This window comes from Geotrypetes seraphini, chromosome 13 (genome assembly GCF_902459505.1).
Source record: "Geotrypetes seraphini chromosome 13, aGeoSer1.1, whole genome shotgun sequence".
NCBI lineage: Eukaryota > Metazoa > Chordata > Amphibia > Gymnophiona > Dermophiidae > Geotrypetes > Geotrypetes seraphini.
This window is the reverse complement of record NC_047096.1, coordinates 72275627-72494109: the sequence shown is the minus strand read 5'-3', so window position 1 is coordinate 72494109 and position 218483 is coordinate 72275627. Positions and strand designations below refer to the sequence as shown.

Genomic DNA, 218483 nt, shown 5'->3' with positions numbered 1-218483 from the left:
GCGCTGCTTTTGACGCTCATAGGCTCCCTGCGCTAAAAACCTCTATTGCGGTTTAGTAAAAGGGGACCATGGTGTAAAATATAGACAGCAGATATAAATTCAGACACATTTTGATCAGTAAATTTAAAATAAAATCATTTTTCCTACCTTATTGTCTGGTGATTTCATGAGTCTCTGGTTGCACTTTCTTCTTCTGACTGTGCATCCAATCTTTCTTCCCTTCTTTCAGCCTGTATGCTTCCTCTCCTCCTGACCTCATTCCCCTCCCCCCAACTTTTTCTTCCTCTCTTCATGCCCCCTTTCTTTTTCTCTTCCTGCCCTCTTACTTTCTTTCTCCTTGCCCTCCTCCAAGCCACTGCCAATGTCCTTCCATCGGGGAACAGGCCCCAAAGCCGCTGGCCGCCACCCCTCTCTACTTCGGGCAGACCAGCATTCTGCCGTCGGAGAAGAAGGCTGATCGGCCCAAGATCTCAATCGATTGGGAGAAATGCTGCCGGGTGCTGCCTTCGCGGAAACTGAAAGTAAGCAGGACCCGGCAGCAAGAAGAGCAAATGGAAAGCTTCACTGACCTGTCTCCCGCCTTAGCCGTTAGCGAATTTATGCTTCGGGGATCTAACATGTGCGTGCCGGCTTCCCTTCTCTTTCCCCACCCCCGGACATAACTTCCGGTTTTGGAGGGAAGAGAAGGGAAGCCGGCACACACACATTAAAGCCCCGGAGCATAAGTTCGCTACGGGCTAAGATGAAATCATCAAACCGGCTTTTTTTTTTTTTTTTTTTATGTTGAGCAGCAGCGGAGGCACCTTTGCGTGACACACTACTGGAGCCGCGGGAAAGATGTAAAAGAGCCGCATGCGGCTCTGGAGCCGCAGGTTGCCGACCCCCGGGCTAGGTCTATACTATCTAATAATGGAGTTCTTTTTTACATTTGTTTTATTTTACTCTTATTATATTTTGTAAATCGCTTGGATCAGTAAAATGAACGAGCGGTATAACAAGTCTAATAAACCATAAACCTGCTGGAGACAGAGAAGACTGAGGTAATTAGGGAGGAGTCACATGATATGTACTATTCCAAAGTTTTAGCTCAGTCTCCACCTGCTGGTCATGATGAGATAAAACCCGCTTGTAAGATACTTATAACAATCTGGAGAGTTGCTAAAGAATGGATCTTTGCCTGCTTAGCTGTGGTTCCGAAAGCTGAAGGTAAATCCTTGAAAGAAAGAAGGGGAGAGGACCGCGAGCCTGAAACAGGGCCCATGGGAGCTCTCTCAGACGAAGCCACTGGTATTCTTGGAGGGACATACTGTTGAAACTGTCGATGGTGGAGAGGGAGTATCCAGCCTCTGTAACATCAGAAGCTTTTTCTTTGGTACTGACGGTCCTGAAATATTTTTGCATGTCAGCTGTGGCAGTTTGATGCTACCCTCCTCTGCCAGTACCAAAGCAGGGCCCTGAGGGGAGGCAGCCAAAGATATCTGCTGTTGCTTTGCTGGCTTTGCTATGTACTGGCGCGGAGTGGTGTTGAAGGTGTACTACTACACCAGGCCTGGCACAGGAAGCAGATTTTCGGGCACAGGACATGCTGGTGCCAATGCTGATGCAGAGGCTACACTGGAAGTAAGAAGAGGGTTCGGGTGGGTTGGGGGATCTCAGGTCACAGGGGGGGGGGGTGCCGGCTCACGGGGGGGGGAATGTGCCGGTTCGCGGGGGGGCGCTCATACAGCGAGGCAAGCTCGGTTTACGAGGCACCAAGTTTGCAAATGTTTTGCTCGTCTTGCAAAACACTCGCAAACCGGTGCACTCGTAAACCGAGGTACCACTGTATATATTTTTTTTGAGAAGGGGAAAGCTGTGACTGAGTAGCTGCGGGTCAGAAAAAAACTGACAGGGGAGAGGGCTTGAGGTGTAGAGCAGCTTGCACATGCTCACTAAGCTTAAAGCTTACTATAGTTAAGGGAGGGCACAGACACACGGGCTCAGTCAGAGACTTCACCATCAAGTGTGCCTGCATATCTCCCGCCTATGTCCGGAGAATAACTAATACATAATTCATCTTACTCTGGAAACATGGCAGTTCCTCCCAAACAGTGGCTAGTGAAGATACAACAAAGACAAAATAAAAATAGTTCAGAGAGATCACAATGAGGCTTTGAAAAGAACTTAAAAAGGACTTGGTAGTAAGATGCCTTAATGCAAGACAGGAGTGTGTCCTGAAGATGGTGCAAATAGAATTACTTAGGTAACTGCAGGTGAGAGATAACCGGATGAAGAAGCATTGCTTTCCACACGCTGATAAAAAAAAAAAAGAAAAGTTTGGAACATAACTGCAGGCGGTATGGGGGTGGGTGGGAAGCAAGTCGTATTCTCCTTCAACCTCCCCCCTTCCACAAAAAAGGTAATTGAATTACAGCTGTGTACAAACTACACAGCTGTTTTCCAGTGAGCAAATGCCTGACAAATTCTGGCAAGCTTATAAACCCAGTCCTCCCATTATCTCAAATGAGAGGACAGCTGGGTGGCTGGCTTTGGCCACTCACTGGACAGTTAGCAACAATGTCTCTGGTGCATGCCGCGTAGTTTTGTTTCTCACCACTTGCACTCTTGTCTCACAGGGGCAACATACACAATGTACAAGGAGTACGTGGGAAAACCAGCTGAAGAGAAAAGCAAGTAATAAAGAAAAGTTCAAGAGTGATGATGGTGAGAAGCAATAGCAGTGTCAGACGTCATGAGTGGAACTAGCCATGGCTTGTGTGGGAATGACAATCTACTTGCAGATCTTCCTGTTAAGAGTTTAGAGCAATATTTTAGAAAACTTCCAAAATATGTTTCCACAGCATTTTTGCCCCTATGGAACTTTAGCTCTGCCAAGAAGTGAACAGCACCTGGCAAATGAAACTTATACACTTCTGTTCTCAACCTTGGAGGCTCTAGAGGCATTTCTGAACACCACTGCTGAAAAGTGATGGTTTTGTACATCAAATCTCTTGTCCAAGGAAAAAAACAACACAGAGGCAGCCTTCCTATCATTCAATGTGCTGTTAATAGCAGAAGGGAGAGAAATAAAATAAAAAACAAAGTTCCCAAGCAGGTACACAACCCTAACAGTTTTATGCACCATCTGCCTGATGGGAAATGCACAAAAAACCCTACAAAAAAGCCCGTTATAGCTGCTTCTAAAATGGCCACTGTAATACTACAGTTGTCCAGAAACCTCTAAATTTGGAAAAACTGTGCGAATTGAAGTTTTTCCCCAAGAATTTGATTGTGCTTGATCAGAAAATAATAATAAAAAAGGGGTTTATGGTAGGTTTTCTTGTATTTAAAGAATGTTATTGATTAGGGGGATCAATTCTGATATGGATTTTAACAGAATATTAAGTGTTGTATCTGAGTTTAAAATGTTATATATTCTGTTACACTAATTGTAAGTTTTTGAAAATGAATAAAGAATTGGAAAAGAAAAGTTTAGAGCCCATCCTGGGGTCCCCTCAAAGCCACTGATTACATAAAGCTATTATTTTTGCTTAATGGAGCAAATTTCTTGGTATTACAGCTATAACGTTTATGTTTCACATTCAGCAATGATAGATTGATAAAAGACATTTTATGTAGTCTGTTTTATTGAAAAAATAATAAATCAGTACAGAAATAACACTAGAGTCTCCAATAGGCTTATTATAACAAGTGGGGTCAAATTTCTTAGAACCCCACTAATACAGTGTTACAACCACCAAAGAATAAGAAAACCTTCTCCTGCCATCAAATGATTCAAAAGTGCAGCGTAAGGCCTTGTTGCAAGGAGGTGAACAGCAGCAACACAGGCTTTATGCCGACTATCTCAAGAAGACATTGAGGACTCAAGTGTTTGAACACCATTGGTAGATGACTACACCAAAGTGTATGTTTTTAGCTATTAGTGAAGAATGTTAAATATTTGTTATTTTTCAAAATAAAGTACAGATATTGAAGGGTCACGCAATAAAAGAAAAACTGCTAGATTTTTTTTGCATAAAATGTCTTTATCATTATTTGAACATTGCTGGAAACATTTCTCTTTGAAAAGGCCTTTAACCTTACGCCTTTTTGAGTATGATCTGTGGAGAACAGAACAAACATTAAACTTAACCTTTGTATGGTTATGTTCTTGCCTAAATGTTTAATGGAGTTCCCGTCCTTTTTAAATTTGTGATTGTAAACCGCTGTGATCCATGTGTAGGAAGTAGCGGTATATCAAGAAATAAACAATATTGACTTCTAAGTAAGCCTATAAGTGAGCTGTGCTGTCCCTCTGGGAATCAGTCGCCAATTACCCAAGCAGATCCCTCAGAGAGAGCCCATAAATAAACAAACTGCCCCTCTCAGTGCTGATTCTCTGCTACCAGAGTGGAGACTTGTGCTGCTGCTGCTTTTGTTGAGTTGTTGTTGGGTTTTTTTGTTTTTTTTTAATATAACAAAGGAAAACAATGGAAAGAGTTAACAAGCTATCATCTCCCAGCACTGCCCCTCTCCCCCCAAACTACATTTTCTGCATGACAGCACAGTTACTGGAGAAACAAAAGGAAAGTAAATTTCCCCTTCCACGGCACCCCTCCAGACTGACACAGACTGATGGGAAATACTAAAGCTGTGACCATTAAAAATGTGACCCACAACCCCCTCCTCCTTACAACCTGAGCACCAAAAGCCATGTCCTAACAGGTCTGCCCATCCAGCCAATAGTGAAGACCAGACTGCCCCTTTACATGTGTTGAGAGGGAGACATCAAAGAATGCTCTGCTCAGGAGGTTGCCTGACCCCAGCGGAACAAGCCTTCAACAACAGGAGGAGACTGCGAGGGGATATGATTGAGACTTTTAAAATACTGAATGGATTCGACAAAATTGAGCAAGAAACATCGTTGTTCACATTGTCAAAAGTGACACAGACAAGGGACTGAAGCTGAGGGGCAGCAGGCTCAGGACAAATGTCAGGAAGTTCTGTTTCACACAGTGAGTGGTGGACGCTTGGAATGCTCTCCCGGAGGAGGTGGTGACGGAGACTACCATTCTGGGTTTCAAGAGCAAATTGGATGCACACCTCCTTGCAAATCACATTGAGGGATACGGGTAATCAGGGTCTCCAACCTGGCTTGGCCTCCATGTGTGTGGGTCGCCGGAATATATGGACCTAAGGTCTGATCCGGTGAAGGCGTTTCTTATGTTCTTAGTCTTCCCTTGAGAAGACAGACTGATGACACCATCTCCTTAATCCATCTTGCAATAGTGGCCTCAAAGGTCACCTCATCTTTCCTATAACCACTTATGAGAACAGGTGATCCATTCTTTGGAAGGCTTTAGTCCTCCACAAATACATCCAAAGCATCCAATTCACGTCCAACCGATGCAATCTCTTTTGTTCCGCAGACACATTATGGTCACCAAGTATAGGCAACTCAGAGACTACATTAGGGAGAAAGGAGGGCACTGGCTTTAACACCACCTTTTCCTTAGAAATTGCAGATAGAGCTTCCTACAGGAGAGAACTTGTAACTTTGAAATCTTTGGCACCAGGAGCACAGTCTTCAGTGGTCCTATCCTTAATCCATCAGAGGCTCAAACGGCACAGAAACCAAAACTGAACACACAAGCTTAATATCTCCAGGGGGAACCAAAGGATGTGGTGTGTGCAGAAGCACCCCCACCAAAAAAAAATCTCTTACATCCTGATGAGATGAAATACTTTTGCCTTTAACCAAAAGACAGCCATGATCTATACTTTCAGAGAAGCTAAGGTGAGATCCTTATCCAAACCAACCTGAAAAAAAAAAATCAAGAATCTGCAGCAGACAAGATTGCAAAGGAGAGATGGGGCAGTCAAACACCATGCTTTGAAAATACGCCTTAAAGGTACATGTGAGGGAGGCAGACTGGTTCCTAGACCACAATCACCCCAACCAGAATGCTCTGGTTTCCATCCTGTTGATTAACCAGCAAGCCTCCTTAGATGACTACATCTCCTGAACTATCTGGACCTTTAGGCTGTTGTCACTATCATTCACTGAAGATTAAGATCAACTCCTCTCGACAGTTTGCACAAATCCAACCATCATCTCAGGCTGCGCCTCGCAAGACTCCAGAGAGAACTAGTCTGAAGGTACCACTGGAAAAGAGGAGATTTTTCAACTGGTCTTATATGGGCTTGGGCCCACTGCACCACCTCCAGTCTCACTGCCAATGAACCCAAGAGCTGAAGAAATCCTTGTTTCTTAGAAGCCAAGTTTGCAGTAACAAGTTTCAAGTTTCAAGTTTATTAAGTCTTGATGAATCGCCTATATATTTGCTAGGCGATGTACAATAAAAAATAACATGTATTAATAAATGAAACAAGTACAATATTAAAAATGACATAAAAAACAAATTTGTTGTGTAGACAAGAAACATACTTTGCAAACTACTCAAAAAAAAACCTATATTCACAATAATGTGGGGGTAAAACATACAAGACATGTGAGGATAAATAGGGAAATAGTTACAATTTTGATAGAGGAGAGGAATAAACATAAAAGGAAAAAACAAAAGGTGGGTAAAAGATGGCTGTTTTGTTTTTTTTTTTTGTTTTTAAAAAAAGAGAAAAACCGAAAATGTAAATAAGAATGTCAAATTTTTACTGAGGAACTTGAGCTTGAAACTTCTGAATTATGGCCTATGGAAGAAAGCCTTTGCTCAGATGTGTTGAAATGCACTCCCAAGTATTCCAAGATCTTCGAGGAAACTAGATGGCTCTTGGACAGATTTACCACCCAGCCCAATGACTGCAACATCTACACCACTTTGGCTGGACATTGTTGTCCTTTTGAAAGGACTTTGCCTAGCTAAGGATGCCTTAAAATGCCCTTCTTCTGAAGACTGGTCACAAACACCACTATTACCTTGGGAAAGATGCTAGCAGCCATCACCAGATCAGAAGGGAGTGCACAGAATTGATAATATTAAGACAAAAGTGCAAAGCTTAGGAACCTATGGTGACTGCCAAATTAGAATATGCAGGTAGACCTCTGTCAGATCTAAGTAAGAAACTTCCTTGGTCTCACTGCCATGATCAATCTCAAGGTTTCCATGTGAAAGGAATGCTCCCAGAGTGCCCAATTCACACCTTTCAAATCTAAACTTGACCGAAGGACCATTCTTTCTTTGGAACCACTACATAAATGGAATAGCATCCAGTGCCTACCTTATTGCTTGGAACTGGAACCATTGCCAAAGGCTGATCAACCTCTCGGTGTGTCTTTTACTGCCTGAATCTTCCACCCCAAAAGCCAGAGTCTTGGCCTCTTCACCAACTTCCAAGAAAGGGCGACATCCTCTGGATAAACCACCTATACTGGGAACCGCTCATTCTATCCGTCTGATACTGCTGAGCCTCCCAAAATTGACGTTGACCATAAAATACCCTACCAGAGGGGTTAGAGGGATAACACATGCAGGTTAGAGGTCTGCTGAGAAAGGGAATTGAGATAATAAACTGCTGAAGTGGGAGCCAACAAAGGGGGGTTTGTTGGGGTGGGAGGATTTAGGACTTTGCGTGTGCTGGAGTGGGGAATCAGACACAAGCGCAAACAATATAAATGTTCAAATTTTTCTGTACTCCATGATAAAACATCTTTCTTGTCTTGAGAGGGAATGCTCTGTATATGTATTGCACTGTGAAAATTTCAAACTCTATTACTTTCATCATTTATAGTAGACATTTTTCTCTCGTTTATTCACAAAAAATATCAAGACTGTATACAAAAAAAGTGTTTATTAAGATATTTTTATTCCCACCCTCTTCCTCTGGAATTCCTACTCTTCATCTTGCTGAATTTAAAAATTGCCACTCATGCCTGCTTATGAACCCCTCAAATTTTGCAGTTGCAGTTGATAATTTTGGGCTGACTATGTAAAACAGATACTCTGCTTCAAAATGGAAGCACCAACTCTCAAGCCACTAGAGTTTGAAATACATATTTACAAAGTAGTATAAGAAAAATGCTTTGGCGACACAGTCAGTTTATCCTATTTCTGGTAACAGGATACACAGCAAGCAAGGTTAACACCTTGAGGCTGAGATTTTCTGATGCAAAATGATGATACTCGGGACAACAGTGCCCACTATGCAAATCCTTACAGTACTTCTTGACCCAAAAATATTTTTATCATTTATTAACTACAGTGGCAAATTCTTGCTCTTGCCAGCATTTGAGTTGACCACCAAGGCTTTCCAGGACACCAACCAATTTCTGCTGCAGCTCAGCTGTTTACAAGCTCACAGCCTCCTTCATACAGTGTGGTAAGAAAGGAACCAACAGTGTTGCATGACTGCTCCAGAGAGAGGGCACCACAGCTGGTGGGGATGTTGAAGAAGAACAGAAGTGACCCCTCTCTTTGGTTCTGCCTTGTGACTGAGAACAGAGGATCCATTCTTATTCAGAGTTGAGCAAGGATCTCTCCCCAAATATGCTTGCTAATGCTCACATGGGATAGTTCAAGACCACATCCTGTTTGGCCAATTCCAGCAACATAGGATCGTCGAAAAACTTGCTGATGCTCACATCTTCACTTAGACCCTGAAAAAAAGGAAAATATGGGTTAGTTCTAGGGCACATGTGCACACAGCCAAAATGGACCCTAAGCATTTGACAGACTAATAGATGATTTAACCCTTCAAATAATAATATAGCAGCTTAGGCTGAAAAGAGTCCAGAAGCACATGTTAAAACTTCAGCTGCCTCTATGGGTGCCACCACAGAGGCAATTCAAGGGAAAGCAAAAATAAAACGCAAACTTGTGTCTCCCAGTGAGAAAGAAGCCTCTAATAACTGATGCACCTTCTTCTCCAGTTTGTGTTGACTAGATTGTAAGCTCTTTTGAGCAGGAACTGTCTCTTCTATGTTTTGATGTACAGCGCTGCATATGTCTAGTAGTGCTACAGAAATTATTAGTAACAGTAGTAATTCTACAAATGGCATCTCCTGAGATAAAGACTTAGCTTGCAGAGAGTAGGTTATTCTTACCTTTCTGCGCCTGGTCTTTATCATGAATTCTCTGGCCAAGTGAGGTGCTGGCTGTGGCTCCAGAGGTCGGATAATGATGCTCTTGTCTAGGGGGTCACCAGGCACAATCTGCATGCCAACACAGAAAAATGATATTCTTTCTTATTCTACCTCTAAACCAGGGGTTACCAACTAGTCCTTGGGACCCATCTAGTCAGTCAGGTATTCAGGATATTGACAATGACTATGCATTACCTCTTTTGTATGCAAATATGTTACATGGATATTCATTATGGGTATCCTGAAAACCTGACTGGCTAGATGTGTCTCAAAGACAGGATTGAGAACCATTGCTCTAAATTTTCCAGCAAACCTCTCTCAACAATCAATGAGCTGAACTGTCACGGGGCCTTTATGGTACCCAGGAAAATTTCCCCCATTCAGTTTTTGAAACACTTTAGCCTTGGTTCACCCTAAAGCAGGGCTACTCAATATCAGTTATTGAGGTCCACAAGTAGGCCAGGTTTTCAGGATGGACATAACGAATATGAATGAGAAAAATTTGCATACCGAGATGGCAGTGCATGCAAATCTCTCTCATGCATATTCACTGTGGATATTTGGGAAACCTGGCCTGCCTGTGGACCAGAACTGAGTAGCCCTGTCTCATAGAATATGTGCACCAAGATGAATCTCCCAAGTTCTTAGATGCAAGCTCAGGTCATCTCAAGATCAAAAGGAGACCTCACAAATCCAGGCAAACTATTTGAGTAAACTAAAGGTGCCCACTGGTTAAGTACGCCTTACCATCTCTTCATGGTAATGTAAATGTAGTGTTGCTGGGGTCTGTTTTAGGAGTCTGTATTCTCTGACCAGATAACTAAGCAACTTCTATGACTCTGCATATTAGACAGAGGATTATATTTTAAATAAAGCTAGTATATTTACCAGAAGAGCTGCTAAATATATCTCATTAGGAAACCTAATGATATGGTACAAAGGAGGGAGGGCACTAGGGCTTTTACTATGAAGTCATGTTTAAGCACAGCAGCTACTTCCACACATACAAAAATCCTACTTAACTTGAATTGATGGGTACTGTATATACTTGAACATAAACTGAGATTTTAGGTCAAAAAATGGGGGTCTCAGTTAATATTCGAGTCCCCAACCAATGACTGCCGCTTTTCTCCTCCCCACCCGAAGTGATCATCGGTGATGCTGCTGTCCTGCCTTCCCACCCGATGCCCAGAGTTTCTGTTCTCCACAAACACCTCACCCCCAGAAGATCAACACTGCCATCTTCCACAAACCCAACCCTCCCTGGATGAAAACTGATACTTTCCTCCACAAACCCCCTCTTCCTCAATGGCTGGCGCTACCATCCTCCCCCCCCCCCCAGTTAGCATTAGGCTTGCCGTTCCTGTGATCAAAGAAGCCGACATCGATGTTCTGTACCAGAGTGAAGCCTTGAGCTTCTGCGCATGCTCAACGCCTGCCGGCTCACATCCTCTCTGGGCATCGGGCAGGCGGGACAGCAGCGCCACCGATGATCGGGTGGGAAGGATAAAACCCTAATGCCAGCTGGGTGGGGCGAAAACAGTAGGGTTAGGGGGAAGAGGGCATTATGGATGAAAGTAGCACCTTTCATCGAGGGAGGGTTGGATTTGTGGAAGATGATAGTGTTGGCCATTGGGGGAAGTGGAGTTTGTGGAGGAAAGTAGCAACTTGCATATATATCTGCAGGGGTAGTGTTCAAAGTTAAAGTACAGCCTCACTTTAAAAGATGTGTTGGTACTAGGACAGGGAATAGTATACACATTCTATTTGCATAAACACAGAGTTATAAAATTAACCCTTTAATGTTCTGCTTAAAAATCAATCTTTTTTAAATAGAAATTATTGGAAACACTACCAAATTTTCTATTATTTTTTTCCAGGCAGGGTGTTGTGGGTTTATTTTTAAACTTCTGATTCAAGATGGAGCTTAATTGTCCTATTTGTGTATGTATGTTTGTTTTTGGAAGGGAGCTGTTTGTACCCGATTCATGATTTATGAATGGTATTTGGTCCGAGAGGAACACACGAGATTTTGGTGCAGTCCTTTTTCTCACGATGCTTTTGGTGATAAGAGAAATTTTCAAGGGTGTGTAATTATATGATCATATGCACAGGTACTCAGTCACTGACGTTCCCTCTCCACCTTTTATATCTTCCTCAAACCCTTGGTCTCCTATACTCGCTCCTTTTCTTTCCACACCAGTACTCTTCTTCTTCCCAACCCCAATGGCAGCCCATTATTGGAGACTGTTCAAGCTATGCAGGAGCCAAAAGCAGGGCAGGTTTGTCTTAGCTGGCAGGACATTAAGGTCACACCATGATCACCCAAATTTCTCATCTTGGTTTATATTCGAGTCAACCATTTCCCCTCCCCTCCTTTTGGGGGGTGAAAACAGTTACCTCAGTTTATATTTGTGTATATACGATAAATTTTAAGCTGCTTGCCTTGCTGCAGTCTTCAGGTACCTTTTAACCAAGGATTAGATTTGAAAAAAGGCAGTACACATATATATACTTTTCTGTTTTAATTGATAAGAGATTGAAATTTACATTCCAAAATAATCTGATTAAAGATAATTTTCAGAGAATACAGAAACCTCCTATAAGAAACAGCAAAAGACGTACACATGTACTTTCACTATGTGAACTGCCACAGGTCAAACTAACTAAAGAGACTTTTAAGCATGAATATAATACAGAAGAACTTTTGATGGAAACAGATCTGAAAAGCCAATTTATGTGCAATGTTCTTAGAAGCTGCCTAAAACCAAGCCTCAGCATGCCTTTCCCAAACCAGTTCAGCAAATGCATGCTGTGGAACCCCCCTGAGTGCTTTAAGCCACACTGAAAGATAGCAATTTTCAGACAGCCAATGGAAGTAAAACCCAGATGTCTCAATCTGTCCTCCTTTTTCTGGAGCCAACCAATCTGGGTAAAATCCTTTGATAACTCCCTCACCGACGCTTGATTACCAGAGTACAATTATAACAGCTCTCCAAGGAAAATTCCCAACTAAAAAACCTCCTGGTATTCACACAGACAGAACATACCTGCCAGTGGTGGAAAACAGACAAGGAAAAGGCCTGACCCTGTGTATGGGTTCTCAGGTCAGTCTCAAACCCAAATGAGTCAATGGCTGGGATGAAGGCTTTAATGGTATAGAGTGGGGAGCCTGGAATTGGTGCATCCTGAGTCACATGACCCCTGTCAAAGCAGAAATGAAAATACACATGCATCTGTCAAATCTTACTCTCATTTTCTTTATCTTGAGGACTTGTCTGTAGAACACCTATTTATTTACACAGAAGTTCAGCTGCAAATATTTTTATTTCAAAAATATAAACCTATTACCTTTCTTTAAATTAAAATATCTATATATATATTTTTTTTTACTAAAACCACAAGTGCTTTTTAAAAAAAAAAAAAAATTCTTTATTCATTTTTACAACTTACAACAAGTGTATCAGGAACTAACATTTGAACTTTAAAAACATCACTTGAATTACTACTATAACCATCTTAAATTAATGAAATTTATCCCCACCCTCCCATATCATATGCATTCACATATATTATATAATATAATTTTCTATTAATCCTAACATTAGATAAAATATTAACCCCCCCACCCCTACCCTCTCATTTGTAATTGTATTATTAAGGGAAAAATGTTATCTACTCATTACAATAATCTGTTAATGGCCCCCAAACACCACAAGTGCTTCTTAAACGATACATACTTGTAATCAAACTACAGGGTATATGGCTTGAAAATCTGCATGTTATTTGAACTATATGTGCTATACATCCTGTAACAGGATTATCAGAATAATAATTAACTCAACAGCTCAAGACAGGTAGGATTATTAACCCACATTTCAGTGCCACTTGGACATGCAGATGTCACTTACTCATGCAAATGTACACTTACCTGTAAGTGATGGCCAGGTAACTAAATACATGGGGAATATACATGGGTGAATATGGGCAAGGATGTTTGCTATCCCTGCCATGTTTACATAACTAGGGTTATTGGGAAAGTGGATGGGATTTGATATACCGCTTTCTGCCAGGTTAATGGCTGGTGTGACTGCAGGCAAATAAATGTATTATATATTGATTCTGGGACACCCTAGTATTGTATAGTGAAATATGGGTGCCCAGATGCTATTATAAAATATGCTCTCACAGATGGAATTGGGGTATCTAAATGGAGGCACCCACATTCAGAATTACCTCCTTAGTGTCTTGCAAAACTGAGGCCCTTAAAGAATAAGGACAAGAAGAGACTGGAGAGGGTTTACCTTCTCCTGGCCAGCACGGTGTAGACAGCAGAGACACAGTCAGCAGGGGCCTGGACTTCTACAAAATAGTAAGGCTCCATTAGGCGTGGGGTGGCCTGGAAAGAAGGAAAATGTTAAAGCCTTTCATTTTAGGATACACACCAAGGACCAATCAGAAGTTGGTTATTCCAAACTTAAGAGTGAAATTAGGATACAAATATCATACTTGCCAGGGATAATGAAATAGCAGATATGCCATTTTCATTACTGCCAGCCAACTGATGTATCATTACATTTACAGACATATTAGCTGTCCTTGTAGCTTCTTGACATTAAAGCAAAATTCAGTTGAATCTTGAAACCAATTTACTGTGTGTGTACATTCCCTAATCCCTGTTATATATTCTGCTATGCTCCAGAACCTGGCAAACTGCTTCTCGCACAGTAATGCACTAGAACGCTTTTTTGATGGGATGGGGCATATTTCTCTGGCAGTCCTAATCTGACTTATTTCCAAACTCAATGCGTCCTTTACCAGTTTTGAGTTATACTAAATTTCATCCTAGTCTGTTAAATATTCAGTTATTTTGACCTCAGACATTTTCACCCTCTTCTGTATAAATATTGCCCACTTCAAACAAAAAGGCAGCTAGCAACTATGAGAGATAGGGGAAAATAATTAATTCAAAGAATAATTCATCTTACTGTGGATGGCACTTACTCAGTTCTATGCAGATTACAACCCCAGAAACTTGGTATCCCAAGGAATAACAGAGAGTATATATTTCTGGAATAGAAATGTCTTCACTGCTTTCCTAAATATAAAATAATTTTGTAACATTCTATTTTGTAGTACACTAGGTGCCTAGTGCATCTGAATGCAACTCATCTCGAGCTACTACTGAAAAAAGGTGTAGTAGCAATGATAAGGAAATGATAAAACCTCTTGAACATCCATATTGCAAAAACATTTAATTGCATCTCCTGGGTTGGCACTGGCTAGGACTTCTAGGCTCTCTGCTGTCTGGGATGACAGTGAAAATTCTATCTAGACTGGGAAGAGTTGGAGGGAGGAGAATACCAGGCTTCAAGTAGTAGAATCTTCCATGCCCTTCACTCTACTATCTCCTAGTTGAGATGGTCAGATTGGAAATGAGCCTAAAAAGGGTTTTTTAAAAAAGTGTCAATGCACATCTTTCAGGAATCTGTGAACGAGCACTGGAGGATAGGTGGGTGAGTTGAGGAATTGGAGGGTGTCCAGTGTTACTGCATTGGGACTCACCTATGTCTCTAACTACAAATCTCTTATTTATGCTTTAGTTACTTCTTAGATTGATTATTGTAATATCGTTTATACTGGACTTCCATCGGTATTTAATTTAAAAAAAAATTACAACCCGTACAAAATACTGCTATCAGAATTCTCAACAATGCTCGTAGATATGATCATGTACCTCCTCTTTTTAAAGTGTTCCATTGGCTTCCTGAGAAATCCCGTTTGATACGTAAGGCCTTAGCATTTAAAGGGCTACAATCAGGTCAACCTGATTATCTGGCGAAAATTTTAATACTATATAGGCCAACATGTAGTTTACGTTCTTCAACTGCTCATCAACTGATCTTACCTTCGGTTCATTTAATTAGGTTAGGTTAGTATCAACTGATGTGGGAAACCTTTGTGGGACAGTTTTACCATGGTAAGTCCAGGTAACATATGCACTATGTAATCAATGCACAAATCATCTTTATTCAAAGCTTTTACAAACTGTTTAATCAGGCCTAACTTTATATGTAATGGTGCCAGTATGATTCTCTCTCATGCTACCAAAGGTTCATTTATTACATTTTGTCCTCTAACTATCATATATTCCCTCGGAGGCCAAGGAGAAATTAGGTTCTTACCTGCTAATTTTCTTTCTGTTAGCCTGTAGACTAGTATAGTTCTTTACAGATGGGTTTATATCTCACTATACCAGCAGGTGGAGACTGAGACCAAAACTTGGCTGTAGTATATTAGCTGTAGCTCCCCTCTCCTAAACGAGTAGCCAAGCAGAACTAAGAAAAAACTAACTGTTAAACAGTAAAAACACTCCGAACAAAAGATTAAAAACAATACAAATGTATAGAACTAGAATCCTGCAGTGAAAATATCCCTATAGCTAACCAGCTAAGCCATATCTCCCTGGCCCTAGAAAAATACTAGAACCCGCAGAAAAAAACCACAAAAGCTGCATGCGAGCAAAAACCCACAAACACTGCATAATGACAGAAAGGGTGGGGAACTATACCGGTCTACAGCCTAACAGAAAGAAAATTAGCAGATAAGAACCTAATTTCTCCTTCTGTTTCGCTTGATAGACCGATATACAGTCAAACCTTGGTTTGCGAGTAACCCGGTTTGCGAGTGTTTTGCAAGACGAGCAAAACATTCTCGCAAAACTTGTCTCACAAACCGAGTGTTGACTCGATTTGCGAACACCCCCTCTGATAACCGGCATCACTCCCCCCTCGAACCCCCCCCCCGCGTGAACCGGCACCCCCCGCCCGAACAACTTGAACTAACCCCCCCCATCTGGCACCGCCATGCAGCCCACAGAACGTGCCGGTGCCGCTAGAAGATCTTCCTGCCTCTGCCGGGCCTTGAGCATGCATCTGCGCATGCTCAAGGCCTTCTAATTCTCCCTCTCGCCATTGAACTTGAGAAGTGAACGCGGGCCTCAAGCACCTGCCATTGAGCGAGCACAATATCCAAAGAGCGAGAAACAGAGCGGATCTCCCGAAGCAAGTGGTCCACAATTCACGGGGGCTCCAACACGGTGTCCTCAAAATGCAGCGCTGAGACCTGAAGAATAAGCTCATCCCGGTAAAAAATGCATACCATGGACACGTCCTCACCAACCGACAGGAGCAAAAAAACCCCAGTGGCGGAATCTGTTCCCCCCCAGGATCCTAATAGTCAGCCCAAAGGTCCAGGTCCTCATCCACAAACTCTCACTCCTCTTGAGAAAAATCATTGTCCCAAGAGACTTGGGGCCGCTTGGACGAGAGAGGAGTAGTGGGGGGCAAAAAGGGTGCTGTGTGGGGCTGAATTGTAGAGGACGTCGAGGACAGAGACCCCCCGGGGCCGAAGTGGGACCTCCAGCCGCAAGAAAATAAGCCTTGCACAAGGCTAACATAAAATCAGAGGAAAAAACCCCTGGCAGCCCCAAGGGACTGCCTGCCACAGCAAGGGACCAAGTAGAAACCTGCCTCTGTCTCTCCAATAAAGGGGGAAGGTCACCTGAGGCTAAAGAAAAAATGGAGGTGCTTCCTGCCAAAAATGGAGCTGAAACTGCCAAAATCGGAGCTCCAGAGGCCTGTAGCATCTGGGAAGCCTGAACTGTCCCAGCCTCTAAAGCAGGCAAGCCGGCAGCAGCTTTAAGGGAGTCCCCAGCCGCTTCGGCGGTAAAGGAATCCTTTTTACCTTAACCGTCAATAGCTGGAAAACCTCCCATGTGGGCATTGGGGGAAGCCCGGGTTTCCCTGCGATCAGCCGCTGACTCGCGAGGCACTTGCAGCGGGGTTCCCTGGCTGCCAGCACCCGATGCCAACGAGGATTCCTCACCACTCCAGCCTGCAGAACGCTTGCACAAGCTAGCCATGAGTGCCTCGCATCTGGAGTACAATGAGCACTTTTTCCCCTGCAAAGTGCTCATTTTGCTGTAAATGCTTCCTAGCTATAAAAGAAGTGCTGGCTAGTGAAAAAATACAGTAAAATACAGCACATGTAAAGGGAAATAGCCCTTTAGACCAGCACAGCCTCAGGATTTGGGGGGTTTATTTTATTTATATAAAATGGAGCGCACAATAGCAACACAAAAAGGTTACTTTGGTAAATTTCTGAAGATTTGGAGACCATTAGCAGATTTTTGTAATGATTAATAACATTTTCCCATAATAAGAGATTTGTTAAGTGGGGATGTGGGTGGGTATTATTTTATTTACCTCACAATATGTATGAATTAATTAATGCATTTTGAAGTATTAGGTTAGATTTTCTGAAATAGGAAGGGAGTGTTAGATTTTCTGAAATAGGAAGGGAGGGCTTGGGGGGCTTTTTTATTTTATTTATATTTGTCATACATATTAAATGATTTACATATTATCTAAAACATTATAAAAATATGAATATAAATATGATATATTGTACTTAAAGTATTCATGAAAGAAAATCAAGTGTGTGTTTATAAGATTATATGTGTTTTTCTGATACACTTGTTGTAATATGAAAAAATGAATAAAGAAATTAATAGGAAAAGAATCCATCAAAATACTAAAAAAAAAAAAAAAAATTATTTATTTTCTCTCAGAACAGACCCCATTGGCACTCAAAGCTGGAGGCCTGACCGGTATTGGTGGCCAGGCTGCCAGATGAGGCACCTCTACATAAACTTGGGGAGGAGGGGGAAGTGGGGGGAGGGACCCAGCATGAGATCTGCCAGGTTTGACACCCCTTAAGGTCAGACGGATCCCCAAACAAGACCCGTCCAAGTTCTATCCGACAATAAAAGGGGAGCCTCAGCTAATATACTACAACCAAGTTTTGGTCTCAGTCTCTACCTGCTGGTCATAGTGAGATATAAACCCATCTGTAAAGAACTATACTGGTCTATCAGGCGACACAGAATCTTTTTTTTGCTTAATGTTTGTGTTTCGTTCTACTATCCCAAAGGCATATCTACTATCCCATAACTATTTCTAAGAAACTAGAACTGATGCAGTCTATCCAATGCACTTTTCTGAATCAGCACCCCAAATAACCCCAGGAACATGTAAAAAACCCAAGGCACCAAGAAAAAAAATTATTTTTGTTGGCCTGTTATCAAAAGCTTTCAGTGTGGGAACTGCTTAGTAGAAAACCCAGGTACTTACCATGAGGAAAGCAGAGTAGACAACTCGTCGGGCAGTTGGAATGATTTGACCACCACCTCTGTGCAATGGCTCCTGTGCAATCACTGCATCCAGGATCTTGAATTTCACATTGCGTATCACTGTATGGTAAACAGAGGAAGAAATGACATTTGCAGAAGTCATTGTAGCCAATTTATGTTAATTTTGGTTTGATTTGCTTCCTGATCTCTTACTTACACTCATCACAGAGAGGGCCCTCCCTGGTTCCCCACTGGAAACCCTGAACAATACTGTCTTTCACAGAGCCCAACAATGCTTTATCAACCTGTGTAGAAACAGAGATAAGAACCACTGGATCACTATATATGATATTGATATCTATACCATTAAATAAGTACTACAATTTGGTTTTACAGTTAGTCTAGTGATTAGTGGTCAGCACAATTAAAAATATCTGTATTCAGTTCCCGGACTAGTCTCTTAAGGCTTAGCTGAAAATGTTGCAGAATTCTCTCTTTTAATCCAGGAGGAGGACTTAATTAAGCCCTGCTTATAGACATACTATATGGCTAGTTCAAATGCAGCACTGGAACTACTACTTATATAATCTGCATCCTACTCTGAGCCACAAGAGGTCACCTGACTTGCTCTTTGGCCTTTATACCGGAGGGGACTTCTTACCTCTGATGGCAGGGTGTCATCCACCAGAATATTGGGACCAGTAGCGTCTGGTCCAAAGGCCCAAATGGAACGAGCTGCCAGTAAATCCCAGTCATACTTGGTTTGGAAGAATTCTCCCAACTTCTTCCTGATGGGGAAAGAGAGTGGTTGTAGGTGTGTCATTGTCATTTCTACATAAGCTTGTTATATATGGGAATATAAGAGTCACAAAAGTGTTCCACCTCCTCATTCTTTGGAAAGAAAAGTGCACGTGGGCATCCACTAGGCTTCTATTTTATTCCTTCCTACTCAACTCTTTCCAACCAAATTTCTACTTTTTTTTTAAACTTTTTAAAAAATAAAATTATTGAGAACTGATAAATACAAATACAAGGGAGCAATTTTCAAAGTCAAGAGGAAGGCATCTAAAATGGTCAATGATCTACATCATAAGGCATACGGGGACAGACTTAAAAGATCTTAATAGGCATACAGGGGAGATATAATAGAAATGTTTAAATATCTATTGTTCAATAAAATCTTGGCATCCTGTACATCATCACTGCAGTCTCTGTTTTTTTGTTTTTCTTCCCGATATTTGACTGCAGTTTCGTTGGATTTTCTGCTTGTTAAATATCTATGTGACATAAATACACACGAGGCAAGTCTCTTTCAGCTGAAAGAAAACTCCAATGAGAAGGCATAGAATGAGGTTAAGAAGCGACAGGCTCAGGAGTAATCTAAGGAAATATATTTTTACAGAAAGGGTGGTAGATGTATGGAATAGATTCCCTAACGAGGCAAACCGAGTCACATCAGGGTTGGTTCGGAGGGTGCTCAGGAAAATTATCTTTATTCACAGCTCACAAACAAAATCGTGTGATTATAATATATGTGAAGGGTGCTCTCAGTGTGAACCATCAGCGATAGGAGTCCAGCTCCGACACTTCACTTCTGGGTCAAGGCGGTAAGCCTCCACCCCCACACCATCATCGAGCACCCTCAGTGTGCTGAAAATTAAAGCAACCTTTCTCCAAATAATTCAATAAATCAATCAATCAATAAACCAGTGAATAAATCAAATATAACTCAAACAATAATACCTGAGTGACCCCCAAACAAACCCTGCCAGCCAGACCCCCCGGAACACTCAACAAAATAAAAAATCACCATGCAAAAAATGAATGAAAAAAGAAATACTTATCTGGAAAACTTCTCACAAACTAACAGCAAAAACCGCGCCAGGAGAAAAGGTTCAACCACGCTGGTTTCGGGAAGGAGCCCTTCTTCAGGAACCTGTCCCCCAACGAAAGCAAAAACGAAGAGGTCGGCTGGAGTTATATTTGATTTATTCGCTGGTTTATTGATTGATTGATTTATTGAATTATTTGGAGAAAGGTTGCTTTAATTTTCAGCACACTGAGGGTGCTCGATGATGGTGTGGGGGTGGAGGCTTACCGCCTTGACCCAGAAGTGAAGTGTCGGAGCTGGACTCCTATCGCTGATGGTTCACACTGAGAGCACCCTTCACATATATTATAATCACACGATTTTGTTTGTGAGCTGTGAATAAAGTTTATTTTCCTGAGCGCCCTCCGAACCAACCCTGATGTGACTCGGTTTGCCTCGTTACGTTATTGCTACAGTAGGATTTTTGGCAAAATTTGAGTGTAATTGTTGTGTGGAATAGATTCCCAGCAGAGGTGGTGGAGGCAAAGTCTGTGTCTGAATTCAAGAAAGTGTGGGGTAGGCACAAGGGATCTCTTAGGGAGAGGAGGAGATATTGGATGTTGCAGATGGGCAGACTGGATGGGCTATTTGGCCTTTATCTGTCTTCATGTTTCTATGGTATCAAAGCTATTGCTGAACTCCAGCAATGCCATTTTCACATTACATGCAGGGTTTACTTTTTCCAAAAACAGGCTTTCCTTCCTTGATGCACCAACTCCCCTCAATGTTTGAAATTTCAGGATACAGAGAACTCTTTTGGTCATGGTGTTTGGTAATGTAGACAGATAAATGATGCCACCCAAAATATTTATTTATTTAAAATTAGTGTTGGGCCACTCAAATGGAAAAAAATAAGTGAGGGGATTATTTTGAATAAAGCTGCTCTACTAGGAGCATAAGGTCCATTTATCCTGGGTAAATATTATATATTTGGGAAAAATGTATACTCAGTCATTGGCTACAGCCTTCTTCTCTACAGACATTCTGGTATTGGAGAAACAATATATCGTATTTTTCGCTCCATGAGACACTTTCCCCCCCCCAAAAAAAAATTGGTGGAAATAAGGGTGCGTCTTTATGGAGCAAATACTCAAACCACCCCCATACCTCCGGTTACCTTATTTTAATTCTGGTGCCCTACCTCGCTGGACGTGGCTGCCTCTCTAGCTGCAGAGTGGCACACAAGGCTACCTGCCTGGTCGGCTGACGCGGCTGCCTCTTCTCTAGCGGCGCATAAGGCTGCCTGCCTGGTCCCGTGCTGCTTCCGTTCTCGAGGGAAGCGGCACGGGACCAGGCAGACAGCCTTGTGGGCCGCTCTGCCACTAGAGAAGGGAAGAGGAGACAGCCGCGTCAACCGATCAGGCAGGCAGCGAGTCCTAATTCCCACACAAGCAGCAGCCATCGGAACCGGAAGCCGCTAAGAGTCCCGGCATGGTGGTGCGGCCCTGACAAGAGAGCAAGCAGCTACGGCAATAGCAGCAGCGGCGGCGGGCTCCAACCTCCTGCTCTCCCTCCCTCCCTTCTCCCATTGCAGTGCTGGGCGGCACATCTGAGCCTCAGCCGCCTCCATCGCCACTCCTCCGACTCCCTTTGCATTCGCCTCAGCCCCCGTGGCAGGCAGGACATGTCTAATCAGGGCTCCAGGAGGAACGGGCCTGTCAAGCTGCGCCGGAGGAACTAAAATAAGTTATGGGGGAAAGTTCGGAGAGGGTACGGGAGGCCCTGCCTGCCTGACTTGGAGGGGGAGGGATGAGAAGTATAGAAATAAGGAAATGAAGCTTGACATGGGGAGGGAAAGAGACAGAGCAAAGAAATGCTGAAGGAAGAGGGAGCATAGGGACAGGGACAGGGAATAATGCTGGAAAGGGGAGGAATAAAGATACAGAAATGTGATAATTAATGGAAGGGGAGGAAATGGTATACATGGATAGTGAAGAGAAGAAAGATTGTGCACATTGGAGGCCCTGCCTGCCTTCTTGCCTTGGGGTGGGGGGCCCATGCCTGTTACTAGACCTGCCTACCACTAGACCACCACAAGGGGGACAGGGAACTGAGCCTGGCAGGGAGGGGGGAACAGGGTGCAGAGCCTGGCAGGGAGAATTTGGTTCAGAATGGTTTTTTTTTCTTGTTTTCTTCCTCTAAACCTAGGGTGCGTCTTATGGTCAGATGCATCTTATGGAGTGAAAAATACGGTATGTCTTAATGCAGGGCTTGAAAAATCCTGTGTGCCAGGTTGCCATCACACCTTGGAATTGCACACTGGCTCCCAGGATTTAATGGCCTAAGAGTAGCCTAAAAGTAACTCCCCTAGCCTTAGCCTACTATCATAGTGTGAGCATCCTGTGCAATCTGGTGCTCTCTGTTGGAGACTGTTCAGACTCCATCTGCTGGCATGAGAGCATAAACCCTGGTATCGAGGAATCTTTATTGGAAGCTTCTATACAACTACTAATGACTGGGGAGTCAATTCAGAGCGATTTTCAAAGACATCTATAATGGATTTTAAAAACAGATTCAGATGGATTCCACTGTGATTGTTGTCGGCCTCCTAGTAGCTTGGCTAGGGTATCATGATTGCATTTGCATCATTATACTGAATGTAAACCACTTATGCTATAAGTGATATATAAATACTTAAATAAAAAAAATTATATATGCATGCTATGTTTACACAACATTACAGTTAACCATTCTAAGTATGCTACATTTACACCATCCTAAATAGGTTAACCGTTACAACTAAGTAATCTATATTTACACGCATCCTAAATAGCTCTAGCAGGGAGTACTATATTTGTCCTGTTTACTCTCATCTTAGATAATTCTAGTTACAAGTATCCTAATTAATTTTAGTTCCATTTACTATATTCATCACATCTTAAGCATTTCTGGAAAGATCTACTATGCACATGCATGTCCTGTCCTCCTATCGTGTTCTTAGGAATGCTAAAGAAATGCTGGTCATTAGCCTTGACCACAGATTTTTAATATAAAGAAACTAAGGATTTAGCCGCCTTCTTGTCCCACAGGCAGACAGAAACTAGCAAAGGTAAAATAGAAGAAGCCACTCAAAGTCCCCAATATGGCAACATCTTTTTCTTCTCACACGTTTCCACCTTTGAATTATGGGCAATAAACACTACATCTTTCCTTCATTCTATATTACAATCATTCATATTCTCTTCTGTCTACTCCCAGCCATTCCTTCTCAGAGTGTGTAATACCTATTCCAGGTAATCTGCACAACTTCATTCTCAATGTCTTCTGCCAGGCCTTTTTCCAATGGCTCAGCAATCATTGTAATCTTGTTCCTGAGATCAAAAAAGCAGAAGGGTCAAGAATCGATCATCTTCAAAACGAGAAATCACACCCATAATTACACCAGGTTCCCTGCACAGTGTGAGAAAGCTTAGACAACAGAAGTGGTCAGACATTCTTGTCATCAGTATAATCTTACTTTTTATTTGGAGTCTCAGCAAAACACTTCAGAGATGAAGTTTCCACAACTGTCTCACAGAATGTAACAACAGGATCAGCAACCTGTAAATAAGAGAGATTATTTCCAATTACATCATGCAGAAAGTCTGGAGCAGAGATCAAAGCAGTACTTATTCCTAGGGATGTATGTCTCATTCCAACTCACTTTCCAACCTCCACTCATATAAACAGGAACACAAAAGGCACACTGGGATAAGATTTGGGGTGGGCTAGGGTTATCATATTTGTGAAGACAAAAAAAAAAAAGGACATATGATCCTACCCCACCCTCCCATCTTTCATTTATTTCCTTAGTCACCCTTCTCATCCTCTGTACCCTTTTAGCCCTCATCTACTTATACTACATCTCATCACTCTAACACAGGGGACCACTAGTGGGCTGCGGCCGTCTGACAGCCGGGCCGTGAGAGATCCCCTTACACATCATCTTTCCATCCCTCCTTCCCATCCTGCACAGGAGAACCCCGCCGACCCTACCACTGTGAGGCCGATATGCCTCTGTTCCAAACAGCAGCAGCGGCAGCACTGAACAGGCTGCTTAGCTGCCTTCCCCGCCGGGGCCTTCCCTCTGCCGCCACTTCACTGATGACAGGTTGTTCACCCTCTCCATGGTAGAGAGAACGAGAGGGCACTCTCTAAAGTTAAAAGGAGATAGATTCCGTACAAACGTAAGGAAGTTCTTCTTCATTCGGAGAGTGTTAGAAAACTGGAACACTCTTCCGGAGGCTGTTATAGGGGAAAACACCCTCCAGGGATTCAAGACAAGTTAGACAAGTTCCTGCTGAATCGGAACGTACGCAGGTAAGGCTAGTCTCAGTTATGGCACTGGTCTTTGACTTAAGGGCTGCCACGTGAGCAGACTGCTGGGCACGATGGACCACTGGTCTGACCCAGTAGCGGCAATTCTTATGTTCTTAAAATCTTCTTTCCCTACGATTATCACATATAACATAGACATGTCTAAACAACATCATTAATCGTCCCTGTTATAAACAGGGATAGAGCGTAAATTCAATCAATTCAGAAATACAAACAAGCTTTAAATCATACATTGCTGTCAAAAAAATTCTAAAAGGCAATTCATAAGTTCACAGGTTCATAAGTCTTTTTCCAGAATAGATTATATTTTTATTTCAACTCAATTAGTTTAACAAGTGCTTAAAGCTTCCATAGATTCAATCATTTTATCTGATCATGCGGGTATATGGATTGAACTTCAAATAGATCAACAGGAATATAATAGACCTGTTTGGAGATTTGATAATACAATGCTTGCAGATACAAAATTTATCGAGGATTGTAAATCACAAATTAGTGAATTTTTTCTGTTTAATTTATCAGAGGATAGTTCTTTTTTTTTTTTAAATTTTTATTTATAAATTTTCCATTCTTACAATATTTGATTCATTTATAATATTATTAATTATTACATGTGAAAATTTCATCATTAATATTTCATATTGTTTAAAATATAATATGATAAAGATTATACAATGTTCTATAAAATATAAATCCCTTCCCCTTTTTATATAATATATTTCCATTAATATTCAATTCCCACCCCAATCATATATAATTTTTATCATTGTGCTAAGAACTAATCATTAGAATAATTTGTCAATGGTTGCCAAATTTTCTTGAAGTTAGGAAGATTTCCCTGTTGTATCGCTATTATTTTTTCCATTTTATAAATATAACAGACAGAATTCCACCAGAACGTGTAATTTAATTTGGTATAATCTTTCCAATTTTGAGTTATTTGTTGCATGGCGACTCCTGTTAATATTAGTAATAGCTTATTATTATTTGCTGAAATCGGACTCTTAGTTCTCATTGCAGTGCCAAATAATATAGTGTCATATGAGAGTCCTACATGATTTTCTAATAACTTATTAATTTGGGGCCAAATTGATTTCCAAAATGCGTTTACACAGGGACAGAAAAAGATTAAATGATCTAACGTCCCTATTTCCAATTTACAATGCCAGCATCTATTAGATCTAGTACTATCTATTTTTTGCAGGCGCGTTGGGGTCCAGAACACTCTATGTAATAAAAACAACCATGTTTGATTCATAGATGCTGACCTTGTAGTTCTTAATCTCCAGGACCAAAATCGTGGCCATTGAGATTCAGAAATAGTCTGACCTATCTCAATACTCCAAATATCCTTAAGACCTGTTTTCTTTTTTTTATTTAAAAATCCGTATATTAATTTGTACCATTTTGCGGCTTGGTGACCCAAAAAATCCGTCTGGAAACATAGAACCTGTAGACTATATTTATTATTTAGATTTTTCCATTCAGGGAACCCTTCTTGAATGGCCTGCTTCAATTGCATCCATTTAAAATATTGTGTTTTATTTAATCCAAATTTATTTTGCAATTGTGAAAAACTAAGCAGTGATCTTTCTGATATAACATCATTCAATGTTCTTATTCCTGCATTTATCCATTGTTTCCAGACGATTTTAATTCCGCCAATTCTGATCCTGGAGTTTATCCATATTGATTGATTTAAAGATTTAGTAATAGGTTCTGGTGATAGATTACTAATATATCTCAATGTTTTCCAAGTGTCAAATAAAATTTTGTGGTCTTTGTATCTTTTAGGCATTGTTATAGTTATTAGCTGTTCTGGATATAAAGGAAACAGGAGCCGCCATTCTAAATACAGCCAATCTGGTACATTTTCTAAAAGGTCTGGGAGGATCCAATACATACCCTGTCTTAAAATATAGGCTTGATGATACCTATAGAAATTTGGAAAATTTACCCCCCCTTCCATAATTGGTCTTTGTAATGATACTAAAGCGATTCTTGGTCTTTTCCCACACCAAACAAATTTTGTAAGAACATTGTTAAGTTTTTTATAAAATGACCCCTGAAAAAATATTGGAATCATACTCATTTGGTAACAAACCACAGGCAATATCATCATTTTAATTGTTTGAATTCTTCCCCACCAAGAAAGATGTAATGGATTCCATTGCTCACACATTTCTGTTATTTTTTTTAATAAAAGTTTCTCATTCTCTTTAACTGTATCTTCAATTGTATTTTTAATCATAATTCCTAAGTATTTAATTCCATCTTCTTTCCAAATAAATGAATATGGATCAAATAATCCTTTGGTACAATGAACATTAATTGGGAGAATTTCAGATTTGTTCCAATTAATTTTATATCCAGAAAAAGTACCATATTTTTCTATTAAATTAAGTATACATGGAATAGTAGTTTCCGGTTTTCTTAAATATAATAATATATCATCTGCATATGCAGATAATTTAAATTCAAAACTATTAAATGATATTCCCTCTATCTCCTTAGTCTTATTTATTGCAATTAATAAAGGTTCTAGGACAATATCAAAAAGTAAAGGAGACAGAGGGCATCCTTGTCTAACTCCCCTATGCAAGTTAAATCTATTTGATAAATTATTATTAATATATAATCTTGCTCCAGGAGAGCCATACAATGTCTGAATCATTTTAATAAAACCGGATCCTATACCAAACCATTGTAAAGCTTGGTATATAAAATTCCATTCCACTCTATCAAAGGCTTTTTCTGCATCTAAAGATATTAAAAAAGCTGGATCATTTATATTTTTTGCTAAATTTAATGAATGGAATGCTAATCTAGTATTATTTGATGAATGTCTTTTAGCAATAAATCCTGTTTGATGTACATCAATAATGAAAGGAAGAGCTTTTGCCAATCTTAATGCTAATACTTTAGCCATTATTTTATTATCCACATTCAATAATGAAATAGGCCTGTAATTTGAAACCAGAGTAGGATCTTTGTTTGGTTTTGGTAAGACAATAATTATCGATTCTGCCATAGTACCAGAAATATTTTCATTCTTTATTTGATATTGATATAAATTTAACAGATGTGGTGATATGATATTTTGGAAAAATTTATAAAATTCAACAGTATACCCATCTCCACCTGGAGCGGATCCAACTCTAAGAGACTTCAATGCTGTTTCTATTTCTTTTAAAGATATAGGTTCTTCTAAACTTCCTTTTATATGATCTGGAATATTTGGTCCAATAATTGAATTTAAAAAATTTAATCCGTCTTGTTCTTTATTTTTATAAGAATTGGAAGTGTATAATTCTTTATAAAAATCAAGAAATTGTGTTATAATATCTTTTGTGTTGGTATGTGTGTTACCTTGTGTATCTTTAATTGCAATAATCTTAGATTTTCTTTTCTTTACTTTAAGAAAATTTGCTAATAATTTACCCGCTTTATTTGAATTTCCATAATATTGTACTTGTTTATTAAAAATGTCTTTCCTCACGATTTGAGAAGAGATCTCATTATATTTAACTTTTAGTTTTAATAATTCCTGTAATGTATTATTTTCCCATTTTTCAATTAATTTATTTTCTAATAGTTTGATTTGTTTTTCTAATTCAAGAAATTGTTTTTTACGTTGTTTGTTAATATATTACATTACATTACATTACATTACATTACATTAGGGATTTCTATTCCGCCATTACCTTGCGGTTCAAGGCGGATTACAAAAGGTTAGTTTAAGGACGGAATTACAATGGATAACAGAATTACAGAGTTACAGAATTACAGAATTATATGAATTTAAGGATAGAATTACAATGGATATCAGAATTACAGAGTTACAGAATTATATGAATTGTAGAGAATAGCTAGAGAGGTAATATGAAGATCTTGAGGGCTTTTGGTGGTCGTGTTGTTATTTCTGTTTTAGGAATTTCTTGAACAGTGTGGTTTTTATTTCTTTTCTGAATGTCTTATAGTCTATGGTGGTCATCAGAAGGTTGGAGATTTGGTTGTCTAGTCTTGCAGCTTGTGTGGCTAGGAGGCCGTCATGTAGTTTTGTTCTTTTTACTTCTTTGGATGGGGGGGGTATGAATGGGGAGTGCGTTTTTCTGTGTCTGGTGCTGGTTGCTTGGATGAGGCGATTGTTCAGGTATGATGGGCTGTCTCCGTGTAGTGTTTTAAATAATATGCAGTAGAATTTGAATTGGATTCTTTCTTGGATTGGGAGCCAGTGTGAGTTGATGAAGGCTTCAGTGATGTGGTCGTGTTTTTTCAATGAATAGACGAGTCTTAAGGCTGTATTTTGGATTGTTTGGAGTTGTCTTATCGTAGTTGCCGGACATGGGAGGAAGAGGATGTTACAGTAGTCCAGTATTCCTAGTATTAGGGATTGTACTATAAGTAGGAATTGTGTGCTTTCAAAGAATTTTCGGACTTGTCTCAGGTTTCTCATGATTGCGAATGATTTTTGGGTTGTTTTGTTTATTTGCTGCTGCATTGTGCAGCATCTGTCTATGGTCATGCCTAGTAGTTTTATGGTTGTTTGGATGGGATATTTGGTTGCGTTTATGTCTAGGATGGTTGTGGTTTGGATCCTGTCGTTTTCTAGGAGGATGAATTTGGTTTTGTCTTGGTTGAGTTTAAGTTTGTGATTTTCCATCCAGGTTGTGACTGCTTCCAGTGTTTGGTGAAGTTCCTCTGTCATGGTGGGTTTGGAATGGTCGTATGGGATGAGGATGGTGATGTCATCCGCATAGCTATAGGATGTTATGCCTAGCTTATCCAGATGGGTTCCTAGAGAGGCAGTATATAGATTGAAGAGGGTGGGGGATAGTGGAGATCCTTGTGGTACGCCGCAGGGGTTTGACCATGATTCTGATTTTTCTTTGTTTGATTTTACACTGTAGGTTCTGAGTTTTAGGAATCCTTTGAACCAGGAGTATACTTTGTCTGAGATGCCTATTGCATCTAGGATCTGTAGAAGGATGTTGTGGTCTACTAGGTCGAATGCCGCCGATAGGTCCAGTTGTATGAGTAGCATTTTTTTCCCTATACTAAGTTGATTTCTGACGGTATCCATGAGGGAGCCTAGTAATGTCTCTGTGCTGAAATGTGCTCTGAATCCTGATTGCATGGGGTGTAGTAGGTTGTGGTCCTCTATGTAATTGGTGAGGAGTTTGGCTACTAGGCCTTCTGTGATTTTGACATATAGCGGAATTGAGGCTATAGGTCTATAGTTGGAAGGGAGATTTTGTGGTGCCTTTGGGTCTTTTTGGATTGGGGTGATGACAATTTCGCTGAGGTTGACAGGGAATGTGCCCTCTGTGAGCGTGAATTGGATCCATTGTAGAGTTATGGTGCGGAACTTTATACTAGAGGTGGTAAGGAGATATGAGGGGCAATGGTTGAGGTCACAGGAGGCATGGCTGTATTTTTTGTATAATTTGTTAAATTCTGGCCATTGTATGTTTGGGAATTGAGACCAAGTTCTGTCTGCTGGGATTGCCTCTTTTCCTGTGGGGTTGATTGTGATTGGATTTTGATTGGATGGGTTGAGTATTAGTGTGGCTCTGGTGTTGGTGATTTTATTCTTGAAATGTTCTGCTAGAATGGTTGGTGATGGTGGAGGTGTGTTGGTGGTGGTAGTGTATGGTTTGGTGTCTGTTAATTCTTTTAGTATTTGGAAAATTTTTTTGGAGTCTTGTGTTTCTGTGCCTATGAGCTTGGTATAGTAACTTTTCCTCTTGTCTTTTAGTAGATTTTTGTATTGTTTGTTGATTTTTTTCCAGTCGGTTTTTGTTTGTTCTTGGTTCTTTTTTCTCCATTTTCTTTCTAATCTTCTACACTGTCTTTTGAGTTGGAGTAATTCATTATCAAACCATTGGTCTGATTTCCTTCTGATGCTGAATATGAAATGATATTCCCTCTCATTGTTGCTTTAAAAGCATCCCATAAGATCTCAGCATTAATAGTATCTGATTCATTAAATTGAAAGAATTCTTGCATTTTTATTTTAAAATCTTCAATAAATTTTGAATCTGTTAGTAAATCATTATTAAATCTCCAAATTGAATCAAAGTTTTCAACATCATAATTTTGAAGATTAATCCACACACCAGCATGATCTGAAATTATAATGGGATCAATTACTGCTTTTAATATTCGCTGCGCTATATTATTAGAAACAAATATATAATCAATTCGTGAAAAGGATTTATGGACCTGAGAACAAAAAGAAAATTCCTGTTCATTAAAATGAAGAATACGCCATATATCTACTAAATCACAAGATTGAATCAGATTATCTAAGCCTAATGATTTCATAATTTTACTTGGTTTTTTATCCAATATCGGATCTATTACAGCATTGAAATCTCCTGCTACTATTAAATTAGATGTAGCCAGTGGTATAAGTAATTGTTGAATTTGTTTAAAAAACTCCATTTGATTCGTATTAGGAGCATATAAATTGAATAAATTCAGGGTTGTATTTCCCAGTACCATTTCAATATGCATCCATCTACCTAAGGGATCATAATTAATTAATTTAAAATCTGCATTACATTTTTTGTTTATTAGAACAGCCACTCCAGCTTTTTTCTTTAAAGCCGGTGCAAATAGACATTTAGAAATCCATCCTCCAGATAGTTTTTTTGATTCAATTTCCGAAAGATGGGTCTCTTGAATAAAGTAAATGTCCGCATTTTGATTTTTAAGGAACGATAATAATTTTTTTTTCTTAATAGGATGATTTAAACCATTGACATTCAGCGAATACATTTTTATATCCATCTAATTAAAATTATGTTTTACCAATATTCTATGATAGTTTACAAGATTAACTCCTAGCACATTCAATAAAAATTTATCTCCTATCCCACCTATTATTTTCCCTCCCCTCCCACCCATTATCATATTCTGATTTGGAACACGCATTGGTCATGCAAAACCTACATCTCCATCCCCAGGCAACTAATAATTCATTATATTATTTATAAACAAATTTCTAAATTCAATACATTCTTTATACTTCCACCCTTATATAATTGATATTTATATCAATTTAATCTATATAATTTTATAGATTTACTGAGAATTATATATATTTGATTCATAAAATTAAATTCAATATCATGCATACATGTAATATAATACTCTTAATAAATAAACATATTACAAATATAGTTCTTATTCTCTATATATCTGTAATTCATCATATAAATTAAATATATCCATTTTTATATAAATATAAATATTAATAATAATGCATTTCAATCATTTTCATAGATCATATATATCTGTAATTCATCATATAAATTAAATATATCCATTTTTATATAAATATTAATATTAATAATAATGCATTTCAATTATTTTCATAAATCATCTTCATAATGAATTAATTTGAATGAATAATTGAATAAAATAAACATTTTATCTCAATAAATAAGTTTTATAATAAATTCATGTTTTATTAATTATCTACCAATCAATTACTTAATTTTTTGTTTTTCATAATAAGTTAATATGACTGAATATTTGAATTTAATAAAAATTTTTATAATAGATATCTATTTTATTAATTAATCCTTTCAATATTCAAATTCTTTTCTTGTATATATTTCATAAAATTATAATTTTCTTACATAGAATTAAAATATTGTTTTTATAATAAATTAATATATTTCATTTTTATATATTATTCTCAATATAACAGTAACTAATTTTCTTTTCAATATTTTTAATAATAAAAACATTGTAATTCGTTTCATTATTCATTAATCATAATAAGTTAATATGCTATATAATTGAATAAATTCTATATTTGATTAAATTATGTATTTTATAAATAAATTTATAATAATTTAATAATTTTTTTATATTATATTTATATATATTTTTTTTTTATAATTTTTTTTTTCCTATTAATATTAATGAATATAGATGCTAATATTTTATTAATAATTAATTTAATAAAATAATATTATATTATTGCATTCAGTATATCAGTAAAAATATTTCCAGTTAGTATCATTTCTTATTTCTTAATTAATTTTTTTTTAATAATCTTCTTTCTTTTCCCTTTTTTCCATGTCCTTTCTTATTTCTTCTTTCTTCTTTTTTTTTCCTTCAGCATAGTTATTTTTTTTTCCATGTCCTTTCTTGTTTCTTCTTTCTTCTTTCTTCTTTCTTTCTTCAGCATAGTTATTTATTTTTTTTTTTTATGTGAATATAGGATCTTTTTGTGTCAAAAATTCTTTCAGTTTTGCAGGGTCTTGAAAGTATATGGATTTATTTCCACTGGATACTCTCATAGTAGATGGATAATATAGTCCATATATGTATCCTTTTTCTTTCAGCTGCTGTCTGTATGTGAGGAATTGTTTTCTTATGTTTGCTGTATATCTAGCAAAATCCGGAACTAAAATCAGTTTTGATCCTTTGTAGTTCAAGTTTTTATTTGCTTTTGCCATTTTTAATATTTCTTGAGCTTGTTGATACCTTAAAACCTTGAATATCAAAGGTCTTGGAGCTGCCTGATTTACTGGCTTTCTTGTGGGGATTCTGTGGGCTCTTTCAATTTCTAACGGCCATTTTGAATTGAGCTGAAGTAGTTTAGGCAAAAGATTTTCCAGGAATTGCACAGGATCTCCCCCTTCAATATTTTCAGCCAGCCCCAAAATTCTGATGTTCTTTCTTTTTCCTCTATTCTCCATGTCCACCATTTGATTTTTTAAAGCTGTTATTTCTTTTTTATCTTTGTCATATTCCTGTGTGAAGGAATCAAACCTCTCCATTTTTTCTTCCAGCACTGTCATTCTCAGTCTCTCCGTTTGGATCTCTTGTTTCATGTTGAGAAGTTCTTCTTTTACTTCAGTTATTTTATTGGCATTTTCAGTCAGCATCAGTTTTATTTTGAAGAGTTCAGTCATTATATCAGATTTTTCAGTCAGTTCTTCAGTCTCCATCGGGAACGGTACACTCGATGGTGACAGGGGAGTAACTTTTGTTCTTTTTGCTGATATTCCTGAAGTTGAAGGTTTTTCAGCTTTCCCCTGCTTCATGCTTGCCATCTCCGACGTTGTTTTATATATTTTTAGTGGCGATTTGAAAAAGTGAAAGTTTTATTTTTGTTCCGTTTGTTGCCTGGATACGGGAGCGCTGCGGTTAGGCTGCCATATCGTGCGCGCTCCAAGCCACGCCCCGGCTTGGATAGTTCTATGGAAAATTTATGGGATGCCTTTAAGGCTACCATGAGAGGTTCTTTTTTTAAAAAAAAATTCTTTATTCATTTTCATATTTTACATGAAGTGTACAAAATATTGAATTACAACTAATGAATACACAATATCACTTTTATATCTATTACATAATATTCTAAACATATTTTTATCCCCTCCCCCACCCCCCACCCTTCAAGTACTTTCCAATCACCTTATACATATTGTATACCATATTATAACATGTTATGTAAAATTATTTTCACTACCCCCCTCCATGTGTGCCATAAAGAAGACAACGAAAAGAAGAAAAGAAGAAGAGAAATCCTACTATTCATTCACTACAATATTTTGTCAATGGCCCCCATATTTTTATAAATTTAGGATATGTCCCTCTTTGTATTGCTATTGCTCTTTCCATTTTGAATATATGACAAATTGTATTCCACCAAAATGTATAATTAAGGTTACTATGATTCTTCCAGTTATTGGTTATATGCTGAATGGCAACCCCTGTCATGACTAGTAAAAGCTTGTTATTTTCTGGTGAAATTTGACTTTTTTTTCTCATCATCATTCCAAATAACAAGATTATTAATAATAAATAAGGTTCTATTATTTCTTATTCTGCTTATATTAGAAAACAATTTAAAAAGCAATTTTCAGAATTAGAAAAAGAAATGAAAATTGTGGAATCTAAATTAACAAATGGGAACATAATACGTTGCAGGATCTTTTAAAAATAAAAGGTAAATATAATGAACTATCTTCAAAATTAATTAGGAAAGATATTTTCTCCAAACAAACATTATATTATGGAAATTCTAATAAGGCGGGAAGATTATTGGCAAGTTATCTTAAAGCTAAAAAAAGAAGGAATAACATTATGGCAATTAAGGATAAAGGAGTTATACAAAATCAGATTGAGAAAATATTAAATCAATTTCTAACTTTTTATAAAGATCTGTATACTTCCGAGCGGACAGGGAAAAGGATGGATTAGAATTTTTAAATTTAATTATTGGACCTAAGGTTCCGGTTCATATAAAAAGAAGTTTAGAAATGCCGATATCTCTAAAAGAATTAGAAACAGCGTTGAAATCTCTTAGAGTTGGATCCACTCCAGGTGGTGATGGTTTTACAGTAGAATTTTATAAAGCATTCCAAATTTTTCTTTTACCTCATTTCTTAAATTTATATCAGTCACAACTTACTAAGGGTTGTATTACAGGTACTATGGCAGAATCATTAACTATTGTTTTGCCTAAGCCAAATAGAGATCCTACTTTGGTTTCAAACTACAGGCCTATCTCTTTAATAAATGTAGATGGTAAACTTTTGGCTAAGATATTGGCTTTGCGCTTAGCCAAGGCTCTCCCTTATATTATTGATATGCACCAAACAGGATTTGTTGCTAAAAGACATTCATCTAATAACTCTAGATTAGCGTTCCATATGCTAAATTTAACCAAAAATATGAATGATCCAGCTTTTTCTGTATCCTTGGATGCAGAGAAAGCTTTTGATAGAGTTCAATGGAATTTTATGTATCAAGCATTAGATTGGTTTGGTATAGGTCCTTAATATATACAAAGGGTTAAATCATTGTATAGCTCCCCTTCTGCAAGATTGAATATTTATAATAATTTGTCAGAAAAATTTAACTTGCAGAGGGGAGTTAGACAAGGCTGTCCTTTATGTCCTTTGTTGTTTGATGTTGTATTAGAACCCTTGTTATTAGCCATTCATCAAGCAAACGGGATACAAGGTATTCCTCATTCTGATTGGGAATATAAAGTTTCAGCATATGCAGATGATATTCTGCTCTATTTGAGAAATCCAGAAATTACTATTCCATGTTTGCTAGAATTGATTGATACATTTGGAAAATTTTCAGGTTACAAAATAAATTGGAGTAAGTCTGAAATTCTTCCTTTAAATGTGTATTGTTCTAAAGGATTATTTGATTCTTTTCCATTTGTATGGAAAGATGACTTAAAGTATTTAGGTATTATGATTAAAAATAATTTAGACGATACAGTTAAAGAGAATGAAAAACTTTTATTAAAAAGAGTTACAGAGTTGTGTGAGCAATCGTGCTTTAAAGCTGCCGCTCCTCTCCATAGAATATCATATTGTATATATATATATATATATTGAATATGATATTCTATATATATATTGAATATGATATTCTATGGAGAGGAGCGGCAGCTTTGAAGCACGATAATTATCTGTGGGAGCCTCAACCCTGATGAAAAGTATTCTTGAAACATGTGCATGTTGGTAGAGGCGCTCCCAATATTCAATTATATATGATAAGAGAAGATAAGTATCTATAAAATTCAACATAATATGAAAAAAAAGTTGGTAAACTATATATATAAAATATACAAAAAGTATAAAATAACGATCCTATGACGATCGTGTTATTGTGATTTGTTTCACATAAACCAAATGGGTTCTTTAGCCCTCTGAGGATCATATCAAAAGGAAAAAAAGAAAAAAAAGACAAAATAGGAAGACTGGATTGATTATATTGGTGTTACTCTGTTGACTCAGCATTTTCCTGCTTTTTACAAATGATCTTACTTTAAAGAAAAAAGATGAGATTTAACAAGGAGTAGATATCAATTACCACAGAGGCTGAATATTTTTTTTTTCAACAATGCTGCTGATGGCCAGCCATTGAAAACGAGAAAGCAACAGCCTGCTGCTTACCTTGATGTCAATCTCAGAGTACATCTTCCGCAAATCGTGCATCACACAATCCAGATACAGCTCACCTGTACCCAGAATAACGTGTTCTCCAGATTCTTCTACCTGAAAAACATGATGAATACAGGTATATCAGGCACATTGATGTTCCTCTGCAGGTTTATTAGCACAAGTGAACCTCTATACTGTATATGCAAATGAATCCATCCCAGTCTGATCATGTGCCTTCAAAAGCATCTATCAATACAAACTTATGCCTTTACAATAGTTGCATATTTGAATAACATTGAGTGTGCAGCAGACTGTATTTTTAAAAAATGCTGGCTGATGTGGGCAAAAAAAAAAAATCCATTTATCCAGGACAGCCAACAACCAGATAAATTGTGTTATTGCCCTACCTCTGTATTTGAACCACCCTGGCACTATCCAGATAGTGCCAAGGCTGTCTATAAAGATATTAAACTTCTACATACTGGTCCCTAAGAACATAAGTAGTGCCATACTGGAACAGACTGAAGATCCATCAAGTCCAGTATCCTGTTTCCAACAGTAGCTAATCCAGGTTGCAAGTAACCATCAAGTTCCCAAAAGAGTAAGGATAAATTAGCTTCTTACCTGCTAATTTTCTTTCTTTTAGTCTCTCCAGACCGGCACAACTCACTGATGGGTAATAGCTCACCATGACCAGCAGGTGGAGACTGAGACCTGCTGGTCATGGTGAGCTATTACCCATCAGTGAGCTGTGCCGGTCTGGAGAGATGCTGAAAGAAAACGGATTTTATGCTGCTTATTCCAGAAATAAGCAGTGGATTTTCTCATGTTTATCTTAATAATGGTTTATAGACTCTTCTTTTAAGAATATGTCTAAACCTTTTTCAAACCCTGCTAAACTAATTGCTTCTCCTAATTATTTAGGAGCAAAGAGAAGCAGAAACTTGGGTGTCGAGGAACTCACAAATCTCTACCGATGAGTCAGGCTGCTAAAATGCTGGATTATACCAGTGCAAATATTTTCTATACCACAGTGTTTTACCCACTGAAATGGGCAATCAGAAACAGTGCAAACTTACCACACAGCATTTCTACTTTTAAATTTATCTGCGGATTACACTGCACAAAGATGGTGTCACTCTTAATGGCTACTGTACCTTGGTGGTGAGAGAGGGGTAGCTTTTATTGACTTTTCTCAGCCCATCTAGCATTTTTGGCAGCTCTGATGGATTGACAGGCTCCACAGCAATTTTGATGACTGAGGTAGTGTTGAATTTTAGTGGTCGAAATATTTGAGCCTAAAACCAGAAAAGAAAAGCCAACTAAATCCTAAGTTTCAGGAAGCAGCTAGCAGCCAGAGACTATAATCATTCAAGTAAAATCTTTTCCATTTAAATGGAAATGGATATAACTAGGACCCTCTTCCCCCAATTTTCCGCTATCCTGTATCAAGAGTACATTAAGAAATACATTATTACTTTAACATTACAATAAATTAGGATATTTTTCTGCAATTATGACTTTGCTTGCAACAAATTGAAAGACTCAGGTAAGAGGGTACATTAAAACAACTACCGTATTTTCGCGGATATAACGCGCACCATTGTAAAACGCGCACAGGGGTATAGCGCGCAGAAATCACGATGATATGTACAAAAACTTTTCTATACCGCGCTCAGGCATATAACGCGCATGCTGCCCGACTCTCCTCTGGCCACCCCGACTCTCCTTTCGCTCTCCCCGACTCTCCTCTGGCCACCCCGACTCTCCTTTCGCCCTCCCCGACTCTCCTCTGGTTGCCCCGACTCACCCTGACTTTCGGTGCACTGCCCCGACTCTCCTCTGGTTGCCCCTTCACCCGCCCTGACTTTCGGTGCACTGCCCCGCCTCTCCGTGCCTGTCCCCCTTGAAGATCTGCCTGTCCCCCCTTGAAGTCCTGTCCCCATCCTGAAAGCCTGATGCCCCCCCTCGACGTCCGATTCTTCTCCCCCCTCGGCAGGACCACTCGCACCCCCACCCCGAAGGACCGCCGACTCCCCGACAATATTGGGCCAGGAGGGAGCCCAAATCCTCCTGGCCACGGCGACCCCCTAACCCCACCCCGCACTACATTACGGGCAGGAGGGATCCCAGGCCCTCCTGCCCTCGACGCAAACCCCCTCCCCCCAACGACCGCCCCCCCCCCAAGAACCTCCGCCCGTCCCCCAGCCGACCCGCGACCCCCCTGGCCGACCCCCACGACACCCCCACCCGCCTTCCCCGTACTTTGTGTAGTTGGGCCAGAAGGGAGCCCAAACCCTCCTGGCCACGGCGACCCCCTAACCCCACCCCGCACTACATTACGGGCAGGAGGGATCCCAGGCCCTCCTGCCCTCGACGCAAACCCCCCTCCCCCCCAGCCGACCCGCGACCCCCCTGGCCGACCCCCCCACCCCCCTTCCCCGTACCTTTGGAAGTTGGCCGGACAGACGGGAGCCAAACCCGCCTGTCCGGCAGGCAGCCAACGAAGGAATGAGGCCGGATTGGCCCATCCGTCCTAAAGCTCCGCCTACTGGTGGGGCCTAAGGCGCGTGGGCCAATCAGAATAGGCCCTGGAGCCTTAGGTCCCACCTGGGGGCGCGGCCTGAGACACATGGTCGGGTTTGGCCCATGTGCCTCAGGCCGCGCCCCCAGGTGGGACCTAAGGCTCCAGGGCCTATTCTGATTGGCCCACGCGCCTTAGGCCCCACCAGTAGGCGGAGCTTTAGGACGGATGGGCCAATCCGGCCTCATTCCTTCGTTGGCTGCCTGCCGGACAGGCGGGTTTGGCTCCCGTCTGTCCGGCCAACTTCCAAAGGTACGGGGAAGGGGGGTGGGGGGGTCGTGGGGGTCGGCCAGGGGGGTCGCGGGTCGGCTGGGGGGGAGGGGGGTTTGCGTCGAGGGCAGGAGGGCCTGGGATCCCTCCTGCCCGTAATGTAGTGCGGGGTGGGGTTAGGGGGTCGCCGTGGCCAGGAGGGTTTGGGCTCCCTTCTGGCCCAACTACACAAAGTACGGGGAAGGCGGGTGGGGGTGTCGTGGGGGTCGGCCAGGGGGGTCGCGGGTCGGCTGGGGGACGGGCGGAGGTTCTTGGGGGGGGGGCGGTCGTTGGGGGGAGGGGGTTTGCGTCGAGGGCAGGAGGGCCTGGGATCCCTCCTGCCCGTAATGTAGTGCGGGGTGGGGTTAGGGGGTCGCCGTGGCCAGGAGGGTTTGGGCTCCCTCCTGGCCCGATATTGTTGGGGAGTCGGCGGTCCTTCGGGGTGAGGGTGCGAGTGGTCCTGCCGGGGGGGGGGATGTATCGGACGTCGGGGAGTCGGCCGGGCAAGAGGGCTTGGGCTCCCTCTTGCTCCGATCGTGGATGCGGGTGCGGGTGGGAGCGCGTGCGAGCGGTCGTTCGGGGTGGGGGTGCGAGCGGTCCTGCTGGGGGGGTGAATCGGGCGTCGGGCGGGGTGGGAACTATGTTTAAAAACTTTTGTATACCGCGCTCAGGCATATAACGCGCGAGGGGTATGCGCGGTACGTAAAATCACGTATAACGCGCGCGTTATATCCGCGAAAATACGGTAATTTCCATTAGAATAGGAGGTTATGGCCCACTGAAGAAATCTGGCAGAAAAATATCACCATGACCCATAGATGTACTGTAAAAGTGTTTTATTGTGTAGACATATGAAAGGTCAAGAAAATGAAAGACACGAAAAACAGTTATCAATAACAGTCCCTCATCTTGTCTTGAATAATTATGCTACAGGCATACTGTACCTCCTCATTGCCTCTGGGTTCAGTGATAGTTGCCGTTTTCACGATGGGCTGATCAACTCCTTCAATCAGAACCCAGTTTCCAGCTGGTACACGGTTCACTTCAATATGGTATCTGAAGGAAAGACAAATGCATCCACCTGAACCTTTTTGTTCTGATGTTCCTGTGCTCTTAGGGTAAAGGGGATGGGACTTGTATACCACTTTTTCTGTGTGGTTATGTATTTTAAACAGTTACTTATTTTGTACCTGGGGCAATGAAGTGTTAAATGACTTGCCCAGAGTTACAAGGAGCTGCAGTGGGAATTGAACTCGCAACCTCAAGGGTGCTGAGTCGGCTGCTCTAATCACTAGGCCACACCTCCATGCCACTAAAGAGAAAGAAATCTCACAAACAAACCCACGCCCATTACCTTCTTAAAAAAAAACAAAACTTTTTTCCTTTTAAATACTCATGTTTTGTTGACTTGCAAACAGAGGAGAAAGTTGAAAATTGGATAGGAAAAATACTTTTGTTTTTCACAAGCCCTAGACCTTAATGGAATCTTTCATACAGCTGAAACCACCAGAAAGCTCAAACAAGTAAACAAATAGCTAAGAAAAGAGACGATACTTGTAACAGGGGTTCTCTGAGGACAGCAAGCATCACAGGTTGGTGAGCAGGAACTGCCTATTGTAAGTTCAAATGTACAGTGCTGTGTATGCCTCTCAGTGCATTTGGTGTGGCCAGAAAAGTGCTATTAGAATCAAGGTGCTTTCATCTTGATGAAGTTTGAATAGAGTTTTCTTTTTCTTTTTTCCAATTCTTAATTATTTTCAAAACTTACAATAAGTGTAACAATAAAATACAACATTTTCTTCAATACCACACTTAATACTCTATTAATATCTATTTCAGAATTAATTCCCCCCTCCCTCCTAAACAATCACAATTTTCAACATATAAAATTTCTATATTGACCCTCATTCTAATATATCCAAATTTATTATCCTATCAGACCCACAACCTCCCCCCTCCCGGATGTGCATGTTTGTAAGGGAAAACAACATTAGACGTTACAATATTTTGCTAATGGCTCCTAGGTCTTTTGAAATTTTTTAAAATTTCCTTTCTGAATGGCTAATGTTCTTTCCATTTTATATATATGACACAATGAACTCCACCAAAAATTATAGTTAAGCCTTTTCCAATTCTTCCAACTGCTCGTAATTTGTTGTATGGCGACTCCTGTCATTATTAATAAAAGCCTGTTGTTTTTGGCTGATATTTGACTTTTAGCTCTCATTGATACACCAAATAGCACAGTATCATAGGATAATGCCACATGATTTTCCAATAACAATTTATTTGGTCCCATATTGATTTCCAAAAAGTCAAAATAAGTGGACAATAGAAAAATAAATGATCTAAAGTCCGTACTTCGAGATGACAATGCCAACATTTATTTGACTTAGAGCTATCTAACTTTTGTAACCGAACAGGGGTCCATAATGCTCTATGTAAACAGAAAAACACGAGTTTGTCTCATAGATGCTGACATTGTACATCTCAACCTCCAAGTCCAGATTTGTGGCCATTGAGACGCAGAAATTTGATGCTTGATCTCAATACTCCAAATGTTCCTAAGCCCAGTTTTTGGTTTCTTGTTTATAAATCCAGCTATCAATTTATACCACTGTGCGAACTGATGTCCCAGGAAGTCCACCTGAAAGCATAAGAATTCCAAACTATATTGATGATTTACATTTTTCCATTCAGGGAACCCCACCTGAATGGCCTGCTTCAGTTGCAACCATCTAAAACTTTGTGATTTATTAAGTCCAAATTTATGTTGCAACTGTGAAAAGTCAAGCAACTTACCATTAGAAATAACATCCTCTAAAATACGTATTCCTGCTATCATCCAATGCTTTCTCTATGAGTGGGATTGGAGGGCAAATGTACAAGAAATTGTTTCCACACTGAATCAGAAATGCATCTGAAGCAATGCGGCTGGTGGCATAGAGTTTGGAACAGAATTGTGGAAGCTTGTTGTTGTGAGGGGAAGCAAAGAGATCTATATCCAATGTTCCTCATTGACAGAAGATCGGATGTAAGGTAGATGTGCTGAGAGACCATTTCTGAGGTTGAAGTCATCTGCTCAATCTGTCTGCAAGAACATTTTGCTTCCCCACTAAATAAACCGCCCTAAAAAGTATTCCATGAGCAGTAGCCCAAGTCAAAATTTTGATTGCTTCCACACAAAGGGGATAAGATCCCATTCCCTCTTGTTTGTTCAGATAGAACATGGCAACTTGGTTTATCTATATGAACGAGGACTACCTGGAATATCTTGTCGCTCGAGAAGATTGATATGCAGTTTTTATTCATGGCGAGATCACACTCATTGAGTATGTAGACCGTCTAGATGAGCGCCCCAGCCTAGCAATTAAGCATCTGTGGTTAAGAGCTTTTGATGCTGAAGGAGCTGGAAAATCAGTCCATCTGAGTGATTCCATCCACCACTGGAGAGTGTTGAAGATTCGGGGTGATATGTATCAGACAGGGATCCTGTGGCTTGGGATCACTGGTATGACAGAGTCCATGGTGAGATCCTAAAGAATGGGGTAATGTGAACTGTTGATACCATGTGACAGAGAAAGTGTAGCATCTTATGGACAGAAGTGCACTTGAGGATGGAGATTGTCTACACAAGTAAATGAGATTGTCAACTCTCTGCTTTGGTAGAAAAGCTCAACCCTGAATGGTGTCCAGGAGAGCTCCTATGAACTCTTAAGGTTTGAGATGGGTGTAGATGTTATTTTTGGTAGTTGATGGCAAACTCAAGAAGCTTGAAGATACAAACTGTTGAATTTATGGTAATTTGAGCTGTATATGATGAGGCCTTTGTCAACCAGTTGTCCAAATAGGGAAATACGTGAAATTCCCACTTGTGAAAGGTTGCTGTCATTACCACTAGGCACTTTGTGCAGACAAGAGAAACAGAGGCCAGTCCAAACAGCAAGACCTTGTATTGGAAATGACGATATCCTATGTGGAAGCGGAATACTTCTTATGTGAAGGGTGGATGGAAAAGCTTATCTCCGTTTTCTAGTAAGAGTAGTAGGACTGTTCCCAGAGAGACCATGCAAAATTTCTCCTTCAACAAGTATTTGTTCAGGTCTCAGAAATTTAGAATGGGCCGATCTTTTTTTGGTATCAAGAAATACTTTTGAGTAGAACCTCCGGCCTCTCTCCTTTAGAGGAACAGGCTATATTACGTTTTGCTGGAGAAGGGCTGAAAGTTCTTGGTGAAAGAGGGTCTTCTGGAGGGAATTGAAAAGAGACTTTTGGAAGTTTTTTGATCCAACTGAGAATGAGCCTGTAACACCTGTGTCTTTTGTTGCTTTGCACAAGAGCACTGGTGAGCAGACCTAGAGGATGATGAAGATGGCTGACAATGTTTCACATTGTAATAATATGAATGCCTGAATAGAGCAGAATATCTTCTTTAAAAAAAATATGTAGAGGCTTATGGTTTAGACAAAGTTTCAGGTGTCTGCGCATTTTTAAAATTTGATCAGCTACTTCCTCAGTCTTACCTCCAAACAGGTCATCATCCTTGCAAGGAACATCAGAAAGGCACTCCTGTACCGAGGTTTCAAGATCAGAGACTCTGAGTCAGGATTAATGACACATAGCTATTGCTACTGCAGATGTTTGACAAGAAACATCGAATATGCCCTTAGCTAGAAACTTTCTCAAAGTGAATAAATTCTTAGACAATCGTTGAAATTCCTTTAATTTCTCAAGGGAGGAATTCCTCAAAAGTTGGAAGTTGTTTAATTAAAGATTTTAAATAATTAGAGGTATAGAACTGGTAATCCAAGATTCTACTTGTCAACACAGATGATTGAAAATGCATTTACCAAAGGAGTCTAATGTGATGGCTTTTCTTCTGGAGGAGCAGATACATAAAGCTCTTGAACTGCGCAAACATTTTTAAAGCAGATTCCACAACTAGAGAATGATGTTGAAGTTGTTTTTTTTTTTTTAACCTGGACAATTTTGCATTCTATATGTTGTGTCAATTTTTTTAGGCGCTACCTGATCTGAAAGAGTGGTCTCCCAGTTCTTAAAAAGTGCATCTTTCATGACTCTATGTAAAGGCACTTTGATACAATCATTTGAAGGTGATTTGTAGTCAGAGTTCAAAACGTTTAGAATGTGGTTCATCCTGTCTCCATTTTAATGGGCAGAGCTTGACCCATTTACCTTAGAAAGCCAGTAAAGGACACAATTTCTGGCGGAGACTTTCACCTCTGAGGAAGAGAAGGATCAGAAGGGATACCATACGATTCTTCTGCTGATAAGTCTGGCAGATCCTCATCTGAGTGGTTGGCAATATCTGAATTAGACTCCTGAAAATATTCTCTCCTAGGTGAACCAGGGAGTGTGTGTCGAGAGGAGCAGCAAAGCAGGGGTCGATGCTCTGACTCCTCTGCTCATGATGCATGTATGGAGTGGGTCCATGCTGACTCCGATGCTCAACATTGAGCAGGGGTACGTGACTTCATCCTTGATTGATGCCTTATCAGATTGGGCAGGGGCAGGTATAAACACCTTTAAAGAATGGGTCTGAAGTAGCCTCAAAAGATCTCTCTTGGATAGTTGGGTCTGCACAGGAAGAGACATTGGTGTGAAAGCAGTCTGTGGTGCTTGTAATCTGGGGTTGGGAGACCTTCATGTTGAGGAATGCCTGGAAGGAGACATGGTCTGCAGCAATGCAAAGCAATCCATAGTGTGTCGTTACTTACTATGCATCGAGGAGGTGGACATCTATAAAGACACCCTGCCAAACCTAGAAGGGGAGGAATGTTTATGCTTCTTGGTTTTCTTACATGAAGTATCCCCTGATGCATGTCAATCTCGTTTCTGAAGAGAGCCTGATGTTTGATCCTCTCTATGTGGTGTTGGTGCACATGGTATCGATATTAATGCAATACAGGTTGAGTATCGAACGTCAAATCTTCTGCCATGCCAGATGACTAAACGTTTATCACAATGGATTTGTCTGGCTTTCAGTGACCTCTTTTGCATACACAGACAAAATTCATAATAAATGTCCTGATGTTAAGGACCTAGACACTGAACATATCAATTACGATCTGGTTACATTGAGTACTTTCTTGAAGCTGCTCGGCACCCTCTCTGACATGGAGGGAAAAAATGATGATGCTAGTTAAAAAGTAGGATAGCCTGGGGAGCTCAGGTAAAAAGTATACCAAAAAATGTTGATATTCCCTGGGTCAAAAAAGGGTCTAAAGTGGTCCAAAAGCCAAAAATTGAATTTTTTTTTCTAATTCTTTATTCATTTTTCCATCTTACATCAAGTTTACAATAATACAACAATTAAAACTTGTATCACTTGACATTCTTTCTCATTTCATCTTAAATACATAAAATTATATCCTCCCCACCCACCCTTCCCACATATTTTGATCAGAAATATCGTATATTATATTCTTATCTATTTGATTAAACCTTTAATAAAACTTAATACCCTCCCCCCATATGTATAAATGTACTTTCATTGGAAAATGGTGTCTAATCATTGCAATATTCTGTCAATGGCCCCCAAATCTTTTTAAAATTATTATAATTCCCTTTTTGTATGGCAATTGTTCTTTCCATTTTGTAAGTATGGCACAACGAATTCCACCAGAAGGTATAATTAAGTCTACTGTAATTTTTCCAATTATTGGTTATATGTTGTATGGCGACTCCTGTCATAATCAGTAAAAGTTTATTATTGCTTACTGAAATTTGACTTTTTGTTCTCATTGACATACCGAACATAATTGTATCATATGATAATGCTACATGGTTTTCTACTAAACAATTAATTTGAGACCAAATTGATTTCCAAAAGGCCATGATACAGGGACAATAGAATAATAAAATGATCTAAAGTCCCTGCTTCTAGATTACAATGCCAGCATCTATTAGACTTAGAGCTATCTAACTTTTGTAATTTTACTGGGGTCCAAAATGCTCTACATAAAAGAAAAAACCAAGTTTGTCTCATAGATACGGACATCGTACATCTCATTCTCCAAAACCAAATTCGTGGCCATTAAGACGCAGTAATTTGATGCTTTATCTCAATGCTCCAAATGTCCTAAATCCATTTTTAGGTTTTTTATTTACAAATCCGTTTATCGATTTATACCACTGTGCGGCTTGGTGACCCAAGAAGTCCACCTGAAAACATAAGAACTCCAAACTATACTGATTATTAAGATTTAAATAAATGAAAGATTTGAGAGGGGGGGTTGACTTTTTAATATTCGATATGAAGAGTACGAATGATTTTATTATATTGTATGTACCAACTGATATTAGTATGGTGGGTGGGAAGGGGATACATTTTATTTTGGGAACATGTGTGGTATTTCAAGTGATGTATTAAGTTAATCTGTTATTATTTTCTGTACACTTGATCTAAATATGGAATGTTTACTTGCAATACAAAATGGTCATTTTAATAGATTTAAAGATGTGTGGAGGCCAATAATAAATTATCATAATGATTAATATTAATTTATTATTCTTTTTCCTTATATGATAATTGACAGAATGGGGGGGGATGGGTGGGTTATGATAATTTAATATATATGTACATAATTTAATTGATTAATATACATAGGAATTATATTATTCATGTATAGATATGAGATGGGGGTGGGATATAAATCTTTTAGGTATATATTGTTATGGAATTATCAAGTGATAATGTAATATGTTGTGTTCATATTTTAATGTACACTTGATGTATATGTTAAAATGAATAAAGATTTGGAAAAAAAAAAAAGATTTTTCCATTCAGGGAACCCCTCCTGAATAGCCTGTTTCAATTGCAACCATCTAAAGCTTTGTGATTTATTAAGACCATATTTTTGCTGCAACTGTGAAAAGTCAAGCAGTTTACATTTGAAATAACATCACCCAAAATCCGTATACCTGCTAACATCCAATGTTTCCAGATGACCTTAAATCCGCCAATTTGAATCTTGGAGTTTAACCATATGTTTGATTTGTTGATTTATAGATGGGAATAGATGTTAAATTACTAACATAACGCAGAGTTTTCCATGTATCCACAAATATTCTATTTTCTTTATATATTCTAGGCAATTTAATACTAAGAACATGACATAAATGAGTCGCCATTCCAACCACAACCAGTCTGGGGTATTATCAATGAGCTCTGGGAGGACCCAATACATACCCTGGCGCAAAATATAGGCTTGATGATACCTATAAAAATTGGGAAAATTTACCCCACCCTCTGCAATTGGCTTTTGTAAAGATACTAAAGCAATTCTAGGAGTTTTGCCCAGCCAAACAAATTTTGTAAGAATGCTGTTTAACTTTTTATAAAAGGACCCCTTGAAAAAATTGACAAAATTTAACCAAATTTGAAGAAAATACTAGATAAAAATGAAGACTTATGAGGAAACAAGAATAAAATAATATTGGGAACGCATGAAAAAAAAGGGAAGAGACCAAAGCCCGCTTTCTCAACTGCATGGAAAACTTAGAACTGTTGGTCCTGTATTCTGAAGTCGGGCAGGAAGGCATCAACATGCACACAATGTGGACATTGCCTAAAAATTTAAAGTGACTGCAGTTGACAGTGTCTATACTGGGTTCCGTGGATGATGTTGCCCACATGTGAAAATATTATGCCTGTTTGTCCTCGGAGAATAGCACAATACCCAGTCCCATGCAAAAGAATCAAGGTGCTATCTGAAATCAGCCTGTGATGCGGGAATTATGACATACACATACATACATACACACATGCATGCACACAAACTATAAACAAAGTGAATTTTCTTTGTAACAGCTCTTTTGATTTTATTATATAAAGAACTTTTGAATGATGTCCCCACTCTCCACTTCAGTCTCATCATTTTGCTGGTCAATACCTTGCCACAGAGATCCAGAGTCGCCCGATGGTGCAGATCTGAGAATCCTCCTCATCTTCCAATGTATAGTTTTCCCCCAACACCTTCACAGGCTGCCCAGCATGGATTGTCCCACTCAACACCCTGCCAAAAGCGTGAAATTGAACACCATCATCTGTGCTATACATCTTCGTTGTATGGCACATCAGAGGGCCCTGTTCAAAACAAAGCAAAATCAGAGGGACATCAGTGATCCTTCAGAGTGCTTTGCTCCAAGTAAGAATCAGACTGCCAAACAGTCTTACAGACCCAACACATAATTTTCAATTTCTCCTGCATTTCCCTTCCCCCATGGTAAGCAAACACAAATGAAAAAAGTGGAGATGGAACTGTACACATCAACCAGAGATAATATACATTTATTAAAAGAAATCTATGTTTAATATTTGGTCAAAATGTTAAGATCAGTCTATATTGCAGACCCAAATTAAATAATCAATCTATATTACGTGTTGGATCTAGGTTGAAACCAGTCTGTATTGCACTTAGATCCAACATGTAATACAGATTGCTTATCTGTTTTGGGTCTGCAATATACTGTAGACTGATCTTAACATTTTGACCAAATATTAAACAGTTTTAATAATAAATATATATTATCTCTGGTTGATGTGTACAGTTCCGTCCCCACTTTTTCCATTTGTGTTGGGGCTAATGATAAACCACAGGGAGTAGCTATACTGCAGAATTTCTCAAACCTGTTCTGGAGACCCAAAGATAGTTAATTTTTTTTACAATATAGTTGCCTGGGTTTTGGCATTATTACCTGGAATTATATATGATACTCCCATCTCCTTTTGAGGACTGAATAATCTGCAGAAGTTGAATAACCTGTGTTGTTTTCAATATACTACCTTTTATTTTTTCCTGTATTTATTTTCCTAACAAGTTTCTGCATGCTTTTTATTTTCATTTCAGAATAAAAAAATATTTTTATTTATACAATGTCTACAAGGAATATGATGGATCTTCAATGTATGAAAACTGATCTCCTGTATATTCACTGTGGACATCCTAAAAATTCAACTGGCTAAGGGTCTCTAGGACAGCCCCTGCAAGGCACTTAAACGGACTTGCCGTGTGTGATTACATAATATATTTACCATTTTCTGACAATAGTATCTGTATAACCTTGTATTCATTCATTGGCATATGCCGTATTTGTATTAGTATTATCTGTTCTGTATTATTTGAAATGAAATAAATGTCAAGTTCCCAACGTCTGTTAAACATTACAATTTAGAAATAAAGTGAACTATGATGGAGCATGGCTATCCACATCAGCAAGACAAGCAATAAATGTGCATGAAATGACAGGTTGAAAGAGGATGCGATTTCTTACATCAGGGTCACATTCACTCATTGTCTCTCCTAGGTCAGAATCAATGCCACCAACGTATGTGTGCTCAATTTTTGTCTTGGCTCCAGTTTTTGGAGAGGAGATATGCTGTACACACATGTCCACAAAGCCTAGAGTAAGAAAGTAAAAATTATTAGTGATTAGTCTATATTTGGGTTAGGGTGGGAAACAGGTATAATATGGTCATGGAAATATTGATAATATGGGGGGATATTTATTTGTTATATTTATAAGAACATATGTATGTAATCACAAGTGATTTGGTGAAAATTGTCGTATTATTTTTTAAGTACACTTGTTGTAAGAATTAAAAAGGAATAAAGATTTTTTTTAAAAAAAAAAAGAAAGTAAAAATTAAAGCAAAAAGAGTTAACAATATCCTTAGCCATCCAAAACCATGAGCACAAATTTCATCTCTCACATTAGAGGATGGATATATCACATTCAAAAAGACAGGTAACATTGCTTTGGCAGTTTAGTGCTGGGGAAGTCCAAAGAAACTCAGAGAGTAATTTATGTTCTTAACTTATGCTCATGAGAAGATGCATGCTCACATATAGGGCTGCATACATCTCTGGAAGCAGCAGTGGACTGAGGGAACAAGCACATCACCTGTGAAATCTCCAAAGAATTTATTGCACACAAGACGAAGGAGGGGCCGAATGTTCAGTTTCAGTTCCTCTTTGGTCAGGTGGATTCCCAGCTCATCCAGAGTCTGAGGGAGAGTGGTGTCCACATCGCCTACCACCTGAGGAGAGATACAAAAGGTCATTACTACAAGCCCCATAAGAATGCCACTGTAAAACTATGGAACTGAGAACTGAGTTAGGTCTTGTCTCCAGGGCAATCAGACCCTGCAAGAGAAGAACTGGATGAAGTGGAAATTTGAGACATTTGTCCCTCTTCTGCATACCATGGCTGATGTGACAGTGCAAGCTAGAAGGATGCTAGGGGTGCATAGGGAGAGGTATGGCCAGTGGGAAAAAGGAGGTATTGATGCCACTGTATAAGACTTTGGTGAGACCTCATTTAGAATATTGTGTACAATTCTGGAGGCTGCACCTTCAAAAAGATACAAAAAGGATGGAGTCGGTCCAGAGGAAGGCTACTAAAATGGTGTATGATCTTTGTCTTAAGGCGTATGGGGACAGACTTAAAGATCTCAATCTGTATACTTTGGAGGAAAGGCAGGAGTGGGGAGATATGATATAGACCAGTGGTTCCCAACCCTGTCCTGGAGGACCACCAAGCCAATCGGGTTTTCAGGCTAGCCCTAGTGAATATGCATGAGAGAGATTTGAATATAATGGAAGTGACAGGCAGGCAAATCTGATTCATGCATATTCATTAGGGCTATCCTGAAAACCCAATTGGCCTGATGGTCCTCCAGGACAGGGTTGGGAATCACTGATATAGACATTTAAATACCTACATTATGTAAATGCGTATGAGTCAAGTCTCTTTCATTTGAAAGAAAGCTCTGGAATGAGAGAGCATAGGATGAAGTTAAGAGGCTCAGGAGTAATCTAAGGAAATAGTTTTTTTACAGAAAGGCTGGTGGATGTGTGGAACAGTCTCCCGGAAGAGGTGGTGGAGACAAGAGACTGTGTCTGAATTTAAGAAAGTCTGGGATAGGCATGTAGGATCTCTTAGAGAGAAGAAGAGATAATGGTTACTGTAGATGGGCAGACTGGATGGGCCATTTTGCCTTTATCTGCCATCATGTTTCTATGTTAGTTCCAACGCTGACTTAGCCTATTTAAGCACTGCTTCAGGGCCACCCTACCTATGCCATTCTTGGCCTGAAAGGAGGGAGGCAAAACCTTCTGTCGCTACTCCTCATATGCAACCATCGGTTTGTCTTGGGCTCCCCTGTAGAAACTGTCTTGCTGGCTACTGAATCTTCCCTTCCAACAGCTTTTTTTTTATTTAAGAACTCCACAAAAAAAAAAAAAAAAAAAATTTAATCTTCCAGGTATTCTGAAAACGTAGTTGCCCCTGGATCAATATGCCCTCCAAGGACTGGCCAGGAGTGTGCAAATTAGGTCTAAAAATTTTTTTCGTGTGAGCAACATGTTCTAAAAATCAACAATTTCCAAGATTTGCAAGTATTTTTGTGAGCAACTACATAAAAACTGTGAGTGACACCCCTAGAATGCATGAGCAATTGCTAACATGCTCAGCTTATGGGGCACATAGCCCTGGATACTCCTTCAACCATTCTGTCTCTCTGGACCACTGCGTGACTTGTTCTACAACTCAGCGCAGACTATTCCTCTGCTATACAGAATGCTTGTCACACAACCTGTCAGAAACATAGAATACTGAGTACCAAGAAGCTGCACGGTGTCTTTTATAAAGTAGATGTCTGTCTCTCTATCTACTGGCTGAGGACCATAACTCATTCACTCCGGATTGATCTAGCAGATTTAAAGAAAGAACTGATATTAGGAAATAGCTTGTGTAAATGGTATAATTAATCCTTAGACAGCCTCTGGCATCATCTACAGAATATTAATATTAATGGGTCCCTTTCACAGAAGGTATATTAGTATTTACTTGGTGAAAATACTGCTTTGAAATTTGCCCATTATCTTCATGGGGAAAAGAGCAGTGTTGGAGGAGGACTTGACCTTAAAATACACACAGGAAATTCTTTGCTCACTTCCCTCCTATTTTTCCCTATGGCACCAGTCCAATCACAATTTTGGAAAAGTGAAATTTCTAGGAAGATTCCATTTCAAAGTGCACTTAAAAAGCCTAGTGGTGCCATCAGTCTATAAACTTAGAGTGTTGAAAAGAGTTCTTGTTAAGGTTTTTAGAGGCAATCTGTTCCACAGCACAGCATTAACCAAACACTCACCTGAGCCAGAATCTTATAGAGGGGCTCTAGGATAAACTCCACAAAACTGCGCTGTGAACTGCTGGTGGGAGCCTTCTTTGTAAACTTTCGTCTGATAGAAGAAAAAGCAATAAGCACAATATATTTTCCACATGTCCTCCACAAATCAACTGTAAAAAGAATTCAACCTAAAACACCTCTGAACATTAATCGGGCCCTACTGTGAAGCAACAGCTGAAATGGGTAGCCATCTTTTTAAATTCTGAATCTGTCTTAACTTATAATTTCTTTTCAAAAATTTCTCTGGACCAGTCCAGATCTGTGGGTTATGTCCCCTTACTATCAGATGCAGGACAACTCTGAAGATTCCAGTGACATCACCAGGATAATGAGTGATATAGCTAGGAAACTGCCAGTATGTGAATGCCTAAGAAATCACCACAGAGGCAACTGAAAACGCTAAGAAAAACATGCAAAGAGCCTTCTAAAAACATTAACAGTGATGACAGAGAGCATCCTCTTTTGGGGAAATCTCTGCAGATGTGCCAGACATTGGACCTAATATCCAGAATTCCTTCATCTTTCAGGGCAATTCCTCAACCAAAGAAGGAAATTACCCAGTAAGACCAAATTTCACCTTCCTTATCATTCTGCAGACTAATCCAGACCTATGGATATGCCAAAACTTTTATCCCATAAGGAAGGAAGATGACAAGAACCACAAATATTCATTGGGGTCACCGCTCTAACTTCTACCATATGGCTGCCTGGATCTGGTCAAATAAGTTGAGTCTGTCTAAAACCACCTATTAAATTGTTGTTTTTTTTTTTTTTTTTTTTTTGGGGGGGGGGCTCACACCAGCCCATCTTAACCATCCCAGTCATCAAAGCCCTCCCCAGCCTGTCCTCAACTGATTGTCCATATATGGGACACAGGCCATGCAAGCCTGCCCGGTACTGGCCTTAGTTCTTCAATGTATACTCATTATTTTCTGATTGGAGATACTCTGTGTTCTAATCAGAAAATAATGGGTATACATTGAAGGAACTAAGGCCAGTACTGGGCAGGTTTGCACAGCCTGTGTCCTGTATATGGACATACAGTTGAGGATGGACTGGGGAAGGCTTCAATGGTTGGAGTGAGCTTTGATGGAGACTTCATTAGATGGAACCTAAGCACACTACCGGGCAGGGCTCTGGGTTTCTGGCCCAGAAATATTTAAGAACAAGGACAATTTAAACTAAATAATTAATTTATGGAACATGTATGGTTGGGCAGACTGGATGGACCATCATTTACTATGTCACTATGTATTCTGGACTGGTCTGGCGGGCAATAAGAAAGTATGCTCCTTTCATTGATATAGCAAATCCCATGGGGTTTGCTTAGATGTGAGCATTTTAATTATTTAGTCCATAATATGTTAACATAAAGAGAATGGATTCTTATATTGTCTTGCTTTTCTGTATCTTTTGTCTCATATTTTGCTTTTCTTTACATGTACAATTGCTTTAACTGATCATTTCTACAATCAGGAGTGCCATCATTCTGAGAATGGTCTCCTTGAGATTCCTGAAAAAGAGAAGGAGAAATTAGGTTCTTACCTGCTAATTTACTTTCTTTTAGCTTCTCCAGACCAGTAGAGGTTAACTTTACGAATGGGTATATATCTAATCATGACCAGCAGGTGGAGACTGAAAACAAAACTTTGGGACAGTATATACTATCCTCCCTTCTCTATTTCCCTCAGTCTGCCGAATAGCCAAGCAGAACCAAGAACTGGAAAACAGGAAGAAAACAATACTCCGAACAGGAGTAACAAATAACATACCCAAATGCTGTTGGAAAATGCAGAGGAGAAATACCCGAAGGAAAATGTCCCCACAGCTCGCCAGCTAAGCCAGCCGAGCCACAGCCGCTGTTCTTTAATTCTCCCCGGCCCTAGAAAAATACTAGAACCCGCAGCAAAAAACAAAAACTGCCCGCGAAAACAGCCCCAACAACAACAACAACAACAGACAGGGTGGGGACCTCTACTGGTCTGGAGAAGCTAAAAGAAAGTAAATTAGCAGGTAAGAACCTAATTTCTCCTTCTTTAGCACTCTCCAGACCAGTAGAGGTTAACTTTACGAATGGGACGTACCAAAGCAGTCCCTCTCACGGGCGGGACCCCCGAAGGGCCGATACCAGAACACGCTCACCGAACACCGCGTCCCGACGCGCCTGAACATCTACCCGATAATGTCTAACAAAAGAATACAAGGAGGACCAAACCGCAGCCTTACAAATATCCACCGGAGGCACGAGCGACGACTCAGCCCAAGAAGCCGCCTGACCCCGAGTGGAATGAGCCTTGAGAAACTCCGGAACAGGCTGCTGTTTCAGAAGATAAGCGGAAGCAATCGTCTCCTTGATCCAGCGCGCAATAGTAGCCTTAGAAGCGCCAGCTCCCCGACGAGGACCAGCCAGGAGGACAAAGAGATGATCGGACTTCCGGAATTCCTGGGTCCGCTGCACATCAGAGCGAAGGACCCGACCGACATCCAACTTGCGCAGCTGCCGTTGCTCAGAAGAGCCCTCCCGACCACCCAAGACCGGGAGAACCACCGATTGATTGACATGAAAAGGAGAAACAACCTTCGGCAGAAAGGAAGGAACAGGCCGCAAGACGACCCGCTCCCTAGACAACTCCAAGAAGGGAGCCCTACAAGAGAAAGCCTGCAGCTCAGAAATACTCCTAGCAGAAGTAATGGCCACCAAAAAGACCGCCTTCAAAGTAAGGTCCTTCAAAGAACAGTCGTCCAAGGGCTCGAAAGGCGGGCGCACCAAAACAGAGAGAACCAGATTAAGATCCCAAGAGGGAACCGAGGGCCGTAGGGGAGGCCTAAGCAACTTGGCCGCCCGCAGAAACCGAATCACATCAGGAAGAGCCGATAAACGCTGACCTGACACCAACCCTCGAAAGGTCGACAGGGCCGCAAGATGAACCCGGAGAGAAGACCAAGCCAGGCCTCTATCCAGGCCATCCTGCAAGAACTCTAGAATGTTAGGCAGAGAAGCGCGAAAAGAGGTCACTCCCCGCGCCCGACACCATTCCTCAAAGAGACGCCAAACCCGCACATAAGCCCGAGAGGTAGAAAGCCTCCGGGACCCCAACAGTGTAGCGATCACCTTGTCTGAATATCCCTTCTTGCTAAGGCGACCCCTTTCAAGAGCCACGCCGTAAGACAGAAGAGAGACGGGTCGAACAAGGGAATGGGACCCTGCATCAGAAGGTCGTCCGAGAGAGGCAGAGGAAGAGGAACCGCCACCAGGTGTCTCACCAGATCCGCATACCACGGACGTCGAGGCCAATCCGGAGCCACCAGCACCACCAAACCCGGATGGTGAACAATGCGAAGAAGCACTCTGCCCACCAGCGGCTAAGGAGGGAACACATACAACAGCCCCTCCGTTGGCCACGGCTGGACCAGAGCATCCAGACCCTCGGCCAGCCCTTCCCTGCGACGACTGAAGAAGCGGGGCACTTTGGCGTTGCCACTCGTGGCCATCAGGTCCATCAGGGGCTGCCCCCAATCTTGCACTATCAACCGAAACGCTCCGGCGCCGAGAAACCACTCTCCTGGATCCAGGAAGTGACGACTGAGGAAGTCTGCCTGAACATTTTCTACCCCGGCTATATGAGAAGCCGAGAGGTCCAGAAGATGGGACTCCGCCCAAACCATGAGCCGAGCCGCCTCCTGCGCCACAGGAGTGCTCTTGGTGCCCCCCTGACGATTGACATAAGCCACCGCCGTGGCATTGTCCGACAGGACTCTGACCGACTTGCCCAGCAAAAGGGAGTGGAAAGCTAACAGCGCCAGCCTGACCGCTCTGGTCTCCAACTCGTTGATCGACCAGGAGGCCTCCTCCGCGGACCAGGTGCCCCGAGCTGAGTGGCCCATAAACTGAGCCCCCCAACCGAGGAGACTCGCATCCGTAAGGAGCACCGTCCACTGCGGGAGATCCAGACCCACCCCCTGAACCAGGTGAGGGGTCCGGAGCCACCAGCGCAGACTGCAGCGCGCCAAGCCTCGCAGGGGAACCGGAACATCCAAATCTTGCCTCCGGGGAGACCACCTCCGGAGCAGAGCATACTGAAGAGGACGCATGTGGGCCCGCGCCCACCTCACCACGTCCAGGGACGCCGCCATTGACCCCAGGACTTGGAGGAAATCTCGCGCCCGAGGACCCCGGGACGCCAAAAGCAGGCGAATCTGAGATTGCAATTTGCTCACCCGGGCCTCTGGAAGGAAGACCTTCCCCAAGGAGATGTCGAACATAACCCCAAGGCACTCCAGACGCTGAGCCGGGACCAACCGACTCTTGGAAAGGTTGACCACCCAGCCCAGCGACCGGAGAAACTCCACCACCCGAGCCGTAACCCGGGAGCTCTCCTGCAACGACTTTGCCCGAATCAACCAGTCGTCCAGGTAGGGGAGAACCAGGATGCCCACCGACCGCAAGGCTGCCGCGACGACCACCATTACCGTGGTGAACGTCCGAGGAGCCGTGGCCAGACCAAAGGGAAGCGCACAGAACTGAAAGTGCCGCCCCAAGATCGCAAAGCGAAGGAAGTGCTGATGAGAGGCCCGAATTGGAACCTGCAAGTAGGCCTCCGTCAGATCGAGAGACATCCAGGATGGGCCGAAAGGTCCCCTCCTTTATGGCCACCACAAAGTAAATGGAGTACCTGCCGGTGCCCCACTCCGTAGGGGACACCGGCACCACTGCCTCGAGATCTAGCAAACGCTGAAGGGTCTGACGAAAAGCCTGCGTCTTCCATGGAGTCTGACATGGAGAAGCGAGGAAAAGGTCCGGCAGAGAGCAGGTAAACTCCAGAGCGTAACCGTCCCGCACCACCTCAAGGACCCACTGATCAGACGCGATCTCGGCCCATTTGGGGAAAAATTTGCGCAGCCGGGCCCCCACCGGAACCAAAGGGGGCGCCGGCAAGGAGTCATTGCGCAGGACGGGAAGCGGGGGAACCGGCGGAGGGATTCCCTGCCCCCCGACGGGCCCCCCGAAAGGGCTGCATGCGCTGGAAGAACCGACCCCGGGAAAAACCCTGAGCCGGGAAAGAAGCAGCCCCACGCCCCGGGCGATACTTGCGAAATTCCCGCAAACGCCCCCGGGCAGCCCCACACCTAGACGCAGGGCGGGCACGGTCCTCAGGCAGACGGGGCACCTTCGAGTCCGTCAGAGTCTGAATCAACTCATCTAATTCCTCTCCAAACAAAAAGACCCCCTAAAGGGAACTTTAGTAAACTTAGCTTTGGACGCAGAATCCGCCGCCCAAGCGCGCAGCCACAAAATACGCCGCGCGGCCATGCCATAGACTTAGCCGAAATCCGCACCAAGTCATAAAGAGCATCTGAGAGGAACGAGGCAGCCATCGCAATCTTCGCTACCTCCTGATCCACTAGAGACCAGTCATCAGACTCCCGATCCAGGACACGCTCAGCCCACCGAAACACGGCGCGAGCGACTAGCTCCCCACAAACAGCCGCCTGGACCCCAAAGGCAGAGACATCAAAATCATACTTAAGAAGAGTCTCTAACGCACGCGCCTCCGAGACCCTAAGAGCAGAACCGTCCATAACAGGCACGGTATGCCGCTTAGGAAGTGCCGAGACCACCGCGTTCCCCATTGGCGAAATTAAGGTAGCCCTACCTCCCTCCGGGACGGGATACCCAAGAGCCAAGGCGCACACCAAACGAAACTGCGCCCATAGGCCACTGCGCCAACACAAAATCCCGCAAATCCTGACGCACAGGAAAAGAGCGGGAACCAGGACAGACCCCCTGAAGCAGAGGGGCCCCCATACGCGGGGTCTCCGGCGGCGCCACTGCAAAAATGCAGCACCAAGGAGACCTGCTACACAGGTCTAAAAGCTCATCCCTCTGAATAAAAAAGCGCACCACGGACGCATCTGCTCTGGAAGACGGGAAACCCGCCGCCCCGCTGCCAACAGGCGTCCCCTCTAGAGGATCCTGGAAGCCCGCCAAAGCAGCCAGGTCCTCAACCAGGCCAACACGCTCCTCCGCCCACCAATTCGCAATCCAAGCCCCCCCGCGGGCGCTTGGATGAGGGAGGAGGAAGAGGGGACGCCAAACGAAAAGAGGGAGGCAAAGCCATAGGGGGCGCGGAGGGAAACCCCCCCCGAAACCCCCCAGGCGCACGTGGGACCCCCAAAAGTCCGCACAAAGAAAGAAAATAAATTGGGGGCAAAAAACCCCTGGGGGTCCCCAGGGACTCCCTGCCCCAGCAGGGGTCCATGCTGAAACCTGCCCCTGTGTTCGCCATACAGGGGGAAGGTCACCTGAGGTTGCAGACAAAATGGAGGGGCCAGACAAAGAAAATGGCGAAGTTCCCGCCAAAAATGCTCCCTCCACGGCCTGTAGCGGCTGAGAAGACTGAACAGTCCCAGCCGCTAAGACAGGCAAGTCGGCATCAGCTGTCAAAAAATCAGCTGAGAGGGAATCCTTCGGGGAATCCCTCCGTGGGCGGTTGTGGAAGACCGGGCTTCCCCACTGCTCCAAGCCGACTCGCGAGGCACCATCGGCGGGGAGCTCTGGGCGCCTGCAGCCGCTGCCGACGGAGCTCCACCACCTCACCGACCCAAACCGCCGAGTTCAGGCCGGCCGCGAGTGCCTCGCGGCTGGACTAAAATTGTGGCCTACTCCCCCGGAGAAGGGCACAATTGCTCCAGACGCGACCTAGCTATAAAAAAGTGCTGGTTACATGAAAAAATACAGTAAAATACAGTTTTCTTAAAGGGAAACAACCCTTCAGACCAGCACTACCTCAGGATTTTTTTTTTTTTTTTTACAGAACAGACTCCACAGGCTCTCGAAGCAATATGCCTTGCTTGACTTAGGGGGCAAGGCTTACTGCTGAGGCTCCTCTAAAAAAATGTGGGGAGGTGGAGGAAGTGGGGGGAGGGACCCCGCTCGTGACCCGCCGGGTTTGACACCCCCGAGGTCGGACGGACCCCCAAACAGGGCCCGACCAAGCTCCGTCCGGCCAAAAACAGGGACAATAAACCCCTAAACAAATTCCAACAGCCCTACCAAGAGAGATGGGTACAGATCACTCAACACCTGCTGGAGACTGAAAGAAGACTGAGGGAAATAGAGAAGGGAGGATAGTATATACTGTCCCAAAGTTTTGTTTTCAGTCTCCACCTGCTGGTCATGATTAGATATATACCCATTCGTAAAGTTAACCTCTACTGGTCTGGAGAGTGCTAAAGAAAGGGACTTATTGTCAGAACCACAGATTCAGGGATCTATAGTTTTACACTTATTCACACACAGAGTGGACATACCTACTCACCCACCCCATACACTGACTTTTATTGAATTTACACTTTCTATAATACTTGAAATAAAAAGCTTCAACCCGTCACAAATATAACATTCAATTTCCTTCAGCTCGCTAATGCACCAATACTTCTCCACATAAGGCCTTTAAAACATTTCTTACGTTTTTGGGTTGAAATAGATATCTCCCCATAGGCGTTTAGCAAATTCTTGATAATTGATGTCTCCTGCAAACAGAGTTGGTAGTTGTAAGCAAGTGGGGGAAAGAAAAGGGGAGAAAGAGAAATATTAAGTGTTACATGACAATAAGTCTTTTAAGAGAAAGCCTACCTTTCCTTACCTTATCAGCAGGTTGAACAAGAACCGTAATTCCATGATCAACGTACTGATGCATTTTTCACCAGTTTTAAAGGGAAAATGTGTGCATACTTTCCTTTTGAAAGCTGCCCAAGGAAAAAGGTTTTGTTACTCTGTTTAATGATTTATGCTACATTATAATGGGCCATGAAGAACAGACTACATAATTCAAGTTTTATTAATATTTGATATACTGCATATGATGTGGTTTTTATATGTATATGAAAAAACAGAAATATTTCACTTTTGGGACCAAAGATTGAAACACAAAGTATAAGAAATTGCTTACCTGCAACAGGTGTTCTCTGTAGACAGCAGGGGAATGCAGCCACACGCTGGTGAAGTCTTTTGACTGAGCCTGCGTGTTAGTGCTCTCCCCTAGATACAGCAGTTTTATGGTTTTTTAAATTATTGAGCGTGTGCGGACACCTTGCCTCCTGAGCTCCACCCCCTGGCTATTCAGTTATGTCACTAGCTTAGGTAAATTATACTGAGAGAATGGAGAGTGGGCAAGTGTGGCTGCATTCCTCTGCTGACTACAGAGAACACCTGTTACAAGTACAGTGGTGCCTCGCATAACGGACGCCTTGCACAGCGAACGCTGCGCACAACGAACTTTTTGTCGTGCTCCCCACAACGAACTTCGTTTCACACAACGAAGTCGCCCGAGGGGCCCGGGGGGGGGGGGCGGAACTACTCTCGCCGAAGCCGGGAACAGCAGCACCCATGCAGAGAAGGAGAAGACGGCGTGTAGGGGACTCCAGTAAATGCAGAGCAGCAGCTGTGGCAATCAAAAAAAGAGGAGGTCTGCTGTTAAGGTGGACCAGGGTCCTGGAAAATTCGTGAAATCCTGCAATATTACCAGGATCTCAATACAAGTCCATGAGGATCCTGGAGATCCTGCAAATCCTGGTTTTACCCAGACCCGATTCTCTGGTCCTATCTTACGAGACCTGACCCATTTACAGCAAGTTAAGCCATGTTTAAGCTAACGAAAAAAAATCCAGAAAACATCAAAAGATTATTTCCTTTTTAACAAATAGTAATACTGTACCATGAAATACTGTTCCTTCATCTCCCTCCACCTTACCCTGGATGCCGAGTTCTCCGGCCCTCTTTCTCGGCCAGCCGCACGCTTTCAGGGAGCAGCGCACGCGCGCATGCTCTGTTGCTCAATCTTCTCCTCTGACGCAACCGGAAACCGGAAGTTGCAGGAGAGTAGAACATTGACCAACTCCAGCAGCTGCGCGTGCACAGCTTTCTGGAAGCGTGCGGCTGGGTGAGGGAGAGGGCCGGCAGACTCCGCATACAAAGTGAGGTGGAGGGAGGGAAATGTAGGGCTGCAGAACGAATTATTGTGTTTTAAATGTATTCTTATGGGAAAACAGGGCTGCAGAACGAATTATTGTGTTTTAAATGTATTCTTATGGGAAAACGCGTTTCACACAACGAACGTTTCACATAACAAACTTGCTCCTGGAACGGATTAAGTTCGTTGTGTGAGGCACCACTGTAAGCCACTTTGCTTTTTCTGGAGACAAGCAGGGGAAATGCGGGTACATTTGCTGGTGAATCCCTAGGTTGAATTAGAAACGGGAGGAAATAATTTATAGCAAAAATAAATTGCGGAGGACTGAACATCTTGGGCTGAATTCTGGTCCAAACAATAATGCTTATTGAATGTTTGAATGGAGGATCAAGTCGCTGCTTTGCAGATTTCTTGAATTTGGACCAATCTCAAGTTTGCAATTGACGAAGCTCTTGCTCGTACCTGATGTGCTCCAATCTATCCAGGAGGAGATAGGCAAGCAGGCAAAAGGAGATGCAATGAGCAAACCAGGAAGATGTAGTGCATTTAGATACCGAGTTTCCTTGAGTTACTGAATTGAAACATAGAAACATAGAAGATGATGGCAGAAAAAGGGCTATAGCCCATCAAGTCTGCCCACCGTACTGTCCCTTCCTCTTAAGTCTATACCTAGTGACTATTTATTCAGATTGACTCTCTTAGGGATCCCCTCTTTCCTCCTCTAACCCTCGTAGGGATCCCACATATGTATCCCATTTATTCTTGAAGTCCAGCACGCTGTTGGCCTCGATCACCTGCGCTGGAAGCTCATTTGAAGGAGACAAAAAGTTGATTAGTAGTGCGGACAGCTACAGTTCTGTCCAGGTAGAAAAGTAATTTCCTCCTGCAGTCTAAGGTGTGACGATTTTGCTCTGTTGAAGAAGTATGCGGAGAAGGAAAGTAAGATGGTAGTGTTATGGATTAATATGAAAAGCTGTTAACAATTTTTGGAAGAAATTTTGGATGAGTGCACACGAGTGTTTATTGGGGAAAAATTGCAGGTATGGCGAATAGATGACTAGTGCTTGCAATTCACTAATTCTTCTTGCTGAAGTAAGAGCTACAAGAAAAGCTGTTTTCTACATTAGGAAGGATAGTGAAGCAGACCCCAAAGGTTCAAAGGGATCTTTCATCAACTGGTCCAAAACGATGTTGAGGTCCCAGGCGGAAGGTGGAGTCTGAAGAAGAGGCCGAAGGTTATTAAGTCCTCTAAGTTTCAAGTTTATTTAAAATTTTGTTATACCACTTATCGTAATTCTAAGCAGTGTACAAGTATAAAAAAAAAAGAAGTTATATATACAATTATAAATAAAGTACGTACGAGAGACTGACAGACATATAATACACAAGAGGGTAAGTGGAGAACTCCATTAAATCATTAGGAAAGTAAAACAGGTAAGGATTGAACAGTAGGAAATGGGGATCCTGTATGAAGAAGTTTAATTGAGTTAAGAACATAAGAACATAAGCATTGCCTCTGCTGGGTCAGACCAGGGGTCCATCGTGCCCGGCAGTCCGCTCCCGCGGCGGCCCCCCAGGTCCATGACCTGGAAGTGTTCCCTACCTAACCTAAAATATCCATACCCCATTCGCTCAATGTCCTGTAAGGTAACTCTATCTGTACCCTGTAATCCCCTTCGCTTCCAGGAAGTCATCCAGTCCCTTTTTGAACCCCAGAATTGTACTCTGTCTTATCACCTCTCCGGGAAGCGCGTTCCAGGTGTCCACCACCCTCTGAGTGAAGAAGAACCTCCTTGCATTCGTTATGAATCTGTCTCCTCTCAGTTTTTCTGAATGACCTCTTGTTTTAGTTGCCCCTGCTAGTCTAAAAAATCTGTCCCTCTCCACCTTCTCTATGCCTTTCATGATTTTATAAGTTTCTATCATGTCCCCTCTCAGTCTTCGCTTCTCCAGGGTAAAGAGCCCCAGCCTGTCCAACCGTTCGGCATATGAAAGGTTCTCCATACCCTTTATCATCCTCGTTGCCCTCCTCTGGACCCTCTCGAGTATTGCCATGTCCTTCTTGAGGTATGGCGACCAGTATTGGACGCAGTATTCCAGATGTGGGTGCACCATTGCTCGATACAGTGGCAGGATAACTTCCTTCGTTCTGGTAGTGATACCTTTCTTGATAATGCCCAACATTCTGTTCGCTTTTTTTGAGGCCGCTGCACATTGTGCCGCCGGCTTCATTGTGTTATCTACCAATACCCCCAGATCTTTTTCTTGGCTGCCTTTCCCGAGTACCCTCCCTCCCATCGTGTAGCTGTACATGGAGTTTCCTTTCCCTATGTGCAAGACCTTACATTTCTCCACATTGAAGCTCATCTGCCATTTTTTTGCCCACTCACTCAGTTTGTTCAGGTTGCTCTGCAGTTCTTTGCATTCCTCAACAGTTCTGACCCTGCTGGAGAGTTTTGTGTCATCCGCGAACTTGATAACTTCGCACTTTGTCCCCATTTCTAGATCATTAATAAATATATTGAACAGCAGCGGTCCCAGCACTGACCCTTGCGGAACACCACTTGTGACCCCTATCCAGTCAGAGTAGTGCCCCTTTACTCCTACCCTCTGTTTCCTGTCCGCCAGCCAATTTTTGATCCATCTGTGCACGTCCCCATCCACCCCGTGGTTCCACAGTTTCTTCAGTAAGCGTTCATGGGGCACCTTGTCGAAGGCTTTTTGGAAATCTAGATATATAATGTCTACTGGGTCACCTTGGTCCAATTGCTTATTTATCCCCTCAAAGAACTGCAGTAGATTTGTCTGGCATGACCGGCCTTTACAGAAACCATGCTGGCTCGATCTCATCAGATTATTTTTTTCTATATGCTCATTGATACCTTCCCTGATCAGTGATTCGGCCATCTTCCCCGGAACAGAGGTTAAGCTCACCGGTCTGTAGTTTCCCGGGTCGCCTCTCGATCCTTTTTTGAAGATCGGTGTAACATTCGCTATCTTCCAGTCCTCCGGGATTACCCCTGTTCTCAAGGACAGGTTGCAAATATGCTGCAGTAGCTCTGCTGTTTCATCTCTGAGCTCTTTCAGTATTCTCGGGTGGATCCCATCTGGGCCCGGAGCTTTGTCCGTTCTTAATCTATCTATCTGTCTGAGAACGTCTTCGAGGCTTACCTCCATGCATGATAATTTCCCCTCTTGATCTCCCCTGAAGATTTTTTCCGGTTCTGGCACACTGGTTGTGTCCTCTATTGTAAAGACCGACGAGAAGAACTTGTTTAGCCTACCAGCCACTTCTTTTTCCTCTTTCACCACTCCCTTCCGGTCACCCTCATCCAGGGGCCCCACCTCCTCCCTCGCTGGTTGTTTCCCTTTCACATTTGAAACAGTCGAGTAGGGGTTCTTCTCTAATGTAGATTGGGATAGAGTTCCAGAGTGAAGGGGCAGTTACACAGAATATGGAAGAACGGGCTCTTGACGCTCATAAGAACTCTATGAGTGTCGGGAGCAGGACGGGCCATTCAGTGCGGCTCACCGTGCTTAAAACTGCTAGCACAGTTTTGAAGAAAAGGGGTTAGGTCTTAGCTGGCTTAAAAACAACCAGAAACTGAAAGCCGAAGCCTACATAGAACCTGCTTTTGAATATCTGGGAATAACACCATTGGCTGTGAGCAAAATGGTTACAACCCAATAGTGGAATATTGACCCCGCTGTTTCTTCTCTGACCTTACTCCATCCCAAGCAATGCCTCTTGCAAAAAAATGCTGCTACTGCAAAACTGACAAGAAGTCTTGACGTCGGAAAGAAGACTTCCTATCGGCTTTAGCAGCAGCAGGCCTTTAATCTTGCTGGCCTTGCGCGGACTGGCAGAAATTTCCTGTGGACCGGCGGTTGAAGAACAGTGATCTAAAGTCCCTGCTTCGAGACAACAATGCCAACATTTATTTGACTTAGAGCTATCTAAGTTTTGTAATCTAACAGGGGTCCATAGTGCTCTATGTAACAGAAAAAACCAAGTTTGTCTCATAGATGCTGACATTGTACATCTCAACCTCCAAGTCTATATTTGTGGCCATTGAGATGCAGAAATTTGAAGCTTAATCTCAATGCTCCAAGTATCCCTAAGACCAGTTTTAGGCTTCTTATTTACAAATCCAGCTAACAATTTATACCACTGTGCGGCCTGGTGTCCCAAGAAGTCTACCTGAAAGAACAGGAATTCCAAACTATATTGATTATTTAAATTTTTCCATTGGCACGAGACACACAGAAGACGAAACGCAAATTTCTTATGTTAAAACCAGGGGTTATTTCTCTTGGAGGGACTTTTTTTTCTTCGTCATCCATGTAAATGCATAATACATTATCGTAAGAAAAAGTATGTTTTCTTTGATCCTCCCCAGCTGACAGCTTTCTTGGCTGGAGCTCAAATGGATGAAGGGAAAGTTTAAAGTTCTGTGTGCAGATTGAATATTTTTCAGTCGAGGGATCTCTTCTTATGATATTTTCTTTTATTACTTTGTTTACACTCGCTAATTTAGTCTTGGATCAGTATTGAGGATTTGAGTTGAGGTTAAGCTAAAGTTTCTTTTTTCCTATTTAATTTGTATTTAGCGCACTTATTGTGCTAGTTGTGTTTTTTAGTTTGTTTGCTCTCCTCAACTTTCTGTACAAGTGGATACTTGAATGTAATATTTGAAAATTAATAAAAAAAATTTTCCATTCAGGGAACCCCTCCTGAATGGCTTGCTTCAGTTGCAGATGCAGTTGCAGTTGCTTCAGTTGCTTCAGTTGCTTCAGTTACACCTGTGAAGTTGAGCTGTTGCCCTCATAAAAAATTTTTTAGTTAGCTTGGTTCCGGTTCACACTGAAAAATAGATTAGTAATACTACTGACTGGGCTCACACAAAAAAGCTTGAAAAAGAAAAAAGAGTTTTTGACAAAACGTATGAATGAGAATTATTTAAATGTACACGGAGTTTTTTTATGAACCCGTGATGATGTGAATTGGTTCAGGCACTTGTGTAGTCCTGGCCTCTCACAATTGAGGTTCATTTTTCTCCGTTGTTTTATGTCTACATTATTTTTCATATGTTGTGTTATTGAGAGTGTGTAGCCTGAAGGTCTTTGTTAAATGTGGTGTGAACGATGTCCAGCTACTAAAATCTATATTCAATTTGTTTGGTATACATTCTGATTTATTCAATTGAATCTCCTGTTATATTTAGTTGCTTCAGTTGCAACCATCTAAAATTCTGTGACTTAAGACCAAATTTATGTTTAATTCACTTGTTGTAAGAATTCAAAAATGAATAAATTAAAAAAAAAAAAAAAAAAAGACCAAATTTATGTTGCAACTATGAAAATTCAAGCAACTTACCATTAGATATTACATCATCTAAAATACATATTCCTGCTATCATCCAATGCTTCCAGATGGCTTGGAAAATTAATACTTGAGGCCAGTTCTTACTTTGATTTTAGAAAATCACTAAAAACACGCTTGTTTAACATGTTTTCCTCTTAGTCATGTTATTGCCTAATTTATCATGAATTCTTAACAGTTTTTTACATTTTAATTGTGCTATTGTCTTAACTTTATTGATCTTATCAGATGTATCCTTTTATAGACTGTTTTTATTTTGTATCTAGATATTGACTGTTTATTCTGTATTTTAGATATTGACTATATATATTTTTTGTTGTGAATCGCTTCAAACTTCTGGTATAGCGGTATACAAGAAATAAATTATTATTATTATTAAATTTTTTCATACGTTAAATATTTAGCACATTGTGTCCTATGCAGTCCTAATTTTTACTAAAAATTTCACTAAACGTCTAAATTTAGGAGCATAAAAAGTGGGTGGCAACAGGGGCAGTCCTTCCCAGTCAACAACCTTTATATTTTTTGGCCCATCGATGCACAGTCCTCACATCAGCATGGTCCTCACTATGAACAACCTGAATGAGGTGGTGGATGTCAATTGGAGGGATTCCTAAAATCAGTAAGGGAGGTGCAGACCACCCTGGGCGTCATGTCGGTGGGGGCACTGGCAACTCTCCGCCCCACCTGTGCCATCCCCTCCCACCTACTCCATACCTCTGTAGATCTTTGCTAGCGCAAGCAACTTCTCCTGACTGTTGCTTGCACCAGCTTGGTTCCCCTCTGAATCACTTCCTGGTCACGGGGCCAGGAAGTGACATCAGAAGGAAATCCAACGTTGGTGCTAGATGCATGCTGCAGAAGCCACTCATGCTGGCAAAGATTTAGCGGTATTTGGGGAGGGGGGAGAGGGAGGGAGAATGCAAGTGTCAGAAATTCTATCACAACACTTTGCTTAAATCACACCCATGAGTACTTGCTGCATGCTTCCATTTCACAAGCAATAGCAAAACAGCCTTTTTACACAAACACTGCTTGCCAACTGAGATGAAGGAAGAGATTTCAAAGAACAAGTGAACACATGTGTCAGTGGCTGCCATCTGTTCAATTATGGAGGTGGAGACATTTATTTCATCATTTTAACCCATATACATTCCATAACCACTTTTCTGCACATATTTTAGTAGGAATTGTGGAAAGTCAAAGGGTCTTAGAACCCACTCTGTTATCTGATGGATAGTTTGGAATCAGAAGAATGTTATAATGCTTACCATAGGTGTCTGCATAAATTTTGGCAAAGGAGCCCAGTGTGAAGCAGATGCTATATTGAGAACTGGCAAAGCAAACATTTCCCAGTAAAGGGGAGAGCACCAGGTTCTCGTCAGTGGAATACATGCTGCAAGAAGAATGATAAACAGTATCCAAGTTCAAAAAAGGCTCTTCAGCAGTGGTGAAGCAAGCAGAAAGGCTGGAGAAAATTATAGCTTACAGTACTAGACTTGCAACTATTAAGCTGCCATTCTATGTTACAACACAATTCACATAAAAAGTTATTCTAACACCAAAATCTAACAGCTGAATCAGCATTCATCGTAAAAAGAAATGACAATAATTTATGGGCATGGGATAACTAAAAAAAGTATTTAATGTCAGCATAAGTTAGGAAGAGGGATGAGCTATTATTCAAGCCCTAAGCACACTGGAAAAACTTTTCTGCAGGTTTCAGAGGCTGACAGCAGCAATCAAACAAATCAACTACAGATATTTAAGAGAACCTTGTCATAGTCCCTGGGGTATGAAATTTTGCTATATCAAAACCGTAGGCTAATTCTAACTAATCATATAGTACCATTTCTCATGAGTACTTACCGTAGTTACACAGAGGAGAATCGCAAAAAAAATAAATAAATAAAATGGAGCAGAACTCCACAGAACAATATTTGAAGATTAAGAGGGTAATATCCAGCCTGGATATTCAATGCTGGGCCATGTCTGGGTACCAGCATTAAATATCCGTGTACATGCAGATGGCCAGCAATTAACCAGTTAAGTGCCAATATTCAGTCCTTAAGCAGTCAAGTTAAACTGGCCAAAGATGGGATTTCTATTTATGTGGTCCTACTTGACTGGTTAAGTGCTAAATATCCCGTTAAAATGCAGACACTGCCTCAAAACAACTACACAATAGCTGGTTTCAGCTTTGGCGGGCATATTTAGCAGCATTATCCAGGTATGTGCCGCTGAATATTCCCTCAGAGCCTTGCTCAGTGCCAGTTAACCAGATGAGCAGCTCTCTTACCCAGTTACTGGCTTTCAATATTGATCTCTAAAATCCTGAGAAAAGAGAACTAGACAAGTTTACACCAGAAGATACTGTTTTTCCTTTTACCTCAGCAACCCATTGACCTCATCCACGATATGCCGGAGTTTGTAATAGGCATCAGTGGGAGGCAACTTCAGTTCCAGGATGAGTCTATCAATTTTATTAATGCACACAGTCACTGCCAGCCTCTCCTGCACAGCATGCTTGATCAGCCTCTCTGTGTTCAGCATCACCTATCAAGGAGGGTAAAAAAAAAAGTGAACAGACAAATGTGGCTAGAACAGTTCAGACAGCTGCCACTTTTTCTCGGGACACGCATGCCCACCAAAAACCAAAGGGGACGAAAGCAGGATCAAGACTACCTCAAACTGGTAGCAATGAATTAAGTGCTTACCCCCTCAGCTGCATCAATAAAAAGTACGATGCCATCTGAAATGCGGATGCCAGCGGTAATTTCGTCAGAAAAGTTGACATGACCTTTAGACAAAAAAGACTAGCTCAAACATAATACACATTAAAGAACCAATATAATCCTAAGCTGTGTTAACAGTTTTGTTCTGTAACGACAACAGGAGAAATCAGCTCTAAGAGAACAGCATCCTTCTTGGTGAAAGACAAGGAATAAAAATCAATTTCATTGGTGTGGCTGCTGTTTAATTTTGAATGTCTAACAAATGCTTAAAGTTAAATGACTTTTCAGCAGCATGCTGAATTTCACCAGTGGACATTTAAGTTTCTTTGGTTGTCCTCACTCTGCTCCCAAACCATGTCCTTTTTCAGACAGCTACATTTGGCCTTCTATGTATAAGACCATTAAACTTCTACATTAAATTTATTTAAAAGTATTTGTGATCATTGCTGCCACCAACCATATAAATACTTTTGAATATTGGCCTCAATGTTTTCATACCTGGGGTGTCCATAATATTGAAGAGGTAGGATTTGTCCTTGGTATCAGGTAGGACTATAGTCACTGGCGTACTCTTGATCCCAACTCCCCTCTGAAAGAAATAAACTAGTTGGATTAAAACAGCACAAATGACTAAAGGGACGATGCTCAAAAGCTAATGCCTATATTAGAGGCAATTAGCGCTGGACCAGAATGCAAGTAAAAGTGCACAGAATGTTCAGAGGGCTCTTGCACGGGAAATATGCGTGCCAAAGATGGACGCAAATTTTATTTAAACGTATTCAAATGGATGTTAATGAGGTCATTGGGGATTTCCTCCAATGCTTGCAGAATAGCACAAAAATAAATGTTGCCCTTAATGCTGAAAACTTACAGGCAGCTTGGGGGTGGTGTTGAAGATTTTCAAGAGGGAATTTCTTTACAATTTCTCACTTTAAACTGCTATTTTTTAAGAAGTGGAAGGAAGCCCATACAGCCTATAAATGCTGATCGTGAGAAATAAATTTGCGTGAGCCTGAGTGAATAAAGTTTTTCCACATAAACCCAGAAGAACTGTAACATTCTTCTGGATTTCATCTAAAGATTATTTCATTTTGCACGCTTACTCTCTTGATGCATTGCAAAAACATCAGCTCTTATTTTTATATCCACCAAAACACCTCCCTGCTTACCTCTTGTTCAGTAAAAAGAATGTCTGTGTAGCAGAGCTGCAAAATAAAGAGCCACAATCAGCACAAATGATCTTTGGGGAAACTCTCCAATTCTGAAGTAGGCATGTTTGTATCTAGTCTTACTGCTGTTCAGATTTTTAGGAGGAAATTGGGGCTTTTTTTTTTTTTAAATTCTTTATTCATTTTATGTTTAACATCAAGTGCACAGAAAGTAACAACAATTTGACTAATACATCACTTGTAATTCCACAAACATTTTCAATAAATAAAATTTATCCCCTTCCCTTCCACCATACTAATATTAAATAATACATATAATATAGTAAATTCTTCCTTCCCTTCATAACAAATAATGAAATGCAAACCCCCCTTCCCCATTCTTTCAATTTTGTTAATCAGGGGAAAATGATATCTATTCATTACAATAATTTATTAATGGCCCCCCCCACACATCCTTAAATTTATTAAAATATCCTTTTTGAACAGCTAATGTTCTTTCCATTTTATATATATGACATACTGACCTCCACCAAAAACTATAATTCAATCTATTCCAATTTTTCCAATTATGTGTTATTTGTTGAATGGCAACTCCTGTCAGAATCATTAAAAGTTTATTATTATTGGAAGATATTTGGCTCTTGGCTCTCATAGACATGCCAAATAAAACTGTGTCATACGATAATGCCACAATTTATTTGGCCCCAAATCGACTTACAAAAAGCCATAATAAATGGACAATAAAACAATAGATGATCTAAAGTCCCTGCATCGAGATGACAATGCCAAAATCTATTAGACTTAGAGCAATCTAATTTTTGTAAACGAAAAGGGGTCCAGAATGCTCTATGCAAGAGGAAAAACCACGTTTGCCTCATAGATGCAGACATTGTACATTTCATACTCCAAGACCAAATTCATGGCCATTGAGACGCAGTAATTTGATGCTTAATCTCAATGCTCCAAATATCTCTAAGTCCAGTTTTTGGTTTTTTATTCATAAATCCAGATAATAATTCGTACCACTGTGCGGCCTGGTGCCCCAGGAAGTCTGCCTGAAAGCATAAGAATTCTAAACTAAATTGATTATTAAGATTTTTTCATTCAGGGAACCCCGCCTGAATAGCCTGCCTCAGTTGCAACCACCTATAACTTTGATTTTTATCAAGGCCGAATTTATGCTGCAACTGTGAAAAATCAAGCAGTTTATCATTAGATATAATATCATCTAACGTGCATATACCTGCTTTTATCCAATACTTCCAGACAATCTGAAACCCGCCAATTTGAATCTTGGAGTTCAGCCATATAGTTTGGTTTGTAGATTTTTGAATTGGAACCCTGAGGGACTCCACTACTCACCTTTCCTTCCTCTGAGCGACTTCCATTAACCACCACCCTCTGGCATCTATCCGACAAGCCAGTTTCTAACCCAGTTCACCACTTTGGGTCTTAACTTCAGCCCTTCAAGTTTGTTCAGTAACCTCCTATGAGGAACTGTATCAAAGGCTTTGCTGAAATCTAAGTCAAATCTAGCATATGTCCTCGATCCAGCTCTCTGGTCCCCAATCAAAAATATTGTCTGTAGTTTGTTATCAAATGAGTATGATACCAGTTTTTTTCAGGGGTCCTTCTATAAAAAGCTTAATGGTATCCTTACAAAGTTTCTTTGGCTTGGTAAACATCCCAGAATTGCTTTAGTATCTCTTCAAAAGACAATTGTAGAGGGGGGGAGGGGTAAATTTTCCAAATTTTTATAGGTATCATCAGGCCTATATTATGCGTCAGGGTATGTATTGGATCCTCCCAGAACTTATTGATAATGCACCTGATTGGTTATATTTAGAATGGTGTCTTTTGTTTCCTTTACATTTAGCTTATATTCCTCAATAGATGCTGGCATTGTAGATTAGAAGTTGGGACGTTAGATCATTTAATTTATTTTTGTCCCTGTGTAAATGCTTTTTGGAAACTAATTTGGCCCCAAATTAATAAATTATTAGAGAACCATGTAGGACTCTCATATGACACTATATTATTTGGTACAGCCATGATAAATCAGAGTCCGATTTCTGCAAATAATAACAAGTTATTATTAATATTGACAGGGGTCGCCATGCAACAAATTACTCAAAACTGGAAAGATTATACTAAATTAAATTATACATTTTGGTGGAATTCAGTCTGTCACATATATAAGATGGAAAAGATGTTAGCATTACAACAAGGGAATCTTCATAATTTTAAAAAAATATGGGAACCAATGACTAATTACTCTAATAATCAGATATCTTAGCACATGGGTAGTAGACAGGTGGGGATGGGGAGGGAAATGTATATCATATGGAATAGGAATAATGATAAAAAGGGGGGTATGTATTTTATATTACAAGAATACTTGATTGTAAATACAAGTGATATATGAAAATTGTTTGTATTATGTTTAATTCACTTGTTGTAAGAATTTAAAAATGAATAAATAAAATGTAAAAAAAAAAAACCAAAAAAAAAAAACATACCTAGAAGATATAAAGATAACAGAATTTTAAATGATACATGGAAAACATTGAGATACATTAGTACTTTAACACCTATTCCAATTAATAAATCTACAAATCAATCTTTATGGATAAACTCCAAGATTCAAATTGGCGGTAATAAAATTCTATGGAAGGACTGGATTATTGCAGGCATACGAACTCTAAATGATGTTATTTCAGATGGTAAGCTGCTTGATTTTTCACAGCTACAACATAGATTTGGTCTCAATAAATCACAAAGTTTTAAATAGTTGCAGCTGAAGCAGGCTATTCAGGTGGGGTTCCCTGAATGGAAAAAGCTTGATAATCAATTTAGTCTGGAGTTCCTATGTTTTCAAGCAGACTTCCTGGGTCATCAAGCCGCATTGTGGTATAAATTAATATCTGGATATATAAATAAAAAACCTAAAAGTGGTCTAAGAGACATTTGGAGCATTGAGATTAAGCAGCAAATTTCTGCATCTCAATGGCCATGAATTTGGCCTTGGAGAATGAGATGTACAGTGTCAGCATCTATGAGGCAAACTTGGTTCTTTTTATTGCATAGAGCGTTTTGGACCCCAGTTCGTTTACAAAAGTTGGATTGCTCTAAATCTAATAGATGCTGGCACTGTAATCTTGAAGTAGGGACATTGGATCATTTAATTTTTTATTGTCCCTATATTATGTTATTTTGGAATTCAATTTGGACTCAAGTTAACTGTCTTCTAGAAAACCATGTTGTGTTATCTTATGACACTGTTTGGTATATCTATGAGGAAAAAAAAGTCAAATTTCGTCGTATAATAACAAACTTTTGTTAATCATGACAGGGGTCGCCATTCAGCATATTACCAATAATTGGAAAAACTACCCTAATCTCTTTTTTTTTTTTTTTTTTTTTTTTTAATTTTTATTTAAAAAAAAAAAAAACTACCCTAATCTCAATTATACATTTTGGTGGAACTTGTTATGCCATATTTATAAGATGGAAAGAGCTATTGCTACGCAGAGAGGGACTTACAATAATTTCATAAAGATCTGGGGGGCCAATGGAAAAATATTGTAATGAGTAGACGTCACTTTCTATGGTAGATTATTTCTACACACTGGGGGTGGGGGGTGGTATATTTTCTGTTGAGATTTTGATTTAAAATTATTATTATTATTATTTTTTTTCATGTTTAAGTTTTTTATTGATTTTTTTCATTTAACAAGTGTCATAAATTTTCATACAATTATCTTAATAATACACTTGCTATTTCTTTTTTTTTTTTTTTTTATATATTATTTTTTATTTTCAATTTTTACATAAAGTGTACAAAATATTAAAATACAATTGATAAATACACAATATCACTTTTATATCTAATACATTATATTCTAAATGTATTTTATCCCCCCTCCCTCCCCCCATCCTTCTATTACTTTTCAATCATACATTACATATTGTAAATCATATTATATTTTATTATGTAAAAATTATTTTCACTGCCCCCCCTCTATGTGTGTCACAAAGAAGATATTTAAAAGAAGAAAAGAAGAAGAAAATCTTATTAATTATTCATTGCAATATTTTGTCAATGGCCCCCATATTTTTGTGAATTTAGTATATGTCCCTCTTTGTATTGCTATTGTTCTTTCCATTTTAAATATGTGACATATTGTATTCCACCAAAATGTATAATTTAGGTTATTATAATTCTTCCAATTATTGGTTATATGCTGAATGGCAACCCCTGTCATAATTAATAAAAGCTTGTTATTTTCTGGTGAAATTTGACTTTTTTTCCTCATCATCATTCCAAATAATACTGTATCATATGATATTGCTATATGATTTTCCATAAATTTATTAATTTGTGGCCAAATTGAATTCCAAAAACTTTTAATGTAGGGACAATGATATAGTAAGTGATCTAAAGTCCCTGGTTCCAGATTACAGTGCCAGCATTTATTGGACTTAGAACTGTCTAATTTTTGCAAACGTGTAGGGGTCCAAAAAGCTCTATGTAATAAAAAGAACCAAGTTTGTCTCATAGATGCTGACACTGTACATCTCATTCTCCAAGACCAAATTAGTGGCCATTGAGATGCATTAATTTGATGCTTAATCTCAATGCTCCAAATATCTCTTAGACCATTTTTTGGTTTTTTATTCAAATATCCAGATATTAATTTATACCACAATGCGGCTTGATGTCCTAGGAAGTCTGCTTGAAAACATAAGAACTTTAAACTATATTGATTATTCAATGTTTTCCATTCAGGGAACCCAACCTGAATGGCCTGCTTCAATTGCAACCATTTAAAACTTTGTGTTTTATTAAGACCAAATCTATGTTGCAATTGTGAAAAATCCAGCAGTTTACCTTCTGAAATAACATCATCCAAAGATCTAATGCCTGCAATAATCCAGTTCTTCCAATGCACTTGATATTTCTATAATGTATTTTATACATAACATTTCTTATCTTATATTTCTTATGATTTTATATATCATATAATTGTAATTATTTTTCTTATAAAATTATACAACATATATATTGTAATGATTTTATCAATTATTTTTTAAATTATTAACCTTTTTCCCCTCCCTTTATTACATTGTTTTCATGTAAGAATACCATCTATTAATAATATTTTATTTATAATTTATAATAAAGAGTATAAATCCCCCTCCCATATCCCCTCCCTCCCTTTCTTCTTTAACTATTTTCTTATTATGGGAAAATGAAATTCAATTATTACAATATTTTGTTAATGGTCCCCAAATCTTTTTGAATTTATCCATATATCCTTTTTGTGTTGCAAATGTATGTTCCATTTTATATATATGGCAAACTGAGTTCCACCAAAAATTATAGTTCAATCTGTCACAATTTTTCCAATTGTGTGTAATTTGTTGTACTGCTATTCCAGTCATTATAAATAAAAGTTTGTTGTTATTTGATGAAATTTGACTTAGATCTCATTGCAGTACCAAATAGAATTGTATCGTATGTCAAGGCTACAGGATTTTCTAACATCCTATTGATTTGGGGCCAAATTGATTTCCAAAATGTTAATATGAATGGACAATAGAATAAAAGATGATCTAATGTCCCTGCTTCAAGATGACAATGCCAGCATCTATTAGACTTAGAGCTATCAATTCTATGTAAACGTGTAGGGGTCCATAAAGCTCTATGTAAAATAAAAAACCAAGTTTGTCTCATAGATGCTGACAGTGTACATCTTATCCTCCAAGACCAAAGTCGTGGACATTGAGATGCATTAATCTGATGCTTAATCTCAATGCTCCAAATATCTCTAAGACCATTTTTTTTCTTTTTATATACAAATTCAGATATTAATTTATACCACCTTGCGGCCTTTTAAAGAAGGGTGGTTGGGAGGGGATTTAAATTATTGTTTCAGATGATTTGGTAAATGTTTTCAAGTGTTGTATTGAAATTATTATGGATGCTTTTCTGTACACTTGTATGTTTTAAAATGAATAAAGAATTAAAAAAAAAAAAAAAAAAAAAAAATTCAATCAGGTTCGTTTGGCTAATTTCCAGAGGCATGTGGTGTATGCATGTTATATTTTTTAGGGCTAAACATTTTTGGCACAAATTTTATCATACACAGCCCTCTGTCCCTTGTGTTTGGTTAAATTAAGTATAATGTGGACATTTTTAAATTTATGTTAAAACCCAAGGGTAACTTTCCAGGATTTAATTCATGCATTAAGTGAACTTACGTCTTGGTCATGCCGCTTCCTGATCTCTGGATGGGTCTGTTCTATCAGACAATCCACAAAGCAGGTCTAAAAGAAAAGAGAAAAAAGTAACGTGTTTCCCACCGCACAAAAGCAACAACTGCCTCTGTTCTGTAAATGCAATGACATGGGTGGATGATGACTATGCTGAGGCCCCTCTGTTGCTTTTCTGGATTTTGGATTATTTGCCTTTCCAAAACCATGCTAATGGAATCCATCAATTGAAGTAGAGTAGATAGATCCCTTCCCCTGAAGACTTACAATTTAAAATAGGGGTGCCCAATATGTCAATCACGATCGACCTGTAGATCTCGAAAGTAACGCAAGTTGATCACAGAGCCCATCCCGGGCTCTGTGATAGACTCGTGTTGCCTTTGCGATCTACTGGGCTGATCAGCTGTCCTCTCCCCGATGTCCCCCACCGCCGTCCCAAGCTCTCCCTACAGAAGCGTTTTCCCTGACGTCAATTCTGACGTTGGAGAGGAAGTTCCGGGCCTGGAACTTCCTCTCCGATGTCAGAATTGATGTTAGGGAAAAGGCTGCTGGCCTGTTGCATCGTCGGAAAACAAAGAACTTGGCAATGGCAGTTTCTGCGGTGGTTTGGGGGCCCAGAAGTCAGCGGTGGCTTGGGGGCCTGTTCCCAGATGACAGCCCCGGCAGTGGCTTGGGGAGACAGAAAGACAGGGAGGCAGAACAGGGAGACAGAAAAGACAGGCAGGGAGGCAGAAAGACAGACAGAGAGAGAAAGTAAGAAAGAAAGGGGCAGGTACACAGAAAGACAGACAGAGAGAGAAATAAAGTAAGAAATGGGCAGGGACACAGAAAGACAGACAGAGAGAAAAAGAGAGAAAGAAAGTAAGAAAGGGGCAGGGATACAGAAAGACAGACAGAGAGAAAAAGAAAGAAAGAAAGGGGCAGGGGGAAGGGAGAGATGAAGAAAAAGTTGGAATCGTGGAAGGACAGAGATGTTGGTTGGGGAATGGAATGAGGTCTGGAGGAGATGAAGCAACAGGAGGCAGAAAGAAGGGAAGAAATATTGGATGCATAGTCAGAAGAAGAAAGTGCAACCAGAGACTCATGAAATCACCAGACAACAAAGGTAGGAAAAATGATTTTATTTTCAATTTAGTGATCAAAATGTGTCCGTTTTGAGAATTTCTATCTGCTGTCTATATTTTGCACTAAGGCCCCCTTTTACTAAACCACAGTAGCGGATTTTAGCGCAAGGAGCCTATGAGCGTCGAGAGCAGTGTGGGGCATTCAGCACAGCTCCCTATGCTAAAAACCGCTATTGTGGTTTAGTAAAAAGGGAGGGGGTATATTTGTCTAAATTTTGTTACTGAGGTGACATTGCACATTTTAAAGTCATCTGCCTTGACCTCTTTGAAAAACCCCCCGAATATAAATGACAATTAACATTTTCTCTGCATACAGTATGTTTTGTGTTTTTGTTTTTTTTAAGTTTTTTATTGATTTTTTCACATATCAACAGGTGTTATAAATTTTCCATACATTTATCTTAACAATACACTTGATATCTCTATAATGTATTTTATATAAACCATATTTTATATTATTTTTCTTATGAATTTATATAACACTAGTCATTAAGGGGGGCGTGGCTTGGACGCGAACGATGACGGTTGGATGAAGAAAGAGCTCCTGTATAAACAAGCTTAAATTTCAGAAAAACTACAAAAAAAAAACGTTATTAATGGTATAATATATTGGAGTTTGCCTCTTTGATTAGATGAGAGAGACAATTGAAGGGGAAAATCGGGAGAAAGAGGTGCCGTTTTCATTTGTTATCTGAGAAACGAGGTGTGGAGGGCTGAATCCGTCTCAACGGCAAAAACAGCAAAATCGGGTCCCCCAGGCAAAGCCGGCAAGATCGGATCCCTGCTGACAGAGCCGGTAAAATCAGGTCTCCGCTAGCAAAAAACAGCAAGATCGGGTCCCTGCTGACAAAGGCGGCAAGATCAGATCCCTGCTAACAGAGCCGGTAAGATCGGGTCTCCGCTGGAAAAAAACACCAAGATCGGGTCCGCTGACAAAGGCGGCAAGATTGGGTCCCCCAGGCAGAGGCAACAAGATTTACTTTTAAACGTTGCCAGGGTGGGCTGGTCTGGGACGCCGTGAGTCCAGGGAGGCTTTCCTTCCCCTCCTCTTTATCACGATCTCTGGCAGAGAGCAAGAGGAAAGATTTCCCGAAGGTGGGGGTTAGCAGGCAGTTGCTCGGTGCACCACGACCGCGGCCATCTTGGATCGGAAAAAAAAAATAAATAAATTTTTACAAAGTCTGGGTCTGCCGGTGAGATGCCTAATGACAAGGATTAGTTTTTTTTGAAATGCCTGATGACTGTTTAAATCAGGGAATGGGCTTTGAAATAGCTGTCCTCTGCTGGAAATGAGGAGAGATCTGCAGTAAAAGCTACTTGGCAACGGTTTTTTTTTTTTTTTTTTTTTTTTTTTTAACTATTTCCTTGCTGCTAACTTCAAAAATAAACTGTGAAGGATCAGTATAAATGTTAATCTCTTCTGCTATAATTCAAGAGATTCAGATATAAGAGACTATAGGTTTTTGGGCTCTGAGGAAGGTAAAATAAAAGGATTGGTAATTTCTTTGACCTGAAGAAAAGTGACATTGAGACAGTTGAGAGACACTGAAATACATATACATGCACATTGAAAGATTAAAGTAAATATATTGGATGGAATATTGCTCTCCTCGGTAAAAGCTGCGATTGGGCTTGTAAGAGGAGAGCTAGAACAAGAAGGCTGCAAATTTTTTTTCTCTTTAGGCTAGTTGCCAACAAGAGTCTGCAATAGAGCCTAAGACAAATAACTTACAGTTGCTTTAAGAATACTGAAAAAAAGGGGGCGTGGCTTGGTCGAATAGTTGGTTAAACGAATAGCTCCTTATAAGCAAATATATTAAAAATATATTAAAAAGAATTACTACCAAATATTTTAAAGAAACTAAAATATATATTGAAATATGACTTCAACTAAACAAAATAAAGCTGACTTAGGAGCTGGAACATCAGGAAGCAATAAGAGGTCGAAACCTGAGCCAGGTACACCCTCTAAAATCCCATTACCAACAGAAAAAAATCTGGATGTTATGGAAGAACTAAGACAAATAAAAGAAATTGTCTTAGATAGTAACAAAAAACTACAAAAAGCAATGGAAGATGCTGCAATCCTAACTAAAAGAGTGGACATTACAGAGAATAGAATTTCAACATTAGAAGATATTACAGAACAATTAAATACTGACATGAATCACAGCAAAATCATATGGAAAGAAATAACAGAGATAAAAAAAAATCTTGAAGACAGCCGGAATCGTGAAAGACGGAATAATTTAAGAATAATCGGATTACCTGAAGGAGTAGAAAAGAACGATCCGATTGCATTTCTTGAAAAATTTCTACCTAAAATACTACCATTGAAATTTAAAACGGAACTGGAAATTGAAAGAGCCCATAGGATTCCAACACAAAGAAATAACACTCAAACAGGTCCAAGAACTTTAATTTTCAAACTTTTAAGACACCAACAAGCAATTGAAATATGCCAATTAGCCAAGGAAATCAAAAATCTTAAATGCCAAGATTCAAAAATATACATTGTCCCGGACTTTGCAAAAGAAACAGCAACAAGAAGAAAACAATTCTTAGACATGAGACCACAACTAAGATCTCTAGGAGCTAGATTTGGGCTCCTGTACCCGGCAATTATGAAGGTTACCGTTGCTAACAAAACGCAAAACTTTACAGATCCAGAAAAACTACAGGAATTTATAAATCAACTGGAGCAACCTATGACAATCTAAAGAACAATTAATGGGTTCATACTAAAGTTTATTGACGGCTAAAGATAGATCAAAACGGAAAGCAATGGAAAAAGAACACACAAGGATCAAATTAAAGACTTAAACAACTTGCAACATTCTCCATAGAAAACAAGAAAACTGAAAAATATAAAAATTCTATTCAGAATAAATAGAATAAACTGAATGGCAGGAACGTAAATGATTTGAAACACATCTCCGAACTCAAATGATGACGAAGAAAGTTTCTTCAACAAACTTAAAAATGTACTGATTGAATCCGAAATTTTGAAAGCGGAGTAATAGTGAGAAAGAAAATCATCCTTCAATCACAAAGAATATTATAAAAAAAAAAAAAAAAAAGATGAAGTGATTGGTTTGTTGTATTTCCGGTTGAAGGTGGTACTTCAGGTTTAATTTTGCGTTTCAGATACATTAAAATGCATTTCAAATACGAAATATATGAAAAGAATAAATCTGAAACGCAAATTTTATGTTCTTTCATTTATTAAGTTTAATTTAGTATCCACAATAGTTCAACCTGGGAATCCTCTATGGGAGATAAAAGGAGAGTTTTTGGCACAGGACTTCACTCTTGTCTGCACAGGCCTCAGATACTTTAAAATCATAGATATCTAGAGAGTATGCTATTGAGACAGAACTTACAAGAACACTGATGGGAATGTTGGCTCCTCTTAATTGACAACTCTCTCGTGAATCATAAGAAAATAATGAATATAAGAGATGAGTGGATCCCTGTGCTGTAAACTCTTGTTACAGTTCTGAGGAAAGAGGCTAAATTGGAAAGCTTTTTAAAGTAAAAATAATATACCACCTGAAAAGAAATGAATAGTAATTGAAATGTTATTAGATATAATTGATTTAATATAATCATTCTTATGGATTTAAAGATATACAAATACAGAAAATAATCTTTCAATACATAAGAATGAAAAACTTTTTACTTATTCTTATAATTAATAATAAAAGAAAAGAAAATATACAAAAATAGAGAAAAAATGGTAGTACTTTAGATAATTATTATTAGCTTGCGGGAGTTATCTAAATCTAACCTCAACCTGCGTATCCAAGTTTTCGTAATTAATAAGGGGGGGAAGGGAGGGATAAGAGGGATGGGAGGGAATAAAAGGGAAATATATAAGGAAATCATGGGAATAAAGGAAAAAAGAGAAATGAAATACTTAAAACACTGGGAAAATATACATAATTTAATATCTGAAAATTTAAAAATAAATGGATATTAAAATTATGTCTTTAAATGTTAACGGTCTAAATCATATGATAAAAAGGAAAAAAGCACTATCATTTTTAAAAAGGCAAGATGCTGATATATGCCTCATACAAGAGACCCACCTCTCACATATAGAATCTAAAAAGCTAGAAGGAGGCTGGGTCAAACAGTGTTTTTTTTCACCAGCTATAGGGAAAAAGGCAGGTGTTGCTATTTTAATTAACAAAAAATGCTCTGCTTCATTTAAACTAAAAGCTTCAGATATTCATGGAAGATGGATAATGGTGGAAATGAATATGGGAAATACTACCATGACGTTAATCAATATATACGCCCCTAATTCGAACCAAAATGAATTCTTTAAAACTCTTCAACAACTGATCATACCACTGGCTACTTCAAATCTTATAGTAGCAGGGGACTTCAATGCTGTAATGGATCCTTTATTAGATAAAAACCCAGGTAGAGTTATGAAATCTATGGGACTAGATAATTTGATTCAATCTTGTGATTTAATAGATATATGGAGAATACTTCATTTTGATGGTCGGGAATTTTCTTTCTGTTCTCATGTTCACAATTCTTTTTCAAGAATAGATTATATCTTTACTTCAAAACATCTTGTACATCAAGTGACACAAGCAGCCATTGATCCAATTATTCTATCTGACCATGGTGGAGTCTGGATCAAAATTAAAACTACAGATCAAAATAATAACAGACCAATTTGGAAAATGGATAGTACATTGTTGGTTGACAAAAATTTTTGTGAAAATCTTCTAACAAAAATGAAAGAATTTTTTCAAATAAATGATAATGATGATATTAACAGAGAAACTTTATGGGATGCCTTTAAGGCAACCATTAGAGGACAAATAATTTCTTATTCGGCTTTTCTAAAAAAACAAATTAAAAAACAATTTTTAATCTTAGAAAAAGAGATTAAAAATTTAGAATCAAAACTTATAGAAAAATGGGAATATTCTATTCAACAAGAATTATTAAAATTAAAAGGTAAATATAATGAAATCTCATCTAAGATGATTAGGAAAGATTTATTTTCTCAACAAACATTGTACTATGGTAATTCAAACAAATCAGGAAGAATATTGGCAAACTATCTTAAAGCGAAAAAAAGAAAAACAAAATTAATAGCAATAAAAGATGAAAATGGAAATACATATACACAAATTGAACCTATTTTAAAACAATTCTTAAAATTCTATAAATCTCTTTATTCATCCGAAAATTATCTAAATAAAGAAAAAGATGGTTTTGAATTTTTAAAAATGTTAGAGGGTCCAAAAATTCCTGAACATATAAAACGAAGTTTGGAAGAACCAATATCACTAAAAGAATTAGGAACAGCTTTGAAGTCTCTTAGAGTTGGATCCGCTCCAGGTGGTGATGGATATACAGTGGAATTTTATAAAACATTTCAAAACTTTTTATTACCCTATTTATTAAATCTTTATCAATATCAACTTAATAAAGGTTGTATTAAAGGCACTATAGCAGAATCTTTGACTATTGTTTTGCCAAAGTCCAATAAAGATCCCACTTTGGTATCAAACTATAGACCAATATCTTTAATAAATGTAGATGGAAAATTATTAGCAAAAATACTTGCGCTAAGATTAGCTAAAGCTCTCCCCCATATAATAGGTATGCATCAAACAGGATTCGTTGCTCAAAGACATTCATCTCACAATACCAGATTAACATTCCATATGTTATATTTAACAAAGAAAATGAACGAACCTACTTTTGCAATTTCATTAGATGCAGAAAAGGCCTTTGATAGAGTAGAATGGCCTTTTATGTATCAAGCAATGGAATGGTTTGGTATAGGTCCTGGATTTATACAAATGATACAAACAATGTATAGCTCCCCTTCTGCTAGACTATATATTAATAATACGTTTTCAGAAAAATTTAATCTACAGAGAGGAGTTAGACAAGGATGTCCCTTGTCCCCTTTGCTGTTTGATATTGTTTTAGAACCCTTAATATTAGCTATCCAACAAGCTAAGGAGATACAGGGTATACCTCATTCAGATAAAGAATATAAGATATCTGCTTATGCAGATGATTTATTACTATATCTGAAGAATCCAGAATCCACCATTCCACATCTACTTGAATTGATTGAGAAATTTGGAAATTTTTCAGGATATAAAATAAATTGGAATAAATCAGAAATTCTTCCACTAAATATACATTGTACAAAAGGTTTATTTGATACATTCCCTTTTGTTTGGAAGGAAGAATATATTAAATATCTTGGAATTTTGATAACAAAAACAGTAGATGAAACAATGAAAATTAATGAAAAATGCTTATTACAAAAAGTAATAGAAATGTGTGAGCAATGGAATCCTTTGCACTTATCTTGGTGGGGAAGAGTACAAACTGTAAAAATGATGATTTTACCGGTAGTATGTTATCAAATGGGGATGATACCAGTTTTCTTTCAAGATTCGTTTTATACAAAAATAAATAGGACTTTGACAAAATTTATATGGCTTAATAAAAAACCAAGAATTGCTCTAGCGTCATTACAAAAACCAATTAAGGAGGGAGGGGTAAATTTTCCCAATTTTTATAGGTATCATCAAGCCTATATCTTACGTCATGGTATGTATTGGATCCTCCCAGAACCCACAGATAATATTCCAGACTGGTTTTGGCTAGAATGGAGGCTTATGTTTCCATTACGTCTTAATCATGTAATTAGTATCAAAATGCCAAGGTTATACAAAGATCATAAAATTTTTATGGATACCTGGAAAACTCTAAAATACATAAGTAATCTTACTCAAATTCCAATTAGTAAATCAACCAACCAAACTATATGGCTAAACCCCAAGATCAAAGTTGGCGGTTTTAAAGTCATCTGGAAACATTGGATGACAGCAGGCATTCGCACTTTGGATGATGTAATTAAAAATGATAAATTGCTGGAGTTTTCACAATTGCAACAAAAATTTGGTCTCAATAAAACACAATATTTTAAATGGTTGCAATTGAAGCAATCTATTCAGAAAGGGTTCCCTGAATGGAAAGATCTCGCTAAATATCACAGTTTGGAATTCTTATGTTTCCAGATGGACTCAATAGGTCACAAAGCCGCACAGTGGTATAAATTATTATCCGGATATATAAATAAAAAACCAAAAAATGGTCTTAGAGACATTTGGAGCATTGAGATAAAACACCAAATTAGTGCATCTCAATGGCCACGACTTTGGTCTTGGAGGCTAAAATGTACGGTGTCAGCATCTATGAGACAAACTTGGTTTTTTCTTCTTCATAGAGCTTTTTGGACCCCTACTCGTTTACAAAAAATAGATAGTTCAAGATCTAATAGATGCTGGCACTGTCACATTGAAATTGGGACATTAGATCATCTTTTATTCTTTTGTCCATTTATCCTATCATTCTGGAAATCAATTTGGCCCCAAATTAACAGAATGTTAGAAAATCCAGTAGCCTTGACATATGATACTATATTATTTGGAACAACTATGAGAGCAAAAAGCCAAATTTCATCCAGTAATAACAAACTCTTATTTATTTTAACTGGAATTGCAATACAACAAATTACATTCAATTGGAAACAACATGATAGATTGAACTATATGTTCTGGTGGAATTCGGTATGCCACATATATAAAATGGAACTTGCTATTGCAACACACAAAGGATACATGAATAAATTTAAAAAAATATGGGGACCATTAACCGATTTTTGTAATGAAGGATAATTTTTCCCATAAATAACACTGGAAACATCTAAAGACCGTTAACATGATTTCTCTAATGAACTTTTCCCATGATAAGATAATTGTAAAGAGGGAAATGGGGTGGGTTTTTCAATTTTGATTATTATATACTAAATTAATATTTAAAGAATATACAATAAAATTGATTTATGTATTATTGGTTGGGAAGGAGGGTGGGACAGGGGATTATTATATTAATGTTAAACTTGATATTAATATATGAGTTAGTCAAGTGTGTATTTAAGTTCCTATTGAGTTTATTTGTAACACTTGTTGTAACACAAAAAAATGAATAAAGAATTTAAAAACAAAACACTAGTCATTAAGCCCGTTACATTAACGGGTGCTAGAATACATGTCTGTCTGTCTCCCTTCCGCTGACTCTCTTTCTCTCTCCATGGCCCCCTTTCTCTGTCTGTCTTTCTGTTCCTCTCCCTGCCCCTGTGTCTTTCTTTCTTTCTGTCTCCCTCCCTCCCGCTGTCTGTCTGTCATTTTCCCCCATTTTCCTGTGCAGCAGCATTTCCATCCCACTTACCTATGCAGCAGCAACAGCATTTCCCTCCTATCCCCCCCTTTCTTGTGCAGAAGCAGCAGCGGTATTTCCCTTCCCCTCCAAGTCCCTGTATAGCAGTAGCAGCATTTTCCCCCACCCCCCTTTCCCTTCTCTTACCACGATCTGGCCTGCTCCGTTTGGCCCCTCCCCCTTCTTTTAGTGCCGTTGCTCTGCTCGATCTGGCCTGCTCCTGACCCTCCCACCGCCGACAAACCTCTGGGCGAAGGTGAACGACAGTCCCAAGTCTGAGCGATCCTCCCAAACTTGACCTCCCTTACCCGGGTTGCGTTAGCCAGTGCTAATGTGTGCAAGCGGCTGTAGCACCGGCTTCTCCACCCGGACCCTGAGCACGCGCCGCGCTCCGCCCCTTAGCTACCCGGAAGTACCGGGCTTCACTCGCCTGCTCCCAGTGGGCCAAGAGAGAGGGGGGAGTGGCTGCCGTGGTGATCTGGCCGACTCCCTGGTGACAGGAGCCGCGGCGGCACCTTTAAAGTGAAAAAATAACTGTGGCAAGGGAGCCGGCCAACTGGCAGTTCAAGTTGGAGCTTTGGTCTGGCCTGCTCCCTGCCCGCCTTGCCATATTGTATTTTTTTATTTGAAAGACGCGGCGGTGGCTCCTCTCATGATCCCCACCTGCGTCGGAAGTCTGACCCAGGCGGGGATCGTGAGAGGAGCCACCGCCGCTTCTTTCAACTAAAAAATACAATACGGCAGGGAGCAGGCCAGACTGAAGCTCCAACTTGAACTGCCAGTTGGCCGGCTCCCTTGCCACAGTTATTTTTTCACTTTAAAGGTGCCGCCGCGGCTCCTGTCACCAGGGAGTCGGCCAGATCACCACGGCAGCCACTCCCCCCTCTCTCTTGGCCCACTGGGAGCAGGCGAGTTCAGGTGAAAGGAAGAACTACATACCTGTTTAGCTCGTGGTTTTAAAGTTAGGCGGCCAGGCCAGGTCTTCAAAGCAGCTGCAGCCGCGGGTTTAAAGTTAGGCGGTCAGGTATTCAGAGCGGCAGGGGGAGGCAACCTTTTATTCAATGTCTGCCGGGTAAAGCGCCGTGCCGAGTAGAGGAAGCAAACGCCGTGGCAGGAGAGCAGGGAGTGAGTTTTTCCTATGCGGTTGTTTGGGGGGGGGGGGGGTTGTGAACAGGAAGTCGAGCAGAGGCGGGAGTGAGCTGTTCAGCTTCCCCTATCTTGGCAAACCGCTCTGGCGAAAATGTAGTGAAGTGCCGCGTGGGGCCGTAGAAAGAGCGGGGCATGCTGCAGTCTTGGCGGCCACGGACATACGGATTACGGAAGCACGCTGATAAGACTGCGCATGCGCCGCTTACGGTTTTATTATATAGATATATATTGTAATGATTTATCAATTATTATTTAATTATGAACCCTTTTCCCTCCCTTTATCACATTAATTTCTCATAAGACTATCATTCATTCATTATGATATATTTTTTATAAGGTATAATAAAGAGAATAAATTCTTTACCCCTTCCCTCCCTCCCTTCTTTAACCATTATCTTATTATGGGAAAAAATTAAAATCAGTCATTGCAAAAATCTGTTAATGGTCCCCAAATCTTCTTGAACTTATCCATATATCCTTTTTGTGTTGCAAATGTACGCTCCATCTTATATATATGGCAAACTGAGTTCCACCAAAAATTATAGTTCAATCTGTCATAATTTTTCCAGTTATGTGTAATTTGTTGAACTGCTACTCCAGTCAATATAAATAAAAGTTTATTGTTATTTGACCAAATTTGACTCCGAGCTCTCATTGCAGTACCAAACAAAATCGTATCATATGTCAAGGCTACCGGATTTTCTAACATCCTATTAATTTGAGGCCAAATTGATTTCCAAAATATTAATATGAATGGACAATAGAATAAAAGATGATCCCTGCTTCAAGATGACAATGCCAGCATCTATTAGACTTAGAGCTATCTATTCTATGTAAACGTGTAGGGGTCCATAAAGCTCTATGTAAAATAAAAAACCAAGTTTGTTTTGTGTTTTTTTAAAATTTTATTGTTGGTAAATCATTTTGACTTGGTCATTTTAAAAGTAGCTCGCAAGCCAAAAAAAGTGTGGTCACCCATGATTTAAAACTACCACCTGAGGTAATGCAGTGTTAAGGGATTTTCGCAAAGTTAAGGTGGAGGGAGGGGAGCAGTGGAGAAGTAGGATTTGAACCTTGCTTTCCTGGTTCTCAGCCCCTTTTCTGACCACTAAGCTACTCCATACTTCTGCTGAAACTGTAAAAGTACATAACCATAACAGGGTTACTGCTTTTTGAGTGGCTGGAGGGTTTTTCTAGTGTGTACTATGTGCAAAGTGAAGGAGTCATTTTCCTGAGACTCAGCATACTAATGCTGTTCAGGTCCAAAACACAAAAGGCTGATGCTTCCCCTTGTGAATGTACTCATTGGTAACTGAAGAAACATGTTATCTCTCAATATAAAGTGCTAGAGAAAATTCCAAAACGTGTGGGTCTTGTCTTTCTATAGGGTGACATAAGGCTCTCTACAATGTAAAACACTCACTACCCAAGGATAAGCTAAAAGAAAACCTGAACATTTTACAACCAATCTCAGCAAAGATGGAAATCCTTCAACACGAAAGATTCCCAGAGTTTTCTTTCCTGCAAGTTCCTCCACTTCTTTCTTATGTGCACCACAGTTCTCTGCTTACTCTACCTTGCCATGGTGGAGATGTCCACAAAGAGTTATGTTTCTGATCAGCTCTGGGTTGTCCATCAGATCAGCCAAAAAACTAGAAAATTGAAAATAAATAGTTTCAGCAACTTCTAGCTCAACTCAGGCTGGACTAGTGTCACCTTCGCAGGAAACCAAATCTGTAAAAATAAGTCTGCTGAATTTGTTTCAACAACTGGTTTAAGGTACATCAAGGTAATATACCTTGCCAACGCTGAACTGCTTGTGGTATTTGCGGTATACAAAATAAAGTTATTATTATTATTATTATTAAATAACAAAATCTTTACTATCTTTCTTGAACATTGTGAAAGGAGAAATTAGGTTCTTACCTGCTAATTTTCTTTCTGTTAGCCTGTAGACTGGTATGGTTCTTACAAATGGGTTATATACCTCACTGCTACCAGCAGATGGAGACTGAGAACAAACTTGTATATCAGGATAGCTTCCCCTCTTGCAATCCAGTCTGCCGAATAGCCAAGCAGAACCTAGGAAAGACTTCAACTGAAAATAGTAAAACATACTCCGAACAGGAGTGTAAAAACAACAAACATTTGTAAACAACTGTTGGAACATGTGTAGAACTTACTCCTGGTATAGAAAATATTCCCACAGCTCACCAGCTAAGCCATAGACGCTGTTCATAATTAACTCTGGCCCTAGAAAAATACTAGAACCCGCAGAAAAAAACAAAATCTGCACGCGAGCAAAACAAAAACCCGCAATCATCGCACAAAGACAGATAGGGTGGGGGACTATACCAGTCTACAGGCTAACAGAAAGAAAATTAGCAGGTAAGAAGATAATTTCTCCTTCTGTAGCGCCTGATAGACTGGTATAGTCCTTATGAATGGGACGTACCAAAGGAGTACCCATTAAGGGTGGGACCCCTGAAGAGCCAACACCAGAACACGTTCACTGAATACCACTTCCCAACACACTTGAACATCCACATGATAGTATCTGACAAAAGAATGCAGAGAAGACCAAACTGCAGCCTTGCAAATATTCACTGGAGGCACTAGAGAAAACTCAGCCCAAGAAGCTGCCTGACCCCGAGTGGAATGAGCCTTGAGAAACTCTGGAACAGACCTTTTTCTTTCCAGAAGATAAGCGGAAGCAAACTTAAGGGATTCCTTTTTAAAGATACTTTTAGTGATTAATTGAATTTTTTCATTTTTATATTTTATATTAAATCTCTTCCCCTTTTCCCAATGTTATTTTACCTTCATTGTTTCTTTTATATTGAACTGTATTTCTTCCCACAACTTCACCTTTCTCTGATCAGATATGTTAATAGGCTTGTTGCTTATGTTTAGTTATGTTATTTTATGTTATGTACTTTTATGATATTTTAACATGTTTAATATTAATTTTTATTAGTTATGTATGTTTACCCTAACTTTGTAATTTTTAGCTGTACATCGCTTAGAATCTGGAGTAAGCGATTAATCAAATCTTATAATAAACTTGGAAACTTGGAAACTTAATCCAGCTCGCAATAGTGGCCTTAGAAGCGCCATCCACCTTATGAGGACCCACAAGAAGGACAAAGAGATGATATGATTTCCTGATCTCCTGGGTCCTCTGCACATAAGAGCAAAGGACCCACCTGACATCCAACTTGTGCAACTCTCTCTGCTTGGAAGAGCCCTCCCGGCTACCCAACATTGGGAGGACCACTGTCTGATTAACATGGAAAGGAGAAACTACCTTTAGCAAAAAGGAAGGAACAGGCCTCAAGACAACCCGCTCCCTAGAAAACTCCAAGAAGGGAGCCTACAAGAGAAAGCCTGCAGCTCAGAAACACATCTAGCTGAAGTAATGGCCACAAAGAAGACCGCTTTAAGAGTAAGGTCCTTCAAAGAACAGTCGCCCAACGGTTCAAAAGGTGGGCACACTAGAACCAGATTCAGATCCCAAGATGGAACAGAGGGCCGCACGGGAGGCTTGAGCAATTTGGCTGCCTGCAAGAAGCGAATCACATCAGGAATGGCAGTGAAACGCTGACCTTTCAATAAACCACAAAAGGCTGACAAGGCCGCAAGCTGAACCCAGAGAGAAGTCCAAGCCAGTCCCTGTCCAGGCCATCCTGCAAGAACTCTAAGATGGTAGGCAAGAAAAAGACCACTCCACACGCAGCACACCACTCCTCAAATATACGCCAAAAACTTACATAAGCCCGAGAGGTGAGATCACTTTATCTGAATACCCCTTCTTACCTAGGCAATCCCTTTCAAGAGCCAATTCGTAAGACAGAAGGGACCAGGATCGAACATTGGAATGGGATCCCGAGTCAGAAGGTCATCCAAGAGAGGCAGAGGATGAGGATCCGCCACCAGATCTGCATACCACGACCGACTGGGCCAATCCGGAGTCACCAGAACCACAAGCCCTGGATGGCCAATTATGCGGAGAAAAACAATGCACACTAATGGCCATGGAGGGAACACATACAACATCCCCTCCATTGGCCATGGTTGAACCAGAGCATCTAGGCCCTTGGCCTGACCATCTCTGCGACAACTGAAGAAGTGGGGTGTTTTGGCGTTGACACTTGTGGCCATCAGGTCCATGAGGGGCTAACCCCAAGACTGAAAGGCCACCAAGCTTTGACACCACTCTTCGGGATCCAGCATGTGACGACTTAGGAAGTCCGCTTGAACATTCTCCACTCCAACTATGTGGAAGGCTATTTCCTGAAGATGAAACTCCGCCCAGACCATGAGCAGAGCCACCTCCTGTGCCACCAAAGTGCTTCTGGTGCCCCCCTGATGATTGACATAGACCACTGCCATGGCACTGTCCGAAAGAACCCTGACTGACTTACTCATCAGAAAGGACTAGAAGGCTAACAGTGCCAGACGGATGGCTCTGGTCTCCAAGACAGTGAGCGACCAAGAAGCCTCCTTCTTGGACCAGGTGCCCTGAGCTGAGTGAACTAGACACTGAGCTCCCCAACTGAGAAGACTGCCATCTGTGAGCAGCACCGTCCACTGTGGCTGGTCCAGACTCGTCCGTTGTACAAGATGGGAGGTCTGGAGCCAACAATGAAGACTGTACCGAGCCAAGCCCAGATGCTCTGGGTCTTCAAGTAAATGTTTATTTATGGTTTAAAGGATTTTTGGAAACCAGACTTTATCAAGTTAGGTTTAGGACTCAACTTTCTTCTACCTGGAAAAACTCATGTGGTGTTCCCCAGGGATCTCCATTTTCACCCATATTATTTAATGTTTATCTTTCATCACTAGGTTCATGTTTGAGTAATCTGGACATAGGGATGTTTAGTTACGCTGATGACATTACATTTGTCATGTCCTTCAATTCAGTTCTCTCTCAGATTACCACTAAAATCAAAACCGTAATGAAACAGATGAATGCTTGGATGCAACAATTTAAACTTAAATTTAATTCAGATAAAACAAAATTTTTTGTGGCGTCTTCCAGTAAAGTTTCTGTTGAATCTTCCATTAGTATAAATTCAACCTTGTATACAATACATCCAACAATTAAAATATTAGGAGTCATCTTAGATCAGCATCTTACTATGAAAACTCAGATAGATTTAGTAGTACGTAAAAGTTATTTTACCTTATGGAAGCTACGAACTATTAGATCTTATTTTGAATTTGCTGCCTTTAGACTATTGGTTCAAACGTTATTACTAAGTCTTCTTGACTATTGTAATATAATTTATTTGACAATCACCAAGAAAGAACTAGCGAGACTTGTATTAATAAAGAACACAGCGGTTAAAATGATCTATGGCTTGAAGAAGTATGATCATGTCACACCCTTTTATTGTGAGCTGCACTGGCTACCTATGGAGGCTCGGATGTTGTTTAAGTTGGGCTGCTTCTGTTACAAGGCTCTTTATGGTACAGCCCCTTTCTACTTGGTTAATAGATTTTCTTTAGCTTCCTACAGACACAGTAGAAAAACCCATCCCCTGTTTAATTTTACTTCTGTTCAGGGCTGCAAAAGTAAGAAATTCCTCAATCATACATTAGTGTCTCAGACAACTCTTTACAATAAGGAATTTTGAACATTATTGCTCACAGCTTGTTCATACAAACATTTTAGAATACAATTGAAGACCTATCTTTTTTCTAAGCATTTGACTAACTCATTCTATTCCACGCATTAAGGGGCTCATAATCGAAAGAGAAAAACGTCCAAAAACCGGCCTAAGTCGGCACTTGGACGAACATTTCTCAAAAACGTCCAAGCGCCGATAATAAAACCGGGTTTTGGACGTATTTAAAAATGACCTAGGCCTTTATAGTGCCGCTCAACATCCAAAGCAAAACGGGGCGTTTCGGGAGGCGTGTCGAGGGCTGTGGGCCGGCTTAGACTTAGTCGTACAGCATCTATAACCAAAGGTTTAACAACAGAGCCTAGATGGAACTTGGACGTTGTGATTTAGACCATGTAAAACATGGTCTAAGTCACAAAAACCCACCTAAACTCACCAGATAAGCACTGCAAACACATAACACAGACCCCCACACACTACCCCAGTGATCACCAACTCCCCCCCCCACCCCCATAAAAATTTTATTCACAACTTTAAATTTCAGCCTCCAGACCATTATCACCTGGCTGCCTGGCATAGGAAAGCCTAGTCGTCCAGCCCAGAGGCTTAAGTTGTCTTAGGGTAGGTTAGGGACCCATAGAGAGGAGGATCCATGCCCATAAGCCCCTGTAATCACTGCATTGATACTGAAACATGTGCACTGCCCTATACACCCCCACAACCCTTTTTTAATGGAATATAAGTGGCTCCTGCAGCCATACGGGCTATTGGGGTGGTAGGTAAGTGGGTATAGGGGATTCTGGAGGTGGTTGGGGGGCTCACCGTCACCTATAAGGGAGCTGTAGTGAGGAGAAGCCATGACATCCTTTTTGTGAAGTTCACAGCAGTGCCCTGTAAGGTACCCCACTATTTAGGTGGCATGTCTGGGTGTGCAGTCCATCACTTTGCAGACCCCTCCCACGTCCAACCTAAAAACTGGGAAGTTTCTCTCTAATTATGGTCACATAATAATAACCCCAATTCTAAAAAAATCAAAAATAATCTTCAGCCCTAATATCCAACTACAGACCGGTAGCATCCATTCTGTTTATTGTAAAAATAATGGAGGGATTGGTACACATCCAACTGATGGATTATCTTGATCAGTTCTCTCTCCTACATGAAACTTAATCCGGTTTTAGATCGTTATTCAGTACTGAGTAATTGCGGCTATCTTAGACAACCTGCGCCTACTGTTTAGTAAGGGCCTTAATGCCCTGGTTATGCAATTCGATATGAGTTCTGCCTTTGATCTAGTAGACCACGAGAAACTGCTGCAATGCCTAGAGGCCATTGGTATCAGGGATGAGGTGCTGAACTGGTTCCGTGGCTTCCTTATATCCTGCACTTATCAGGTATGTTTTAATTATGAGCTTTCAAACACCTGGAGCAATCCATCCGGTGTGCCATAAGGGTCTCCACTATCTCCATTGCTCTTCAACGTCTATATGTCCTCACTGGGCACGCAGCTAACCCAGCTGGGAATAAAACTAGTTATGCAGATGACTTTACGATTATCATCCCATTCGCTAATTCTGTCTCAAACTATTCCCAAAGCTTCAGAAGCCATAAACATGATGGAGCACTGGATGACAAACTTTAGGCTCAAACTTAATTCAGAAAAAACAACTTTCTTCATTGCTTCGCCACATCTGCTTGACACCAAATCACCACTATGTATCAATAAACTTAGTTACCCTATCCAGCCCACCATTAAGATACTAGGTGTAACTTTGGATCAATGCCTAACCATGAAAGACCAGGTAGACTCCTTAATCAGAAAGGGATTCTTTACTCTCTGGAAACTCGGATCCATTAAAGCTTACTTTGATACATCAGCATTCAGAACTCTAGTCCAATCCCTCGTACTAAGTCTACTTGACTACTGTAACATCGCTTATTTAGCAATTTCCCAAAAGAATATGCAACGTTTACAATTGATGCAAAATGCAGCAGTCAGACTGATCTTTGGGCTGAGGAAGTTTGACCACGTGACACCCTACTACCGGCAGCTGCATTGGCTGCCAATGGAGGCGCACGTAAAGTTTAAATTTGCCTGCTTCTGCTTTAAAGCACTACATGGACTTGCCCCTAAATACATAACTGACCTTTTCTTCTTCTCAGCCAACAGACACAAGAGAAGCTCACATTCCAATTTCGTTTCCCCCCAGTTCGAGGTTGTAAACTGAAAAAACACCATGAACACCTTCTCTCACACCAAGCAGCATCATGGGGTAAAGACCTAGAACAATTGCTTTCGCCCACTACTTATGGGGAATTTAGGAAACGTCTAAAAACACACTTGTTCCTAAAGCATCTAGACAACTTATCTTCTCTTCTCTCTCCCCTCTATAGCGATTAACTTGTCCTTTTGATCACTCTCTCCTCAACAATGAATTTCCTGTCCTATTAATTCTCTTTCTTCCTCTCCTCTTAAAGTCAATTCAATTTGTTACCTTTGCTTAATCTTCTGTAAACCGCATAGAACTTCACAGTATTGCGGTATATAAGCTGTTATTATTATTAAAATCAAGAACGGTGGGTTCCGCAGCAACTTCCACCGGAAGAACTTAAGAATAGCCATACTACAGCAGACTGATGGTCCATCCAACCCAGTATCCTGCTTCTAGTAGTGGCTAATCTAGGTCACAAGTACCTGGCAGAATCTCAAAGAGTAGCGAGATTCCATTCTGCCAATTCCAAGGACAGCAGTAGCTTCCCCATATCTATCTCAAAAGAATATATATGTGTTTTTCCTCACCCAGATACGTTAGCTGCTGTTACCACATCCTCTGGTAATAATTAGTTGAGTGACAAAAATATTTCCTCCTATTCGTTTTAAAAGTACAGAACTACCATGTAACTTCATTAACCCCCTCTTTTATAAAACCATAGCACAGTTTTTAGCGTCAGCCACAGTAGTAACAGCTCCAATGCTCATAAGAATTCTATTAGTGTTGAAATTGTTACCACCATGGCCGGCGCTAAAAACCGTGCTATAGTTTTGTAAAGAGGGGTAAGAGTTCCCTAGTCTTAGAACTTGTCTTAGTACTTTTTAGAAGAATCTCCCCCCCATTGATTCATGTTTAGTCATTCTATACCACTCAGGATTTTGTAGACTTCTTTCATATCCTACCTCCCCCCCCTTTTCCAAGCTGAAAACTCATAGGCCTAGATTCACTAACCTGCCCGAATCAGAACAATCAATTTCCGATTCAGGCAGGTCCGACTGATTCACAAATCAGTTATATTCGAATGGGGGCGATCAGAGGTATGCCCCGCATTTGCAAGCAGGGATCGCAAATGTCCAATCCCTGCTCATGCGCAGCCCCTGACAGTAGTGACAGGAGAAACAGCCTCCTGTCACTGCTGTCAGAGCTTGTAATTTTTTTTTTTTTTAATCGGGCAGATATTTTTTGTGTTTTACACAAGCAAAATATCTACTCGTTTAAAAAAATAAATAAAGCCCCCCTAGGGAACTGCTTTCTCCCTCCCCAGACCCCTACAAATGCCCCCCTCCAAACACGGCCCCGCTAAGCCAGCAGGACAGACGGATGGCCAGGCCAGGCCCACCCGCTCCCTCCTACCTTTAAGAATCATTGGGAGCAGGAGGGGTGCTCCATTCCCTCCTGCTCCAGGCCTCCTCTGAGGCTGGCAGGGTGACCGGGCAAGGCCCACCCCCTCCCCATACCTAAATATTATTGGGAGCAGGAGATGTTCTCAGGCCCTCCTGCTCCACGCTTCCTCCGCAGACGAGTGCGGCCTTAGGCCACGCCCCGATGCATCATCTGATGTATGGAGAGGGGCCTAAGGCCCTGATTAGCTGAAGTGCCCCATTCCAGGGGCGCCCCAGCCAATCAGGGCCTTAGGCCCCTCCCCATGCATTAGATGATGCACCGGGGCATGGCCTAGGGCTGTTCTTGTCGGCAGAGGAGGCGTGGAGCAGGAGAGACTGAGAACCCCTCCTGCTCCCAACTATTCTTAAAGGTAGGGGGGAGCGGGTGGGCCGGGCCATCCGTCTGTCCTGTCGGCTTAGCGGGGCAGCATTTTGGCTGTAAATGAAAGTTCAAGATACCAGATCCCAACTCCAATTCTAATTAGCTTGGAAATCCATAGCATCAGGAGGAAAAACTGCTGACCCCTTATCCTCCTTCCCACAAAAAACCAACATGGTTTATGTCCCACACCTCTACAAGTCAAACATTAAGCTCATGTACTCACTCCATTTCATATACTGTGGCAGGCAAGCCCTGCTCCATCAAGGAAAACTTCTTGGTCTTCACAGGTTTAATAATAGGCTCTAAAAATCAAGAAAAAAATTAAGTTATACTTTTTTTTTTTTAGTGGAATTCAGTGTGCCATATTTATAAGATGGAAAGGGTATTTGCATTGCAACAGGGTAATAATCACTGAGCTCTGGAACAACCTCACCTCCCCTCTTCGAAACTTGAGCTCTCTCCAAGTTTTCCGCAAACATCTGAAAACCTGGCTTTTCTCAAAAAATGTAAGTCTCCCTCCAACTTAGGAATCAAGGAAACTCTTATATCTTGGCATCCCAAGTCCTCTAAATTTTCTTCACACTTCTACCTCTAACCCTCTGTTGTAGTTCCTTCCTTTTTCTCCTACTGTAAACCGCGCCAAGCTCTACGAACGTGGAGATGATGCGGTACACAAACCTAAGGATTAGATTAGATTTTAAAAGATTTGGGGACCATTGGCGATTTATTCTAATGATCAGACATCTTAAACACCAAAATATTGAATAAGATAAGGGGGTGGGATTTTGAAGGATTATAATTGACAATTGTTATTAATTGGTATAAGGGTGGGAGGGGGGCTTCTTATATAAGAATTTATTTGAAGTAACATAAATTGATATCTGGGAGGGTGGGATGGGTTTTTTAATATAATTATTTATTTGGAATAATATAAATAAGAATGTCAAGTGATGATTTAAGGTATTTCTGAATAATTGTTGTACACTTGTTGTAATTTTTTGAAAATGAATAAAGATATTAAAAAAAAAAAGAAAAAAAAAATCCCTTACCAGTTGAAAATGTAATGCTTGGCTATTACTAAATCTCAAAGATGTGTATTTATAAAATTATATGAATTTTTCTGATACACTTGTAATATGCAAAAATGAATAAAGAAATTTATATATAAATCTCAAAGATGGAGTCATCTTGTCTCATCCTTTACATGCAGAGCAGATTATACAACAGGCTATTAGATTTCAGTAGAATTAATATGTTTTCAAGAATATGTATGATATTAATTTATACACTTGTTGAAAGATTAAAAATGAATAAATATTTATTAAAAAAAAAAATTCTACTACTACTATTTAATTCTATGGGGTTTATTTGAACTTTTTTTTTTTAATTTACTTTTCTAGTTTAAAGTTTTTTATTGATTTTTTCATATAACAACAAGTGTCATAAATTATCATACAATTATCTTACACTTGATATTTCTATAATGTACTTTATATAAAACATATCTTATATTATCCTTATTATGATTTTACATATCATATAAACTGTAATGATTTTATCAATTATTATTTAATTATGAATCCTCTTCCCTCCCTTTATTTTGTTATTGTCACATAAGAATAACATCTATTATGATAAATTATTTATAATTTATGATAAAGAGAATAAAAACCTTACCCCTTCCCACCCTCCCTCCTTTAACCATTATCTTATTATGGGAAAAATGAAAATCAGTCATTACAAAAATCTGTTAATGGTCCCCAAATCTTCTTGAACTTATCTATATATCCTTTTTGTGTTGCAAATGTACGCTCCATCTTATATATATGGCAAACTGAGTTCCACCAAAAAGGAGAAATTAGGTTCTTACCTGCTAATTTACTTTCTTTTAGCTTCTCCAGACCAGTAGAGGTTAACTTTACGATTGGGTATATATCTAATCATGACCAGCAGGTGGAGACTGAAAACAAAACTTTGGGACAGTATATCCTAGCCCCTCCTCTCTATTTCCCTCAGTCTGCCGAATAGCCAAGCAGAACCAAGAACTGGAAAACAACAGAGAGAAAAAACAATACTCCGAAAGGAGTAACAAATAACATACCCAAAAATGCTGTTGGAAAATGCAGAGGAGAAATTCCCGAAGGAAGAAGGTCCCCACAGCTCGCTAGCTAAGCCAGCCGAGCCACAGCCGCTGTTCTTCAATTCTCCCCGGCCCTAGAAAAATACTAGAACCCGCAGCAAAAACCAAAAACTGCCCGCGCAACAGCCCCAACAACAACAACAACAGACAGGGTGGGGACCTCTACTGGTCTGGAGAAGCTAAAAGAAAGTAAATTAGCAGGTAAGAACCTAATTTCTCCTTCTTTAGCACTCTCCAGACCAGTAGAGGTTAACTTTACGATTGGGACGTACCAAAGCAGTCCCTCTCACGGGCGGGACCCCCGAAGGGCCGATACCAGAACACGCTCACCGAACACCGCGTCCCGACGCGCCTGAACATCTACCCGATAATGCCGAACAAATGAATGCAAGGAGGACCAAACCGCAGCCTTACAAATATCCACCGGAGGCACGAGCGACGACTCAGCCCAAGAAGCCGCCTGACCCCTAGTGGAATGAGCCTTGAGAAACTCCGGAACCGGCTTCTGACTCAGAAGATAAGCGGAAGCAATCATCTCCTTGATCCAACGCGCAATAGTAGCCTTAGAAGCGCCAGCCCCCCGACGAGGACCCGCCAGAAGCACAAAGAGATGATCGGAGCTCCGAAAATCCCGGGTCCGCTGCACATAAGCATGGAGGACCCGACCGACATCCAACTTGCGCAGCTGTCGTTGCTCAGAAGAACCCTCCCGACTACCCAAGACCGGGAGGACCACCGATTGATTGACATGAAAAGGAGAAACTACCTTCGGCAGAAAGGAAGGAACAGGCCGCAAAACAACCCGCTCCTTCGAAAACTCCAGGAAGGGAGCCCTACAAGAGAAAGCCTGTAGCTCAGACACCCGTCTAGCGGAAGTAATGGCCACCAAAAAGACCGACTTCAGCGTAAGGTCCTTCAACGAACAGCCATCCAACGGCTCGAAAGGAGGGCGCACTAGAACAGAGAGAACCAGATTGAGATCCCAAGAGGGAATCGAGGGCCTTATGGGAGGCCTGATCAACTTGGCCGCCCTAAGAAAGCGAATCACATCAGGAATGGCTGACAAACGCTGACCTGTCACCAACCCCCGAAAAGCCGACAGGGCCGCCAGATGAACCCGAAGAGAAGACCAGGCCAGGCCCCTATCCAGGCCATCCTGCAAAAACTCTAGAATGTTAGGCAGAGAAGCGCGAAAGGAGACCACTCCCCGCGCTCGGCACCATTCCTCAAAAAGACGCCAAACCCGTACATAAGCCCGAGAGGTAGAAAGCCTCCGGGACCCCAAAAGTGTAGAGATCACCTTGTCGGAATATCCCTTCTTACTCAGGCGGCCCCTTTCAAGAGCCAAGCCGTAAGACAAAAGGGAGACGGGTCGAACATGGGAATGGGACCCTGCGTCAGAAGATCGCACTCGAGAGGCAGAGGAAGAGGATCCGCCACCAGATGCCTCACCAGATCCGCATACCACGGACGACGAGGCCAATCCGGAGCCACCAAGACCACCAGCCCCGGATGGCGAACAATGCGAAGCAGTACTCTGCCTACTAATGGCCACGGAGGGAACACATACAACAGCCCCTCCGTTGGCCACGGTTGGACCAGAGCATCCAGACCCTCGGCCAGACCGTCCCTGCGACGACTGAAGAAGCGGGGTACTTTGGCGTTGCCACTTGTAGCCATCAGATCCATCAGGGGCTGCCCCCAAGCACGCACTAGCAACTGAAACGCCTCGGCGCCGAGACACCACTCTCCCGGATCCAAGAAGTGACGACTGAGGAAGTCCGCCTGAACGTTTTCTACCCCGGCAATGTGAGAGGCCGAGAGGTCCAGAAGATGCGACTCCGCCCAAACCATGAGCCGAGCCGCCTCCTGCGCCACCAGAGTGCTCTTGGTGCCCCCCTGACGATTGACATAAGCCACCGCCGTGGCATTGTCCGACAGGACTCTGACCGACTTGCCCAACAAAAGGGAGTGGAAAGCCAACAGCGCTAGCCGGACCGCCCTGGTCTCCAACACGTTGATCGACCAGGAGGCCTCCTCCGTGGACCAGGTTCCCTGAGCTGAGTGACCCAGACACTGGGCCCCCCAACCCAGGAGACTCGCATCCGTAAGGAGCACCGTCCACTGCGGAAGATCCAGACCCACCCCCTGAACTAGGTGAGGGGTCCGGAGCCACCAACGCAGACTGCAGCGCACCAAGCCTCGCAGGGGAACCGGAACATCCATCCCGTGCCTCTGGGGAGACCACCTCCGGAGCAGAGCATACTGGAGAGGACGCATGTGGGCCCGCGCCCACCTCACCACGTCCAGGGACGCCGCCATCGACCCCAGGACCTGGAGGAAATCTCGCGCCCGAGGACACCGGGACGCCAAAAGCAGGCGAATCTGAGACTGCAATTTGCTCACCCGGGCCTCTGGGAGGAAGACCTTCCCCAAGGAGGTGTCGAACAGCACCCCGAGGTACTCCAGACGCTGAGCCGGAACCAACCGACTCTTGGAAAGGTTGACCACCCAGCCCAGCGACCGGAGAAACTCCACCACCCGAGCCGTAACCCGGGAGCTTTCCTGCAACGACTTGGCCCGAATTAACCAGTCGTCCAGGTAGGGGTGTACCAGGATGCCCTCCGACCGCAAGGCTGCCGCGACGACCACCATCACCTTGGTGAACGTCCGGGGAGCCGTGGCCAGCCCAAAGGGAAGCGCACAGAACTGATAGTGCCGACCCAAGATCGCAAAGCGCAGGAAACGCTGATGAGAGGTCCGAATAGGAACATGCAAGTAGGCCTCCGTCAGATCGAGAGAAGTGAGAAACTCCCCCGGCTGAACCGCCAGAATGACCGACCGCAGCGTTTCCATACGGAAAGAGGGAACCTTGAGAGCCCTGTTGACCCCTTTCAAATCGAGGATGGGCCGAAAAGTCCCCTCCTTCTTGGGCACCACAAAGTAAATGGAGTACCTGCCCGTGCCCCACTCCGGGGGGGGCACTGGAACTACTGCCCTGAGATCTAGCAAGCGCTGAAGGGTCTGGCGAAACGCCAGCGTCTTCCCAGGAGTCTGACACGGAGAAGCAAGGAAAAAATCCGGCAGAGAGCGGGCGAACTCCAGGGCATAACCGTCCCGCACCACCTCCAGGACCCACTGATCGGACGTGATCTCGGCCCATTTGGGAAAAAAGTCGCGCAGCCGGGCCCCCACCGGAACCAAGGGGGGCGCCGGCAAGGCGTCATTGTGCAGGACGGGAAGCGGGGGAACCGGCGGAGGGATTCCCTGCCCCCCGACGGGCCCCCCGAAAGGGCTGCATGCGCTGGAAGAACCGACCCCGGGAAAACCCCGGAGACTGGAAAGAAGCAGCCCCACGCCCAGGGCGATACTTGCGAAATTCCCGCAAACGCCCCCGGGCCGCACCACCCCGAGACGCCGGGCGGGCACGGTCCTCCGGCAAACGGGGAACTTTCGAGTCCGACAGAGTCTGAATCAACTTATCCAAGTCCTCTCCAAATAAAAACGACCCCCGAAAGGGAAATTTAGTAAGCTTAGCTTTGGACGCAGCATCCGCCGCCCAAGCGCGCAGCCACAACACACGCCTTGCGGCCACGCCAAAAGCCATGGACTTAGCCGAGATCCGCACCAAGTCATACAGAGCATCCGAGAGGAATGAGGCAGCCATCTCAATCTTCGCTACCTCCTGATCCACCAGAGACCAGTCGTCAGACTCTCGATCCAAGACCCGCTCCGCCCACCGAAACACGGCGCGAGCGACCAGTCCCCCACAAATAGCCGCCTGGACCCCAAAGGCAGAGACTTGGAAATTTTGCTTAAGGATGGTCTCCAATTTGCGCTCCTCAGAGTCCCGCAAGGCAGAACCGCCCTCAACAGGCACGGTATGCCGCTTGGAAATAGCCGAGACCACCGCATCCACGACTGGCGAAGCTAACGTAGCCCGATCCCCTTCAGGAATGGGATACAGGCGAGCCATGCTGCGCGCCAGCCGAAACGGCGTCTCCGGCGTTTTCCACTGCTCAAGAATAATATCCCGAATATCCTGATGCATAGGAAAAGAGCGGGAAACGGAACGGATCCCTCGTAACAGAGGGTCCCCCACACGCGGAGTCTCCGGCGGCGCGTCCTCAAAACGCAAAGCCGAAGAAACCTGTTGAATAAGGTCAGGCAGCTCATCTCTCTGAAAAAGGCGCACCACGGACGCCTCGTCACTGGAGAACGGGAAACCCGACAACCCGCCGCCAGCTTCCGTCCCCTCCAGAGGGTCCTGGAATTCCTCAGAAGGGTCCAGGTCCTCCTCCAGACCGACACGTTCCTCCGACCACAAATCCTCGTCCCACGACACCCGCGGACGCTTGGACAAGAGAGGCGGCGGAGGGGACGTCACGTCAGACGAGAGAGGCAAAGCCGCAGGGAGCGCGGAGGAAACCCACCCCCCGAGACCCCCTGGGCGCAACCGGGACCCCCAGCCGCCTGAAAATAGGCTTTGCATAATGAAAAGAAAAAATCAGGGGAAAAACCCCCCGAGGGTCCCAAGGGACTCCCTGCCACAGCAGGGGACCCAGCAGAAACCTGCCCCTGCTTAGCCAAAACAGGGGGAAGGTCACCTGAGGTGGAAGACAAAATGGAGGGGCCAGACAGAGAAGATGGCGTCTTTCCCGCCAAAACAGCTCCCTCCATAGCCTGCAGCGGCTGAGAGACCTGAATAGTCTCAGCCGCTAAAACAGGCAAGCCGGCATCAGCTGTCAAAATATCAGCTGAGAGGGAATCCTCTAAAACCCGACCGTCGGCGGCTCGGGGAATCCCTCCGTGGGCGGACGGAGAAGACCGGGCTTCTCCACCGTTCCCTGCCGACTCGCGAGGCACCATCGGCGGGGAGCTCTGGGCGCCTGCAGCCGCTGCCGACGGAGCTCCTCCACCGCACCGGCCTGAACACCGCTTGCACAGGCCGGCCGCGAGTGCCTCGCGTCTGGAGCACAATGAGCACTTTTTCCCTTTAGAAGTGCTCATTGCTCCATACGCGACCTAGCTGTAAAAAAGTGCCGGTTAGTTGAAAAAATACAGTAAAATACAGTTTTCTTAAAGGGATACAACCCTCCAGACCAGCACTACCTCAGGATTTTTTTTTTTTTTTTTTTTTTACTGAACAGACTCCACAGGCTCTCGAAGCAATATGCCTTGCTTGATTTAGGGGGCAAGGCTTACTGCTGAGGCTCCTCTAAAAAAATATGGGGAGGTGGAGGAAGTGGGGGGAGGGACCCCGCTCGTGACCCGCCGGGTTTGACACCCCCGAGGTCGGACGAACCCCCAAACAGAGTCCGTCCAAGCTCCGTCCGGCTAAAAACAGGGACAATAAACCTCTAAACAAATTCCAACAGCCCTACCAAGGGAGATGGGTACAGATCACTCAACACCTGCTGGAGACTGAAAGAAGACTGAGGGAAATAGAGAGGAGGGGCTAGGATATACTGTCCCAAAGTTTTGTTTTCAGTCTCCACCTGCTGGTCATGATTAGATATATACCCAATCGTAAAGTTAACCTCTACTGGTCTGGAGAGTGCTAAAGAATTATAGTTTAATCTGTCACAATTTTTCCAGTTATGTGTAATTTGTTGAACTGCTACTCCAGTCAATATAAATAAAAGTTTATTGTTATTTGACCAAATTTGACTCCGAGCTCTCATTGCAGTACCAAACAAAATCGTATCATATGTCAAGGCTACCGGATTTTCTAACATCCTATTAATTTGAGGCCAAATTGATTTCCAAAATATTAATATGAATGGACAATAAAATAAAAGATGATCTAATGTCCCTGTTTCTAGATGACAATGCCAGCATCTATTAGACTTAGAGCTATCAATTCTATGTAAATGTGTAGGGGTCCATAAAGCTCTATGTAAAATAAAAAAACAAGTTTGTCTCATAGAAGCTGACAATGTACATCTTAACCTCCAAGACCAAAGTCGTGGCTATTGAGATGCATTAATCTGATGCTTCATCTCAATGCTCCAAATATCTCTAAGACCATTTTTTTTCTTTTTATGTACAAATCCAGATATCAATTTATACCACATTGCGGCCTGGTGACCCATGGAATCTATCTGAAAACATAAGAATTCCATACTATGATAGTTATTAAGGTTTTTCCATTCAGGGAACCCTACTGAATGGCCTGCTTCAATTGCATCCATCTGAAATATTGTGATTTATTCAAACCAAATTTATTTTGCAATTGTGAAAACTCGAGCAGTTTACCTTTATTCATTACATCCTCTAAAATACGAATTCCAGCAATCATCCAATGTTTCCAGATAATTTTAAAACCGCCAACTTTGATCTTTGGATTGAGCCATATTGTTTGAGTCGTTGATTTAGTTATTGGAATAGGAGTTAGGTTACTTATATTAATTTACTTTTCTTATTTACATTAAATACCATTACAAAAATTATTTGAACTTTTATGGTCAGCTTGATTTTCATATATAAGAGGAAAAATATCACAAGAAAAGGCAGTACCGATTTTGATTATTTAGGTTGACTTTTTTGGCACAGCTACTCTCAGTCTGCATGACAAACCATTCATGAAATGGCTGCTACATGTTTCTGCATTACAACCCTTTCTTTTCACGTAGCCTGAAGCTATTTTTGGTAGGGAACTTCTTCGTACAATGAGCAAATGAAATCAGTGCAAAAGTATACAGTAATGGCCTTCATAAATAATAATTTTAAAAAACCCCACCTTTGTCTACATCTATGTAATAAGACTAATTAAGTCCTTCTGCTGTTAGCTGACGCAGTCCTTTCCTGTGTTATTACTCAAGTTTATTTATAGTTTGGTATATCGACCATCACAAGTATCTGGCCAGTTTACAATATTAAAAATTACATAGGACTATATTTAATGTGGGGATGGGGAGGTATATTATGTGATTTAACGGGTTTATTTCTGATGAATGGGATGGGTGGGGGAGGGGTCTTTTTTATATGCATTTGACAATAATTGTTAGAATGTCAAGTGATTTGTACGAATTATTTGATTAAATTTTGTACACTTGTTGCAAGAGTTAAAACTAAATAAAGAATTTAAAAAAAATTTAAAAACTTAAGAAAAAAAGAATAAAATAAAATGAAAAAAGGTACCACTGAAGTTCTTTAAAAAAAAAAATCTTTATTCATTTTTACATCTTACAACAAGTGTATATTATTCAATCAAAAAAAAAAAAAACTTTTACAAATCACTTGACAATCTTACTTATAATCATTAAAGTATAAAAGAATCCCTCCCCACCCACCCCATCCACTAATAATAAATCAATTAACAAACATCATATATCCCAATCCCACCCTAACTATATCTTATATAATAATAAGGCGTTTAAGGTGTCTGATCATTAGAATATGTAATCAATGGCCCCCAAATCTTTTTAAAATTGTGATACGTTCCTTGCTGTATAGCAAGCACTCTCTCCATCTTATAAATATGACAAACTGAATTCCACCAAAAGGTATAATTAAGTTTAGTATAATCCTTCCAATTTCCAGTAATATGTTGAATGGCAACCCCTGTTAGTATTAATAAAAGCTTATTATTATTTGCTGAAATTGGACTCTTAAATCTCATAGATGTATCAAATAAAATAGTATCATAGGAAAGGGCAACATGATTTTCTAACAATGAATTAATTTGGGACCAAATTAACTTCCAAAAGGCATTTATATAAGGACAGAAAAAAATTAAATGATCTAAGGTCCCAGCTTCTAAATTACAATGCCAGCATCTATTAGACCTAGAGCTATCCAACTTCTGTAAACGAACTGGGGTCCAAAAAGCTCTATGTAATAAAAAGAACCAAGTCTGCCTCATAGATGCTGACCTTGTAGTTCTTATTCTCCAAGACCAAAATTGTGGCCATTGAGAACAAAAGAACTTAATATAAAGTAGTCCCCCCGCCCCTACCCACAGTTTTAGTTACCATATATACTCAAATATAAATTGACCCAATTATAAACCGAGATAACCTTTCCCCATCCCAAAAAAAGAAAAAAGGTTCACTTCAATATAAACCAGAAAGGTTTATATTTAATTGCCCTACCTTGCATACAGCCCTCCCTCCTTCCTGCCAAGCCCTGCACACAGCTTCCTATACCCACTGTAAGCCTCCCTTAAGCCCTGGTGGTCCAGCGGTGAGCCGGGACAGGAGCGATCCTTCCAATGTCCTTTCCCGACCAACTGTTAACTACCCTGCCACCCAGATCTGTTGCAGGCCTCCCGCAGGCCTGATTAAGCCCTGGTGGTCCAGTGGTAAGCTGGGACAGGAGCAATCCTTCCTGCTTCCTGTCCTGGCCAATTGTTAACCACCCCACCTCCTTCCTGCCTCCCGGACCCCTCTACAACATATCTTTGAACCCTGGTAGCGGACCACTGGGCGAGATGGACCTCTGGTCTGCCTCAGCTGAGGCAACTTCTTATGTTCTTATGGTAGTCTAGTGGTGAAGCAGGGAAGGAGCAATCAGAAATGGCTGCTGGGAGTTCCTGCAGCAGTCTCACGAATTCTCGCAATCTCACGAGACTGTCCCAGGAATTTGCAGCAGCCTTTTCTGATCACAGCTCTGCATGGGTCAGACGCAAACAAAGATAGCTCCTGCCCTGCTTCACCGCTAGACCACTAGGGCTCAAAGATATGTTGTAGAGGGGTCCGGGAGATGGGGTGGTTAATAGTTGGCTGGGACAGGATGCAGGAAGGATCGTTCCTGCCCCGGCTCAATGCTGGACCACCAGGGCTTAAGGCAGGCCTGCAATGGGTCCGGGTAGGAAAATGCACAGACCTGAGAACTTGAATATAAACTGAGACCCCCATTTATGGCCCAAAATTCTCAGTTTATATTTGAGTATATACGGTAACCACATTTAACCCCGGTACGAAAATGTTAAATGGAAAATTCCCAAAATAAACAATTCATTTGTTTAAAATTGTGTGCTATTCTCAGTAGCATAGTGAAACCCCACACCGTATTGTTATATCACAATGCCAACATCATTCATCTCACTTCATCTCATCATGCAGGCATTGTATCATCATCATCATCATCATAATAATAATAAAGAGCAGGTATCCAAGGGGGATCTTGAAACATATCCCTTGCAGATAAGGGGGACTACTGTAAACTGCTCTTCAGTCAGACAACCATAACAAGTCTTTATGTGACTGATGCAGAATTCTTGCTTTTTAGGGTTTCATTTTACAGTTTACCTGTTAGAGGTTGTGTGTCCTCTTCTTGTACAATAGTCTCTACTTCAGGCCCATAAACCTCTTCTGCTGTAGGATAATACTTCTTGTCCTCATGCAACACCACATCCATGCCATGGTGATCTTCATCATGGTCTCCCATATAGTCGTCATCATCATCCTCATCGTCATCCATCTAGAGTCAATACAGTCTACTTAGTTGAAGATATTAGGAAGAAGGGAAATTCTTGAAGACTAATAATTACACACATTACCTAAACAGTTTAATTTGTAATGACATCAACATTTTTTTTTCCTTCTATGTGTTCCATTTTCCCTTCAAAATCCAAAGATTACCAAAATGCACACGGTTATGGACTGGCCCTTATATCTGGTTTTGTAACTAAGAAGCAAAAAGATCAGACCATTAACAGGTAAAATTACTGGGTTAAGGAGAAATTAGGTTCTTACCTGCTAATTTTCTTTCTGTTAGCTTGTAGACCGCTATAGCTCCTTTACGGATGGGTATTATACCTCAATGCTACCAGCAGGTGGCGACTGAGATCAAACTTATACATTTATCAGTATAATTTCCCCTCTACTAATCCAGTCTGCCGAGTAGCCAAGCAGAACCTAGGCAAATTCTTAACTGAAAACAGTAAAAGACAAGCCAAACAGGAGTGTAAAAACAACAAACATCTTTAAACAACTGTTGGAACATGTGTAGAACTTTATCCTGGAAGATAAACATCCCCACAGCTCACCAGCTAAGCTAGCTGAGCCATCGCCGCTATTAGGAGTGTGTGGCACAGTGGTTGAAGCTACAGCCTCAGCACCCTGGGGTTGTGGGTTCAAACCCCACGCTGCTCCTTGTGACCCTGGGCAAGTCACTTAATCCTCCATAGCCCCAGGTACGTTAGATAGATTGTGAGCCCGCCGGGACAGATAGGGAAAATGCTTGAGTACCTGATTGTAAAACCGCTTAGATAACCTTGATAGGCGGTATATAAAATCTTAATAAACTAAAAAACTAAAAATAATTCTTTTTTTTCCCCATATCTTTATTCATTTTAAAAACCAACATCAAGTGCAACATATCAAACCATGTACAAAATAAACAGCACTTAAATACCATCAAATGATATAATAAATATATATCCCTTCCCCACCACCCACCCACCCTTCCATACAGCACAAAGACAACCAAGAGTAATACAAGTGATCAAGGCAAAGATACAATCAAATAATATATTAAAGGCACAACCCCCTCCTCCCACCCATCTTGGATGTGTATAATCAAAGGGCTAAAACTAATATTCAATCTTTCCAAAATTTTGTCAATGGGTCCCAAACCTCCTTGAACCTGCAGAAAAATTCAAAATCTGCATGCGAGCAAAAACCCCACAATTACCACACAAAGACAGATAGGGTGCAGAACTATACCGGTCTACAAGTTAACAGAAAGAAAATTAGTAGGTAAGAATCTAATTTCTCCTTCTGTATCGCTTGATAGACCAGTATAGTTCCTTTACGGATGGGACGTACCAAAGCAGTACCCATCAAGGGTGGGACCCTGAAGGGCCGACATCAGAAACACACTCACTGAATACCGCATCCCGATACGCTTTAACGTCTACAAGGTAGTGTCTGACAAAGGAATGCAGAGATGACCAACTGCAGCTTTGCAAATATCCACTGGAGGCACTAGAGAAGATTCAGCTCAAGAAGCTGCCTGACCCCCTAGTACAGGGGTGTCCAATGTCGGTCCTCGAGGGCCGCAATCCAGTCGGGTTTTCAGGATTTCCCCAATGAATATGCATGAGATCTATTTGCATGCACTGCTTTCAATGCATATTCATTGGGGAAATCCTGAAAACCCAACTGGATTGCGGCCCTCGAGGACCGACATTGGACACCCCTGCCCTAGTGGAATGAGCCTTGAGGAATTCTGGAATAGCCTTACTTTTCAGAAGATAAGCAGAAGCAATAGTCTCCCTGATCCAGCGTGCAATAGTAGCCTTTGAAGCGCCATCTCTCTTACGAGGACCCGCTAGAAGGACAAAGAGATTTGATTTCCTGATCTGCACATAAGAGCAAAGGACCCGACTGACATTCAACTTGCGCAGCTGTCTTTGCTCAGAAGAGCCCCCTCAACTACCCAACACCGGGAGGATTACAGATTGATTGACACGAAAAGGAGAATCTACTTTTGGCAGAAAAGAAGGAACAGGCCTTAAGACAAACCACTCCCTAGAAAACTCCAAGAAGGAAGCCCTACAAGAGAAAGCCTGCAGCTCAGAAACACGTCTAGCTGAAGTAATGGCCACCAAGAAGACCACTTTAAGAGTAAGGTCCTTCAAAGAGCAGTTGCCAAATGGTTCAAAAGGAGGGCGAACTAGAACTGACAGAACCAGATTGAGAGCCCAAGATGGAACAGATGGCCGAATGGGAGGCCTGAGCAACTTGGCCGCCCGCAAGAAGCGAATTACATCAGGAATGGCAGTCAAACGCTGACCTTTCACTAACCCCCGAAAGGCTGATAAAGCTGCAAGCTGAACCCGGAGAGAAGACCAAGCAAGTCCCCTATACAGGCCATCCTGCAAAAACTCTAAGATGTTAGGCAGGGAAGCGCGAAAAGAGATCACTCCACGTGCATCACATCACTCCTCAAATAGACGCCAAACCCTCACATAAGCTCAAGAGGTGGAAAGCCTCCGAGACCCCAAGAGAGTTGAGATTACTTTATCTGAATATCCCTTCTTACCTAGGCGATCCCTTTCAAGAGCCAAGCCGTAAGACAAAAGGATCCCGGATCGAACATTGGAATGGGACCCTGAGTCAGATTGTCGTCCAAGAGAGGCAGAGGATCCACCACCAGATGCCGCACCAGATCCGCGTATCATGGACGTCAAGGCCAATCCTGAGCCACCAGAACCATGAGGCCTATCCTCAGGCAAACAAGGCATTTTGAAATCAGTGACAATCTGAACCAACCTGTCCAGGTCCTCACCAACCAAGAAAGAACCTTTAAAAGGGACCTTGTCAACTTAACCTTGGACGCCGAATCCGCTGACCATGCGCGAAGCCACAAGATACGGTGTGCTGCCACTCTAAAAGCCAAACACTTGGCGGAAGCTCGCAAGAGGTCATACATGGCTTCCGAGAGATAAGAAGCACCCAATTCAATTTTGCCCACTTCTTGCTTTAACAAGTTCCAATTTTCCTCTTGACAGTCAAGTAAATGCTGGGCCCAACGAAAACACGCCCAAGCCACTAGCCCACCACACATTGCCGCCTAGACCGACAGAGCCATTACATCAAAATTCTGTTTAAGGAGGGACTCCAACTTATGTTCCTCCGGGTCCTTCAAGGCCGCACCGCCCTCAACAGGCACGGTATGCCTCTTAGAAATGGCTGAGACCACTGCGTCCACAACAGGTGACTTCAAAGTATTCCTATCCCCTTCAGGAATGGGATACAGGTGGGCCATGGAGCAAGCAAAATGAAAAGGGGCTTCCGGCACCTGCCACTGTGCAAGCATAACATTCAGAATATCCTGATGCATAGGAAAAGAGCGGGAAGCAGAGCAGATCCCCTTAAGCACAGGGACCACCATATGCGGGTGCTCCGACACGGGGTTCACAAAGTACAATACTGAGAAGATCTGCATAATTAACTCATGAAGCTCTTCCTGCTGAAAAATGCACACCACAGATGTATCTTTGCCAGCTGGGGCGTGCTTGAACCCCTCGCTGGCGGAATCCGACCCGCCAAGAGGATACTGGAATTCTCCCCAAGGGTCATCAATTACATCCTGCTCCTCTGGGGAAAAAAAGGTCTCATCCCAAGAGACCCTCAGGCGTTTGGATGAGAGGAGTAGAGGGGGGCAAAACCGCCACAGTGTGGGGCCGCACCGGGGAAGACATCGAGGAAACCCCGCCCCCCCCCAGATTGGACACGGAACCTCCTGCCACAAGCACATAAGCTTTACAAAGTGCTATAAAAAATTCAGGGGGAAAGACCCCCCGGTGGCCCCAAGGGACTCCCTGCCACAGCAGGGGACCCTGCCATACCTTGCCCCTGTATTTCCAGAACAGGGGGAAGGTCATCTGAAGTAACTGAGGTGACAGAGCAGGTTCCCACCGAAATTGGACCTGAAACCGCCAAAATCGGAGCTCCTGAGGCCTGTTGCATCTGAAAAGTCTGGGACTTTCCTGATGCTGAGACCGAGGAACTGACTGACATGAAAAGGGAATCCCCAGCCAGACCAGCGGCAAGGGAATCCTTTTCTCCCTGACCGTCGGCGGCTGGGGAACCTTCTGCTTGGGTGTCGGGGCTATATGCGGCAGGGTGCCCTGGCCGCCGGCATCTGCTATCGACGAGGCTTCCCCACTGCTCCAGCTCAGGACAGGGGGAACCCAGGAGGGCTCCAGGGAGCTTGTATAGCTATTGAGCTTCCCTCTTTTTTTTTGTGTGTCTTTAAATCTTTGTTAAGTTTCAATTTTTTATGACAATAATAATCATATGAATCAACAGTATCCAACAATATCAGTAAAAAATGAAATATAATAACAAGGTAAATTAAATAAATTTCAACTGTTTGTTAGTCCACAATAGTATAAAGGAGGAGGAATTCCATAAAGAACGAAGACTATTTTATTCCCTCATTTATCAAGGAAAAAAATGGTAGCCTGAACTGGACCTAAACTAAACTTCTTGAGCGTTCATTCCTGAGTATAGACAAGGGTACTTGCAGACCTCACCTCATTTTTCGAAATAAATCTCGTCAACTGTGTAGAATCAAAAAAGATATATCTGGCTCCCTTGAAATTAACCAGACAAAAAAAAAAAAAGTTATTTCGAGATTTGACTCTTTGTTTTTTGTTTTTTTTATAGAGACTGCAAGGGAAAAAACAGTCTAACTGGGAGGATGGGGAAGGGACCTGGGAGAGCAGGTATATTCCCTAAAGCTGGCACTGCACAGCCAGGACAATGCACAGCTCAACTGAACTAGGCTAGAACAGGAGCTTACATGCAGAGATCAGGAGCTGGGAAGATCACATCCATCCATCTGCTGGAGATAAAGCATACTGACTGACTAGGTGGCTTGCCATTCAATAAGACTATTCAATTCAGTACTCTATCTCCATCTGCTGGTAGATGGACACAACTCACTAGTCTCTGGAGATGTGGGGCACAGTGTGGGAAGGATGATGCATGCCTACAAAAAACTTTCTAGGCTACAGAGGGCAGTTCCATGCTGGCAGTAAATGGATGATGTCACCACAGGTATGGCTGCAACATCCTAGTTGTCACTGGAGACCTGTCATAACTCAGACTATATGCAAAATTCTAACCCACAGCTGTAAACATATATAGATGAAGATCTTTTGAATAAATGAATAGGAACTACTATCAATGAAGTAAAAAAAAAAAAAAAAAAAAGGGGTCTTAAATGAAAATATATCAATTGGCAGTTCCTCCATGCTATCTATGACTTGCTGTCAACTAAAAGAAAAAAATGAAAACATGGTTACCACAATTACCTCATCACCATCTTTGTCACCTCTTCCCGTTTCATCATCGTCATCATCAGAATCCAGTTCTGGTCCAATGTAATTGCCAAATTCATCATACAGATCCGTGTCCATGGTGAGAAGTCCTGAAGGAAGAAAGCAGAAGAAAATTTCTCAGGAACAATTATTGTGGCTCTTTTAAAACATATAATAAGTACCTGTGTATAATGTGTACAGTGCTGCCATAGCAGGGGACCCAGCAACACCTTGCCCCTGCTTCTCCAATACAGGGAGAAGGTCACCTGAGGACACTAAGATGATGGAGGTATTTCCCACCAAAATCTTGTCTGAAACTGCCAAAATCGAAGCTCCAGAGGCCTGCAGTGTCTGAGAAGCCTGGGACTTTCCCAACGCTGAGGCCGAGGAACCGACCGACAGGGTAAGGGAATCCCCAGTCGCTCCGGCAGTAAGGGAATCCTTTGTACCCTGACTGTCGGTGGCTGGGGAACCTCCTGTGTGGGCATCGGGGGAAGCCCAGGCTTCTCCATGATCCAAAGCCGACTCAAGAGGCATTTGTGGTGGGGTTCCCTGTCCACCGGCACCCAATGCCAACGAGGCTCCCCCACCGCACTGGCCTGTAAACCGCTTGCACAGGCCGGCTGCGAGTAATTCGTGTCTGGAGCACAATGAGCACTTTTTTACCTTTCAAAGTGCTCATTGTGCTGAAAACCGCCATAGCTGCAAAAAAGTGCCAGTTAGATAAGAAAATACAGTAAAAACAGCAATTTTATAGGGAAAGGAGCCCTTTAAACTGGCACAGCTTAAGTTTTTTTTTCTTATTTTTTAAATCAGAACAGACTCCAATGCTCTCAAAGCTGGAGGCCTGACCAACCACAGGGGCCAGGCCGCCAGCTGAGGCACCTCTACAAAAATTTGGGGAAGTGGCGGAAGGGGGGGGGGGAGGGACCCAGCACGAGACTCGCTGGGTTTAACACTCCCGAAGTCGGACGGATCCCCAAACAGGACTCGTCCAATCTCCATCTGGCAAAAAAGGAGAACCCAGGAGTCCGAAACAAATTCCAACAGCATTAAGAGGGAAGCCGAATTAGCCTTACCACCTGCTGGAGACTGAGACAGACTGGATTAGTAGGGGGCAGTCTATGATAATATACAAGTTTTGGTCTCAGTCTCCACTTGCTGGTTGCAGTGAGGTATAAAACCATTCGTAAGGACTATACCGGTCTACCAGGTGCTACAGCATACTGTTTTATTAAATGTAACAAAGAACAGCATACACTGGCAGATCGTCAACAAAACCATAGAACAAATGAGATAAGTCACCTTAGAGGGTTCTAACATCCCTTCCCAAACCCCATTCCTCTACCAACCCACACAATTCCAATTCAACTAAAGATACCCAAAAGTCTCTAGGGCATACCTCACCACAGCAGGCTGCTTATGTCCCATCCACAGAGGCGCCTACAGTCAAAATGGGCATGGCTTGTGCCGGTAGAAGCCCCTGTGGATGTGATTCTCATATAAAGTAGGTGCCAGAAAAATAGGCCAGTAAATTCCTGGCCCACATTTTCAGTATCTACTTTACAAGTGGTTGCAATTGTGCAACTGGTGCTAGTACATGACTGATAAGTGACCAATGCTGGTTTTGGAGACACTGGCTAATACTGACGCCGGTTGCAGAATCCAGCCCTCTGTATGCACTAATTTCATCAGCATGTGCTAAGCTTTAGTAAAAGTGCTCCTACAAAGGAGGACCTAGCAGAGTGTGAATGAATCTACAAAGGAGTAGATGTGACTAATAGATGTTGAACTGAACAGAGAATGTGGGATGAAATATATAGCATAAGGATTATGAACAGAGATGAGAAAAGGCCTAAATGAAGAATCTGATAAACCAAGAAAAAAGTTTCAATGATACACAAACAAAAGATAGGAAGTCAATGTTCCTATATAATAAGAGGTGTAACATTTTGCTCCATAAATTAATTTCACAGCCATATTTTGTATGACTTGCAATTGCCTAAGTTGACACTGAAGTAAGTCTTGGAGAAGAGAATTATTATGGTCTGTTCAATATACAGTATTATAATGGATGAACAAGGAACTGAAGGGACTTGGGATCAACAATGGCAATTTCCAAAAATCATCTAGACAAATTATACTCTTTTCCTGCAGATAAAAGCCCACTCCAACCTTGATCCTGATTGTTTTTGCCATTTACAGGACCAAGCCCATAGAAGTTGCTCAGCATTGGTCTTACTTCCCAACTTCTGAAGCTGCTGTCAAAGCTTATTCCAGTTAGGTTACTCAAGTTTTAGTTTAGTTGGAGTTCACCCTTTTCTATATAGTGTTCCTCTGTATTTATTCCATATATTCTTGAATTCAGTCACAATTTTTGTTTTCACAACCTCCTACATGAGGGAATCCATTACTCTTTCTTTGAAAAAGTATTTCCTTAATTGCTCCAAGTTCTCCTACCCTTCAACCTCAATTTGTGACCTCTAGTTCCACTGCTTCCTCATCTCCGAAAGATTAGTTTTCATATTAATACCTTTTAAGTATTTCATATCCCCCATCCCACTTTTCCTCTATTCTAGGGTACACATAGTGAGGTATTTAAGTCTCTTCTAATAAAGCCACTGCTTTGTCATATTGTTTTGCTGCCTTAAGATCCTCCAACACTATCATGAAGGGCCAGCTCAACCTATGAACCAGATGAGGCCCTTGCCCAGGGCGCCAGTAACAAAGGGCACCAAAATCCCAGTGTGGCATCTCTCCCTCTGCAATGCAGGTGGACAGGGAAAGATGCCAGACTGAGATTATGGATTTTAACACATATATCATCAGTATTAGGTGGGGGAGGCGCCAGTGCAAAAGTTGACTTGAAAGGTCACTTTGGTCAGCCACAAAACTTAGAGACTTGAAGAAAGCGACAGGTAAATTTTATTCAGCATATGCGGACCCCTGAGCCCCAAGCTGGTAGCTTCAGAAGTGCCGAAACCAGGAAGTTACAGAGATATTTATTCATTTTTCTGGCTGTACAACTGAATTCTAGAAAAAAACTTTTCACGTGTTACTTTTCTTTTTGTTTTGTCAATAGTTTTGTCAATAGTATGTTCAGTTCTATTCAGTGTATTATTCCCCTTTTATTGTAATGTTAGTAATATGTAAATCGCTTAGAATGTGGATTAAGTGATTCATTTTTCTGGCTGTACAACTGAATTCTAGAAAAAAACTTTTCACGTGTTACTTTTTTTTTTGTTTTGTCAATAGTATGTTCAGTTCTATTCAGTGTATTATTCCCCTTTTATTGTAATGTTAGTAATATGTAAATCGCTTAGAATGTGGATTAAGCGATTAATCAAATTTTTAATAAACTTGAAACTTAACAATCATTGGTCCTAAGCTCACACTAGCAGGTCACTTATCTAAGCCCTGCAGTCTTTCTGTTACATGTCTAGAAGGGCGGAATACAATATGTATACAGTATGCTGAGATAACCATAAGAAGCTAAAATGCCCAAAGCTAAAACACCCAGTGCAGGCAGGCTAGAACATCAGATAAGTTAGGTCTGCAACTAAACATAATTCAGCATTTTATTAAAGAGAAAACTCAATCCAAAACTCAGGAAAACCAGTCCCAGACTCCTTCACACTCAGCCAGCCCTGCTATCAACGGTCCTTCTCCTTGTTTTTTTGTTAGCACAAATTAGCTGTACGCATCTCATTTCCTTTAAGCATCACTTAGCAATTTTTCCGCGCCCGGCTTTGAGCATCAGTCCTACGGGATGGAAAAGGCAAGGCCCATCTCCACCTCTCCCTCCAGACAACGGGTCTAACGTAGTAGAAGCGCGCGGGGCAGGAGGACTCTGGCGGCTCCCACTGCCAGCGGACACTCACCTCACACCCTCCAGTCGAATTCCGTCCCCAGATGCGCCGTGCCTCTTTCCAAAGCGAAACGTGAACCGCGTGCACAGACCAACAGACACATCAACCGAGGCAGAGCACGCGACGCTAGAGGAAAAGGACCCCTACTGAACGCCAAGACAACGTTACAACGACGGATAGCCTGCAGCCTGAACGCCACAATTCAGGCGACCTAAAAAAAAAAAAAAATCAACGGAATCCAAAGAAAGAAAGAAAAATCTCAAAGGGAACGCGAATCAACAGCTACTTTTTTTTTGTTTTCAAGGCCCGTCAATGACGTTGCAACAGGCATTTGTGAAGACTTCTAATTCAAGGTTGGGGACTTTCTTTCCTTCCTACGCTCCGAAAGCGCTCGTCTAGGGGGTTGCTATGGAAACGCGTCGTTCCTAAGTCTCCGAAGGTTCGGGGGTTTTAATTTTGAGATGTATTCTTTTTAACTGATAATTCTATACAGTAATTGAACGATTTATATGGAGTGAAATCGATTTAGTGGGGTGAGCCGTTGTGGTTAGAGTGATCGGGTGCGTAAGTTAGAAGCAGGTTTAGAATCGAAGTTCCCAGTTGATTCTATTTTTGCTGCTGTCCAGATTTATTTAAACCTGCACGTTTGCTTAGGTGATTCTGGATTGTCTTAAACAACAACAACGACACAACTAAGAGATAAGTCCAAACATGCAATGGAACTGAGGGTTTATCCTCATTCCCAGGTCAGCCAAATGGACTTACATTACATTGCATTGTTATTTATATACCGCACGCTAAAAGAATCAAAATAATCTCAGGAAATACAAATTTACAGTTATCCTGATTTTACCTCATTACCTACAATGAGCTGTTTCTGAGTTTCACATTTTTTCCTCTAACTAAATTCAGAAGTAAACTTTAGAAAAACCTACCTTTTTGCCTGGTCACTCCCTCAACCCTTCACCAGCATCAGTAAGTAATCCTGTATGAAGATATATTGCAACACACTGTATGTAAACCCTATATTGTAACACTGTCCTTTACTATGTTACTTTGAATGTAAACTGTAACCCGTTCTGAGCTCCTTGGGGAGGACAAGATATAAATCTAAATAAATAATACATAAATAAATGGGGTAAAACCAGACCAGAAACAATTGGCAGTGTGGGGGAAGGCAGGTTTGGTAACCCTATCAAGTGCCTGAATTCCAGTCAAGTACAGCTTTAGGCTGGAGGCACTTGGAGTATCCCTCTTAAGGCTGCCAACTAGATCCAATTGTGGGTTTACCTCATTGCATGTGGTCACTCTAGTTCTGAATTTCCCCCTTGCATTCCCTTAGAAAAACAAGACTACAAGTCCCAGGATGCACTGGAATAAACCTAGGATTGGATCAGTCCTATCCTGTGAAACTGAATCCAGTTGGCAGCCTTACTCTTACTTTCATTTACTGCCCTTCCTGCTGACTACCATTGTTTTGATGTTGCCTGTAGGATTTGAGATGGAAGAACTTGATACCTTCAATTTTTCTGCTCTGGAAAAAGAACTACAGGCTGCTCTGGCTGCTGATGAGAAGTACCAAAGAGAAAATGATGCCAAATTCCGTGCAATCCACCAAAAGGTGGCATCCTATGAGGAATTCAGGTCTGCAAACATCCTTTTCATTATCATTCTGCAGCATTGAAATCCTTGTTCAATGTGCAGCATTTACCAAGAAAGGCAATAGAAAATTAGGAATTATTAGGAAAAACAGAGACTTTCATAATGCCTCTGTATTGTTCCATGGTGCAATTACATCTTAAATATTGTGTGCAGTTCTGGTGACTGAGAAGAGTGACCAAAATGATAAAGGAGATAGAGCTGTGAGGAAAGACTAAGGGCCAGATTGTATATATGTCATCTAAAAAATCAGCGCCGTTTAAGTGTGGCACTAAGCGTGATTCTCTTTTTCTCTCCCCTTCCTCTCCCTCTTACCTATCCACCTCCTCTTTCTCTCCCCTCTTACCTCTCTTTACAGTTGCCTTGAGCTTGTATAGGTATGAGTGACGCACAAATAGAAGATTAGATTAGATTCTATAAAAGTTATATACACTGTATAGAATCGTGCTTAGCAATGCTATATGTTGCTAGGTGTCCCAACTGTTGTATCAGGGTTTTCGTGGCCTAAAATGCCTGTGCCTAAGTTATGCACACATTAGCGCATAAGTCGAAAACATATACATAACTTGAAAAAATGCCCATGATCCACCCCTAACCACACCCACTTTCTGCTATGCGTTTACCAAATTAGGTGCCTAACTTTCAATTAACTCCAATTAATGTCAATTATGAGTTGTTGATTGCCAATTATTGGCATCGATTAAACATATTAAGCTGTGCACATACATTGGCTATGTGCACCAATGTACGGACACATTAAATAGAATTTGGGGGCAAAATTTTAGGACTCTTCAGTTTGGGGAAGAAATAGCTGGGGGGAGATCTAAAATTGTGAATGAAATGGATCAAGTAAACATGAATTGATGTTTACTCTTTAAGAAAGCTCAGACTTGAACAAACTAGAGAAAATATTTTTTTCACTTGATGCATAATTAAGCAGGATGTGGTAAAAGCTGTTACTGTTGCTGTTACATTAAAAAAAAAAGATTTGCATAGGTTTGTGGAGGAAAAGTCCATAAATTGTTATTAAGATAGACTTGGGAAATCCACTACTCATCCCTGAGGATAAACAGACTGGAATCTATTTACTTTATGAGAATTGGCCAAGTACATTCAATCTGGATTGGCCACTGTTAAACAGGATACAAGACTTGATGCACCTTTGGTGTGACTTAGTATGGTGAGTCTTATGGTCCATGTTATACCTTTCCCTGAATTATCTTGGTGCAAAGCAGAAAAGGGAACATCACAGACTATTCTTTCTCAGCCTATCCAGACTGGACTACTCAATGACTGTAGGGTTATGTACAGCAGGGAAACTCACTACTAATGGAGCTGTGATGATAGAATCAAACTAGCAGTTGGGTTGGTCTGCTGGAGTGCAAGTTCTATAATTAACTACAAATCTTAACAAAATTCAATATAAATTTATGTGGCAACTGATACAGAGATCTTAGGAGGCCAGCTATCTGGGTAATGACCATGCATGTTTTGTTGTTTATTTAGATTATTACAGAGATTTTAGGCATAGGATGCTCTTCTATCCACAATGATGAAGTATAAAGTAAGAAATAACAAAAAAACTCCCAGGGTAAGGAATCTTTAGAGAGTGCCCTCTCGTTCTCCCTTTCTTGGAGAGGGTGAACAACCTGTCTTTATCTACTAAGTCTATTCCCTTCAGTATCTTGAATATTTCAATCATGTCCCCTCTAAAGTTAAAAGGGGATAGATTCCGTACAAACGTAAGGAAGTTCTTCTTCACCCAGAGTGGTGGAAAACTGGAACACTCTTTCGGAGGCTGTTATAGGGGAAAACACCCTCCAGGGATTCATGACAAAGTTAGACAAGTTACTGCTGAACTGGAACATACTCAGGTAGGGCTGGTCTCAGTTAGGGCACTGGTCTTTGACCTAAGGGCTGCCGTGGGAGCGGACTGCTGGGCACGATGGACCACTGGTCTGACCCAGCAGTGGCCATTCTTATGTTTTTATGATTTCTCTTCTTTGTTTACCTATATGCAGGGATATTGTATTGGCATCACACCTGAAACCTTTGAAAAATAAGGACAAGCTAGGGGGGAAGAGGAATCAGCCATGGAATTCCTGTGTTACACCTGATAGTTATCAACAGGATGCTGGTTTAGAAATAGCACAGGTAAGATTAAATGTAGTTGTAATATGCTGTTGGGATTCTTCTACAATGAAAGGCACTGTTTAAAATAAAATTATTACTGTAATATTGATGAAGCAATGTTGCTTCTAAGGATTGAACCCATAATATCAGTCCAGAACTCACCCTTAGCATTATGTTGCTCAGTTTTTAAGATCATAGGTATCATGTACAGAATAGTTTTAGGTTTAGTCTGTTTCTTCTTTTTCTTTGCTGAGGTTGTTTCCTATGTTAATAAGGAAACAGAAGTTCCAAAGTTCTTCCTCATGACTTCACTGCTTCGATATAATAATGATTTGGAGCAGCTGCATAAGTAACATTTAAGGCAGAGCTCTACCATACTCTCTATCTCCACTTGTTGTAGATGGGCAATACCCACAAGTCTGTACTGGGATTAAGGGAAAGAAAATTAGCAGGAAGGAACTCATTTTTCCATTATATAGCTTGCCAGGGTCTTGGTGATGAGAGGTCAATTTGGAGATAAAAGAATGAAAATCAGAATAATTTGATACTAAATTTGTTTTGCTTATTTATAATTTAAGGGTTCTTCTCAAAAACCAGAAACCTCAGCAGAATTTAACAGAGACTGGCGTAGATACCTGAGGAATGGTACAGAAAAATATGAGTTTTTGCTGCATTTTGGGGGTGAGAACCTGCACAGAATCTTTCAGGTGGATATTGGTTTTGGACTTCTTGGTGAATTCATTCTTGTACTTGCTGAAAATTTTCAGAGCAAAGATTATGACACTGTGTTTCAGATCTTACAAAACTTTTCTCAGACTTATCGTTTCAGCCTAAACCTGGATTTGCTTAGCAAGGCTGAGAAGGAGAGCTGCAGAGATTTGTTTAAAAAACTACAGAGTACAGATATAGCTCAGTGCACGAGTGACCTCGCCAGCACTGGGGATGCAGTAGAGATAGTTACAGAACTGGAAACATATGAGAAGAGAGAAAACAGGGAAACAACTGAGAAGAATGAAAAGTCTCTGAGGGAGCTGATGAGATGTTACCAAATCACATGAAAGAGCAAAGAAAAGGTTGTCCATTTTTCATCATAAGTACTGTTGTTTATTCTGTAAATTTGAAATCAGAATTTTTACAGCCCAGGTAAATCACAGACAAAAGAAGGGGAAAATGGTACAAGAAGGGCTGCCAATGGATAGTAGAACAAAATATTAAAAAGAATAAAATCAAATATAAAAGTTCAAGATTAAATTTCTAAAAACAAAATAAAAGTGTTAAGAATGTTTATACATTTTCAACACAACAATGTCTCAGCAAATTTCCTTTGAGCTACTGAAGTGAGGCTGAAGAAAGCAGAAGTGGCTGATGTTAATTCACAGTCTTTGATAGAATCTCAATGCTTGTCAGTTGTAATTGGACCAGTTCTATAGATATGTTGGGAGAACGGATAAGAACATGACAGTCAAGCACATATCAGGGCCTACTGGGTGGGTGGGTGAGTAATTTCATAACCAGATGCCTATGTGAGAAATCCTAAGACACATGGCCTGATTTATAAAGGATCTATGTCCTAATTTGAGTCATACTCCTAATTGGCCTCTTATTTATTTCTTTACTTATTTAACCCCTCCTTTTCTAAACCATGATAGCGGTTATTAGTGCAGGGAGCCACACTGAATGCTCTGCGCTGCTCCCGATGGTCATAGGAATTCTATGAGCATCGGGAGTAGTGCGGAGCATTCAAAGTGGCCCTCTGCGCTAAAAACCGCTATTGCGGTTTAGTAAAAGGGGGGTAAAACATTTATATCCCGCATATCACATTTATGTGGGTTACAATATACATACATATACATCAGTAAACAGACAGCATATCAACATTCCCACATCAAATAATAGTCTACATACCAACCTTCTTCAATACAGTACTAAATACAACAATCACAATTTCCTCTTTAAAAATTTATTAGGGCAGAGTTCCTAAATTTATACTCAAAATTTCTTAAACTCCTAAATTTAGGAACAAAAAAACTGAATGGTGACAGAGGTGGATTTAGAATGAAAAAAAGAAGTTAGGAGATTAGCCTTGATTTTCGGTACTAGACTTACAATGAATGACCTAAATTTATTAACTTTTAAGCTCCAAAATGAAGATGAATTTTCAACTTAAAATTTAGGGGGCAATTCTATAAAATGGTATCTCTGCAGCATGGGAAGCACCTACTCTTGAGATAGCTGGCTCATGGTTACGCACTAACAACAAATATTCAGCTAAGATAGCCAGTTATCTCCCACTGAATATTTGGGGATAGCCGGTTATCTGTGATTTAATCGGTCATCGGTTATCGGTTGTTGCCAACTGGTTAAATTATTTTGAATATCAGGGAGCTCTGCTTTTTTGGGGTCCTAGTTCCAGACCAAATAGAGTACAAATGCAGACACACAAGTTTACACCTTGTTTCCTTTTCATCCATACCAGACCAGTCCAGACAAATGGGTTGTGTCTGTCTACCAGCGGAAGGAGACAGAGAACAAAGTAGTTCAAAGTAATTCATCCCTAAAGGGTATCATTCAGCCCGGCATGCTCAGTATTGTCTCTTTCTCTGAGTGGATGGTGGATGGATTATACAGCTCCTTCCTGGTGTTTCTCTGACTTGTTCTAGGTGGTAATTGAACAGGAAGTAATACTGGTAAAATATGCTCATTTTGTTTTCTGAGCCTGGATATCACTCAGTGGGGCTGAGTCCTTCATTCCCCAGCAAGGGTGACACTTGTTGGTGCTGGGTCCTTCACCCCATACTACTTCTCTATAGTATGGTTGAAAGGAGTCAATGGGGCAGAAGATGCTTCTAAATTTGGTGTGTGGGACAGTCTACAGATTGGCAAGTATACAAACCTTTCTTTCTCTTGCTGAGGTAAGCTGATCTTACTTTTGCTGAGCTCTTCAGCTGTTTTATTACCTTAGGCCAGAATTTCAATATTTTTACTGTGTTCTACCCGCCTTCCCATAGCGGAAGTTAAGACTATAAGAACATAAGAATAGCCGTACTGGGTCAGACCAAAGATCCATCTAGCTCAGTATCCTGTTTCCAACAGTAGCCAATCCAGGTCACAAATACCTGGCAGAAACCCAAATACTACTACTACTAATCATTTCTATAGTGCTACCAGGCGCACACAGTGCTGTACATTAACATGGAAGAGACGTGATGCCATATGCGGAAACCCTGAGAGAACTTAGGACACTCAATGAAATTACATGGGAATACTTTTAAAAGTAATAGGAAAAAATATATATTTTTTTACTCAAAGAATAAAGCTCTGGAACTGTTTGCCAGAGGAGGTGTTACAGCAGTTAGCGTAGCTAGGTTCAAAAAAGGTTTGGACAAGTTCTGGAGGAAAAGTCCATAATCTGTTATTCTAGTGTAAAAGGCATATGAGTCTTGAACCAGTGGGTTATTCACATCTACTCATGAGTTTGTGTAGAAGGCATCATCTTCCCTATCTCTGCACTGTGTTCTGCTCCTCAGTTTCTCCTACACAAGAGTTGAAGGTATTTTTCTGATCTCTGCTCGGTTTGTTATTTTTAGAGTTTATGGTCTCGTTTTTAGAGGTTTCTCAGTACTACAGAAGTCCCTGGGGCAGCTCTGCCAGGGTGAAGACACAGATTCTCTTTGTCAGAGGTCTGTAATTGGGAGGGCAACCTTTTTTCAGGGCACCTACCTAGCCAGCCTGCACTAACACTTTTGGTGGTTCAGGGACTATTCCCCTGGTAGCAAAGCTCACTCCTGGTCAGTACTGGAGCTGGAGTGCAGGCTGTGTGGCATCTGTGCCAGTCCCAAGGACTTTATTGGTTGCTGGCTGTGTCCCCCCCCCCCCCCTCCAGACTTGTGAGGAGCGGTTGAGGGTCTGGGATATTAGTCTGTAACATAGTATGACAGGCAGCCCGAAGAAACAAGCATCTGGAACTATTTTTACATGCTCGTCTTGAGGCAGTGGTCTTCATCATCTTTCAGCTGCTGTTTCAGCTGAAGCAGGCACACCACCAGCAGAACTGTGAGTATTGCCTATTGTAGTCTATGGGAGGTATTGGTGGCGGGGGTCTTTAATTGCATTTTGGGGAGTTTCTGGAGCTTGGATTTGGGTCCCCTACCTCCAAAAAACCCTTTCCAACATTTTTTAAACTTTTATTTAGTACTCCCTGGCCATTTTATAGCGCTAAAATGCTGCCGCTGCAGCAATCTTGGATTTTTCAAGTCTGATTTTAAAAGCCTCTATCTGCCTCAAAAACACCTTTGTTTTGATTAAAATCATTAGATATGAACATCTCAGGCTTTTTACCACTGATTCATGCCAGATTTGCACTGGATGGATGGCTGAGAAACGTCTTTATTACACATGCCATGGGGCACAGGAGGGGGGTGGGGGTGGGAACTTAGCCTCCTCTGATTCCTCTAGGTGGCCCATTTTGGAGGGAAAAATCCCCCTGGAGACCTCAGACAGTGACTTGAACAGTCTTTGGCGAAGTGCAGACGTGATGATGCCTCAGCCCATGAGGAGAAAAAAGGGAGTCCCTGCAGGTATCCCTAGGGCATCCTGTTCTGGGATTTACCTCTGATTTTGTCAGGCTTGGGGTCTGCCAATTGTGGCACATAGGGGTTTTCCCTCACAGACCATGGTTTCCCCACTGATAATTTCTCTTCAGGAACCGGATATCCAGTCAGAGAAGGACTGGGATGACTGAGGGTCAGAATCCATGCCTTTACTCCCTCAAAATGATTCTTCAGTTTTGGAGGAATCAGGGTCTCAGGCAGGGGCCATCAGTCAGGAGTCTGTGATGGCCCTTGATAAGGAGGAGGACCTGATGGTGTGCCATCTTTTTAAGCTGGCAGCTTTGCTGGAGGTCATCACAGAATCCTTGTGAGTGTTGATGCTAGAACCTCCACTGCTTAGCACTCTGTCATGAGCAGCTCTAAGCCTGAAATCACCTTTTTTTCTTTGCATCCAGACATTACAATGATGATAACGGAGCATTGGGAGACTCTGGTAGGTCCCTTGTGGGTTGCCAGGACTATGACAATGTTGTAACTGCTGGATCCTAATTTCCAAGAACTGTTCCACCTAAAGTAGATTCATTGGCATACATCAACAGACAGGGGGGGCACCAAGAGTGCCCCATTGAGAATGGAGGGCTGGGTGTTATTTCGATGTGCAGAATCCCACTTGCAAGCACTATCAACAGCACATGTAGCAGGAGTGGACAATTTGCAGGCCAATTATCTCAGTTGGCAGAACCTAGATCTGGGGTGTGGTCTCTTTCCCAAAAGGCCTTTGACAGCATTGTGCATTGCTGAGGATGTCTGACGTTCAGTCTGTTAGTATCTTCCTTTCTGCCAAATGTGGTCTCAGCCTTCCATGTAAATCAGGAAGTCCGGCTACCCACATTCCATGCCACGGCTTTGGTGAAAAAGGACAAAGTCTTGTCATTGCTGGATGTTAGGAGAGTTCTTCATTACCTTGAGGTGATGAATGATTTTCGTCTCTCAGATCAACTCTTTGTACTAATGAGTCCTAGCCACCTGGGGAAGCTGGCTTCTAAGGCTTCAATTTTTAGATTGATTTCTTCAGCATATATCAGGTATGGTAAGCAACCACTGATTTCTTTGAGAGTGCACTCTATAAAGAGTGTAGCTTCTTCATAGGTAGAATCCAGGGCATTTCCGCCCAAGGAAATTTGTAGGGAGGCTACGTGGTCTACCTCCATAATGTCACTAAATTTTAGAGTAGATGTGGCGGCACAACTGGATGCCATTTTTGGGTCCACAGTACTAGCAGCAGGCTCATCTGCTCTGCCTTAGACTCAGGGGACTGTTTTGGTACATCCCACTGGTTCAAGACTCGTATTCCTTTTGCTCTAGAAGGGAAGATTAGGTTCTTACCTTGATAATCTTCTTTCTAGTAGAAAGGTATATGAGTTTTGAAGACCCACCCTGTCAGATTTCAATTTAGCCTGCTTAACTGTCTCAGACATTATGTATTTTCTAGATACTTGATCTTCTTCTGCCAAACAGGTCTGAAAAGTGATGAATACTCAGAAGGTCTCCGCAGTATCCACAGATATCCTCCTTGAGAGGGAAGGTTCGTTGGTAGCTCTCTATTGTGTATAAATAATGTTTTGACAAATGGGAGACTGCGGGAACTGCATACATGTTAGTGCTGATTGCACTCAGATAAGTGGCTGTTGGGTTCCACCTTGATTTTATGTTCCTTTCCTCCTCTATTAGAGAGCTTTCATCTCAGCCACAAGAAAGCAATTCACAACCTAAGAAACAACAGCAATATCTGTATAGCAGATAATACCAATACTTTTGGGTTGCAGGTTCTCTTTGAGAGTGCTTTCAACTCCTAGTCCTAACTCCTTTCACTTTGGGTTCTGCATCTCCAAATCTATATGCCATGTCTGTCTGTCCAAGTTAGATTGTAAGCTCTTCTGAGCAGGGACTGTCTATAAATGTCAAAATGTACAGCGCTGAGTATGCCTTTCAACGCTATATAAGTGATAAGTGATAACTAGTAGTAGTAATGTTTGATCATGTCTCACTTAATTTCCTAGCTGTTAGGGACAATGTCTTAGGACTGGAATATAGAACTTGTCCGCTGCCTTGTGTCAGGATGGTAGAGTGACTTATTATATAACCCAAATTCTCTAGGTTCATTGGTTTCCAATCAAATTCTGGGCTGAGGGATCTTAGATTTCATTTCTTTTTGCTACTTCCTCCAAGATCTAGAACCATCAGGTTGTATTGGACCTCATAGATTTCAAGCAAAAGCTCCATCTGTTGCTAGTCTCCACACTTTCCATCGTGGACATTTGCAAAGCAGCTACATGGATTACTGTCCACACATTTGCTAAACATTGCTGTTTGGACAATCCTCTTCTCAAGATGCCACTTTTGAACAAGCATGTAGCCTCTTTGCATGCTAATCACCATTTTTTCTGGATTCCTTTCCCTATTCCTCAAGCCACTCTGACTGAATAATTATGTGGCCTTTAGTGTGCTTACTTTCCCCCCTCACTGTCTGCAGAGGAAGTGAAATTGCTTACCTGTAACAGGGATTCTCCATAGACGGCAGGGAAATTTAGCCACATTCACCTACCCACCTTTCCCTCAATATTGAAATACAAGTTCAAGTTTATTAAAATTTTGATGTAAACGCAAAATCAAATATTTTCAATGCGTATAACAATAATAATTTTAGGGGACAAGATAAAAACACCATTTTTTCTTAGCTTTGTTATGGACTGAGAACAAGGCAGTGCGGGACTTTCCCTACTTGCTCAGAGGGGTAATCTGAATCCTGTTTGAGCTATTGAAGCATCTGTCATGCAAGCAACATTGGATGATAACACCAAATACTTAGAGTGTGGCTGGATTCCCCACTGACTACGGAGAACCCTTGTTACAGATAACATAAGAACATAAGAAATGCCTCTGCTGGGTCAGACCTGAGGTCCATCGTGCCCAGCAGTCCGCTCACGCAGTGGCCCAGCAAGTCCAGGACCTGTGCAGTAATCTTCTATCTATACCCCTCTATCCTCTTTTCCAGTAGGAATTTGTCTAATCCTTTCTTGAACCCCAGTACCGTACTCTGCCCAATCACGTCCTCTGGAAGCGCATTCCAGGTGTCCACCACACGTTGGGTAAAAAAGAACTTCCTAGTATTTGTTTTGAATCTGTCTCCTATCAACTTTTCCGAGTGCCCTCTTGTTCTTTTATTATTCGAAAGTTTGAAGAATCTGTCCCTCTCTACTCTCTCTATGCCCTTCATGATCTTATAAGTCTTTGTTTTTTTATTTCCTGTGCTTCTTTCTGTTTACCAAGGTCAGACTTTTCATGGCTTTCCACAATCCCTTGTTAGAACTGTATTTAGATTCTAGAAAAAGAAGTCTCATCTTCTGAAGAACAAAACAAAACAGTTCTAGAATGTTGTATTAGGCCTGTCTTAAGCCTTTGTGAAAGAAAACAGTTTTGTTGTATCGCTTTTTCTCTCTGGATATCACTCCAAGTAGTTGATCTACTGGTTTCTTTTGTGGATGGTGCCTTGTGTTACAACTATGTGGAACAAAGGGGCAGGTTACATTGGACTTAGCTTTTTTATTGGCCCTTTATTTTGGCATTTGGAACACCTCAGTGGCTTTGAGATCATTGAGAAAGAAGATGTGTTTAAAACAGCACCCTGTCCAGCCTTTCTAGTCTTTGATAATGCTGCATATATGGCTGACATGAGCTTTGAGCTACCTTGCAATTGTAAGCCTGAGGAGGTCACTGCAGTAGTATGGTACTTCCAGAAGAACATGGGAAGCAAAAATGCCAAGATCTTAACTGATTTTAATGGCACCGTCTTAGTGGATTCTGGTCACATTCGTTCTGGGTCTGACATGTTACTGCGATTTAGCATTCGGATGTTTAACCTCATTGTTTTCCGGGCTCAGGTAGAGGACACAGGCCACTATATATGTGGTACACGGCAAGGAGAATATTTTTATGGCTATGATGTGGATATACAGACCTCCCAAAGGATCACTGTTGCCTTTGAAGACCAGAAACAGCACCCCCAAAAGGACCAAATTGAAAGACATTTCCGTGTCTTTACTACCTTCTGGGAATGGACCAAGTGTGACCGCTGCGGAGTGAGAGGGGAGCAGAGGCGCGTTGGTTTGTGCTATGTGCAAAGCAACTACCTCTTCATCAGGTACCAGAAAACCATTCCAGATGTGGCATCCTGTGGCTCAGCTGCCATCCCAAAACTTTTCAAGAAAGCCATCATGAAGAGGAATTCAGAGGTGGTGATTCGAAGCTGCATGGTGAAATGTCCAAAATGCCCTAAGAAAAAAGTTGAGCTTTCCCTCTCAAACATTATCTCAAAGTTGAGACGTAAACCCTGGGTTCCAGAAGTTCCCATTCAGTTGTACACTCAACCTGTTGGCTACGGATTGATTATCAGCTGCCCAGGGGCCAGGCCAGAACAGGCTGTGGCTTGGGACAAAAAACAAGTTAGATACTACCGCACTCATTACCTCATTGGTGTCAACCGGAGCATGAGGATCTTTATTGACCATGGGAACCACTTCAACATCAGATTTGTCCAAATTGAGGACAAAGGGATTTATTACTGCTGGGTGGATGGGCATCTAAGAGCAGGATTCCGGTTGGCAGTGACATATAAGAATTCCCGTATCCGCAGTCTTAGTGACCCAGAGACCATCTATGCCCTCAAAACAATATTTACCAGCTATGTGTTCCTTACCATCCTCTTCCTCACCATACACTGCTTCAGATGCTTGCATTACACATTCAAATGCTGCTAGTTGTCCTTTGCTTTCAGTAGAGCTTTGGATAATGATTAAGGGAACACACTTTTCCCTTCCCATCTTGGTTCTAATACTGCTTTACAAAGTTTGCTTAGTACTTTCTAAATACAAATTTCATAAACATAAAGAAAACCGGAAAACTTTTTTTTTATTTAAAAAAAATGTTTAATGTATCTATAATACTGTGTTTTAAGATATCAAGGAGCCAGAGATGATCCCATGATGGTATTAAAAAAGCCGATCATAGATCTTCAGCCTTTTTAATGCAAGGCAAATCTGCTAATATTGCCAGAACTTGTTTCTCACACAGGGCTCTTATTTATTTTAGTATTCATGATTATGTTGGCTCAAACATTCTGGGGTGAAATTGCTTCAGTTAACCTTAAGGGTCTTTTGAAAAGGTGGAATATAACTGGAATTAAGCTAAACACTAGCTTTTTAATGTCAGCAGGCATGTTGCCCAATTGGGTGCTGTCATAGACTGTTAAGTTATAGACTAGATCAGTAGTTCCCAACCTGTCCTGGAGGACCACCAGGCCAGTCGGGTTTTCAGGATAGCCCTAATGAATATGCATGGAGCTGATTTGCATGCCTGGCACCTCCATTATATGCAAATCTCTCTCATGCATATTCATTAGAGCTATCCTGAAAACCCGACTGGCCTGGTGGTCCTCCAGGATAGGGTTGGGAACCACTGGACTAGATGAAAGTGTTAACTTGCTTACTCATCCATGTGGTCATAGGCGGTTATTTACACTGCAGCTTATGCTATGTGTTATGTGAATCAGACTACTAAGAATGGTTTCAGTTGCTTTCTTTATTTCTTCTTTAAGCTTTCATATGTTTCAGACATTAGTGGATTAATTCATGAGTCTGAAGACATTTCTTAAGTTAACATTTTTTCCAAAACAAGAAAATACCTTGGAATCATTCAACCATAAATGTATTTATATGTTTGTTTCAGGCTTTTACCAATTTAAATTCATTGTAAGTTTTTGAAATTTAGATTGAAAATGGATAAAATCAGAAAGGGAAAAAAGCGCATTCTCTTTGAGGGAGAATAGCTTCAACTCCAGAATCCCTTGGTTTTGTACTTTCTTAGGTATTGACTCTCAAATGTTGCTAATCCCCTTATAGAACTCATATAACCATCTGCAGGGTCCAAATACAACAAGGATATTAAAGGTAATTTCATTCATGATTGGATAGAATATAGATGTAACTTAGAAAAGGAGACGATAATGTATTTTGGTCTGATCTTAGCTACAATCAATAGATTTTAATGGAAACTTATCAGTAACAAAAACAAGCATGATCAAGAGTCAGTCCAGTGCTTTATTACCAAGCAATCAATTTGGATTTCATGCATGGCTTGGGTTTGTGTTCCTCAGCCTGGGGGATAGAGGACTTGAATTGTTGCTTATGTAAAAGTTAGTTGCAGCTTATGGTCCAGTGGGCAATCCAAACGCTACTGTGTTAGAGAGTCTTTATGATAGTGAACCTAAATACATACATCTAGCCAGTCAATATTCAGTAGCACATATCCATTTGTAGCACTTGCTATCCAGATAACTGCAGCTGACTGGGATATTCATTAACACTAAGGCCCGGATTCTCTATAGGGCGCTGATATTGGTGGCCGCCTAAAAAAAACAGCTGCTGATTGTGTCAATTATGCAACAGCGCCCTATAGAGAATTGTGCTTCTGCGAAAGATAGGTGATGGAAATGTAGGCCAGGATTTTCTGGGCCTCCATTTCCGGCACCTATCTTATGTCGTGAATTATGCCTATGTAGGTGCTTTACGTAGGGTTACCAGACGTCCGGATTTCCCCAGGGGTCCAGATGGCTTTTCAAAAGTTTCAAGTTTATTAGGATTTTATATACCGCCTATCAAGGTTATCTAAGCGGTTTTAACAATCAGGTACTCAAGGATTTTCCCTATCTGTCCCGGTGGGCTCACAATCTATCTAATGTACCTGGGGCTATGGAGGACTGAGTAACTTGCCAGGGTCACAAGGAGCAGCGTGGGGTTTGAACCCACAACCCCAGGGTGCGGAGGCTGTAGATCCAACCCCTGTGCCACACACTCCTGGCACTTTGTCTGGGTTTTGAAAAGTGTGTTGGGCAGGGAGGAAGTCTGCACGGATTTCCTCCCTGCCCGACAAGGCAGGCAGCGGGGGCGGAGCTAAGGCAGGCTTGGGGGTGAGATTAGGGTGAGGATGGGGGCGGGGCTAGGGGGGGTCTGGATTTTCCAAAAGGAAACTGGCAACCCTAGCTTTACGGTGCCTAATGCCACCTCTGGCGTTAGCCAAGCCTATAATGGCGTTAAGCACTATAAAGTGCCTATTTAGGTGTGATTCCAGTGCCTTTTATTTAGGCGACGGTAGGCGCTTTATTTCTACCATTTTTTTCCATTTTAAACGGCATTTCTCAATTAAATGTAGGGGGTGGTGTGTGAGGGGAGTTTGTGGTGCAGTGGTTAGATCTACAGCCCCAGCACCCTGCACCCTGCATGAAATGATACTCACTAAGATAAGTGCTTTTTTGAAAATTTGTGCACTATCTTTTATTTAAAAAAATAACCAACAAATATTCAGAATAAAGCTGCTAATAGTGGAAGGAAACAGGCTGAAAGGCAAGTAACTAACATGGAGAAAAAGACCTCAGTGTTTCAAGGAAACAACCAAGAAACTATATGCTCAGTTATAAACTGCCATACAAAACACATCCCAGGTCAAAAAACTCCATGGAAAAAATTCATAAAGATACAGTTTAAAATACACAAGTTAAACTGCAAAAAAAACAGCAAAAAACTGTAAAAACTTGCACTTATCTTCCATTCATCTCCCACAAGCAGTGAAAATAAATATCTGTTGCTCCAATACGGAACCAGACACACTTTTCAAAGAATGAACTCAGTATTCCCGACAGGTCCTGTTTCGTCAAGTGGCTGCGTCAGGGGAATATCTTTGGAAAGAGAGCAACTGCTTCAAAAAATCTTCTTCTTTTATTTATTCATTTATTTATAAGGTGTTAATAATTAAGCTAAAATGTTGAAAAAAAAAATATCAAACTTAAAAAAAAAATGATCCATTGAAGTTTGGGCCGATGATTGAGATATTGACCTGCAAACATTTCTAGCAGTCAGCTGCCTGAACTTAAGGTCTCTGAGGCCATTCTTCATTGTTTAACACAGTGGTTCCCAACCCTGTCCTGGAGGACCACCAGGCCAATTGGGTTTTCAGGCTAGCCCTAATGAATATGCATGGAGCAGATTTGCATGCCTGTCACTTCCATTATATGCAAACCTCTCTCATGCATATTCATTAGGGCTAGCCTGAAAACCCGATTGGCCTGGTGGTCCTCCAGGAGGGTTGGGAACCACTGGTTTAACACAATATTTTTGGTGCAAGGTTTGTGGGTGCATTTGTTTTTGGCTATGGGTTCAAATCCCATGCTGCTCCTTGTGACCCTGGGCAAGTCACTTAATCCCCCAGTGCCTGCTGGGACAGATAGGGAAAAATGCTTGAGTACCTGAATAATTTGTAATCCGCATAGAATTGAAGGATATGCGGAATATAAATAAATAAAAATAAATAAATGTAGGCACTGGTACCATTTATAGAATATCCCCCAAGTGGATTGTGCCACCGTCTATCTGTACAGACCACCCTGGCATTATCCAGATAATTTTATCAAAATCTTCCGCGTGACTAAGCTTTAAATAACACTCGATATAAGGGCTAAGCCCCATTTTGCTTGTCTCTCTCTTTGCCCTCAATCATAGCACACACTTTTTGAGCCTGACAACAATACCAGATGTGAAAAATTCCCCCCCAAAATGATCAAATAAACCCCCTCTTTTACAAAGGCACACCAGCCGATTTAGCGCTTGTTAACAATTAGCATTTTTAACGCGCCCATTATAATCTATGGACACGTTAGCATTTAGCTTGCGCTAATCGTTAGCATGCGCCATAGTAAAAGGACCTCAAAGTATTACTTAACGTCAAACCAGATGTCAAGTTCTGATGTGTTTCATTTGTCGCTGCTTCACCAACTGTGAGAGACTTTTTACGAGACATCATTTCACAGAGGGTTCTCTGAAGCAGTGTCAAATAGTATTTAAATGTTAATGAGATAATTTTCTATTCCCTCCCAATGCTCAATGAACAGAGCAAAAAACAAAGCCTCCCTCAGCACTGAAAATCTTTTCAGAATCACAGGTCTTTGGAACGACCGTATTACTCCGCTGCGGAACCTGGGCTCCCTCCAATTATTCCACAAGCAACTGAAAACCTGGCTTTTCACTAAAATGTAATTCTATCCCCCCTTTACTCTTCTCTTCTATATATAAGTTCATGTAAACATTTTTTTTCCTTCTCTTCCTATATGTTAAGTTCTTCTAAACCGTGCCGAGCTTCACATCCGTGGAGATGATGCGGTATATAAACTTAAGGTTTAGTTTAGGAACACTCTTCCCTCTTGCTTTTGGTCAAATAGTGCACATATTTGCATTCGGGAGCTATTTGTCTGCACTGCTCCTATGGTATTGGTCAGAGCTGTTCCATATAATGCTGGAGTTCTGAGCATCAGCCTGCCAGTAATTGGTGGGCAGGGAGTGGGGAAATTTTCTGGGATTGTGCTGGGGAGGAATGAAAGAGCACAGGTTGGAAGCAATAAGAGTACTGGGCTCTGGCTGGACAAATGTCTACATATTTGCGGTTGAATTTCCAATATAGTAGGTGACAACTAGTGCATATAATTATATGTGTTGCCAGTGGAGAACTGCATTGGAACATGGGAAAGAGAGCAAGCTTGCAAAGAAGGGCTAAAAGAAAGCAAAATATGCAACAATCCCAGAGAACACAGCTAAGTGATATTTACAAAAACTGGTGCTAAATCTATGAGAAAACTCAAACTAAGAGATAAAACAATGAAAAGACTAAGGGCTCCTTTTACTAAGCTGTGATACCGTTTTTAGGGCACGCAAAATTTTAGCATGCGCTAAAAACGCGCTGCACAGCTAGAACCAATGCCAGCTCGATGCTGGCATTAGCGTCTAATGCGTGTGGCAATTCTGCGCGTGCTATGCACGCGCTAAAACCGCTATCATAGCTTAGTAAAAGGAGCCCTAAGACAAACCCCCTCTTTTACAAAGCCACACTAGCATTTTTTAGTGGTAAGGACTCCGGCGCTCACTATGAGCATCAGAGTTCTTACTGCTGCGATCAGCGCTAAAAATGCTAGCGTGGCTTTGTAAAGGAGGGCCAGAATGCAGCGATAGAGGATTGGAGACAGGAATTCAAGGACAAGGGATCAGGATACAAATTTATAGGAAGGAAAGTTCAGAAGAAATACAAGATAATAATTCCTTTTTGAAGATGTGCTTGATGGCAAGAATAGCTACTAGCAGAGGTACAGGACTAAAGCCATGATCAAGTGTGATCATCCTCAGGACAGACTTTTAAGAGGGGGAGTTTACAAGGAGCTGCCTAGTTTTAGGAGCCAAAACGCACATAAATAACCTCTTATAAAATACTGTCCAGTGTAAAAATATACATGCAGCTTGCATGGCACATACCTTTCCGTGGGTATACACATGGGCAGAGTTTGGATGGTACAAGCAAGTATGCACATTAATTATTAAATATATTAATTTATATATGTGGAGGACAATTTTTGATAGTGTGTCTAAGTCCAATTTGGATGTCTTGAGAAATGTGTCCAAAAATTGGGAGGTAAAAATGTCCATTTTTTGACCTATCTGATTTTTTTCAAAATCGCCTATCTACACATTCTGTTACGTCCCTTCCGGATTCCATACACTAGGTGTTTAATCCCAACCCGCAGTCCAGGTATTGCAGAAATCCACAACTTTTATGAGCACATGCTCCACCTCCTTAGCCTGAGAATTAGAAAACAGATCCAGTTACAATTTCTGCAAGCAGTCCATGCAGAAGTCTTTTGCAGTAGCTCTGCTTCTTGGTTGGAGTTTTAAAAAAAATTCTTTATTGATTTTCATACTTCAATAGTGCAATACATGAATATATAACATATAATATGTCAATACAAGCACATTCAACTTACAATTATGCTTAATCACTCATTTTCTCCCACCAATCCACCCACCCACCCATTCAATGATTATTCTATAAAACACAGCAACATAGAGTTCCCCAATAATCTTATCCTAATCAAATTAATAAATCTTCCCATCCTCCCACCCACCCCAAGTGTAAATACTCTAAGGTCAAATTAGGACAGAGATATCCCCCCCCCACCCGTCCTTGGATGTGTATGAAAATAAACAAAAAGTGACTTATAAACAAGACCTGCTATAATAAAGTAACTTAAGATGCCAATGGACCCCAAACTAATTAAAAAAATTACTGTGCCCCCAAACTATCTGCATTCATTTTTTTCATATCTATAGCTTCTTGTTTTTATTTTACTATTAAAGTTAATTTTCTCAGTGGCTTCAGTGCCTTGAGACCCATCCCCGGTGGTCCTCTGTCAGAGAAAAGGACACAATTCTGCAGTGCCGCACTGCCGCTTCACAGAGAAACTCTGGTGTATCTGTGAAGCCAGCCTGCTGTGTGCCACCCTGTTGAAGTACCCGGGGTCCCTTCCTGTGGGAGTCTGCTGGCCGGTGACCCTGTCACAGGTTTCTAATGCAGGCTCTGTGCATCTGGATAGAAATCCGCCTGGGTTTCAATATGCAGGCTGCCTTTCCCGCCCCTGACTGCTTGGCAGAGGATCTGTGGGGGTGGAGGTTGTAGTCGGTATCTGGCTGGCTGGCAGTCTGAAAATCTTCCATTCTGTAAATTTGGTGCTATTTCTGAGGCAGAAAGTCCTTTTTCTCCACTAAGTTGCTTTTAAAAATGCTGACAGACAAAGGCACTACAGAACTGTGAGTACCTCCATTATTTCCTATGGGAACTTCGGGGGTGGCTTGTGGAATGATTTAAAAGTAGTTTTTGTACAGTTTTCTGAGGGTAGGGTTCAGGTCCTCCATCTCCTTAGGCCTCAAATCACTATTTTTTATTTTGGTTTTGTTTATTTTTGCCATTTTGGTGCGAATTTGTGATGGCAGCCATCTTGGATTTTAAAATTTGATCTTTTTTTCTAACTTTTATTTCCGTCTCAAAAACCCCTCGATTTGACTCAAAATCATTTGGGACGGACTCTCCAGCCCCTAATCTGTTGAATGTGGACATTGATTGTGCCAGATGGGTGCCAGATCAGCAATTGTGTGCCATGTGCCTTAGTGTGTTGTGGGAGGGGGCGGGAGCTTCGGCCTTTGCCTCCTCTGAGACGTAGATGTGATGGCACAAATAGATGGGGCTCTGTGCACCTATTCAGCCCTAGATTCAAGGTACTGCTCTGGAATGTCCATTCGTAAATAATTGTATGCTGTTTGCACAGGAATAATCCTCTTTTCTGTAGAACAGCATATGATTCATTACGCCCCACTAGGAAAAGTATCTAGTGTCTTGGTTTGAGGCAGCCAAGGAAGAGAAACAGAGTCCTTGGAATGCTGGCATATTAGTGCCAAAATCAATATCAGCACATTTTGTTTTGCTAAGAGCTGAACAAGTGTTAGTGCCGGTTGCAAACATGTAGGTGGTTTCGTTCTCCACCATTATTTGTTGCCCTGTTGGGTAGTTGTTTATTAACTCTTGTTTACTATCACAGAGCAGATCAAACTTATCTGGTTTGGGGACTTCCTCGAGGCCGCCCTACCCATTTGCTTTTCCTCTCCTAAGGGTTCTCGCTTTGGTACGGACTGAGGAGAGGGTCGCTGCCTGGAGAGACAAGGGGGTGGAGCGAAGAAAATGATTGATGTCTTCGGCAAAAAACTTGTGAGTTGGGGTGCACTGCTGAACCCATCTATAAGGAATCAAATGCTGTTCTACAGGAAAGAGAATTATCAAGGTAAAAACCTAATCCTTCCATCATTTTATCGCATTCGTTTATATACTGTTTTCCCAGTTACATGAACCGCCCAAAGTAGTGATAATTTCAATGAACACAAGGTGATTAGAGGTTTCAGTCAGTAACCTCAGGAGTTTTGATGTATTTTCTTGAGAAAGTGTCAAAATCATTTGAATTATGAATCTCAGTGAGGTACATTCTGTATAGCAATTTGCTATTTTTTCTAAATCAAAATTTGTGGATTTGGGTCTTAACTTACAGCAAATTCCTGTCGATAATTGCACTAGTGCTCTTATGATGTGCAATAAATTGTATCCATTTCCTGCTGTGGGCTGTCATGTTACTTACATTTAAATCGCTATTATATAAAACTCCAGCTTTTATTTATAAAGCATTGATACCTTATAATTCTCCCAAATTTTTGAGATCAAATGACCAACTTTTGTTGGTCATCCCTTCTCTCAAAATTATCAATACTCGAAGGCAATTTATTTTTACTGTTACGGCCCCTCAGACCTGGAATTCACTCCCGCTATACTTAAGAGAGGTGAAGAATTTGGAAAAATTTAAGAGCCAACTTAAGAGCTTTCTTTTTAAAGATGCGTTCAATACTTAATTGAAATGTTAATTTGCTCTTTTGTTTACTTTTATCTTACCTATTTATTTGTCCTTCTATTCCTGTTGTGTTTTACCTTTAATTGTTGATTCTTTCGTATCTAAGATTGTATTTCTATCCCACCTGTCCTATTGTATTCTTGTCGTATTTTAATTAGTTTGTTTTGTGACTTATCCCCTTGTTAATTATATGGTCTATGTTATGTATATTTTAGACAATTTATTTTACCAATTTGTACATCGCTTAGAATTTGAATAGGCGATTAATCAAATAATAAATAAACTTGAAACTTGATAAGGTGTTACATAGAAACATGACAGCAGATAAAGACCAAACAGCCCTTTCAGTGTGCTCATCCACAGCATCCACTATTTCCTCCTCTCCATAACAGATCCCATGTGGCCTGTTGCAAAATATTAAACCTTCAACATGTCTTCTTAACCATGTCCCTACTCCTTTTATGAAATTCACCAGAACTTTTGCAAAATTTGTGTCAGACTTGGGAAATGTCTTTGAATCCTGGTGTCTTACCTGAGAACTTATTAAAGAAGAGCTATTTGCCTCTCTTTAACGGGGTGTTTTACAAAGCCGCGGTAGCGATGCTGCAGTGGTAAATGCACCAAGCCCATAGGAATTGAATGGCCTTTAGTGAATTTGCTGCTGCATCTTTGTAAAATGGACCCTAAATGTTCCAGTTATCATCTTATCTCAGCTGTTAGGAAAAAGGAGAGAAGAGAGTTTGTTTACAACCAGATCAATTTCTGGAAAAGAATAACACTCCCCCAGTGTTATTCCCACCCACCTCCAATATCTGCATGAAACAATGCATATCTATCTCTGTGAGGGGGTGCTGAAAAGTTCTAAGCCCAACCAAACAACTTCCTAAATCCTGAGTGTTATTTTGCCTCTCTTAGGTGAAATCCTAGTCGTTGACACAAAATGTATCAGAGGTTACCCTCCTCTCCACACTTACATCCTACTCCTTAGCTAAGACTTGAACCCTCAGCCTCCTGTTACTAACACAGCACTCAACCCTTGATCCAGCCAGGATTTCACATCAAGTGCTTTTCGGAACTTCTATTTCACTGTGTCTAGGTGCAAATTCCTGGTGAAGGAAGAAAAGTGGTGGAGAAACTAGTCTCCTCAACAGATGCAAGTGGCACAAGCCTGATACCAAGATACCAGCAGCCCTCCTGTCACAAGTTCTGTGCTTGATTGTAAACTTGTACTCTGGGTCTGATGTAGAACAGATTTGTTTTGTGTAATTATGCTTTTGATTACATTTATGATTATTTTTAGTTTGCAGAGTTGCAGGTTATGGCATGGTTTAGGTATTTGTTTATAGTGTTGTTTAATATAAGAACGTAAGATCTGCCGTAGTGGGATAGACTCCTGTTTCCACCAGTGGCCAACCCAGGTCCCAAGTACCTAGCTAGATCCCAAGTAGTAAAACGGGTGTTTTATCTTATTTTGTTAAGTGCCAGTTTACAGAAATGAAATTCTATGTTTTGACATTGTTTCAAATAATTGATTGAACCATATCCATGTCATTCTTTTCCTGGTTGTACTGAGAACTTTTCACCATCCTCTTGTATGGCCAGTCCTAGCAGAGCTGCAGACATGTCTCTGGAGTAGCCTGGTGGGCAGTGCAGTGGACTGCAGAGAAGGGAAACCAGGCAGGGCAGGATTAACCAATAGGCCAAATAGGCACGTGTCTAGGGCCCTAAATGGTCAGGGAGGCCCGATGAAGGAGGGCATCATCATTGTTTTTTCTAAAAGGCGATGGGCCCCTCCAGCATCGATCGGCAATGCGGGCCCCACCCCGATCGGCAATGCGGGCCCCCCCATCAACGGAAAGTAAGACAAGCAAGCAATGCGGGTAAGAAAGGCAACGGGAACTGTAATTGTTCAAGCGGTGCTGCTTGCCCAAAGCTTCCCTCTGACATAGCTTCCTGTTTCCGCCTGGGCGCATGGTGGGGTAGGGCGGGTACAGGGGGCCCAGTGTACTTGGGTGCCTAGGGGCCCTCGACTAATTAATCCTGTCCTGAACCCAGGACCATATGACCCACTTCTGGTAAAATGTGTGAGCCCACGAAAACCCCACTGTACTGCCACATTGATGACACCTGCAGACATAAGGGCTATTAGGGTGGTAGACAGGTGGGTACAATAGGTTTTGGGGGAGTGAGTTTTGGTTGCTCACCATATAATGCATAGAGGTTATGGTGAAATGTGTATTTAGCACCCTTAATGTTAAGTTCACATCAGTGCCCCCTAGGGTGCCCCACTGCTATGCTGGCATGTTTGTATGGCCAGTCCATTAAAAATACTGGCCCCCTCCTACATGTAAATGACTTGTTTTGGTCTTTTTAATATGGACCTTTTTTCCGATAATGGCAAAAAAATTAGATGTCTGGATGGAAAAAATGTCTAGCTGGGCCATTTTTTGAAAAAAAAAAAAAAAAAAGAAATGTCTTGCAGGTTCGAAAATGGCCATTTCTTCCACTCGATATTTGGATGTCTTGCGGGAAACGTCCAAAGTCGAACTTAGGCGTCCTATCGAAAATGCCCCTCCATGTTTTGAAGCTTGGAACCTGAAACACTGCCTTTCTATGTTTGTTTATTGATCTTCCCTTCACATTTGACATGGTTGTGCATAGTTTATTGTTGTGTGAGTTAGCAGATATTGGTATTAACCTCGTTCCACTCATTTCATTGGTGGATATCCCCCTTCTGCCAAAAGCATTTTCTGTGTTTTGAAAACAATATTGGCTTCTTCCAAATATGCAACCCAAATTGCCTCCCCCTTGCCCACCCCCCCGGCATGTGTAAGGTTATATTCTGAATCTGTTTTTTTCTTTCTCAAGTTCCCAATATACCTCCCCTCTTGGTTACACTTACACTGAAGCCATTAAAAAACACCACCACTTCCCCAAGCAGCTTTGTCTTTTTTATTATAAGGTCCTCTTTTCCACTCTCTGTGTTGGTGACTGATTGAGAGATGAAATGTATCACAAAACAATCAGCAGCATAGTATCAATTCAGTAGGCCTTACACTGCTAACACCAACAGTGGACTTTTCGTTTGGCTGTATCATGTTCCTGGAGTATTCTTCCTGGGGTGGGGTGTCACTTCTGTAGCCATATTCAAGTTCGACACAAAAACTCACTTTTTTGACATTGTTTAAATCTTAAACAGGGCCAGCCCAATGAAATCTGACATCCTAGGTAAACATTAAGCCATGCACCACCCCCACCCCCATCACCACCAAGGGGCAGTTCAAGTTACCCCCTCCTATGTACAGCGTCTCCATTTTCCTTACCTATTCCTCCATAGTCCAACATCTCCTCTTATTTACCTTCCCTCCCTGAGATGTCCAGCATCTCTCGTCTTTCCTATCTCCCTTCCATGAGATGACTAGCATCTCTTTCTTTCTCTTCTTTCCCTTCCCCAAGGTGTCCAGCATCTTTTTTCTTCCTTACCTCCCTTCCCCATAGGTGTTTAGCATCTTCCCTACCTTTCTTCACATTCTATCCCTCACACTCCACATAGGTTATATAAAGAAGACTTACCACAACTGATGTAGGGTTCATACGTATGGCTCCAGAAAAAGGAGGCTGGATTGAGACATCTGGGTTTTACTTCCATTGCTTTCAATGGAAGTAAAATCCAGATGTCTCAATCTGTCCTCCTTACTTCCATTGAAAGCAATAGTAGTAAAACCTGGATGTCTCAATCCGTCCTTTTTCTGGAGCCATATGGCAACCTTAAGCTGATGCATCCACATATGTTCTTGGCCTGCCGGGTCCCGCCTTCCCAGAGGGACTGGATCTGGTAGCCCTTGAGCATGCATGGATGCTCAAGGCCCCACATTCAGAGCTAAACCAACCATTAAACAAGACTAGGCGGTTGCCAAATATTGTAGCTTTAAGGAGAAGAGGGAGAGAGCAGCAAAGAGCAGCTGCAGTTAAAGCAAACCACCACACAAACTCAACCATCAGCATCTACTTTTATCTGTGAGATAAAGTTTAATATTTGAAAGTATGATGTACAAATTATATGTTTTTATAGACCTTTTGTGGGTGATAATGATTGATGAGTTTACTTACAATCTGGAAGGCAGAGCCGATAGGCTAGGAACCTGAAAATTAATTAGGGAGAGGGTACAAGGCTGAATGTTTTCTTAGAGAGGCCAATACTCTTGCAATAGTCCTGCTGTGCTGACTACAATGGGGGCTTTTGCTGCTGCCAAATTATGTCACCCTAGGCTAGTCTGCCTAGTGGTTGGGCTGATCCTGATCTTAAACTCCAACTCTTCTACATTTTTGCCTTCTTGATTTTAAGCACATTCAGTAATAAGTACATTTCTAAAGCTTCCTGCTGGTCTTGTCTGTGAGTCTTCACTAGACTATAAGCTCTATGGAGCTGGGGTTTTCTCTTATGAGCATCTCTACAGTATGACAAATATCTACTAGTGCTATAGAAAAGTTAGGTAATAGTAGTTGATATTCCTCTTTGCCAGTGCTTAAAGGCTGCTATTCTATCATGTTCAGATTTAGTCATAGGAGTTTATTTATTCATTAAGTATGCACCCAGTTCTCCTAATTCTCCATGGACAAGCAGTGCTGAATAGAGCCCGAGTGGTCATTTATGCATGTTTTGGGGGTACCTAAGTGCTGGCAGACCCTTCTTTCAATTCCAGCAGTGTCCAAAATGCTTGATATAAAATATATATTCCTAGAAGCTTTTGGAGACATCCTCCAATCACTCTATCATGCCTGAAGCTGCATTCAGAAAGGCTAAAATCTCAAATTCCTTCTCTCATGTTCCACTAGGACTGGATAAAGTAGGCAAAAAATTCCCAGGCCGCTTAATCTATGCATCACTTCTCATCAGCTTCCAAAAGTTGTGATACCACCATGAACTTCTACAACAATTTTTGGAGGCAACCAGATCACTATCTAGCAATCTTGCTGCCATTATTCTTTCACTTCTAAATAAGCTGGAGTGCAAATGTCAGGTAACTTGCTCATGTACAATGCCAATGACACCATCTCTAAAGCTTCAGCAGTGCTATTGGAGTGTAAAGAATGATATATATGTTTGCCTGAGGGTTTAGAGAGGAAGTGCATGACTGTTTCTTGGAGGTCTTTATTTTGTCCCTGCAGTGGTTATCTGGTTATTTTGGATACCTTTTAGGCACTTATACCTGTCTTTACATCGTCTAACTCACAATGTATAAGTTTTGCCTAGCAAGTCTTGTCAAACCTTCGATTATCCCTGCAGGATGACTAAGTCTAGGTTGGCTCACATCCCGCCCTAACCACTTCTTCAGAAATGCCCCTTTCAGCTCCGGGCACACAGCGGGATTCAGAAGCCTAAAAAGTCCCTGGATACTTCCAAAAAGCCATTTTGATTATCGGCACTTGGACGACCTGTCTTTTAGGACGACCAAGTGCTGATTTGGGCGGGTTTTTAGACGTGTTTAAGTTTTGATTATGAGCCCCATATTGCATAGATCATCCTTCCACTATAACCAGAGTATTGTCCTTCCAGTTGTCTTCCTAAAACTTCATTCCCACCTGGGTGAAGCTATACTGCCCCACTGCAAAAGAGCCTTTTCTTTTTATTATTTGAAGGCTACTCAGCTGAGCAGGAAAAGCTTTAAGTTTATTTATCTTCCAGTAGGCCAGCTCAGGTCAAAACCAAACAGTCCCTTTCCAGATGGCTTATGGATGGTATTGTCTTCTGCTGTCACCAGGCAAAACTGCTTCTACTAAAATACATCTCTATTCACCGACTGCTTTCAAAGTCAACAACCGTGGTCATCTTCTATTCACATCTTTGCAAAGCACTACTTTTTAGATGCCACTTCTTGCAATGACAGTATTTTTAGATAGTCCTCCTCCATAACCTTTCTGAATGACTTCCTCCATCCCGTATTGCACCAGGCCACTAAGTAACCAGAACGAACAACCCTCAGCTCTGAAATCCCCCAGTGTTCTGGCTCTATTCAGACCTTCTTGACCAGGAATGGAGGTTCTCTTTGGACAGCAGGGGAATAGAGCTTTGTATCCCCATTCTACATCCCCTCTATTGGATACAGTGTTAACAAACCAAGACGAATCAGTTGGATGCTAGTGCAAGAACATCCACATAGGAAGGCCTTCAGGATTTTTCTGAGCTCTCCTGGAGATCGATAAACACCAGCAAGGGAGACACTGGATGATGGTTCCATTTCCTTGCTGTCCATGAAGAACCCCCATTACAAGTAAGCAATCTCACTTACTCCAGCAGAATAAGTTAGACTTGCAAGGAGAATCCAGGTGGATGCTTGAAGCACAAAATAAACAAACAAACCCCCAACAACAGCTGGTGAGCGAATAACCACAGTTAAATGGATTTGTTTCTGAGATCAGGCACATTAGGCAAGGTGTTAGTGTCATCTTAGATCTAGGACCACTAATATGCTACTGCTGTGGCAGGCTCTCCCATTCATACTAGGTTATGTTGTTATGAGATCATCTTCTATGGTGCTTCCTTGTGCTCCTGGGACGATTCCTTGATGACCTACAAAGAACCAGAAGATCATCAAGATGTAACAAATCTGATTTCTATCCAGAGACATCAATTTACTGACCATCAGTGTGACCCGTCAACTTACCTACCCTATTCTGTAACAGAGCTCATAAGAAAAGAGCTGAAATTAGCATGCAAATATGACTCTGAGGATACAGAACAGATGCAAGCTAGCTATATATAAAAGGGTCTATTTTCAGGAAGTGGCTGTTAAAAATAGGATGCTTTGAATAAGTCTGCAAGTTAATTATAAAAAAACAAACACATACATACACACACACACACACATTTAACACGATTTTATGAGAACAATTTCAAACGCTTAATTGATTTGGTCACCAGAGGTCACTGTATAACCAGCTATAAAGTTAAATGGAATACGATCACTAAAACAAGTTCAGACAGTGTGAGGAATAGTAAATTGTGAAGGTTTAAGGTACCTGTGAACAGTGGCGGAGTAAGGGGGGGCAAGGGGGGCGGTCCGCCCTGGGCGCCATGTTGGTGGGGGCGCCAGCACCCCTCCTTCTCTTCGCCCCTTCCCACTCCTCTCCTCGCCATGCGCTTGCCCCCTTCCCTTCCCCTTCCCTCCAACTGTTCACCACCATGAGCAACAACTTCAACGTGTTCCTCGTTTCCCGCTGATGTCACGTTCGAGTGTCGCGCATAGGAAGTGACGTCAGAGGAAAAGCCTCTGGAGTTGTGAGAAGCTTGTTGAAGTTGTTACTTGCAGCAGTGAATAATTAGAGGTCTGGGGGAAGGGAAGGGAATGCATTCACAGCAGGAGGGAGCGGGGGTGGTGGAGACAAGAGCGAAGGAGGGACGCTTCTGCCCCGGGCGCCTCTTACCCTCACTATGCCATTGCCTGTGAACAACAGTACGAGTGGTACAGCCTATTTAAGAACGTCGTTATCTATGTAGGCTACTACTAAGACGTGTTATTTTAGCACAGGTCCCATTTTATGAAATGAGACCTATTTACTAATAATCCAGGTTCACAGTAAAACATGTCTTAATGCTAGCACACATTGATAATTTCTTTCCTTACTGGCCCTACTGCAAAATTTTTCTTCTGCAGCAGCAAGGATCTACACTTTAGCTACCTAGGCCAGCTTGTCTTTAAGAAAATTGTTGGCCGCCAGTGCCACCAGTAGCACTAAGTTTTGCCATCACAGCAGGCAGTCCCTACAGCCACCTGGTGTCCAACGCTTATGGAGGGGTCCTTATTGGCCTCATTAAAATCAGGAGTCATGGTCGTGAGTCCTAAGGGGCATGGCCAAAGGACAGGACACGCCCCTTCGGAGCCCATGAGGAATCAGAAGAGGACTGAGATTAAATCCTTCTACCATGGGTAAGAGAAAGGCAAAAATTCATCTAGCCTCAGGGATGGGCCCAATGGTTCGCTTTCTTTCGGCAGTTAACTTTAAGTATGTAGTCAGCTTCCCTTTCCTCAGGAGGCCCTTCACCACCTCTCTGTTGGAAGAGTAGAGACACCCTCCAATGCTGCGGATGTAGCCTCTTCCTCACAAATTTTTGATATAACTGGACTTAATGTTTTGGAGCAATCAAGTGGGGTGAAGAGTCAACCCTTAATGTTCTTCCTAAGGACAAAGTTATCACTTTAAATGATATATGGCTAACTGTTAATAGAACTGAGTCTTCTTTGCAAAACACAGTTTTGAAATTATGTCAGTTCTCCTCAGATACTACAGTTAAAATGAATGAGCATGAAAATCAAATAACAGAGCTAGGAAATAAATTGGATAAGTCTGTGGGTAATCTACAGAGCACGGCTCTATCTAATATTAAAAAGAGAGTGTATTGCTTCATGCTAAGATAGAAAGAATGGAGAACTATATGAGAGTTAGGAATCTTCGTTTTTTAAATTTCTCTATCACGCACTTCCTGTCCGCTTTGGAGCTAGTAAGAATGTATATGAGGGAGATTTTGCAATATTCTGATGTGGATACTTTTCAACCTGATAACCTCTATTATGTTCCGAGGGCTTCCAGGGAAGAGGGAGTTGAGGGGAAAGTTGATAAATTAGTTTCCCTTGATAGTTTAGATCTCTTAGTTTCTTGAGTCATCTAAAGACACAATTTACAAAACGTGCCACACTTTTGGTAGTTATTCAAAACAGAGCTAGAGAAACAAACTATTTTGAAATTATATTTTACTAAAAAAACAAGCTCTGTTTTGTGGCCAACAAATTCTTATTTTTCCTGATGTCTCTAAGCAGACTCAAATGAAAAGGGGACCTGACCAAACTGAGTGAGTGGGCAAATAAATGGCAGATGAGCTTCAATGTAGAGAAATGTAAAGTCATGCACATAGCGAAAGGAAACCCGATGTACAACTACACAATGGGGGGGGGGGGATGATATTGGGGGAAGGCAACCTAGAAAAGGTTTTTGGTGGATAAAACAATGAAATCAGCGGCACAATGTGCAGCGGCCTCAAAAAAGGTGAACAGAATGTTGGGCATCATCAAAAAAGGTATCAGTACCAGAACCAAGGAAGTTATCCTCCCGCTGTATAGGGCAATGGTGCGTCCGCATCTGGAGTAATGTGTTCAATACTGGTCACCGTACCTTAAAAAGGATATGGCGACACTCGAGAGGGTCCAGAGAAGAGCAACAAAAATGATAAAGGGCATGGAGAACCTTCCTTATGCTGAGAGGCTGGAGAAGCTGGGGCTCTTTTCCCTGGAAAAGCGGAGACTTAGAGGGGATATGATAGAAACTTACAAGATTATGACTGGTATAGAGAAGGTAGAGAGGGACAGATTCTTCAGACTGGCGGGGGCAACAAAAACTAGAGGGCACTCAAAAAAATTGAAGGGAGACAGATTCAGAGCAAATGCTAGGAAGTTCTTCTTCACTCAGAGGGTGATGGACACCTGGAATTCGCTTCCAGAAGAGGTGGTAGAGCAGAGTACGATTTTGGGTTTCAAAATGGGATTGGACGAGTTCCTGAAGGAAAAGGGGATTGAAGGGTACAATTAGAGGGTTACTATACAGTACAAAATGCTTGGAGCATTAGATCACTTACAGGTCATTGACCAGGGGGGCCGCCGCGGGAGCGCACTGCTGGGCATGATGGACCTGTGGTCTGTCTCAGCAGAGGCGATTCTTATGTTCTTATGTTCTGTCACTCGGGCCTAAGGCCTTAGTGGTGGATGCAACCTTCTTCTTAAAATTCCTGTGTAAATGCCTTATCTCATATGCATGTGATAACTATGTCTTCTTAGATCCAGTCCAGTTAGAAGGTTTTCTAAAAGATAAGTATCCTAGAATTAATATTTTGGGGGGGATTTATTTTCCTACTAGGGAGGATAATTGAAGAAATGTAAGGTGCCACATTCTGCCTGCTTAGAAGTTAAAATATGTTTTCTTTATACTAAATTGAATCTGCTAAAGGAAAGGTACTTGTGGCCAGATAATATGGGCTAATTCGCTGAATGATTTTATTTTTCTTCTTTGTAATGTTTATGTTGATGGTTGTAATTTGATATTCCTGGGTTTGTTATAACAATTTGTATAAATGAATCAAAAATGAATAAAAAAAAGAAAAGAAAAATGTTTGGCACACCAGGCCCAATACTAAGCCTTCTCTGATTTTCACAATGTTGCATGTAAAGCCAGGGCTGACTAAGGTTACCATATTTGTGAAGACAATAAAGAGGACACATTGCCCCACCCCTTACTCTGCCTCTGGCCTCGCCCCCTCCCTTAGGCGGTTGCCAGTTATATACAGACATCAAGGATGTTTCAAGGCAATCTGCTGCTTGAGGTGAGGTATCAGGTGGCGCCTCTCCCCAGCATCCAAAATGAGGGTGGGCAAGGGCTGCCCCAGCCAGTGACATAGTAAGGAGGGGGGGGGGGCCTCCCCAGGCAATGTCTTTGTGCAGACACCAGTGCTGGCACCTCTCCTCCTGTCTGCCCCCCCCATGATCCTCTTTCAATGTTTGCCAGTGTGAGCAGCATCTTCCACTTGCTTCTCGCGCTGGCCTCGACTCGCTTCTGACATCAAGTCCTGGTCGGGGAAAGTGGAAGGTGCACAGCACGGCAATGCCAGGTATCACTGCCCCAGGCACTAATCTTCCTCACTGCTATACCACTGGCCCAGCTACTAGGCAAAACTGACCAGCTGCCCAGGGAAGCACCTTCTTAGAGGGTTGCAGCAAAGCAAAACAATAGTCCTGCCAAACTCAAAGAACCATGTTTCTATCTGCATACACTTTAACCTGCTTTTCTGCAAAAACACAAAGGAGAAACAAGATGCTCAAACAACAAAGAGCAAAAAGAGGAAGTGAGTAAAAGACTCAGTTTAACACACCATAATAAAATTAGTTATATGGGTGCTGATATTCTAAGGCACTTATTCAGTTAGCAAGAGTCGCCCCCCCCCAATAGTGAAACCCGGACAAAAAAAGGACAAAAGAAGATGCTGCCTGGACACCCTGATGGAGCACTGAAAAGAGGACATGTCTGGGGAAACCTGGACATATGGTTACCCTAAGGCTGAGCCTACCAATTGCAGGTTCCTCTGCAGACCAATTTGGGTCTCCCTCATGATCTTGTGACCTACCTCTTGATCTCTGGTCTCAATTGTTTTTACCAAAACTCTCTTCACATGGGCCTCAGTGAATGACTTAGTGTCCAGACTGGTTTCTGAAAAGAAGAAGTGGTGACATATGAGGCTTTCTTGCTGCTTTGAGACTCTCCCATCTTGTTTCTTAGGCTTGTGGCATTTGCATGTAGACATTTCAAACAATGTTTGTCATATCTGTTTACAATTTGCTCAGCAGTTGGCATGGATAATTTGCTATCTTTAAAATCAGCCTGCTCTGTATGGAAGGAAACCTATTCTACTGTAGCTTGTATTACAATCTCACTATTGGGATGCTCTGTCTTCCATTTTATGGTGATATCTTTTAAAGATACCTTGTTCCAAACCATGCTCTTTTGAGTGACTGTTGACCTTTCCCCAGTTTTTAGTTTAAAAGCTGCTCTATCTCCTTTTAAAATGTTGGTGCCAGCAGCCTGGTTTCACCCTGCATTGCATTGCAGACTAGGCTCCCCCTTTCCCAGAATTTGGCCCAGTTCTTATCAAATCTAACACCCTCCTCCCTGTACCATAGCCTCATCCATGAATTTGAGCTCTGCCTGTCTCTTGAGTCCTGAGCATTTCTGAAAATGCTACCCTTGCTTTCAGAATCTCCCCCCACACACTTTCTCCAATATTGTAGATACTCCCATTTACTAAGACAGCAGGCTCCTCCCCAGCACTGTCTAAAATTTTATTTGGATGACACCTGAGGTGTGCCACCTTCACACCAAGCAGGCAAGTGACCAAGCAATCCTCACATCCAGCAGCCACCCAGATATCTGCATGCCTCTACCACAGAGGTATAAGCTGCAGAAGCTCTACTCAAGTAGGCCAAATTTCTTGAAACCCTGCTGAAACTGACACTTTGGCCTTGGGTTCAAGCTTGGCCCAATTGTGCTGAATTTTGAAAGACAGAACTTTAATTCTTGAACTCTAGGCCAGAGAAAAGCTGTTTGTGCTGCCTTTTTAGATAGAGACTAGTGCACATCATGGCCTTGCAGGAGCAGGCCACGGGAGAGAACTTTATGACCATAACGATCGATTTTGTGTTTATTTTCTCTTGGTCCTTGAAGGGAGCAGGTCACTTGTTTTCCTGCACATAAATAAATTGTTTTATTTCACATTTAAACTTTTGTGTGGCTGTGTTTATCAAAATTCAGGCTCTGCCCTCACTCACATTGCTAGGCTATTTGTCCTCAGTGAGTTAGAGTCCTAGGTAACTAGCAGCCTCTGAAAATAACACATCTTTTTTAATCGGCCAGAATGCGAACAGCTACTGCTCAGTTCATTAAAAGACACGAGAACTCTCAGTGGCAGTTCTGATTTTTTGCCTTTAGCATTTACTGATTGAGGATCAAGCTTTGTTCATCAGTATACTCGATACACATTCGTGCTAACATTTCAGAACTTTTAAGGTCAGCTTCTTTAAAGAGTAATTGAAAGGAAAGCCTGGAAGCACATTAACAGAGCCTAGTATTTCCAATTAAACTCTGCTTTTAATAAGGCCGTGATCCAGGTGATGGATTTGTTTACACTGAAGACTGAAGCAGAATTGCTCTGTGGCATTAAATTCTACATTCTCTTAGCATCAGGTTTCATAATGGACTAAGGCACATAGTTATCAATGCAAGCTACCATTAAGACTAGTATTTTATTACTTACATGTGCTATTTAACACAAGTCCCCTTTTATAAAATGAGAACTAATTACTAATAACATGGGGTTAACAGCAAAATGGCACATCTTAACAGTAGTAAACCCTAATAAGTTTTCTAATTAGTGAACTGCAAAGCGGGGTGTTATGCCTATGGCCAGGGGGGTAACTGAAACTCAGCATATTACTGACATGTATCCACAAGTCTGCTTATCTGCTATCTTGACCTCTTTGACCTGGGGGTTGCCCAAACAACATCAAAAGGACAGTAAAACCAGATGGGAAGCTGGTTTCTGCAACAAGTATCTGCTATCTTGACCTCTTTGACCTGGGGGTTGCCCAAACAACATCAAAAGGACAGTAAAACCAGATGGGAAGCTGGTTTCTGCAACAAGTATCTGCTATCTTGACCTCCTTGACCTGGGTGTTGCCAAAACAAAGAACAAAAGACCAGGACCGGGTGTGCCTGAATCGTAATAAAGGACGCAGGTTACTGCAGGACCAGCTGTTTTTTTTATGAATTCAGCAGCTTTCACCCTATATAAAAGACGGGACTCTGCCCCTAACGGAAGAATCCATTTTTGTTGCAACCAAGGGACAGCCCGTGTCTACCACCTATCAATTGCAGGGATTCCCGATTGTGAAGGATGGTGTTGCCCAGGATCACGGTGAAGTTATTCTATTTTTATATTCATCTATATATATAAGTATAATAAAGGGTTATTGTTTATGCTTTATATTGTCTGTGTGCTTTTCTGAGTGTCACTGATCATCCCATTTGACAGAAATAAGTGGCGGAACACGGGGCAATCCGGGGGAAATACTTTATAAATAGCATTTCTAGATAAACAGAACGTTAGAATCGGAAGCCCAAGTTAGGGTGGATCAACTTCTCCTGAAGCAGCTGGAAACCACGAAACAAGGGATCCTTGTCGAGGTTTTGTCCTCTCCGGTTGGATCTGGATTTTAAAAAATCTCGTGAAGGAAGTGGTTTGAACTGCTGCTGTGGTAACTGCCCCGAAGCCCATAGGGATTTAAAAGGTTTTTGCCACACTGCTTTGTAAAAGAGGGGGTTAGATTGTGAGCCCAGTAGGAACAGGTACCTATATATACTGTACAGTGCTGCATACATCTAGTAATACTATAGAAATTATTAGTAGTAATAATTTAGGTACATCAGTTCCTTTATCATATAGGCTCCTACTCCACATGTTTAATACCATAAAATATGATGGCAGATAAGGCCAGATGGCGCATCCATCCACAGCATCCACCATCTCCTCCTCTCTCTAAGAGATCCCATGTGCCTGTTCCTCACTTTTTTGAATCCAGACACAGTCCTTGTCTTCATCACTTCCAAGAGACTATTCCACACTTCCACCACCCTTGTCTTAAAAAAGTATTTCCTTAGATTATGTCTGAACCTATAACCACTTAACTTCATCCTATGTAAAAGGCTCACCTCCTGTACATTAATGTCACAGAGATATTTAAATGTCTCAGTCATACCCCCTCTCTCCCACTTTTCTTCTAGAGTATATATATTAATGTCTACAACAATTTTGTAGCTACCTCTGGGCCAATTTCATCCTGTTTATATCTTTTTGAAGGTTTAGGGCTCCTTTTTTCAAGCCGCGCTAGTGGTTTAACGCGTGTAATACCGTGCGCTAAACTGCTGGTCGCGCTAGCTGCTACCGCCTCCCTTGAGCAGGCAGTAGTTTTTAGGCCAGCGCGGGGGTTAACGCGTGATGAAACGTCACGTGCGTTAACCCCGCTAGCGCGGCTTGATAAAAGGAGCCCTTAATCTCCAGAATTGCATCCAGCAGAGGCCCCCAACCTTTTTGCACCAGGGACTGGTTTCATGCAAGACAATTTTTCCAGAAGGGGGTGGGGGGTGGGAGAAGGAGGGATTCAAGTGCTTAATCAATAAAGTGCATAATATATAATCAATCTAATTATTACATAAATGATGCAAATGTAATTATTACATTTTATATTATGCACTTTATTTCTATTATTATTACATTGTAATATATGTAATTTATTAATACAACTCATCATAATACAGAATCAGTGGGAGACCTGAGCATGTTTCCCTGCAACTAGACGGTCCCATCCTACCACCATGTTCAATAATTCTCTCTCCCTCCCTATGCCCAACAATTCTCCTCTTTCTTCATTTCCCCATGTGTACCATCTCTCTTTCCCTCTCACCCAGATACCTATGCTCAACAATTCTCCCTTTCTATTCCCTCCCCATCTCATTATCTCTTTCCCTCACTCCGTCCATTCTTCCAGCCTATGTCCCAAGTTCATGCTCCCTTCCCTCCCTCCATTCTGTGTCCCAAGTTCATGCCCATGCTCTCTTTCCTTCTTTCTTTCCATCCTTTGTCCAAAGTTTGTGCTCCTTCCCTTCTTTTTGTGTCCCAACATGCCTCCTCGCTCTCATGTCCAAATACACCCCTCTTTGTCCTTCCCTCCCTCTATTCTGTGTCCCAAGTTTGTGCCTCCTTCCCGCAGGTGTTTACCTGTTCTGGCCGGCTCCCTCCTCCCAGCTGCACTTCTCTTCACAAAATGGTGAGCAGTGGCTCTTGCACGCTGCCTGCAGCTGAACCAGAAGCGTAGAGGGAAGGCTTCTGGGTCAGCTGCAGACAGCCTGTAGGAGCCGCTGCTCTCTGTTTTGTGAAGTGCAGCTGGGCAGAGGAGCCGGCCAGAACCTGGGGACTACCTGTAATGTAAATAAAATAACAATTTCTGTGTTGCTTGGTTCGGCACAGCCCAGGAAATTTGTCAAATCTAGCAAATGATCTACCTGACCTTTTCAATCTATCTCCAGATCCTAATGCTTTATCTAATTAACTATCTTGTAATTTTACTGGGTATGTCCAGATCACCTTTTTTGTAATCCACCTAGAACCGCAAGGTATTGGTGGAATAAAAGACACTAAAACCAAGGAAAAGACTGCAGAATGAAATGTACAAGGTACAGGAATCTTTTACTAAAAAAAACATACAAAATTGTAATCCTAAAAATGGCTCTCATATACATGGAATACGGACCCATGTACATGAGAGCCATTTTTAGGATTACACTTTTGTATGGCTCTTTTAATAAAAGATTCCTGTACCTTGTACATTCCATTCTGCAGTCTTTTCCTTGGTTTTGGTGTTCGCCTTTTACTGCAGACCCGTTGGATTTTTCTTTGTTTTGCTTTATAAAAGACACTAATGCACATGTGTCAAACACAAGGCCCGTGGGCTGAATCTGGCCCGCTTGGCCGTTTTATGTGGCCTGTGGCAGTGCGCCTGAACTTCCTCTTCTCACAGCCTGAAATGTCTTCCCTCCTGCGCCGGTCCGATGTCACTGTCTTGCTGAAAAATCTGGCGGCCTTGGCAGTGATTTAGCAACGTTGTCCATGGCTCCTCTTCCTGCTTTCCGTCTGCCGTGATCCACCCGGGCAGGAAGTTGTGCGTCTTTGGAGACAGACTACCAAAGATGGAAAGCGGAAAGAGGAGCTGTGGACAACGTTGATAAATCACTGCTGAGGCCGGCAGATTTTTCAGCTTGATGGAGACATCGGACCGGCATGGGAGAGAACATATGCTGGGCTGTGAGGAGAGCGGGACCAGAGTGGGAGGGAAGACATGCTGGGTTGTGAGGAGAGAGAGAGAGATGAAGGGAGAGAGGTTGGACCTGGGGTGGTGTGGAGGAACAGAGAAAGGTACTTGAAGGGAGACTGTTGGGAAGAGAAAGGGAGAAATGGTGGACTTGGGGGGGGGGGGGAAGGCAGGCAGACAGGGGAGAGATGGGATGGTGGGCAGTTGGGAAAAGAAAGGGAGAGAAGTTGGATCTGGGGATGGAAGGGAGGGAGAAATATTAGGCCTAGGGGTGGAAGGGAGAGAGAGAGATGCAGCATCTCTTTTTTTTCCTTTCATCTCATTGTTCAGTATCAAGGGGGGAGGGAAGAAGAACAACAGAAAAGAGAGAGAGCAAAATATTGGACCAAGGCGAGAGAGAATGAGAGATGTTGTAATGGGGAGTAGATAGAAGGAAATAGGAGGCTGGGAAAGGAGTGAGATGGGAAATGAGAGAGCTAGGGACTGAGAGGAGATGAAGAGGTAGCTGAAAATTTAAAAAGAAGGGTGAGAAAGAGGGCAAGATTTGAGTGGACAGAGGCAAAAAAAAAGAAAAGAAAAAGTTAAGAATGGGAAAAATCAATATGCTGGAGATAGGCATAAGGAAGGAGGGAATGGAACAAGAGAGAAGAGCAGACACTGAAAAGAAAATTAGTAGAAGATAGACAAAAAGCAGAAAGAGAAACTGGGACCAAGGTGATGGAAAAGCAAAATGACTAGACAACAAAAGGTAGAAAAAATAATTTTATTTTCTATTTGTGAATAATAATAATTTTATTTTCTGTTTGTCAAATTTGAAATATGTATCCTGTCAGAGCTGGTGTTAGACAGCAAGTGTAAACTAGGACCTAAAAGAGAGAGGAAAAGTATTTTTTATTTATTTTGTTTATACCATAGAGTTGACGTGGGGCTGGAGAGGTTGCATCCCTATACCAAGACTAAGGGCTCCTTTTACTAAGGTGCGCTAGCGTTTTTAGTGCACGTACCAGATTAGCGCATGCTAGCAGAAAATCTACCGCCTGCTCAAAAGGAGGCAGTAGCGGCTAGCGCACGTGGCAATTTAGCGTGTGCTATTCCGTGCGTTAAGGCCCTAGTGCATCTTCATAAAAGGAGCCCTAAGGCCCTCTTTTACTAAGGTGCGCTAACCGATTAGCGCGCGCTAATCGATTTAGCATGCGCTAAACGCTAACGCGTGCATGTTAGTCTATGGACGCGTTAGCATTTAGTGCTCGCTAATCGGTTAGCGCACCTTAGTAAAAGAGGGGGTAAGTATCTTAATACAAAATTTGGCTCACAACTTAGCCTGTGTTTTAGATTTTGTCCCCTTACAGTGATTTCAGTTTGACACCCCTGCACTAATGTAATGTACTTTTCAAGAAATTCCTGCAAAAGACTTAATACCGCTAGCTCCTTCCCACATCCCAATACCACTTCCCAATACCTTCACGATTCCCCAAAGCAACCTCATCTACTCTAGAAATTACCAGATATTGTCTTCATGTAATACGTTTTTTGTAATTCTTTTGTAATCCGCCTTGAACCGCAAGGCAATGGCGGAATAGAAATCTCTAATGTAATGTATTCTAAATGGGGCCTCACCAGAGACTTATACAATGGCACTATCACATTTGTCCTGCTAGCCATTCCTTCCCCTATGCACCCGAGCATACTCAGACTGTAACCATTTCTAACTGTTTGTCTACCTTAAAAACATAAGAATTGCCACTGCTGGGTCAGACCAGTGGTCCATCATGCCCAGCAGTCCTCTCACGCGGCGGCCCTCTGGTCTAAGACCAGCACCCTAACCGAGACTAGCCCTATCAGCGTATGTCCTTGTTCAGCAGGAACTTGTCTAACTTTGTCTTGAATTTCTGGAGGGTGTTTTCCCCTATGACAGACTCCGGAAGGTTGTTCCAGTTTTCTACCACTCTCTGGGTGAAGAAGAACTTCCTTATGGTTGTATGGAATTTATCCCCTTTCAACTTTAGAGAGTGTCCTCTCGTTCTCCCTACCTTGGAGAGGATGAACAACCTGTCTTTATCTACTTCACCCCCTTTACTATACTGTTCCCTTGGATTTTTTGAAGCCCAAGTGCAGTTGTCAATTTCTGGACCATTCTTCAAGTTTCAAGTTTATTAGGATTTTATATACCGCCTATCAAGGTTATCTAAGCGGATTTTTACAATCAGGTACTCAAGCATTTTCCCTCTCTGTCCCGGTGGGCTCACAATCTATGTAATGTACCTGGGGCTATGGAGGATTAAGTGACTTGCCCAGGGTCACAAGGAGCAGCTTGCCCAGGGTCACAAGCTTCTCTAGATCCCTCTTCATTCTATCTACATCCTCTGGGGTGTCTACCCTATTACAGAGTTTGGTATCTTCTTATGTTCTTAAACATTACCAGGCAGTCCTTCCTCAATATAACTCAATATAAAAAGAGCTGGCTGAAGGACAGATCCCTTCGATACACCATTGAAAACATCATTTTTCTCAGAATTTACTCCATTTACCTCTACCCTCTGTCTCCTTCCACTTAATCAGTTTTTAACACAGACAGTCACTTTAGGGTCCATACGCTACCCAGACATAGGGTGGGATAGGGACACAAATGAAATGCTGGTTCTGGAGGGAGCATAGAGACAGGGGCACAGACACATATGGGAGATACTGGACAAAATGGATAGAGACACTTAGGAAAGATGGATGGTGGACATAGAGAAGACATATCAAATGGACATGAGACCCTGGAGAGAGTAAGAAAAAAAGCAGAAGAAAGACAGTAGGACTAAAGCAACTTTACATTACATTACATTAGTGACTTTTATTCCGCCATTACCTTGCGATTCAAGGCGGATTACATAAGAGATTATATGGACATTTCCAGAAGAGTTACAGAGTTGAACGGTTTACTTTGGTGCTTCCTGCGGTGTTAATTTATTTTGATGGATTTCTTGAATAGAAAGGTAGAAGGTAGAAGAAAAAGTTTTCCCCCTGAATTTATTAACTGTAGTATTTCAGCTTTAAGAAATGCGCATCCTTCCCTCCTCCCCCACCCCAATCCTCACTACTTTAGGAGCAATGCTGTTATAAGGGATCCCATCTCAATTTTTACAGCTAGAGCCAATGTAGCTGAATATTGACTTGACAGATACTGTTGATCTACTCACCTCGAACCTGGAGGTTGGAGAAAGTCTGAACAGGTATGGTGATCCTAAAAAAAGGATGGAAACAAGAAGCAGGAAGCAAGTAAAAAAGAAGAAATGCAAGATGAATTTTAAAAATTAAATTTTTTCAACTCTCCCTCTCTTTTAGTTTGCATGCATCTTCCCTTTAAAAATTTCTTCTGCAATATGGGATTCAGTTAGTGTTTCTTTTTTTAATTCTTTATTGATTTTTAAATAATAATAGTGCACTACAATGAATTATCAAGAGCAAATCAGAAAAAGCACTTTACACATACAAACATTTTAAAACAAATCATTTTCTCCCCCCTTCCCTTAACTAGCAATAATTAGAAATATATACTTATAACTATAGTTTCCATAAACTATATACCATACGTAATATTACTATCCTACCTCCCTCCCTGCCACCCTGGATGTGCAAGGAAGTATTTCTTAACAATAAGAGTCACCTGCTCTCCTCCCCCTCCAAGAGTTTGCGGTAGGTGGCAATCTCAATATCCAAGGCCAGCTTGACATTAAGAAGATCCTGGTATTCTTGTAGGTGCCGGGCCATCTCATCTTTAAGGGTTTGGATATTGTCTTCCAATCGGTTCACAGAGGCCTGGTAATTGGATGACTCTAAGGCATAGCGATCCTCCATCTCCCTCATCTGCCTCTCTAGTGATTCATTCTGATAGGTAAGAATAAGATCCATTTATTAAATATTTTGACGTTTCTTCTTCTTGTAGTGCTAAAGTACATCTATTTATGGTGGAGTGGATGGGGGTTACAAAGATTTGTAGAGGCAGTAAGAATCTACTAGCTTATGGTCTTGTCCCCATTATCATCTTATGGAAGTGACAGAACAGGACAATAGACCAGATTGCCTAGAATCCGACCTACCGCTCCTCTCAGTGCTTCCAGATCACAGGTGAGGGCCTGCAGTTGGCGTCGGTATTCATTGGCTTCCTGCTTGGCCTGCCGTAGTGCTTCATTGTTTCGACTGGCTGCATCGGTCAGATCTACGAACTGGAAGGCAACACAGAGATCTGGTCACAGTGTAGCAAAGCTTGGGGGAGACAGTGATCAGAAGATGAAATCAAGTAAAGAAAGCTCAGAGTATTGTAATGGATACTAGAGTTGCTGGCTGGCTCCAGATTTTCTGGACAAGCTGATCCAGTCCTGTTTTTACTTCACCTCTTACGTGGACTTGTAGTCATGCCTTTCATAGGGAAATCAACAGGTTAATCAGAACTATGTGTCCTTGCAAGAAGTGGAATAAAACCAGGCCTCAATCAACTTGTTCAAAGTGGTTTACAACATTACAGTAAAAATACAAAGAACAAACAAAAACTTATTCCAGCACTCTCCCTCAAATTCAATTACCCAATCAGTAGAACTCTTGTTTGACCTCAGCCACTCTGCTTCATCAATCCTTCCCCTCTCTCATCTTTTACTACTGTACTCCTACCAGGAAAAAAACATATTTTCAATTTTTGTTGAAATGAAGAGTAGCCTGACTCTAACCATAACTTCTCAGTAGTGTATTCCAAAGTTTTGGAGCAACTGCCAAGAAGGCCTTTCTTGAAATGTGTTATTGCTGAGCATTGGAAAGCCTCCTAAGTCCTCTCCCTTCTAGAATGGACTTTGAAAATGAACTTTATGGGGATCTGGTCAAATTGACGGATGGGCTTAAGGGTAAATATGCTAATGATGCTGAAAAATTGATTCAATTGGTGAAAATAATGAGGGGAGGGAGGGTTGAGGGCATTTTGAGTGGGAGTTTACAGTTTTGAAGTTTGTTTCTTTTTCACTTTATATGGAATGAAGCATGATGACTTGTGTTGAACTTGTTTCTTGTTAAAATCTTCAATAAAATTTATTGGAACTTTTCTGCCTTTACTGATGGAATTACCACCTGCCCTCTCTGACTTGATCAGAGTGATGTTACAGGAGTGTACCAGAAAAGTCTACCATGTAAACAATTTGGCCTATTCCCATGAAGAACTTCACATGCTAGAGTCAAGACCTTAAAATAGATGTGACTTATTAATAGGAGCCAATGAAACTGCTTCAATAATGGGGTGGCAATACTCTATCTTGGCATCCCCAATATTAGCCTGCAACCTTAATAAGACACCTATTTTACATGTAAGGTTGCCAATTGGATCCAGACTCACCTGACAGGGTGACCCAGTCTTGGGTTTACACCATTACATGCAGAGATTTGTAGTTTTACTTAAGGAATGCAATGGAAAAATCAGAACTAAAAGTCATTGTATGCAATGGGCTACACCTAGGACTGGATCAACCCTACTAGGTGAATCTGGATCCAGTTGGCAACTCTATTTACATGTTTATTTTGCAATTTAATAACAATGATTTTTGAACCCCATATCTGCATAATAAGGTAACACAGAAGCGTTGAAACGCAGGCTTTATTCCTTGTGACCTGTATCTATCTTATTATTGTAGGTTTCAGCCATAAATTGTTCATGTAATACCTGGTCTTTGTGCATCCTTCTCCATTCATTTCTCACTTTCATCAACCATTACCTTAGACTTGTACCATTCCTCGGTCTCCTGCAGATTGGCAGATGCCAGAGATTCATACTGAATTCGGATGTCCCTCAGGGCTGAGGTCAGATCTGGTTTGGGTATATCCATTTCAATGTGGACCTGATGCTGGGCCAACTGCTCCTGAAAGTCTCTCATCTCCTAAAATAAACAGGTGACCCAACACCAATCAACTCAGTCAATGCTCTCTGAGCTTCCCCCTTCCCACCAGTACACAATTTCTCCTCTGGGGAAGATCACAGAATTCACTAAAGCAACCAATCACGGCAAAGTGCTGTACTGTGCATCTTTCTGACAGTTTAAATCCACCAGCATTGTAAAACTATATTGCGTCTACAGTTAAACTGGACAATTAGATTTCACCAACAGTCTCAATGTGTAATTAAACTCTGGAATGAGTTGCCAGAGAATGTGGTGAAATCAGTTTAGCGGGGTTTTAAAAAGGTATGGATAATTTCCTAAAAGAGAAATCCATAGGCCATTATTGAGATGGCTTGGGGGGAAATCTACTGCTTATTCCTAGGATAAGCAACAAAAAATCTATTTTACTACTTGGGATCTAGCTAGGTTCTTGGGACCTGGGTTGGCCACTATTAGAAATAGGATACTGGGCTTGATGGACCTGTACGGCAATTCTTATGTTCTTATGTGAGCCAAGTATAGGACAATCAAGCCATTGTGACATCACTGACGAGTTTGGCTCTTAGGCACTGCTGGAAAGAGGTATTATAACATCACAATCTCAGTTCTGGAATATTGCTACTATCTGGGTTTCTGCCAGGAATTTGAGACCTGGGTTGGCCACTGTTGGAAAGAGGACATTGGACTTGATGGACCTTTGGTCTGTCCCAGTACGGCAATTCTTATGTTCTTATGAACTGTTTTGTTGTTAGTATGGGGTACATACACAGGCACGCTTAATATTTCACCCATCTTAACAAAGTGTTGTGAACTGAGGGATGTGGCATGCCCCTATTGCCGGTCTTGGTTCTAAATACTGTGCAGTATTGGCTGCAACCTGAACAATAAAATTTGATACGATTGCCCTGCACTTTCCCAGGTCCCCGGCATGTGTGTTATGAAACAGAACCGATATAAAGCAAGAAAGTGGGCTACAATAGTGAGAGTGCAAACGGGGGATTCCATTCTCTTGCCTCATCATGAATTTTCTTTAGAAAGTTAATCTCATCCTGCAGGGATTCAATTTTCCTCTCCAGGTCCAGTCGATTCAGTGCTGCATCGTCAACATCCTGCCAAAAGGAAGAAAGAATTCAAGGTATCTTATTCAGCAGTCACCCCTCACATTTTGTACTACAAACCCAGCAACCCTCAAATTCACCCCCAGCACAGTACCCACCCCTCACATACTCTTCCCTTAAAACAGCAACTTCTTTCATAATCTGCTCCACCCAGTTAGACCTCACCCTTCAAACTTTCTTCCCTCTCAATCAACAACCATCCCTCTCGCCTCCCGCTATTCAGTAACTCCACTGGGGAAAAGGAGGTATTGACGCCCCTGTATAAGACTCTGGTGGGATAGCCATGCAAATGATTACTCGCAATTGGAAGAATTGGGATCACCTTAGTTTTCCTTTTTGGTGGGCGAGCTTATGTTTAACTTATAAATATGAGAAAATGAATGCTGACATGCTGGGACATAATATGATATTCAAATTAGTTTGGGATCCATTGACGTCTTTTGTAGATTTGCTATAGTTGTCCTTCATCTTTTTTTTCCGTTGTTTTTCACCCACAAATTCGGGGGGGGGGGGGAAGCAAGAGGGGGGTATATCTTTTGTTTTGGTATTATTCCTGATGGTAATGATGGATGGGGGAAGGAATTTTTATATTTTGTATAGATACTGATTGATTATAAGTGTTTAGTTGATTATCATTATTTGTATATAAATTGTATTGCACTTTTTGTTGGCATTAAAAACTAAATAAAGTTCAAAAAAGACTCTGGTGAGACCTCATTTGGAATATTGTGTACAATTCTGGAGACTGCACCTTCAAAAAGATATAAACAGGATGGGATGGAGACAGACTTAAAGATCTCAATATATATACTTTGGAGGAAAGGCGGGAGAGGGAACATATGATAGAGATGTTTAAATCGAGATGCAGGCTGTTTATTTAAACCAACTCATCTATCCCCATTCTATCCTCCACTAATCCTATCAGTTGTACATCTGCTCACGCCTCTCCTCCATCAGTACCAACACTTCCCACATCACTCTGCTCCCTCCATCAGCACTCCCTCCCTCACTTTCCTTCCCCTTCCAACGATCACCCACAATTCTCTCTTCCCCACACCCATCAATTCATCAGCACTTTTAGGCTGAAATCCACAAATGTAATGTTTCAGCTGTTTATTTTCAAAAGTGGGGCCACCCACCCTTCTAAACCTATTGAGTGGAAAAGATTTCATTAGATGAATAACCCGCAGGTTGATTTAGGAAAATGTTCACATCTGTGCAGGTCCTGGCAACTACCTTCCTGCCATGACTGGAGTTGATTCTTAACATGGTGTTTGTGCCAACATAAACCCTTACACCATTCTTTGTCCTTGGCTAGGACATGTATGACCTTCCTAGGGGAACCACCGGAAGAGTGGAGGTAGGAATGAAACCGAACTGCTATCTCCATTATTCATTTTGGTTTTGACTATTTTGGGTTGTTTTGAATCCCATGAATTGCTTAATTTATGTTTACTTCCAGTGATATAATTTGATGCAAGAAGCAGAGACTTCTGGGTTTGACAGTACGTCAAGACTATGCCATGCTAGGCCATTGGCTAAGTGGCTTGGCTTGGTATTTATATATTTGTAGCTTATATTCTGTAATACACCTTAAGAAGCCATGGGACATGAGGAGGGTGCAGTCATACTGGTAGAAAGCATTTTAGCTTTGAAACATGGCAGAGTCCCAGGTAGCTCACACAGTGGCAGGCTAGTAAGTGTTGGAAGTTACTGACTGCCTGGCTAACCCATAGCAGGAGTCAGATAGTCTTTGCCAGTTGATTGACTTGGGTATGAGGTGTCATGTGTTGTAATTTTCGAAATAAAGCGATGATCTTTTATTTCCATACATGACTGTTTTATTGATTGAAAGACTTTTAGGTGGGGGCAGGGGACTGGGAATCGGTGGGAACCAGAGTTTTACCACTGCCAGTGTTATAATTAATCAACTATTTTAACGGTAATCAACTGTTTTGCAACTTAAGGTGGTAGAAACAGAGGGAGAGCGAGCTCTGAAGATTTGATTTTGTCAGGAATTGATTTTTTTGTTGACTGCAACTGTTCTCTCTCTCTCTCTCTCTCTCTCTCTCTCACTTTCTCTCTCGCTCGTCCTCTTCCGTGCTGATGCTCACCTGTCTGAACGCAGATAAATTGTTTTCAGCTTCCAACCTCAGATTAATCTCATCTTGTAACCTTAAAAATAAGTAATAAAAAAAGGGACAGCGCATGAGTCTGGGGAATTTTCCCTTAAATGATTTTCTGTTTCTTCCAATCTGTGATGCAAAAGCAAATGTCAAGAGCTGAACTCCTGGAGGTCCCAGGCATGCTTACATAATGTGGGTGCATGTGTACATTTGTACTTACTGTAGTGTTTCTTTAAAACAGATTGCAGAAAGTATTGGTGTCGTTTGCCTACTTCGTATCGGGGAGGGGGAGGGGAGGGAGGAGGAAAAGGAGGGAGGGGGGCGGGAGGCAAGGGTAGGAATTTTAGTTTAATGATTGAGAATGAATTTTTGAGATACAATTTTCTCCCCTGCTCCTAAAATAAGCACAGATTACCTTTCTTCTTCCACCCCCATGCACATTCTTTTCCACAAATATAAACACACACAGACACACAAATACTCTTTATCATTCTTAGCTCTCATCCCATCCTCCCAGGCCTGTAAACCAGTACCACCAGCCTCAATTTTCCCACCTGCTCAGCTGTAGCTGCAGCAGGGTGGCACAATAGCATTTTTTTCATTTTTATATTTCTCACTTTCTCATTTTCTATATTTCCTCTCTCTTCTGATTTCTGTTTTTTCTTCAATTACCCATTTATTCTCTCAGCATTTCCTCTGGATTTTTTCATCCTCTTGTCATGTTTCTTTATTATGTTATAGGTTCCATTTCTTTTGCTTTTACCTTTTCTATGTGTTTCCTTTATCCCAATAAAGAAAAAGAAGACCCAATAATCCAGTGAAAACAATCCACTGATAAAAACAAAAAACTGTGGATACAGATGTTCTGGAATTGATTTATTGTACGCTGTCATATAAAACTATAAAAATACAATGATAAAAAGTACAATGATAGTCTTTTTGTCATTTTACAACCATACTCAAAACAGGTACCTCAAGCATTTTCCCTCTCTGTCCCAGTGGGTTCACAATCTGTCTAAATGGGGCAGTGGAGGGTTTGCTAGGGTCACAGGGAGCAGCATGGGGTTTGAACCCCCAGCCTCAGGGAGCTGAGGCTGCAGCTCTAACCACTGTACCACACTCTCCTTCAATATAATATCAGAAGTGAGCCAAATATAGTACAATGAAGCCATACACTTACTTCTCTAGTCCTCCCATTTCCACCAGTGTCTCTCATTATAATCTTTCAGCCACCTTCTAGTTCCCCATTTTCACCCTCTGTGCTCATGCCCTACCCTGCCTCATCCTCTGCATCTCACCCCCTTCTATAATCTGGCCCATTCCTTCCCTGCCAGTCATCTCCAGACCATTTCTTATATCCAGGTTCTAATTCCCCCTTTTACATCAATTTCTACTCTCTCTCACCTTCAAAAGCCTGTCTCCTTCCTTTGTATTTCATCTTCTTCTTAGCTCTCTGCCTCTCTCTCCTTTTCCCAGCATTCATTGCCCTACCCTCCTGCATCTCAAGCATCCGTTCCCCCATATGAGCGCTCTAGCAATACCCATCTACCTTCCCCTCCAATATTCATTTACCCTGCTTATCCTTCTTGCCCCAACATCAGCTCCTCCATCTCCATCTCTACCTTCAACTTGATATGCCCTTGCTTTGCTTCCACCTCACTGTCTGTCCTCCTTTCTTACTCCAATATCAGCCTCCTTCTCCCAGCCCCAGAATTACACCCTTCCCCCAAATACCCTTCTCTCAGCTCAATTCCCAGTTCCTGTGTCAGCCTTCAGCCTGAATTTCCCAGTCACAGGAATAGACTCTTCTCTTTTTAATAATAATAAGTAAACCCCCTTCTTCCATCTCAAATCCCAGTCCCAGCATCCTCAGCCTCCTTATCCTAGCCCCCACATCAGACCCTTCTCTCACCCTATCATACCCTATTATTTTTCTGTGTTATCCTTCTTGTCACTTCCTCCTGCTCCCCCCTATAGTATTTACCCTCTGTTTCCTTATTCCCTCCGCCCTGCTGTCCAGCATCTCCCCTCTCTCAACCCTAAATTGCCCAACATCTTTATTCTCCCTCTACCCTTATGGTCCAGCATCTCCCCCTCTTTATCCCATCCCTCCCCATCCAGCATTATCCCGTCTTGCCTCACCCACAGTCCACTCCATCCTCTCAAATTTCCCTTTATCTTGTGGCTTCTTCATAGTGCCATAACTGGAATCTTTAAAAAGAAACAAAAGAGCAGCTGACATCATACTCAAGCAGTCCTAACACACACTTCTTGCTATCACGGTAGCAGGACCAGCAGATCCTTGTTGAGAACTTGAATATGAGGCTCTATGCTGGCCATTCTTTCACTTCTTTTTAGAAGTCCTAGTCAGTGTAAGGAGGAGGAGCTGGGGGATAAGGGGACAAGCATGAAGGGGTGATTTTGGATGGGGAGGGATGGGAGAGAGATGAGGAGATGCTAGACTATGCGAGGAAAGAGAGGGAGAGGGAGGCACTCCATCCAGCAATGTTTGTGGGGCAATGCCAACTCCCTCAAACTATGCCTAAGGCAGAAAGGAACAATGAAGCCCCTGATCCAGTCCTTGTGGCATGAAAATGCTAACGTGCACATTTACTTGTGTGGTCCACATTATATAAAATATGCACATGCATTCTGCGCCTCTGGAAATACCTGCATACAGCTCACCTAAAATACATGCACATTTTCCATGCATGCATTGTTTACACATGTATGTGGTTGTGCAATTTTTTTGCAAGCCCTGTACTACAGAAAAAGTACATAAAATTATTCCCCATTTTCTACAATTCTTTCTGAGTATAAAACAGAAAAGGACAAACGAATTTCTTATTTTAAATTCTTTGCATTATAAACTTTTGCTACTCTTTCATGATAGAGGTCCACTTCCTAGGGTACTTTTCCTCTTTAGGAATGCTGCCCAAGCTCTGCCTACATAGGAGTCTTTCTCTCCATCTGCAAGGAAAAGATTCACAATGGAGTCCTGCAACCTACTTGCATCCCTGTCTGTTGTCTGCTCCAGGGTTTATCAGGACCTCAAAGTAGAGAATGACACGGTGACAAAATTCATCACCGTTCCCGTCCCCACGGATAACCGCGGGAAATAAACCCATGCCATTTTCTAGTGTCTATTTCATCCTCTACACCAGCATTATTCAAAGCAAAGCTTGCGGGTCAGTGGTTGTGGCCATTCATACTCTGATTCTTATGGGAGCCAAGGATAATGAAGCCATTGTGACATCACTGATGTGATTGGTTCTTAGGCACTGGTGGAATGAGGCATTATGACATCACAATATCTGCTCTGGATACCAGAGACTGTCATTCTGTAGTGTCTGTTTCAACCTCAGTCCTTCTACACCAGCATTCTTCAAAGCAAAGCTTGCGGCTCAGTGGTTGTGGCCATTCATACTCTGATTCTTATGTGAGCCAAGGATAATGAAGCCATTGTGACATCACTGATGTGATTGGCTCTTAGGCACTGGTAGAATGAGGCATTATGACATCACAATATCTGCTCTGGATACCAGAGACTGTCATTCTGTAGTGTCTGTTTCAACCTCAGTCCTTCTACACCAGCATTCTTCAGAGCAAAGCTTGCAGGTCAGTGGTTGTGGCCATTCATACTCTGATTCTTCCCTCTCTCCTTAAAGAATGACATGAAGATGGTTTCCTGCGGTTATCCGCGGGGATGGGAACGGTGATGAATTTTGTCACCGTGTCATTCTCTACCTCAAAGGCCCTTTTTAGGAGGATAAATTTCTGGTGGTATTTCAGCATGGTCAGCCTTTAAGAGTCAAGAAGGTACATTTTAAAAATCAGATTCTCTCATTTTTCAGTGCATCGTATTTGTGGAAAAGGTAGTTCAGAAGAAATTCTGTTTGCTTGCACCAGAAAGCAGAAATCTAGTACCAGAACGAATTAGTTCATCATCCTTTACAAATGAAGCATTACTCTTTTATTGATGGGAACTGCAAATCAACCAGGAAGATCTGAATTGTATCCTGAACTTCATGAACTGATCGCTCTGTGAAGTTTACAGCTTTGAATACTGGTAGTGTCTGGGCATCAAGATCAAAGCAGGTATTGTATGTCTATATCTGGCTCAAAGCTCCTTATAATTACAACTCATCCAAAGTCCAATAAAGCCTGTTTGTTTGTACAGCAGGACACAGCTGTCTTCAGAGCATTCTTTCTGTGGTTTGTTGTTTGACTTTAAAACTGGATTACTAGAAAAGTTCTGCTGGCAGAGTTTACCCTGCTTCTTCTCTCTCCCTCTTCTTTGCATCCAGTTTTCATCTGAGAGCCAGGGCCTAGTGAAAGTTCCATCTCCATTATCTGCCTGACTCTCCAAAAGCCTGAGTTAGTATGACATCATTCCATTCTACAGTCCCCTAACACAAGCCAAGCCTTCGTTTCTACCAATGAAGCACCATTTTTTTACCCTCCCCATTCCTTTCTTCTTGCCCCACCCATTCTCACCTCTTTTTTCCTGTTTCTCACCAGCTTGAGAGAGGGGACATGGGAGACATACAAAGAGAACGTAAAAAAATAGAGAAGATCACGAAGACAATACAGGGATGTAAAGGAGTGAAGGAAAGAGTAAAAAAATAAAGGAAAAGAATCAGGAAAACTGCATGGGGTTTGTACACCCGTACACAAAAAAAGACATGAGGAGACCTGAATATATATCTGTAGAGGACAGGAGGGATAGGAAGATATGATAATAATAATAATAACAGTTTATATACTGCAATACCGTTAAGTTCTATGCGGTTTACAAAAGATTAGTGGGGTACAAGTTGAGTTGACGTACAAGTTGAATTAACTTAAGGGATGTGGGGAACAATTGGGATATTTTAGTATAAATCCTGTTTTATTGGCACATCAGCAGTAAATACACAATACAGCACGACAATACAACAAGGTCGCGAACACCAAACGTACCATCAAACACATTTTCACCCCAACCAAAGAATCCCCCCAATCCCCACCCCCTCCAAAGCCCAAACCCCCACCCCATCCCAAACCCACACCATGAGACCCAATCCATACCCAAAAACCCCAGCAAGAAAGGAGTATGCTGAGCAAGCTGTTTGCTTATGCCGCTCAGCACATATCAAACAAAACAAGAGAACCAAAACCCATCCTCCCACCCACAATGTGTAATCCCCCCCTACCCACCGAACTCCACATACTTCCAACCACTCATACCCACCATTCACACTCACCCAAACATCCACCCACCAACCCGGGGAAAACAGCTGAGAGCATAAGGTATCAGCAACAGAGTGAATTTAAGACCAGACTTCTGGCCCTAGGGGAAAGCGAGGAAATGTAGGGGTCCCAGGTCTGCAGGAAAATCTTCGACCGCCTGACAGATAATCGAGCATGGCGCTGCTCCAAGAGCATCAAATTATGAAAACGATTCCTCCAAGCCCAGTAAGCAGGCGCTATGTCTTGCGTCCAAACGCTAAGAATGCAATTGGGATATTTTACAGATACTTTAACTTTATATTTTACAGATACAGATATTTTAATACTTGAAAAGTTTTGATATACAAACAAATCTTTTTCAGGGACAGGGAAGCAATAGAACTAGAGAACATGAATTGAGGTCACACAAAATCAGGAAATACTTTTTCACAGAGAAGGTGGTAGACGATTGAAGGGTGGGGCAATAACCAGAAACAGAATTTAAAAAAAAAACCCCACACACATAGATTAAACATAGAGGATTCCTATATGGAAGGAGCATGGAATCAAAGCACAGTTAAAAGGCCTTCTTCACTATTTAAACAGGGTGTAACCTGCACAGAGTAGCAGGTACACTGCCTGCCTTGTTGGGCAGATGCACTTATGCCGAAATGTGGTGCCATGTCGGCTCTGTTGTCACTGAAGAGTTATATTAGACCTTGTGGATTCTCCTGCCTTCTTTGGAAGTCTTGTATTCAACCCTACTCCTCTTCGCTGCACTAAATTAATACAACATATCAAAAAGAATTGTATTTGCAGTACTGCAGGTACTTTCAACACTGGGTACTCAGTCAGTCTTAGCTTCCCAATCCAGCATCTTCCTGTTGACTATGTGAACAGTGGGGTTCAGCAAAACTGTAACAGAAACCCTGCATAACAGTGTTCTGGGGAAGCCCCAGCCAGTCGGGGTTTCAGGATATCCTAATGAATATGCATGCGACAGATTTGCATATCATGGAGGAGACAGGCATGTGCAAATATGTCTCATGCATATTCATTAGGGATAGGGTTACCAGACGTCTGGATTTCCTTGGCATGTCCTCCTTTTGAGGGGATCCGGATGGCTTTTCAAAACCTGGCACTTTGTCCAGGTTTTGAAAAGCTTGGAATAAATCAATGTTGGGCAGGAGCGCATCCGACAGGCAGGAGCGCATTCTGACAAGAGCAGGCAGTGGGGGGGGGGGAGGGGGGATAAGTCTAGGGTGGGAGTGAGGGGCAGGACTGGGGTGTGATGGAGCGGGGATGAGTAGAACTGGGCGGGCCTGGGTCTAGGGGGTCTGAATTTTCCAAACAGAAAATCTGGTAACCCTAATTAGGGATATCCTGAAACCCAACTGGCTAGGGGTCCCCCAGGACAAAATTGAGAACTACTGCTGTATAGTATAGTATAATATACTATACTTTTTACAGAAAGGATGGTAGATGTATGGAACAGTCTCCCGGAAGAGGTGGTGGAGACAGAGACTGTATCTGAATTCAAGAAAGCCCAGGATAGGTACGTAGGATCTCTTAGAGAGAGGAAGAGATAATGGTTACTGTGGATGGGCAGACTGGATGGGCCATTTGGCCTTTATCTGCTATCATGTTTCTATGTTCTATATTTATTCTTATATTCCGCATATACCTACCATAGGTCCAGTGAGGATCACAAAGATAAGAATACCCACAAATCATATTAATACAGTCAATGTAAACAATTTTAATGTAAAGATTTAGCAAATAAAAACGTCTTAAGAGATCCCTTGAAAAATGTATAATTATCCACAGCACAGAGCTGAAGTGGTAGACGTTATTGGCAATTATAAATTTACCTATCAGTATTTTTGGTAGGTTGCCAAATGGTCACCTGGTTTCAGCTGTGCAAGCCTTTAGTTTATGGTGATGCTAGTACCCTGTCTTATTCAAAATATAAAGATAGCAATCATAAATTTAAAAAACCGACATATTCCTATCAGTAACTTGAAACTTGTATACTACACATTAAGAGATAAAATGGAAAATAAGAATGGAAATAAAAATGGAGAATAAAAATGAAAATAAGATAATACCTTTTATTGGACTAACAATACATTTTTTGATTAGCTTTCAGAGGCCAAAGTCCAGTGTTTCAGGTCAGGTCAAGAGTATATTACTTTTATGGCATCCTTTCCTGACCTGAGTCAGGAAGTTGTGGACTCTGAAAGCTAGTCAAAAATGTATTAAAATTGGTCCAATAAAATACTCACCTTATTTTCCATTTGGTGTTTTATTTGGTATTTATTTACCATTATTAACATAACTACCACATTACTTCATCTTACATTAAAAAGAAATCATTTTTTCACTTTTGTTGTCCAGCCATTAACGTTTTCTAACTGTGTTGGTCCCAGTCTCTGGTTTCTGCTTTTCTTTGTTTTCTCTTAACTCTCTTGCCAGGGTTTATATCCATTTGTCAATTTCTTCTCTCCTCCTTTTTCTTTCAGTTTTCTTCAATTTATTTTTCTGTCTCTCTGTCCAGATTCAATTCATTCATGCTATCCAGTCTTAATTTCTCTCTTTTTTTTACTTTGTCAACCTATAGCTTTCCATTTCTTTCCCTCACCCTTGTTCTCCTTTATTACCTTCCTCTTATTCTCCAGTCTTTCATCAACTCTACCCTTTCCCCTTCAGTATCTTTTTTCTTTCTCTCTCCACCTTTCCATCCAGCATTTCCCCTCTTTCTATCACCATCCTTCCATTCCACATCTCTCTCTCCACCGTTCCAGCCTCTGTCTCTTTCTCCCTCCTTCCATCCAACATCTTCTTTCTCTTTAACAATTTCCATCCAGCATGTCCCCTCCACCCTTCCAGTCAATGTCTCCTCTCTTGCACTCCTCATACTTTCATCCTGCATCTCCTCTCTTTCTTCCTTCCAGTCAGCATCTCCCTTCTTTCTCTCTCTCTTTCTATCCAGGGTCTGAGCGCTATTCTTTAAATATAAGTTAAGTCTGTTGTCTGACTCAAAACGTATGAGGAGTAGAAGTAGCAGATATAGTTTTACTTGATATCCATGATATTAAACTTTTGAACTGTGTTACATAGAGAAGACTTGTACAATTGAAGAACATAACATACTGTAGTAGCAGATTTCCAGACTGCATAACCATTAGTTCAATGTGGTAAACAAAAGATTATGCTATGGGAAAATACAAAATTAATGAGATGCGAGGAAATTTAGCTAGCCAAAAATTTGGAGAAAAGAAAAGTCTTCAAAAGATTTCTATACAGTAGTGCTTATAAGATGTAGATCTGATCAATAATGGATGGAAATCTTTGTCATAAGAAGCAGCCTGATAAGAAAGACAATGCCCATGATATCTCTTACTTTTGCAACCCTTTGCTGAGGGGAACGTAAGTAGGGCGTGAGATTTTCTATTCCTCTCGTGTGTCATAATAACAAATCTATCAACAAGATATGAAGGAGTAGCACCAAAAGCTACTTTGTAATATAAGCATCCCATCTTGAAAATCACCCGGGCCTCCATTGGGAGCCAATGCAACTCACGATAATAAGGAGTGACATGATCGTACTTCTTCAGGCCATAAATCATTCCTACAGCTTTATTTTGGACCAAGGTCAGTCTAGTCAAATTTTTCTTAGAACTTGTCAAATATATAATATTGCAGTAATCCAAAATACTCAAAGTAGTGTCTGAACCAAGAGAGTAAAAGTGGTAGCATCAAAATAAGATCTGATGGTACGAAGTTTCCACAAGGTATAATAACTCTTCTGAACCACTGCGTCTATCTGAGTGTTCATAGTCAAACACTGATCAAAAACAACTCCCCAAATTTTAATTGTAGGGCTTATTTTAAATGATACTGAATTGATCTTAATTGTTGGTTCAAAGCTAATCTTTTGAGCGGATACAAAAAAGAATAATGAGCCAACTGGTGCTAATTGAGATCGCAAGGCCCCTTTTAGCAAGCTGTGCAAGAGATTTTTAGTGCATGGCAGCACGGCAAATCCTCTGAAACTTATAGAATTCCTGTGAGTGTCGGAGCATTTACCTCACCAGCCCGTGCTAAAAACTTCTAGTGCAGCTTGATAAAAAGGGGGGTAATGAGCAATTATTGCTGCTAATTGGTTTTAATTAAAATTCACACACACAAATTTAGGCACAGGATTTGCGCCTACATTTTACACAGGGGAGGGTCATGGGTAGATCGGGGCATTTCTACAATTTACACATGTAGTTATGAGGGTAAGGGTGAATCCGCACCTAATTTAGGCATGAAGATTTACATCACGCTTCAGTTGGTATAAACGGCCATGGCTAACAGGTGTGGCTCCCAGCACTATGAGCTATTCTATAGGCGGTGCCTGAGCACTTTGAGGGGCTGCTGAAATGTTCTCAGCCCAACCAACAAAGCCGGGGCAGTCTCCGTTGAGGGCTATACACTTAGTCCAGTGATTTCCCACTTTTTTTTTTGTTGGAAAAACACGGAACGAAAAAAGTGGACTATCACTGCTCAGGTAAGGGTGGGCGCCTAGACGTTAGACATGTCAATACTGGATTACACTAGTATTCTATAACGGAACCTAGGCGCTTGATTTCCTTTATAAAATGGTCTCCTGCTACACTGCCTTGGGGTGCCTAAGTGGCCCAGTTATGGAATTATCCCTTTCAGTTTATCCACTATAAGAACATAAGAGCATAAAAGTTGCCATACTGGGACAGAGCAAAGGTCCATTGAGTCCAGTATCCTGTTTCTAACAGTGGCCAATCTAGTTCACAAGTACCTGGCAAATATAAACAGATTTGTTCAGTAAGAACTTGTCTAATTTAGTCTTGAATCCCTGGAGGGTGTTTTCCCCTATGACAGCCTCTGGGAGAGCGTTCCAGTTTCCCACCACTCTCTGGGTGAAGAAGAACTTCCTTACGTTTGTACAGAATCTATCCCCTTTCAACTTTTCCCATTGGATTTTCCCAAGTCCATCTTAACAATGGCTTATGGACTTTTAGGAAATTATCCAAACTTTTTAAAACCTTGCTAAGCTAACTCTTTTCACCACATTCTCTGAAAACAAATTCCAGAGTTTAATTACATGTTATGTAAAGAAATATTTTCTCCAGTTTGTTTTAAATCTACTACTTAGTAGCTTCATCGCCTGCCCCCTAGTCCTAATATTTTTGGAAAGAACAAACAAGCGATTCACATCTACCCTTTCCACTCACTATTTTATAGACCTCTATCATATTACCTCTGAGCCATCTCTTCAAGCTGAAGAGCCCTAGCTGCTTTAGCCTTTCCTCATAGGGAACTTATATAACTGTCCCAGCAAAGGACACTAGAGGACCAAATTTGCATTCCACCACGTGCGTCTCTTTTAAAAAAATATTTCAAATAATTATTTGTAGCTAGATTGATTATTAAAATATTTTGAGTGGTTCACTGGCTACTAAAGAGCAGCTCAGCAGGTCATCGGGGCAAGGCTGAATCAATCCTGGCTTTGCCCCATTGCATTCAGGGACTTGTAGTTCTGATTCTCCTTTGAAAAGAAAGGTTAAAGGTCTCTACACTGAAAGAGGCCCTGCCATATATGATTCATCCCTGAACCCAACAGTCCATAGCCCTTCTACCTCCTCACTCCTTACTTTTGTCGCAGGTTATCAATATCCTGTGTCAAGTTGTCCTTTTCAATCTCCAGCTGGGCCTTGGAGTTGAACAGCTGCTCCACCTGACGGCGTAGCTCCCTCAGCTGATCTTGATATATATCTCCCAGTTTGGTGGGCTCCTTGTCCCGGATTTGGTTCAGTTCTGTCGCCAGCACCTTGTTCTGCTGCTCCAGGAAACGCACCTTCTCAATGTAGCTGGCAAAACGGTCATTCAGCTCCATCATCTCTACCTTCTCGTTGGTACGTGTCTCCTTAAACTCTGCGTTGAGGGCATCAGCCAGAGAAAAATCCATCCTGTTATTCAAGAGCCGCAAGCTGGAGTGAGTGGCAACTATGGGGCTGGCTTTTACTCTGGTCAGTGAGAGCCTGGTGGTGGGGTTGGCAGTGTGCAGGTGCCTAATGGGTGAATAGGATAAACTCTGGTTCGGGTACACAGGGCTGGAGACTTCAACACCAAACCTACGCCTGTAGGATGAAATTCTCCGGCTTTCCAAGTTAAGGCTCATGTTTCTTCTCTCGTCTACTCCTCTGACAACTATCCCAGTCCCTTGTCCACAACTCAGATGAAATCCTGTCTGTGTTTCTGCTTTTATACAGACCACCAATCCTTTTCAGGAGGGAGGGGAAATGCAAGAGGGTCCAGGCTGGTTTAAGTTTGGAGAACTGAGGTCCTAGTGCCCATCCCATGCATGCCAGTTACCACATCCTTTCAGTCCTGTACAGGAAAACAAGAAAAAGGGACAAATAGTCAAAATGAGGTGAAAAGTTGTTGAGTTTTTTTTCTTTTTTTAATGTCTGGGATCTCTTTCAGTATTTGAATGCACTGAGCTCCATTGTCTCCATGCCCAGAGAAGGAACAGTTCAGCTGAAAAGTTATTTTATTTTCTATACTCTGTTGCTGGTGACTTCTGCTATGTCACGTGGACTGAGAAGTCCCAGTTGTTCTTTATGGGGGCTCTTTTCTGTGGCTCGCACTCTCTGAAAGCTTTTGTAGCACGTTATGTGAGTACAAAGCACTCGGTTAAATCAGTCATTGAAAGGAACTCATTTGTTACGGGAACGAAACACGACATTGGCGTTTTCGCTGGATTGGCGAGGGACACATTTGTTCTCACCCACCTCTCCAGGCTCTTCTGGCTTCGTGAAAAGAGCGCAAACAAAACAGCGACATCACCATCTTTATTTTCCCCCAAATCAACTACATTGTACAATACCTTTAAGTCTCTAAATTCTCGGTCAGGACAGGGCTCTGAATAGAGGACTCAGGGCATTGAAGGAGTGTGCATTCCCGTTCTCAGTTACTGTACTGGGTCAAGAAAAGGGCAGCGTGTTCCTGGGAATGTTTGTGTGTTTAGTATGCCATTAAAAAAAAAAAAAATCGGCTTATGACTCCTGCTTTCCTTAAAACAATCCTGACTTTATAGCACGCAGATTTATTGTAAAGCAACCTCAATCCTATGTCCACTTGGAGTTAATAATTACACCCTTCAAATGCATGCGGCCAGCAACATGAATTTATTCTTTCTAGTAATTTTGTGCGTTTTATGGAAGCATCTAGGATGGTGGTCTTTGCTAATTTTTAAGTGAGGGCCGATTTGAGTCCAAAGGGGCTAAAGGAGAGTCAACAAATATCTTCCTATTTGGGGCCATGATGCCAATAACAAGGGTTACCAGTAAAATCTGGACCTCTAGGCCCGCCCAGCCCCACCCATTATGCCCCAGTACTGCCCCTAATCCCGCCTCAGCCCCAGCTCCGTCCCCAGCTGTCTGCTCTCGTTGGACAGGAGGGCATCTGCGCATGCGTAGATGTTCTCCTGCCCAACACAATTTTGAGAAAGCTTTTCAAAACCCGGACATGCTGCTTTCAGTGGCCCTAGAAGCTTTCCCTCTGCTACAGCTTCCTATCGCGGGGACAGGAAGCTGTAGCAGAGGGAAAGCTTCCGGGCTGCCAAGGCCAACATATTAACTTCATTCACACTGTCTGCAGCCCGAAAAGTGCAGGACTGCAGTGCAGAATACAAAAAGAGCTGGATTCCGACGGGGTGGGGTGGGGGTGATATTTTGCACAGGCTCTGCGGGCCAACACAGAGGTCTCGGAAAGCCGCCATTGGCTCACGGGCCTTGCAATGAAGACTACTGATCTAGGATTTCCTTCCATCTGTCTGTCTTACTGGAGATGTGGCAACTTCTCCTAAGCCACACCATGTGGTTTTAAAATTGGAGGGGGGCTATGGAAAATGACTTGAGGATGGAGAGGCTGAGGGCCAGATTCTCTAAAAGGTACCTAACTTAATTGGAAAAATCACCTTAATAGCTTCAATAATTGATAAAAAAAAAATTTAACAGCGATAGGAGCATACCCGATTCTATAAAAGGTAGGGGCCTATCGCATGGCACTTAGCAGCGCCTAACATCTAAGTGGGCATTTTTATAAGAACGTAAGAGATGCCGCTGCTGGGTCAGACCAGTGGTCCATCATGCCTAGCAGTCCGCTCACACAGCAGCCCTCTGGTCAAAGACCAGCACCCTAACTGAGACTAGCCCTACCAGCTCATGTTCTTGTTCAGCAGGAACTTGTCTACCTATGTCTTGAATCCCTGGAGGGTGTTTTCCCCTATAACAGCTTCCGGAAGAGCGTTCCAGCTTTCTACCACTTTCTGGGTAAAGAAGAACTTCCTTATGTTTGTACGGAATCTATCCCCTTTCAACTTTAGAGAGTGCCCTCTCGTTCTCCCTACCTGTCCTTATCTACTAAGTCTATCCCCTTCAGTACCTTGAATGTTTCGATCATGTCCCCTCTCAATCTCCTCTGTTCGAGGGAGAAGAGGTCCAGTTTCTCTAATCTGTCGCTGTATGGCAGCTCCTACAACCCCATAACCATCTTAGTCGCTCTTCTCTGGACCCTTTCGAGTAGTACCGTATGGGCTGAACGTGACTTAGGCATCACTAAGCATGATTCTCCCTGAACAATAGGCCTTTAAAACCCTTGCCTACATTTCCGATGCCTTTCCATAGGTGCCACTAAGTATGATTCTGTAAGCAGCGTCTAAGCGTGATTGACACATGGCTGGCGCCATTTTTATAGACGTAAGCTGATTTAGGGGCCATCTACAAAATCCAGGCCTGAGTGCCTACAGAATATGAGGACATAGAAATAGTAAAGGGGAAGAGGGAGAAGTGACTTCTTTATCCCTTCCTCCACATCTACTGGCATCCATGGATTAAGTCCATGTCAATAGGGTATTATTACATTGTGCTAGAAAATCCACAGAGATCTACGTCTTTCATTGTCTCCCTTTTTCTTTTTATAGAATGTTTAGGATAGAGAAAATGCATTCACGGAACTTTAAAAGTCATGATCCTAATAACATAACATAACGTAAAATTTTATTTGTATACTGCATTACATCGTGAAGTTTGATGTGGTTAGCAGAATTAAATAGACTGGTGCATAACATAAAACAATGCCCATTATCTGCCCCTAACCACACCACTTTTTAGTATTGTGCATTGCAACGGGCACATAACTTTCATATAATGGTGCCTAACAATTTATGTGCATAACTTCCAATTAATTTCAATTAATATCAATTACGAGGTGATAATTGCCATAAACATACACAAGACAAATATCATGAACATGGAAAATGATGAAGATTTTGAGCTCGAAGGCGATAGAATAGAAGTTGTAAAGGATTTCAATCTCCTGGGCTCTTTCATAAACAAAGAAGCATCTTATAGGGATCTCAAAGTCCCTCCTTGAGGGCCGTAATCCAGTCGGGTTTTCAGGATTTCCCCAATGAATATGCATTGAAAGCAGTGCATGCACATAGATCTCATGCATATTCATTGGGGAAATCCTGAAAACCCGACTGGATTGCGGCCCTCAAGGAGGGACTTTGATACCCATTCTAGCAGGAAAGAAATACTCTGCAGAATAGCACTTGGTTGCTCTTTAATGAAGGCCCTCGACAAAGTATTCAAAGGCAAGGAAATAACACTCCAAAGATCAGAATTGTACTTGCACTCATTTTCTCAGTGGTCAATTACAGATAAAAAAAAAAGGTCTAAGTCCGTTGTGAGCCTGGAATGCTGGTCACCCAAAGTCTATTCTCAAAAAGAGAATATTCTGTTCATGACAATAACAAAAGCAATGAGGAAGAGAATGGTAGAAACAGGAAAGTAAAATTAAAAAAGCTAGAATGGTGGATGGGGTAAAAAACTGGTCAGCAAAAAGCTGTCTAGAGAGAACAAAACATTAATTTGATTCTATGCTATTTTAAGACCGAGTTTTACTCTTTCGATGTAGACAAAAGTGGGCCTTGAGCCTGTCTTTGATCTTTGTAGATTCCCAGGCTTCCTCTCGGACCCTCACTATGGAGACACCTATGTTCTTATTGGCAATGCCCCTCTTACGGTATGGCATCCCTGGATGGTTTATCTGTCCCTTGGCTGTCTCTTACTCCACACCCAAGCAGACAGCTCCACAAAGGGCTTATTAATGGGCTTCCCTGCCTGGATGAGGGCTGTTGCCTGAATCTTCCAATGGGCCGTTTCTAAAGTGAAACAATAAACCCGCCTTTTGTGTTCTGTTTTATGTCTTGTTTCAAACTGTCAGCGAAGAAGGGTCTGGATCCTGTAACCCCAGGAAGATTTATACCTGGAGCCAGAATGCTTCCATCCCCTCAGAAATTAGAGTCTTTCTTACTGTGTCAACTGAAAGGAAAAACATCCCCAATCAACAGCTGATTAGTGAGGTAACTTTATACCCAAATGATCCTTATTATTAACTTTGCAAAAATTTCCTGATGGACTGTGGGAAAATAACTACCATTAACGTTGTTTTTCTAAACTCTGTTGTAGTCATTCAAGTCATTTCATTGAAAAGAAAAGGCAGCCTTGTGTAGATCAGAACTGATTCAGAAGTCTGGGTTGCTCAGCCTGCGGCCTGGGAACCATGCTGCAGTCCCCCTCCTGTTCTCAGTGTGAGCCCTTCTCTTCCTCAGAGTTCTTGAAACAATGGGCTATGAATTGATAATACTAAAATAGGAAAGTAACAGTACGTCAAAACGGTCCATTTCTGTACTTGTCTGCAGGTGTGGCTTGCTAACTGGCTTTATCCTCTCTTCCCCACCACAAAGGGGGGGAATACTCTGTCCCAATTTCATACTTTCTTCAATTCGGGAAGGGGTAAAACACGGACCTGATGAACCTCACGGATCTAAAACCGCACGTCCTTAAAAATCTGAGATCCGGGCCACTTGTAGTTAGTTTCTGGCTCTTACAGACCTGGATGACAATTTAGCGCTGATGGATCTGTCTCAGCATAGGAAGGGAAAAGTATTAGGATCTGTCAGTGCTAAAATGTCATAGAGGTCTGTCAGAGCCGCGGACCTCAGATTTTTAAATTTACTGGGGCTGCAGGAAACCGGTTTAAAGGATTCGTTTTAGAGCCACTCCAGCACTAGTCTCTGGCTCTGACAGACCTCGATGACATTTTAGCGCTGACGGATCCTAATACTTTTCCCTCCCTATGTGAGACAGATCCGTCAGCGCTAAATTGTCATCGAGGTCTGTCAGAGCCAGATACTAACTACAAGTGGCACGGACTTCAGATTTTTAAGGACGTGCGGTTTTAGATCCGCAAGGTCCGTCAGGTCCGCGTTTTACCCCTTTCCCTTAAATTCCTTGAGTCAAGCCACTGTTGTTCATTGGGGTGTCTCTCAGCTGCAAAGTCTGGTGGTTGCGTGAAAACAATGAATCTGATACATAGGAACATAGAAATAGACAGCAGATAAGGGCCACGGCCCATCTAGTCTGCCCACCCCAATGACCCTCCCCTACCTTTCTCTGTGAATAGATCCCACGTGTCTATCCCATTTGACCTTAAAATCAGGCATGCTGCTGGCCTCAATAACTTGAAGTGGAAGCCTATTCCAGCGATCAACCACCCTTTCAGTGAAAAAGAATTTCCTGGTGTCCCCGTGCAGTTTCCCGCCCCTGATTTTCCATGGATGCCCCCTTGTTGCTGCGGGACCCTTGAAAAAGAAGATATCTTCTTCCACCTCGATGTGGCCCGTGAGATACTTGAATGTCTCGATCATGTCACCCCTCTCTCTGCGTTCCTCGAGTGAGTACAGCTGCAACCTATCCAGCCGTTCCTCGTACGGGAGATCCTTGAGTCCCGAGACCATCCGGGTGGCCATTCTCTGGACCAACTTCAGTCTCAGCACATCCTTACGGTAATGCGGCCTCCAGAATTGCACATAGTATTCCAGGTGGGGCCTCACCATGGATCTATACAATGGCATAATGACTTCAGGCTTGCGGCTGACGAAACTCATACATCATCATATAAGCCACATAGAAAACAACCAGAACCAAGGGAAAGTAAAAAAATAGTCAATACAGTTCAGGCACAGATTCACAGAACTGCCAGGTCTCTGCCAGTTCTGAAGTCTTTAGGACATGACACTCACTGGGCATCTGTTGAAGTCACTTAAGTCTCCACAGCCCCTAGGTACATTATATAGATTGCAAGCCTACTGGGAGGACAGACTAAAAAAATCAAATACATTTAAGGCTCCTTATACAAAGACAAAGTAGAGGTTTCTACTAGAGAATGACAAATTTGTTCCCGTCCTTATGGGAACTCATTTTCCTGTCCTGTCCCTGCAAGTTCTTTTGCTGACTCTCCCCCGTTCCTGCAAGCTCTGTCCTCATCTGCACAAGCCTCAAACACTTAAAAATTCTAAGTGTTTGAGGCTTGTGCGGTTAAGGCAGAGCTGACAGGAATGGGGCAGGCTGAAAAAGAGAGCCTTCCATCTTACAAAACTTGCGGAGATGGGAAGGGAAAATTGAGTACCTGCGGGGACGGGTACAAATTTGTCCCCGTGTCGTTCTCTAGTTTCTACCATGGGCCTGCAAGGTAAATGCTCAGAACTCATAGGAATTCTATGAGCGTCACGTATGTTCCAAGTAGCCGAGCCGTTACTATGGAACTCGGTTCCAGATTCTATCCGGCTGACCTTTGATTTTTGGGCATTTTGGAAAAGTTTGAAAACCTATGTTTTTGACTTGCCTTTTCAAATTTGGTTACTTTGTAATTTTGTAATTGCTTTGCTTTTTATTTTAAGTCATATGTGTAAGTTGTTTATTGTATACTGTTATTTTAATAATCTGCTATGTTCTGTTTTATTATGTATGTAATGTTTTGTTTTAATTATGTATGTATGGTTGTTATCCACATAGATGTTTGATATGCAGGATACAAGTGTTTTAAATAAATAAATTTACCTCACCAGCCCATGGTATATACCTCTACCACAGCTTTGCAAAAGCCAGCGTTAGTTAATTGTAGAGTTACTTAGGAACTCGTAGGCTGCAGTACCAAGTGAATCATGATTCGGGAGCAGCCAAACTGTTAAAAAGGGAGGTAGAAATCATGAGGGCTCTGCGGTTTCTTTAATAAAAGTTGTGTCTGGCAACTTCCTGAGAGGACAGAAAGGCAACAGTCATTTGTATGCTGCTGACGGGTTGCAGTGAGCCCAGCCTTTTACAAAAGATCTTTTCTTGTTCACAGTGCCTAGGAGTCTATGGAAAAGTGGGCCACCAAGGCAGGAATGCAAGATGGAAGCTCCATCCTGAAGATGAAAGGCGCTGAGGATAGGATGACCACTCAGCTCTTGGACCCTGGAAGCTAACCTTATTTGTGTAGATGGGGCAGCAGAGACTGAGAGAATCCGAATACTCTCCAGCTATTTCTTGGGTGTGTTACGTAATTATGATATCAGGTTCTGTTGACCGTGAACTGGACTTTCTTGCATAATCCGGGATAGATCTTCAAAAGGATTTAACCAGGTTAGAAGGCTCCCACCCAATTAAATTGAGCTGGCCAGCCACAGAGCACATATTCGGTGTTGCTTAACTAGACGGTGGGACTGAACATGTGCTCTGACCAGTGTGGCATAATCTGGTTAATATTGGGGAGGGGGAGACGAATCAGGCTTGCACCAGGGTTTATCCCAAAGTAATAAACTGGATTAGAAACTGGTTGACGGACAGACGCCAGAGGGTGTTGGTTAACGGAATTCACACTGAGGAGGGAAAGGTGAGTAGTGGAGTCCCTCAGGGATCGGTGCTGGGGGCCGATCCTGTTCAATATGTTTGTGAGCGACATTGCCGGAGGGTTAGAAGGAAAGGTGGGGTAGGGGGTGGGGGTAGGGGGTCGCCTGGGCCAGGAGAGCTTGGGCTCCTTCCTGGTCCAATTGTGTTGGGGAGGTCTAGGCTGCCGCAGGGCAAGAGGGTTTGGGCTCCCTCTTGCCATGATGTTGTGTGTGGGGGGAGTGATCCATCGCGGCAGGAGAGATGCCTCATCTCCCCTACCGCGATGCCATCACTCCTCTACCGGAACTGCTGCGGGTTGCGGCAGTTCGGATACAGGAGTGATGGCATCGCGGTAGGGGAGATGAGGCATCTCTCCTGCAATGATGGTTAGGTTGCTGGGCCGCTGAACTGATGGCGCCAGTGGCCATCAGCTCAGTGGCCCCTTTTTCGGCACTTAGACCTGGTTTTCTTTCGTCTAAGTTTTTTTGTAGTATTTTATCTAACATAGTTGTATCCTTTAAAGAAACATCTTGTCCAGCTGAGGAAGATTCATTAAAAAATGATAAGTAAAGATAAGTAAAAGAAAATGGTGCCTGTACCGTCCTCACCTATTCCAATTGTAAAAGTTTTCAACTATTGAGAAAGACCTAAAGTTTCAAGTTTCAAGTTTATTATATTATTTGATTAAACGCTTTTCAGAATACAAAGCGTTTTACAAAGAAATAAAATTAAATTTCTAAAATCACAAATACATTGTAATTAAAATTAACTACTTTAAATTAAAAATAAAAACAAACTGGGGTAAACAATCCACATGAAACAATAGGAAGGGGGGGAAGAAAGAATAAAAATACAATTAAAAAAAAAAAAAAAAAAAGTAAGCAGGTTGGGTTAGTACATAGGGAAGGTAAGAAGAGAAGGAAAAAAAAAAAATTTGAGATCTTGACCTTTTTTTTTTTGGTCCTGTGAGTGTGTCACATCTTCAGCTCTCACTCCACCAAGATGAATGCCATGAAAAACATGTTGTAGGGATGGGGTAGGACCCCCTGAAGGAAGGAAAGTCTCATGGGGAGGATAAGACCCAACTACCTGTGGCAAAAAAGTAGACAAATGTTTATCCACAGGACTTTTAATCACAGTCTTCCCCTCGATGCTCCTTTATTCTTCCCCATCTAAACAAAGCAGAGCAGAGTTCCATGCTCCACACTCCTAAATGCCGACTAAACTGTTTTGGTTATAGGTGTTGTACGCCTAGGTGTAGGTCGGCCCACCCTTCCCCTCCTCTAAACACACCTCTTTTCTCTCTGTGCGTTTAGAGGCAGGGGAAAGGCCTAAGTTGGTTTTAGATACGTCTAAAAACCAGCTTTGGTTATAGGTACTTGGACGATCAGGCTTTTTGATCGTCCAAGTAGCCAATTAGGACACTTTTTAGACGTGGTTTTTTTTTTTTTTTTTTTGGATTATTTTTTGGATTATTTTGGGGTTTTTTTTTTTTTTTGGATTATTACCCCCATAGCGCCTACTTGTTCGCTTTCCCATCCTTGAAGGGCTGTGTCTACAAGAGATTCCTTGATAGAACATTATCATTCCAAGCAGGCAAATGGAATAAATGTTTAACCAACTTTATTTCAAATGCTCTTTCTTACCAAACTTTTAGGAAGTCAATCAAAACTTATCTCTTTGACAAATTTCTCTGACTCCATTTCTACCATGATGCACTTCTAAAACACTTCCCAGAAAAATTGATTAATCTTACCATGTTAAAGTAATTTTGAAAGTTTTTTGTAATATCGCTGTCTGTACACAGCCTCTTCCTCCGAAACCGCTCTGAACTGTTTGTGGTATTGTGGTATATAAAAATAAAGTTATTATTATGATAAGTGTTCTATCTTAATTGCCTATGCCACAAAAGTATAGAAAATGGCTGTCATTCCCTTCAACCTTTGCTTTTTTGACCAGGACATTGATAGTTTTAAATTTACCATTTTACAGAACATTCCGGATTGATTCCCAGCTGACTAAACTTAGGGGACTTTTACTAAGGCAAATAATACCACGGGTGTGCTGCACTTGCCGCTGTGGTAAAGAAAGATTTACCATGTGGCAGTTCAGGCGGGAAGGCATACCACAGCTGTGGGCGGAGATGGGTGGGAAAAGGAGCATGTAGTGGGCACGCATACCCACAATGCACTGGCACACTGCGGTAAAGGTGCTCGGTGCTTCTTATTGCAGGAATCTTTAGTGCCTGCAAAAAGGTAGGTGGTAAGGGCTTTTCAGATGAATTGTTATTGCAGCCATATAGATGGAAACCTGCCTCTCAGCAGACACACCTACGGTAATTTCTGAATTGCTGTGGGGCAAAATTGGCGGCAGGCACCTGCTCTGCTAATTTTAGCCATAGACCTTAATTAAAGGGCCCCTTAGAATAACTTCAAGAACTTTCCATCAATATAAATAGTAGCACAGTATAACCTTTTTTTTTTTTTTAATTCTTTATTCAATTTTTAAACTACAGAAGTGCACATAAATAACACATTTACATAGAATATTAAAATAAAGCACATTAAACTTACAAAAATTTATTAAAAGAAAAATTATTTCCCCCCCCCTCCCACCCTTAATATGAACTATAGAGATCTTAAGCCCACCAGTTCAGTTCTAATTGCCTAAGTGGAAACATATCTTTTATTTATTTATTCAGTTTTCTATACTCTTCTCCCAGGGGAGCTCAGAACAGTTTACATCAGGGGTGTCAAAGTCCCTCCTCGAGGGCCGCAATCCAGTCGGGTTTTCAGGATTTCCCCAATGAATGTGCATGAGATCTATGTGCATGCACTGCTTTCAATGCATATTCATTGGGGAAATCCTGAAAACCCGACTGGATTGCGGCCCTCGAGGAGGGACTTTGACACCCCTGGTTTACCTGAATTTATTCAGGTGCTCAAGCATTTTTCTCTGTCTGTCCCGGTAGGCTCACAATCTTTCTAATGTACCTGGGCAATGGGGGATTAAGTGACTTTCCCAGAGTCACAAGGAACAGCATGGGCTTGAACCCATAACCAAAAGGGTGCTTAGGCTGTAGCTTTAACCACTGCACCACTCTAATCAAAATGTAGCAAAAGTGAGCCAAGTAAAGGACAATCAAGCCTTTGTGACATCATTGATGAGGCTGGCTCTTAGTCATTGGTGGAATGAGGCATTATGATGTCACAATACCTGCTCTGGTGATCAGCAGCTGAAACTTTTCACACTATTTATTTATTCAATTTTCTATACTGTTCTCCCAAGGGAGCTCAGAATGGTTTACATAGTTTATCCAGGTACTCAAAGCTCATAATCCATCTAATGTACCTGGGGCAACGGGGGGATTAAGTGACTTGCCCAGGATCACAAAGAGCAGTGTGGGTTTAAACCCATAACTTCAGGGTGCTGAGGCTGTAGCTTTAACCACTGCGCCACTCTAGAAATCAAAATGTAGTAGAAGTGATGCAAGTGTAGGACAATCCAGCCATTGTGACATCACTGATGACGTTGACTCTTAGGCATTGGTGGAATGAGGCACTATGACATCACAATACCAGCTCTGGTGATCAGAGGCTGAAACTTTTCACACTATTTATTTATTCAGTTTTCTAGACTGTTCTCTCAGGGGAGCTCAGAATGATTTACATGAATTTATTCAGCTTTTCAAGCATTTTTCCCTGCCTGTCCCAGTGGGCTTACAATCTATCTGTGGCAATGGGGGCATTAAGTGACTTGCCCAGGGTCACAAAGAGCAGTGTGGGTTTGAGCCCACAACCTCAGGATGCTGAGGCCGTCGCTTTTAACCACTATGCCACACGTTGTTTTAGACGGCAGATGCATTTTGCTATGTATGCAGCCAATTTATCAGGACAATAGGGAAAAAGTATTCCATAGAAACATCTGCTAAGATGTGCAATGCCTACAAGGCATATTTTGGCATGTCTGTTGAGAATCAAGACAAACCTTGGGCACCTCCCTTCACATGCAAGCGCTGCAAAAAAAACAAAACAAAAAAACCCTGAAAGGTAAGCCAATTTTGTTTCTCACTAGGATGGTGACATGTTCTGCTGTAAAATTTCTTAGAATGTTTAATTTATAAAAATATTTACATTTTTAAAATTTTCAATGTTATTTCAAAATATATGATATAGGAAATATGTTGCGAGAATCTCGTACTCATTAGCCATAGGTGAAATAAATTTATTGTTTTCATTGCCACAAATGGCTTCTTCTCTAGCAGGGCTGGTAGAGTGGGGCTGGGGGCTGGGGGCTGAGCAGGGATTTTGGTTTTCCTTCTCGCTTTAGCACAAAAACAATCTTGATACCTAGGGTTGTGAGAAATAGAAAGGAGTGGGGAGGGAAAGAACAGAACTAGAGAATGACACGGTGACAAAATTCATCACCGTTCCCGTCCCTGCGGATAACCGCGGGAAATAATCCCATATCATTTTCTAGTGTCTATTTCAACCTCAGGGGAGAGTTTTAGAACAAACGCCAGGAAGTTCTTTTTCACACAGAGGGTGGTGGATACATGGAACGTGCTACCAGAGGATGTGATAAACAGGAGCACGCTACAGGGCTTCAAAGAAGCTTTGGATAGGTACTTGGAAGACAAAGGGATTGAGGGGTACAGATAAGAGTAAAGGTAGATTATAGGGATGGGATTAGAGGTAAGTTACAAAATTAATCAGGGACCACTGTTCGGGCACTAGGCCTGATGGGCCGCCGCGGGAGCGGACTGCTGAGCAAGATGGACCTCTGGTCTGACTCAGCGGGGGCAACTTCTTATGTTCTTAACACCAGCATTCTTCAAAGCAAAGCTTGCGGGTCAGTGGTTGTGGCCATTCATACTCTGATTCTTATGGGAGCCAAGGATAATGAAGCCATTGTGACATCACTGATGTGATTGGCTCTTAGGCACTGAGGCATTATGACATCACAATATCTGCTCTGGCTACCAGAGACTATCATTCTGTTTCAACCTCAGTCCTTCTTCAAAGCAAAGCTTGCGGGTCAGTGGTTGTGCCCAATTATACTCTGATTCTTCCCTCTCTCCTTAAAGAATGACATGAAGATGGTTTCCCGTGATTATCCGCGGGGACGGGGACGGTGATGAATTTTGTCACCGTGTCATTCTCTAAACAGAACCTTTCAAGAACAAAGCGTGAACATGTTTATGTTTATTTAAATTCTTCCTTTATTACCCTTCACAGGCAGAACTAAACACAGAGACCCTACCAAGAGCCCTAATGCCAAATCAGCGAAATCACTCTCCCAAAGTTTGTGTAAAATAACAAACCTTCATCCCTCTCTTAAAATGGGGGTAAAGAAGATTCAGTTCAAAAGTGTCTACGCACCACAGTATCTAAATTAGAGAATGACACTGGGACAAATTTGTCCCTGTCCTCGCAGCAACTCAATTTCTCCATCCCGTCCCTGCGGCCCTGCCCCATTCCTGTAAGCTCTGCCTTAACCGCGCAAACGTCGAATATTTACGATTTTAAAGTGTTTCAGGCTTGTGCAGATGAGGCTAGAGCTTGCAGGAATGGGGCAGGGACAGGAAAAGAACTCGCCGGGACGGGCATTTGAGTTCCCGCAGGGACGGACAAAAATGTGTCATTCTCTAATCTAAATGATTCGCAATGGCAAGTCTTCAAATTTATCAAGAATCATTGGCTCCTGATCCCTTCCTTCTCTTTGATTTTCCATTTCTGTCAGCATCTGTTCTTGGATTTATTTCCACATCAGTACGAGGGGGCACCGTTGCCAGGAAATAGAAAGAGTTTCTACTTCTTTCTCTTCTTTTCGCTGTAACTAAAGTTTCTAAGAAGGATCAGTAGCTACAAGTGAGATGAGTTTGATGGTCAACTTGGTCTTTAGTACAGATATATCTTCATAGTCAAGCCAGCACATAAATTAACTCAACTCACTATTAGTGCCAGTTTCTGCTTAAGAGGGTCTCTGTACTGCAGGGGTAGGGAACTCCGGTCCTCGAGAGCCGTATTCCAGTTGGGTTTTCAGGATTTCCCCAATGAATATGCATGCACTGCTTTCAATGCACATTCATTGGGGAAATCCTGAAAACCCGACTGGAATATGGCTCTCGAGGACCGGAGTTCCCTACCCCTGCTGTACTGGAAAAGCAGTAGTGAGTTAAATTGGCAGATCAGTGAGAGAGGGGGCAGTCTCAGTCAGTACTGGATAAGAGAGTGTGCTACGGAGAAGGAGTGAGGTATTTTAACATACCTGTATGTAGGGTTTCAGTACTGGATAGCAGGGAGTGTTGCATGGCAGGAATGAGGTACTTTACGAAACCTCTATGTGTGGTATCACTACTGGAATAGCAAGATGTGCTGTGGGGCAGGAATGAAGTGTCTTAGCAGAGCTGTCTGTCTTTCAGTATTATAGAAAGAAGGGGAGCAGCTGAGCAGAATAAGGGAGCTTTGAGTTTGTGTTTGAGAAGGGAGTTGGTAATATTAATAGAAAGGTGTGCTGCAGGGCAGAACTGTGGGGAGCTTATGAAAATAAAAAAATAAAAAAAATCCTGTGCTCTTCCTCTTTATCTTCTTTTCTTTTTCTGCAAAGCAGATGAGTCTAACCCCCAGTCACAGCAAAGCTCAAAAGAAGAGAGAATGTGCAGAGTTCACATCACACAGGGGAAAAGAGTGCAGAGTTCTTTATCTGTAACTGTACAGGATGGAGGTGTCATTCACGAGGCTCTGCTTGTATTCAACATTCCAAGACATTTGGCAGAGAGAGAAAGACGTACTCTTGAAATGTCCCCTTCCAGATAAAATATTCTTTTTATGGGACTCCCTCAGGCTCGAGTTTATTACAAACAAGAAAAATTCTTCCTAGTACTCCCATGTCTAGTTTTTCTGTAAATCTGTAGGCCATCTTTGATTGGTTTAAATACCTTCACATGCCCCTTGATGACATCACATTTCTTTGAATGTAAATTCAAGCCCCGATAGACGATGCGTAGACTGGGTTCAGAACTAGAGAATGACACGGGGACAAAGGATTCCTGCAGGAACTCAATTTCCCTGTCCCGTCCCTGCGAGTTTTGTCCCTGTCCCTGCCCCATTCCTGTAAGCTCTGCCTTAACCGCACAAGCCTCGAACACTTACGATTTAAAAATGTTTGAGGTTTGTGCAAATGAGGACAGAGCTTGCAGGAATGAGGCAGGAACCGGGAAGAACTCGCGGGGACGGGAAGGGAAAATGAGTTCTCGTGGGGACGGGGAAAAATTTGTCCCCATGTCATTCTCTAGTCAGAACTGCATCAACTCAAGCTTTATTGGCACCTGTTCCACTGCTTTGCAGCACTAGAAGCTGGACAGCTCCTGTGACAGACAGACAAACAACAACCACATGAACCCCAAATTCTGTACAGCTGGACGCCCAACTTTACACTTAGGGGCTGATTCTACAAACGGGTGTCCTGATTGTAGGCGGTGGTAGGCGTCCTATTGCCATCTGGCAGTCAATCGGGACGCATGTTTATAGAAAGAAACTCCCTAAGGCAGGACGCCTTCACTGGTGGCGTTTGATGCGGATCTAGGGAGACATGTAGGGACACCTAGCGTGCCCAAGGCTTGTCATGGGTATGATTTTGCCCAGAAGTGGTCTTGGGCGAGTTTAAGTGGCCCTAGGCATCGCCCTAGAGCTGTGACAGCCGCCTGAAATGTAAGCCTGCAAAATTCTGAACCCCCCCAAATCTCCAACACCCCCTAACCAGAGCCTTAGGCCACATCCAGTACATTCCAGGATGCACCGGAAATGGGGAGGTCCACCATTTTGAAGAGGCAGGCCTGCCGGCTGGAGGAATTAGGCATCCCTCTGGCCGGCCTTACTTCGAAAGGTATGGGGGTGTGTTGGGTTGGGCTTAGGGGTGCTGGGTAGGATGTTGGGATTTGGGGGGTATTGGGGGTGGGGTGTTTGGGGGTTCAGGGGGTATCAGCAGTTGGGGTGGTATCGGGGGTTTAGGGGGACCAGCAACTGGAGGGAGTGGGCATCCCACTGCCATCCTATTGCCTGCATATCTCTGATTGGAGGGGTGTTGAGAGTTTGGGGGGGCCAGCGACAGGAGGGAGTGGGCATCCCTACTGCCAATCTCTGATTGGGGTGTATCATGGGTTTAGAGGGGCCAGCGACAGGAGGGAGTGGGCATCGGGTCCTTGCCTACTATGCATGCCGTTCCCCTCATTTGCATGCACGAATCGGAGGATGGTCGACAGAGAAGTGAATCAGGCCAGAGGGAAATTGGGTTGCAAACAGGGTCGCAAACTGATGGGCACACGATCGGTTTGCTTAACGAATCTAGCCCTTAGTGGGCAAATTAAATAGTGCAAATGATAAAAAAAAGATCAGTTGTGTGTGTAAATTAATTTACTAATGAGGAGTTCATTGGTTTTAACTAACAATGGCAATAAATGACCTTAATTGGTAGTTTCACACCCTATCACCATTAGTGGCTTTCTATAAGTTGCACATACAAATCCATCACATGCAACTTCTAGGGGTGTGTGGACATGGTAGCGGCATTGGGAGATGGGACTTGTATACCACCTTTTTGTGGTTACACATTCAAAGTGGTTTACATATATAGGTATTTATTTTGTACCTGGAGCAATGGAGGATTAATACTATTACTTACAAGCATAACTGACATAAGAACATAAGAACTGCCATCTCCGGATCAGACCTTCGGTCCATCAAGTCCGGCGATCCGCACACGCTGAGGCCCTGCCAGGTGTACACCTGGCGTAATTTATAGTCCACCATATCTTTATATGCCTCTCTTAAGGAGATATGCATCTAGTTTGCTCTTGAAGCCTAGGACGGTCGATTCCGCCATAATCTCCTCTGGGAGGGCATTCCAGGCGTCAACCACTCTCTGAGTGAAGCAGAACTTCCTGACATTAGTCCTGAACCTGTCCCCCCTTAGCTTCATTACATGTCCTCTAGTCCGTGTCAAATTGGACAGTGTAAATAATCTTCTCTGCTCTATTTTGTCGATTCCTTTCAGTATTTTGAAGGTCTCGATCATATCCCCACGCAGTCTCCTTTTCTCAAGTGAGAACAATCCTAGTGTTATAAGTCTATCCTCGTACATCAGTTAGGTGTGCACACTTATGCCAGTGACATCAGCGCTTGCAAATGGACACTAATGGTAGTATTCTATAATGGTCATCATTCATGCAATTGTGATTACAGAATTCACACATTCTTGAGTCTTGTACATCTGATCGTGCTTTTCAAATTTTTGAAATGCACGAACAGACGTGAAATTGTCCATTTGCTATGACAATTCCATTATGATAAGCCTGTATCAAGTTTTTCCGGTCCGAAACCCCTCAACTCCCCTCATGGCAATGACCATATAATGGGCAAGGCGTAAAGTCATGAGGTGAAATCTTGACCTTTTCACCCATCTATAGCATTATGAATAATTATTATTATGATTTTCTCTCCACCAGCGCGAGGCGTAATAACTCTGGCAATCTAGAGACCTGGAATCTTTGCCACTATTAATTTTCATAAAGCCCAGCTCCCGCTTGATTTCTGCACTCTAATTTCTGCAGTCAGCCATCATTTCCCCAAGTTACTACTTGATATGCTTCCTGTTTGTCAACTGTTATTGAGGTGATCACCTCAATTTGGGTCAAGCCATTTAATAGCCAATCTGAGTCACTTGCTGGCCATTGTTCGTCAGGATCTTTATTAAGAAGTAATAACAGAGAAAATCGCAGGAGCAGCCTGGGAGAGGAAAATTCATCTTTGTTCAGACTTCAGCAGAGGAAGTCAAGGGATCATTCATCACCTATGGGAAAGCCAAGCAAGTTGACCCAGGAGAGATCCTTTTTTATTAGGAAACTAATGCCTACTTTTCTCTTCGCATTGCTGTGTTTGCAGAGAGGCATGAGTTCCAGACAGGCACATTTGAAACTGGGAAGCGCAAGGTTGCCTGCTAGGTGGCAGTGTGGAGTGAAGCATAATCTGAGAAAGTCTCTGGTGCTGGTCTTGAACTGATAGCATGACTTCTCAGATGTGCTGAAGGGAAATTCCAGGCTTTTGAAACTTTGCTTCACAGATAATCGACTTTTCCATTTTGAAGAGTGCAAGACTAAGAGATGTCAGCAGAGTAGATCAGTAAGAAACATGGAAGGCCAAAATGTGCCAAGGAAAATGGCCACGGGGCAATTCTACAACTTGGCTTGGTACCTCAATATAGGTGACCCAATGGAGCACTTACTACCAGTTCTATATTGGTACTTAGGTGCACCAAAGCCATTATAAAATACTAGTACAAAGCCACTTTGGCGTGCCCAGTTATGACAAGATAGTGGCTGGTGCAATTTGTCCAACCGAAGTGTACCTGGAAGAGGCTCGTCATCTACTCCATTTGGTTGGTGGCTGCTGATGGTGTTGCTGTGGGGGATCTAGCAGTGGCTGGCTTTTCCGTACAGCAAGATTGTGTAGCATGCAGCATGCCAGGAAAATCTGAGCCACCTTCTCAGGTTTGTAGAGCAACTAGCCCCCTGATCGATCCAGGCATCGGAACCTGTTCTTTAGCTGGCCAAAGGTCCGCTCTATGATGTACCTGGTAGCTCTGTGTCTGCGATTATATTCTTCCTCTGCTGGAGTGTGAGGGTGTACAATCGGTTTCATGAGCCACACTCACTGGGGATACCCCCTGTCACCTATGGGAGAGAGAGATAAAAAAAAAGAGAGAGAGGGAAAGATGGTGAGGGGCAGTGATTTACAGTAGAGAATGACACAGTGACAAAATTCATCACCGTTCCCGTCCCCACGGATAACTACGGGAAACCATCTTCATGTCATTCTTTAAGGAGAGAGGGAAGAATCAGAGTATGAATGAGCACAGCCACTGACCCTCAAGCTTTACTTTCAAAAATGCTGTTATAGAAGGACTGAGGTTGAAAATTACATGGGATTATTTCCCATGGTTATCCGCGGGGACGGGAACGGTGATGAATTTTGTCACCGTGTCATTCTCTAATTTGCAGATGACCTACTAGAGTGGCAGATTGGTGGGCGTTTGCAGGAAGAGAGTGTTGGAATGGGGGAAACAGGGTTGCTGTGTCCCTGTGGTGCTTACCTAGAAGCCAACCACCATTGAATTCCCCTTGGGTAGCTCTCCTGTAGAGGCCCGAATGTTGCAGGATGTATGCATCATGTGTGGACCCAGGGGATCTGGCACACACATCCAGGATCTCTCCCTGTGCATTGCGCACCATCTGCATATTCATAGAGTGGTAGGCCTTGCGATTTCTATAACTGGCCTCATCTGCCCGAGGGGGTCTGAGAGCAATGTGGGTGCAATCTACCACCCTGATAACAGAGGGGAATTGTGCCACGTTATAGAACTGCCTCATGCTGCCCTGTAGGGCCTGGGGAGTGGCGGGGAGGGAGATGTAGTCTTGGGTGTGGGTCGGGAAGGCACGGAGGAATTGATTGTCAGACCAAGTGTTCGCAGCCAGGACTGACCGGAAGCTCCCAGTTGCCATAAATGTAAGGACTGCTGTCACTTTAAGGTGAACAGGTATGGGGTTATTGAGACGAGTGCGGGCCTATAGGAAGGGGTGCAGTTGCAGGCAGAGATCCTGGATGGTGGCCTTATCGAAGCGGTATCTCTCCCGACACTGCTGGTTGGTCAGGCCAAGAAAGCAGGAACGAGGCCTGAATACCCTTCTGCGGTGAGCTCTGTGATGCAGCTTTTCGTTATCCCTCTCCTCTTCTTGCAGCAGGATTTCAGCAGCAAGCAGAGCATTCAGGGCTTCTATTGCCCACAGAGGTGCAGGGCACTACCACCTACCAAACAAAGCAGATAAGATCTATACAGTCCCCAGACAGGCAGTGACCCTCCTCCCCCTCCCCCCTCTCCCCAGGGATCAATCCAGGTGGGAAACTGATCACTCACTCCTGTGCAGCTCCTGCCACAGGATACAGAGACCACAGTGAATGAGTAAGTTGAAATAAAAGGAAGATAAAGAGCTGGAGATTCTGATAGGAGGTAGGTGGGATGGGAAAGGGGCTGTTGCAGGGGTCTGTGAAACGTGGGGTGACAAACGGGTGTACAAAAGAAATAGGGAAGGTCAGGTACAGATGGCAGAGGGAGGAGGACACAAACGCTGCCAAACTCTCTTCCATTACCTGTACAGCCAGAAGACAGCTTTGCTAGTAGCACATAATCAGGACCAGCTCAGTTAAGGAGTGTCCTAATAGTACTCTGCGATCTTTCATTAAGGAAGGAGGAGAGCCAAGCTAGTGCGATATCGTTGATTCCAATAGATTGTAGTCTGGATAGAAGAAGTGAGTGGTCAATAGTGTCAGAGGTGGCACTTAGGTCTACTAGTACCAATAACGCATCTTTCCCTTCATCTAGAATTTTCCAGCAGTCGTCTACTATGTCTAGTAGTACTGTTTCTGTGCTGTGGTGTTTCCTAAATCCTGATTGGAAGATGGAGAGACTGGCATTTGTTTCTATGAAGTCTCTTAGCTGTGTGAGTACTATTTTTTCAAGTATTTTTGAGATAAAAGGAAGGTTTGAGATCGGTCTATAGCTGCTTAGATTTTCCGGTCTATGGTGGATTTTTTTTAGAAATGGTCTCACTTCAGCAGATTTCCGACATTGTTGTATTAGGCCTGATTTTAGGGACTCATTTAGTAAGGGAAGGATGGAGGACAAGAAGATTTTGTTGGTAGCTAGAAGTGTTGTGGATGGGCATGGGTCTAAGATCGAGGTTGTGGGATGTAGGGAATCTATTGAATTTTTCAGATCATCTATGGAAACTGGTTTGAAGCTGTTTAGGGTTTCTCTCTTTGTTAGGTTATCCTGTTGTGAAGACGTTGGGCTGTTTGGCAGAGCTCTGGCCTCCACGTCTAAGGTGTCTCATATTTTTGATATCTTGTCGTGGAAGAAAGTAGAGAGGGATTCACTGTCTAACTTTGTTTGTTGGTCCTGAGGTGGTCCTTGGGAGGAGGAGAACAAGTTTATTGACAACGAGAAGATGGCCTTTTTTTCCTCGCCAGGACACACCTGACAGATGATAGGTGCATATGTGACTCCCAGCACACATGACTCTCGCAGACCTTTGGCCTGACACAGTGTGGCATTTCTAATGAATTAAATGTACACCTTTGGCATTCACAAAAACCCTCCTTTCCCACCACCAACAGCTGCAGAGTAGAACTAGGATGTTTTTCCATGGAATTCAGTATACAAAAAAAGTCTGATTCTCTTGTCATCTGAGTAACAGCAACACAAATCTCTACTATCAGGCACATTGTGAAATAATGTAAAACCTGAAAAAAATCTCCGCTCAACACACATATAGCAAACCTGTGTATTATAGTAGCACTATTTCTTATGAATCAAACAGGAAGAATCCTACACAACAAATGATGCATTAAGCTCTAGAACACTCATGCATCTATTACATTACAGTCTTGATTATCTGACGTAAACAGGATAATTGAAAAGTCGGATGATACGGAACACCTTGAAATTGCTTAGAAAATATGTTTGCTACTGAGACCCTGCAGTGAAAGCAGGGTCTCAGTAGCAAAGCCAAACAGAGGCCCCTTTTTATCAAGCTGCGTTAGGGTTTTTTAGCGCCGTCACTGCGGTAAAAGGTCAGACGCTCATAGAATTCCTATGAACATCAGAGCTTTGACCGCAGCAGTCAGTAATAACCCCCCCCCCCTAACGCAGTTTGATAAAAAGGGGGGAGAGGTAGGTGCTGTCTTTCCACTGAATTGAACACCAGGAAAGTGGAAAAAAAAAAAAGCTGCGATAACATCACTGGAGGAGGGGGGGGGGGGGTGTCTATCAGATGGACTAGGAACAACAATGCTTGAATACAGAAAGGATAGAAGAGCAATTTTAATTTGTTGAATTTACTGTTGGAACTCCTGCTAATTCATGCCTCTGCAGTGGAGAGCTGCACCGAGTCAGAAATCAAATCTGTCCCCACTACGATCCATTCCGTCCCCTCCTGTACCCGCAAGTAATCTCTTCCATCCTGTACCTACAGCCTTCAGAAGTAGTTATTTCTTTTAATCATGCTGCTGAAGTGCGTTGGAGGCTCTGGCAGAGACCCATTTACAGAGTATGTGTGTTTTTCCTAATTAACATTTCCAAATAAGCAAAGACACTTTATTAATTTGGACATATTAATTGAAAAGAATACTTGCTTTGTGAGTGGATCTTTGCCAGAGCTTCTAATGTAAATGTACAATATAATCTAGGTGGAGAGGATCCTCAGGCTATTGTCAGCTCCCAGGTGGTTTTCTTAATTCAAGGATCATTTTATTAAGGTGCGCCAACTGATTTAGCATGTGCGAAATGCTAAAAAGCCCATTTTATACCTATGGACTTCTTAGCAATTAGCGAACTAATCTTTAGCATACACTAAATTAGTTAGCGCACCTTATTAAAAGACAATGTGACTGTTTATTCTGTAACCCGACTGTCGAGGACATATCAGATTGGAAATGACAGCAAAAATGCAGAACACACAAGGGCAAGGATTTCTGGGGCCATAGCAAAACAACAGACCTTTGGTATGACTTGAGGCGGGCTTAATCATAAAGGAGAAGGAGCCAAATTCTAGAAAAGTCAATCAACAGCCCTATAACGAGAAACGTATATTGATTTAAACCCATTTGGGATATAATTGTGAACCACAGTGACAAGCATATCTTAAACCATGAACTTTGACCCCTGTGAGATGGTACTTTTAATTGCATTTGGAGACATGTTTAAGTAAGTGGAAAGTTACAGTGAAACTGGTGCTCTGCTTCACGTCATGCTGCGACCCGCCTGGTATCTTGTGCGAAACTGGGGGAGGGGGGCCCTTATTGTTTTTGAGCCAGAGAGTTTGTAAATGAGAACATGCAGAGACGTCAAGTTATTGGGTCCAGATTGGAGACTTTTTGACTAGTCCTGGTTTTAAACTTACATCCCAGAGAAATGTGGGATTTGTAGTGGGTGATGGAGTAGCCAGAAATCCAGGATCGTCCCAAAATCTCCAGCTTGGAACTGGGCAATTTGGCATCTCTGGAAAATGACAGTGTGCATACAGGGGGAAGTGGGGTCATTTAGGATGGAAAGATTCTTTGATATTCTCCCTGGAGCCTTCTTTGCCTTGTTCTGGGTTTAGCCTCTTGTGTACAGGAACATGTAGACCTACTTTTCTGGGGAGGAAGGTAATGGGGAAGTCAAAACTACATGCCACTGCATGCACTGGGATAAACCCAGGACTGGATCAACACTTTCTGTTGAATTTGGATCCAGTTGGCAACACTAGTTCAAATGCAGGTGGAGTTGCACAGCTGCACAAAATACAAGATCCTTGTATCTCTTTCTTTAGGTGAGATGATTTTAATCATTGTCCTCAGGCACCAGACCAGCAGCAAGCCTCCAGGCTGGTAGTTATGGGCTGCAGTGCATACCCTGGGGTCCAGCCTGGGAGCTGCCCCTTAGAAAGACAAATGGGCTTTAGTGTAGTCTACCAGCTCCACATGAGATGTTACCCATTCCTTGTTTTCTGACTTTCTTCCCTGAGCAGTTTAACCTCATTGCTGTTCAGCCCAACACCTGAGGGTAGGAATCAGAAAACCAGGACTGGATTTATGTCTCATCATGGCATGGGATTAAGCCGGCAGTTACCAGATCCAGGAGGGAGATCTTGAGCCAGTCCTAGATTTCTAACATCCCCATCAAAGCGCATTTATGGGAGCTGCAGCACTGATTTCAGTGGGTAGAATCAGAGGCTATCACACCAGACTGTTTTGGTATAGGGCAGGGGTCTCAAAGTCCCTCCTTGAGGGCCGCAATCCAGTCGGGTTTTCAGGATTTCCCCAATGAATATGCATGAGATCTATGTGCATGCACTGCTTTCAATGCATATTCATTGGGGAAATCCTGAAAACCCGACTGGATTGCGGCCCTCGAGGAGGGACTTTGAGATCCCTGGTATAGGGTTACCAAATTTTACTATTGTAAAATCAGGACCCATGGTCCCACCCCCAGGCCTGCACAGTTTCACCCACCCTCGTCCCGTTTTGCCCAAGACAAGCCCTGTTCTGCCCCAGCCTCACCCCCCAGCCAGGCCCCCTCAACCTATTCTCGTGCTTGGATCCGCGTCGGGAGGGCATTTGCATATGCGCAGGTGTGATGCGATGACATCACACGCATGCATGCGCATGTGCGCGTCATGTTACTGTGATACATCCGCACATGCCCTCCCAACACAGTCCTGAGCTGAAAAACCGTCCGGACGCCCAAACATGTCCTCTAAAAATCCGGACGTCTGGTAACCCTACTTTGGTATAAAAGCTCAAAACCAGGAATGGGCAAGAAGCCAGGAACTGGGTAACTTGGTAGCTCTAGGAACAGGCAAAGGTGGGAAAGTTCCCTCATTAACAGCACATCATTTGCATATCAATGTTTAAAATAGGCGAGAACGCATATTATCCTATATTCTTTTCTTGATGTTTTCTAAGTAATCAGCTCTGGAGGGACACTGGTTTTATGGACTGTGGTAGATAAGGCGGCGACAACTGCTTCTGTGGTCTCTGTTTTTAATTTCCGTCATACTATGCCACATGTGGCTACTTCGCTTAACTCCAATTATCACTTCATTTGAAAGATTTAATGTTTTTTTAGGCTGCTAGGCACGGGGCGGGGGAACTCACACCTCGAATTTTCAGAGCTCCATGTGCACTCCTTATATGTCAAATGAAAATAACCGTGTTAATGAACCAAATCTGAGATTTGTTGCTCAGACAGAATAGGAAACAGAACCAGAAGCAATCAGCAAAAAGGAAACAAGACGCATTAGAGTGAATAATTGGAAAAACTCAAGAACGAGCAGTTGATTTGGAATCTGTGTAGACTGTGGCTTCCTAAACATTGTGGCTGCTAGGCAACCCTCTAACTTGCCCTAATTTTGGGGAAACCATGCTCTTATGGCAGGGGTGTCCAATGTCGGTCCTCGAGGGCCGCAGTCCAGTCGGGTTTTCTGGATTTCCCCAATGAATATGCATGAGATCTATGTGCATGCACTGCTTTCAATGCATATTCATTGAGGAAATCCTGAAAACCCGACTGGATTGCGGCCCTCGAGGACCGACATTGGACACCCCTGTCTTATGGGATGCACAATGCAGGCTCTAGGGACAAAAAGAAAGTGGGATCTCTGCAGAAGAGCGAACAGTAGACCAGTAGAAATGACTAGTAACCAGCGGGTTCTTCAAGCACTTATGTTAAACCACAGCCAGACACGAAAAGGACCCGGCACGGGCCGTGTTTCGTCAAGATCGCCTGCGTCAGGAGTTCTTTGACGGGACTTAAAAACAAACAAAATCCTACTGAAAAAAAAAGGGTAAGAAACAATAAAACTATAAAGAGAGCAGTTTGGCAGCACTTTCCATCAGAGTAGAAAATGGCACAGGGACAAATTTGGAGGCTTGTGCAGATGAGGACAGAGCCTGAAGGGAGGGGACAGGAACAGGGGCAGAACTCACGGGAATGGGACGGGGATGGAGATAGATCCCCTGGGGGACATTCTCTACTTTAGACTACAATCCTTCATATGACTCCTGATGTAGGTAATCTTGCCGAAGCACGGCCCATGTCGGGCCCTTTTTATGTCTGACTGTGCTTTCATAAAAGTGCTTGAAGAACCCGCTGGCTACTGGTCATTTCTACTGGTCATCTCTCCTGCTGCTGACCACAATATAGATGCCTCACTGCTATGTGCTGAGTACTAATTCTAAAGCAGCATCTGGGCACCAAAATGTAGGTGTGCCGATGACGACTTATGCTTTTATTCTATAATGGCATTATGGTGCCCCTCTTATACCATGTCAATGGCAGGAGGAAATGGGCGTGGCCTAGTGTGGCAAGCCATGTACGTAACCTATAATATTCTATAAGTTATGCATGTAAAGTGGAGACACACCCATGCTCCTCCTCTGCTCCGCCCATTGCAGTTACACGCTATAACATTTATGTGCTCCTTTACAGAATTGTCTATTGTCAATTCTCTCAGCACTTAGGCACACCTCATAGACGTGCTCCGTTTAGTCTCCCCACTGTTGTCTGGTCCCACAGACAACGGTTTCACCTCGGGTTATTCCATTTAAATGCGGTGAGATATCTGCCTTAGCTATCGCCAGAAAACAGACCAGGAACACACAGAAAGCCTATAGAAGAAAGGTGTAACTCTAGCAAATTGATTCTTAACCTGGTCCTCAGGAAATTCACCTTGAAAATGCATGAGAGAGATTTCCATACAATGGAGCTGGTGCATACAAATTTATCTTATGCAGTGGCTTAATAAGGGGGTGGGGTGGCAGTCCGCTCCAGGCACGGTCTTGGTAGGGGTGTGGCACCCATCCTCTCCACCCCGCTCCTTCCTGAACCCCCCCCCCGCTCTACACGTGTGCCCATCCCTTCCCTCCCCTCATACCTCCTTAATTTTCTCTGCGCGAGCAGCATTATGAACTTGCTGCCCGCGTTGGTGTTGCCTCTCTATGATGTCACTTCCGGGCCCCGGGCCTAGGAAGTGATGTCAGGGATAGCTGACACGATGTAGGCAGCAAATTTGTGATGTTGCTCCCACCTGGAAAATTAAAAAGGTATGGCGGACGAGAAGGGGGTGCGCGGGTGGCGGGGGGTCAAGAAGGAGTGGGAGTGGAGAAGAGGGTTGGGGAGAGGCACCACCATTCCGGGAGCCACTCATCCTCGCTAGGCCACTGATCTTATGCCTTTTCACTCTGGATCTACTGAAAACCTAGCTGGCTAGATTTGTCCAGAAGACTACATGGAGAACCCTTGCCATAGGATCATTTCTAAAAGTTTTGGCTGGAAGTGGCTAGGAAGGTAGTGTGACTGCTGTGGTCAAAGTGTCCCCTGCTCTTCCCATCATTTAGTAGCCAAAATTGCGCTTCACCTGAGGGCCGAGATCACTTCTTAATGTGGGTTCTAGAGGGTACATCGGCATGCCTTGGCTACCAATGAGCGGCCATTTTAAAAAGCACCTAATTGGTGAGAAAAGAATATGTCATGAAGCAGTGTTATGGGAAGGAGCAAAAAGATAGCCATTTGATCATTTGCACAAAGTGACCCACAGGATAGAAATCAAATAATGCATAAAAAAAACATGACCCAACACGACCCGTGGACCACATTAGAGTCTTGTGAGTTGTCTTGCTTGTTTGTAGCCTCTTAACTACTTGGATTTTTTATGGACCGTATAAGACCCCTGAGGAAGGCATTTTTATTTTGTCGAAACACGGCCTATGTTGGGTCATTTTTTTAATTTTATACATTATTTGATTTCTGTCTAGCTCAGTGGTTTTCAACTCAGTCTTCAGGGACCACCTGGCTAGTCAAGTTTTCAGGGTACCCCAATGATTATGCATGAGAGATAAAATAATAGAAATGCTAAGTAGTAGTGGATACGAGAGGGTGCTGAAAAGTTCTCAGCCCAACCAAGACGAGAATGATGTGGATATGGTTCAATCAATGATCTGAAACAATGTAAGAAAATACAGAATTTTGTTTCTGCAAATTGGCGCTTAACAAAATAACACTCTTTTAAGCTACAGTGGCAAAATAACGCTCAGAATTTAGGAAGTTGAGCTGAGAACTTTTCAGCACCCCCTCGTATATAAAAAAAAGTGAGCCAAGTATAGGACAAGCAAGTCATTATGACATCACTGATGAGGTTGGCTCTTATTGGTGGAATGAGGCATTGTGACATCACCATTTCAGCTCTGGTTACCTTTCATACTGCGAGGGACTGCTGAAAAGTTCTCAGCCCAACCAAGAAGAGAATGACGCGGACATGCTTCAATCATTTGAAACAATGTGAAAACATAGAATTTAATTTCTGCAAATTGGCACTTAATAAGATAACGCTCTTTTCAGCTACAGTGGCAAAACATTGCTCAGAATTTAGGAAGTTTATTTGCATTCTATGAATGGAGAACCTGAATATTAAAACATATTTATTGTGGATATTCTGCCAACCCAACTGGCCACTAGCCTAGCCTGTTCTCATACATGTTCTACTGAGATATTATGAATAGAATTGGTGAAACACAAGTGTATGAGAGCAGCAGAAGCCATAATTCAGTGCCATGGGCATTTCAGTGGTAGTCTCTTCTCTTGCTTTTGTATATAGATTGACAGGAAACAGTGGAGGAGAGGAGCTCTGCTTGAAATGGACCAGCCCTAAATGAAAATTTTTCCTGCAATTGGAGCAGTGACCAGCACGTTGAGAATGAGGGCTCGATTCCAGAAACAGCACCTGCCGCAGTATGTGAAAAAGGGTGCCTACCGCGTGTCGATCACCGGTAGGTTCTGCGTCCAGAATCGCTTTTATTTTCTTCTATAGATGCCTTAAATATAGGCCAGCATTGTACAGGCCTGCATTGAAGGCATCTGATTTGTGCCTACGAGAAGTGCCTAGGCCACTTCCAGCATAAACCACACCTTCACCAGCCTTGGGCATCCGTAGGTGTGCCTAGATGTCTCCATATGCATGCAATCGATGCCTACTTTGTAGGCGTCTGCCCCAACGATTTTTTAAAAAATGGGCGTCCCGATTGGTCTGTTAGATGGGGTGTCAGGTCAAAAGCTCGCCGGGACAAAGGCGCGCGCAGACAATTGAGCGCATCGCGGAGGTGCGCGCCACAGAAAATTACTGTTTTTATGGCTCCGACGGGGGGGGGGGGGGGGCGGGGGGAACCCCCCACTTTACTTAATAGAGATCGCGCCGCGTTGTGGGGGCATTGTGGGGGGTGTGAGGGGTTGTAACCCCCCACATTTTACTGAAAACTTCACTTTTTCCCTGTTTTTAGGGAAAAAGTTAAGTTTACAGTAAAATGTGGAGGGTTACAATCCCCCAAACCCCCCACAATGCCGGCGCGATCTCTATTAAGTAAACTGGGGGGGCTCCCCAACAAAACCCCCCGTCGGAGCCCCTAAAAACTGTAATTTTCTTTGGCGCACGCCTCCGTCTTGCGCTCAGTTGTCGGCGCGCACCTTTGTCTTTCGCGGGGTTGTCTATTAACTGTTAGATGGTGGTGGGATGCTGTTTTTAGAATCAGACCCTAAATTACCATTTCCTTCTCTGAAAGGTATTAAATGCACTGGGAAGCCTAGTAAATCTTTTACTTTTAAATTGGTGAGAATGTGGAATGGACTTCCAGATTCTCTACGACTGGTAGATCAATTCTTTCAATTTTGAAAAAGTTTGAAAACCTGGTTCTTTTCACAATAGTTAATTTGATTTTAGCTGTCGTATAGTAATTTTAAGCAATTCAACATACTTTTTCTAACTTTTTCCGTCCATCTAATCGAACCAATTTCTGTTTTTGGTGTGGTGAGACAGATCATTAGAAAAAGAGCTGCTTCTAGGTGCTTTGTTAGTAAATGGTGATAACTAGTAAAGGTGAGAATATGAAAAAACTAGGTGCCGCCTTTCTCAGCTCCCAGATGTTCCTTCTCTTCACCTATAACAGAATCTAGAAGAAAGTAAGAATGATTTCAGCTTCTCCTGGCCTTAATACTCCACTGGCTGCCGGTAGAATCCAGAATACTCTTCAAGTTTGCCTGCATCAGCTACAAAGCTATCTTTGGGATGCTACCAACTTACCTCGCCTCTCAATTCATCCTCAACAGCTCTAATAAGAGCTCTCGCAGAATAAATCTCTTTAATTACCCATCCCTGAAATCATGTCTTTACAAGAAGTTCCTAGACAGAATGTTATCATTCCAGGCAGCCAAACTGAACACATGGCTCGTAAAACCCATTCTCGAGGCCACTTCTTACGCTGACTTCAGAAAATCACTGAAAACCCGTCTCTTTAACAAATTCTAAGGCGACGGGACTAAATCGCACGAGACAACGGCGCGCCGACAACTTAGCGCAGACAACTGAGCGCAAGGTTGACGGCGCGCCGAAAAAAAGCGCTATTTTAAAGGGCTCTGATGGGGTGTGTGGGGGGGGGAACCCCCCACTTTACTTAACAGACATTGCGCTGCCGTTGTGGGGGGCTTGGGGGGTTGTAACCCCCCACATTATACTTAAAACTGAACTTTTTCCCTAAAACACAGGCAAAAAGTTCGGTTTCAAGTATAATGAGGGGGGTTACAACCCCCCAAACCCCCACAACGCCAGCGCGATGTCTGTTAAGTAAAATAGGGGGGTTCCCTACCAACACCCCCCGTCGGAACCCTTTAAAATAGTGCTTTTCTTTGGCGCGCCGTCAACCTTGCGCTCAGTTGTCGGCGCGCCGTTGTCTTGCGCGATTTTGTCTATGAACCAATTCTAATTCCTAATTCTTGTCCAATCCCCCTCAGCTATCCTCAACCCAATCCCCAATTCTCTTCATTTTAGATTAACTCATCCTTCTTCCCATTTGTAATGGTATTCCACCCAAATTGTTTTCCCCTGCACCCCAATCTCTGACTAGATACTTCCTTTTGATTCAAACCATCTTGGTTCTCTTCCATTTGCAATTTGTATCCCAGAAAGTGCTTTTTCTGTTCCCCTTACATCTCATACTCTCATTGTATGTATCTTGTTGTAAACACCTCTTACTTCTTGTAAACATCTCTACTCTCATTGTATGTATCTTGTTGTAAACACCTCTTACTTCTTGTAAACATCTCTACTCTCATTGTATGTATCTTGTTGTAAACCGCTTTGAACTTATGGTATAGCGGTATATAAGAAATAAAATTATTATTATTATTATTAATGGAGGACAAACCAATTAAACTCCTACTACTATATATTTGGAAACACAGGGCATTACTGGCTGATCAATTCACATTATCTCCCAGTGTCGGCTCATATAAGTTTTACGTAAGTTGATTGCCCTAGTTTTTTAAAATCATTTATGGTGCTGCTCCAGCCTTATCTCTCATGGTCGATATATTACAACACAATCATTATAATTTAACTTTATTTTTCCCTTTGGATTGGATTTAAAAAGATTTCTTTTTCACTTTTTTTTTTACATATCAAGCTGCATTGATGTGGAATTCTCTGCCTTTGGGGACTAGATTGGGATCCAATTATAAGCAGTTCAGGAAATGTTTGAAAACTCATTTATTTAAGGTAGTATTCAATCAGCAATATCTTTTATCAGCTTAATTGTATTCTATTGTTGATTTGTTAATGGTTAAGAACATAAGAATTGTCATACTGGGACAGACCGAAGGTCCATCAAGCCCAGTATCCTGTTTCCAACAGTGGTCAACCAAGGTCCCAAGTAACTAGATCCCAAGTATTAAAACATATTTTATGCTGCTTATCTTAGGAATAAGTAGTGTATTTCCCCAAGACATCACAATAATGGCCTATGGACTTCTCTTTTAGGAAATTATCTATATCTATATCTATATCATAAAGGGCCTTTTCCACTCTCCTTCTTGAGAGGGTGAAGTAGTAGGCATCAGTATTGGAAGTCATCTAGGACAGCAATATCCATTGCATCCATTGCATCAGCACCACCGGAACCACGAAGCACAGGAGCCAAAACTTTTCAAAATGATTGGGCATGCTAAACTCAACATAATTTACCCTATCCCAAGACACGCTGATGGGGTTTGTCGGGGGAGCTGACAGAGCTGGTACCTATATTGCAAATCCCACCCGGCAACCTAAAGGTTAAAGCCTGAGCAAAGCAGACTGGAAGCTGGCAGACATTAATTACTGCTCGTCTCATCACATTTTTCAGCCGACATCACAATTCACTGGTTGTTCACAAGGTTTGGCACTGAAGTGATAAGTTTCATGGATGTATATTTTTTTTCTATTGTTGTTCCTTTTTTCCCCTTGCACCTGCTGTTTCTTTTCATGTTTTTAAAAAAAAAAGATTTCCTGGTAATTGTTGAGGAAGGATCAGCGCTTTCTGAAGGATGTTCTCTTTGACAGAGTCAGAGAAATGAGGAGGTTTGAAGGGGTGAGTGGGAGATCACACAAAGAAGGAGATGGGCTCAAAATTGCTTTTGCCTTTCTTTCTTTTTTTTTTTTTAACCATAACTTTTTGTTGTTCTCTTTATATATATTTTTTTTAATGTCTGGCTAGTGCAAAAATATACAGGGCATGTCAGCAGAAACAGATGGAAAGCAGTAACAGTGATGGCAAAAGTTTCCGTTAAAGCAAGAACAACTCAAATAAAGAAAATATCAACAATTATTGCCTCCTCTCTCTTAGGGCTCCTTTTACTAAGGTGTGCTAGGGCTTTAACGCGTGGGAAAGCACCAGCTGCATTGCTGCGCACGCTAGACCTTAACGCCAGCATGGAGCTGGCGTTAGTTCTAAAAGCGTAGTGCGTGCGGTAATTTCCTGCATGCGCTAAAAATGCTAGCGCACCTCAGTAAAAGGAGCCCTTAGTCCTCTTATGGATGTTAGAACTTAAGAACATAAGCAATGCCTCCGCTGGGTCAGACCTGGGGTCCATCGTGCCCAGCAGTCCGCTCACGTGGCGGCCCAACAGGTCCAGGACCTGTGCAGTAATCCTCTATCCATACCCCTCTATCCCCTTTTCCAGCAGGAAATTGTCCAATCCTTTCTTGAACCCCAGTACCGTACTCTGCCCTATTACACCCTCTGGAAGCGCATTCCAGGTGTCCACCACACGCTGGGTAAAGAAGAACTTCCTAGCTTTCGTTCGGAATCTGTCCCCCTTCAATTTTTCCGAGTGCCCTCTTGTTCTTTTATTTTGCGAGAGTTTGAAGAATCTGTCCCTCTCTACTCTCTCTATGCCCTTCATGATCTTGTAAGTCTCTATCATATCCCCTCTGAGTCTCCTCTTCTCCAGGGAAAAGAGACCCAGCTTCTCCAATCTCTCAGCGTATAAAAGGTTTTCCATACCTTTTATCAGACGTGTTTAGATAAACTCAGGGTGGGCTCAACCATTAGGCAAGACAAAGCAGTCGCCTAGGGCAGTAGAAAATAGCTGTCGGAGCAAAGAAATAATCCTGAGGGCCACACAAACTCAGAATGTGTGATGTTCAATTATGCATGTTTACCCGATCAATCTAGGAGGGGTGGCATGATTGCTATCAAAATCTCATTGGTACAAGGATGAAGCTTTGCCAAGTTTCACCAGCCCTGAATAAACCTCTTTCCATGAGTTCGCTCTTCAGCTATCAGTATTCTTTGCAGCATCACTGAGATCCGGCTAGGTTGTTGTAATGAGGTTCAAAGAATAAAACAGGGGAAACAAAACCACAAACTTGAAATACACAAAAAACAGAGTGGGATTGTCGTACACAGAAGGATGCGCACTAATAAAGTGTCTTTCAACTCATCCGATGGGTCATCCAAAAGCTCATTAATTCATCCATGGACTCAATGACTCGACATATTACATGTTTCGGCCAAACCGGCCTGCCTCAGGAGTCTTGAGGGTCTTCAACAGGTGTATCAGATCACGTAAAGCATGGATACTAATGCAGCTACTAAATCGGAGCTCGTAGAGCAGTGCTTGAAGCCGGAAAACATACCGAGCATTCTGCGGCTAAAAAAAAAAAAGAATACTCGGAATGTTTTCTGGCTTCAAGCACTGTTGTACGAGTTCCGATGTAGTAAGCGCTATTAGTGTGTCTGCGTATCCATGCATCACGTGATCTGATCGTTTCAAGTTTCAAGTTTATTTAGATTTGATAAGTGAGTTACAATAAAAAATAAAATAGATATACAATTCAACATACTGCTTAAAATGGGTTAGAATAGATGGACAAACATGAATACATAAGGAAAAAAGGGAGTGAGTTACAAAGTTAATGTTTTATTAAAAAAAAAAAAGAGACACGAATGGAAGGAACATGAAGAAAGGTAAAAAAAAATGTTATTATTATTACATTTTTTAAAAAAAAATATAAATAGTGCTTGTTGTGCTGTATATATGTCATTTAAGGATTAAAAGCGTCTCTGTTGAAGGCATTAAGTTATCTAATTCTGTAAAGTCATGCCACAATATAGGCGCCGCAAAGGGACGTGTGTACCACCCAATCTACAAGGGCACGTTTAACCAGTTATGGGTACTAGCGCAAAGCAGCCTTCGTGCATTGATATCTAGGCATGACACCTTGTCAATGGCAGGCGTAAGTGCGCGTGCAGCAGTGCGACTCACAGTATTCTGTGAATTAAATGCGCCGAGCAATGCTGGACACGGACACGTACGCAGCTAATGTGAAGGCATGTCACCATTTGGTATATGCTTTGGTGCGCTTATTGCATTCAAAGCGACAGTGTGGTAAATTTGGCTGCTTTATCACCGTCACTTTAGCCAAAACACAGGCCAGTATCGAGGCAAGTCAATAAGACGTACTAAGAATCGATAAAGCTGCTTTACATGACTGTATTCTGGTCATCTCCACTGCTTTTCTTCTTCCACTAGGAAGAACATCCAAGACATGCCCATGATCCACCCATAGGTGCAGCCTATTTCTATTTGCATGGAAGGTTAAGTGACTTGCCCAGAGTCACAAGAAGCTTCAGTGGAAAATGAACCCAGGTGCCCAGGTTTTCAAGCCGCAGCACTAACCATTAGGCTACTCCTCCATTCCCCAGAAAAGGGTTGAGCAGCCCTAGAAGTGCAGGCCCTTACATTTTCCAAAAGGATTTTCTCCCAGACAATGTCTCTTGTTAAAAACAGTGCTCTGTATTATCAGCAAGCCAGTTGGGAGGGATTTGCAGGATACTCTGCTGTTTCTGTCTTGAATGCATGGGTCTGAGTTGCAGAAGACACATTACTAAAGTGTTGGGTCAACACCAACAAATCAGTAACTCCAAAAAACCTGCGATTCCCTCAATTTCAGTAATCAACAGACAGAATTAATCAATGGCATAAGAGTATTGACCCACCTTCAGAGTTCCTAATGAGATAATCAGAGTGCTTTTGAACTGGATCAATTGATTAATTCTCCCATAGGCCAAATGTTCTTCACATGGATCTGTTTGTAGCTAATATATTGCATCTTACCATGTGAGCTCCGTGGCTACTACTGACCTCTGATCAGTGAGATCTTCATTTCATAGATCAAACACAAGCCTAGAAATGGACAAGCTGTCCATTTCATAGTTAAAGCAGCAGCGGGTTGATAGCTGGAGGGGCTATCCATCTGATAAGAGTAATCACTACTAACCGCAATGGGTGAATAAGAATTTTAGCACTTTTCAACCAAGGTTGAAAGGGTTATAAAGGTGATTCAGTCCTTCCCTCTGTCTGAAAACTAAGGACTAGATTCACTAAGCTTTGCGAGCCTTCTCCGACCCCGACCCAATTCACTAACCTCCCACCTGATCTGATATGCCCATGCAAATGAGGGGAAATGGCATGCAAAATAGGAAGGCAGCGATTCACTAAACAGACGAAGGAACACCGATTAGGCTGGCTGATCCAAAAAGAAGCAACTACTGAGGACCAGTCACTCACGTCCTTGCCGACTGTCCTGCTCTCTGCCGCCCTGAAATCCCAGCCCTGTTGCCCTGAAAATCCAGTATCAAAACAAAAATAAATTTTAAACACATCTCCCTTGTGCAAAAAGCACAAGAAGGCAAGCTCCTGTTCTCCGCCGCCCTGTCCCTGCCGACTCTCCTGCACTCTGTGCCCTTCCCTGCAATGCAAGCCTGTGGTTTTAACCCACAATTTAAAAGCATGTTCTGTTCCTAGCTGCAGCGTGTTCTGTTCCATTAAAGACCCCTCTCCTTCTTTTTTGACCTCGCTTGTGCGGAGAGCATGCACATGCTTGGACCGCATCTACAGGCAAAAAGATGGTCTGCGCATGCATCTGGCTCACTCTGCGGTGATCCATGGGGTCGCTGTGGGGCGTGCCTCCGATTGCATTAATTTGCATGAGGACTCGTAGTGAATCGGTTGCCCAGGAAGACTCGGCCACGGAACGCCCACGAATTGGATCGGTGAGTTTAGTGAATCTAAATTCATTCACTGAGTGCAAACTTTAAAAGACGATGAAGGATTATCTTGGACCCTCCCTACTGGAACTAATCTTGTTCTGATAAGAGTGAAATCATTTTCAACAGGATCAAGATCATGAGGGGCATAGAGAGGGTGGATAGGGACAGATTCTTCAGACTGAAGGGGACAGCAAATACGAGGGGGCACTCGGAGAAACTGAAGGGAGACAGGTTCAAAACAAATGCAAGGAAGTTTTTTTTCACCCAAAGGGTCGTGGACACTTGGAATGCGCTACCGGAGGAAGTGATCAGGCAGAGTACGGTACAGGGATTCAAGCAGGGATTGGATGGATTCCTGAGGGATAGAGGGATCGTGGGGTACTGAGTAAACCAACCTGGTCGTGCATGTGCAAGACCGGAGGGCTAGGACTTTGATAGGAGGGCAGAACTTAAATGGGAAACCAAGGTGGCAGGGGAGCCCCTTCTGATGATTCAGACAGGCCTTGACCTGTTTTTGGCCACCGCGGGAGCGGACTGCTGGGCAGGATGGACCTGTGGTCTGACCCGGCAGAGGCACTGCTTATGTTCTTATGTTCTTATGTTCTTAAAAGTGCTAGAAAATCTAGGCATTAGCATATTTTTCACTCATTTGTTTCCTTAGAAGTAGAAAACCAATTGAAGGGGTAATCCTTTGTAAAATAATTTTGCTTTTTATCTACTGTAAAACATTTGTGGGTGATTCTTGTCTTGTCTGGGGCGCCCCCACGTCATTCCAACCCCATAAAACTACGTGGGCTCAGTTTTACTTTTAGAGAGTTATTTCCTGTGTTTGTTGAAAATATTATACTACCCATACTTAGATACACAAATATATTTCGTGTCCCATAACATTTTAACACTGATAACTTGGTTTTAATGAAAAGGAATGCTACATACATTTGAGAGATTTGGATAGTGAGGATATGGGTTACGTCTTGAAAAATTATTTTTATTTCTTTAGACATTTTTGTTGCATGTCTTCATGCTTTTTGTGCACCTAATGCTCTATTTAATTTTGGGGGGAATTTTTGCAAAGTGAAATGAAAAATAACAAAGGAATTTTTAACTTTACATGAAAACATCATGGAGCTATTTCTGTAAAATGAATATAATCGTTTCTTTTTAAGGCCTAAACCATTTGACAGAATTATTCTTATTCTTGTGTTTGTTGTTAACCGCTTGGATCCTGTTAAATGGTATATAATAAACATATTATATGTGTAGTGTTATCAAGGGTGCTTAACACATTACAAACACAATAATAGATAGTACTTTTTCCTTAGAGGTTAGAAAGTGACAGAACAGCTGGGAAAGTCTGAACTAGTCAGATTAAAACTAAACTAGTGGAAAGCAATTTAAAAATGAGTTAATTTGCCAACAATAAGCCTTCTTAGGGGGACCAAACCAAAGAGCTAGTGGGGTAGCTAGCTCTCTGTTAATACAATCATGACATATTTCTAACAGGTACAGAGCGTGGGCATATCTGAGGTCTTGGTGATATCCCATTCCAGTTTAACCATCCTCAGCATTTCAAAGGTGGATTTGACGATGGAAAGAAAAGGTGTTGCTTTGAGGTGGTTGGAATATATATGACCCTCTGTTCAATTTTCTGAGAGATTTTAGTAATCAGAAGATTGCAGTTAATTTGTACGATTGTATTCTTACAAGGCATTCAGAAATGTGTGAATCTGTAAACTGTAGCAGTGACCTTTTGAAGGGGAATAACAATAGCAATGGACAGGCAACATAAATAAAACATGAGGAAGAGGGGATGTGATCTACTGCCTTTATAGGTACAGTGGTGCCTCGCATAACGGCCGCCTCGCACAGCGAACGCTGCGCACAACGAACTTCTTGTCTTGATCCGTACAACGGACTTCGTTTCACACAACGAAGTCGCCCGAGCTGCATCGCAAACCTCCCCCCACCGCCACCGCATAGTTTTAAACCTCCCCCCGCCGCCACCGCATAGTTTTAAACCTCCCCCCGCCGCCACCGCATAGTTTTAAACCTCCCCCCCGCCGCCTGGGCCTGCGCTGATCTCTGAATGGCTGCAGTCAGCTCTCGCGGGACTCACAAGAACTAACTGCAGCCAGCTCTCGCGGGACTCACAAGAACTAACTGCAGCCATTCGGAGATCGGCATGGGCCCACACAGGCGTGCAGAGGAATTGCTCCTGATCTCTGCGCTTCTGGCCTGTACGCCACTGGCTGGGAAAGATGGGAGGAATTAAAAAAGGTACTGGGGAGTATGTGGGGGGTGATTATAATACACAGCAAGGATCAACAAAACCCCTGTCTCCCCTCCCCTTCACATATATCCCCTCTATATCATGCTAACAGCTCTAACAAGGTAAATTTATCTTTTTTTATGTCATCTTAGCATATTTTATGCTACAGAACGAATTATTTTTTTTTACATGTATTGTTATGGGAAAACGCGTTTCACATAACAAACTTTTCGCATAACAAACTTGCTCCTGGAACCAATTAAGTTCGTTGTGTGAGGCACCACTGTACTTATTTTGTACCTTGGGCAAAGGAGCGTTAAGTGTGGAATCACAAGGAGCTATATTGGGAATTGAACCCAATTCTCCTAATTCTTAGGCCACCACGCAAACCATTAGGCTCCTCCTAGTGGGAGGATAGGGAAAGTCTTAAGGGCCCTTTCACAAAGCTGCAGAATAAAGTGACCATGGTGTACCCTTACATGAATCTTTCCCATGTACTAAGGCCGCTTATACCATGGCTGGAAAATGGCCAATGTTCTTTTTTCTGTATGAGCTAATGCCATCACCACATAGGCCAGACATGGGCAACTCCAGTCCTCGAGGGCTGGAATCCAGTCGAGTTTTCAGGATTTCCCCAATGAATAGGCACGAGATCTATTTGCATGCTTTCAATGCCTATTCATTGGGGAAATCCTGAAAACCCAATTGGGTTCCGGCCCTCCAGGACCGGAGATGCCCATGTCTGACATAGGCCCTTACCACCACCCATTAGTCGGTGACAAGGGTTCAGAAACAATAATTATAGTATCTGTATATAGATGGTTTAAATAGTTTAATAAGTTTCAAGTTTCAAGTTTAATAAAAGATTTGCTTAATCGCTTTATCTGAATTCAAAGCGATGTACATATTAATAAAATTAATTTGTTAAAAATATTACAACAGTAAATAAAACAATCTTGACTTAAGACAAATGCAACAATACTGGAAACATAAGGAGTTTATGGGGAGAGTTTACATTATAATAAAAGTATAGAAAGACATGAAGGGAGAGCACATAAGGGAGGGTAGGGTGATAGATAAGAGAGAAAAAAAAAAAGAAAAAATGATTTCTAAAACTTTTTTTTTTCTTTTTTTTTTGAAGGTCATGTTATGATTAATTTAAGAATGCATCGTTGAAGAGAAAAGTTTTCAATTTACTTTTAAATTTATCGACGTTAGCTTCTTCCCTTAGATGGACGGGGAAAGAGTTCCAGGTTTGGGGAGCAACGACAGAGAACATAAACTGACGGCGCGTATTTATAATTTTTAAAGACGGAATGGATAATAGATGTTGATCTGCAGATCTTAATGTTCTGTTAGTAGAGTAGGGGATTAATAATTTGTGAATGAAAGCCGGAGTTTTAAAGAAAAGAGATTTGAAAGTAAGAAGACCGATTTTGTATAATATTCTATGGGCAACTGGCAGCCAATGAGCTTCTTTAAGAAGAGGTGTTACATGGTCGAATTTTTTAGCTTTACAAATAAGTTTGATGGATGTGTTTTGTATAATCTGTAATCGTTTAATTTCTTTTTGTGCTGTTCCTATAAGCAAAGCGTTGCAATAGTCAATTTTTGAAATAACAAGAGAATGAATAAGAATGTTAAGAGATTTGATACTGAGAAATTGTGACACAGAGCGGATTTGACGGAGTCTAAAAAATGAAGACTTGATAACACTACTAATATGGTCATGAAAAGTAAGTTTCAAATATATTTAGCTCATGTATTGTAACCCATTTACTGAAGCTGATGCAAACTGCTCAGAATTGACTCTCCAGTCATTAGTAGCAGTATAGAAACTTCCAATAAACAATAATTAGATAGTGCATGGCAATGTGGCTATACTAATGGACTAGCATAGACCTGCCCACTCTCTATCCCAGACAAATCCTCTGTTTGAAAATATACATTTTATTTTTAGTATATGGGTAATTTGCGCACATGTCACATGTACCACCGGACACCTCAGCACATCCCAGGGTTAGCTATTATAAGCCGTGGCACATAAAGGTTAGTGCTTACTGCAGCTTGGTAATAGGCAGCATTCAAATCCCAGCTATAGGCCCCCTCTTTTGAAACTGCTTTCGACTCTTAACTCCCCTTCACTGCTGTCAGATACCTATACCCACTATAAACTCCCCAACCCTGAAATGTCCTGTCTAAATTAGATTGTAAGCTCTTCTGAGCAGGGACTGTCTATTGTATGTTAAAATCAGCGCTATAGAAATAATAAATAGTAGTAGTAGGCCCTTTAGGACAGGGATCTCAAAGTCCCTCCTTGAGGGCCGCAATCCAGCCGGGTTTTCAGGATTTCCCCAATGAATATGCATTGAAAGCAGTGCATGCATATAGATCTCATGCATATTCATTGGGGAAATCCTGAAAACCCAACTGGATTGCGGCCCTCAAGGAGGGACTTTGAGACCCCTGCTTTAGGAAGTCATGTGTGGTGCTGTCCAAGGTGCTGAAATCTGACATCCTTGGCTGATATGGCTGTCGTGCTTCCCTTGGAATCCTTTAACTAAACTGTGGAACGCATGCTTACCGCAGCTTAAAATAACATCCCATGAGGTCTGCTGCAGCATCCCATGGTAATTTTCAACTGTGTGCATGCAAACTGCGAGCTAAAATATTCTTGCAGAGGGACGTGTCCGGAGTGGAGAGGGGGTATGCCTGCATGAATCAGTTAGCTCAGCCACTGTGTAGCACATGATTAGTACTTCTTACAAAAAGATAGCAGTAAGGACTCACGAGCTAATCTTTTTTAAAGGCCATTAGCTAATGGAAAAATTAGCATGGCCATTAATGCAAAAAAAAATAGGAAATGCAGCCATTTTACTATTTGTTGTGAAAATGGCCTTAGCAAACAGGAAAGACCCATGTAAAGGCACACGAAGGCCACGTTTTACCACAGTTTGGTAGAAGGGCTCCTTTATCAAGTTTCTAGGTCTATTCACAAGGCCCCGTTATCAAGCAGGTTGTTTTATCATGGGTCACTGTGGTAAAAGCTCCAATGCTCACAGGAATTGCACTGGAGTTTTTACTGCAGCAGTCTGCAATTTTAAAAAACCCTAACAAGACTTGATAAAAGGGGACCAAACCTTGAGGAATTAGGCTCTGGAAGCTAACTGAACATAAGAACATAAGCATTGCCTCTGCCGGGTCAGACCAGGGGTCCATCGTGCCCGGCAGTCCGCTCCCGCGGCGGCCCTCCAGGTCCATGACCTGAAAGTTTTCCCTACCTAACCTAAAATGTCCATACCCTATTCGCTCAATGTCCTGTAAGGTAAACCTCTATCTGTACCCTGTTATCCCCTTCGCTTCCAGGAAGTCATCCAGTCCCTTTTTGAACCCAAGAATTGTACTCTGTCTTATCACCTCTCCATATTCTATTTGGAAACCTTTAATCAGAAACTGAAGGACTGAGATGAATAAATATTTAATGCACTTTAATTTTATGTAGTGAAACTGGTCATGCCATTTTATGAGCAAGATACTTCTGCTTTAAATTTTGGCTTATTACTGTGCCAGGTTCCTTCCCTAAATGGTGATTTAATATAGCTTAACATTAATTTGAATTCTTAAGGAACTCAAATAAGTTTCATTTCCCATCTTACAGTTAGATTTTCTCTCCCACACATTTAGCAATAGAAAAATCATATCAAGTTATGGAGCAGAAGCTGGAGAGTAAAACAAAGGATATATGGATTATATCACACAAGAACAGATTAAATTACTTTACAGATTTGATATGCCTTACTGGTTAAGTAAAATGTATATATGAGAACAAAAAAAAAATTATATATATATAAAATATACTTACCAGAAAGTGGTGTCTGTCAACTAGTGG

The 218483-nt window shown here is 41.9% G+C and overlaps 4 protein-coding genes across 8 annotated transcripts; 2 read left to right on the top strand and 2 right to left on the bottom strand.

The window, feature by feature from the left end:
- Nucleotides 1-7768: 7768 nt before the first annotated feature.
- Nucleotides 7769-118147, bottom strand: EFTUD2 (elongation factor Tu GTP binding domain containing 2). Its single transcript, XM_033917934.1, has 28 exons — nucleotides 117994-118147; nucleotides 114107-114222; nucleotides 108585-108756; nucleotides 97414-97492; nucleotides 89100-89175; nucleotides 76962-77027; nucleotides 70698-70733; nucleotides 70027-70117; nucleotides 69511-69593; nucleotides 69183-69349; nucleotides 68065-68189; nucleotides 59908-59971; nucleotides 52400-52490; nucleotides 50149-50284; nucleotides 49519-49646; nucleotides 48138-48331; nucleotides 40167-40278; nucleotides 37547-37687; nucleotides 36402-36503; nucleotides 23597-23679; nucleotides 23364-23450; nucleotides 18931-19057; nucleotides 18487-18574; nucleotides 18271-18389; nucleotides 13381-13475; nucleotides 12127-12280; nucleotides 9038-9145; nucleotides 7769-8590 (listed from the first exon to the last, which is right to left on the bottom strand). Exons 2-28 carry the CDS (start codon nucleotides 114209-114211, stop codon nucleotides 8495-8497), a joined length of 2925 nt encoding a protein of 974 aa, XP_033773825.1. The 5' UTR covers nucleotides 114212-114222; nucleotides 117994-118147; the 3' UTR covers nucleotides 7769-8494.
- On the top strand, nucleotides 117832-123076 carry CCDC103 (coiled-coil domain containing 103). 5 transcript variants are annotated; one of them, XM_033917936.1, is made up of 4 exons: nucleotides 117832-118334; nucleotides 119475-119625; nucleotides 121662-121794; nucleotides 122352-123074. In XM_033917936.1, the coding sequence occupies exons 2-4, from the start codon at nucleotides 119483-119485 to the stop codon at nucleotides 122829-122831; spliced, it is 756 nt and encodes a 251-aa protein (XP_033773827.1). In that variant the 5' UTR covers nucleotides 117832-118334; nucleotides 119475-119482; the 3' UTR covers nucleotides 122832-123074. The 5 variants fall into 5 exon arrangements, with proteins under 5 accessions (XP_033773827.1, XP_033773829.1, XP_033773828.1 ...); XM_033917938.1 differs by lacking the exon at nucleotides 117832-118334 and adding an exon at nucleotides 118344-118541 and having other exon boundaries at nucleotides 122352-123076; XM_033917937.1 differs by lacking the exon at nucleotides 117832-118334 and adding an exon at nucleotides 118344-118727 and having other exon boundaries at nucleotides 122352-123076.
- Nucleotides 123077-129886: 6810 nt separating this feature from the next.
- On the top strand, nucleotides 129887-131140 carry FAM187A (family with sequence similarity 187 member A). The gene has a single exon (XM_033917562.1). It carries the CDS (start codon nucleotides 129887-129889, stop codon nucleotides 131138-131140), a length of 1254 nt encoding a protein of 417 aa, XP_033773453.1.
- Nucleotides 131141-145105: 13965 nt separating this feature from the next.
- GFAP (glial fibrillary acidic protein) lies at nucleotides 145106-195743 on the bottom strand. Its single transcript, XM_033917561.1, has 11 exons — nucleotides 195467-195743; nucleotides 176913-176927; nucleotides 176192-176819; nucleotides 165291-165351; nucleotides 163072-163167; nucleotides 161897-162058; nucleotides 160244-160369; nucleotides 159811-160031; nucleotides 159344-159387; nucleotides 150866-150948; nucleotides 145106-146269 (listed from the first exon to the last, which is right to left on the bottom strand). Exons 1-11 carry the CDS (start codon nucleotides 195741-195743, stop codon nucleotides 146228-146230), a joined length of 1755 nt encoding a protein of 584 aa, XP_033773452.1. The 3' UTR covers nucleotides 145106-146227.
- Nucleotides 195744-218483: the final 22740 nt, after the last annotated feature.

Coding starts and splice junctions, on each gene's coding strand:
- EFTUD2 (XM_033917934.1), bottom strand. CDS start 114,211: ATGGACACGGATCTGTATGATGAATTTGGCAATTACATTGGACCAGAA. Junction 69,594..70,026: donor CAATATTATGGACACCCCAG/GTATGAAAACAT, acceptor TTTTGTCTAAAG/GTCATGTCAACTTTTCTGAC. Junction 18,575..18,930: donor ATGACACCCTGCCATCAGAG/GTAAGAAGTCCC, acceptor GTTTCTACACAG/GTTGATAAAGCATTGTTGGG.
- CCDC103 (XM_033917938.1), top strand. CDS start 119,483: ATGGAAGAACTTGATACCTTCAATTTTTCTGCTCTGGAAAAAGAACTA. Junction 119,626..121,661: donor GCATCCTATGAGGAATTCAG/GTCTGCAAACAT, acceptor ACCTATATGCAG/GGATATTGTATTGGCATCAC. Junction 121,795..122,351: donor CTGGTTTAGAAATAGCACAG/GTAAGATTAAAT, acceptor TTATAATTTAAG/GGTTCTTCTCAAAAACCAGA.
- FAM187A (XM_033917562.1), top strand. CDS start 129,887: ATGTGGAACAAAGGGGCAGGTTACATTGGACTTAGCTTTTTTATTGGC.
- GFAP (XM_033917561.1), bottom strand. CDS start 195,743: ATGAGGCAGTTCTATAACGTGGCACAATTCCCCTCTGTTATCAGGGTG. Junction 163,168..165,290: donor ATTTATCTGCGTTCAGACAG/GTGAGCATCAGC, acceptor TCCTTTTGGCAG/GATGTTGACGATGCAGCACT. Junction 160,370..161,896: donor AGGAATGGTACAAGTCTAAG/GTAATGGTTGAT, acceptor GTTGCCTTCCAG/TTCGTAGATCTGACCGATGC.